General features: G+C 47.0%; 16 protein-coding genes, 1 long non-coding RNA gene, 2 other non-coding genes and 3 pseudogenes across 49 annotated transcripts in view; 10 read left to right on the top strand and 12 right to left on the bottom strand.

Moving 5' to 3' along the window:
- RAB5B (RAB5B, member RAS oncogene family) overlaps positions 1–12,233 on the bottom strand; it is a 19,346-nt gene extending 7,113 nt beyond the window's left edge. Inside the window, exons 1-2 of one of the 2 annotated variants that reach the window (XM_036454615.2) lie at positions 12,106–12,218; positions 1,103–1,252 (exon numbers count right to left, since the gene is read on the bottom strand). The gene's annotated coding sequence lies outside the window, so the exon portion shown is untranslated. Of the gene's footprint in view, positions 1–1,102; positions 1,253–12,105 lie in introns of both variants that reach the window. The other variant, XM_036454614.2, reaches the window with a different exon arrangement.
- LOC118729497 lies at positions 5,630–6,218 on the top strand (annotated as a pseudogene).
- A 1,172-nt stretch (positions 12,234–13,405) lies between the features above and the next one.
- Positions 13,406–19,276, bottom strand: CDK2 (cyclin dependent kinase 2). Of its 4 annotated transcripts, XM_036454606.2 has the most exons (8): positions 18,924–19,273; positions 18,107–18,184; positions 17,879–17,999; positions 17,190–17,360; positions 16,140–16,241; positions 15,374–15,505; positions 14,870–15,073; positions 13,406–14,589 (listed from the first exon to the last, which is right to left on the bottom strand). In XM_036454606.2, exons 1-8 carry the CDS (start codon positions 19,037–19,039, stop codon positions 14,485–14,487), a joined length of 1,029 nt encoding a protein of 342 aa, XP_036310499.1. In that variant the 5' UTR covers positions 19,040–19,273; the 3' UTR covers positions 13,406–14,484. The 4 variants fall into 4 exon arrangements, with proteins under 4 accessions (XP_036310499.1, XP_036310502.1, XP_036310501.1 ...); XM_036454609.2 differs by lacking the exon at positions 17,190–17,360 and having other exon boundaries at positions 18,924–19,276; XM_036454608.2 differs by lacking the exon at positions 15,374–15,505 and having other exon boundaries at positions 18,924–19,272.
- A 900-nt stretch (positions 19,277–20,176) lies between these two features.
- PMEL (premelanosome protein) lies at positions 20,177–28,121 on the top strand. 2 transcript variants are annotated; one of them, XM_036454579.1, is made up of 12 exons: positions 20,177–20,311; positions 22,741–22,851; positions 22,995–23,141; positions 23,839–23,973; positions 24,590–24,751; positions 24,999–25,438; positions 25,478–25,679; positions 26,383–26,499; positions 26,703–26,787; positions 26,907–27,112; positions 27,212–27,299; positions 27,878–28,121. In XM_036454579.1, the coding sequence occupies exons 1-12, from the start codon at positions 20,242–20,244 to the stop codon at positions 28,017–28,019; spliced, it is 1,905 nt and encodes a 634-aa protein (XP_036310472.1). In that variant the 5' UTR covers positions 20,177–20,241; the 3' UTR covers positions 28,020–28,121. The 2 variants fall into 2 exon arrangements, with proteins under 2 accessions (XP_036310472.1, XP_036310471.1); XM_036454578.1 differs by having other exon boundaries at positions 24,999–25,679.
- A 79-nt stretch (positions 28,122–28,200) lies between these two features.
- Positions 28,201–43,749, bottom strand: DGKA (diacylglycerol kinase alpha). Of its 5 annotated transcripts, XM_036454572.2 has the most exons (23): positions 43,600–43,749; positions 43,112–43,185; positions 42,572–42,704; positions 42,252–42,326; positions 41,734–41,783; positions 41,304–41,378; positions 41,024–41,143; positions 40,796–40,910; positions 40,174–40,262; positions 39,925–40,044; positions 39,622–39,720; positions 39,338–39,421; positions 39,023–39,096; positions 38,785–38,859; positions 38,284–38,369; positions 38,104–38,193; positions 30,631–30,791; positions 30,335–30,399; positions 30,017–30,107; positions 29,278–29,476; positions 29,065–29,185; positions 28,814–28,874; positions 28,201–28,557 (listed from the first exon to the last, which is right to left on the bottom strand). In XM_036454572.2, exons 1-23 carry the CDS (start codon positions 43,661–43,663, stop codon positions 28,474–28,476), a joined length of 2,205 nt encoding a protein of 734 aa, XP_036310465.1. In that variant the 5' UTR covers positions 43,664–43,749; the 3' UTR covers positions 28,201–28,473. The 5 variants fall into 5 exon arrangements, with proteins under 5 accessions (XP_036310465.1, XP_036310467.1, XP_045444020.1 ...); XM_036454574.2 differs by lacking the exon at positions 43,600–43,749 and having other exon boundaries at positions 43,098–43,185; XM_045588064.1 differs by lacking the exons at positions 42,252–42,326; positions 42,572–42,704; positions 43,600–43,749 and having other exon boundaries at positions 43,112–43,130.
- Positions 33,498–33,598, bottom strand: LOC118730991 (annotated as a pseudogene).
- Positions 43,750–52,660: 8,911 nt separating the features above from the next.
- On the top strand, positions 52,661–82,264 carry PYM1 (PYM homolog 1, exon junction complex associated factor). Of its 3 annotated transcripts, XM_036454613.2 has the most exons (4): positions 53,276–53,322; positions 68,675–68,736; positions 80,907–81,000; positions 81,374–82,264. In XM_036454613.2, exons 2-4 carry the CDS (start codon positions 68,697–68,699, stop codon positions 81,855–81,857), a joined length of 618 nt encoding a protein of 205 aa, XP_036310506.1. In that variant the 5' UTR covers positions 53,276–53,322; positions 68,675–68,696; the 3' UTR covers positions 81,858–82,264. The 3 variants fall into 3 exon arrangements, with proteins under 3 accessions (XP_036310504.1, XP_036310506.1, XP_036310505.1); XM_036454611.2 differs by lacking the exon at positions 68,675–68,736 and having other exon boundaries at positions 52,661–53,322; XM_036454612.2 differs by lacking the exons at positions 53,276–53,322; positions 68,675–68,736 and adding an exon at positions 68,208–68,244.
- LOC118731070 lies at positions 66,568–66,734 on the bottom strand. The gene has a single exon (XR_004991769.1). It is a non-coding gene; the product is annotated as a small Cajal body-specific RNA 16 (non-coding RNA).
- An 11,252-nt stretch (positions 82,265–93,516) lies between the features above and the next one.
- On the bottom strand, positions 93,517–93,623 carry LOC118730946. Its single transcript, XR_004991673.1, has one exon. It is a non-coding gene; the product is annotated as a U6 spliceosomal RNA (small nuclear RNA).
- Positions 93,624–97,152: 3,529 nt separating this feature from the next.
- On the top strand, positions 97,153–103,126 carry MMP19 (matrix metallopeptidase 19). 2 transcript variants are annotated; one of them, XM_036458344.2, is made up of 9 exons: positions 97,153–97,377; positions 97,684–97,769; positions 98,915–99,045; positions 99,265–99,480; positions 99,869–100,114; positions 100,520–100,642; positions 101,527–101,691; positions 101,842–101,969; positions 102,163–103,126. In XM_036458344.2, the coding sequence occupies exons 1-9, from the start codon at positions 97,288–97,290 to the stop codon at positions 102,571–102,573; spliced, it is 1,596 nt and encodes a 531-aa protein (XP_036314237.1). In that variant the 5' UTR covers positions 97,153–97,287; the 3' UTR covers positions 102,574–103,126. The 2 variants fall into 2 exon arrangements, with proteins under 2 accessions (XP_036314237.1, XP_045444017.1); XM_045588061.1 differs by lacking the exon at positions 97,684–97,769 and having other exon boundaries at positions 97,256–97,377.
- A 998-nt stretch (positions 103,127–104,124) lies between these two features.
- On the bottom strand, positions 104,125–109,878 carry LOC118730395 (transmembrane protein 198). Of its 6 annotated transcripts, none has more exons than XM_036458347.2 (5): positions 109,719–109,878; positions 106,732–106,992; positions 105,396–105,977; positions 104,801–104,961; positions 104,125–104,680 (listed from the first exon to the last, which is right to left on the bottom strand). In XM_036458347.2, exons 2-5 carry the CDS (start codon positions 106,904–106,906, stop codon positions 104,543–104,545), a joined length of 1,056 nt encoding a protein of 351 aa, XP_036314240.1. In that variant the 5' UTR covers positions 106,907–106,992; positions 109,719–109,878; the 3' UTR covers positions 104,125–104,542. The 6 variants fall into 6 exon arrangements, with proteins under 6 accessions (XP_036314240.1, XP_036314239.1, XP_036314242.1 ...); XM_036458346.2 differs by lacking the exon at positions 109,719–109,878 and adding an exon at positions 108,163–108,500; XM_036458349.2 differs by lacking the exon at positions 109,719–109,878 and adding an exon at positions 108,163–108,500 and having other exon boundaries at positions 104,801–104,958.
- On the top strand, positions 109,570–122,674 carry DNAJC14 (DnaJ heat shock protein family (Hsp40) member C14). The gene is given in 8 exon segments (XM_036458342.2): positions 109,570–109,709; positions 110,130–110,597; positions 110,600–111,597; positions 118,735–118,841; positions 120,332–120,451; positions 120,955–121,115; positions 121,194–121,296; positions 121,709–122,674. Coding segments are annotated over 7 exon segments (2,109 nt in total). The 5' UTR covers positions 109,570–109,709; positions 110,130–110,185; the 3' UTR covers positions 121,917–122,674.
- Positions 122,675–122,897: 223 nt separating this feature from the next.
- ORMDL2 (ORMDL sphingolipid biosynthesis regulator 2) lies at positions 122,898–125,471 on the bottom strand. 4 transcript variants are annotated; one of them, XM_036458357.1, is made up of 4 exons: positions 125,460–125,471; positions 124,195–125,058; positions 123,891–124,042; positions 122,898–123,362 (listed from the first exon to the last, which is right to left on the bottom strand). In XM_036458357.1, exons 2-4 carry the CDS (start codon positions 124,366–124,368, stop codon positions 123,227–123,229), a joined length of 462 nt encoding a protein of 153 aa, XP_036314250.1. In that variant the 5' UTR covers positions 124,369–125,058; positions 125,460–125,471; the 3' UTR covers positions 122,898–123,226. The 4 variants fall into 4 exon arrangements, with proteins under 4 accessions (XP_036314250.1, XP_036314251.1, XP_036314252.1 ...); XM_036458358.2 differs by lacking the exon at positions 125,460–125,471 and adding an exon at positions 125,261–125,398 and having other exon boundaries at positions 124,195–124,369; XM_036458359.2 differs by lacking the exon at positions 125,460–125,471 and adding an exon at positions 125,261–125,327 and having other exon boundaries at positions 124,195–124,485.
- A 66-nt stretch (positions 125,472–125,537) lies between these two features.
- On the top strand, positions 125,538–183,530 carry LOC118730400 (SAP domain containing ribonucleoprotein). Of its 3 annotated transcripts, XM_036458354.2 has the most exons (11): positions 125,538–125,698; positions 136,510–136,609; positions 139,003–139,049; positions 139,261–139,328; positions 149,317–149,368; positions 150,194–150,267; positions 150,686–150,714; positions 154,064–154,089; positions 156,196–156,264; positions 180,078–180,167; positions 183,247–183,530. In XM_036458354.2, the coding sequence occupies exons 1-11, from the start codon at positions 125,663–125,665 to the stop codon at positions 183,286–183,288; spliced, it is 633 nt and encodes a 210-aa protein (XP_036314247.1). In that variant the 5' UTR covers positions 125,538–125,662; the 3' UTR covers positions 183,289–183,530. The 3 variants fall into 3 exon arrangements, with proteins under 3 accessions (XP_036314247.1, XP_036314248.1, XP_045444016.1); XM_036458355.2 differs by lacking the exon at positions 156,196–156,264; XM_045588060.1 differs by lacking the exons at positions 180,078–180,167; positions 183,247–183,530 and adding an exon at positions 157,139–157,306.
- LOC118730404 lies at positions 151,895–152,251 on the top strand. The gene is made up of 2 exons (XR_004991454.2): positions 151,895–152,040; positions 152,174–152,251. It is a non-coding gene; the product is annotated as an uncharacterized LOC118730404 (long non-coding RNA).
- LOC118730403 lies at positions 154,609–156,189 on the top strand (annotated as a pseudogene).
- A 4,443-nt stretch (positions 183,531–187,973) lies between the features above and the next one.
- GDF11 (growth differentiation factor 11) lies at positions 187,974–197,267 on the bottom strand. 2 transcript variants are annotated; one of them, XM_045588059.1, is made up of 3 exons: positions 196,768–197,267; positions 191,707–192,157; positions 187,974–191,245 (listed from the first exon to the last, which is right to left on the bottom strand). In XM_045588059.1, the coding sequence occupies exons 1-3, from the start codon at positions 197,204–197,206 to the stop codon at positions 190,822–190,824; spliced, it is 1,314 nt and encodes a 437-aa protein (XP_045444015.1). In that variant the 5' UTR covers positions 197,207–197,267; the 3' UTR covers positions 187,974–190,821. The 2 variants fall into 2 exon arrangements, with proteins under 2 accessions (XP_045444015.1, XP_036314238.1); XM_036458345.2 differs by having other exon boundaries at positions 191,760–192,157; positions 196,768–197,259.
- A 10,923-nt stretch (positions 197,268–208,190) lies between these two features.
- CD63 (CD63 molecule) lies at positions 208,191–211,059 on the top strand. The gene is made up of 8 exons (XM_036458353.2): positions 208,191–208,276; positions 208,724–208,799; positions 209,574–209,759; positions 209,920–209,994; positions 210,081–210,176; positions 210,280–210,420; positions 210,659–210,742; positions 210,910–211,059. Exons 2-8 carry the CDS (start codon positions 208,734–208,736, stop codon positions 210,973–210,975), a joined length of 714 nt encoding a protein of 237 aa, XP_036314246.1. The 5' UTR covers positions 208,191–208,276; positions 208,724–208,733; the 3' UTR covers positions 210,976–211,059.
- Positions 211,060–211,968: 909 nt separating this feature from the next.
- On the bottom strand, positions 211,969–217,694 carry RDH5 (retinol dehydrogenase 5). 4 transcript variants are annotated; one of them, XM_045588057.1, is made up of 6 exons: positions 217,129–217,694; positions 216,924–217,002; positions 215,656–215,979; positions 215,282–215,540; positions 212,561–212,724; positions 211,969–212,309 (listed from the first exon to the last, which is right to left on the bottom strand). In XM_045588057.1, exons 3-6 carry the CDS (start codon positions 215,963–215,965, stop codon positions 212,089–212,091), a joined length of 954 nt encoding a protein of 317 aa, XP_045444013.1. In that variant the 5' UTR covers positions 215,966–215,979; positions 216,924–217,002; positions 217,129–217,694; the 3' UTR covers positions 211,969–212,088. The 4 variants fall into 4 exon arrangements, with proteins under 4 accessions (XP_045444013.1, XP_045444014.1, XP_045444012.1 ...); XM_045588058.1 differs by having other exon boundaries at positions 216,924–217,277; positions 217,387–217,694; XM_045588056.1 differs by lacking the exon at positions 216,924–217,002.
- A 94-nt stretch (positions 217,695–217,788) lies between these two features.
- BLOC1S1 (biogenesis of lysosomal organelles complex 1 subunit 1) lies at positions 217,789–221,313 on the bottom strand. The gene is made up of 4 exons (XM_036458361.2): positions 221,149–221,313; positions 220,392–220,464; positions 218,260–218,392; positions 217,789–217,995 (listed from the first exon to the last, which is right to left on the bottom strand). Exons 1-4 carry the CDS (start codon positions 221,207–221,209, stop codon positions 217,885–217,887), a joined length of 378 nt encoding a protein of 125 aa, XP_036314254.1. The 5' UTR covers positions 221,210–221,313; the 3' UTR covers positions 217,789–217,884.
- Positions 221,314–230,414: 9,101 nt separating this feature from the next.
- On the top strand, positions 230,415–251,775 carry ITGA7 (integrin subunit alpha 7). 5 transcript variants are annotated; one of them, XM_045588054.1, is made up of 26 exons: positions 230,415–230,780; positions 235,482–235,609; positions 235,710–235,789; positions 237,098–237,353; positions 238,206–238,325; positions 239,173–239,380; positions 239,498–239,691; positions 240,608–240,696; positions 240,812–240,939; positions 241,077–241,169; positions 241,362–241,423; positions 241,569–241,738; positions 242,183–242,332; positions 243,698–243,813; positions 244,343–244,535; positions 244,607–244,687; positions 244,793–244,872; positions 244,994–245,068; positions 245,201–245,303; positions 245,797–245,973; positions 246,500–246,640; positions 247,884–247,997; positions 248,670–248,768; positions 248,854–248,979; positions 249,811–249,923; positions 251,090–251,263. In XM_045588054.1, exons 1-26 carry the CDS (start codon positions 230,575–230,577, stop codon positions 251,151–251,153), a joined length of 3,366 nt encoding a protein of 1,121 aa, XP_045444010.1. In that variant the 5' UTR covers positions 230,415–230,574; the 3' UTR covers positions 251,154–251,263. The 5 variants fall into 5 exon arrangements, with proteins under 5 accessions (XP_045444010.1, XP_045444009.1, XP_036313384.1 ...); XM_045588053.1 differs by lacking the exon at positions 238,206–238,325 and adding an exon at positions 237,812–237,943; XM_036457491.2 differs by lacking the exon at positions 249,811–249,923 and having other exon boundaries at positions 230,417–230,780; positions 251,090–251,775.
- A 19,547-nt stretch (positions 251,776–271,322) lies between these two features.
- LOC118728224 (olfactory receptor 10P1) lies at positions 271,323–272,290 on the bottom strand. The gene has a single exon (XM_036454506.1). It carries the CDS (start codon positions 272,262–272,264, stop codon positions 271,326–271,328), a length of 939 nt encoding a protein of 312 aa, XP_036310399.1. The 5' UTR covers positions 272,265–272,290; the 3' UTR covers positions 271,323–271,325.
- Positions 272,291–277,088: the final 4,798 nt, after the last annotated feature.

Here is a 277,088-nt window from a genome sequence, read left to right as displayed (position 1 = left end):
GACAGAGCACCGGTCTGCAGCCTGAAAGGTCCCAGGTTTGATTCCAGTCAAGGGCATGTACCTTGGTTGCAGGCACGTCCTCAGTAGGAGGTGTGCAAGAGGCAGCAGATCAATGTTTCTCTCTCACTGATGTTTCTAACTCTCTATCCCTCTCCCTTCCTCTCTGTAAAAAAATCAATAAAATATATATTTTTTAAAAAGAGTGAATGATAAAATAATTGCATTGGAAGTAGAGTTTACCCTACTACATAATTCCCAAGTGCCAACGGAGCCAAAATGGAGACTCAAAACTGTGTGGAAGAAGTCTTTACTCCTTCCATTAATTTCTCACCATGTCTTCAAAGAACAGCAAATTGATCAACTTTTAGTTGCCTAAAGAACACCTAGATCCACCTACAAGTACCCTAGATCCTTATTATCTCCCTGGTTTCCTGGGGCTGTCCTTTTTTAAAAAAAATGTTTTTATTGATTATTTTTTGTTTTCTTTTTTAAATTGATTTTAGAGAGAGAGGAAGGGAAAAGAACGAAACATCGATTGGCTACCTTCTGTACACCCCTACTGGGGATTGAGCCTGCAACCCTGGCATGTACCTGACAGGGAATTGAACTAGTGACTTTTTGGTGCACAGGACAATGCTCAACCAACCGAACCACACCAGCTAGGGCTTGGGGCTGTCCTTTTTCTTCCTCCTGCTCTGCTTTTTTCTAGCTTCAAAAGAAGGAATTCATTCTTGCGGTGTGGGAATGTCAACACTCCTAATAGTGGAGGGCTATCTTCTGGTTCTGTATCCTTCATATATGACCAGTCTTCTTGATATTTCTGAAAATCTAACCAAGGTCCAAAAGGAAACTTACCCTTTCTCATTTATGGTCAAAGGTGAGTAGAGAAACACAATCAACAGACCACATTTGGCATCAACTCTTTCATTTTGCTTCTGCCACCTCTTCATGTCTGAAAATTTCTTAAGTCTAAGAGTCAGTAGGCTTGACCTGCTCTCAACTTGCAGCTGTCTTCCTAGTGCTTAGGGATTAGATTACCTCCATACCAACAGGGCCTAACAGCTGTAGTCCTCAAAATTAGAGACAGAGAAAGAAGGTATACCTTCTAAACACATGCAGGAATCTCCAGAGGATGGTGTAAGAGTAAGTCTTCAAGCAATAAATATTTGATGAAAGAATAAGCTTGAGGTGTATAGGAGGTAGCCAATCGAGCCTTCTCTACCTTCCTTCCAAGAGGCTAGGAGAGCTGGTGCTGGAGGAGGCAGAGAGAGAAGCTGGGCCTTCAGGAGCCTAATCATGCAAACCTGAATACTTCATCAATCTGACTCTGAGGGGGAAAGAAACTGAGGCATTCAAAGAAGTTAGTATGATCAGAGCATGCAAAAATTCTCTCTGAAATCTAAGCATTGCTTGGATTGTACTTTGCTTGTTCAAGTTAATTTTTCCCTTTTCCAGTTCAAATTAACTTTTCCCTTTTCCCTCCTTTAGTGACTCCACAATCATCATAGTCAACAGCATATGTGGGGAAACATTTTGTCACTATAACAAGTTGTTTTGAAGTCAAATCAGGGTTAAAAATCTCTGCAATCCCAGGAAAGACATAAAAATCATAGAGGAGGCAGTGCAGAAGAACAAAGGCTGCGGAGTCCAATTCACTGGGTTTATTTTACAGTTCTGCTTACTAGCTGTGAAACTTTGGGCCAGTTACTAAATCTTATCAATGTATTCCTTTTCTCATCTGTAGAATGGATAACAGCCTTATGAGGACCTACTTCCTAAGATTGTAAGGATTCAATGAGATAACACATATAAAGAATTTATAGCCCTATCCGGTTTGGCTCAGTGGATAGAGCATTGGCCTGCAGACTGAAGGGTCCCAGGTTCGATTCCGGTCAAGGGCATGTACCTTGGTTGCGAACACACACACACACACACACACACACACACACGAAAAACTCTAAAATCTATTGTGAAGTAAAAATTATGCTGTAGACTAAAACATGTGGTTGTATCCTATTTCTGTAAAAAAGACAATTCTGCATAGAAAAAAGTATGGAAAGATATACACCATTTGTTAACAGTGGTTACCTCTGAGGAGAGTGGGAAAAGGAAAATGGTATGTGGAGGATTCAGATTTTTTTCATTCTATAATAAATAATTCTTTTTTAATAGGAAATATATTTTTAAAAAACTTTCTAAACAACTGTTTGGGTGTGTGTTTTTTTTTAATGCTTAAAAAATTTATGGTGACCGACAGTAGTAAACATTCTAAATATAATTACTTGGGGGGAAAAATTAAAATTGGTCAATGAGCCGAGACCGGTTTGGCTCAATGGATAGAGCGTCGGCTTGGGGACTGAAGGGTCCCGGGTTCGATTCCGGTCAAGGGCATGTACCTTGGTTGCGGGCATATCCCCAGTAGGGGGTGTGCAAGAGGCAGCTGATCGATGACTCTCTCTCATCGATGTTTCTAACTCTCTATCTCTCTCCCTTCCTCTCTGTACAAAATCAATATATTTAAAAAAAAAAAATTGGTCCATGAAACCCAAAATTCTGTAGTGCAAGAACCAGTATTAATTAGCTTCTTAACCAATGTTACAGTTCTCTAGCTGTTTTTACCCTCAAATCTTTAGTTTCTCAAACTGAGGCTATAAGCCAATAGTGCCCTTGAAATCACTTGGTGGATGATAAGTATATTAAAAATTAAGCATAACTGCAAATAGTAAGCGTAAGAATCATGTTGTGCCCTGACCTATGTTTCTCAGTGGCTAGAGTGTTGGCCCACACTTTAAAGGGTCTTGGGTTCCATTCCCAGTCAATTGGGAATTACCTGGGTTGCAGATCTGATCCCTGCCCTGGTCAGGGTGTGTGCTGACAGCAACCAATTGATGTTTTCCTCTCTCCCCCTTCCCTCCTTTCTATTCTAAAAAAAAAAAAAATCAATGGAAAAAAAATATCCTCAGGTGAGGATTAATAGCAAAAAATAACAAAAAAGAATCATGTTGTGAAAATGTCTCTTGTGGCCCCAGCTGGCTTGGCTCAGTGGATAGAGGGTTGGCCTGCAGACTGAAGGGTCCCGGGTTCGATTCCGGACAAGGGCACATGCCGGGGGCTTCGGGCTCAATCCCCAGTGGGGGGCGTACAGGAGGCAGCCGATGAGTGATTCTCTCTCATCATTGATGTTTCTATCTCTCCCTGTCTCTGAAATAAATTTTTAAAAATTATATATACATATACATATATATACATATATATATATATATATATACACATATATATATATATATATATATATATATATATATATATATATTTTTTTTTAATAGCCAAATCCTGTTTGGCTCAGTGGATAGAGCATCGGACTGTGGACTGGAAGGTCCTCGGTTCGATTCCGGTCAAGGGCATGTACCTTGGTTGCGGGTGCATCCCCAGTAGAGGGTGTGCAGGAGGCAGCTGATTGATGTTTCTAACTCACTATCTCTCTCCTATCCTCTCTGTTAAAAATTAAATTAATAAAATATCTTAAAAAGAAGGAAAAAAAAAAAATAGCCAAAACCGGTTTAGCTCAGTAGATAGAGCATCGATCTGCGGACGGAGAGGTCCCGGGTTCAATTCTGGTCAAGGGCATGTACTTTGGTTGTGGGCACATCCCTGGTAGGGGGGTGTGCAGGAAGCAGCTGGTTGATGTTTCTCTCTCATCAACGTTTCTAGCTCTCTATCCCTCTCCCTTTCTCTCTGTGGAAAATCAATTAAAAAAAATATTTAAAAAGAAGAAGAAAATGTCTCTAGTGTATGTACACACACTGAATTTTGATGTAAAAAAAATTTTTTTTAAGTGAATTGTGATAAAAAATTTTTTTTAAAACACTGTCTTAGAGAGGCCTGACACTGAAAGATGGGTTAGTGGGGGGTGGAAGGAAGTTTAGTCTCTGGCCAGCCTAGATGGAATTAAGATGAGGACTGAGTACAGAGATTAGAGGATTCTCCAACCCTACTAAAGACCTGAAAACTAAAAGCCAAACTAGACAGACTCAGTCCCATGTAGTAGTAAGGGCTTTGTTATTGTGCAAGCCTGAATTTCATCCCTGTCTCAGTTAACACTGTGATCTTAGGCTACCCACTCCCTTTTGCCTTTCTGAGCCTCAGCTTCCTTAACTATAGGGATAAACAGAGGGGAGGGGAGAGTAGCAAAGAGCAGAATTTGAATCCAAAGATCTGGGTACATTTAAGAAATTTGATTCTCTTAGGGTTATTCAACATCTGTGAGGATGGTTTTTTTAAAATATATATATATATATTCTTAATATTTTATTTGTTTACAGAGAGGAAGGGAGAAGGATAGAGAGTTAGAAACATCAGTGAGAGAGCAACATCAATCAACTGCCTCCTGCACACCCCCTACTGGGGATGTGCCCGCAACCAAGGTACATGCCCTTGATGGGAATAGGACCTGGGACCTTTCAGTCCGAAGGCCGATGCTCTATCCACTGAGCCAAACTGGTCAGGGCTAAAATGTATTTTTATTGATTTCAGAGAGGAAGGGAGAGAAAAACATCAATGATGAGAGAAATCATTGGTCGGCTGCCTCCTGCATGCCCCCTACTGGGGATCAAGCCTGCAATCCGGGCATGTGCCCTGACCGGAAATCCAACTATGACCTCCTGATTTATAGGTTGACACTCAATCACTGAGCCATGCTGGCTGGACAGGATGAATTATTTTTAAAAACCTATTTATGTGGTTCACATACATTGTTTTATAGGAAAAGAAGCTAGGTCTTCATATAACTCTACACTTTAGATTTGAAAACAGATGACACAATAGAAAAATAACTACATTAAAAAAAGAAATAAGTGCAGATGATAAACTGATCAAGTTTCCTTTAGGTGACATTAGACTCTACTCTTTTTTTTTTATAATCACCTGATAATATGTTTTTATTGATTTTTAGAGAAAGAGAAAGGGAGAAACATCGATCGATTACCTCCCATACATGCCCTGACTGGGGATCAAACCTGAAATCTTTTGGTGTATAAGATGACATGCCAATTAACTTAGCCACTCAGACAGGGCACATATTATACAGTACTCTTAAGAAACAACAGAAAAAGTTACTAGAATCTTCAACTTATTCTTTTACCTTTTAAAAAAATATTTTTTAATGGATTTCAGAGAGGAAGGTAGAGGGAGAGATAGAAACATCAATGAGAGATAATCATTGGTCGGCTGCCTCCTGCATGCCCCCTACTGGGGCTCAAGCCCCCAATTCAGGCATGTGCCCTGATTGGGAGCTGAAGCAGGTGAGCTTAGTTCCCGGATGGATGCTCAGCCTTGAGCCACTCCCAGCTAGTTTACCTTTTTATCTATTTTAAAGCATATGATCTAAGGAGCAGAACACAGCCTAATATTACTATTCTACAAAATGAAAACATGGGAATTAGAGGAGACTGATTCTCATGCGCAGACACATCACTGTAGGCTTGGGAAACAGTAGGGAGTTGGGCGTGAAGATAGGAAACAGTCATAGACACACTCAAGTTGCAAAGGCCTGATCAATAATAACCCCCACAGACAGTAAGTCAAACCAGAGCTCAGACACAATCAGCAAACTTTCTTGCTACTAAGCAGCCTTGGCTTATCAGAGATGGGTAACCAGTGGGTTATAAAAGACTACCTCCCGCCTTTCCGATCTGCCATCTGCGGTGGAGTCGCCGCCAAAATGCAAATTTTCGTGAAACCCTCATGGGGAAGACCATCACTCTGGAGGTTGAACCCTCAGATACAATAGAAAATGTAAAGGCCAAGATCCAGGATAAGGAAGGAATTCCTCCTGACTAGCAAAGACTGATCTTTGCTGCAAACAACTGGAAGATGGGCGTACTTTGTCTGACTACAACATTCAAAAGGCATCCACGCTTCATCTCATGTTGAGACTTCGTGGTGGTGTCAAGAAAAGGAGGAAGTCTTACACCACTCCCAAGAAGAACAAGCATAAGAGAAAGAAGGCTAAGCTGGCTATCCTGAAATATTACCAAGTGGATGAGAATGGCAAAATCAGTCGCCTTCATTGCAAGTGCCCTTCAGATGAAATATGGTGCTGGAGTTTTTATGGCCAGCCACTTTGACAGACATTATTGTGGCAAATGTTGTCTGACCTATTGCTTCAACAAACAAGAAGACAAATAATTGTATTTGGGTTAATAAAAGACACGAACTAACAACAATAGCAAAAAAAGACTACCTCCCACCCTAATGTGTCACCCTCAACATGTCCTCCTTTCCTGTTCACAGGAATTGATGGGCTGTCCATCTCTGTGCCTTGATCTTTAATCCCAACATGTTTATAAGGGTATCATGGCTTTTTTATGCAATAGCTAGACTCAAAAAATCAGGAGTACAAAAATGAAATAAGCCGAAACCGGTTTGGCTCAGTGGATAGAGCGTCGGCCTATGGACTGAAAGGTCCCAGGTTCGATTCCGGTAAAGGGCATGTACCTTGGTTGCAGGCACATCCCCAGTAGGGAGTGTGCAAGACGCAGCTGATCGATGATTCTCTCTCATCGATGTTTCTAACTCTCTATCCCTCTCTCTTCCTCTCTGTAAAAAAATCAATAAAATATATATTTTTTAAATGAAATAATATCTGTAAGATTCAATATTCTGGTAGTGATTTTTTTCTAAGAGTTGATCCATTCAAAGGTAAACAATAAACCACAGCCAACCAGTCAAGTAGTGTGATTATTACCTCCAGACTTAAGTCAAAAATAAAGAGGGAGGAAGATTTTCCTTTCAACCCGTTCAGTTCAGAAGAGAAGAGACCAGATTTAACTTCCTTAGAAGTGCAGCTCCACAGAATGACTTATCAAATGACCATTAACTAGGGAGGATTGAGGCTTGACCCTGGCAACAGCCCACTGGGAGAGGGGAAAGAAGGAGGATAAAGGGGCAAGTTCTTTAGGTGGGCAGCTCTCCCACCAGCACAGGCAGGTATGAGAAGGAAGCGTTTCTCAGCCTGCGGATCCCAGCTAGAACACAACTCTGTTCCTTCGGTAGCTCTGAGTCTCTATGCCTATTACATATGCAGCTCCTAGAAGTCTATCGCCTATCAACAGAGGCTGGGTTCCAAGTGTACAGCCACGAGAGCCTTGCCCATTCCCAAATGTCAGCGTGTAGTCAGTTTGCCAGGTAAGAAGCAATCTAGAGGTCATCTAGCCCAGGCTCTGTATTTTATAGGTGAGGAAACCAAGGCACATAAAACTAATCACCTTGCCTGGTGTTACCATACAGACGCTATCAGCTGTCACACAGCTGTTCAGTAGCAAATCTTACAAGTACTCCTAGTTACTCTTGCTACTATTATTCCACTATACCTCCTAAGGGAGCAATAGAGCCTGAACTCTGAAGAGGGCACTAGGACAGGAACAAGAGCTGAGACTGGGTAGAATTTCTGCCTCTATTCAGTTAAGATAAGTACTTCCTTTGGGACTAAACATTAGGAAGACCTAGGCTTTCCCTGGATACTGGGATCCAGTCCCACATCCTTCTGACAAAAGGGCTCACTCATTATTATGCCTTTCTAGAAGGTCTTGACCAACGCCTGCCAGGACAGCTGAAAGCAGCAATTTAATGGAAGGTGACAGGCAAAGCAGTGGTAACTTTTGCAGAATTCAGTGGGCCTTGGGATTAATGGGAGAGATTTATTGAGTATGGATAGATTTATTGAGATAGGGCAGAAGCCAGTAAAACCTTCAACTTGCAAACTTGATTTAGATTCCAAATTACAAAAATCCTGAACTGAGAGCTCCACTATTTGGCTCAGCTCTTTCATTGTGTTGATCCAGGGTTAACCAGTGAATCACTGGCTTGAATGAGAGTCCTTCCACCTCCCCCACTCTTTCCCTTATATTTCCTTAAGAGGCAAAAAGCATACTTATCTCTTATCAGCATGGTACCTCAAACTTCCTACTATTGACCTAGGAAAGATTAGAATGCCCTTTCACACTTTGCCTGCCTAGCAAACTTCTAATGTATCTTTTAAAGTCCAGCTCAAATGTCACCTTCTCTATGAAATTGCATAATTACCCTCTCACCCCAGCAGTATTCATCACTGCTTCCTCTGGGGTCACATAGTATTAAGACTGTATTACTATCACAGCACTTATTATATCAAATTAGTTTAAACTATGTACTTCTCAAAAAGTGGGACTACTTTTTATGTTATCTTGAATCTCCAGAGCAGAGCACAATACTGGTTCCCTAGTAGATGTTCATTAAATGCTCCTTCTATTAAGGCCAAAGCAATCCTGCTTCCTTCCTTAACTCCTCCCCTTCCATGCCACCTGGAGAGCTTCTTATTTCCATTTGGAAATGTTATTAGTCAGCCTCAGAGAACCAATTCTCTTCCTGTCTTGCTTTGTGATCTCCCTTGGATGGAGGGCCCCCTAGAGACTCAACCCACAAGGTACTGTTGCAACTCATATGGGCTAACTGCTTTTCCTGTCACCCGTTACTATGCCTCAAATGGCCTAATCACACCGAATATGTGGCCCTTCCACCCTAACACTGAAGCAACTATGGCTAAATAAAAAAATTCCCTGAATTTTCAGTTGATATTAATGCTCAAAAAACTTTGGGTCATTATCTCTATTAATTCTTGAACTTGAGAAATACAAATGAAAAAACAAAACAAAACACCACCTCATATTTGTGGATAGAGCATTGGCCTGGGGACTGAAGGGTCCTGGCTTTAATCCTCGTCAAGGGCACATACCTCGGCTGCAGGCTTCATCCCTAGGAAGGGCATGTGGGAAGCAACCAACTGATGTGTCTCTCTCACATCAATGTTTCTGCTAGTATGACTCTTCCTCTCCCTTCCACTCTCTTTAAAGAAATCAATGGAAAAATATCGAGTGAGGATTAACAAAAACCACACACATACAAACACTCAAATACTCTTACCACCAGAGCTTAAGGACACTGAAAAGGTACCCCCAGTCCCTAAACAGAAACTACAACCTGATCCAGAAATTTGCTCACATGGGTGGCTCCTTACTCAGTTACTATCCAGTCAATGACTAAATCTTTCCTAAAACATTCTTGGGAAGTGGGAGTATATTGTGTAGGGTTTTAAGGTATCTTTCCTCCTAAAAAGCTGTTGCATTTCCCTAAGTCACTGTCTTACACTTTGTTTACTTTCCAATCTGAAAGGCCTTAGGAATAGGAGCTACACACTGATTTCTCCTACCCTCTGCTTCCTCAGAAGTCAATCCTTATCTACAAACATAAACAAGTAAAGAGCAATCCTGGGCAAAGTAAGAGAAGATATATGGTATGACTTCAAGGGCAATAGGAAAGCCCTCTTCTCCAAGTAAATTTTTGTAACCCAAGATTTGTGTTTGAAATTCTACATTGATAATTCCACTCCTTAGCTCCTTCTTATGAAACAAAAACTCTTGGGAAGATTAATACTTTAAGTGACTATTTGTTACTTATACCTTAATATGAAGCAATTTCTTAAAGGTAGGCTTTGATTAAGGGGAAGGCAGAAAAGACCAAAAAATATATATAGAAAGAAAGGGACAGGATATCGCCAGGATGTAGAACATGGCAAAGTCTAGAGAAGATTAAAACACACACATACAAACTCCTACAATTTTCTCTAGGACTGGCTCAGCAGGAGAGAAAATAAAAACTCCTAGGGGACACAATCAAGGCTTCTGTACAAAGGCTGGGCCTATCAGAGGCCTTCTAAAGCCAGTAAGGATAAATTCAACAAGGAGGTAGTATGAAATGTCCCAGTAGTGCTAAAGGACAACCCATTTCTTACCTAGAGAAACTTGGGAGCTTCTCATAGAAAGATACAAGGGAGAACCATCATCTTCTTTTAGGATAACGAAGGGACAGTCATATAACATACACAGGCAGAGACCATGAACAAGAAGATAGAGGTCTCAAATTTCTCATGTTAGCAGAGATGCCACTAGTTCTCCCAAACAAAATGACTCACCTTAATGTGGTTTTTTTTTCCCCCTGCTCATAAAAAAGTTTTGGCCATCTAGCTGGGCATTTTCTAAGATATCCACTGCACAACTGGGGTGTGTGTGAAGAAGGTGCGGGATAACCCAGAGTACAGCTCTTTGCTTGTCTGAATTTGATAGAAGCAAGACAAGAAGAACTGTGAAAGGAGCACAATAAATAACAGTATCATCGCGGAAGGGAAACTGATAAGAAAGAGATCAGAGTTTGGAAGGAACATAAACAAAACTGCCTTTGGTGGCCCATTCCCCAAAGCAGAGCAAGGTTAGCCTCATCTGCTGCCTCTTTATCTCTGACCTTTCTGGATGAAATATAAGTGAGGTTATGTGTGGGAAGATTTATACTTTTTTCACTTATGTACAGCTTGAATATTTAACAATATGTACATATTACTTTTCACATTAAGAAGAAACGTCGTTGTAAAATACATTGGTAAAAAAGGAGGAAGTATAAGGGAAAACCCAACAAGATCCAATCTATGGGAGCTTAAGGTCAGAAGACCATTAAAAATATATGAGAGGTGGGAACCCCTGAGCCTTAGTAAAACATCTTCCTTTTCTCTACTCGCCCCTTTCCCCAAGTGCCTTACTATTTGCTATTTCTTTTCTTTTTTAAAATGTTTTTAATGATTTCAGAGAGGAAGGAGGGAGAGATAGAAACATCAATGATGAGAATCACTGATCGGCTGCCTCCTGCACGCCCCCTACTGGGCATCCCATGGGCAACCGGGGCCTGTGCTCTTGACTGGAACTGAGCCTGGGCCCCTTCAATCCGCGGGTTAACGCTCTACCCACCGCGCCAAACCAGCTAGGGCTGTTTGCTATGTCTAACCTGGGCTCCTGAAGAAGTAAACAAAGAACAGGGGTGATGCCAATCTTGGGGAATAGAATTTCTCTTCCCCAAATCCCTTCCTCAAGTGGTATCACTTCATATTTCCAGGGTTGGTTCCACCTCATCATTACCTACCTGGGAAACAAACACGTCTAAGTCCTACAAAGTTTCACTAACTGTGGCTGGAAGATCTCCTGGTGGCTGGGGAGACCCTCAGAGCCTTTCTAGGGCAGATGGGATTGCTCGTTTCCCACTTCCCAGTTAGAGCGATGGAATGCACCACAGACCACATTATTGAGAGGGAAAACAAACAAACATCTCCCAAGTCCAACTTCTTAGCTCTTGCACAAGGACTGCACCCCAAACCATCTGAGGCTGGAAGGAAGAAACAGAGAGTGCACTCTCCAGCTGAAGCCAAGGGAACGTGTAGGGTCTGAGTTTGGAACAGCCAACAGTCACAGGAAAAGAAGAAAAAAAAAGTCACGTTTGTTTTCATTGGCTACCCTGGGAGTACCCAAAACTTCAAGCGATCACATCTCAGCACTCCATGGGGACAAAAGAGTGGGTCCTCCCAAGCCCCAGAGCCCCCAGCCCACCGTGGAGCAATCCCAGGAGCTCCACGGTGACACCAGGCCCTGCCTCCATTTCCCCAACCACCTTCGCCTTCTAGACTAGGAAAGCTTGCTTCGCTCGCCTCGCTGAACCCAAATCCTCCTCTCAGCTCAACTCTGGGGCGCCCTCGTTATTTTTATAATAGTCACTTTCCCCGGAAAAGAATGCTTCTTACCCAGCTAAGAACGCTTCTGGGGCCCTGCCCAGTAGACATCTCCAGAGCGCCAGCCCCGGCTGCGCTCGGGGCCGGGCGTTGAGGCTGACCCCTCCTCACCTCCCCGCCGATGGGCTTACCTCACCGGCTGCCCGGCCTTTCCTCCAGCTCCTCCCTCTCCGCGCTGCTCAACGAGGCCTGCCCTGCCCTCACACAGACCCGGGCCTCGCGTGCCCACTCCCGGCCCCGCCGCCGGCAGCGCCCAGCCTCGCCAACTTGGGGCTCCCGGCCCGCCTAGCCCCCTCCCCAGCGCCCCCCTAAGGCCTGCCGGGGCCCGGCCCCCTTCTCCCCTCTCCAGTGGGCCGCTCGGACCCCATCGCGGAGGCCCAGACCCGCCTCCGCGCTCAGGACGGGCTGCGCTCCTCTCCCGGGCGCCTCCGCCCCTACCCTGCAGGGCTCCATCAGCCCGGTACCTGGGGCTCCGTCTCCCCCGTCGGGCCCAAGCCTGTGTCGAACAGACAAACAGCCGCAGCTCAACCAAACCCTCGGCCCCTCCTCCTCCTCCTCGCCCTGGGGCGGGGGGCCCCGGCCAATGGCGCGATTACGCCTACCATCGAGGGTGGGCTCTGCGCGCGCCGCTCCGCCAATCCCCCGGAGAAAGGCGGGCCTGCATCGGCGCTGTCACCAACGAGGACGGGCCTGGGCCCGGACAGGCGTGTCCCCGGGCCAATAGGAAGAGGGAAACCTTCAATATGGACAAGGTGAGGAGCCATTGACGAGGGAGCTCCCCGAGACAGGAGGCGGTACACTGTTGACAGGCGTATACATCAACCAATAAACTCTTGACACCCTCATGACCCCGCCTTTTGGCTCATAAACATCTAATCAGGTGAGCGACGGAGGCGGGCCTAAGGGAAACTTTAGCCAGTCCTGCGGAAGTTCGGAACTTGAATGGCAGGCAAGGCGGGGTGGAAGGAAGCCGCTGACCTTCGCCCCTCCCCCCGGGTTTGGCAGGGACTGACTGGCTCCCCTCCCTCTAGGGCCGGTTTGCGGGCGTGAAGGGAAATACCTCTCCTGGGAGCCCGAGCCTGGGAATTTAAGTAGCCTTTAAGTTAGGGCTTCCTCCTTTTAGGGGGGCTCAGAGTACAGGAAATTTTAGGGGGGGCGGTCTGAGATGGTTTTTGATGAGGTGAGACAATGGTAGCCTCACGAACCGGTAGCTTGGGGAGACTTTAGCCCCTTCATAATTTTCATCCAGACAACTGACAGTATTATGAATCGTATTACAAAGGTGAATAAAGTGAATTTAGAAAACTTTGGTGTTTGTGATATGCAGCAAAAAGGAGAAATGACGAGCTTACTGGGAAATGCGGTGTCGAGGTGAATTCCACGGAGCCCACTTCCAGTCATATCACTACTCTCAAGCTCTTCCTAACACCGCAATTCCAGAACTCAGTACATGAGTCTGTGGTTCGAGGCGTGCTGGGGGAGAGGGGTAGGGGTGGGGAGGGAAGCCGAAGGGGAAGATGCAGGTGTGTGGGGGAAATATGAAGGCTTCGGTTTCTCCAGCTGTAAAATAGGGCAATAATTCCCACTTTGACTACCCTCAGCCCTATCCCAATTTCATCACAGAAGTGAAGATGGGGTGGGGTGAGTAGTCCTGCACAGAGAGATTAGGAAAAGTGGGGGTCTGAACCAATTATCATATATACACATTCACATTCTCTCACACCATTCTTTCAATAAATACACCAAAGTAAAGGCGGGAAGATGAACTATAACACTAGAAACTTTTTTTTTAATGAATTACAAATAATGTTAATAGCAAGAACACACAAGAACAAGAGGTCAGAGAAAAGAAAAACAATACTCTTTTTTTTTTAAAACATTTGCATTACAAAACCCCAAGGTGCACGTGGCAACAAATTCACCCAGTCCCTCTAAAAAACTACTATAACCTGAAATATAAATATAATTATTCATCCTTCTTTTAAAGAAATATTTTATCTCCGTGCTCCCACTCAGTCACAGCCCTAAAAAAAGTGTCAGTATTCTCAAAATGAGGTCTAATCTTTACTTCCACTCCTATGGGGGTGGCCTTCAGGGGAAGCTGTGCCCTGCCACCTGAAGAACTAAGAATTTTAAAAGAGAAAAACTCCAATAGCTTTCACTTGCCTCATAAGGCCGCTGTGAAGCATAATCCCTGTCCCGGAGCCTCCCAGACAGCCCCTGCCTATAGGAGGGACAGGAGGGACGGACAGGGCACTGGGGGCAATCATTTCTACTGTAGCCCCGACAGGATGGCAGAGGCTGGGAGTCCTGGGACTCTCAGACTGTTAGGTGAGACCAAACACCAAAACTACAGTATAAACTGGTTGGATCTATTGTTTAACTTAATTTTTCAAAACAGGCCCCTCTCTCTGTTTTTGTTTTGCTTGTTTTCAAAATTCCAATTTGCCCCTGTCATCAATGGCTTAGCAAACACAGGCCGTTTGGGGCCTCTGTCATCTCAAACACAGGAAACAATAACTGTGGGGCTTTCAGAGGCTAGAATGGCAAATCCCATGTGGGGGGAGAGGAAAGAGTCAGTCTTTGTTTTTTTTTAAACACCGGCTCTCCTTAGCAATGACTAAGGAGGGTTGGTAGAGACTGACTTAAGTGCATCTAATACTGAAGTTTCCTTTCCTTTTCCCCCTCCAACCCCTGTGTCCCTAGAGTTGGCTGGCTAAGAAAGGAAGGTGAGTGAGTGTTAAGGCAGCCAGACAAGGTAGAGGGCACCCACAGCCCAAGGCCAAGCCAGATCAGGCCCACCACTGGAGGGGAGGGTGAGACTGGGGGCTTGCAGAAAGACATCAGAGTCGAAGATGGGGTACTGGCTTGGTCACATCCTGGAAGAAAGGGTGTGTCAGAGCTGCCTTTGCTGAAATCCGTTTGTTGGGGTCATAGTGCAGCATTTGCTGGAGGGAAAGATGTACATTGACTTCAGTGAGAGTGGGCTTAACAGACAGCAAGTATCCCAACAATTCAGGAAACAAGAATCATTTTACCCAAGGCAGAGTTCCCATTTCCCTCCTCCCTATATCTGCCCATTCAGTTGATATGCCAACAGGGAGACCCAAAGCAGGAGCTGGGGAAACACGGACACTGGATCCAGGGTCTGACCCTCCCTCCCTCCCTCCAGGGAAAACCCTGCCTTGCGGTAGTCAGTGAGAAAAGGGAGCCCACCCCGGCTCTCACCGACAATAAGCTCCGTCCATCTTCATCCAGGGGAGGCACGACTTTACTAAAATCCTGCCGGGCCCACTTGGGGAAACTTGGCTTATAATCAGGCATAGAAGTAACTCCTGGCCAAACCACCTCATCCGGGGTGCCCAGAGTCCGAAAGATCCGGAAGAGTTGGTCAATCTCAGAATCTCCAGGGAACAGGGCCCGGCGAGTCACCTGAACGTGGGGAAAGAGGAAAAGCCAAGGCCCACACTGACGTCAGTCACACTGCCCCTTGTGTGCCGGAGGTTCCCGCAGGCAGTGGAAGGTCAGAGGGCCCCATGACTCCCTCCCTGGGGCCTTTCATGGGGCCGGTCACACAGAGCCTGAGACAATAAAGTCCCTTCATCTGTCTCCTCGCCCCTCCTCCCTTCCCCCAACCATGGTTTTGCAGATCCCCAAGGCTGGGTGGGTCCGGGAGGGGGTGAATGTCTGGGGTGCCACTGACGTGTAGCAAAGGGATCCCAAGCCACTCACGGGGTGTGGGGTAGACACCCCTCCTTGTGACGCAGCCACTTCTAGATGGGAGCACAGCGTGCAGAGACTGTGTCTTCCATTTCTTCTGTGTTCCCCGCAGCACTTAGCATGGTGCTGGGCACACACTAGGTGCTTAACAAATATTTTTTGATGAATTGAGAGAGGAATATGGGCAATCGTAAAGTAATGCACTGGGGGATAAATGCACATTACAACCCAGATGAAGGACCATAAAACAAATTGCTGATTTGATTTTTAAAACTCAGCTCATTCCATGACTGTATTAAATGGGACGACAGTTCACATGTGAAGGCTGGGCCTCAGGGATCCTTTGGTCTAAAAAGCCAGAGGTTGGGTGGGGACATGAACTAAGTTTGCAGTTTAAGTAAAAAATGTGGCTCCACTGAACACAGGTGGCTTCACCGCATTCCTCACACCGGACAGTAAGGTCTCCAGGCCAAATGAAGGAAGCACTCAACGGAGCTCCTTCTACCAAATATATGCAGACCAAAGCTAAAGCAGCTACAGAAATTACTTCGCTCAACTTGGGGATCAGAGGTGTACGAGGATGCTAAAGCTATGTGAGGATATCCTAGCATTGTGGTTGACATCAGGGACAAAGGTCCTTTCCCCGCCACCCTGGCAGTGCTACTCCAGAGAAAGAGCCCTGTGATAGCAGAAGGGCCACGGATCTGAGCCAAGAAACAGTTCTGTTGTTGAATGCGGGGAGGAGAGGGCAGGGTGGAACTCGGGCATGTATCTGTACCATCTCAGCGAAGATGCAGCCAAGGCTCCAGATGTCCACAGCTGTGGAGTAGTATTTGCAGCCCAGAAGGATTTCCGGTGCTCGGTACCACAGGGTCACCACCTGAGGACAAACGCAGGAAGGGGAGGGTTGGTATATGAGGCATGGAGATGCCATCTCAGTTCCCCGGCGCTACTCTGCTAACTCCCGGCCTCTTAACAAGCAGCTTCTTTCCCTCCACCCTTTCCTTGCCTCTGGTTTTCCCTCAGCAACATGACTACATACATCGTAGCCCAGAACGGGCCTCGCCATGACTCTGGGAACGTATTTTCTGAACCCCCAATTTGTGACCCTCATGGAAAACTTGAGAGAAGTGGTCATCATTTTAACGGTGTGCCATCCAGCTCACCTGGCTTGGTATCTATCAAAGCCCAGTTCGCTCTGCAGTATGCACCCTGCGAGTACTCTAAGACCTCCTGAATCGTCAAAAATACTCTCCCTCTAGTGCCGGGGTAGGGAATGTCCAGCTGTGGGCCTTATAAGGCCCAAGAAATCATTTGGTCTGGCCCTGCCAAGGCATTAGGGGTGAGTTAATTAAATGTTTGATTAGCAGACTGGTTTGTTGCTGTTGTTAATAGTCACCTGAGGATATTTTTCCATTGGTTTTTAGAAAGAGTAGAAGGGGAGAGACAGAAAGAAACATCCATGTGAGAGAAAGACACATCAATTGGTTGCCTCCTGCACACACCCCAACCAGGACCCGGGATGGAGCCTGCAACCAAGGTACGTGCCCTTGACTGGAATTGAAGCCAGTTCCCTCAGTCTGAGGGCCGCTGCTCTATCCACTGAGCCAAACCGGCTAAGGCTAGCAGACTAATTTTTTAAGTTGATAATTTTGCATAGCCTTCAATTGAGGTTATAAATATCCAAATGGCCCTTGCCAGAAAAATGGTCCCCTACCCCTGCTCTAGTGAGAGAGAAACTGCTGTCTAAATATTTTTAGTTACTTTCTGAATGTCCTTGTTAACACCTCCCAGGAAGTTCAGAGAAGAAATGCGGAGAGGGACTGACCTCATGGGTGTAAGTACGAACAGGGACTCCAAAGGCTCTGGCTAGTCCAAAGTCTGCTAGTTTGATGGACCCCTCGGCGTTGATAAGCAGATTCTGAGGTTTGAGGTCTCGGTGCAGGACCCGGTGAGAATGGCAGAAAGCGAGGCCCTGGAGCAGCTGGAACAGATAGCTCTGACAATGGAGAGAGAGAGAATTATGTTTCTTTACGACCTCCAAAGCTCTACTAACGCCTTTACTATATTAGATTATAAGTGTGTGTTGAATAAACACCTATTGATAGATTGAAAGTAGTTCGGGGAGTAAACAACCCAGCTGTAATACAGAAACTAGAGACTCACTGGCTATTTCTCCCACCAAACAGGTAAAAGGACTTTTTTTGGAGGAATGTACCAAGTGTCCTCAAGTCCCATTTATCTGTTTCATCTGACCTTCTACCGGAGCTGTTATGTTGACTCACTAGAGTTTCAACTTTGATTCTCCTGCCCAGCCCCAGGGTTAATAAGCATAATGAACAGTGAAAGAGCCACAAAAGAAAGAGGTGTGTATGTGTGTGTGTGTGTGTGTGTGTGTGTGTGTATAGGAAGATGAGGGCTGGGAAACCAATATCACAATTCTTCATTCGGTCTGATTTTCTGGCCTTCAGTCCTCACAGGACATGACCCTGTTGGGGAGGAGCTGATGAGGATTACCTTGACGAGGGGAAGAGGAATGCCAGTAAGAGCAGAGGCATCCATGAATTTCTTGAGATCTTGGTGCAGAAACTCAAACACCAGGTAGAGTTTGTTTTCTGTGTGGATGACATCCAGCAGTCTAGGAAAGGGAGGTCCAGGAATGGAGGTGAGAAAGCGAGACTGCCCGATGACACAGACGGAAGACATCCTCCTTCCTATCAAAGCACCTCCCATTTGCATACTTACTTGACAATATTTGGGTGGTTAAGCTCCTTAAGCAGAGAGATCTCCCGAATGGCAGTACTGGGTACACCCTCTGTCTCACTTGGAGAGATTGGGAAACAGAGATGGGAATGTGGTTACAAATATCCCTTTTCTCCCAGCCCAGGCATTCTTTTCCCCTAAGGAGACGCCACCCCAGCATCCCCTAGTAAACTGAGAGAAGAGAAAGTGTGCTGTAGTTCATTCATTCATCCGGGACAGAGAGTGGCTTTTGGACACATGGAGGCCATTATTTCTTTCTCCCCCCCCCCCACACACACACACAGGTAGGTGAGGAAAGCCTTCCTGGTAAAGAAGGAGAGAAGGTAACAGGGAAAAAAGGGAGTGGCAGCACCCAGCCTCCCTAGAGGGGCCAGTGAGGTTCAACGGCCATTCTTTTGAAACAGGGAGAGAATTCTAAGAGGGGGGTGGGGCTGGGGCAGCGAGGGGGGCTCTTTTTGTTCAGAAAAGTGCTCTTCACCGGTTCCCCCAAAACCCACCTCCACGGAGGGTCCTGGACCCCCACCTCAGAGGCCTCCTTTCCCTTCCTGTGCCTCCCGGACTGCCCATTTGGGGGAGTTCCCCGAGGCTCCGGGGAGCAAGTTTCCCACGGATTCGACACGACCCCGTAATCTCGGGAGGGAAACCCTCCACCGTCCTCCAACTCCCTTCTCCCCTTCGAAAGAAGTCCCTCCCAGCTACCTTCCGGTCCCTGGACGGCTACCCGCCCGCGGGGTGGGGGCGGGGGCGGGGGCCCTCCCGGAGCTCCCGGGGTGCGAGTCCCAGGACGGAGGCCACTCACGTGTCCAGGCGGATTTTTTTGAGCGCCACCACCTCCCCCGTCAGCTTGTTTTTGGCTTTGTACACCACTCCGTACGTGCCCTCCCCGATCTTCTCCACTTTTTGGAAGTTCTCCATGGAGCGCTCAGCGAGGCAGGGTCAGCCGGGCCCCGGGGCGGGGGCCTGGGAACCCTGGAGACAGCGGGCCCCGGCTCTCCGGGGCGGAGGAGGGGGAAGCGGGGCCCGGCTCCGCGGCTCCAGGTCCGGATGGAACGCAGGGCTATCGCTCGCTCTTGTCAATTTGTCCAACTTGAAACAATGTTGCCGCCTCCCTCCGGGTCCCCACCGCCGCCCCAGGCCCCGCCTCTCCTTCCCGCGTTTCCATGGCTCCGCCCCCGGCCCTTCCTATTGGCCGACGTCAGCGCGGAGGGGCGAATCCCGCGCCCTCGCCGCTGAGGAGCCGCCCGGCGCAAGTTTGGTTCCGAAGAGGCTTTAGGGCCGGTTCCTGCCTCGGCGGGGAGGCCGCGCACCTCCTCCCAAGTATTGTACTAACCTGACTTGGGCTCCAGTTGCCTCCACGTGTCCTGGGTTTGCAGGAATTCCCTGATCTCTTGGGGGAAAATACACATCGATCTAAGATTAAATGCCACCTGGCCGAAACCGGTTTGGCTCAGTGGATAGAGCGTCGGGCCTGCGGACTGAAAGGTCTCAGGTTCGACTCCCGTCAAGGGCATGTACCTTGGTTGCGGGCACATCCCCGGTAAGGGGTGTGCAGGAGGCAGCTGATGGATGATTCTCTCTCATCGATGTTTTTAACTCTCTATCCCTCTCTTCCTCTCTGTGAAAAATCAATAAAATATATTTTTTTTTAAAAAAGATTAAATGCCACCTGTCCCTGGGGCCTCCTTTGAAAAGCAGGAAGCTGGGGCGTGCTCTCTTGAATAATAAATTTAATTAAGTAAATAAAGAAAAGCAGGAAGCTGGGGATTCTCTCTCTCTCTCTTTCTCTCTCTCTGTTTTTGGATGTAGGATCTCTGTTTCAGTCTTTTTGAGGATCCTGGTTTGACTCAAACAACAAATTGATTTAATCTCCCATGGTGAATTGTGCATGTGGAGTACCTGTTGCGTAGCTGCCCTTCGGCCAATTCTTTCTCAGTCCAGATGAGAATGAACTTGTGTCTAGGGAACAGGATCCCTCGTCAGTTCTTCGGTTCTCCAGCAGCCCCTCCCAGACCTCCCCTGGAGGGAGGGGAGGAAGGACTATGCAAATGAGTACCCCTTTCTTATATAGGGGCTTGTCCCAGCCCCTCAGTGCCTTTGGTTGCTGGAAGAAAGACAGGATGGTTCCTTTAAAATGCCTTCTCCGTGTGGCTGTGCTGGGTGCTCTTCTGGCTGTGGGGGCCACAGAAGGTTAGTGTGGGGCGTGTGGATATGAATAAGTGCATTTGGGTTGCACACCTGCTCTGTCTGCTTTCCTCCCTCCTAATGGGAGATACTCGCAACACTTCAGGCTTCTCATTCATTTGATTTAGTAAGGATGTGTGTACTTGAAGTCTGAATCTGGGACTGAGTCTGAGAGTAATTCCATCCGCTTGGAAGGGCAAGAAGAAAATGGTGGGTCTTCATGGCCATAATTCATGGCAGGGGCTCCAGGGGGGTGGGGAGAAATGAGTGGGAGGCTCTTTTAGGTGATGTCTCAGGCACTTGGGAAAAGGTACTTAAAGTGAGAAGTAGGAAGGAGAATGTGGTATTGGATAAAAAGGGTAAGGAGGCACCATCAAACCTCTGTAGGGTGGGGATGGGTGAACACAGGCCAGGCTTTTGTCCTGTGCATGGAAAAGGCAGGCAGAGGGGTCTCAGCTGAGCATCACATGAAAGGGCTCTGGAGGATTGGAGCCGCGTGACAGGAGCAAGAGGTGGGGGCGAGGAGTGGTGAGAGGATCTGGAATGTCCCTAGGGGCTCTGAGGAGGGAGGGCTGGGAGTGGGAAAAGAATGGGGCATCTTATGATTCTCTTGCTCTAGTAGTAAGATACTCAGTGAAGATTCCAGATCCTCCCCCAGCCGAATCAACTAGATTTCCAGTACAAAGTACAAATGGAGTGAGGCTAGTTTCTGCTACGCTGAAATACATGCATCATATCTGTTTCCTCTTTTTTTTTCTTTTAATGTCTTTTTATTGATTTTTGAGAGAAAGAGAGAGAAAGGGAGTAGGATAGAGAGATAGAAACATTGATGTCAATTGGCTGCCTCCTGCACGCTTCCTTCTGAGGACTAAGCCCGAAACCCAGGCATGTGCCCTGACTGGGAATCAAACCAGTGACCTCTTGGTTCATGGGTTGATGCTCAACCACTGAGCCACATCAACTGGACTCTCAATTTCTTCTTTCTCACAGACTTCAAGAAAATTCTTCTTGATTTGACTTTCCTCATTCATGATGCTGTTTTAAGTCTTTTTTTCTTACTATGTTCCTTAATGTAAGTCTGGAAACATTCTACTCATTCTTGTCCATCTGAGGCTCTTAAAAGACTGTGCTTACTTTTTTGATGCTGATTTTTTTTATGTCATAAGCCATTTTTAGATATTAATGAAATTTTTATGGTTTGATAATTTTGTCTAGTGTGAAGTGATGCTTATTCAATAAAATATTCATTTTAAAAAACAGATGCATACTGAGTTTGTAGGGTTAAAATAACAAGATGCTTGGGTTTAGCTTTTAAAGACTTTAACTAAAAACAAACAAATAGGAGACTTGACTTGGGGTGCTGAACACACAATATAATATACAGATAATGGATTATAGGATTGTATACCTGAAACCTATATAATTTTATTAACCAACGTCACCCCAATAAATTCAATAAAAAATAAAGCAACATAAACAAACAATAATAACAACATAAAGAAAAAACAAATGTGGCAAATGCGATAGTTGTTGGATCTGGATGAGGCATATAGAGATCCATCATCTCTTTTTCTCAGTCAGTTGCACTAAATTTGTCTGCTGTTCCCAACCCCAACCTCTGCCTACTTCTGATCCATCTTCCTCACGGTTTGTCAGTTATCCTTCTAAAACACAGTCTGGCCAAAACTGGTTTAGCTCAGTGGATAGAGCATCGGCCTGCGGACTGAAAGGTCCCAGGTTCGATTCTGGTCAAGGGCATGTACCTTGGTTGTGGACACATCCCTGGTGGGGGGTGTGCAGGAGGCAGCTGGTCAATGTTTCTCTCTCATTGATGTTTCTAGCTCTCTATCCCTCTCCCTTCCTCTCTGTAAAATAAATAAATAAATAAATAAATAAATAAATAAATAAATAAAGTGGGATTACCAATAATTAAAAAAATAATAAACAAATAATAAAACACTGACTGATCATATTAAAAAAATTCTGAATGGTGAATTTTATGTGTGTGGGTTATAGCTCAATAAAATAATCTTCTGAGGTGGCCTTGCCTATAGAGTTAAAGGCCAGACTCCTTCACCGGACACTCAAAGCCCCCAAGGCAGCTTTTTGGTCTCGTCTTTCCCAGTGTGCATTAACCAGACTGCTAGTAGTTCCCGGTCATGCCATGTGCTTCCATGCCTCCATGCCTTGATTTATAGCAATTTACATATATGTCTATTTCCTATACTTTACCTTGAATCCCTTCAGAGCTATGTCTTATTCATTCCTTAAGTTCTTTGTACCTAGCATAGTCCTTTGTACCTGGTACCTAGAGAACATTCGTAAATTAAAATGCACTTTGAATGTGAGAGTGAGTGGAGTGACATGGGACACTATTATTTCCTGAGAAGGGACTGAGTGAGGGTCCTGGGGCCCTCACGGCACTTTCCTTTTAGGATCCATGGGCCAAGACTTGCTTGGTGTCTCGAGGCCGCTCAGAACGAAAGGCTGGAACAAGCAGCTGTATCCTGAGTGGACAGAAAACCAGGGGCCTGACTGCTGGAGAGGTGGGAACTTGGCAAATTCCGGGGAGGGCACGGTGGAAATGGGGTGGGGAGAGAACTGGGTTGAATGTAGTTTGAGAAGAAGGGGAAGGGTATATGAGGAGGGGAGGCCAAGAAATCCCAGCTAATGCAACTGCCTTTTCCAGGAGGCCCGGTGGCCTTGAAGGTCCGTAGTGATGGGCCTACGCTGGTTGGGGCAAATGTCTCCTTCTCTATTTCCCTGCACTTCCCTGAAAGCCAAAAGGTGCTGCCAGATGGGCAGGTCATTTGGTCCAACGACACCATCGTCAATGGTGAGTACCTCTATCCCAGGCCCTCCTTCCTCTGTCCCAATTCTCCAGTACCCCTAATGAGCTCAGGGAATGTCCCCTTCCACCTCTGGTTTAAAAACACAAAAACCAAATTATATATGCAATGCATATTCATTGTAGAAAAAGTAGAAAACACAAATAAAGTGTGTGGGGGGGGGAGTCAGATTATAGTCACCCAAATGGGGGACAGAAGACCCAGTGGACTTAGAAGTTGGATGGATTTACATTTAAACTTGTTACTAGTATGTGATCCTGGGCAAATACTTGTTTTGTGCTCCCGTTCCCTTATCTGTAGAATGGGGATGATACCTACAGTGAAGGGTTGTTGTAAGGACTAAAATGTGATAGTACATAAAGAATTTAGCACAAGGCCTGCCCTAGCCTATAGGAAAGTCTCAATAAATGTTAGCGGGTGCTGTTATTTCTACTTTTATCCCATTCGCTAGAGCAAATCCCTCTAAATATATTGATATAGCGCCTTCCAGTCTCTTTCCTATGTAAGTGCATACATATGAACTTTTAATTGTAGTTTCCATTCTTTCCACTACCACCCTAAATGGGTTATACCAAGGGGAATATACTTTGCGGCTAGGGCGTATTCCCAGAGCCCCCCTGAGAGCTGTATTAGCGGTTCTGTATAATGCCAGGATTCAAAGATGACTCTGTATCTACCTTTCAGGGAGCCAGGTGTGGGGAGGACAGCCAGTGTACCCCCAGGAACTTGATGACACCTGCATCTTCCCTGATGGGGAGGCCTGCCCATCAGGCCCCTGGTCTCAGAGGAGAAGATTTGTTTATGTCTGGAAGACCTGGGGTGAGGGACTCCCTGCTCTGGCCTGTCATCCACACTTGGATTCACCTCTTCCCACCTGATTCTCTTTCCTTTTGGTCCCACCCTTTAAGCTCTGCAAGTTTCCCTAATCAACCTCCTCTTCCATAGCACTTCGCCCCCTCCAACTCTATTATAGTTCTTTCTGGGGATCCTCCCTCTGTTAGAGTCCCATTCCATGGAACCACTCATCAGGACTCCTTCACTGGCCCCCATATTGTCACCTTCCAAATACTATCTAAAATTACCGTCCTGCCGAAACCGGTTTGGCTCAGTGGATAGAGCGTCTGCCTGTGGACTCAAGGGTCCCAGGTTCGATTCTGGTCAAGGGCATGTACCTTGGTTGTGGGCAACATCCCCAGTGGGGGTGTGTGCAAGAGGCAGCTGATGGATGTTTCTCTCTAATCGACGTTTCTAACTCTCTATCCCTCTCTCTTCTTCTCTGTAAAAAATCAGTAAAATATATATATATATTTAAAAATAAGTAAATAAAATTACCGTCCTAAATTCATCTGACCTTCCTTCTCTGGTGCTGTCTCTAATCAATCTTCTTCAACCAGTAACCCTCAGCCTTCTCTGCTTTTCTTTCCAAAACCCTCAGGCCAGTACTGGCAAGTTCTAGGCGGCCCGGTGTCTGGGCTGAGCATCGGGACAGACTCCTCAGTGCTGGGCACAAACACCATGGAAGTAACTGTCTACCACCGCCGGGGGTCTGGGAGCTACATGCCCCTCGGTTACTCCAGCTTAGCCTTCACCGTTACTGGTAAGGATTCGGAGGGGGCAAGGCCAATCCTACAGCGAGAGAAGAAGGTGGAGAGGATTGGCTGGTCTGGAAGGGGAGTAGGGAAATGTGTATAATCTTCAAGGGGCAGAACCAGGAAAACCTGGACAAGGGAATATGGGGCTTAGAGCCAGTGAAGACACAGTCAGCTTGGGGTTGGAGGGTGCGGCTGGGAAAAGAGAAGCTGTGGCCCAGATGTGCGTCTTACCTTTTCTGGTTCCGATCCCAGACCAGGTGCCCTTCTCTGTGAGTGTGTCCCAACTGCAAGCCTTGGATGGAGGGAACAGGAACTTCCTGAGAAACCAACCTCTGGTCTTTGCGCTCCAGCTCCATGACCCCAGTGGCTACTTGTCTGGGGCTGACATTTCTTACACCTGGGACTTTGGAGACAGCACTGGGACCTTGATCTCTCGGGCACTTGTGGTCACTCACACTTACCTAGAGTCGGGCCCAGTCACTGCCCGGGTGGTGCTTCAGGCTGCTATTCCTCTCGGCTCCTGTGGCTCCTCCCCAGTTCCAGGAACCACAAATGGGCTTGTGCCAACTGAAGGGGCCCCTGGCACCACAGCTGGGTTAGTGCCTACTACGGAAGTTGTAGGTACGACACCTGGTCAGGTGCAAACTGGAGAGCCCTCTGAAACCACAGATGTGCAGGTGCCAACCACAGAAGTTTTAGATACTACACCAGTGCAAGTGCCAACTGCAGAGGGCCTAGGCACCACACTTGCAGAGATGCCAACTGCAGAGGCTATAGGTACGACCCCTGAAGTGTCAACTGGAGAGCCCTCTGAAACCACAGTTGTACAGGTACCAACCACAGAGTTGGTGGAGACCACAGCGGGAGAGGTACCCACGCCTGAGCCTGAGGATCCAGATGCCAGCCCGTTCGTGCCTACAGAAGGTGTCACGGGTAAGAGGGCCAGTGTGAGTGAGGTTTAGTGAGGTGGGGCATTTGTAACTAAAGAGCTGAAAGATTTCCCCACGACCCAGCTGTCACTCCTTTGCCTGGCAATGGGAGTCCCCTCAGAGGCCTCGCTGGTTTTAAAGCCCTCAATCTCTCTTAATGCCATGGAATAGATGTGGAGTTCAGAAGTCAGGGCCTTCTCCTAGGACCTGGGGAGAGAGCTTGTTGCTTCTCTGCCCCTGAGAGCTGTTATAAATAACCACATTCCCTGGACAGGCCAGGGAATGACAGACTGTGGTTATTTATATAATCTTTATATCTCATTTTCTGTGCAAGCGTAAATGCATACATTTTTTCCCCTCCAGATTCTGACACCATTTCCCACCCCTGGATTCTCTTCCCAAAGCAGACCAGTCTGAAATGATAGCGCTGAAAATGGGAGATGCAAAAGTGACACTTAGATGAGTTAAACATATATCTAGCCTAGGGCCTAGCACAGTGAGGGCTATCATAAATACTTGTGATTTTTTTAAAACTCTCACTCTATCCCATCTGTGAGACTGTGGGGCTGTAATTTCTCCTTCAGGGCCCCAGTTTCCTTATCTATACAATGAGATTTCCCAGGCCTTGTCAGATTCCAAGCCTGGATCCTGCTAGGCTGGTTTCCAGGTGAGTCATTTGTCTGTTGACTTCTCTCCTCTCCTGCCAGGCTCCCAGAGCCCGCTGCTGGATGACACAGCCTCCCTAATCCTGGTGAAGAGACAAGCCCCCTTGGATTGTGTTCTGTACCGATACGGTTCCTTTTCGCTCACCATGGACATTGTCCGTGAGTCCTGCCTACTGCGGGGGCTGGTGGAGGGAGGTGTGGGCTGCCTCAGGTTGCCAGTGGAAGCATACTGTGGAAGGAGTTTTCATTTGAAGGCAAGGGGAAAGGATTAGGGAGGCAGGCAGCCTAGGGACTTCCTGTCTGTGGGCCTTTAGGGAATCCTGGTGGGGGAATCCCAGGCTTAAAATCTTGCAACTTTGCAGAGGGCATCGAGAGTGCTGAGATCTTGCAGGCTGTGCCATCCAGTGAAGGGGATGCATTTGAGCTGACTGTGTCCTGTCAAGGCGGGTGAGTGTCCCACTGGGTGGCCCTGAGAACTCCTGGTTGACCCGTTAACCTACTCTGGTATCAAGAGTTCCTTCCCAGACACCCCGCTCCGCCCCGACATAAGATGTCACCTCTCCCAGGCTGCCCGAGGAAGCCTGTGTGGACATCTCATCGCCAGGGTGCCAGCCCCCTACCCAGCGGCTGTGTCAGGCTGTGCCACCTAGCCCAGCCTGCCAGCTGGTTCTGTACCAGGCACTAACAGGCGGCTCAGGGACCTACTGCCTCAATGTGTCTTTGGCTGATGCCAACAGCCTGGCAATGGTCAGCACCCAGCTTGTCATGCCTGGTAGGTACTTGGACAAGAGCAGGGATAAAGAAGGGCAGTGGGCAGAGGCTATCTGTCAGGGAGCAGACACTGAAGCAGAGTCTGGGATTCTACTCACAGGTCAAGAAGCAGACCTTGGGCAGGCTCCCCTGTTCGTGGGTATCTTGCTGGTGTTGATGGCTATGGTGCTTGCAATTCTGGTATACAGGTGAGAGCCCCACCATCCAGCTCACACTCCCTTCTTCCTTATTTCCACCACTCACTCTTCCTCCCGAGCAAGTGTGGTGTCCAGGAAAGAGCTCGAACTTGGAAGTTAAACAAGAATGGGCTGCATTCTCGCTCGTGGGATTTTGGGAAAGTAGCTTAACCTTTTCGAACTTCTGAAAAGTAGGAAAACTAACACTTATCCTGTGGGCTGTTGTCAGGATTAGATACAATGTGGATAAAGCATCTGGTTCTGGAGCAAGAATACAATAAATGATTATATTGATGACTACTGTTATTGGCAATATCAAAGGCGGAGGAGGTTGGGTGAACTGAGTTCTCCACCTGCAAAAAGGCCAGATCTCTGGGCCTGGAGTCCTCAACTAGGGAAGCTTGTAGGGAGAGGGGAATGGACAGAGGCCACCACAGAAACAGGAGAGGATGAACCCTGTTGGCGAGGAGAAGGTTGGGGAGCAAAGATCAAGGCCAAGGAAACCTGAAATATGGGCGTGTCCTTTGGAGAGGCACAGACAGGCTGCCCTTGGCCATCGCTAACGCCTTTCCTCCTTCTCCCAACCTCAGGCGCAGACTTATGAAGCAGGGCTCTGCTGTCTCCCTTCCCCAGCTGCCGCAGGGCAGCACCCCCTGGCTGCGCCTGCCCCGGGTCTTCCACTCTTCCTCCATTGGTGAGAGCAGGCCCCTCCTCGGCGGGCAGCAGGTCTGAGAACTTGCCTGGGCTGCCATGATTTACCCAGGGTGGACAGCAATGCCTATCTTTTCTCTACTCAAAGGCCGCCATTACCTGAAATAAATACTCAGAACCCGATGCTGGTTTTTTTTGCTTCTCGGGAGAACCTGTGTCATTTATAGAGTGAGGGAATAAAGGAAGGAGGTATACCACTCACTTAACAGATACCCCAGGGAGGGGGGAAAAGTCATTTTATTCAGATGAGGCACTTGCAATGTATGAGTTTGTGGCGTGTGTGTGTGTGTGTGTGTGTGTGTGTACACACATATGTGTGGGAAATAGTGGAGGTGGTGCAGGGTAATAAATACTGTAAGGGTGAAGGAACACTGCCCTGAGCTGGCAGGAGGGTGTGGCAGCAGTATACACAGCCTACGGAGTAGAGTCCAGAGAGGTGGGTTCAAGGCTGGCTTGGAGGCTGAGGTGTCCCCCCTCAACACAAGAAGCCAAAGAAATTGGAGGAGCGGGGGGGTGGGCCCATGAGCATGGGCATCTGGTTCTTGTGGGTGATCTTGATCTGAAAGGGAAGAGGGCATGTTCAGATGCAGAACCTGGTCTTCTTGGGGAAAGACCTGTGGGTTCAGGGTGGGTGGCTGGGGTCCAAGATAAGCCATTCATAGTAGGAAGGCCAGGGGCTGAGAAGACAGGGTATGAGAGGAATGCTGCACAGGGGAACTCCAGGCATCAGGAGGAAGTAAAGAAGCTATGGAATGGAGATTTAGGATCCATGGGGCCTGAGGGTTCAATTTTTGGCAGGCTTAGGCAATACTCACTGTACAGGGCGACTGCATCCATGGTTCTCCATCAATTTGCATGGGAAGGGTTTTCGTGGTGCTGTGGGAGGCCAAGGTAGATTGGTGGAGATTTCCTTGCCAACCAAATACCAAGTCTCTATTTCTTAGATTGGCTTTCAGACCCTTTAGCACTGAGATCTCCTAGGACAGCCCCTCCCCACCATTCCCATGTCCCAGGTGCTCCCAGCCCAACTCTTTCCCTCAGAGCCTCTGGCCCGAGTTTGCCTTACTGAAAGGTGATCTCGGAGCACTTGGCCAGCCGACGTCCAGCATTTTTGAGCTTGGTATAGATCTGGCCCATTTCAATTGCACCCTCCAGCCCTACCACTTCCAGCCGCTTGTCAGTTGGGTCTGGGGGCGGAAAGTAGTGAGATAAGCTTTGCAGAAGCAGGGTGCCTTCCCCTTAGTCCCGCTCACTCCACTTCCAAAGCTGCTCCTCTCACCTGGTACACTGGTTTTCAGGATGTCAGGGTCGGTGATGATTTTAGCTGCAGAACCTAAGGCCTGGTTGATCCCATGGGTGTCCCCATGGGGCCTCTTGGTATCACCCCAGAGGTTGGATCCACCATGCGTGCTAGGAATGTTCAGGACTGCAATGCCTTCTAGAGATAGGGAACTCAGATCCAGTGGTTTCCCACAGATCTGAGAATAGGAGAAAACAGATCCTTACTTCATGACATAATCAAGGGCTGTGACCTCTTCTTCCACCAAATGACCAACAGGGAAAGCCAAAATTTTGAGTTTCGAAAGGGTTGGAGAGAAATAGGGACTGGTAAATCTTGAGAACTTGGAAATTCAAAATTGGAGAGCTGGGAGGTCAAAGCACAGGTTCAAGAATATGGGAAATTTTTTGTCGAAACCGGTTTGGCTCAGTGGTAGAGCGTCGGTCTGCGGACTGAAAGGTTCCGGGTTCTATTCCGGTCAAGGGCATGTACCTTGGTTGTGGGCACATCCCCAGTAGGGGGTGTGCAAGAGGCAGCTGGTCGATGTTTCTCTCTCATTGACGTTTCTAGCTCTCTGGTCTCTCTCCCTTCCTCTATGTAAAGATCAATAAAATATATATATATATATTTTAAATTTATAAAAAAAAAATATATGGGAAATTTTTGAGGCACCTGTGTAGGGAGAAACTAAGGTATAAAAAGCTGAAAAGGATGTAGGGTTAGGTTTCATCATACCCACCTCGACTGTCAAACACTCCTCCAGCTTTTTGCATGTTGAAAAGATGGATTCAGATGTGGCAAATTCAAAATACCATAGCTTGTTCTTCATTCTGTATCAGCCCCAACACAAGACCCAGTAGGGAAGGGACAAATTATGCAGTTGGCCGTGACAGGGAAAGGCATCAACCTCCTGACTCCATACCCATGCAGAACGGGGTGCCTTTGGGGTGAGGGCTGTCCTAAAGATGTCACTGCCCATATAAGTGCTCTGGTCACACTTGGCCACAACTGGTCCCTGCTTCTGTGTATGTCTACCCCCACCCCCACTTTCTCTCACCTGCTGTTGAACTTCTCAGGATATTTCTCTCGCATCATGTGGAATCGGTGAGCAATAGAGGCGTCCTGGGGAGTTCAGGGCACGTAAGATCAGAGGCCTGCCTCCTCTTAGCACAGAACTTTCTTTAACTTCCCCATTTGGGAGCAGTATGCCTTATGTTCTTTTCTCGCAACTCACACCACTGGCCCCACCCCAAATTTTCCTGTGTACAGCTTCTACCTTCCCAGTCTGCCCTCCTCCAGCCTGTGCCTGCTTAACCCCTACTTCCTCTCTTCCCCCCTGCCCACTCCACTGACCACACCAATGGAGAAGTAGTTATTGATGATATGAAAGGGGACTGGGTCACACTTTTCTTCAGTTTGTAGGGGTATCACCTCCACAGACCATCGATCCATATGTACCACTTTACTGGTCTCTAAATCCTTGAGGATCTTCCCCAAATTCTGTCCCTCATAGCCTGGGGGGGGGGGAGGAGAAGACAGGTTAGCACTCAGTCCCAAGTCCCAGAGGGACCTCCTCTAAGCTCCTAGCTCCACAAATTCCCAGGGATCTTCTGCCCTGATCCTGCAGACCCTCTCAGCCCTTGCCAGTGGAAGGGAAGGGTGCTTGGACATGGATGGGCCTTGCTGACCCTTTTCTCCACACTGTCATGAAGGATGAGTGTTTCCAATGTGTGTACTCATCTAACAATAACTCCAAAGTTCATCTGGAAGACTAGAGAAGATAGCCAGAAAAATGTTAAAATGAGCGATGAATGGGGGAAATTCATATTCTCTCTCTCTCTCTCTCTCTCTCTCTCTCTCTCTCTCTCTCTCTCTCTCGACACTCTGTCTAAACAGTGTGATAACAGTAAATAGAATAAAAAGTAAAGGACAGAATGCCCAGAAATAGAATGAAGTGTATATGAGAATTTAGTATATGATGACATTTCAAGTAATTAGGGAAAAGATAAGCCTATTTCATAAATGTGCTGGGTGTAAAAGTTACTCCTTATACCAAAATAAATTCAAGATGGATCAAAGAATTTAAATGTAAAAAAAGGAAGCAGAATTTGTACTAGAAGAAAGCACAATGCTTTGCCAAAACCGGTTTGGCTCAGTGGATAGAGTGTCAGCCTGCGGACTGGAAGGTCCCGGTTTCGATTCCGGTCAAGAGCATGTACCTTGGTTGGGGGCACATCCCCAGGGGCGGGCGGGGGGGCGGGGGGGCAGGAGGCAGCTGGTCGATGTTTCTCTCTCCCTTCCTCTCTGTAAAAAATCAATAAAAAAATATTTTTTTTAAAAAGAAAAGAAAAAAAAAAAAGAAAGCACAATGCTTTAACTATTTTGAGTGGAAAAGTCCTTTCTAAAACATAATACAAAGCTAGGAGCCAAGAAAGGGAAAGACTGATTAACACAAATATATTAAATTTACAAACTTCTGTATGGTTAAATAAATAACACACTTAAAAAAAAAAAAAAAAGACACAAACCCCTACCGGTTGTCTGCCCACAGACTGAAGGGTCCTGGATTCAGTTCCCTTCAAGGACATGTACCTCAGTTGCAAGCTCAATCCCCTACCCCGTTCAGGGCATGTGTAGGAGGCAACCAATTGATGTGTCTCTCTCACATCAATGTTACTCTGTGTTTGTCCCCCACCCTCTGACTCTGTCTAAAACATATCAATGGAAAATATCCTCAGTGAGGATTAACAGCAATAACAACGAAGACAAAATACAAACTGAGAAACATTTTCTGCAACACAGACAACAGATTAACTTCCCCAACATTCATAAAAAGCTTACAAATTCTATATTTATAAAGTCAATAGAAAAATTGGCAAACAAGCCAATCACAGAAGAAATACAGCCCTCGCTGGTTTGGCTCAGTGGATAGAGCGTCAGCCTGTGGACTGAAGAGTATGGGGGTTGAGTCCTGACAAGAGCATGTGCCTGGGTTTCGGGCTCAATCCCCAGTAGAGGGGTGTGCAGGAGGCAACCAGTCAATGATTATCTCTCATTTGATGTTTCCATCTCTCTCCCTCTCCCTTCCTCTCTGAAATCAGTAAAAATATATTTAAGCCTGGCCATTGGAGATCACAGTTCGATTCCTGGTAAGGACACATGCCTGGGTTGCGGGTTGATCCCCAGTGTGGGGTGTGCAGAAAGCAGCCGATCAATGATTTTCTCTCATCATTGATGTTTCGACTGCTTGCTCTCCCTTCCTTTCTGAAATCAATAAAAATATTTTAAAATAATAATAAAATAAATTAAAAAAAAGAAATACAAGTGGACAATATGCATATTAAAGATACTCTGATTAACAAAGTATAAAGAGATTGAGACAACCAAGTGTTAAAAAGATTGTGAATAAGCTGGCACTCTCATTTGCTGTTAGTTGGAGCATATATTGTTTTTGTTTTTGTTTTTATTGATTTCAGAGAGGAAAGAAGAGGGAGAGACAGAAACATGAATGATGAGAGAGAACCACAGATCAGCTGCCTTCTGCACGGCCCCCATTGGGGACCAACCCTGAAACCAGGCTTGTGCCCTGGATCAGAATCAAACCTGGGACCCTTCAGTCCGCAGGCCAATGCTCTATCCACCAAGCCAAACCGGTTAGGACTGGAGCATATATTGTTATTTCATTTCTGGAAGGCAATTTGACAATTTTATCAAAATGTTATCAAATTTTATCAAAACATATCATTTGATGTAGCAATTCCACTTTTAGGAATTTCACCTACAGAAACTAATATATAAGTGCACAGCAATGGATATACATGTAAGTTTGCTGAGGTACTTCTAAAAGAGCAAAAAATTGGGAAAAATCTAAATGCCCATCACTAAGGGAAGGTTATATAGATGGTGGCAAATCCATGCTATGAATTAATGTGCAGCTACTGAACGCAAAATGAAATCGATAGGTACTAACATGGAAGATCTCCAAGACACATTATGCAATGAAAAAAGAACCAGAAAAATCTAGATAGCATCATCCCATTTATGTTTGTTTAAAAGTTCCATGTGTGTGCATGTGAAAACAAAAAATGAGTACAAATAGGAAACAGTGGGAGGAATGTGGAATTTGGTGAGGAATAAGGAAGAGACCTATATGTGAAGACTTACACATTTCACTTTTCAAAAATTTTTATAGTGAAAATGTACTGATGCATTATTTTCTTTTTAATATGGAACACTTCACAAATTTGTGTGTCATCCTTGCACTGAGGCCATGGTAATTTTCTCTGTATCATTCCATTTTAGTATATACTAGAGGCCCAGTGCATGAATTTGTGCACTGGCGGGGTCCCTCAGCCTGATCTGCACCCTCTCACAATCTGGGACCCTTTGGGGGATGTCAGACTGCCAATTTTGGCCTGATCCCTGCAGGTCCAATCCGGACAGGAGGGAGCCTGATCCTGTGCATTGAGCATCTGTCCCTGGTGGTCAGTGCACTTCATAGCGACCAGTAGACCAGTTGTTTGGTTGCTTAGGCTTTTATATATATAGATACTGCTCAAGCAAGCACTATTATTTTTTAAGAAAATAACTAATCAACTGTCAAATCTTTATGCTCTTGGAGCCAGCAATTTCACTTCTTGAAATCCCTCCTAGAGAAATTCTCACATCTGTGTGCAGTGTTCACTGCAGATGGTTTGTAGTAAAAGATTAAATGCTACCCAAATGTCTATCAATAGGGGACTGGTTAAATAAATTATGACAGGCACTTTCCTTCCCAGGAGCACATCCATGCTTTTCTTCCCCAAAAGGTGTGCCTCTCCTAAACTCTAACAGTCCCCACGAGACTTGCAATCAGGGGAGCCATGGGCAGCAGCTGCTCCTCCCAGGCTAACGCTCTGAACCTGCCCCCTTTCTCTGACTTTCCAGTGAGCGAACGCAGCCCCACCTTGGCTCACTTCTTTTTTTCCTATAACAGTTCTAGAGAGCTAAAGCAGCCTCGCCTAGTCTCTCTCCTGTTGCTTTTTCTATCCTAACCTCTTCCTGGTTTCACTATCCTAACTTTAATAAGCAAACTCTCAAAAAAAAAATAATAACATTCACAAAGCATAGTGCTATTCAGTAATAAAAAGAGTGAGGCAGCCCTAGCAGGTTTGGCTCAGTGGATAGTGTGTTCTGAGGAGTGAAGGGTCCTGGGTTTGATTCCAGTCAAGGGCACATGCCCGGGTTATCTCTCATCATTTGATGTTTCTATCTGTCTCTCCCTCTCCCTTCCTCTCTGAAATCAATAAAAATATATTTTTAAAAAAAGAAATATAATGACAACCAAGATGAATTGTTTAGTTAAAAAAGAAGAAGAAGAAAAGCATCTGTAAAACGACCTTGTTGTTTAAATAGATTATTATGTCTCTACGAAGAAAACCGTGTAGGAATAGACTCCAAAACTTTAGGGAGTAGATTACAGGGAACTTTCACTTTCTTGGCATGTAGATCCGAAATGTTTGAAGTATATTTTACCACAAGCAAGTATTTTTGTAATCAGGAAGAAAAAGATTACAAAATTGGGTCTTCACTTCCTCACATTCCATTGATGGTTCAACCCTCTGTAATTTGCCTTTCACCATACAACCCTGCTGAAAACTCTTTTGGCAAAGATTGCCAATGATTCCTGCCAAAACCAATAGTATAACATATCTTCAGTTCTTATTTTAACTCATGGAACTACTCACTTGGCTTCTAAAATAGCACCCTCTAAGTTACAGAGGACCCTCTCCAACGCTCCCTCTTAGTCTCTACGGTAGGCAGCAGAATGGCCCCTCAAAGAGGTCCACATCCTAATCTCCAGAATCTGTGAATATGTTGCCTTACATGGCAAGCGGCTTTGCAAATGTGATTAAATTAAGGACTTTTAAAATGGGGAGATTATCCTGAATTATCTAGGTGGGCCCAAGGTCATCATAGGGGTCCTTATCAGTAAAAAGAGGACCCCTAGAGCCTCTAAACAAAACACAGCCCTGCCAACACCTTGACTTTAGTGCAAGTGGGACTTATTTTGAACTTCTGATCCACAGGATGTTCAGATGATAAATTTGTGTTGTTTTAAAACAAATGTTTGTGATAATTTGTTATAGCAGAAACAGATCACTAATATAGACTCCATTAATAATTCATATTCCTGTGCTCAAACCTTAAATAGGGTGATTACCAGGATCTTCCTGTCCTCATCCACCTTCTCTCTTAACTCTTTTCCTGGTAATTCTTCTATTCTCCGCATGTCAATTACTTCCCAGGAGCAGATGACTCTCGAATACGTATCTTCAGCCCTGACTTTTCTTCTAAATTCTTAACATTGATTTCTAACTTCCCACCACACACTTCTATCTGGGTGCTCCACTGTCACCTCAATGCAGCATGTCTAAAAATGAATCTTCCTTCCCAAAACTGGTCCTCCTCCTGTATCCCATATCTTAATGAATGCCATCTCATCTGCTCAGTCCACAGACCTAGGAAATGTCTTAGACTGGTCTTCACCTCTTCCTCCACAACCCATTAGTTACCAAACATGTGGCTGCTACCTCATGGCCATGATTGGGGTGCGTGCTAGAGGCAACCAATCAATGCGTGTCTCTCACATCAATGTTTCTCTCTCTCTGAGTCTCTTCCCCTTCCTTCCACTCTCTCTAAAAAAATCAATGGGGCCCTGGCCGGTTTGGCTCAGTGAATAGAGTATTGGCCTGGAGGGTCCCAGGTTCGATTCCAGTCAAGGGCACATGCCCAGGTAGCACGCTCAATTCCCAATGTGGGGCATGCAGGAGGCAGCTGGTCAATGATTCTCTCTCATCATTGATGTTTCTATCTCTCTCTCCCTCTCCCTTCCTCTCTGAAATCAATAAAAATATTTTAAAAAGAAAAACAATGGGAAAATATTCTCAGTGAGGATTAATGCAAAATAAAACAAACAAATAAAATCTGGCCAAAAATTTACATTGTAATATGTGTTCAAAGATATTTCTAATTTCTAGAATAATATTTTATATAGAGAGGGATAATATTTTATTTTACTTTTAAATATATTTTTTCTTGATTTCAGAAAAGAAGGAGAGGGAGAGAGATAGAAACATTGATGAGAGAGAATCATTGACTGGCTGCCTTCTTCACGTGCCACACAAGATTGAGTGCACAACCAGGCATGTGCCCTGACTGGGAATTGAACATGACCTCCTGGTTCATAGGTTGACATTCAACCACTGAGCCATACTGGCTGGACAAGAGTATAATATTTATATATATATATATATATATATATATATATATATATATATATATATATATATACATATCTTTCATGAGTTTAAGAGCTCCCTACAGTTCAGGGATTGCACATTCATATGCCTTAGTTGTTAGAAAGGTCAAGTGGATGAGTGAATAGTAGGAAGCCCAGGGATTGTGGGCAATTGAAGATTACATAATCCACTTCTTAGAAATAGCAAGGTCAAAAAAATTAAAACACTGCAAGGTAGACAGTACAAATAACTTCTGTGGACTATCAGCTTGCAATCTTCAGCAAGATGAAGTTAAAAACTCCTCAGCACAGCATTCATGACCCTCCATAATCTGGACTCTAGTAAACTCAGGCCTTCTTCTCCCCATTCCCCATTTCACACCTTATGTCCCAGTCACAATGAATGACACACTTTCCCCTAATGCACCGCCACATTGTTTAGTGGCTCCAATGATTTTACATAATTTCTTCCACTTAAAACATTTTATTTTCCTTAGCAGACCCCTATTCTATAATCTCCTGTGACATCTCAGAGCTGACTTTGAATCCAAATCTCAACTCCAAGATACCTCAAACTCAACCTGCCCCACACTGACCTCTTTAACTACTAATACCTTCAACTCTTTCTCCCTCTCTCTCTCTCTCTTTTAAAAAAAATGTATTTTATTGATTTTTTACAGAGAGAAAGGGAGAGAGACAGAGAGCTGGAAACATTTATGAGAGAGCAACACCTCCTGCTGTGCCTGCAACCAAGGTATATGCCCTTGACTGGAATAGAACCTGGGACCCTTCAGTTCACAGGCTGACGTTCTATCCACTGAGCCAAACCTGTCAGGGCAACTCTCTTTTAAAGGAGCTAAAGTCTAGAAATGGGAGTGCAGTTAGGAGACTGTTGCAATACACTTGGGAATAAATTATAATGAATGAATACATGACCTGATTAACTGGTTGAATGAATGGATGAGTCATGGCAAATCTCCCTACTAGTTCCATCACTTGGCATCTGGCTTACATGTTTTTAAAAAAAAAATATGGTTTCATTGATTAGAGAGAGAGAGAGAGAGAGAGAGAGAGAGAGAGAGAGAGAGAGAGAGAGAAACATCAATCCACTGCCTTCTGCATGCCTCCTACTGGGTATCGAGCTGCAATTCAGGCATGTGCCCTGACTAGGAATCAAACCAGCAACCTTTCTCTGTGCGCTGGATGATGCCCAACCAACTGAGCCACACTGACCAGAGCTGGCTTAGCTCTATACAACCTTTCTTATCCCCACATTGCCTCCCTCTACCCCCATTTTCCCTGATGCTCTGGGCCCTAAGAATTAGTTGGGAGAAACTGAAAGAGATTTTTAGATTTCTAAGTTCAGACTGTGATCCTTGTTCCTTCCAAAGCTCTAGTCTTTTGGGACAATCCACTTTGGTACCCACCCATCTATACCTCTTCTTCCCAATCCTCTTTGTACACCAGACACCTAGATGCTTTCTAGGTATCTTTCCCTTCCAACCCAACTCCATCCATTACCCAAGAAAAAATTTCTAGTCATTTACCTCCTCCCCATCTTAGACAACGAGCTAGATCATTTCCAGTGCCCAGGGGTAACACAGCAACAGGAGGCACAACAGGCAAGTTGGCTTTGTCTGGGGAGGCAGGTGAGGAGATGCATGGAGGGAGTTAGCTCTGGAAGGCCACTGCCCGAGTGCCCTGCCCGGAGTGCTCCCTGCACTGACCAATGGTCTCAAGGATCCAGCCTACTGTGCCATCTCCACCACACACCAAAATCCGGCAATCGGGAACTTCTCTGAAGAATCTAAGCCTGAGACAAAAGATGAAAGAGAAGATGAGGGACGATAACTGGAATGAAGCTACCCAACTCTTGGACGGGCAGATTACTTCTATTTTGGACTTTCTTTATAATCCCCTTCTCCTATGTCAAAAGACGTATCTTTATTAAGGGCAGAGAAAAGGTACAATGGGGATAGTTTATAGCCACTCCTTAGTAGTCAGGGAGAAATTGGTATCTCCAACCTTTGAGAGCAGAACAATGATGAGGCAGAGCACTCAGAGGAGAGGATACTCAGTGACCCTAGTGAAAAACAACATTCTGAATTCTGGTTTCTAGGGGTCCCCTGGCCCTCCCCTCCCAACATGCAATCTTTCCTGCTCTCTCAACATACACAGATAGGCAGACACACACAAATGTTGGGATATAGCTCCCAACTGACACTCACCCTGGCTCAGGACCATCTTTTAGGAGGTTGAACACCTGTCGAGGGTTTAGCAGATACTGGAATTTCCAAAGCACCCTGTTTGAGGGGAAAAAGGAAAGCTTATGGCAGGCAGGGGATGGAGTTTCTGAACTCCACCTTCTTGCTGTCCTCCTCAAGGAAAGTCCTCCCTATATACACAGATTCCAAATCCTGTTGGTCTGCTCCCTCCATCTCAGAAGACTCAGTATTGGTTTCTCACCTCTCTCCCTGCTTCCCACCACTCTTAGGGTTGACAAAGACCAGAAGTGGGTGGGTGTTTGCAACAGGGTCAATCTGCATGGGGGAAGAAAACAAGGATAAGGAATGCAGGGTTTTGTTAGAGTTCACATGGACCCTGGAGACAGGGGCAGAAAGCTGTCGTTCCCCCAAGATATATTTTCCCCTCCTCTACCAGGGTGGGGCTTCTGGAGAGTGGGCACAATTCCCCAGGTTTCCACTTCATTCCCCACAGGAGGGCTCCAGGGAAGGAAAACCATCCCCCACCACACGAAGCCCAACCCTCTCAGCCTTGTACCCGCAGAGCCTCAAATGTGCTCAAGGATAATTCATCCGTGATCTTCTGGCTTGTTTTGCTACCTTTATGCTCCTGTCCAGAGGCCTAGGGAGGGAAGCAAAGGGAAGGAAAACTGGATTATGTGTGAATCCCTAAACAGATGAGAGTTTGACTTGAGTCCTAAAAGTATAGGCTCTCTGGTCTAAATGGCATTGTGTGTGTGTGTGTGTGTGTGTGTGTGTGTGGGTATTTTTAAACCGGAGAAGCACTCTTGTCCCCTCCCAGCCGCTTCCCACAGGTCTCACCAAGACGCTGGGATAGATGGAAGACGGGGGCAAGATGTGATCTCGGAGCAGCCCACAGTCACACTCATGGCCCACAGCCTGTAGGCAGTCATCATGGATCTGAAAGACAAGGTGGGCATGGAGAGATCGTGGAAAGAACTTCAACACTTCTCAACTTGGGGATCTGATACTGAAAAGAAAGCCCTAGGGGCTGTAAAGGATATGCTGTCTGGGAGGCATAGAAGACTAAAGTCTAACAGAGAAGAGAGGGCAGTTAAGCCCGGTGCTCCAAGGCACAGCCTGTAGAAAAAGCCTCTGACTAACCTCTAGGTGGCACCATACACAATGCAGCCCAACGAGACCGTGGTAGATCCGGATTTTTTTCTGACAGCGGTCGCATCTTCCAGATACACAGCCTCCTCGCACCCACACATGTGATTGGACCTTGGGGAGAAAGGCAATCCCAGTCTGAGAGGGTCTGAGCAAGGACTGGGGAAGGGCTGAGGGTAGCAATGGGTCAAGGGCTGGGGCCAGGCTGTGGATGGTGATGGGGTAGGCATGGGGGTCACTCACACCAATGTCCTTCCGAGACTTGGCATAGGTGCTGACTTCACAAGGCAGGGCCTTCATGGCACACTGGTCGTGAACGGTGTACTTACAGACTGGGCAAGGGGAAAGAAGGTCAGAGACTTAGCTAAAGCCCCTCTCTCTAGTTCCTCCTTACCTGGGGGTGAGGTAGGATCACTCACTGAAATAGACATAAAATCCCTTGCTGTGAGGGTGTGGTAGATAATTAAAGTTTGGGGTGGGGGCTCACTTCCAAGACCTATGCCTTTTGCTCACTCTTCCCCTAAGAGAACAATTGTTACTGCAGGACTACCCCCTACTCCCTCCATGTGCCAATAACTGAGTTGGATGATCCAAAGGAGGCCCAGAGAGAACAATAATAATAACTAATTATTTTTGCAGACTTAATGGTAGGTACATGCACTGGATGAAGCACTTTTCTTGCAACAACTTATTTAGTGCTCACAATGATTTCAGTTGAGAAAGATTAAGGCTTAACTAGGTCACGTAACTAGTCAGTGGCAGAGGTCAGAATTCAAACCCAGGTGACACTAAGTTCAGAGTGCCATGCTCCCACAGAGAGCTGGGCTGCCCCTCAGCTCCCACACTCCCAGGCCCCATCACTCACGGTTACAGCACAGGCCCTGTTTGCCAAGGCCAATGCTTGACTCGCACAGGTTGCAGTAGACTGGTCGGGGGAACCTTTTAGGTCTCCACATGTGCTGCCCATTGTCCTTCAGGGTCTAGGAGGGCACAGTGAATGCTAAGGAGTATCTAAGCCCTTAGAAAACCAACCTCTGACAAGCACAACCCAAGGCAGCTGTCATAACCATCCTCAAAAGTCCCTCCTACTCACCATCTCCAGACCCAGCAGCACTAGCAGTGGCACGGTAGTGGCCCCAGCCCGGAGCCACTCAGCTAGGGAGACAGAGCCACTGCCATCGTAGTCAATCTCTTTCATCATTTCCTGAAGGATCTGAGCAGAGAATGGGGAGACTCTTGGTGTGAGTGGTCCCTCAGACTTGACATCTCTCCATGGCCCCCTAGGACACCCAGACCAGCCATCCTAGTCGAGGGTAAAGTAGACTCACGAGGGAGAAAATACAAGAAGGGACATGAAGGAAGAGCTGCCTTACCGGCTTCAGCTCAGACACATCCCAATCCAGGTACTCAGCCACTCGCATCATCTGTGTGATGATTTTGTCCACTTCCTGTGGGCCAAGAGAGCAAGAGCCACAGCCATATCCCACCTCACTACCACCATTCAAACCACGTTCTCTAGAAATCAGTTCTTGGATTCCACCCCAGACCCATCTCTCATTCTCAGGATTCCCTATGCTAAGTCTAGGCGTGTTCATATGTTTGCAAGGCAGTCCCCAATTCATGCCTCCAACCTCCTCTTTTAGGCGTCAAGAGCTTTGGACCTACTCCCAAATTTAGTTCTACAGGATTCAACTTCTCCCTCTAGCTTCCTCTGCTTCTTAAGATCCTGGAAGAGTTGGGACAGGAGGGCATAGACAAATGGACACATACTCCCTTGCCCAGCATACAGGTCCCCCAACTCACTGAGCTGTCCAGGATCCCATTTCTGTCCATGTCGTACAGCTTGAAGGTGACTGTGGGGTATTTTAGGGGGGCCAGGGTCAGTTTGTGAGGGATGCCCAAAGAATTCACAATAAAATACAGGAGAAACAAAGAGACAGACAGAGAGAAAACTTTTAGATGAAGAGCCCAGAGCTTGGGATTGGGACTGAAAAGGGAGACAAAAAAGGAGGGGAAATAGGTCTGGATTCCACCCTCAATGAACCTGATAGGGGAGATACTACACACCATCTATATCCCAAGAACACCCCAGGCCACCTACATGAAAATGTACAGAGCATAGGAACTCGGGTGACTATGGTGGGTTGCATTAGGTATAAGGAGTCTGGGGGAACAGAGAAAATGGGCCCACTCTCTGGCCCCACCTTTGTAGGGCCCTGTCGGTCTTTAGGAATCCTGAAAAAATTAGGGAAGGAAGGAGGGGGAACACCCTCTCTCCCTTCACCTTTCTTCCCCTCCCCCAGTCCAGAATGGCAACTCACATTCTAGCTTGTCTTCTGGTCGGCCACCCTCCAGAAGGGAAAAGTAGCAGGAGACATCGCTGAGACAGACCATATCTGGTTACAAAAAGTACAGCAAATCTGAGGTTGGGGCTCCATCCACTCTGGTTCTTCTCTTTCCCTTTGTTTGTCCCAACTCTTCCCATTAACTTTCCTTCTTCCAGCTCCCAGACACCAGCAAGGCCAACCTCTACCTCTGACCCCTAACCCTACCCCCAACATGTGACTCGATTCAACTCTCACCCCAAAACCCATGACTTTCCTTTAGAAAGCTGGGCCCGTTCCCACCTATGTGACCATACCTTTTTTTACAGTCTCTTCTACGGAGTGACTAGTCTGGAAGGACTGAAACAGTGCCAAGCTTAGGTGACTGGGAACATCATCCACTTCCAGATAGATTTTCAGGAATTGTCGAAATCCCTCATACCCAATGGCCTATGATGAGAGCAACCATTATCCTGGGGAGTCTGCAGGATGGGAGTTAAAAATTGAAGAACTGGGAGTAGTGGGGACAGAGACAGTAAGTGCAGAATTGAGAAGAATCCAAGGCAGGAGTATAATTTCTTAGGTTGAGTCCTGAATTAATAGAACCTCTTGCTTTGTCCTAAAGCAATATCTGAAAATCAATGAATATTGGGAGGAAGAGAGCATGGGTGGGCGCAGAATAATCCTTGGAAATTGGGGATCCCAATGGTGTAGCAAACAAACAAACAAACAAAAAAAACCCCAACAACAACAAAAACACACACACCAAAAAAAAACCACACCAAAAAAACAAAACAACAACAAAAACAAAGATAGGAGGAGTTGGTCCAGGAAAAGATTTACCAGCTGCCACTCACATCTTTTTGGACATATCCAGCCATTTCACCATCCTCAAAGAGCTTTAGGACATCACTGACCTTCTTGGTGGAGTCTAAGGTGTGAAGAAGAGGAAGAAGGGCATTAGTCTAACTCTCCCTGCCCTTGGCCAGTGTCCCTCCCAGACATCCACCAGGAAAAAAGATTCAAGTGAGACAAAGAAAGAAGAAAGTCTGACATACACAGAAATACAGAAGAGAAAAACATTTCAGGTCCTCCAAAGCGGTACCCCTGTTTTTTTCATCTCTGAGGCTTGGAGCAGGCAGCCAAGGTTCAGAGACGGTAGATGGAGAGCTGAGACCCCGGACACCTCCCCATCTCCCTCTCCTCCCTTTCCTAGTCAGAGGCATATCTTAGGAGCTGACTGGTTCAAAATCCCTGGGGAAACTGAGGGTGAGGGGGAAATTGAAGGAAGAGGAGTTCTCTGGGGAAAGGGCTCCAGAGCTAAAGGATGGAAAGAAAGACTCACATTCCATGTATTTTTGCAGCTGGGCAAAATCATTGGGGCTTATCAGACCGCTCTCTTTGGCCATCTTTCTTCTTTTCGCAAGGATGGCCACAAAGATAGTTTGGTAGTAGTGCCTATGGCGCCTGGATGTCGACTGCAAAGAGTAGCTCTGGAGGATGACAAGAGTATAGGGCTGGAAGAGCCAGCATAGGCTCTCTGGTGTCTCCTCAGTTAATTCTCCGCTCCCACTATTATTTTTCTTCTTTCCTATCTCTGAGTCTCTCCCTAAGTCTCTTCCTTTTGTGTTCCTCTCCATGTGTCCCCCTACCCCCCTCCACCCCCCATCTCCAGTCTGTCCTTTGTCTGTTTTGGACTCATCTCTTTCTCTCCTCCATTTCTGGATCCTACTCCAGCTCTCTTATTCCCCTCGCCCCACAGTCTGTCTTAATTCATCTCTGACCACTCTCACTTTCCCGCCCCCACACCCGCTTCGTGAGTGTGTCTCTCGCCAGCTTCTCCCTTTTCTTCCGCCTCCCCCAATCTCTGCAGTCTCTCCCAAGCCTGTGCTCTCCATCGCAGACCCCACAGTCCCGGCCCTCCCCCTCCGGGTGGTTCTCACTCTACTGATGGCTCGCCTTCCTGGCCAGGACCCCATTTTGCTGCGCCTCCAGCCTCGGTCCCCAGCTCTGCCACCCACTCCCCGAGCCACCCACGCCCCTCAACGACCTCTAGCGCTCCTGAAGCGCGCGACACAGAACCAACTCTGGCGGGGTCCCCAACCCCGGCCCCGCCTCGCCAGCGTCCAGCGGAGCTCCGCTGAGGAAGGGGGGAAGCCGGGCACGTGAGATTGGGAGGAGTTAGGGGAGAGAGACAGCATCTATCTGCCTGGCTTCCCAGTTGCAGCAGGGTTGAACTGAATGCGGGACTCTCAGATTCTGGAGTCTTCCCACTACCCACCTAGGTTGGCTAACAGGTTGAGGGAGCCCCAATTCCTAGCTATGGGACTCAGAGACCAAAGAGGAGCCATCATGTGGATCATACTGACCACTGGCCCAGAGACCAAGTAGCAGAGGGCAACTTGCCTTGAGGATTCAAAAACAGAAATAACAATATCTCACATTAGCATAGCACCGCATAGTACAGCACCGTTTTGGAGTCAAACAGAACTATATCTGGGTTCTATTTTTAGCTCTGACACTACTGTCCGATTTGGGTAAATTACATCTGTAGAATGGGGAGAATAATACCTATCACAGTTGTGAGGATTGTCAAATAATGTATAAAAAGTACCAACTATCATGCCTGGCATACAGAAAGCCTTTGAGAAACAGTAGTTATTGTATTAACGATTAAAAGGAAATTCTATGAGATAAAAAATGATGGGTGTAGCCATTCTACAGATGAAGACACTAGAGCTCCGAAAGGAGGTTGGGACTTTCCAAGGCAGGAATCAAAGAGCTTATACCAGAGAATTGTGATGTTTTATATATATATATAAAATTTATATAACTTTTAAAAATTTATTTCGGAGAGGGAGTGAGAGTCATTGACCAGCTGCCTTCTGCATGCCCCCTACAGAGGATTGAGCCTGAAGTCCCCAAATATGCCCTAACTGTAAATTGAACCTTGACTTCCTGGTTCATGTGTGGATGCTCAACCACTGAGCAACACTTTCCTTTTCACACACTGCCTTTTAGTCTCACTGCCCTCCTTTCTGTTCTGCAAACATACCAAGTTCTTCCCTGCTCAGGGCCATGAGACTTACTGTTCTGTCTGCCTGGAACACCCTTCCATTCTCGTGGGCAGAGCTGACTTTTTGCCAAAGCTGAAATGTCAGCTCCTCCAAGAGTCCTTCCCTGATCATTCTAAAGCAGTCCCCTCCTGTGCATAGCTCCTTCCTTTGTTTCTATTATAGAACTTACCACAACTGGAAATTATCTTGTTATTTTTTTTCTTTAAACCATTTCTTATTTTTCAATTACAGTTGACATCTATTGTATTAGTTTCACCCCAGTGATTAGACATTATATAACTTACTAAGTGATCATCCTAATAAGTCTCATACCCATCATACCCATCTGTTTTCTTTCCTGTTTGTCTTCTCCTACTAAAATGTAAGTTCTAAAATGTAACTTACTATTTTTAAAATTCTATTTCTTTAATCTTTTGTTTCTTGCTTTTTAAATATATTTTTATTGACTTCAGAGAGGAAGGGAGAAGGAGAGGGAGAGACAGAAACCTCAATGATGAGAGACCCTTTTGGGGAATCGAACACAGGACTCTTCAGTCTGCAGGCCAATGCTGAAAATAGTGCCCAGCATGTTGTAGGTGCTCCATATTGGTTGTACAAATAGCTGTGTCAAGTTAGGAAGTCATATTTTGAGAATAATAATACAAATAATACAAATATGGTTAAATGGGACACCAGAGTGTCCATCTTGACAGTCAGGGGAATCCATGAGACAATTTGGAGCACATATAGTAGATGCTAAATAAATATTTGTTAAATGAACGAATAATGTTAAAAAGCACTTATTGTACTCCAACCAAGGCTCTGACCTTCTGCCTCCTCTCTGCCCACTTATTTAGGGCTTTTGGGTTCAGGCTCAAGGAGGCAGTTAGGACCTTTGAGAATTTCTTTTCTGAAGGTGCAAGAACCTACTCTGTAATCTCTGCCCTTGGGACATCTTTGCCGCCCACCTCTATGGGTACACCATTCCGCTTCCTTCCGGGGCCTCTCTGGGAGCACTTAGGAAGGGGTTCTGTGACGCTAATATTCCAGAGAAAGGACTCCACCCCGCTGGCCCTTTTCAATGACTATAATTCAACTTCTACTGCCAACAGATCTAATGAATACATAATAGCCTCATGGCTAATGGGGCCTGTATGGCTTAATTAGCCACTCTGATTACCCCTGGGAATTCTTAGATGGCTCCAAGGTTCTAGGAAGTCTGAGAGAGAAAGTGACAGGAGAGAGCAAACAAGGGACAATAGGACAATGCTATTCTCTCTTGTCTCTCTCTTCAAAATGACCCTTCATAGCCCCCAGGTGTTAACTATAGTATCTGGTAGAGCACATGTGTCAAACACAAGGCCCGCGGGCCAAATCCATCCTGCCAGGCCTTGCAATGTGGCCTGCACCGTGCTGTCATCACTGCACTCCTCTGCGTTTCCATCACAATGACAGTTTATGACTGTTCAGTAAACCATTCGGCCAGAGATTTAGGCTGGATTTTAGATTTTGGCCCCTTCTCTGATTGAGTTCGACACCCCTATGGTAGAGGTTAAGAGCCTGGGCTTTTGGATTAGATAGGCATGGATTAGAATCCTAGCTCTTGGGTGAGTTATTTCATCTCCCTGAACCTGTTTCCTCATCAATAAAATGGGTACTTAGAGAAATTAGTCACAATGTGGGAATTAAATAAGATAATACATGCGACATACTTAGTAAACTTTGCGACACAGAAGCACTCTATAAATGTTAGATATTATTATTTTTGTTACTTTATTATAATACAAGGATGGTACCTAGAGAAACACACATCTGGAGTTTAGGAAAAATGATATCTTTGACCCAGGAAGGCATTAAATTCTAGGGACTCCCAATAGCAGGGAGGCCCAATTGTATACCTTCCCCTGCGTCAGGCACAGACATGCAGTATCAGGATTCTGCATTTTGCCTATGGGAGGGTGAGGCGGTGGCTGCAGACTACAATGTCAGGGTCCAAGGATCCTCCTGGGCGGGGACCTTGGACCTAAGATGCCTGGGATCTTTCCCTTCATCCTTCTGACTTTCCCCCTGAAAGTTGAGTTGCCCCAGTTGCTGAAAGGCAACAAACCTGCAGGATCCTAGGACCTTAACGACCTATAACAAGTCCGGGTTTGTCCTCCGCTCCATCCCAATCTTGAGTCTATAACCTGGGCTAGTCCAGGCGTCTGCTAGGGTTGGGAGGGTGGGGTCAGCTGCCAGCCGCCAGCTACTTGTGACTCACCCTTCCCTTCCCTCCTCTGGTTTCCCTGCCTGCCTCTTCCAACTTGGGGTGAGAGAGTTAGTTGACTTGGAGGCAGAGAATCATAGGACGTCCTCAGAGCTTGGAGGAAAGCGAGGCCCAGCGAGAGCGCTACCTTCTCAGGGTTACACGCAGACTCTGCCCGGCCTGTCCTTGGTCCATGTCATTAAATCTTAGTGCCTCTGGCTTCCTGGATCTTATTTTAAATATCCCCTACTACAATGGCTGGTCACCGAAAGATAAATGTGATGTCCAAAGCCAGCGCTAACATTTACAGTTTCCCTTTCCCCTCCGACACTCATTGCTCACATTCCACGTCCCATACGTTTACCATTACTCAAGAGCCAGCTATGCCCCCACACCATGAAGACTGACCCAGCAAGGAGCCCCAAGGGCAGGCGCTGGTCCTTGAGGGCCCAGGACGGAGCACCTGGACTTCCTAACCCCTTACGCACACCAGAGCCTGCACCCTCCTCTTTCCCAGGCGAGAGGGAGGCTCTGCTCTCCCCTGCCCAGCGCTGTCGCTAGTCAGTGGCCCCTGAGAGGGAAACATTTGGCTTGGCTTGAAGCCTCAAAATTCGTTAAACCTCCAGGAACCTCACAGATGGCAGTGTTGCTTGATTAGATGGTGGGTGAGGGTGGGGGAGGAGGGGTGTCATTGTGGAGTACAGGAGGAAGTTCTGATGTTGGCATAGCTGGGGGACGTGGGCTCAAGCGTTCTGAGGCTGAGGAGATGCCCAATAATAGTTGCGATTCTCCTTCAGGAAAGCTCCTTCCCTCCACTTAAGGTGAAAAACGGGATTCGGACGCAGGTGGCTTCAGAACCCCGGGGACAGGTGTGGAAAAGGCACGGGGGGCGGTGAGTTGGGGACCAGGAGGCCAGAACAACAAGCCTGCCCCACCGTGCGGGCAGCGCTGTCGAGGGTCCAAGATGGACTTGCCTCGCCCTCGGGTCTCTGGGAGCAAAGCTTCCCCTCCATCCCTCCGAGACGGCGAGGGATGGAGGGGACGATCGGGGCAGACCGCTGCCTCCCGGGCTCTGGCCGAGCCCTCCCGCTGCCCCCGCGCCCCGGCGCGAACCCTGCGGGCTACCCGCTCCAGCTGTCAGGCTTCCTCCTCCGCCGCCGCCCAGCAGCCCTACCCCAGCCCGGGGCCGTCCCCGCACGCCCCCGCCCTCCGGCGCCGAGGGGCGGGCGGGCGCGGGGGCTCCGGGGTCTGTACCTGCCTGCGGGGGCGCGCGGTCCGAGCTGCAGCGGCGCGGGCGCGGGCGCGGGCGCGGGAGCCGGAGCCGGAGCCGGAGCCGGAGCCGGGATGGAGGGGACGGGCCAGGCAGACACGGCCGCCGCGGGGCCGCCCCTCTCCTGACGACACAGCTGCCCGCCCCTCACCCCCGCCGGCCCGCCCGCGCCCGCGCCCGGGGCCCCCGGCTCCGGGATGCCAGGCTGGAGAGGCCCGCGTTGCAGCCCGCCAGACCTCATTTCCCCTCTCCCGGGACCTCCAGCGCCCTGCCCGCGCCTGCCCTCCACATCCTGCCCGCGCGGCTCCTCTGCTTCCCGCCGGGCCGCTCCGTGTCTGCTTCCCCTTCATTCCAGGCTCTCACAGCCTCTCCCGCATTCCTCCCGGGGACCAGCTCGGGGGCGGGGCGCCGGCGGCACAGCCTGACAGCTGCCCCCCAGTCCACGGCTCTCCCTCTCTAAGGGCTGCTATCCGAACCCCCCTTCCCAACTCCGGTTCATCCACTATTGACAACACTCATACCCAAGAGATCTCACAGCAGCTCCACACCCTGAGACCCAAATATCCCCGCCCCCTACACACACACACACACACACACACACACACACACACACACACACACTACCACCATCACCACCACCAACAACATGGGCTCCCCACTCCTTGACTCGAGAAAACCTGCCCCCTTTACCTCCAGGTTCCTCACCCCAGGAAAGCCCAGGCGTCTCACACTTGTTTTCCCAAGTCTAAGGACACTTCCTTCTCTCAAAACTGATGGCTCCCTTGATCCTTGGGTGGAGGGTTAGGTGCAAAGAGCACTCTGGTCTGTTCCACCCTTTCTTTATGCCCCAACCCTCCCACTGTACCTGCTGGTCTTGGCAGGCGGTATAGGTGGCCTTGGCCAACAGGAGGGGTGAGAGAGACCTTTTCAGCTTCTTCTTTCTGGAGTCTGCTCTGGAGTGAAGGTTCTGGGGGCAGCACCGTAGCAAGGGAGAGAGACAGAGGCCTGGGGACTTACTGGTAGGAACTGGGGACCCTGGCATCCTGCTTCCTGGCCCCGCCCCCTCTCTCCCCTTCACACACACACACACACACACACACACACACACACACCCCTCCTCTTACCCTTCATTGAAATAGGGCACAATAACAAAGGCTTGAGTTCCTGGAATCTCCTTCCCTTTTACACCTGGTGGTAGAAGAACGGGAGGGGAGAGCCCTGGCTGGGAGGGTGCACGTATGTTCTGTAAATGCTGTGTGTGTGTGCACACATAAACACACACATAATATATACATGCTTCTACATACTTCGGTGGGGGTTAAGGAGGAGGAATGAGTACATGAGGACCTCTAGTGGAAACAGAGGGGTGCAAGCAGTTCTTGATTGTTTTAAGACAAGACAAGCTTGTTGGAAGAGACTCCTCCATTTTTATGTGAAATATAGCTGCTGAGTAATGGGTTTGGAGTATTGTTGCATCTGAATTGGAGATCAGAGGTAGGGGCTAGAGAGGGTCTGTCTCTCTTCTCCTGTGTTCCCTCCGATCTTAAAAAGACACGGCCCTGCCACTCATCTTTCATCTCTCCTTCTTATAGGGCCGGTTTAGTCATTAGGAATCATAAGTGCTATGATTCAAAGGCCTATTTTGCACCAGAGCCTGTACTTAGTTCTGCAAGACAGCCAAATACATAGCCTAGTTTAGGGGTACACCATAGAGTGGCTTGGTGTGTGCGAGTGTGTGTATGTGTAAAGTGCCTCCCCACTCTAACCCACCCTAAGCAAGCAGACAGTATCAGTTAAGAACAAGTCCCCTAGAACCTCTTCCAATCAGTTTTCTGCCCATGAACCTCCCATCTAGAAATCCTGGAATGCCCTTAGCTGGTTTGGCTAGTGGATAGAACACTGGCCTGCGGACTGAAGGGTCCTGGGTTTGATTCCCTAGTCAAGGGTCAAGGGCACGTGCTTGAGTTTCAGGCTTGATCCCAGTAGGGGGCATGCAGGAGGCAGCTGATGAATCGATCAATGATTCTCAGCATTGATGTTCTATCTCTCCCTCTCTCTGAAATCAATAAAAACATATTTTTTAAAAAGTAGAAATACTGGAATGATACTACTCGTTAAAGCACTCAGCTTTCCTTGCAAATAACACTTCCAGCCAAAACTGGTTTGGCTCAGAGGACTGCGGATTGAAAGGTCCCAGGTTTGATACCAGTTAAGGGCATGTACCTTGGTTGCGGGCACATCCCCGGTGGGGGTGTGTGCAGGAGGCAGCTGGTTGATGTTTCTCTCCCATCGATGTTTCTAAATCTCTATCCCTCTCCCTTCCTCTCTGTAAAAAAACCAATAAAATATATTTAAACACACACACACACACACACACTTCCAGTGATACACCCTATGCATGATCTGAGTTTCTCATTCCATCATCATCATCAGTGATGTCCCTACACGAAGCTAAAGAGTCCCCTTTTATGACATTACTTGAGACTTGAAGTGAAGCAGGAGGTGCTTTCTCTAGTGAGGAATGAGATGGAATCCGCCTAGGCTTCTCTGTGTCTTCTGTAGGAAGTGTGTCATACCCCCAAGTCAGTTACTGGCTGGGGTACCATGAAGAAAGGCCAAGTAGCATCTAAGGAGGAAGCGTCTAATGACTGTAGTTCCAGGTGCTCATTTCTTTAATCAACCACATCATAAAAATTAGAAAGAAAGAAACCGCAATGAACAAAGGGAAAGGAAAAAACAGCCTTATTCTCCTCAGCCTTCTTTCCCCCCTTCCTCCTCAGGGTGGGGGGCCACATCCGGGGCTCAGGCAGGTCTGCTAGGCAGACACCTAGTTTCACTTCCTGTCAACCTCAGAGCTGAGGCAGGATGTCTGGGGGCATGATGAGGGGGAGCCAAGGGCTGGGCAGTCAACAGGGGCCCCTTCAGGATTCCCTCCTGCAGAACTTCCGCAGAGCAGCTCGCCGGGCGGGAGCTTGCACGCCTGAGGCAGTGCAGTCCAGGCCGGGCGCCCTCCGGCTCTTAGGGGCCTCCTCGCACAGGCTCCTCCCATGAGGAACGAGACTCAGGACCGGACGCCAGGTCTGGCGGGAAAGAGCAGGCTTAGAAACAGCGGTGTGACAACACTTGCAGTGACGGTGTATTGAATGCAAATAAGTTTTCACAGTCTTTTGGAGACCTTCTGAGTTGGGCTTCTGCTGAGAGTCAGAGAGCTGGAGGACAGGAAGGCAAGCTGTTACCCCAAAAACGTTTGAAGCTTCATTTCAAAGCCTTAAGTTGTTCCTAGTTAGCCATTGCTCTCATTTTTTGTTTGTTTGCTTGTTTGTAACGGGGCAGGCAACTTGGTGTTGGAGGTGGTCACTGCCATTCGCCTTCTCCCTCCCGGTTTCAGCGCTCCTGTAGGGGATGAACAGGGGCCGGTGCAGAGGGTTTGGGGAAAGGTAACACAGGGCAGATGAGGAAAAAACCAGCATGGGGTTGGGGGAGGGCAGAAGGGACACCTGAGCAGAGGAACCTCCCAGGCTGGAGGGGAAACGAGTTTAGCAGGATTTCGCCCTGAAGGAACAAGAGCTGCAGAAAAGAGCGGGGGAGGGAGAGCACGGGGCTCCCATAGAGAATAGGGAGGTCGGGCAGGGCGGGGCTGCGGAAGGTGTGACCGCAGGGGCCGGAGCACCGGCGAGGGGGCCGCTCTCGATCCCGTCGCCCGGGGACTGGGAAGAGGTTAATGAGAACGCGAACTGGCCCCGCCCCGCCGCCTCCACCCCGCCCTCTGACCCCGGGCCCTGCCCCAGCCGGCTGCCGGGGTCGAAGGTCAGAGTGAACTCGGTCACTTCGCCTCCTGGATCCGCGGGGCCGCCCGAGGTCGCCGAGACAGGTGACCGGCCGCCGCGCCCTCCGCCTCGCCTCGCCTCGGGGTCTCTGCCCGGCGGGTGGCGCGGGGCGGCTGAGAGCAATCGGCGCGCGGTTTCGGCTGCCCATCTCCCAAGAGGATGGGGGTCTTCCATTCGCCCCCAACACCACTAGTGCGCCCGCCCAGTGCATTCCCGGAGTTTGCCCGCCCAAGCCGTTCTGGGACTTGGGCGCAGATCAGGCCTGAATATTGTTTCCCTCACTGATCAGCCCCCCTTTCCGGTGCAGATGGACCTTGCCCCCTCTTCCCTCGCAGGTCCTGTACGGACTGAGTGCCTGTGAGGAGAGGCCTGTGCCTCAGCATTCTTTCGGCGCACAGAGGACTGCTTCCCACGCAGCAGGCGCTCGATAATGGTATCAGTGACGGTGAAAGAGCCCATTGTTTTTATTTTACTAACGTGTTCAGCTTCTACTCCCTCCTCCATCTTCGCCCGTGAAATTGTGTACTCTCCCTTTAAGACTAAAATGGTGGCATGCTACGATCGGGACTCCACTTCCGGTGGGGAGGGGGGCGGGACCCCAGCCCGCTCACGCCGGAAGTGGTTTGCGCTCTCAAGATGGCGACTCCCTATGTAACTGACGAGACCGGCGGTGAGTGCGGGAGGCGCGGAGCCGTTTCTCTCCGGGCTCTCGGGGCAGGGGATCGGACTTGGAAAAGGGTCTGTGCCCCGCCCATCCCGGGGCCCCTCCTTTGCCCCGCCCTTCGGACCGCCTTCCCCATTCATTCCTACGGGGTGCCACCTGCGCCCCCTTCTGGTCTCGAGTTTAGGGGTCTCTGCTTCCGGTCACCCAAACCTTGGGGTCCTTCAATGCTGGCCCCTACTCCAGGGCCCTCCCGGGCCTTTAAGGTTCTCTCTAGCAGCTAAAGCTCCAGTATCTCTCTTTTGGGTTCTCCAGCCCTAGGGGTTCCAAGACCCTTAGTTCCCTCCAATTCCTGCCTTCCCTTTCTTCCCTTCCCCCATCTTTTAGCTATACCTGCTTTCTGCCCGACCCCAACCACATTGAAATTCTTTTTCCGGAAGCTGTATCTGTAGATCTTCTCATTGCTACATAGTGCTTTTCCCACTTTCTCCCTCATCTTTATTGTTGGTCCAGAAGTGTGAAGGGAGGAGGATCCTAATATAACTTTCAGCATGAGTTTTCTCCTCGATGGCCCCACCTTTCTCTACCTTCTCTGTTGATAGTGATAGGAGTTGAGGGAGCTAAGGTGGAAGAAGGCAAACCAGGAATGTGACTAGAGAATTTTCAGTCTTGCTTATTGAAATGCTGAAGTGTCTGCTGCATATGTGAACTTTATGTGTTAAAAACTGAAAATCAAGACTTTTATTGTGGTTTTGTCCCATCCTAATTGCCTCATCTTTAGAAAAATATGCATAGGAATATCTAGTCATTGACAATCAAATAAGATAGTATATATGAGAGCAATTTATAACATGCTGTGCAAGGCAAGGTGCTACTGTTTTCTTTTTTGGTGCAGCCTTCACTGTGTATATATAGTCTTCTGTAGAAGAGATGCTATGCCTGTGCTGTGGTACATATGGTCTGTTTTAAAATGTGCTATATATGCTTCTTGCTTTGCTACTTTTCATGTTCTTTATATCCCACCCCACTTCTATGATATCCAATGACAACCCTGGTCTCTGCTTCCTCTCCCTAACCTCACATTTTAAAGTGGTAGAGGTACAACCTTTCTGCTCTCTACTCAGTAGGCTCTTCTTCAACTAGCTTAAAAAAAAAAAAAAAAATATATATATATATATATATATATATATATACACACACACACACACACACACACACACACACACACACTATTGATTTTTTACAGAGGAAGAGAGAGGGATAAAGAGTTAGAAACATCAATGAGAGAGAATCAGCGATCAGCTGCCTCTTGCACACCCCTCCTGGGGATGTGCCCACAACTAAGGTACATGCCCTTGACCAGAATCGAACCTGGGACCTTTCAGTCCGCAGACTCTATCCACAGAGCCAAACCGGTTTCAGCATCAACTAGCTTCTTTTAATGTGTGGTTTGAAAATATTACTTAATTTCCAATTTCCAGTACACTTCTTTATTCTTAACTGTTTTTTTGTTATTGTTGTTACTGTTTTTTGACTTTAGAGAAAGAAGGAGAGAGAAAAAGATAGAGGAAGAAACATTGATGTAAGAGAGAAACATCAATCGGCTGCCTTCCTCCCTTTTTCACCCACCCTGACAACCTGGGCATGTGCCCTGACCCGGAATCAAACTAGTGACCTCTTGGTGAGTGGGAGGATGCTCAACCAACTGAGCCACACCTGACAAGGCTTACCTGTTTTCTTAAACTGATTTAATGAAAACCCAGATATTGCATCTTACCCTGCCTCCCACCAGGTATTTTCTTCGGATCTTTATGACCATGTGGAAGAGGAGAAGGAATTATTGCTTTTTTGCTTTCTCTTACTACTTCCAGATCATTGATCTACCACTATCACGCTAATACTCATGGAAGGTATTGCCATTCAATTACAGCTTTTTCTCTAAAACTTCATGGCCATCATTCTTTTTTTCTCCACTGTTTCTTGCTTTCATTCTCAGTATCTTCAGCACCTTTGGATACTTTGATCTTATAGATCTTCAGCATGAGACAATTAACTTTCCTTTGTATTTTCGAACCAGCTACACATCAGAGTCACTACAACTTGGACCTTACCTGATACTGCTTCCCCTTCATGTGCTCCCATCTCTTATTTTTGCCTCCTTACTAGTTATTTTTTTATCCTGTCACACCCACAGAAGCAGTGTTTTGCCCTCCTTAGGTTCTCTTTTTCTTGACCTTTTCCATTTCATTGAGTCTTATCACTAGCTTCATGACTATCATTGATGCTACCCTTGCTAGACCTCTGTGACCAGCCACTTTGGTACTATCTTCATTGCTTTCTTCATTTGTTTTGATCTTCTATACTAAGCAAACATGTAACATTATTTTGAGTCATACTCACCAACTGTTTTCTTGGCTTCTGCTTCCAGGTCACAGCATATAGCTAGAGAAAAAACACAGAAGCTAGCAGATCCAGTATAATATAACTTAATGTTAACTTCTGCCAAGATCACAGTTTCTCTCCAATTCTTCTTTCTTGGTTTGCTTACAGTCTGCCATGGCCATTTCCCCAACCTTTTCTGGCTCTCTCTGACCTTTCCATTTATTTATTTATTTGTTTGTTTGTTTATTTATGTATTTATTTATTTGTTTATTTATTTAAATTGTTTAAATACTTTTTTATTGATTTCAGAGAGAGAGAGAGAGGGAGAAGGAGAGGGAGAGAAACATAAAGGATGAGAGAGAATCGTTGATCACTGCCTCCTGCATGCCCCCCACTGGGGATCAAGCCTGCAACCCAAGCATGTGCCCTTGACTAGGATCAAACCCAGACCCTTCAGTCCCCAGGCCAACGCTCTATGCACTGAGCCAAACTGGCGAGGGCTATAACCTTTCTTTTTATTTTTAAAATGTGCATTTTTTATTGATTTTTGTTTTTGCAGAGAGGAAGAGAGAGGGATAGAGAGTTAGAAATATAGATGAGAGAGAAACATCAATCAACTGCCTCCTGCACATCCCACATGGGAAATGTGCCCACAACCAAGGTACATGCCCTCGACCGAAATCGAATCTGGGACCTTTCAGACTGTAGGTCGATGCTCCATCCACTGAGCCAAACCGGCCAGGGCGTAACCTTTCCTTTTAATTCCCTCTCTTGTGGCAGATGACCTCGCTTTCTATTTCATTGAAAAATCAAGGTCTATCATTTCTGTTTCTTTCTGTCCACAGTTTGATTTCTTGAATGTCAGTTCTATGCATACTATTTCCATTTCCTCACTGCTTATTCCTTAATTCCTTACAGTTTTTATTTTTAGCACCTACCTTTCTCCTGAGTTGCCAATTTCCTTTTATAATTGTTTGGTAAATAGCTTTCATTCAAGGGTATACTGTCATACTTCAAATACAATCTGACCAAAATCAATATCAATTCTTTTTCCTTATTTCTGTTAAAGGCACCATTGTATTAGCCAACCAGAGATCAATTTCTGTTTTTGCATTCTCTCCCTCTTTCTATCTCTCTCCTTAAAATTTTATTTTCTTCTTAAAATTTTAAATGGACTTTATTTTTTAGAATATTTTTTAGAGAAAACAATTTTCTAAAATTTTTACTTATTGAACATTGACTTGCTGTTCCACTTATACATGCACTCACTGGCTGCCTCTTGCATGTGCCCTGACCAGGAATCAAACCTGAAACCCTGGTGCCTTGGGCCAGTGCTCCAACCAACTGAGCTACCTAACCAGGGCCTAGACTTACAGAAAATTTGAGAAGATGATATAGACAATTTCTCTATATACCTTACATTCAGTTTCCCCTATTGTTAACATCTTACATTAATATGGTACCATTATTGCAATTAATGAACCAATATTGATACATTTAATTAGTTATTATTAATTAAAGCCCATATATTATTCAGATTTTTTTTTTTTTTTTTTTTTTTTTTAGATTTTCTTACTTTTTACCTAATTTCTTTTTTCTGTTCCAGGATCCCATCCAGGATACTATATAACATTTAGTTCTCATGTCAGCTTATGCTCCTATTGACTGTAACAGTTTCTCAAACTTACCTTGTTTTTGATGATTTTGACATTTTTAGGAGAACTGGTCAGGTATTTTGTACAATAAGATACCCCTGTATTGCAATTTGTCTGATGTTTTTCTCATGATTAGATTGAAGTTATGTGTTTGGGGGGGTGGACCATTGAGGTAAAGTGACATTTTCATCATATCAAGTCAAGGGTAAATAGTATCACAATGATTTTTATACTGTTGATATTGCCTGTGACCACCTGGCTAAGGTTCTGTTGTAAGGTTTCTCCACTGTGAAAGTGACTCTTCTTCCTTGTCTTTTCATACTGTATTCATTAGAAGAAAGTCACTGTTCATACTTTTTTCCCACTTAAAAAAAAATTTCAATGACAGTTAACATTCAATATTATAGTAGTTTCAGGTGTAGAGCACAGTGGTTAGACATTTTTATAACTTATACCATGATCCCCCAATAATTCTTGTACCTACTTGACACCATATATAGTTATTACAATGTTATTGACTATATTTCCTAAGCTGTACTCTACATCCTATAACTGTCAATTTGTTCTTCCTAACTCCTTCACCTTTTTTACCCAGCCCCCTCAACTTCCCTTTCATTTGGCAAGTATTAGTTTGTTCTTTGTGTCTATGAATTTGTTTCTGTTTTGTTGTTCATTTTGTATTTTATATGATTCCACATATAAATGAAATCACAGTATTTGTCTTTCTCTGGTTTATTTCACTTAAAATAATACCCTCTAGGTCCATTCATGTTGTCATAAATGGTAAAATTTTATTTTTTATGGCCAAGTAATATTCCATTGTATATGTGTACCACATCTACTTTATTCATTCCTTTTGTCTGTTTGTTTTTTGTTAATTCTCATCCAAGGATATTTTTTTCTATTCATTTTTAGAGAGAATGGAAGGTGGGGGGAGAGAAAGAGAGAGAGAGATCGATGTGAGAGAGACACATTGATTGGTTGCCTCCAACATACCTCCCAGCCACCAGGAATCGAACCTGCATCCCAGTTACCTCCCTTTGATGGGAATCAGACCCATGACCTTTTGGTGCGTAGGCCAATGCTCTGACCACTTAAGAGCAATGGCTAGGGCTGCCCATTCCTCTTTTGATTGGAGCATTGAATCTATGTAAGTAATTACTTCTCTTTTTTTTTTATATAAGTAATTATTGGTAAGTATGTAGTTATTGCCATTTTATTAACTGTCTTCTGACTTTCTGTAGTTCTTCTTTGTTCCTTTCTTATTCTCTTGGTCTCTTGTATGTTGATGACTTCTGTAGTGTTATGTGTGGATTCCTTTCTTTTTATTTCTTTTATATCTTGAAGATTTTTGGCTTGTGGTTACCATGTGCTTAATATATACTAAGTTATGTTTATAGCACTCTGTTTCAAGTTGGTCACTTAAATTAGAACATATTTCTGAAATCACTACCACTTTTACCCCCTCCATGTTTATATTTTTATTATTTTTTACTCTGTGTGTGTGTATCCCTTAATTTATTGTTGTAATTACACATGATCTTACTACTTTCGCCTTTTAACCTTTGTACTAACTTTAGTGTTAGTTGATCCACTGCTTTTATTGTTTGCCTTTGTCAGCAAGAACATACATATTTTTTCTTTACGATATTCTGTTTTCTTTTTTAAACATATTTTTTATTGATTTCAGAGAGGAAAGGAGAGGGAGCAAGAGTTAGACACATCAGTGATGAGAGGGAATCACTGATCAGCTGGGCATGTGCCCTTGATCAGAATTTAACCTGGGGCTCTTTAATTCGCAGGCTGATGCTCTATCTACTGAGCAAAACCGACTAGGGCTCTTTTTTTTTCTTTTAATTTATTGGGGTGACATCTAAATAATAAAAGCGTAATATGCAAATGGCTGAACAGCAGAACAACCGTCTGGATGACCACACTATGACACTGGTACTGGTGCCAGGCTAGCCAAGGCAGGTGCGATGCGATTGGTGGTGGGGGAGGGTCGGGGGTGGCTGCTATCGCCCCACGATCACCCCGCAGAGGGAGGCCCAGGCCACTAGCCAGTGGGTGATCAGTCAGGGGGCTCTGTGGAACCAGGAGTATGTAGCAGCCAGCATCACCAGACCAAGGAGGTGCCTGGCTGAGGGGCAGGGCTGCAAAGCCAGCAGCCGTGGGGAGGAAGGCCTACCCTTGCACGAATTTTGTGCATTTGGCCTCTAGTTGGTTAATAAAAATAATATATTTTTATTATATACTTAGGTATACAATTCTACAGCACTCTTTTTTAAAAAATATATTTTTATTGATTTCAGAGAGGAAGGGAGAGAGAGCGAGAGAGAAATATCAATGGCCCTAACTGGTTTGGCTCAGTGGGTAGAGCATCAGCCTGTGGACTGAAAGGTCCCAAGTTTGATTTCAGTCAAGGACATGTACCTTGGTTGCGGGCACATCCCCAGTAGAAGGTGTGCAGGAGGCAACTGATAGATGTTTCTCTCTCATCAATGTTTCTGACTATCCCTCTCCCTTCCTCTCTGTAAAAAATCAATAAAATATATTTTTTAAAAACCAAACAAACATCAATGATGAGCCCTGGCCAGTTTGGCCCAGTGGATAGAGCATTGGTCTGTGGACTAAAGGGTCCCAGCTTTGATTCCGGCCAAAGGCACATGCCTGGGTTGTGGGCTCGATCCCTGCCCCAGTAGGGGGTATGCAGGAGGCAGCCAATCAATGATTCTCTCTCATCATTGATCTCTCTCTCTCTCTCTCTCTCTCTCTCTCTCTCTCTCTCTCTCTCTCTCTCTCTCTCTCTCTCTTCCTCCATGAAATTAATGAAAATATATATTTTTTTAAAAAGAAAAGAAAAAATATGATTTCTTAAATGTTAAAATAAAAAATTAAAAAAATAAAGAAATATCAACAATGAGAGAGAATCATTGATCAGCTGCTTCCCACATGCCTCCACTGGGGGTCGAGCCCACAACCCAGGGGTATGCTTTTGGCCAGAAGCCAGAGAAAAATATAGATGTGAGATCAACACATCTTACCCAGGACTCTTCAGTCCACAGGCTGACACTATCCACTGAGCCAAACCCGCTAGGGCCTACAATACTTTTTATGATATTTTCTTATTCATGTTTTTTTTTTCCCTTCTCCTTTCTCCTTCCTCCCCCCATCCTCTCCCTTTTTCTTTCTTCTTGAGCCTTTAATTGTTTTTGTAGTACTGGTTTGGTGGTGATGAACTCCTTCATCTTTTTCTTGTCTGGGATCAACTCCTACACTTAAAAAGTGGAGAGTTATGCTCCCTTCCTTAAGGAAGGATTATTTACATACATTATTTGGAATTCTTCTAAACAGGAGATTTCTCTCTCCTCCCCCATGTATTTATTCAATCATATGCTTGTCATTATGGACTTCAGGTCATAATACAATATGTTTATATGTTTTATTTATTTTATTTCTCAAATGTTCCTGCTTTGAACATTGGGCGCTCTTTTAGTTGGCCTGTGCCCCTTTGGTATACCCCACCAATGTAGGTTTTTGGTTTGTTTGTTGTTTTTTTAGTCCTTCCTTACTTTCTGCTTTAGGATGCTTTAAGATCATCTTGCATATTTCTACTCTAGTACTAGAAGCAGTCATTTCTCCAAGGAGTCCTTGTTCCTTTTATTGGGGAACGATAATAAAAAACCAAAATCGGAGCACTAGGTGTTTTTCCTGCATTATTGATCTTCTATTCCCACTGCCTTACCCTTATCCCATTTTCTTTTCTTTTTGTGTGTTAATCCTCATCCAAGGATATTTTCCCATTGATTTTAAGAGAGAGTGGAAGGGAGAGAGAGAAACATCGGTATGAGAGATATATTGATTGGTTGCCTCCCACATGAGCCCTTATCAAGGCTGGGATGGAGCTGGCAACTGAGTACGTGCCCTTGACCAGAATCAAACCCAGGACCTTTTAGTCCTCAGGCCTAAGCTCTATCACTGAGCCAAATTGGCTAGGACCTTTATCCCATTTTTAATACTTGTTAGGTATATGGCCTTGGGAAACTAAGCCTTAATTTTCTTATCAGTGAAATAGGAATAACTCCATAACATAGAACTAATGTGAAATTTAAAATTTAAATGAAATAATGTTGCCCCGCTGGCATGGCTCAGGGGTTGAATGTTGACCTATAAACCAGAAGGTCACAGTTTGATTCCCGGTCAGGGCATATGCCTGGTTGTGGGCTAATTTCCCAGTGTTGGGTATGTAAGAATTAGCTGATCAATGATTCTCTCTCATCATTGATGCTTTTATCTCTACCTCTCCCTTCTTCTCTGAAATCAATAAAAAATATTTTTTTAAATCAAATGAAAATAGAAAGTGTTCAACAAATGCTCTGTAATTATGTGTAAGGGTACAGGCGTCCTCAAACTTGTTAAAGTGGGGGCCAGATCACGGTCCCTCAGAGAGCTGGAGGGCCGGACTATATGAACTACTAATTCCTACTATAACACCTCGGCTGCGCTCACTGCCCAAAAAACCTGGCGGGCCGGGTCAGACTCCTCTGCGGGCCGCATGTGGCCCGCAGGCCGTAGTTTGAAGACCCCTGGATTAGAGGGAATTATACATGCAAAGTATCAAACATAGTATTTAGCTCATTCTAAGTACCTGATAAAATTCTAATTTCCTTATCCTGTATATAATGCTATGACCTCCTAAGCAGTAATCTTTTTTCCCCTCAGTTGATTTTTAGAGAAAGAGAAAGGGAGAGGGAGAGACATAATGTCAGAGCACAAAATCGATTGGCTGCTTCCTGCCCACAACCTAGGCATGTGCCCTGACTGGGAATTGAACCGGTAACCCTCAGGTATACAGGATGATGCCCAACTAACTGAGCCACACAAGCCCTTGACCGGAATCCTTCAGTCCACAGGCCAAATGTCCACTGAGCCAAACTGGCTAGGGCTTTTTAAACATTTGCATTTTAATTAGATGTGTCTTGGTGTGGGCCTCTTTGGATTCATTTTGTTTGGGACTCTCTGCGCTTCTTGGACTTGTATGTCTATTTCCTTTACCAAGTTTGGGAAGTTTTCTGTCATTTTTTCAAATAGGTTTTCAGTTTCTTTCTCTCTTCTATTCTGGCACCTCCATGATATGAAATGTTGGTAAATGTGAAGTTGTCCCAGAAGTTCTTTACACTATCCTCACTTTTTTTTTTTTTAATTTTATTTTCAATTACAATTGACATACATTATTAGTATCAAGTGTACACCCTTGGTATAACATTATATAACTTACTAAATGATCATCTTGATAAATCTTGAATCCATCTACAATAATACCATGCAGTCATTAAAATATTGACTGTATTCCCTATGCCTATTCTGTAATAACTGATTTGTACTTTAAAAAAATATATATATTTTATTGATTTCCCACAGAGAGGAAAGGAGAAGGATAGAGAGCTAGAAACATCGATGAGAGAGAATCATCGATCAGCTGCCTCTTGCACACCGCACACTGGGGATGTGCCCACAACCAAGGTACATGCCCCTGACCAGAATCGAACCCGGGACCCAGTCCGCAGGCCGACGCTAAATCCATTGAGCCAAACCGGTTTCAGCTGATTTGTACTTCTTAATCCCTTTACCTTTTTCATTCATTCTCCCAACCCACCAACCATCTGGCAACTATCAAAATGATCTATGTTATCTATGAGTCTGTTTCTGTTGTTTTGATTTTTAGATTCAATTGTTTACATATAATATGTATATATATTGCTATTTTATTTTTCATATTATTTATTTCTTTTCTTTTTTTTTCTTTTTCTTTTTTCTTTAAATATATTTTATTGATTTTGTACAGAGAGGAAGGGAGAGAGATAGTCAGAAACATCGATGAGAGTCATCGATCAGCTGCCTCTTGCACACCCCCTACTGGGGATATGCCCGCAGCCAAGGTACATGCCCTTGACGAATCGAACCCGGGACCTTTCAGTCCCCAAGCCGACGCTCTATCCATTGAGCCAAACCGGTCCTGGCTATTTTCTTTTCTTAAAGAAGGCCCATGAGCATTTCATATAACACTGGTTTGATGGTGATTAACTCCTTTAGCTTTTTCTTGTCTAGGAAGCTTTATCTGTCCTTCGTTCCTAAATGATAGCTTTGCTAGATAGAGTAATCTTGGTTGTAGGTTCTTGCTTTTCATCACTTCGAATATTTCTTGCCAAGCCCTTTTGGCCTGCAAAGTTTCTGTAGAGAAATTAGCTGACAGTCTTATGGGAACTCTTTGTAGGTAACTTTTTCTCTTGCTGCTTTTAAGATTCTCTTTTTGTCTTTAAACTTTTGTTATATATTGTTATATATATATATTTAAAATCCTCATCTGATTATATTTTTCCATTGATTTTTAGAGAGTGGGAGAGAGAGGGAAAGACAGAGAAAAATATCGATGTGAGATCAACACACCGATTGGTTGCTTCCTGCACGAGCCCTGACCAGGGTGCAGGCTGGATAGGAGCCTGCAACTGAGGTACGTGCCCTTGACCGGAATCCTTCAGTCCACAGGCCAAATGTCCACTGAGCCAAACTGGCTAGGGCTTTTTAAACATTTGCATTTTAATTAGATGTGTCTTGGTGTGGGCCTCTTTGGATTCATTTTGTTTGGGACTCTCTGCGCTTCTTGGACTTGTATGTCTATTTCCTTTACCAAGTTTGGGAAGTTTTCTGTCATTTTTTCAAATAGGTTTTCAGTTTCTTTCTCTCTTCTATTCTGGCACCTCCATGATATGAAATGTTGGTAAATGTGAAGTTGTCCCAGAAGTTCTTTACACTATCCTCATTTTTTTAAAATTCTTTTTTCTCTTTGCTGTTCTGATTGGGTGTTTTTTGCTTCATTATTTTCCTAATTGTGGATTTTCTTTGCTTCTACTACTCTACAGTTGATTCCCTGTAAGTTATTGCTCAGTTAGTATATTCCTCATTTCTGACTGGTCCTTTTTTATGCTGTTGAGGTTCTCACTAAGTTCATAGAGCATCCTTATAACCAATGTTTTGAACTCTGAATCTGGTAGATTGCCTCCGTTTTGTTTAGTTCTTTTTCTGGAGTTTTGTGTTCTTTCATTTGGGACATGTTTCTTTGTCTCTGCATTTTGGCAGCTTCCCTGTGTTTGTTTTATGTATTAGGTAGGGCTGCTATCTCTCCCAGACTTGGTAGAATGGCCTAATGCAGTAGGTGTTCTGCAGGGCCCAGTGGCACAGCCTCCCTGATCGCCCAAGCTGGCTACTCAGGATGTGCCTGCCATGTGGGCTGTGTACATCCTCCTCTTCTAATTGAGCCTTGATTGCTATTGGCATGTCAATGGGAGATATTTACCCTCAGGCTGATCAGCTACAAGGACTGGCTGTGACCACTGACCACCAACTTCCAACCACTATGGAGGATCAGCTTTGCAGGGTCCCACCCCATAGAGCACGCCTTACTTCAGCAGGGCTCTGGTGCTTGATTGAGTGTGTTGCTTGTGGAGATGGTTGGGAGTAGTGTTTTGACATTTTCTGAAGCTGACCATCCAGTACTCTGGCTCTGGGGCCTCCCAGGACATGTAGGCCAAGGTCAGCCACTGCCTATGTTCTGCCTGGGACCACCTGGCATGAGTACAAAGCAATCTGCAGATTGCTGCTACTTGTGCTGTGCTTAGAGGTGCTCAGGCAATGTCAAGAACTGAGGCTGGGTGCTGCTAGTGCCAGGCCTGGGGCCACCTAACAAGAGGTACAGGGTTCACTGAGGCCAGATGCTGCTTATTTGAGAGATTTTGGGAAAATCTGAAGCATGAGCCAAGATAGACTATTCAAATGGAAAGGCACTGGAAACAGCTTGGGTGGGCCCAAAAGTTGGGTGGGGCTAGGCCTCAAGGAACCATCTAGGTGGGACAAACTGTGAGCCAAGGTGATGGATTCTCAGATTTGGTGCCCTCCTGCTGGCTCTATTGGGGGAGGGCTCATCAAAGAAATAATGGCCTCTGGCAGCACTTCTATCTGGGAGAAAGCTGCCTCCCAGATCTTGGTCTGATGCTGGACAATTCAGTTCCTCCCCATAAGTTTCTGGTGCCTATCAAGCTGCTATCCCAGCTCTGGAGCTTAGAGAGAGTGAGTCTGAGTTAGTCTGTGCCCAAGCCCTTTGAGAGGAACTGCCTGGGACTCTAATAACCTCCATCTCCCTGAGCCTCAATCCTTACTGGTTTTTACAGCCAGAAGTTATGGTGACTTTTGTTCCTGGCACTGGAATCCTGGTCTGGGAGGCCTGGTGTGAGGCTGGGACCCCTCACTCCACCGGGGGACCTCTGCAACTGAGATATCCTTCTGATTATCTGTCATTGTTGGTGAGAGACTAGCCTTTTCCCTGTCTCTGTCCCACTTACCAGTATCCCTGTGGCTTCTTTTTTAATTCCCTAATTGTCAGACTTCCATTCAGCTCGATTTCAGGCATTTCTAAATGATGGTTCTGTAGTTTAGTTGTAATTTTTATGTGGTTGTGGGAGGAGGTGAGTACTATCTTTACCTATGCCACCATCTTGACCAGAATTCAGTAGTAGTCTTATCTCTACCTGCCTGCTCCAGTTATACTCCCTGAAACACTGTTATTGGATTATTACTCGCTAAGTACAAGTTAAATTATATAATTTTTGTTCAATTTAATTCATTCACCCAGAGTCCACTGTTAAAGTTGTCATATATTCTTCTGATCTTTATTTTTTCTGTGCATTTAAAAAACAATTTTGAATCAGATTATATATACATTTTTATATCTTGCCTTTTATTTTATTTTAAATTTATTTTTTTAAATATATTTTTATTGGTTTCAGAGAGGCAGGGACAGGGAGAGAGAGATAGAAACATCAGTGATGAGATAGAATCATTAATTGGTTGTCTCCGCACTGGGGATCCAGCCCGCAGTCTTGGCATATGCCCTGACTGGGAATCGAATGGTGACCTCCTAGGTCATAGGTTGATGCTCAACCACTGAGCCAAACTGGCTGGGCTATATCTTGCCTTTTTATTTAACCTTATGACAAAAATATTTTTTTAATATTAGAAACTCTTTGTAAACGTCTTTTATAGTACTGGCAGAATATTTTACTGTTTGGAAACATACCCTTTTTTATCTTTCTTTTGTTATTGGACTTTGAGATTTTCCAGAATTTTTGGACTTTTAAAATTTCCAGATTTTTTTTTTTTTTGGTCTTGTTTGCAGTATCATACATGATCATCAAACTGCTACTAGAATGTTCAAACCCGTTGCTGCAAATTCAAAACCCAAAAAAAACTTCTCCTGGGAATTTACTTTAGTCAGGGTAGGGCTGCCTGGTTCGAGACTGCACTCACAACAGGAGCCTTTCCCCAGACCATTCAGAATTCTAAGAACTCTATGAATATTTTTGTGCACAAAATTTTGCCTACATTTAGGGTTATTTTCTTAGGATAGATTTCCCAGAAATATAATTACTGGTTGGAGGGTACTAGCATTTATTTATTGTCTATTAATTATAAAATTGATTCTCATTGATTATAGCAAACTTGGAAAATATTTTCAAAGGTTGTATAAAATATGCCACTCACATATTTGGTACTTCCAGAATCCAGAAATGACTACAGTTACATTTTCTTTTAGTTTTTCTTTCTATGTACACATATAGCTTATCTACATTTAATATAACTGAGATCTTAGCAAATGGCTGTATTTCCCAAAATATGATCCTCAGAACACTTACTAGTTCTGTGAAATGTGCTACAAAATAAATAACTGAAATAATAAGATTCCAGAGGTCAAATACATTTGGGAATCACTACAAACCATATTCCCATCTTGAATATTCACATGAATAAGAACATAATTCAGGTCTCTCTCTCCCTCTCCCTCTCCCTCTCCCTCTCCCTCTCCCTCTCTCCCTCTCCCTCTCTCCTTCTCTCCCTCTCTCTCTTTCTCTCCTGCTCCCTCTCTCACACTGAACCCTGAAGGGCACCTTTCTTCCTCTTCTTCTCCCAAGTGAGTTTTCTTTGCCTTTCTTTCTCCTAAGCTCCAAGGGGGCCCTTCTTTTGCCTCTGTAACTTATTTCTTCCACAGCTCATTTTATCTATCCCCTTGACTTTCTAAATAATCTTTTGCTTGTATTTGAGTGGGGAGAGAACATTAACTCACAAGTTTTGCTGATAAAAAGAAAAACAAGTATTTTTTCTATGTTTAACTCAGAATTCCCCAAACTTGTTTAACAATTTTTTTAGGTAACCCTTGTTAATGTCTTATGGAAGTAGTGTTTAATATAACAAAAGTTTTGGGAATGCTGAAAAATGGTAGGATTATCTTGCTATGCTAGCCAAATTGCTTTCTAACGTTTTTTTTGTTTGTTTGTTTTTTTGTTTTGTTTTGTTTTGTTTTTATCACTGATGATATATGAATATGCTGGTTTTACCACTTCTTTGACTGCATTTGTATTCTCATCTTTAAAAATCCTATTTCTTTGAAATACTTTGGAACCCACAGCATAGGTTTGAATTTTGATTTCGTAACTTTGGGCAAGTTATTAAATTTCTCATAACCTGCCAAAACCAGTTTGGCTCAGTGGATAGAGCGTCGGCCTGTGGACCAAAAGGTCCTAGGTTCAATTCCGGTCAAGGGCATGTGCCTTGGTTGCAGGCACATCCCCAGTGCAGGGTGTGCAAGAGGCAGCTGATCGATGATTCTCTCTCATCAATGTTTCTATCTATCCCTCTCCCTTCCTCTCTGTAAAAAAAATAAAAAAATATATATTTTAAAAAATTTCTCATAATCTGTGAAACTGGAATAATCATTCATAAAGTCATGAAAATGAAATAATGCATACAAGCACTGTCCTTGGCATGAAGCAAGCACTCAATAAAGGTTGGTTGACTACAAAACTACCTTTTATTGAGTTTATTTAGAATTGACTATAAAATTTTCATATGGATAATTCAGTCTTAAACTCACTACTGAATTAAACCACTTTTCAATATAGTATCACATGCTGCATTTCTGCCTATACCCTCCAATGAGACGGGGCTATCTAGTATAAGACAGATATAATAGTAGTGTGCAGATGTGTAAACTTTGACATCAGAACTGAGTTCAGATTGCAGGTACCCGCTGCCTTTGTGATCTTGGACATATCATTTAACAACTTTGTTTCCTCTGCTTAGAGGGTAATACCTGGCCATTGTCTAGATTTAATAAGGTAATGTGGTTGAAGTTCTTGTACCTACTTATTGAAGTAGCTATTTATCCTATATAATCCTATATAATAAAAGCTTAATATGCTGTGTTCGACTGATAGGTCCACTACTCGACCAGCCACTATGATGTGCACTGACCACCAGGGGGCAGACCCTCCGACCGGTAGGTTAGCTTGCTGCTGGGGTCTGGCTGATCTGGAATGGGTGAGAGGGCTGGACACATACTGGAGCCCTCACATGGTCCCTCCAGCTGGCAGACCAACCTCCTGCAGTCCCTCCCTGGCTGGCTGGCCCCCATTGACCATGATTGGGACTGGCAAGATGGCCCCAGTTAGCCCAGGTCACCGGCCAAGGGACCCCACCCGTGCACAAATTCATGCATCGGGCCTCTAGTTAATTAATAAATGTTCTTTCCTAATTCTTCTTAACATACTGTGACTTTTTCATTGCTGTGATTTTGCTTGTTATTCCTCTTAGAATGCCCTTTCCCTTTTCTCTGCCAGCAGAAATAATGAGCCACTGATTTGTTATTATTATTACTACTCCCTGGTTTTTAGGGTCAAGGTTGTCATGATTTATCCCTGGCCATGTAGCTCAGTTGGTTAAAGCATGTCTCCTTATGCCAAGGTTGTGGGTACCATCTCCAGTCAGGGCACATGCAAGAATAACCAGTGAATGCATCAATAAGTAGAACAACAAATTTATCTCTTTTTTTCTCTCTCTAAAATCAATTTTTCATGATTTTGTGTCACCTTCCACCATGAAACGGTGTAATAATTTATTCTCTTGAAATCTCTTATCAGCCTGTATCAGTGTCTCTTAGGGTACTTAAGACATTTATATTTTTGTCTTATTACTTGTTTGCCTAACTCACCTACTCTCCTTACTTAAACTATACATTTTGTGAAAGTGGGACCGTTTTTACTTAATCCCTGTAGCACTTTGTATAGTGCTTTTCTTCTAGGAGGCTTTTAATAATTTACTGGAGGCCTGATGCATGAAATTTGTGCAAGGGCCTTGGCCCCACCCTCACCCACTGCCACCGTGGCCAGGGGCCCCTGCCCGCTGTGGCTTTGTCTGGAAGGAAGGGCATCCAGAAGGATGTCTGGTCTAATTAGCATATTATGCTTTTATTTTTATAGATTGCATTTAATTAATTTGTAGTCTGACTTCTGACCACTGCTTTTCTGAGACAATATTCTTGGAAATAACTAAAGATTTCCAAATTGGCAAAATCTTTTCCTTAATCTCTCTTCAGTATTTAATACTGTTAATACCTGCCCTTACTTAAAACTCTTTTGGCCAAAACCGGTTTGGCTCAATGAATAGAGCGTTGGCTTGGGAACTGAAAGGTCCCGGGTTCGATTCCGGTCAAGGGCATGTACCTTGCTTGCAGGCATATCCCCAGTAGGGGGTGCGCAGGAGGCAGCAGATCGATGACTCTCTCTCATCAATGTTTCTAACTCTCTCTCTCTTCCTCTCTGTACAAAATCAATAAAATGTATTTTTTTAAAAACAAAAAACACTTTTGGTCTCCATGGCATAGCACTGTGCTGGTTTTTCTTTCCTAGAATCATTTTCTCTTGTTGTCGACACCTTTTCTTCCTTGAGAAATATGAGCATGACCATTTTTTCCAGGTCATTCATCCAAATTGGATCTTAGTATATTTTTTCTGTATTAGAAACCTGGGTCTTATCATTTTTTTGGGGGGGGGGAGGGAGGGTCTTATCATTTTGACCCTGAGATCATCCTCAACGTCAGATCTGTGACCCAAATCTCCTTTCTTTTTTTTAAATATATATTTTATTGATTTTTTACAGAGAGGAAGGAAGAGGGATAGAGAGTTAGAAACGTCGATGAGAGAGAATCATCAACCAGCTGCCTCTTGCACACCCCCTACTGGGGATGTGTCCGGAACCACGGTACATGCCCTTGACCAGAATCGAACCTGGGACCTTTCAGTCTGCAGGCCGATGCTCTATCCATTGAGCCAAACCGGTTTCGGCGCAAATCTCCTTTCTTACTTGAAGCAGGTCCTAAGGATTCACTACACCTTGAATAGTCACTTTCACCTAACTGCTTAGAGTTCTCCCACATCTTTCTGTGTTTTTTCTCCACTATCCTCCTGCCATCACTGAAAACTTTTGGGCCCTTTCAGTTTAAGGAAACAATCTGAGGATTACAAAACAGCAAATGTCAGGAAATAACAAAGCTTACAAAATTGTTATAGTAGCAGTCTCTAATCTGTAATTTCTGGAAAATCCTGAAAAAAACTTTGTTTTTTATTTCCAGGGGTAAAAACCTCTTCCTTCTTTTTTTTTCTTTTTCTTTTTTTAAAATATATTTTATTGATTTTTTTACAGAGAAGAAGGGAGAGAGATAGAGAGCTAGAAACGTCGATGAGAGAGAAAAATCGACCAGCTGCCTCTTGCACACCCCCCACCGGGGATGTGCCTGCAACCAACGTACATGCCCCTGACCGGAATCGAACCTGGGACCTTTCAGTCGCAGACCAGTGCTCTACCCCTGAGCCAAACTGGTTTCGGCTCTCTTCCTTCTTTTTGACTTTACCTTTGGATACCATTAAGATAGAGAATGAAGCCAATATAACATAAAATAAATGCTCCTTTGTGATAATAGGCTGTTTGTATCTCTGGGGCATTCCAGTTAGGGTGGCCATTCAAAAAGTTTCTGCCCTATCTATCTATATATTATTGTTGACAGTATTATAGATGTCCCCCAATTTTCCCTCCCTTTGCTCCCTTCCTTCCAGTCCCTGCCCCACCCCAGGCCTTCACCACACTATTGTCTATGTTCATTGGCTATGCATATTCTATATAATAAAAGCCTAATATGCTAAGTGTCTGACTGTTCATTCGACCAGTCGCTATGATGCGCACTGACCACCAGGGGGAGATGCTCCAACCGGTAGGTTAGCCTGCTGCTGGGGTCTGGCCCATTGGGACTGGGCGAGATGAGCAGGACATGTCCTAGAGCCCTTTTGAGGTCCCTCCCCACCAGCCAACCTCCCACAATCCCTCCCCCACTAGCCCGATCCATCCTGATTGAAACTGGGCAAGATGGTCTGGACTCACCTTGGAGGCACTCTCCTGAGGTCCTTCCGTGGCCTCTGAAATATTTCTTCTAATTTATTTCCTTTCAATGTGCACAAATCTGTGCACCAGGCCTCTAGTATTATATATATATAAGTTCTTTGGTTAATCTCTTCCCCACTCCCCTCTGAGATATGCCAATCTGTTCCATGCATCCATATCTCTGGATCTATTTTGTTTGTCAGTTTATTATGTTCATTAGAGTCCACATATAAGTCAGATCATCCCTATCTCTATCTTTACTAGCCTTAAGGCTTCCACTATCATCTCTGGGCACTTAAATATGTTATTCCATGTAAAACACTGCCTATCTAGAATTGAATGTTATTTCACAAGGTTTTTTTCTCCTCCGGACTTTCTATCACTGGTTTTTATTCTCCAAATTTTCTACATTCAAAAGTGATATTGTCACTAGTTTGTTTGTGTTTTTATTACCTTTTTACATCACTAGAATTAATGTACAAGGAGGCTAGACCCTTGCCTATTTTATTCATTGCTGTATCCCCAGGTCTTATTGTATCCTTAGATAAGTGCTCAATAAACATTTAAAATCTTTGTGTGAATAAATGTTATTACCATATGCCCTACCTACCCACAAATACGTTGTGAAAAATAAGGATACATATGAAGCTGAAACCGGTTTGGCTCAATGGATAGAGCGTCGGCTTGGGGACTAAAAGGTCCCGGGTTCGATTCCGGTCAAGGGCATGTACCTTGGTTGCGGGCACATCTCCAATAGGGGGTGTGCAAGAGGCAGCTGATTGATGACTCTCTCTCATCGACGTTTCTAACTCTCTATCTCTCTCTTTTCCTCTCTGTACAAAATCAATAAAATATATTAAAGAAAAAAAGAATACATGTGAAAATCACCAGATTAATTTCACTATATCACTGTTTCAATTATTCCCTCTCTCTAATTCAAATCTTGGCAGTCTCCAGATCCTGTTAACTTATTCTTCATGATGATTATTTTTCATTTTCTTTTCAATTCCCAAACAGAACATCTAAATCAAGAATTCTTGCATTGTGACTATTGCTTTCATTTTTTCCCCCCTACCTTTAGTTTATGTTACATATTTTCAGGTTAATCTTAAAGCATTGCTTTGAGAAGATCATCTGTACTCCCTTATTGGCCTTCAGTGCCCTACAATTTGAAGCTCAAGTCCAAAGTCATGAGGAGATTGGATACCTTTTATCTTCTGACTGAATTACTTCTGGTCTCTTTTCCCATTACATATACTTTTACCCAAAATATACTGTATTCTTGCTGTTCCCTAATTTGATACATGTTTATTCATTAATTTGAATTAATTACAATATTCTGTGGGGCAAATACTTTGCTTTAAAGATCAAAGACAGCCAAAACCGGTTTGGCTCAGTGGATAGAGCGTCGGTCTGCAGACTGGAAGGTCTCAGGTTCGATTCCCGTCAAGGGCATGTACATTGGTTGTAGGCACATCCCCGGTGGGGGGTGTGCAAGAGGCAGCTGGTCGATGTATTTCTCTCATCGACATTTCTAACTCTCTATCCCTTTCCCTTCCTCTCTGTAAAAAATCAATAAAATATATATTTTAAAGATCAAAGACAATGTTTCTGCTCTCAAGCAAACAATTATGTTAAGCATTAGATCATGATAAAGGCCAAAACAGGCGCTGTAGGTACATGAAAGGCTGCTTCTAACCTGGCTGGGGTGGGTACATTGAATAGTTTATATTTGAATTTGTCCTTTAAAGACCAATAGGAATTAACTAACGTGATTCAAGGAAAATATGTCTTACGCAAAAGGAAGCAAAAGCAAAAAGCATGAGAATAGAGACACCTTTGGGTGAGATTTGTGACTATTTCAGTGTCTGGAGCAGAAATTGTGAATAATTGGGTGTTGAGAAGCTGGAAACTGGATCAAGAAGGCCTTTGCATGTGGTTCCATTTTCCATGTACATACTCTGACGAATCCAGGAAGAATTTTATTATAAGTAGGAGCGTGACTTGTCCAATTTGTTCCTTTGCTTATGTTGTCCCTTATGCCTGAAATACTTCCTTTTCTCCTATCCTCATAGTCCCACCCCATGCTTCCACCTGTCTGAATCTTACTCATTTTCCAAAGTACACAACAGATGCTGTATCCTTAGAATAACCTTAAACTCACATGGTCAAAAGTAATTTCACTCTCCTTTGTGTACCCACTCTCCAAGACATTTATTATAGAAACCTAAAATAAGATATTTTTAAAACCCACAATATAACAACAATAATGGAAATTTTTTATTTTTTAAAATATGTTTTTATTGATTTCAGAGAATGAGAGAGAGATAGAAACATCAATGATAAGTGAGAATCATTGATTGGCTGCTTCCTGCACACCCCACACTGGGGATTGAGCCCACAATCTGGACATGTGCCCTTGACCAGAAATGAACCTTCTCTAGCCACTGAGCCAAACTAGCTAGGGCTGTTTCATCTATTTTATTGATTTTTTTACAGAGAGGAAGGGAGAGGAAGGGATAGAAAGTTAGAAACATTGATCAGCTGCCTCCTGTTGCTGGGGATGTGCTGGCAACCAAGATATATGCCCTTGACTGGAATCAAACCTGCGATCCTTCAGTCCACAGGCCAATGCTCTATCCACTGAGCCAAACTGGTCAGGACTTTTTCATCAATTTTAGAGAGGAAAGGAGAAAGAGAAAGACAACATCAATATGAGAAAGAAACATTGATTGGTTGCCACCTATACACATCCTGACTGAAACGTAGGTATGTACTCTGACTGGGAATTGAACCTGCAACTTTTTGGTGTACAGGACGACACTCCAATCAACTGATCAACCTGGCCAGGGCGATAGGAATTTTTAAAAAGAAAAGTATTTATAATGTAATCACCTCAACATAAATTTTCACGTTACATACTTTTTCCTAAACGTACAAATATGCCTCTTGCTAAAATAAAGAAATAAACTTACAAATATGTATGATATAATTAAAATCATGGTGTATATATAATTATGTTTTGTATCACATTACATGATTTAAATTTTTGTAATCATTTAAAAATTGTATTGATTTTTAGAGAGAGAGAGAGAGGAAGGGAAAGGGGGAGAGAGAGAAAAGCATCGATGTAAGAGAGAAACATCAATTGGTTGCTTTCTTTACTTCCCCTATCGGGGATCAAACCCACAACCCAGGCCTGTGCCAAGCCTGGGAATCGAACTGACAACCTTTTGGTGCACAAGATGATGCCCAGCCAACTGAGCTACACTGGGCAGGGCTTAATTATTCTTTTAAAAAATATTTTTATTGATTTCAGAGAGGAAGAGAGAGAAAAATCAATGATGAGAGGGAATCATTGATTGGCTGCCTTCTGCAGGTTGTACAGAGCCCGCAATCCAGGCATGTGCCCTTGACCGGAATTGAACCTGGGACCCTTTAGTCAACAGGCCGATGCTCTATCCACTGAGTCAAACCAGCTAGGGCAGGGCTTAATCATTTTTAATGGGTGTATTATAAATCATTTCTGTATAATTGGATGTGAAGTTTGTTTTAATTTTTAGCTATTTATAGATAATACCATTTTAAAAAAATATTTTTAATTGATTTCAGAGAGGAAGGGAGATAGATAGAAACATCAATGGTGAGAGAGTATCATTGATTGGATGACTTCCACATGATCAAGCTCACAACCTGAGCATATGCCCTTGGCCAGAATCGAACCTGGGACCCTTTAGTGATAGGCCGATGCTCTATCCACTGAGCCAAACCAGCTAGGGCGATAATACCATTTGTATATGATTTATTTTTTTTCTCTGTTGGAACTATTTTCTTACACTAAATTATTAAGATTAGGAAACAAACTTTTTTTAATATATATTTTATTGATGTTTTTACAGAGGAAGGGAGTAGGGGAGAGAGTTAGAAACATCGATGAGAGAGAAACATCAATCAGCTGCCTCCTGCACACTCCCCACCTGGGATGTGCCTCCAACCAAGGTACATGACCTTGACTGGAATCGAACCTGGGACCCTTCAGTCCTCAGGCTGACACTCTATCCACTGAGCCAAATGGGTCAGAGCTAAAACTGTTTTGCATTATCTTTGACTTTAACCCCTAACCTTTCCTTTTTCTCCAATCAGTGAATTACCAAGTGTTGTTGATTCTTTGATAATGTACTTGACATTAGTCTCTTCCTTTCCATTCTCACAGGTTCAGCCAATTCTGTCTCTTATGCCAGGATAATTTTGATCTTTTTTCCCTCCTAGCTTATTTACCCAGTCTCCAATGTTTACCTTTCCAATTCTCCTTCTCATCATGCCAGATTAATTGCCCTGAAGCACTGCTTTGAGTAAAATATTCATTTTTTGACAGAACCTTATTTAATGCATGTCATGCACCAGGCATTAAATCCCTTAACTGGCATTTCCAGATATGAATATCCTCCCCTGATGTACTTTTGCACCAGCCCTCTGATCCAGCCAGACAGGTCTATTCACCATCTGAACATTCCGTCTACATTACCACGTCTGAAATTTTGTTTTAGCATAAGCTTCTGTTTAGAATCCATCCTGCTTCCTTTTTCTCAGTTTTTGATTATTTCTTCAAAGCCCTACTCAAGTTTCAGCCCTCCCTCCTTGTAGCCTCTCAGTTTTTACTCTTGTCTCTGCACTTGATCTTAGCCAAAGGCCAAGAAGCCGTTTTTCTAGTTTCTAAGCTGTCACAGCTAACCAAACAGTATCTTCAATATCTCTGAATTCCTTGACCTTGGTTTTTAAAAAAATATACTTTATTAATTTTTTACAGAGAGGAAGAGAGAGGAATAGAGAGTTAGAAACATCGATGATAGAGAATTATCAATCAGCTGCCTCTTGCACACCCCCTACTAGGGATGTGCCCACAGCCAAGGTACATGCCCTTGACTGGAATCGAACCTGGGACCTTTCAGTCCACAGGCCAACGCTCTATCCACTGAGCCAAACCGGTTTCGGCCCTTGACCTTGTTTTTAAGGCTTTCTAAGATCTGGCCTTTTTTTTTTTTTTTTTTCCTTAATTGATTTCAGAGAGAGGAAAGGAGAGGGAGAGGGAGAAACATCAATGATGGGAGAGAATCAATCATTGATCCGCTGCCTCCTACACGCCCCCTACTGGGGAGATCTGGCCCCATTTTTTATTTCCAACCTGGCTTCCTATTATTCCTAAAATGAACTATCTGATTCCTCTGGACTCCTCTACTTTTTGTTCCTTAAATACTCCATGCCACCCTGGCTGGGTGCTCCGTTGGGTAGAGCATTATCCTGATACAGCAAAGTTGCTGGTTCAATCCCTGTTCAGAGCACATACAAAAATGGGTGGATGGGTGGAGCAATAGGTTGATGTTTCTCTCCCTTCCTCTCTCTCTAAAATCAACAAATAAAAAAATTAAAAAATATTCCATGCTAATTCCCACACCCATGCCTTTCTTTGTTCATGTTTGTTCTTTCTCCCATCCCTTTTAGCTGTCAAATCTTACCGAGTTTCTTTTTGTTTTTTAAATATATTTTTCAATATATATAGAAACATCAATAATAGAGGGAATCATTGGTTGGTTGCCTCCTGTATGCACCACATGGGACAGAGCCTGCACCCCAGGCATGTGTGCTAACCAGAAATCGAGCCTTTACCGCCTGCTTCATAGGTCAACACCTAACCACTGAGCCACTGTCTGGGGACAGGTTTTCTTTATCACTTGTTTTGTTTTAATTTATTAATGATATTTGCTTTTTGAACAAAAAAAACAACTCCTGTTACAATGCATAATCCATGTGGGAGACCCATATACTTAAAAATGAGTAATACAAGGTATATATATATATATTATATATATATATATATATATATATATATATATATATATATATATTATATATATATGCAGGTGGGCAAAAGTAAGTTTACAGTTTATATGAAAAAAACACATTCAGGTTATCATTATTACAATAGCTTTATTGTGTTTTGAGTAGTAACCACTGTAAACCTACTTTTGTCAAACCTTGTCACACACACACACATATATATATACATATATATATATATATATATATATATATATATATATAATTTTTTGTTAATGGTGTCTACCACCTCTACTTCCAGGTTATCCTTCTTAAGGTAACTCAAATGTCCCGGACACTTGGAGGTTCCCTAAGACCTTTACAGGAAATCTACAAGCGTAACTATTTTCAGAATATACTAAGATGTTATTTGCCTACTTGCTAGATTGACTTTTTCACTGATAAGCAAAAGCAGAGGTGGATAAAACTGCTAGCCCCTTAGCACTAATCAAGGTAGTGGCACCAACTATACTCATCATTGTATTTTTCACTGCCACATGCCTGCAGTAAATAATGCCAGTTTTTCACTTAATATCCCTGGTTATTAATTTGATTAAACCCTGGCCCTTAAAATAAACATTTTTATAATTTTTCCTAGTTTTATTGAGATATAATTGACATAAAACATGTAAGTTAAAGGTATACAGTGTGATGATTTGATATTTGCATATATTGTGAAATGTTTACCACAGTAAGATTAGTTAACACATTTTTCATCTCACAGTTACCATTTTGTTGTTATGGTGAGAACATTGAAGCTCTACTTTGATAGCAAATTGCAAATATACACTACAATATTGGTAATTATAGTCACTGTGCTATACCTTAAATCCCTGGAACTTAACACATAACTGAAAGTTACTAGTATATATCTTTTTAATGTCCTCTCTGGACAAAATGGGAAGTAAACATGAAACATTTTGCTGCATACTATAGTTATCTCAAGGAAAAGTACTGGTGCAACTACCATTTATAAGCTAAATAAGCTTCCTTTCCAAAGAACATAATTTTTACTTGAAAAAAACCACTGACGAACTGGTAATCCAGACCTGGATATCTGTAGGCACTTTGCTGAAAATGAAGGAAGTGAGCCTGTCATTTTAAGAACAACTGACAGTGTTTGTTTCAGTGATAAGATTCAAGCCTTCAAGTGAACATTAGAATTTTGAAAAACTTGTATCTGCCACTGTGAGCTTGAAAGCTTTCTAATAAAATTTCTTTCTGGTGATATTAACAAATGTTGTATGGCTAAATGCATAATATTACAAAATAAGAGTGCGAGGGGCAATCATGAAATAAAAAAATGTTTGAGGATCACTATCCATTTTCCTGCAACTTTCTCTTTCACTTAGTATATGTTAAACACCATTCAAGGTCAGTGCATTTATATCTGGAATTCTTTTCCAGCCCTAGCTGGTTTGGCTCAGTGCATAGAGCGTTGGCCTGTGAACTGAAGGTCCCAGGTTCGATTCTGGTCAAGGGCACATGCCTGGGTTATGGGCTCCATCCTCAGTTGGGGGCTTGCAGGAGGCAGCTGATCAATATTCTCTCATCATAGATGTTTCTGTCACTCTCCCTCTTCCTCCCTCTCTGAAATCAATAAAAATATATTTTTAAAAAATTCTTTTCCAGTCCTGGCCAGTGGGGCTCAGCTGGACTGTTGTTCCTTACACTAAGAGGTCGTGTGTTCAATTCCCATTTAAGGCATATTCCCAGGTTTCGGGTTCAATCTCTTCAACCAAGCTATGTTTTTCTCTCTCCCTCTCTTTTCTTCTCTCTCTAAAATCAACAAAAACATCTACCGGTGAGGATTAAGAAAAAACAACAGCCGAAACCGGTTTGGCTCAGTGGATAGAGCGTCAGTCTGCGGACTGAAGGGTCCTGGGTTCAATTCCAGTCAAGGGCATGTACGTTGGTTGTGGGCACATTCCCAGTGGGGGTTGTGCAGGAGGCAGCTGGTGATGTTTTTCTCTCATCTATGTTTCTGACTTTCTATCCCTCTCCCTTCCTCTCTGCAAAAAATCAATAAAATATATTAAAAGACAAAAAAGAAAAAACAACAACAATAAGCTTCCATAATAGCATGATGTGCCATCATGGCGATGATCCACATCTATTTAATCATCCATATATTAATGGCCATTCACGTTGCTTTCATCTTTTTGTTAAATAATGCAGCAACAAACATTCTTTATTTTTTAGTCATCACCCAAGGATATATGTTTCTTTTAATTGATTTATATAGAGAGAAAGGGAAAGAGAGAAACATTGATGTGAGAGAGAAACATGCATGGATTGCCTCCCATACACACTGTGATTGCACCCCGACCAGAATGGAACCTGCAACCTAGGTATGTACCCTGACCAGGAATCGAACCTACAACTTTTTGGTGCATTCTATGACATTTCAACCAACTGAGCCACACCAGCAAGGATGCAACAAACATTCTTTACATATATCCTTGTGCATTGATGCTCATATCTATAGTATGGATTCCTAAACTGGACCTGGTTTTTATAATCCTTTTTATTTTATTTTTTTAAATATATTTTATTGATTTTTTTTTACAGAGAGGAAGGGAGAGGGATAGAAAGTCAGAAACATCGATGAGAGAGAAATGTCAATCAGTCGCCTCTTGTACATCCCCTACCGGGGATGTGCCCGCAACCAAGGTACATGCCCTTGACCAGAATCGAACCCTGGACCCTTGAGTCTGCAGGCCGACACTCTATCCACTGAGCCAAACTGGTTTTGACTACAATCCATTTTAATAAAACTTCCCTTCTTACATCTTCTCTGGTCATTTCTCTTTGTTTTTACCCCTTTTTAGTCTTTTAATCATTTACTGTCTTTTGATGTGTACATGCTATTGTCTTGTTTTTAAAGACTTCCTCTGTGTCTGTCTTGCCTTGCAACTAGATTATGAAACTAGAAACTCCCTGAGGGCAGGGATGGTGTGTTTTACAGTGTGTAGACTAGGGGTGTCGAACTCAATCAGAGAAGGGGCCAAAATCTAAAATCCAGCCTAAATCGCGGGCCGAATGGTTTACTGAACAGTCATAAACTGTCATTGTGATGGAAACGCAGCGGAGTGCAGTGATGACAGCGCGGTGCGGGCCACATTGCAAGGCCTGGCGGGACGGATTTGGCCCGCGGGCCTTGTGTTTGACACATGTGGTGTAGACACTCAGTAAGTAATGACGAGAGCAGGATTAAAGGTTGACATGAGAAAGGGATATCTTAATGGTGCCACTTTGTGTCCACATTGATGCTGAGGAAAGCTGTGTGCATTCATGCGTTCTTTCATCTTGGGAATTGTTTGAAAGTTAGAGTAACTCTCCAACTTGATTCTCTCATTTCAGGCAAGTACATTGCCTCAACACAGCGACCTGACGGGACCTGGCGCAAGCAGCGGAGGGTGAAAGAAGGCTATGTGCCCCAGGAGGAGGTCCCAGTGTGCGTGGCCGGCGTGAGGAGGGGGGATGGGCCCACAGAAAGAAAGAACATGGGTTCAGCGAATGATTTCCTGGTGCCCGAATCTCAAGAATGGGAGGGGACATCTGAGAAAGGAGAAGCAGGGGTTGGTATACAGGGATGAGTGAGGGTGACAAGTGATGAGTCATGTCCCTATGGCCTCTGTTCCAGAACCTCCAGATAGCATTTAGAGACCTGGGGACCCTCCTACAACCTGCAAAGAAGAGGAAAGTTGGGGAGGGGCAAGGGGGGAGAGAGCAAGCAGAGGTGGAAAGGGTAAAGTGATTTGGAAGGTTAAGAAAAGGGCTCTGAAGTCAGCGGTTCTCTAACAGTTGATGTCTTCCGTTCCCTGCAGGTATGAGAACAAGTATGTGAAGTTTTTCAAGAGCAAACCAGAACTGCCCCCGGGGTTGAGCCTCGAGGCCATTGCTCCTGCCAACCCATCCAGGTCTGAAGGTGGGGAACCAGGCCTCTCTAAGACAGCCAAACGCAACCTGAAGCGGAAGGAGAAGAGGCGGCAGCAGCAAGAGAAAGGGGAGGCAGAGGCCTTGAGCCGGACTCTGGAAAAGGTGTCCCTGGGAGAGACAGCTCAGCTCCCCAGTGCTCCCCAGGGCTCCCGGGCAGCCCCGACAGCGGCCTCGGACCAGCCTGACCCAGCTGCTGTCACCGAGCGGGCCAAGAAGATAAAGAACCTTAAGAAGAAGCTTCGGCAGGTGGAAGAGTTGCAGCAACGGATCGAGGCTGGGGAAGTCAGCCAGCCCAGCAAAGAGCAGCTGGAGAAGCTCGCGAGGAGGAGGGTGCTGGAGGAGGAGCTGGAGGACTTGGAGCTCGGCCTGTGAGGCCTTGGGGATCGGGAATGGACTACAGAACAAACCATGGGGCTTTCTGGGGTCCTGGGGAGCATGGGCAGCAGCAGTCATACTGCTCACTTCCATCTCTCATGGCCCAGCTCTGCCATCCAGAGCCTAGCCTCGCCCTCATTCCTTCCTCTTCTTCCAAACTCCTATTTTTTAGACATTTCCCCTTCCCATTCCCAGTGTTCAAAAATCTCAATGACTCCCCCAGGTTCCTTTGCTGCTGATTTGGGTGTTTTATTCAAAAGAAAAGTGGGTGGGTGGGGGTCTCGGGAACTGAGGTTGAGGGTAGGGGGAGTGTGCCCAAGTCTTGGAGTCTTGGTTCCTGTTCACAGTGTTCATGGGTTATTTCCCCTCCATCCCTGACCTTTTTTTTTTTTTTTTTTTTTTTTTTTTTTAAGAAGAGAATAAACAAGTAGACAAATTGTCTAGCTTTGCCTCTTTCTTTTCAGCTTCTGGTAGGTATTTTATTCCCTTCAGTTTGGCACAGGAAGACAAATTTGGGGGATAATCATTTTTATTTATTTATTTTTATTATTATTTTTTTAAATATATTTTATTGATTTTTGTACAGAGAGAAAGGGAGAGAGATAGAGAGTCAGAAATATCGATGAGAGAGTCATCGATCAGCTGCCTCTTGCACACCACCTACTGGGGATATGCCCACAACCAAGGTACATGCCCTCGACCGGAATCGAACCCGGGACTCTTCAGTCTCCAAGCCGACGCTCTATCCACTGAGCCAAACCGGTTTTGGTGGGATAATCATTTTTAATTTTTTATTAATTCCTACCCAAGGATATCTTTCAATTGATTTTTTTTTTTTTAGAGAGAGTGGAAAGGAGGGGGAGAGACAGAAACATTCACATAAGAGAGAGACATTGATTAGTTACCTTCTGCACAGGCCAGGGATTAAGTCTGCAACCAAGGTATGTGCCCCTGACCGGAATCAAACCCAAGATCCTTCAGTCCACTGGCCAGTGCTCTATCCATTGGCCAAGGCTCTATCCACTGAGCCAAATCGGCTAGGGCCGCAGTAATAATGTTTCATTTTTATTTTAAGAGAGGTAGGGAGAGAGAAAAAATCATTGATTGGCTGCCTCCTGAACACACTGGGGATCAAGCCCGCCACGTGGGCATGCGCCCTGACTGGAACTGTTCCCTCCTGGTTCATAGGTCAATGCTCAACCACTGAGCCACGCCAACCTGGCTGGAGTAATACTTTTTTATAAATGTATGACCAAATGATCAACACTGATTTCTGTATGTTTGGTTTGATTTCAGTGAACAGAAATTAGTGTTATAATAAAATGAAACTTAGAACTAATTTCATTTGACATGTCAATTTGCATGTGCCATCACTGTGTTGCATAGCAGTGGGGCCTTTGTAACACCATTACTTCTTTCTCGGTTATCAGAGTTCTCTCCAGCGAGTCTTCCGATCATGATTCAGGAAGTTTTTCTGTATATTAGTTGTAATTCCTGTTTGATCCTGGGAGCATAACTGTGTATCATTCACTTACTCTGCCACCATTTTTACTCTCACCTTACTGTTTCTAAGATAATCAACCTGCTACACAGCTTCAATTGGGGCAGCTCATCTGAAATTTTATCTTATCAGATGCCACCCTCGGACATAATGGGCAAATTAATGATACAAGTAAAGAAATTTACAGCCAAAAAAGAGTTTCCGCTTAATGTTTTCATGAGCTCTGATTTCCAAACCACCTGTCAATCTTTCTTTCTAGTCAGCTGCTGGTGTAGAAACCAACAGAAGGGAAGTCAGTAATGACCTGTCTCAGGAGTTCACAGTTCTTAGCCTGACTCTGAAGGTCCCAGTCAGTCTGGCCTTGTTTCTTGCCATTACTCAACGCTGGTCAAACTGCTCCAACTTTACTGAACTATTTTCACTTCATCAAATGAGCCACATTCTCTCTGAACCTCAGTCATTTACCCTTACTGGTTCCTTTTGCCTACATTCTCTTCCTTTTCCACTCTTCCTAGTCAACTCTTTCTTACCCTTTGGATCTTTAATGCTGTCCTCTCTGGGAAGACTTCCATTACCCTCCAGTACTGATTTAGGCGCCTCTCTTAACTTGCCTCCTTATCACGTGCACTTAACCTTTGGTGTGTAGTGGTGTGTATTACAGTGGTGCCTCACACAACGAACTTAATTCGTTCCAGGAGCAAGTTTGTTATGCGGAAAGTTCGTTATGTGAAACGCGTTTTCCCATAACAATACATGTTGAAAAAAATAATTCGTTCTGTAGCATAAAATATGCTGACATAAAAAAAGATAAATTTTTTGTTATTATTTTTATTTAGATACATCTAAAAACAATTAAAAAAAAAACACACACATTTTTTTAATTTTAAGACAGACTAAGTAGAGTCTACCGAATCTTGCACATCTTCATCCATTTTCTGCTTTTTGGCTGATGGTTTCATGAAAAACCTGTCCAAAGTCGTTTGTTTTTCTCTTTTCTCCAACATCTGCCGGAAATAACGGACAAGAGTATCGGAGTAAAGATCGTTGATCCTGTTTGCTTCAGCTGAATCCGAATAGTGGGCATTGGTAAACTCCTGAACTGCTTTCCATTTGACCAGGATGTTCTTGATGTCAGCAGTTGGGATTGGTTGATTGTTTGATTGTTGCTCCTCGTTATCAGATGACGCTTCCCTTTGAGCATTGTCCTGTTGCTGGAGCTCTTCAGTTGTCAGCTCTTCTTCGTGTTCCTCAATAAGCTCCTCTACATCCTCTTCCTCTACCTCTAATTCCAACCTTTGGGCCACTGTGATGATGTCCTTCACCACTTCTGTGTCATCAACTACTGCTTCTTCCTGGGTCCACGAAGGCACAAGCATCTTCCAAGCAGAAATGAGGGTCCTTTGTGACACTTCTTCCCAGGCCTTCTGTATAAGTCGTATTGCCATAAGGACATCAAATTTCTCCTTCCAAAACTTTCAGACAGTCATATTGTCTCCACCAAACTCGCATTCTTCAAACACCTTATTAAAGAGGGCTCTAGTGTAGAGTTTTTTAAAGTTCGCAATAACTTGCTGATCCATTGGCTGAAGAATGGATGTGGTGTTTGGTGGCAAATACTGCACCTTGATAAAAGGATAATTTTCCTGCAATATTTCCTCTAGGTCTTTTGGGTGAGAAGGGGCATTGTCAAGTATCAGAAGGGCTTTGAGCGGCAGTTCTTTTTCCAGCAAGAATTTCTTCACGGCAGGAGCAAAGGTTTCCAGAATCCATTAGTTGAAGATACGTAACTTGGGTCACCCAGGCTTTTTTTTTTTTTTTTTTTTTTTTTTTTTAATATATATATATATTTTATTGATTTTGTACAGAGAAGGAGGGAGAGAGATAGAGAGCTAGAAACATCAATGAGAGAGTCATCGATCAGCTGCCTCTTGCACAACCCCTACTGGGGATATGCCCGCAACCAAGGTACATGCCCTTGACCGGAATCGAACCCGGGACCCTTCAGTCCCCAAGCCGACGCTCTATCCATTGAGCCAAACCGGTCTCGGCCACCCAGGCTTTTTGATTGGACTTCCAATGGACGGGCAGTTTGGACTTAATAACGTTATTTTTCTTGAAAATTCTTGGATTTTCAGAGTGATATACCAATAGAGGTTTGATCTTGAGGTCTCCGCTGGCATTAGACGAAAACATAAGGGTAAGTCTGTCCTTCATGGCTTTGTGTCCTGGCAATTTCTTCTCCTCTTTTGTAATGAAGGTTCTGCTCGGCATTCTTTTCCAGAAAAGACCCGTTTCATTGGCATTGAACACTTGTTGTGGGCAGTATCCTTCATCCTTAATACATTTTTGAAAGTTAATAGAGAACTTTTCTGCTTCTTTCTTGTCAGCACTGCCAGCCTCACCATGCATAGTAACACTGTGGATTCCACACCTTTTCTTAAATCTAAAAAACCACCCCCTGCTGGCTTTGAATTCTTCTTCATTATCTTGATTGCTGCTACTTCCAAGGACGTTTTTCTTTAGATCGTCATAAATTCTCTTGGCTTTGTGACAGATAATATCTTGGGTTGTTACGTCACCTTTCACCTGCCTGTCCTTAATCCAAATCGCTAATAGCCTCTCCATTTCCTCGTGGATTGAAGACCTATGTTTTTCATGAAATAGTTTTGATACTCCTTTGGCTACTTTGGCTGATTTGATTGCATCCTTATTTGTCAAAATGGTGAAAATGGTGGTCTTGCTGAGGCCAAACTCTTTGACGAGGTCACACTGTTTTACCCCACATTCACTCCTTCTAATTATTTCCTGTTTCATTTCAACAGAAATCACCTTCCTGCTTTTTTTAGAAGCCATGATATAAAAAAAATATTGAGTTTAACTTAAAAGGACGACTGCCATGATACGTGCGTGATTTAATTCGTAATGAAGAACGATTGCCGCGATACGTGCTTAAGTTAAGCGCAGTGACTAACGACTGCCTGCAGTGCCTGTGCGGAAGGATGCAATACATCGGCAGCGATCGTGGAAGCTCGGGCGAAGCGGTCGTGGAAGCTCGGGCGACTTCGTTGTGTGAAACGAAGTTCGTTGTATGAATCATGAAATGAAGTTCGTTGTGTGCAGCGTTCGCTGTGCGAGGCGTTCTTTATGCGAGGCACCACTGTACATTATATTGCCATTCTTGTTTATTTGTTAGCTCCTCCTCCTCCTCAATCAGGGGTGCCTCAAGCCCTGGGATTGTGTTTAACATCACTGCATCCCAGATATTTGACTAAGGGAATGAGGGTACAAGCCACATGGAGAAACAGAAGAGGAGGGATAATCTGTGCTTTGCCAAAAAGTTGAGGACTTGAGTGAGACCAAAAGCCTGAGCTCTCTGTGTAGGACCTCTCCACAATTATAAGGACTTCATCAATACGGTTTAACGGGCTTAGATGGAGTTTGATGCTTTGTAAGTTCAGACGTTTTTGAGAAATCTATACTTTCTTTTAAAATCATTATTTGTTTTGCAAAACAAATAATGATTTGCAAAAGGATTCACTTCATATACCTTTAAATTCCCTGGGTCTTGAGTGGTTTGATTCATGTTTATTTTGTTATTTGTTGGGCTCTATCAGTCATTTTGCTAGTTGGAAGGGATGCAATTATGAATACATTGTAGAACCTTCATTTAAAAAAGTTAAGTCATGCAAGTCACAAGTTAAGTGCTTGACAGATTTAATTAAGTTCTATGGTAGAGGTATCAGCAATGTGTTGAGGGAGAGCTAAGAAGAAACAATTTATATTGATTTAAGGTGTGGAGAGGCTTAATGGTGGAATTGGATTTTGAAGAAGATCTTGACTTGTATCTCAAGAAAGGCAGGGATGCTGAAACCAGTTTGGCTCAGTGGATAGAGCATCGGCCTGCGGACTGAAAGGTCCCAGGTTCTATTCCTGTCAAGGGCATGTGCCTTGGTTGCTGGCACATCCCCAGTAGGGGGTGTGCAAGAGGCAGCTGATCGATGTTTCTCTCTTATTGATGTTTCTAACTCTCTATCCCTCTCTCTTCCTCACTGTAAAAAAAATCAATAGAATATATTTTTTTAAAAAGAAAGAAAGAAAGGCAGGGATGCCCTAACTGGTTTGGCTCAGTGCATAAAGCGTCGACCTGCAGACTAAAGGGTCCCAGGTTCAATTTCATTCAAAGGCACATGCCCGGGTTGTGGGCTCGATTCCCAGTAGGGGATGTGCAGGAGGCAGCTGATCAATGATTCTCTCTCATTGATGTTTCTATGTCTCTCTTCTTCTCTGAAATCAATAATATATATTCTGCCGAGACCGGTTTGGCTCAATGCATAGAGTGTCGGCTTGGGGACTGAAGGGTCCCGGGTTCGATTCCGGTCAAAGGCATGTATTGAATACCTTTGTTGCGGGCATATCCCCAGTGGGGGGTGTGCAAGAGGCAGCTGATCGATGACTTTCTCTCATCGATGTTTCTAACTCTCCATCTCTCTCCCTTCCTCTCTGTACAAAATCAATAAAATATATTAAAAAATAATGATAATATATATTCTTTTTTTTCTTTATTTTTTTAAAAGAGCCCTGACCGGTTTGGCTCAGTGGATAGAGCGTCAGCTTGCAGACTGAAGGATCCCAGGTTCAATTCCGGTTAAGGGCATGTACTGATGCTTAATAAGGGTAAATATGTCTCGTGATACTTTTGTTTCAGAAGAAATATTCCTTACCTTGGTTTGTAGGAAAATACATTTGAAAGCCACCAATAACATCAATGCTGAAGGGCTAAAGCATCACACACTCTCCTCCGGTCTGTGTGTGTGAGGTGGGTGGGCTAGAAAGACATTAGTTTAATTATTTCCCCAATAGACCCTTATTTGCTCTGATAAAGTAAATTCCTCCCTGCCTTTCTGTTTACTCCTGAAGCTATATTATGATTTATTTGGAATTTCTTTCCTCATTGCAGATGATTCCCTTCTAATGTATAAATAGCAAAGATTCTAAAGATCTAGAAGTGAGTTATTTTAGGACTGGCCATTTACCCTCATGGGCTCAGAACCCATGTGTTAGTTTCTTATTGTCCACTAGGTGGTACTACGAGGGGCCAATATTTGCAAATGATCTTGTCCCTCAACTCCAACTTGTTTTGAGATAACCCAGGAGAGGGCACCTAGATCTCCCTCCCTCTGCAACTATAACCTAGTCTTACAAACTGAGGAAGTTAGAGAATCTGGGATTCAGATAGTACAATTTTTAGTCAATATTGCTGTCTCTCGAAACAAAAGGAATGCATTTTGTTCTCTCTTGGAGGTCAAAGAAGATGTTAAACATAGAATCGATGGAAGTTATACTCCAAAATGAGTAATTGGCTGAGTGCAGGTAATGTAATTGGTTGATAGGAGGAGAGAGAGGAAATATTAAAGGATCTCTTGGGAAAGCAACAAGTCATGGAATTTTATTAAGTTCAGCAAACACTTTTTGTTGCTGCTGTTAATCCACAGCGGAGGATATTTTACCTTAGATTTTTAGGGAGAGTGGGGAGAGAGAGGGAAAGACAGAGGGAAACATCGATATGAGAGAGACATCAATTAGTTGCCTCCTGCACATGCCCTGACCTGGGCCAGGGATTGAACCTCTGACCTTTCGAGTTCAAGCCAACACGCTAACCACTGAGCAATCTGGTTAGGGCAAGAACATATATATTCTTTAAAGATTGAAAAATATGAACAGAACTTCAGAAAACTGTAGGTCAATATCAGAAATCTAATATACATATATGTAATTAGAGGCACAGAAGGAAAGGAAAGAAAGAATGGGGCAGAAAAGACTGAAAAAATAATGACTGAAAAACTTCGCATGTTTGGTGAAAGACATAATTTTCAGTTAAAAGAAGTTCAGCCCTGACCAGTTTGGCTCAGTGGATAGAGCATCCAGGTTCGATTCCAGTCAAGGGCACACTCCCTCTAGTAGGGAGTGTGCAGGAGGCAGCTGATCAATGTTTCTCATCTATGTTTCTAACTCTCTCTCCCTCTCCTTTCCTCTCTGTAAAAAATAAATAAAATATATTGTTTTTTAAAAAAAAGTTCAGCAAACCACATTTAAGCACATCACAGTCAAACTGTTGAAAACCAAAAATTAGAACCAATCTTGAAAACAGTCAGAAAAAAAGGACACATTACATACAGAGGAGCAATGATTTGAATTACCATGGACTTCTCCCCAGAAACTATAGAGACCAGAAGACAGTTTAAAGTACTCAAATAAGAAAAAACTATCAACCTAGAATTATATATTGAGTTTTAGGTGCCATAAACATGGCTGCTGGAAGCCACCCATTTGATCCTGTGGAAGGGGAACAGAGGAGTAATCACTATGAATGGACATGTACCTGAAAGAAGTGACCATCACAGTTATATACTCACATCTACCCTCTGAGTATACATTTTCATAATCTACCAGAGGAACTTTGTCAGAGAAGCTTAAGAAGCACTGGCAGATTCAGTTAGTGAAGCGATGAATGATGGATGAATACAACTGTTGCCAATGCTGTACTGATTCACTGTCTGCTAGCCAAAATAGAACTCTTGATTTGCCCTCAACACATGACCTTAACCCAAGCTGGGTTTGGTTTTCCATGCTCCTTCAGCTCCCCATTCTGATTGCCTTTTTCACTTGCTTTTTTTAATTTCCTTTTTGCCACTGGGTATCACCATTAACACCCTTGCTGATCCATTCTTTCTGATGTTATTGACCACCAATGGTCAATGGTCAGCCTTGTGTTGTGGCCAGTGATCAAATGGATTGTTTTTCAACTGTTTCAGCTCTTGGTCTTCAAAGATCTCTTAACTCTTTCTCCCAGTGTGCTCTGATCCCATCAATATCTGGCTCTTCCCTTTTGAAAGCAGGAGGACAGTTATCTCATTTTTATTTTTATTTTTTTACAACAGAATATCACTTCTGCAATAAAGTGTGCATGTTTGCGTGTGCTCCTGCTCGCTCGCTCGCTCTCTCTCTCTCTCTCTCTCTCTCTCTCTCATGGGTCTTACAAAAATTAGCAATAAGCTAACACATATATCCTTAAGATTAGCTTCTGGATAAAAAAAAAAAAAAATCTGAGAGTATGGTCTTAGGATCAATGATCTTCTACCTTAGCTATCTTTTCCTCTTTCCCATTTCAGAAATGTTTTTCATAGCTGAGGGTGGTGCTCATTATGCCAAAACTGCATGCAGCTCAAGCTCAAACTGGAATTGTGCCCCTCTGGCACTTTATTTAAAAAAAAAAAAAAATATATATATATATATATATATAATTTATTTTTTACAGAGAGGAAGGGAGAGGGATAGTGAACTATGATAGAAACATCGATGAGAGAGAAACATTGATCAGCTGCCTCCTGCACATCTCCCACTGGGGATGTGCCCACTACCAAGGCACATGCCCCCGACCAGAACCGAACCCGCGATCTCTCAGTCCACAGGTCGACGCTCTATCCACTGAGCCAAACCAGTCAGGGCCAGTTTGTGTGTGTGTGTGTGTGTGTGTGTGTGTGTGTGTGTGTTTTGTTTTGTCTTTAAGAAAAGGCTGTCATTCCCAGAAGGAGCAAAAATGCCTGCAACCACCATTTCCCTATCATCCCAGATTTCTTTATTCCCTTCCTTGTTTCCAAGACTAGAATTTATTCCTTCATGCATCCCTTTCACACTCTGCTGGGTTATGGGTCCACCAGCAGAAGCTACAGCAATCTCCAGGGGAGTCTTGTGGGATAACACCCTTTTCTGTGAATTGGAGAAGGGAAGCAGATCTTGGCCCTCTTCACACTTTGGCAAGAACCAATGAACTTAAGAACTGGGTCTGAGCCGAAACCGATGTGGCTCAGTGGATAGAGTGTAGGTCTGCGGACTGAAGGGTCCCAGGTTCGGTTCCAGTCAAGGGCATGCACATTGGTTGTGGGCACATCCCCGGTGGAGGGTGTGCAGGAGGCGGCTGATCGATGTTTCTCTCTCATCAATGTTTCTAGCTCTCTATCCCTCTCCCTTCCTCTCTGTGAAAAATCAATAAATAAATTTTAAAAAAGAAAATAAAAGAATTGGGTCTGATGTTCTTTCTTTTTTTTCTTCTTCTTTTTTAAAATATATTTTATTGATTTTTTCACAGAGAGGAAAAGAGAGGGAGAGAGAGTTAGAAACATCTATGAGAGAGAGAATCATCAATCAGCTGCTTCTTGCCCACCCCCTACTGGGACGTGCCCGCAACCAAGGTACATGCCCTTGATCGGAATCGAACCCGGGACCTTTCAGTCCGCAGGCCGACGCTCTACCACTGAGCCAAACTGGTTTCGGCTGATGTCCTTTCAATTGAACCAGTTCAAGGCAGGGCCCCCAGAAAGTGTCCTTATGGGGGTCCTCAACCAGGTTTGGTGTATCCTGAGGACAGAATGTGCTGACCCAAGCCTGAGCCATCCCCAAACTCCTCCACTTCCCTGGTCACTAACCAGTTCCAGCTGTGCACAATCCCAGCCATGACTTCTCATCTGGCTTCTAGGAACTCATGACTAATTGAAGAAGTGCATGTGTGTGGGCGGGGTTCTTCTTAAAAAAAAACCACGGAGGTTTCCAGAGTAAGTGACTTGGAGAGAACTCAACCCCATTCAGCCAGGGAAAGCTCCCTTTATCCCGACTCCCTGAGGAGAAATCCACGGCTCTTGATCAGGAGCACACTGGCCTTCACTTAGTTACAACTTAGCTTTTTCTCACATCCTGTTTCCCAGAGCTGCCCTTTAAAAACCAGGATGCAGCCCTTCAGGCGGGGCCGTTCCAGGGAGGGCCTCTGTCAGAGGGGGTGGGTGACAGTGTAGAGGCTGGCTTCCTTGGGCTTAGAGATCTCTACAAACCTTTGCCCTCCACCCATAGCCTCATAGCCACTGATCATTAGCACATACTCTCAGATTCTAACCTAATCCCTCCTGTGACAGTTCAACATACGTAACTAAAAATATTTCTATACACATTCAAGGGAAAACAGATTGCAGGAAGAGAGCAAGCCAGCCAAAGAACCCAGGAGTTCTTCCTCTCATGGAATCAAGTTCTCTTTTTGTGGCAGACAGACTACATCTTCTGACCCTTCACACACATCTCCCCCCCCCTCCCCCCGTCAGAGATGACAAATTCAGAGGGAAAAAGAGCTGGGTCACCCTGGTTCAGGGGGTAGTAGAGGGCAGTCATGACGCCATTATGGGAACAGACTTAGTCATGCAGTCCTTGTACGTAGGCCCTGTCTGCAGCCCCTGGCTCTAGGGGCTTTTGTTTGGGTGCCCCCCTAAGGAGGAAGCGGGGGGGGGGGGGGGGAGGAGCTGTAAAGATCATAGCTTGAGCCAGAAGCTCTGCTGCTTCTTGCTGTGTGACCTAAAACCACAGATTAGAGACTATTTTTTTCTTTTCTACAAAAAGGTGATAATACCAGCCCTCAGAATTGTTGCTGAGATTTGAATAAATAAATTATCTGGCAGCTTTCACTCTTTTCCTCAATTCTCTCCTGGATTCTTAGTGTCTAGAATGTAGTTCTATCCCTCAGGGTCTTCGGAGGCATGAGTGCCCACTCTGTCACCTTTCATGATAACCACCATCTCCCTCACTGACACTCTCAGTTCTAAACATCCCGATGATTTTTTCCTTATATGAGGTGCCTGGGGGAGTAATCTGCTATCACGTTCATCTTAACTGTACTCCTTTTCCTTGTATCCTCCTTGTCTGTATTCTCCTCAGCTCCTGTCCCTCCCCCATTGTCCTCACTACTTTCTATCGCTTTCTCTTCCGCTGCAGCCAGTTCCCAGGGGCTGAGCCGGGACAGGCAGAGCTGGAGCCAAATTCAGGGTCACAGTTCCAAGTAACTGCATCAAAGTTATCAGTAGTTCTCTTCTGTGTAGAATTTACTGGTGGTTTTCATTTTCTTCCTTGTTTATTTTGATATTTTCCAAATTTACTACAGTGAGCAATGAATAACTTTTATTCAGAAACACACACACACACACACAAAAAAAAAAAAAACTTTAATCAGAAAAATATTATCATTTTCTTTATTTTTAATTGATTTTTTTTATAGAGAGGAAGAGAGAGGGACAGAAAGTTAGAAACATCGATGAGAGAGAAACATCGATCAGCTGCCTCAAAAATACGGAACGCTTCACAAATCTGCATGTCATCCTTGTGTAAGGGCCATGCTAACCTTCTCTGTATTGTTCCAATTTTAGTATAGGTGCTACCAAAGCAAGCACTATTATCACTTTCAATTGGTTCATGTCTTGTTCACAAAAGCAGAGGGACTGAAGGGTGTGGAAGAGAGGAACAGATGGGCAGGGTGAAGAGAGAGCCCTGCAGGGGGCTGAGCATGAGCTGGTTCCCGAATTCCATCATTTCCTGGGGGCATCAACCTTAATGGTGGGCTCATCAACCTTTCCATAGTCATGGCCTCTGTGACTCAGCGGTCAGAGGCTCTCTGACCTCCCTGGCTGGTCACTGGCCATGTGGGACTTAGTCACTGTTACCCAGTTGAGTGCTCTGTGGATGAAGGTGACCAGCATCACTGAGGGCAACAATAGGAGTCAGGAGTCCCCTGCCTCCATCCTGGAGTGGTAAGTGTACCGCTGTAGTCTATCCGCCTTTCAGGCTAAGGTGTGGGGAAGGGCTCAAACTTGGAGTCCTAAACAAAAGGAATCTAAAGAGGACCACACCAAGACACATCATAATTAAAATTCCAAGAGCAAAAGACAAAGAGAGAATATTAAAAGCAGCAAGAGAGAAACAGGTAGTTACCTATAAAAGAGCACCCATACGATTGTCAGCTGATTTCTCAACAGAAACCATGCAGGCCAGACGGCAATGGCAAGAAATATTCAAGGTGATGAATAGCAAGAACCTACAGGCAAAAATACTCTACCCAGCAAAGCTATCACTCAGAATCAAAGGCCAGATAAAGAGCTTCACTAATAAAAAAAAAAAGCTAAAGGAGTTCATCACTGCCAAACCAGAATTATATGAATTGCTGAAGGCGGTTCTTTCGAAAGAGAAAGAAAATAAAGATAAAAACTATGAACAACAAATACATAGCTATCAACAAGTGAATCTAAAAACCAAGGGAATTAAAAAACCTGATGAACAATATTAACTATTGAATATAATAGAATCAGAGGTATGGAAGGGGAGTGGACTGATGATTCTCAGGGAAAAGAGGAGAGGAGGGGGGTGCGGGAAGAGACTGAACATAAACTGGGCACCTATGGATGAGGACAATGGAGGGTGGGGAAAGGGCAGAGGGTGGGGTGGAGGGGGGGGAAATGAGGAACTTTTGTAATAATATGAACAATAAAGGTTTATTTTAAAAAAAAATGAAGTCCTACTGAGAACGTGAGTTTAGTAACCATTCCCCCCATTCCTATCGCCACTTCCCTGTGCATTGGCACGCTATGCAAATGTTGTGTAAAGCATAAATGACTGTGGAGCCTTCCCTGGCTCCTAATCATTTAAGGAACAAAGGTCTAGCCCTGGCTGGTTTGGCTCAGTTGGTTGGCGCATCATCCCATGCACTGGAAGATTACGGGTTTGAACCCCGTCAGGGCAAAAGCTTAGGTTGCAGGTTCGATCCCAGATTGGGGTACAGGCGGGAGGCAACTAATCAATGTATCTCTGTCACATTGATGTTTCTCTCTTTCTCTCTCTTTCTCCCTCTCTCAAGTCAATTAAAAACAAAACAGCTGAAACCGGTTTGGCTCAGTGGATAGAGTGTCAGCCTGCGGACTCGAAGGTCCCGGGTTCGATTCCGGTCAAGGGCATGTACCTTGGTTGCAGGCACATCCCTAGTAGGGGGTGTGCAAGAGGAAGCTGATCGATGATTCTCTCTCATTGATGTTTCTAACTCTCTATCCCTCTCTCTTCCTCTCTGTAAAAAATCAATAAAATACATTTTTTTTTAAAAACCCACACAAAAACAAGATAGCTCTAAGAGTCAGTGTACATGTGTTATGGAGTCAGCAGTAGGGTTCAATTACAGGCCAGATCAATTAGGAGCTCCATGTCCTTGGTCATGTTTCTTTTTTTGGCTCTCCATTTTCTCGACTAAAAAATGGCCAAAACCTTGACCAGTTTGGCTCAGTGGATAAAGTGTCGGCCTGGAGACTGAGAGGTCCCAGGTTTGATTCCAGTCAAGGGCATGTACCTTGGTTGTGGGCACATCCCCGGCACAGCCCCATGACCACTGGGGATGTGCCCGCAACCAAGGTACATGCCCTTGACTGGCATCGAACCTGGGACCCTTGAGTCAAACCGGTTAGGGTCAGCTCTACACTTTACTCAAGGACTGCACTGTCCCTGCCCTTCAGTACCCTCACACCCCATCCAGCTCATAGGCAGCCTCCAAAATTTGCCTTCTCAAGGCTGGGGGAGGAGAAATTGACTGGGGAACTTATATGCATAGCCCGAGAACACAGGCAATAGTGAGGCGAAGGCTTGGGAGGGACCGGTGCAGGGAGGAGGGGCTCAATGGGAAACAAACAAGAAAAGAGCAAGGAGGACATCTGGAATACTTTCAACAATAATGATAAATAAATAAAATAAAAATAAAAAAAGTCTGCCTTCTCAGCGAACCTTTCCACAGCCCCATAACCCTGAGGATGGGCACCTGGTTCCCTCATTGCAGGTACTTGGATTGCCCTGACCCTATCTGTAAGCTCCCTGTGCAGTCTCCTGCCCTTTACTTCTTTGTGCCCTTGTGAACCCTACCTCCATCCCAGGCTCATTAAACACTTGAAATCATGACTTTTTATGAAAGCAGACACAGTCATCTTCAAGAGCATTTCCATTTCAAACTTGGGCCCTAGCCGGTTTGGCTCGGTGGATAGAGGGTTGGCTTGCGGTCTGAAGGGTCACAGGTTCAATTCTGGTCAAGGGCACAAACCCAGGTTGCGGGCTCGATCCCCAGTGCTGGCCTGCAGGAAGCAGCTGATCAGCGATTCTCTCTCATCACTGATGTTTCTACCTCTCTCTCCTTCTCACTTCTTGTCTGAAATCAATAAAAATATATTTTAAAAACAAATAAACATCAATTTCCAACTTGGTCTTGGGGGCAAAATAAATATAAGGCCTCATCTTTCATTCCTTCACCTGAAATCCAAGAACCTAAACTTCTTTCTACCTCTTAGCCTCACCATCCCCGCGCCCTCCCGTCCCCATTTCAGAGCAGACAGGGAGACATGGAGGTTGAAGATGAGGAGTTTGCCGCCCCAGGTTGCTGGGGCGTAGGAATATGCAGCTCCAGGGGATGACTATGGTCCCTACCCCTAGTCTCTGAAGAGATTCTACTTCTCATCCTTCTAAAATGCTCCCCTCCAACCCTAACCGGTTTGGCTCAGTGGATAGAGCGTCGGCCTTCGGACTGAAAGGTCCCAGGTTCGATTCCGGTCAAGGACATGTACCTCGGTTGCGGGCACATCCCCAGTAGGGGGTGTGCAGGAGGCAGCTGGTCGATGTTTTTCTCTCATTGATGTTTCTATCTCTCTATCCCTCTCCCTTCCTCTCTGTAAAAAAAAAAAAAAAAAAAATCAATAAAATATATATAAAAAATAAAATAAAATGCTCCCCTCCACCCCCTGACAGTATGAAAAGTCTTACTACCTGCAGCAGAACACTCTGGGGCCTGGCTGGGGGATCTTCTTGACTCTGCCCTCTGGCAGGGCAGGGGTTAATGGTGAATTACAACATATCTCTGGGCTGAGTCACCTCCCACTGCCACTCCCCCCAGTTTCTCTATAAAAAGGACCAGAGACTAAAAAGTGAGAAGGACTGGAGGCAAGAGTCCCCCTGCCCCCCATCTTTGCTCCCACAGGCTCCCAGAAGTTCCAGGGCAGGGGCCACAGTCAGCCTCTGGAGCTCCTGTGTGGTGGGACCATGAACTGGCGGCCGCTGTGGCTGGGCTTCCTACTTCCCATGACAGTCACAGGCCGGGCCCTGGGGCCTGCAGAGAAGAAGGCAGCAGTGGTGAGTCCCCTGGGCACGAAGGACCTCAGCCAGGGGAGGAATTGGGGAACTGTTCCATAGCCCATCCAAGCCTCCCTCCTGACCGTCAACCCGCCTGCCTTCCCCTTCCTTCCTCCACTCTGGGATCTGTCCCTGCCCACCTTCCACTCCTTCCTCTTGTTCCCCCGGAGCCCCTTTCCTAAGGGGTCTCCCCTCTAACCCCCATGCCTGTCCCCTCCTCTCCACGTGGTTCTGTTAGGTCACTGAGAGGCTTTCCCCGGAGACGAACCCCCTTTTTTGTCCTGCTAACCCCTGCCTCTGTCATAGGATTACCTTTTGCAATATGGGTACCTCCAGAAGCCTCTAGAAGGACCTGATAACCTCAGGCTAGAAGATATCACGGAGGCTCTGAGGTGAGAGATCAGAAAGCACATGCCTACAGGGTTGAGATGGCGAGGTCTTTCCCTCTTCTTGTCCCTTCCTCTCCCTAAACCCATCTCTGCCTGACCCAAATCACTGTTGGTATCTAGGGAATGGGTGGTTAGGACGGTCAGGGTGATGGGCATGGGGTGAGATGGGGATTCAAAGACGAGAAGCAGTCATTGAGTCTTCTGAGGCTCTAAAACTCCTTTGAATGCTCCACGTGGTATTCAAATACTAATATTGAGTCTCAACCCACATTAAGCATAATTTATATGCAAAAGTATGAATTGAGTTGAATTGGGGTTGAGTTGTTGACATGCTGTTGTCTTTTTGTGGACATTTAACTCATCATTTATTTCTATTTTGAAGTTTTCTTTTGATATTTTGGATCCAACGGATCCTTCTTCTTCTTCTTCTTCTTCTTCTTCTTCTTCTTTTTAAAAAAATATATATTTTATTGATTTTTCACAGAGAGGAAGAGAGAGGGATAGAGAGTCAGAAACATTGATGAGAGAGAATCATCAATCAGTTGCCTCTTGCACACCCCCTACTGGGGATGTGCCCGCAACCAAGGTACATGCCCTTGACCGGAATCAAACCTGGGACCCTTCAGTCTCCAGGCCGACACTCTATCCACTGAGCCAAACCGGTTTCGGCGGATCATTCTTCTTTTTGCTCTCACATCTGTTCACAATCCCTTGAAAAGCCACTGTTCTTGCAGTGCCTGATGGATGAAATTGCCCCAGAGCAGGCTGGGCTGGGAGTGGTATCCAGCCAGGAGGGGAGAAGTCTGAGAGAGGGCAGGTCCTCAGGTGGGAGCAGAGGCGGGTGAGTCTCCAGAGCAAGGGATCAGGACATGTCCCCGGAGCAAGTGAGATGGCAGTGGAGGCGGGGTGAGGGGGAGAGGTTACACGGAGAACCTTACCCAAATGAGAGCCTGGAGATGGGGAGGTAAGGTTGGAAGGAACAGAAGAGAAAGTCCAATTTATGAGAACTGGATGCCGGAGTAAACCCATTATCTTCAGAGATTCTCAGCTATCACTTTGGGCAGCAGGGAGCCAACGAGCTTTCCTCAGATGCCCAGTCATCCCAGATTCCCCTACCTTGCTGGACCCATCCTTCTTGCTCTTTTCAGAGCTTTTCAGGAAGCATCTGAGCTTCGGGTCTCAGGTCAACTGGATGAAGCCACAAGGGCCCGCATGAGCCAGCCCCGGTGTGGCCTGGAGGACCCCTTCAACCAGAAGACCCTTAAATACCTGCTGCTGGGTGAGGCCTGAGCCTGGGGGAGGGGGGACGGGCAGACGTGGCATGGGCAGCCTGGATAGCTCAGTGTCGGATGGGTGGTAACCTGGTCGTTACCTGATTGATCGTCACGTGGCTGGAGGGTTGTTACATAGTCTGCTGAGTGAGCGCACGACGTCAGCAGAGCTCTCTGGTTGGCGGAAGGATCTGTGTTTCTAATCTATTTCCTGGCCCAATAACCAGGCCGCTGGAGAAAGCAGCACCTGACCTTCCGCATCTTGAACCTGCCTTCCACCCTCCCGCCCCGCACGGCCCGCGCAGCCCTGCGTCAGGCCTTCCAGTACTGGAGCAACGTAGCCCCCTTGACCTTCAGGGAGGTGCAGGCTGGCTGGGCGGACATCCGCCTCTCCTTTCATGGCCGCCGAAGCCCGTACTGCTCTAACACCTTTGATGGGCCTGGTAGGTACCCGCTCGTGGCTCTCTCCAGACAGACCTCTGAGATCATCTCTGTCTCCTTGAGCCACGGACTCTGGAACCTTAATGTTTAGGCAGATCCCTATGCCCATCCACCCCAAGGGAAGCAGCTGGCCCCCTACCTCCCTTGGACCCTGCTCAAGGCACAACCCGGAGAGGACTGGAGCAGAGAGGGGAGAGGGGTTGGGAGGGAACGCAGTAGAGTGATGGGCATCCCTGTGAGAACGGGGCGATGACGGGGGAATCCGAAAGAAGAGAGTGAGGTATCCCAGAGGCAGTGACCAAAGATGGGGGAGTTTTATGGGGATGGAGGAATTGAAGTTTATTACAGGAGCTCTGACCTCTTTCCTACCCACCTTTTGCCTCTGTCCAGGGAGGGTCCTGGCTCATGCCGACATCCCAGAGCTGGGCAGCGTGCACTTCGATGAGGATGAGCGCTGGACCGAGGGGACCTACCAGGGGGTGAACCTTCGCATCATCGCAGCCCACGAACTGGGCCACGCCCTGGGGCTCGGGCACTCCCGATACACCCAGGCCCTCATGGCCCCCGTCTACGCTGGCTACCGGCCCCACTTCAAGCTGCACCCAGATGACGTGGCGGGGATCCAGGCTCTCTATGGTAGGCCTTCCCGGAGTGATCATGAGGGTCAGCCAGATAAGCAACTTCAGGTTTGAAGAGGCAGTTCTAACCTCCACTGAGGGAAACGGCTTAGCTTATTTCTCTTCCTCCTGCCCAGCTGTTCAGACTTCTATTTTCAGACACTTCCACATCTAACCTTGCTTTGCAGCCTCTCTCCCCTCAGACCCATTCTTGGGGATGAAGAATGAATATTTCAACAAACCTTCTTCCTCCTAAACCAAAACATGTTCCTGCTAATATCAATATGATCTTGCCTCCCACCAAGGGAAACTCTCTAGGACCCCCTTTCCCCATCACTATGGGGCCTCTGAGCCAAACGAAGGAGGAGTGAGGAGGTCGGGAGTTACTAGTTCCCTCTCTGAGCAGCATCGCATTACCTTGCAGGCAAGAAGAACCCTGAGACAGAGGATGAGGAAGAAGTGACAGAACTTCTTGTGCCCCAAGTGCCCACAGAACCCAGTCCTATGCCAGATCCCTGCAGTGGTGAACTGGATGCCATAATGATGGGTGAGACCCTTTCCCTGCCAGCCTATAGGCAAGCAGTGATGGCAGCCTGCTGACCTTGAGACCTGGACAAATGGGAATGATGTGGGATCACAGCACGAGCAGGCAGGAGTTAGTGGTCATAGAAAGAGGCATGTGGCATGGGGAGGGAGGGCTCAGAGCCAAATTAAAGATAGGCCAGGAAGGCATTTACCTCAGTTGCTGTAAGGGCCACTAAGACGCACCTGGAAATACAGCAAGATGGAGAAAACTACACTGAGTGACCAGATTATTATGATCTCTGAACGCATAATAATCTAGCCACTCAGTGTATATCCTATATAATTTGCTAATATGCAAATTTTCCCCTTGACCAGGAGTTCAACCAGCAGGCAGGCCGGCCAAACGCCCATGTCCCCTCCCCCTGGCCAAGCTGGCCAGACCCCACCCATGCACAAATTCATCCACCGGGCCTCTAAAACACACACACACACACACACACACACACACTGAGTGGCCAGGTTATTATTAGATCAGAGATCATAATAACAGCCTGGCCACTCAGTGTATATTAACTGGAATGTCTATTAGAGGAGGCATTATCCCTGCACGGAAGAATAACTCGGAAGCCCCCGGGGATGGAAAGGGAGTCCCCCCAAGGGGAAGCAGTTATGTGCAGGGCTTCAGTTTCACTAAGTGGACCAGACCTCAGTTGCTCGGAACAACAAAGGAGAGGCTGAAGTCTGGGTCCTCCTTCTCTACCTCCTTCATCTCACTGAAACTGAAGCTGGATGAATTTTTGAGGAATCAGGCTGAGGGAGAAGGGGAATGATCAGCCTGCCTGAGATGACCGTAAGTAGTTATTTGACCCCTGTCTTTTCAATTTGTTGACACATCTTTGCCCTCAGGGCCCCGTGGGAAGACCTATGCCTTCAAGGGGAGCTACGTGTGGACGGTGACAGATTCGGGGCTGGGTCCCTTATTCCAAGCCTCTGCTCTTTGGGAGGGACTCCCAGGAAACCTGGACGCTGCTGTCTACTCTCCTCGAACACAATGGATTTACTTCTTTAAGGGTAAAGGGACTAATGAATGCATCTGATCTGAGAGGGCCTGCCATCAAAGAAGCCATAAAGGGGAGGGAGAGATGAGAAGTTTCTGAGGGGGCAAAGGAGGAACCAAGACTCAACTGAAGCCAGAGGGGACTGGTTCTTCTGTGTCCTCAGGAGACAAGGTGTGGCGCTACGTTAATTTCAAGTTATCTCCTGGCTTCCCCAAGAGGCTGAATAGGGTGGAACCCAACCTGGATGCAGCTCTCTATTGGCCTGTCAACCAGAAGGTGTTCCTCTTTAAGGTACACGCTTCGAAATCGAGGGCAAATCCCTTCCTAGGATGGGTGGGCTACTTCACACGGAGAAGCTAAGACTTGTTTCTAAAGGGGGTTTTGCAGCCGCTGTGGACCGAGGGTAGGTATCTGGGGGTAGGTATCTGGGGTCCCTAAGCTGTCTCCTCACGCTCCTCTTTTTCCTTACCCACCCCACACCTAGGGCTCCGGGTACTGGCAGTGGGATGAGCTGGCCCGAACCGACTTCAGCCACTACCCCAAACCAATCAAGAGGTTGTTCACCGGAGCGCCAGACCGGCTCTCAGCCGCTATGAGTTGGCAGGATGGCCACGTCTACTTCTTCAAGGGCAAACAGTACTGGCGCCTCAACAAGCAGCTTCGAGTAGAGAAGGGCTATCCCAGAGATATCGCCCGCAACTGGATGCACTGTCGTCCCCAAGTCCCAGCCACGACCGCAGCAGGTGGAGGCACCCCTCCCTCCACCTCAGGCCCCGGCCACTCAGTCACAGGAACAACCTGGGCTCCCACTTCCCTGTCCACAGACACCACCTGGAACTCTGACCACTCACCCCGAGACACAAGCCCTGGTGACGTCACCCCCCCAGAGGCCTGAGGCCTCCACCAGCTGTCTCCGCACTGGACTGCAGGTGCTGCGGCGGGGACGTGGACCACAGACCTCAGACCTAACTGTCCCAGCTCTCGCCTCCATCCCCCTGTGCTCCGGGTCAGCCCCCAACTCTACCCATCTCTTCTCATCCTAGACAGCACTTCCAACTGCATTTCCTACTCTCTGGAAAACAGCGGTAGAGAGAAGGTGTCAATCAGGTCCGACAGGAGGCAACAGCTGGGAAGCTGAATACTTGGGTCTTGTTCTTCCTAGATGAAGTGCAAAAAAACTCCACATAAGAACAACAACAACAACAACAACAACAAAATAATAGCAGCATGGCCACTAAAATGAGCAAGGGTTTTGGAATCCTTGAGAATAACGTGGGCTTGTTTATGACTTGAGCAAGTTTATTAACCTTGTTGAGCTTCAGAGTTCCCGTCTGCAAAATAAGGTTACTACCAACCCTGCAGGGTTGTTGCATTTAGTGACATACTATATGTGAAGTGCCTGACAGGGTCAGGCACAATTGTGCTTAATAAAGGCTAACTCCATGTTCCTGAGAGAGGGCTGAACAGCTCTCTCTGGCTGTGTGTGTGTATGTTTGTATGTTTGTGTGTATATGTGTGTGTGTGTGTGTGTGTGTGTGTGTGTGTGTAGCTCCTACAGGGGTCCGGTCTGCTAAGGGCGTCCTTATCGGGGTTTTAGTGGACAGAGAACTCAGTATGGCTAACTTTGTTTTGGGATGCAAAGGAACAAAAGAGCAGCAACAATAGAGGCCAGACTCCCGGATTCAGTGTTTTAATTAATGCCACTTTATTCACACGGTCACATGTTCTTCCTCCCTCTCACCATCTCCTGGCTGCCCAGGGGAGGGACATATCATATCTTCCTCCATGCTATCTTCCTCCAGGCCGCCCGGGGAACCAGGGCACTGACTTGGAAGGGGAGAGTCACAGTGGGGAGAGGGAGAATGGATTAGCGGCGGGGGCAGAGTTCTGGTTAAGGAAGAAATTAGCATCACCCACACAGAAAGGCGGAGAAGGCACTTGTCTCCCATACAGGCCCGAAGACCAGGCTCCTTTGGGCAAAAGGCAACACTCTGGCATGTAGGCCACGGCTCCATTTGGGGGAGGCGGGGGCTGAGCCAGGCACGGCCCCATGTTCTTCCCCACATCGAGCAGAGAGAGGGAAGAACGGCGGAGGACAATACCCCCATCTGAGGTAGGAGGAGGGGGCTGAGCCTATGGGGCCGGGGGGGGGGGGGGAGGCTATTCCTAATGAGGGGCCTGGGTCTTGGGGGATCCTCTGTGCCCCTCTCCCCACCAAAAAGCTACCTAGTGCCCAGCCAGTGTGGCTGTGTGGTTAAGCATCAGCCTATGAACCAAGAGGTTGCTGGTTTGACTTCAGGTCAGGGCACATGTCCCAACTGTGGGCTTGATCCCCAGTAGGGGTTGTGCAGAAGGCAGCCGATCGATGCTTCTTTCTCATCGATGTTTCTATCTCACTATCCCTTCTCCATTCCTCTCTCTCTCTAAAAATCAATAAAAACACATAAAAAAAATAGCTATCAAGTGCTTTAGGAGGCTTCCTGATTTCCTACAGTTCCTACAGAAACAAAACCCCTTACTTTACCATTTTGTGGCACACGGAGGCAGGCATATAAAAGGCTCTCTGGGGAAGGTCGTCCCCCACCCTTGATGTGGAGGGAATTAGGGAGTCAGTTACTTTAGGGAGCAGGGCACCTCTATTATTGACAGACGTAGCTACTCATACGTCCATTCCTCTCCCCTCCCCAAGATTCCTCTGTCTCTGAAGCCTCTCCCTACGGGTCTGGTCTAGGTTGGAGCACAGATCCCATCCCCAGGTCTAAGAGGCGGGGAAGTTTGTGTGTGAGTCCTGTGGGCTCGGTCCTGCCCACCTCGTGCTCCCAGGCCCTTGCTAGGGGCACAGGGGTATCAGTGGAGGTTTAGGGTCAGGTCTGGGTGGAACCAGAAGGTGTGGTGAGGGGTATAGTGGAACCATAGCCAGAATCCAGGTCCAGGATGGTGTGGGGGGCTGTGGCCTGGCTGCCTGGTCCCAGTTGGCGATCTCGAAGGCTCTGGAGATAACTCTGGAGGAGCACAGGGCAGAGAGGACAGGAGGAGGGGCCTGGGTCAGTCCCTGTCCCACCCTGACTATCCCCATGTACCCTCTCCCCCACCTCCCAGCACGCCCCCTCCCCACCACTCACTGGCGCCAAACTGTCGGCAGGGCTCCGGGCGCTGGGGGGGAGCTGCCTCTGGAAGCTGCCCTCACAGAGCCCCACCCCGGGGGCCGTCCGGTGCCACTTGGCCTCTTGCTGACGGATGCGAAGGAGCTGGAGGTGCCTTCGCTGGTGGCTCAACACCACTGCTTGGGAGGGGGCAACGCAGACTGAGGGAGGCCTCTTTAGGCCCCAGAACCCGCCCCCAAACACACTGCCACTCCAGAGAAACCCATGTGATCTTGTTCTGGCTCTATCAAACCTGTCTCCCCCCAGTTCTTCTAGAAGAAAGCCTTCTTTGGAGTCCCTACTCTCTCCTCCTGGACTTCCCTGAGATCTTCCTTATTTCCCATAAGCAGCCTCCAATAAATAGCTTCCCCATTCCCCCGACAATTTTTCTTCTCATTCTTACCCAGACTTTTGGCTCCTCCAATTCTAATGTCCTTTCTCTAACGTCCTGCCCTGCTCTCCCTAGACACCGCCTCTCTCCTCTCAAGTGTATTTCCCTTCCCCTCCTCAAGTCTGGCCCTGGGGACAGGAGAAGGCACAGGCTGGCTGCTCCTGTACCATGGCACTAACTCACCGTTGGCGTGGCCTCCATGTTCCTCGTCCACGAGCTTCCACTGGGCCAGGGCCCCAAGAGCCCCCAGGGCTGGCCAAGTCCCCAGCAAGGCCCAGCTATACCAGCAGAGAGGAGGCAAGGCTGGGAGTGCCTGCAAGCGTTGGCCTAGCCGACTGCCCAGGGCCAGCCCTTCCAGGAAATAGTCAGCACAGGCCACCAGCACCGCGGCGCCCAGCAGGGCTGTGCCCAGAATGGTGAACGGACGTGGCCACCGAAGCGTGAGCAGGGCTCCCAGCAGTGCCAGCCCCACCAGCCCCCCGGCCGGCACCCAGGCTGAAGGTGGCTGGTAGATGGGTTCCGTGCCCAGCAGGGCCCCGGCACCCAGCGTTAGGCCTAGCAGGAGGCCAGTCAGGAAGAGCCCGACACTGCGCACCAGCATGGTGACCAGGCCGCAGAGGAGTCCGATGCCCAGCGCGATGCCCGCGCTCACCTCCAGGCTCAGCTGGGTCTCCAGCACCCGCTCCTTGTGGCACAGCAGAAAGATCACCAGAGCCCCTGCCAGCAGGCCGGAGAGGAACATCACCGCCTTGGAGCAGCGGTAACCTGGGAAGGGAGCAGGGCACTGAGAGGTAGGGAGGGGTGGGAGGAGTCCATAGGGCTGACTCTGATGGTGAACAGAAGAGCAGAAGACGGGAGCAGCATGCCGAAACCAGTTTGGCTCAGTGGATAGAGCATGGGCCTGGGGATAGAGCATGTACCTTGGTTGCACCCCAGTGGGGGGGGGGTGCAAGAGGCAGCTGATCGATGATTCTCTCTCATTGATGTTTCTAACACTCTATCCCTTTCTCTCTTCCTCTCTATAAAAAAGTCAATAAAATATATTTAAAAAAAAAGAAGACGGGAGCAGCACACCCAGCGATCTCAAGGCAAGAGGCAGAAAGGAGTAATACCAGGGAGGGCAGAGACCTTTCAGGATCTGTGAGGGGACGGGAGGGAAAGGAGGAGGTATAGAAAAAAGGTCCAGTCCTTCTGGGGATGGTAGATGGGAAGCGATCGGCATAAGCTGGTTCAGGTCCTTAGGGAAAGGTGAAGGAGCCTGAAGCATGGATGATAATTTGGGGATGGAGTTTTGAGGTAGAAGGCGTGGGGAAGGCAAGCGAGAGTGCCGGGGGTCACAGCTGGAGGGCATGGGGGGCATAACTAGAAGAGCCGGCAGGAGCAGAATGGGCCATGCTGAGGGTAGGCACTCCCTGGTGGAGTAGGAGAGGTAGCCCAGGAGCAAAGGAGAAAGGTAACAGCATCCTTGAGGGTGACCGTCTTGGGCAGCTGCCCCCCAGAACCCTGGCTCTGCCCTCACCGAAGCAGCAGTAGATGACTCCAAAGCAGCAGCAGAGAGCACACACCAGGGCAGGTGCCAGTTCAGGGTTGTCCTGGGGTTCCAAGACACATCTTGGGTCTGGAGGCTCTGGGAGTTGTTGATTAAAGGGCCTGGGGTCAGAGGTCATGGCCAGGGGCAGCAAAGCTTCCTCCATGGCAGGAAGAGAAGGTGGTCCCAGAGGGGGAGGTCAATGTCAGCTCCTCTCATCCATCCATGGACGTCCTGAGGGGTGCGGGAAACCTGCAAGGGAGTAGGGGGCAGCAACTCAGGTGTCCATGAATTTTGAGGACTTTGTACCGCTATTTCATTGGAAGAAAGCCCAACTTCAGAAGGGAGCATGGCCCTACCGGGGTAACTAAAAAAATTTACAGGATTGGGTCGAGGGGAGCCAGCTGTGCAGCAAGGACACTAACTAAAACGTAAAAGAAGCCGAAACCGGTTTGGCTCAGTGGATAGAGCGTCAGCCTGCGGACTGAAAGGTCCCAGGTTGGATTCCGGTCAAGGGCATGTACCTTGGTTGCGGGCACATCCCCAGTGGGGGTTGTGCAGGAGGCAGCTGATGGATGTTTCTCTCTCTCTCTCCCTTCCTCTCTGTAAAAAAATCAATAAAAAATATATTTAAAAAAACAAACATAAATGAAAATCTTATAAGGAGATGGACCTTTTTTTGCCCCCTAACTTTCCAGGGTGGGATGCGAGGAGCAGGAAGTCCTAAGATCTGCGGAAGGAGGAGTCCAGGGGCACTAATGGGACTGCAGCAACTTATTCCAGCTGGAAAAAGAAAGCTCGCCCCATCTGCAGCTGGGACTCAACTTGACCACGCTGGACTCGGAAAGGCGGGGTTAATAAAAGGGGGAGGAGGAGGGGAAAGAGGAGGGAAGGGTGGGGTCTTTGGACGGCAGTTCCAACCCCAGGGGAGAGGGAGGAGGGGCAGGAACCAAAAGAGTTTGGGGCAAGGAATCCACATTTGCCATGGTTTCAAGTCTCTGCTTCTTGAAAGATGGAGCTGTTGGGGGAGAGGCCTCCAGCCAGTCCAGCCTCGGGACCCCACGGAATAAGCAGGCACCTTGCCCACAGACAGGTTCCGGTGGCCTCTTGCTCCTCCCCTCAGGACACTGGGGCTTTCCCCATCCCTCCCTTTCCCCGGGGGACTCAGGGCTGACAGTGCGATGGGCACTCGGTTCCTGAGAGGAGCACACCAAGGCGGGGCTGGCGTTGGGGGCACCGTGGGAGAGGGGTAGGGTGGCTGCAGCCACATTCCTTCAGCTGTCTTCTTCTGGACGCGAAGGTCCTAACAGGCTGGAAGGGTTGGTTTGGGGAATCCCTGGGGTTCCTCTCCTCAATTCTCTTGGAAGCCTAGGGACCCTAAACAAGCAAGGAGAGGTTTGGGAGGGGGTGTTAACTACTCACCACCCTGCCAGGGCTGAGGAGAGGAAGGGGGTAGAAGTGCTCCCCTGGACCCCCAGCTGCATCCCTGCCCGGAGGTCCTAGGTGTCCCGGCGGTTGTCGGGCGTCGGCACCCCCAAGGCCATTCAGTTCGTGGCCCCCTAAAAACTCTTGCAAGTCGCAGCCCAAGCCCCGTGAACTAAAAGCAACCAGCTGTGGGGGGGTGGGGGGGGTGACATCACGGGGCGGGCCCCTCCAACTCTTCCCCCTGTGTGTGGGGGAACACACTTGACCTCCTGCTTGAGGCTGGGACCAGAGACCCCCCGCCCCCCCCCCCCACCACCCACAGCAGGGGAGGGCCCTGGGTGCGCCAGAGGTTTGCGGAGAAGTCTCTGAATGCTTAGGCGATGACTCGACAACTGGGAGCTTTCGGAGCCCCTTGTGGGGTCTCAGCGCCCCCCTAGCTTTGCCTTGGTTTCTCCCACTTCCCAGAGAATGGGAGTATTGTCTTCTGGAGGAGCGGGTGGTCGGGGCTGGGGGTTTGGGGCCGAGCCTCTCGCCGCCCTGGGCCGCCGGCGAGGGGTCCGTGGGTGGACGAGCTGGCGGAGTAAGGCCAGGCCTGCCAGGAGGGCTGGCGAGAGGGCGTGTGCCGAGGAGGGACCCCCAGGCCGCGCCGAGCCGGGCCGCGTGGGGGAGGGGTCGCCGGTCTCCGTCCACCGAGCGGCTCGGTATGCAAATGAGATGTAAAGCAGCCTGCGGCGGAGGGCGCGGCGTTCGGCTCTCCGCTCCGGTCCCGCTGCGCTCGTGGTGCTCTCCGGCCGGGCCCCGCTCCGTCAGGAAGCCTGGAGCCGCGTCCAGAGGGGCGGATCCGGGCCGTGGTCGCTGCAGACACACGGGGCGGTTCGCCAGCTGGGTCAGAAGCCGGGGAGGCCGTGGGTTGCTGGGAAAGAAGGGGCAGTGCTAGGGGGGACCAGGGCGGGGGCTGGCCCGGGGTGTCGCCTCTTGGAGAGGACATGATACAAAAGAGCCTCTGTCCTCAGCCAGCGAGGAAGGGGTCAGGGCGGTGGCCCCTCTAGGCTCCCTAGTTTTGTCCGCAAAGGGAAGCAAAACTATGGCTCAGAGGCTGTCCTCTATCTCCCAGTCTCGGGAAAGCCCAAAAAATCCAGCCAGAGGAACCCTAAGAATCTGTCCCCAAAGCGCAGGCACTGTTGCAGCAGCACCCACTTGCTTCGCTTCCACGGGTGCAACTTGCAGGGATTCTACTTCAGCACGCGGAGGGCTGCGGCCGCGGGCCCTTTAAGGGGCGGAGCCCGCGTTTCCCCGAGGACCGCCTCCTCTGATTGGACACGCCGCTCGCTAGACTGGCTCGCGCTTCAGCCAACCACTTTTCCTGTTCCTTCCTGTCTTCTGTGGTGACCCCGGAAGTGAAAGTAGGCGTAGGTCGGCGTTAGCGACGAGGACCGAAGGCGGAAGCAGAGCTTGAGCGGGAGGCGGAGCCCGGGGAGCCGCTCTTAGTTGCCTTGGATCTGGGCCCAGCGGCTCGAGGGGGGAGGAGTTACCGCCGCTCTTCGGTACGTTACCTTCTCCCCGTCTGCCCGGACTCAGGGTTCCCTGGTTGTCTGTCTCTTAGGGGCAACCCCAAGCTCCGCCTCCAGGTTTTCTTTAAGGGCCGCAGGGTCCCCACCCTTCTCAGGCAGCCTGCAGCCCTCCTTTCGATCGTCTTTCCGTTTTTCCCCAGAGTGATCCCCGGACTTCAACCTTTGCGGTACCTCCCTCTTTTCCGGAACCAGAGCTGTATCTTTCAGGGGAGAGAAGAAAAACTTAAGTGGAGTTGGAGGAGGGGGCAGGGAGTATTGCTAGAGGTAATAAATGCCCCCAAAGGACTTGGGAATGTAAGGGAGGTGGATGCATTCTATATGCTATATATATATAGCCTCAATTTAACCCCTTTCTCGGACCTATCCTTGACTCAACTTGATACTTTGTTACAGGCATCCGAACTTACCATGATGGCTGTGACCTAAAATCTTCTGGAAGCCAGGGGGTCATGGCCCAGAAGCACCCCGGAGAAAGACAGTTGTGTGGAGCCCACCACAGTGGTGGTGCCTCCCTCGGGACTTTAGGACCTTCTCTGGACCCTGAAATACTTTCATTCTCAGGACTCAGGGACTCAGCGAGGCCTGCTCCTAATGGTACCCGCTGCCTCACAAAGCATTCTAGTCCTAAGTACACACAGCCTCCAAACCCAGCCCACTGGTGGGATCCAAGCCATGGCCCCCCAAGGGGTCCAGGACCCCCTAGAAATGGAGAGGACCCTGATCAGAGTGAGGCATCTTCAGAAGAAGAGTCAGGAGTGGAGCAGGAACTCTCAAGAGAGAATGAGGCTGGGCACCAGGAGGACGAAAACCCTTCTTTTATTTCCATTCCATCTGCTTGCAACAGCCAGGGAACCCCTGGGGTCATGAAGAGCCTTACTCTGGGGGTGGAGGAGACAACTCTTCTAGCAACTTTTGCCACCATTGTATGTCTCCAGCTTTAGGAGAACACGAAGAGTTGGAAGAGGAATATGAGGAGGAGGAACCCAAGTTCCCCAGTGATTCTTCACGTGTGCCCAGTGGAAAGAAACCTCCACCCCGGAGACAGCGGCACCGGGTTTCAGCCAAGGACGATACTTGGGAGGGTGGACGCAGGGATCCCAGGTCCCCTGGGCGACATCGGCTGGGCAGGAAGCGGAGTCAAGCGGATAAGCGCAGAGGCTTGGGATTATGGGGAGCAGAAGAACTGTGCCAGCTTGGACAAGCAGGTTTCTGGTGGCTGATCGAACTGTTGGTATTGGTGGGAGAGTATGTGGAAACTTGTGGCCATCTAATCTATGCATGCAGGCAGCTGAAAGGCAGTGATTTGGACCTTTTTCGAGTCTGGGCAGGAGTCTGGGCAGGGCGACTGGGGGCCTGGGCCCAGGTAATATTCCAATTTCTGAACCAGGGGTTTTGCTACGGGGCAGGGCTGATCACCCGTTTTCTTAGGCTACTGGGTGCTTTGCTGCTTCAGGCTCTGGCCCTCTTGTTGGGCTGTCTGCAGTTGGGCTGGCAGTTTCTTGTGAGACTGGGTGACCGGTTGGGCTGGAGAGCTAAAGCCACCTGGCTCTTCTCTTGGCTGGATTCTCCCACCTTACAGCGTTGTCTGATTGTACTGCGAGATAGCAGGCTGTGGCAGCAAATGGTAAGGATGGTTCAGTGGGGTTGGCTGGAGTTGCCTTGGGTCAAACAGAGGACTAACAGACAAGAGAATGCACCTGGAGCTAGCGGTCGCTATTACCATCCTGAAGAGGAAGTGACTCGACTCTTGACCATGGCTGGGATTCCTGAAGATGAGCTAAATCCTTTCCACGTGTTGGGGGTTGAAGCCACAGCATCAGATGTTGAAATGAAGAAGGCCTATAGGCAGTTGGCAGTAACAGTGAGTATCCTTCCCCTGTTTCCTATCCCTCTTGTGCCTATATTTTATTTTCTAATTTTAGGGAGAGTAGAATAAAGGGAGCGCAGAGAAGAAAATCAACTTTAAGCTAAAGGGTAACTTTAATTCTTAGAAAAGAGTCATAAAGACTTTTTTATTTTTGAATATGTTTTTATTGATTTCAGTTAGAGGGAGAGAGCAATATAAACCCCAATGATGAGAGAGAGTCATCAATCAGAGCAATATAAACCTCAATGATGAGAGTCATCAATCAGAGCAATATAAATCTCAATGATGAGAGAGAGTCATCAGTCGGCTGCCTCCTGCATGCCCCCAACTGAGGGTCAAGCTCACAACCCCGCATGTGCCCTGACTGGAATCAAACTATGATCTCCTGGTTCTAGGTCGATGGTCAACCCCTGAGCCACACCAGCTGGGTGATTCTCTTTTTCGTAATGAAAATAAATGGAACGGTATATATGGCAGTGTTGGACTCACTCACTTTGAAATGTTGAGATGAAGTCCCTCTGCTAGGGTGGAGAAGAGACCTAGTCAGAAAGCTTGTCAGTTCCTCTCCCTGAACAAATGAGGGGTGTTTCTGAATATAGAGAAATTCAGCCATCTGTCCCAGAAACGCAAGTGTGGACCTAGTGTGGGACAGTTCAGGGAGTGCTTGTGAGTGATTATTCCATGACCAGTGAAAGAAAAGCTATTTCAAGTCCAGCAGCCCAGCCCGGCTCAGTGGCTGAGCATCGACCTGTGAACCAGGAGGTCACGGTTAGATTCCAGGTCAGGTCACATGCCCGGGTTTTGGCTCAGTCCCCATTGTGGGCCATGTAGGAGGCAGCCGATCCATGCTTCTCTCTCATCCATATTTCTCTCTCTCCCACTACTTCCCTCCCTGAAATCAATAAAAATATTTAAAAAAATAAAAGACCAGCAACCCAGAGTGAGAAAGGGAAGGAAAATGGGATATAAATCAGAAATATGTGCAAATGTATGTCATATATGAAAATATGGTTGCTTTTATTAATAAAAAGGAAGTTAATACCCTTTTTCCCCGAAAATTAAGACAGTGTCTTATATTAATTTTTTCTCCCAAAGTTGCGCCAGGTCTTATTTTCAGGGGATGTCTTATCTTTCCACGCGCTAGGTCTTATTTTCAGGGAAACACGGTAGGTGGGAGTTGTGACACACCACATGCTTAAGGGAAATGATTTAATACAAGCATGCAAATTGTTATTAGAAGTTAATATTAGATTGCTATTTTTAAATGATTGTTTCTATTTCTGTATAAGTGAAACTATATTATGAATGTAAATAATGTGTGTAAGTTGCACAGGTAGCCTGTTTGACTGAATGTATGGAACTAGACTGGTACAATATCACAGTGTGCAGATTACCTCAACAGTTGCATGACACCAAAGGAATGGACAACCATGGTTTCCACTAACCATTCAAGGCACAATAAAGCACCAGACCTGCTACTTACAAGAGACTAAATTAGTTTGGTGGGAAATGTATGCCCTTAGTTGATAGCCTGGGATATTCTTAGAGTGGGGAACAAGTGCATACACTTAAATAGTTACTAATAGTAGAGCTCTTTTTCTCACCTTCATGTCTTTTTAGCAGATATCCTCTTTTGTGGAATATCATTCTTCCAAAAAAATATCATTTTCAACTTACTTCTTTGGAGTAGATGATGTTAAGTTACCCAGTCCTCAACACCCTGCCTCACACCCCAGAGTTCCCTTCTTGGTCAGAGTGTCAGTGAGGTTCTTTTATACAATCTCTCACTGCCCTTATTAGGCCCTAGAGTGACCATGATTGCAAGGCTATTCTGTTATCCTGGGAATATGGGAGAGTTAACAGCATTTTGCTTATTGGCATCAGTCAAGAGACTAGCTTTATGTCTGAATTTTGGAGGAACGAGGATGGGAATAATAAGCAGTAGGAAGAGAAGTTATTTGTCTTGGAGAAAGGCTGAAAAGGGGATAAAAACCCTGTATCATAATATGGTATTTCGTTTCTAGGACAGAAAGGCAAACTATTGTAGGAAGTTTTGAGTAGATATGAGAATTTTCTAGCTAGAAAAGTGAGAATGTTACATCTGTGGAACTCTTATTTTATAACTGACGATAAAGTTTAAATGTGAGAGATTAGTATATATGTGCCAGGTCAGGTGACCAACCATCCCAGTTTGCCCGAGATTGAGGGTTTCCTGAGACATGAACTTCAGTGCTAAAACTGGGACAGTCCCAGGTGCACTGGGATGGAGGATCACCCTAGTACAGATTCTGGACTTCACAAGTATTCTCATTTAATATTCCCAACAATCCTTGATAGATAAAATATTCTAGGTTATGTAGCTAACAGTGATAGTGAAGCATCTATCTTATATAAAAACTGCTCTTTGAAATTTTAACCCTACTATTTGGCTTCTGTAAATGTTTGCTTGCTTAAGTAATAAGGAAATAAGACTACTCCCACTTCAGAGAGGCCATTAAACCTTCTCTGGATGAAGTTATCAGTGCTGGCACCAGGCCAAGCCTTTGGTTGAGATTTCAAGGTCCCAGCACATAGGGGTTCTTTAAGAATTTGCAAAGGGGGCTGGAAACACCCCATATTTGGGAGACAAACGAGGTAAAAGCATATAAATAAGGAAAGTTCCTCCACGTTGGGGTCCAGAATTTGAGAGACATTTTCCTCTGGGCCCACGCGTAATAAATGTAATGCCATCTCTCTAAGTGTTGCTTGGTTCTTTTCCCGTTTTCTGTAACAACAGAGCTGTGACTTGAACAGAGATCTCTCTGCAGAGCCAGAGCAATTAATTATTAAGCTATATTGAGAGGAGAAAATGGTGGCCAAATAGACAGATGGGTCCTGTGCTTGTCCTGGAGCAGATAGAAGAAACTAAATTGGAGAGCTGGAATTGGTGAATTAGACACAGCTGATGAGACAGTTTGCAGCTGAGTGGTGCCGAGGATGCCTGGAAAACTGTAGGATCAGGAAATCTGGGCTGGAGAGACACATGCGACCACCAGGATGAGGGTCAGGAGGAAGCTGCACTGCACCAAGGCCATGTCTCTTGGGGACAGGCGTAATATCCGACTGTGGAAAGGAAGTCCGTAGTGTGCTAGCAGTTGGGCAATCTAGATCAGCGTTTTTCAACTGCTGTTCCTGGTGTGCCGTAGGTGCAGACAAGACAAGAATTTTATAATTTTTCACTATTTTGTTTACTTAATATTTCATAATAAAGTAATTATAAAATACTTTCTTTGTGTTTATTTGATTCCTATTTAAGAGAATTACTTTATATATAGTCAATATAGGCACAGAGTTAAATTTTTTAACATTTTCTAATGGTGGTGTGCCTCGTGATTTTTTTCAAGAAACAAGTGTGCCTTTGCCCAGAAAAGGTTGAAAAACACTGATCTATTGATAGATCTCAGGCCACGGCTGAGAGAGGCTGCGCCCAGAAAGGTGGCCTGAAGAACTGCGTAAGCAGCGTGGTGCCAGGGATGAGGGAAGGGAAAGTTTTATCTACTGTGGGTAGAGAAACTCAGTCTCTTGGATTTTTTGCCTTTGTCTTCGCTTTTATTTGTTAAAACCAGTTCATAGGACCTTTCAATTACAAACACTCACCTGAGACTGTGCTGCAGATAGAGGTGATTTGTGGGGTCTGGGGAGAAGCTGTGGAGGAAAGCAGAGCAGGAAGAGGTGACCAGGAATCCGGCACTGAGACATTTGTGACCCTCCAAACCATTTTTCTCCTGAAGAGCCAGCCCCTGCCAGCAGCCTCAAGAGAGCTAATACTGCCATACCTGGCCCATATCCTGAGTTTTACAAAGGAAACAAGGACTCTGAATAGCTCCAAAGAGCCCTGAGAAACTGGGTTGAAGAGGGGCCTATCAGTTCCAGAAAGCAATACAGCACCACCCCACGTAAAGCCCTGTCAGAAACAGGAACAAGACAGGGATGCCCACTGTCTTCACTCCTGTTCAACATAGTATTGGAGGTGCTAGTCATAGCCATCAGACAAGAAGAAGAAATAAAAGGGATCCAAATTGGAAAAGAAGTAAAACTGTCATTATTCACAGATGACATAATATTATACATAGAAAACCCCAAAGACTCCATCAAAAAATTACTAGACTTAATCAATGAATTTGGCAATGTAGTAGGATACAAAATTAATACCCATAAATCTATGGGGTTTTTTAATACACCAATATAAAAGAGAAACAAACAAAAAATCCCATTTACCATTGCAACAAAAAAAATTAATATACCTAGGAATAAACTTACCTGTACTAAGGAGTTAAAAGACCTGTACTCAAAACTACAGGACACTGAAAAAAGAGATAGATGAAGATATAAACAAATGGAAGAATATACCGTGTTCATGGATTGGTAGAAGCAACATCATTAAAATGTCCATACTACCCAAAGCAATCTATAGATTCAATACAATCCCAATTAAAATATCAATGGCATATTTCACAGACCTAGAACCAAAAATTCACCTGGAATAAAAAAAGATCCTGAATAGCTGCAACAATCCTGAGAAGGAAGAACAAAGTTGAAGGGATCGCAATACCAGGTATCAAACTATATCACAAAGCCATTCTTCTCATAGCTACCTGGTACTGGCACATATAGATCAGTGGAACAGAACAGAGAACCCAGAAAACAACCAAGCCATTACGCTCAATATTTGACAAAGGAGGCAAGAGCATACAGTGGAGTCAAATCAGTCTCTTTAATAAATGGTGTTGGGAAATTGGACAGATACATGCAAAAAAAGTTAAACTATGGATAAAGGACTTCAAATGGATAAAGGACTTAAAGGTAAGACATGAAACCATGAGAATCTTAGAAAAAATCCATAGGCAGCAAAATATCAGACATATGTTGTAGCAATGTCTGCCTATATAGTTCCTAGGACAATGGAAATAGAAGATAAATGCAAATACATCAAAATAAAAAGCTTCTGCACAGCATAAAGAAACCATTAACAAAGCAAGTGAGCCCACTATATGGAAGAACAATATTTGCCAATATCTGATTAAGTTTTAATCTCCAAAAATTACAGGAACTCATACAGTTTAACAAAAGGAAGATAATCCAAGAAAAGAATGGGTAAAGATCCTAAATTAAGCATGTCAAACTTTCAGCCCACAACAAGTATTTTTGCAGCCCAGCCAATATAACAGTATATAAGAAATGTTTTAATAAAAATTTCATAACTTAATTTTTATAATATCGTTATACATAATTATTAACATAACTTAATTTTTATAATATCCTGTTATACATAATTATTAACAAACTACAATGTTCACTAATGACTATTATAATCATGTTGCATTCATTTCCCTTATACACAAGCACACCATTTCTCTCCACTAATACTAGCAGCAAATATTTTAGCAGCCGATTGCCATAACTTGTTTGGTGTGCTGTGTGCAACAAGAAATATTTTGCTTTCGGAGAACAAGAAAAATAGGTTTATTTGTGTTATGCTTATTAATTTGTGCAGTTATTCAGTGTCTGATAAATGTTCAAGAAAATATTTATTATAAAAATATTAATTCTATTTTATATTAATGATTACTCATTTATTTCAGCCCTTTGTATTCAGCATGTTTCTATGAAAATTGAAGCTTTTATTTTTTTTTCGGCCCACATAAACTTAAACCTTATTTATTTGGCCTGTGTTAGCCTTTGAGTTTGACATGCTTGTCCTAAATAGACATTTTTCGAAAGTGGACATACAGAAGGCCAAGAGACATATGAAAACATGCTCAAAGTCACTAATCATCTGAGAGATGCAAGTCAAAACGATAATGAGGTACCATCTCACACCTGTCATAATGGCTATCAACAACAAATCAATGAATACCAAGTGCTGGCGAGGATGTGGAGGAAAAAGGAACCCTTGTACACTGCTGGTGGGAATGCAGACTGGTGCAGCCACTGTGGAAAACAGTATGGATTTTCCTCAAAAAATTAAAAAGGAACTTCCTTTTGACCCAGTAATTCCACTCCTAGGATTATATCCCAAGAAACCAGAAACACCAGTCAGCCCTAGCCGGTTTGGCTTGGTGGATAGAGCCTGCAGACCCAGGGGTCCCGGGTTCAATTCTGGTCGGGGGCACATGCCTAGGTCCAACCTGCAGGAGGCAGCCAATCAATGATTCCCTCTCATCATTGATGTTTCTATCTCTTCCCCTCCCTTCCTCTCTGAAATCAATAAAAATATTTTTTAAATGACCAGAAAGGAAATATGCACCCCTATGTTCTTAGCAATTTACAATAGCTAAGATTGGAAACGGCCTAAGAGCCCATCAGCAGATTGAGTGGACTAAAAAACTGGTACATCCACACAATGGAATTACCACACTGCTGTAAAAAAGAAAGAACTCATCGTTTGTAACAGCATTGATGGACCTAGAGAGCACTATGCTATGCGAAATAAAGTAGTCGGAGAAAGATAAATACCGCATGATCTCATTCATTTGTGGAATATAATGAACAACATAAACTGATGAACAAAAATAGAGGCAGAGTCAGAAGCATTGAACAGACTGTCAAACCTCAGAGGGAAGGTCAGGGAAGAGGGACAAGACATCAACCAAAGGACTTGTATGAATGCATATAAGCATAACCAATGGACACAGACAGTAGTTGGGTGAGAGTATGTACTGGGGGTGGGGGGGTGGGAGCAGCTGGGGAGAGGTCAATGGGGGGAAAAGGAGACATATACATTAAACAATAATGTAATTTTTTTAAAAACTATATTGACTCTCCAAAAGGGAGTGAAAAAGAACCATTTGACATGAGTTGTGTGTGTTTTTTAAAAAAAATTGATTTTTTTTTTTTTTTAGAGGAAGGGAGAAAGAGAGGAGGAAACATCAGTGTGATAGCTAACATTGATCAGCTGCCTCCTGCATTCTACCTACTGGGGATTGAGCCCGTGATCCTGGCATGTGCCCTTGACTGAGAATTGAATCAGCAACCTTTTGGTGCTTGGGATGATGCCCAATCACACTGGCCAGGGCTACCACTTAACATAAGGTTTGACCCAAGATGGGGAGAGGTTTGGAATGGATCTGTGATGAAATCTTTGTCTGGCAGGTTCATCCTGACAAAAACCATCATCCCCGGGCTGAGGAGGCCTTCAAGGTTCTGCGGGCAGCTTGGGACATCGTCAGCAACCCTGAGAGGCGGAAGGAGTATGAGATGTAAGTTGGAGATAGGAAATTGTCAGGTGGTGTAAATGAACAATCTTCAATAGCAGAGGTCCCTGGAGTTGTGGGTGAATGCCCTCAAAGGTGGAGAAAATTGCTTGTCTTTCTATTGGGTCGGCAACTAAGTAAGTGCGGATTTTTTAAAAATCAAAGAATTTTTTTATGGAACTAAATAACTTTATTCTGTAATGTATTGCCCATTTTGATCAATGACCTTTTGCCATCTTTCAGGCAGCATCATAATCCCACGTTCAAAAAACTTCTGGTTTTTATTAGCAAAAAACTGAATCAGGTACGATTTGACATCATCATCATTATTGAAATTTTTACCATTCAAGGAGTTTTGTAAAGATCGAAACAAAAAGTAATCAGATGGTGCAAGGTCAGGACTATATGGTGGATGTGGCAAAACATCCCAACCAAGCTCCATTAATTTTTGCCGAGTGACCAAAGATGTGTGTGGCCTTGCATTGTCATGATGGAATACAACACCTTTTCGATTTGTCAATTCGGGCCGCTTTTCTTCAACTGCATTGTTTAATTTCGTTAGTTGTTCAATGTAGACATCAGAATTGATCGTTCGGTTGGGTGGTAAGAGTTCAAAGTAGACAATTCCTTTGTAATCCCACCAAACTGATAACAAAACCTTCTTTTGATGAATATCAGCTTTTGATGTTGTTTGAGTTGGTTCACCTGGCCTGCTCCACAATCTTTTCCGCTTGATATTGTTGTAAACAACCCATTTTTCATTGCCAGTTATCAGTCGTTTTAAAAATGGATCATTTTCATTACGTTTCTTTAGCAAATCGCAGCTGCTAATGCGTTGTGTTAACTGTGATTCTTTCAGTTCGTGCGGAACCCATGTATCGAGTTTTTGAACATAGCCAAGTTGTCTTAAGTGATTTTCAATGCATGTATGTGATACATGAAGCTTCTCTGCAATCTCACGTGTTGTACTGTGACAGTCCGAATTGATTATTGCTTTGATTAGGGCATCATCAACTTCAACTGGACGACCAGAGCGTTTTTCATCTTTGAGTGAAAAATCACCAGAACGAAATTTGGCAAACCAATTTTGACACTGCCGTTCTTTTAAGGCTTCGTCACCATAAACAGCACATAACTTTTTATGAGCTTGCGATGCGTTTTTCCCTTTGCGGAAATAAAAAAGCAAAATATGACAAAAATGTTCCTTTTGATTTTCCATTTTTCAACGAACGCCAAACGAAAACTACAAAACAGATCAAAAAACTTTTTTTACTGATTAACAGCTGAATAGCCAACTATCAAATAACAAAATGTGTTTTACATTTGTACTACATCTGCAAACCTAAAAATTCAACTGAAGCCATATATGTGTGAAACCCGCAATTACTTAGCTGCCGACCCAATAGTAAGCCAAAGTCCTTTCAGAGGCCAATAGATCTGTCTCCTTTTACCTCTTGCTCAATACCCTCTGATTTACAAAGCCTTTCTTCTCTTAGGAAACGAATGGCGGAGAATGAGCTGAGCCGGTCAGTGAATGAGTTTCTGTCCAAGCTGCAGGATGACCTCAAAGAGGCAATGAATACGATGATGTGCAGTCGATGCCAGGGAAAGCACAGGTATGAAATAGGAATGTAACAGCCACAGCTTAGGGGTTCGGTAGCCAAAGACCTTTGTATTATTGGTAGTTGTGGGATAGAAATGGTAAAAGCACCCTTGGGTTTCCACTCTGTCATATTGTAGAGATTGGGGATTCTAATTAGTAAGAAGAAAAAGAAAAAAGCCCGGTTGGTATGGCTCAATGGTTGAGCATTGACCTATGAACCAGGAGGTCACAGTTTGATTCCTGGTCAGGGCACTCCTGGGTTGTGGGCTTAATCCCATGTGGGCCATGCAGGAGGGAGCCAATTAACGATTCTTTCTCATCATTGATGTTTCTCTCTCCCTTTCCCTTCCTCTCTGAAATCAATAAAAGTTTATTTTAAAAAAGACATTTTTGACCTTTAAGTTAGAAGATTGAGAGAAGGGTGTGCATAGGCATATGTAATAACACATAATGAGACTACAGAAATGTCACAGGCTTGACAAATTATTAAGGAATTGTCCTTCTGTTGGGTTGCAGGAGGTTTGAAATGGACCGGGAACCTAAGAGTGCCAGATATTGTGCTGAATGTAACAGGCTGCATCCTGCTGAAGAAGGAGACTTTTGGGCAGAGTCAAGTATGTGGGGCCTCAAGATCACCTACTTTGCACTAATGGATGGAAAGGTTTATGACATCACAGGTATACTTCTGTTCTGTAGAAATACGGGCTCATATATACTTACATGATGTATGAGCTAATCCTTTCTCATGTGTGCAGAGTGGGCTGGATGTCAGCGAGTAGGAATCTCCCCAGATACTCATAAAGTCCCCTATCACATCTCATTTGGTTCTCGGATGCCAGGCGCCAGTGGGCGACAGAGGTAAGTGATATTTCTTTCAATAATCTATCCATTATTCTAGTTCTGAATATGGTTCTTAGGACACCTAGATGTCTTACCCTTTAAGAAGCTACCAACTTGCCAAAACCGGTTTGGCTCAGTGGATAGAGCTTCGGCCTGCGGACTAAAAAGTACCTGGTTCGATTCCAGTCAAGGGCATGTACCTTGGTTGTGGGCACATCCCCATTAGGGGGTGTGCAAGAGGCAGCTGATCGATGTTTCTCTCTCATCGATGTTTCTAACTCTCTATCCCTCTCTCTAAAAAAAATCAATAAAATATATTTATTAAAAAAAAGAAAAAAAGAAACCAACTGACTCAATATATCTTTAACATAGTTACCTGTGTTAGACTTTTAATCTCTCTTGCCTCATTGTTGTTCTGTTTTCCTTTCAGAGCCACTCCAGATGCCCCTCCTGCTGACCTTCAGGATTTCTTGAACCGGATCTTTCAAGTCCCCCCGGGACAGATGTCCAATGGGAACTTCTTTGCAGCTCACCCTGGCCCTGGGGCCACCACAGCTTCCAAGCCCAACAGCACAGTACCCAAGGGAGAAGCCAAACCGAAGAGGCGGAAGAAAGTGAGGAGGCCCTTCCAACGTTGACACTTGTTTTCTTCTTTCCTCAAATCAATGTCAGGGAGTCCAAACACCTGTGTATAGCACAGGATGGAGTTTGATTTCTTTATTTAAAAATGTTTTTAAAAAGGCAACTTTTAAGCTCAAATTGTTCATTCAGTAGGAAGCGCCAGAACCACTCTCCCTCCTCCACCAGTACCAAGGAACTGAATCTTGTCTTCTGACAATACCAAAGAAATAGGGGGTGGCTAGAGCAAAGGACCTAGGGCATGGACCCGGACTGGACAATATCTTCCAGTGGAGTGTGGGAACTGGGTATTTCCCTAGGGTCTGTATGCCTTTTTCTTGTCTTTTCCTTCTACAGCAACAGATGACTTTCCTCCTCTTTTTAAAACTATGAGTCTATCTTATTTCTTGACCCATTTCAGGGCTCCCTCCTGAATATACTAGTTAGCCCAATACTAGTTAAAAGAGAGAACAAGAAAGCATGTAACCCTAATTATAGGAGATGAGAGTTCAGAGTGGGAACTCTGAATTTTTCCTGTGACTGTCACCTTGTGGGTAACTGCCGAACTTCATGCTTGTTGCTGCAGGGATGGCCAAATAATTAAAAAAAAAAAATCAGACTCATGCCCTCTGCCCTTGAGTGAGGGGATAAAATAAAGGGGCTCCTGGTAGCCCCCTTATGATCCAAGGGTTTGTATTTTTTTAAGTTTGTTGATATTTGTATGTACATAACTATTTAAAGCCAGGGGATTATCTTTCTATAAATGTGTAACTGGCAACCTGTTTCTTCCCTTTCTTCTTTGCCTTTATAGATAGTGTCCTTTTCCTCATTTGAGAATCCTCTCTCCAAGTGTTAGCTGGAGTGAAGGACACCTCCTGAACCGAAGGAGAGGGGATAAAAATACCTTAGAGAAGCTTTGTGTATTAAACCACTGTTCTTTCTTCCCCAGCCTTATGAGGACATCTCCCTCCCTTCCCTGCTGACCAAAGAGTAGCCATATCTGAAAAAAATATGACCTTTATTATGAGGGAAATACACAGCAAAACAGAGCTGGAAGGTAGTGGGGTTGGAAGACATGGAAAAATCATACAAGCTGCCCAAACATGGCCTCCTGTGGAGGAGTGATTTGTCCCTTACCTCATGTGCCTTTCCTGATTCAAAGAAGCCTGCTCCTAGCAGGGCTACTCCCAGGGAGCCCCATTTTCCAATCTGTTCTCGTCCTGGGAGTTTTGGAACAGTTGTATAGTTCTCAGGCTTCCAAGAAAAGACAGTATGGAGAAGGGAAAGATGTTACAGCCTTTTGTTCCGATGTGGTCCCCAGTCCCATCCCTCAGTATTTATTGATGCCAAAGAGACGAACCCCATGGAATTGGGGCAATTTAGGCAGCAGTACGCTGAGCAACGAGGCTGTGTTGATGATGAAGTGAGCAGCGTCATACTTGGTGTAGAAGCTGGCTAGGAGGTAGCTGGAAGAAAAGAAATAGGTTGAGTGACTTTCTCTTCTATTTTAATGACCAGTTTTATTGCATATAGTCCTAGGATATTTGAAAATATCTGAGGGGTCAGGGAGATAATGAGCTCCTTCAACTGGAGATTTTTAAGATAGTTTGTGTGTTTAATAATCGTTAATGACAAGTGGCAAATGACAGCTGAAGCAGTTTCAGCCTGAATCACTGTTAAATCCTCTGTGCTTCCACTCCCCAAAGCCAGTTTTCACAGATTTACCTCAGTTCTGCCTTGATTGATTCACATCTTTTGGAAATGTAAAATCAGTTGGTTTTACTTGGTTTTCCCATCTCTGTTCTCCTACCACCAAGGAGGCAGCAAGGAATGCTTGATTATTGCTTTCTATTTTTTACTGCACTCCCTAGATTTAGACCTAGTATGCCATAATATCTTCAAAGGGTCTAAGTGATTAGTCTGCTTTTTTAAGTTCCCCTGTGGGCCCCTGGGCCTGGCTCTTGGAGCATTCCCATATCTCCCACTGGACTCACAGTATAATAGGAGAAATGCTGAGGAATTTTCGGGAAGAGGTGAATTGGAGCCCGTAGTCCATCTGTTCCCAGTGTGTCAGTAGCCGAGCCTTTCCTTGGTCAGGGGTCTCAAAGGGTGTCCCTTTCACTGTATGTAGGAAGACATACATGGCCTGGGAAGAGAAAAGGCAGCAGTCTGAAGGGGCAGAATATGGTCCTTTAGCCCAAGGATGAAGATCCCAAAGGAAGGCATATCTCCAAATAATTGGGGATTTTACTTTGGGAAAGACCTGGGGTGGGTATAAGGGTGTGGGTTAGCGCTCACCAAGTTATGGATGACGTTGGTCAGGGTCCAGACAACAGGAATACTGAAGAAGGGGATGCTGAGTAGCACCACATGCAGCAGTCCTACCAAGATGATGTAGGCCAGCCAGATGCCCCGGCTATTCATCACTCGGGTGTTGGGGTTTACTTCGCTGTGTGCTACTCCCACATTCATCCTACCACAGTGGCGGGTCAGGCAGGAGTCCACCTCTAGTTCCTCTCAACCCAACCCCCCTTTGATTTTTTTTTTTGCCCTCCCACATCGTCTCCTGAATATCTCAAATCCCCTGAACTGTATTGGGAATGAGAGAACATCCCCATCGTGCACCAAAAAAAACTGAAGGCTTGGGAGGTAAAATACTTAAAAGGCAAGAAGAGTCCTCTCTACATCTTAGAGACACATGGTAATCCTTGATTCTTATACTTCAGCTTGAAGGAGTAAGTGTAGGAGTGGGCACCTACTTCAAGGAGCAAGGGAAACAGCAGTATTTCACTTTATTTTCCTCAAGTTGTTAATAAGGAAGCCTGAAGAAGTTACATACACCCATAATTCCAGAAGCAGGTAATGGTAAACAGGATTCACTAAGGAGGCATGAGGGGGTAAAGCTACTTCCAAGCCTCACCTTCACTCTGGGGCTTGCCCGTCCTCTCATCCCAGCAGCCAACATCCTAATTCCTTCTCTCAAGCGTGGGGCTTTGGGAGAATTTACCCAGGATTTTGGGTTGAGCTGGGAAGGAACCTAAGTTGAGAGCCTCCTGTTGGACCCCTAACCCCAAATCCAAAGGCTGCTCAGATCGTCTGCACTTGGCTCCTTAAAACCGTGCTGGTCTAAAGTTGATGTCTAGTTAGGAAGCACCTCTCTGCCTAAAATTCCCTAAACCTTAATATTGAACCTGCCCGAAGCTTTTCCCAGCGTCCTTTTCTCGTACGTCGGCTCCCCTCTGGTTCTCTCTCGGTATTTAACTCACCGCGGCTCCAACCCCCGCCCCCGCTTCCGCCCCCCCATCACTGTCTGCCTGCCACCATTTTCGCAGAGCACCCCTTCCAGTCTCCCGTAAAACCCTACCTGCAAGCTTCAGAAGCCGATGGGCGAGGGGCGCAGCTCTCCCTTCTATACCTGTGGTCTCCAGGAAGCAGCCGCCCACGCTCATCTGCTGTCTCTCTATTGGTGGAACCGGGTTAGCGCTGCCACCGTCCATTGGCTGGGGGCCTGCCACGAAGACGCCCAATTGGCCGCCGTTTCCGTCCTTTGGAAGGAGCAGAACCCGCCCCTCTCGCTGCCCCACCTATTGAGAGGTGGGGAAAGCTGGCAGGAGGAGGGCAGCTATTGACGAATGGGAAGAGTTGATGGTAAGAGGTGATAGTAAGAGCGGCAGTGATTGGTTGACCCTGGCTGTCCGCTCCTGGGCGGGAGCTGCTGGGAGCGGAGGCCGCGAGTGGGGGCCCAGCGGAGTGGAGGGGTAGCAAGATGGCGGCAGAGACGGTGGAGCTGCATAAACTGAAGGTACTGTGAAGGAGGGCAAGGGCTGACTGAGGCTTTTTCTGGGGACTGGGTTCTGGGAGTGGCTTGTGCCCTTTCCTGTGTTCTTTTTGTAGGCTTTTCCACTTTTTTACCGGCTCCCTCCGTAGTTCTTCCTCACTACGCCTGTCCTAATTTCCCGTGCTCCTCACGGTTTTAACGTATCTGTATTGTTATTTCGGCTCTCTTCATTGTTGTGTCGTCCGTCATTTCCCCACCGGGTTGTGTAAGTGCCTTCCACCCGTTCTCTCCTCGTTTCTCGTCAGAGCTGCGTTACGTCAGTGGTCCCACCTCTCTGCCCCATGCCGCACCCTGCACCCCTTTTCGTCCCCTGGGTTGATGCTTTCCTCTCCGTTGTCCCAAGCTGATTCCCGTTAGCATATGTTGGCATCTTTGTATATTTCTACCTCGTTAGGTCTCAAATGTGATCCGGAAAACCCACTGTTTTTTTTGTTGTTGTTGTTTTTTTTTAAAGATGGGGTTACGCCCCCGGAGGGGGGGGCGGCTTTGGAACCTGAGGAGGGGCTTCAGAATTTGGTCTCCCCGTAGAAACCTGGGGTTTGGGAGATCTCTAGAGTTAGTAAAGGCACAGGTAGCTCGGATTTTAAAGTTTTTCGAGTTCTCTCACGCGGTTCTCCCCTGGCCAGCCAACCCCCCTCCCCGCTCCCTACTTACCGCCAGGCAGACAACTCGCTCGGAGCTGTGATGTTTTGGAAAAACATTTTCGCGGTTAGGGTTCTCTCTGTCCCATTTCAGGTCGGGGATGGACCCTGCATCTCTTGGTGTCACCACTTGGTGACACTCTCAATCACCTGTTCTAAGATGTGCCTTGGGATCTTGGTAGCCTTCTCACGTTTATTTTCATGGAAGAAAAGAGTAATTTCTTTTAGGGTAAATTGTGAGAATATCTTGACTAGTTGACCGTTTGTGGTTTCACAAGTAGTTTTCCCATTAAATGTTTTGGTCACATCATCCTGGGAATCTTGGACAATCCAAACTGGCTTAGCTGAAGCTGAAAACTAACCCTTTAAAACTTGCTTAGCTTAAAAACAAACAAAAATAAGGAGAGAAGGATAGGGAGAGATCCTTTTAGTCACTTTTTAGTTGACATTGATTATCTTTTTGTGTGAAAGCTGAAAGATTTCTTACTTTTGGATCCTAAACTGTACTAGTGGGTCTTTTACCACAAGTAAGACAAATTGAGCAACCACTTCCATTATATGTACACTTCTGTAAATTACGTTACCATACTATTATGTATGTATAACACAGAGAAAAGGAATGTTTCAATAAATGAGATAAAAGGAAATATTAATAGAAGATAAAAAATTTCCCGTTTTGAAACCCCTGGAGTAAGGCACCAGCCTTGTGACTCACCTTTATGGATTTGGTTTTGTATATGGAATTCCTCCTTCCATAGAAGCTGTATTTGTTTGGACCTTATTAACTTTTATTTTGATTGGATAATGTCCTCTGACCTGATTTCTGGTGTTATAGTCTAAGAGATCATGAGGCATCCCTGACAACCTAAAAAGTAAAAAGGATTCACTCTTTTAATCACATTTGCTTGTCTTTGCTTTTTCTCTAGAGCACTTCTTAACCTTTTGGAGGTCACAGATATCTTTGAAACTCTGATGAAAGGTATGGACCCTCTCCCCAGAAAAAGGCATGTACACATACTTTGCATGCGATTTGAGGGGCTTCATAAAATTACCATGTAGCCCTGAGGAGTCCATGGACCTCTGGTTAAGAACCCATGCCTTTAATTCTGACTTCTAGGACAGTTAATGTTTGGTTCCACTGTTGATCTTGATGGAGTAATCCTGACTTGGGTTGATTTAGGGTTATATCTTTTTTTTTTTTTTTTTTTAAGTCTTTCCATTTTTATAAAGAAATTTGGGGCTTTTAGAGGGGGCCCTCAGAGGAAAGGAACAAGCTTTAATACAGGAAGGAAGAAAATTTGAATTGGTAGGTAAGTCCACATCACCTGCAGAATTCTAAAGATTTTGTAGAAATGCCATTATTCTAACACAATTATAGGGACTGAATTGTGGGTGAAAATGCTTTAAACTGTAATAGTACCAAATTCCCAATCAATAGTGAGAAAAGAGACTACTGCAGAGGAGATAATGAGAAGGGTCTGCAAGTGCAGGAGTGTTGAAAAAGTCATGTAATTTTGAAGCATAAAGTGCATATATGTTGGTGGCTTAAGATTGTAAAGGGAACTAGATGAATTGTGTTACTGCAATGGTAGATTGAAGTGGTAGTGAAAAGGACCTTTCAAGTTGTTCATGGCATTTGGTTTTTGTCATGTAGGCAGAAAGTGGGGAGTCTTTGGAAATTTTTAAAGAAGGAGCTGATGTGATCCATGTGTGTTCTTATGGCAGTGTGGAGGATGAGATCTGAGAAATTTCACCCCTACTAAAACCTTTTACCTTTATACCTGCCAATTTATCCAGCTTAGTTTCTCACTCTCCAACCACAGGGGCTTTATTTTATTTCATTCCTTAGAATGAACGTGCTCATATAGTGCTAACTCTTAACAATAGCATTTACTATGTGGCAAGTACTGGTCAAAGTTGTTTACATACATTAACTGATTTAATTTTCACAATAGCCCTGGAAAGGAAATGCCTGTTATCCCCATTTAAAAAAAAAAAAAATGTTGTTATTGATTTGAGAGCGAGAGAAAGAGTGAGGAAAAGAGAGAGAGAAACATCCACGGGCTGCCTCCTGCAGCCTCCTCACTGGGGATCGATCTTAAAACTCTGACATGTGCCCTGACCAGGAATTGAACCAGCAACCTCTCTGAGAGGGTGTGTGGGACAATGCTTAATCAACTGAGCCACACCTGCCAGGGCTATCCCCATTTTAAAATCAGGAAAACATGGAAGCTCAGAGAAATTAACTGAATAACTTGTCCTAGGTTCCACAGCTAATGATTGGCGGGATCAAATCTAGGCAGTCTATCCAAAATTTATGTTCTTAATCGCTGCTCACTACTGCCTCTCCTTACCTCAGAACCCAGAATCTTTACACATGCTTTTCGCTGTAGTGCTGCTGCCACACCCTGTTCCCCTCATCTTCATCTAATTAACTACTAGTTTCCCTTCAGTAGTCAAACATCATTTACCCAAGGTACCCTTAGGTGTAGGATAGGTTCTCTCCCCACACATTGACAGACTACTTTTTAAATGCCTTCATAGGACTCTATATTTTTCTAAAAATTAATCAGTTAAGTATTATGTATGTGATCATTGATTGCCTTGTTTCCTTACTAGGTTGTAAGCTTCATGTGGACAAAAACCATCCGTTTTGCTTATGATTATTTCCCTGTACCTAAACTAATGGTTTACATGCAGGGGGTACTCAGTAACTATTTGTTAAGTGAATAAATTTAATAAGACCAAAATAAGGTAATGGCTAATTGGAGGGGAATAAATTTAAAAGAAATTTGGGATATAAAATTGTAAGTATAGATCAGTTAGATGTGAGAGGAATGAAAGATGACTCCAAGATTTGAGTAGTGATACCTCAGTCTAGTTTGATAAGAGAAGAAGCCTGTTTTGTGCAATAGAGAAGATAAGTTCAGTTTTGGGCTTAAGTATCTTTGAGACATGCACTTGGAGATGTTTGGTAATCATAACAAAACAAAATAAAGAAGTAAAAATAACATGCTCTGGCTGATGCTTCTACCCTGTTTCCCCGAAAATAAGACAGTGTCTTATATTAATTTTTTCTCCCAAAGTTGCGCTAGGTCTTATTTTCAGGGGATGACTTACCTTTCCATGCGCTAGGTCTTATTTTCGGAGGATGTCTTATTTTTGGGGTCAGCCTTCACACCAAGGGGTCAAAGTTTCAATTCCGGGTCAAGGGCATGTATCTGGGTTTTGGGTTTTCTCCCCACTCCCACTCAGGTTCGTGTGTGATAGGCAACCAGTCAATGTGTCTCTCTCACATTGATGTTCTCTTTCCCCTTTCTTCCTTCCACGCTGAAAAGCAATGGAAAAAATATCTTTGTGTGAGGATTAACAACAAAAAAAACAAAAACAAAAAGGTGGGGGGAGAGAGATGCCTGGTAATCAGTTGGAAATGTAGTCTCCTGCTCAAGAGTTGAAAGCTGATAAAGGTTTGTGACTTTCAAAAAAAATATTTATGGGGTGCCTACCATATGCAAGCTAACAGGTGCTGTTGATATATTATAGTAATGAACAAAATAGACAAAATTCTTCCTGTTGTGGAGCTTATGTTTTGCTGGGGAAGGCACAATAAAATAAAATGTATATTATCAAATAGTGGTAAAGTATAGTGAAAAATAGGAAAGAAGGACAGGAAGTACAGTGGGAAGAAGGGTATTGTAATTTATAATTGGGTGACAGGGGTGGGCCTCATTTGGAATAGGATGTTTAAGCAGAGACTTGAAGGAGTGAGCCTTATGCATAGTGTAAGAGGACTTTATAGGTGATTGTTAGGATCTGGCTTATACTCTTAGAGTTAGGAAACCAATAGAAGATTTTTGAGTAGAGGAATAACTTGTTCTCACTTAAATTTTCAAAAAATCACTGACTACCTTGTTAAGAATAAACTAGAATAAGGTGCAGGGACCTAGAGTTTTTACAATAATTTGTATTTTAAAAGGCCAGAAGGGATTATACCCTAAATATATTTTGAAGGTAGAGCTTTGCCAGTGATTTGATTCTGGGAAGTGAGAAAACCTTTGATACAAGTGGAATGAAAAGCCCAAGAAGGAATCTTAGTGAATATTGGTATTTACAGGTTGAATGGAAGAAGAACTAGCAAGGAGGCTGGTGAGAGGTAGAAGGAAAATGGAGAGTGATAGATGTGAGCAATGTCAGCATCTTGGTAGTTAAGATTGGGCTAAAATCAGAGATCTGAACTGGCATATTGGCTCCACTGTTTTATAGCTACATGAAATCTCTTTAAGCCTCATTTTCTTTATAAAATGGGATCATAATACCAACTACTTATGTTTGTTGTAAGGATTAAATGATAATATAATATTCAAAGTTTAGCTTTGTCTGACATATATTAGTACTTAAAAATAAATACGAATTCCTATTGTCTGAAATGTTATAAATGATATGAAATGCCTCTACCTTCAAAGAGTTTACAAACCATATAAAGAGATAACAGATGAAAAATATTTGAATCAAAATTCTAGATTAATACAGAAGAAATCACAGGGCACTAAACGATTAATGTTAAACGTATTATGTGTGCTATTGATTGGTCTTTTCTCTGGAGGTTGATAGAATGGAAAATGCCTTATTGATACTGAAAAATATATAAATAAATGTTTGAATAGGTCATTATGTACAACTTCACAATTCTAAAGGTACAAAAAGGTTTATGATAAAGTGTTTCCTTCCTACCCTTGTCCTCAACAAGCTTCTTCTTGGTATTAATTTATCTGTTTCTTGTCAGGCATTTTGTGTATATATATCACATTGAATGGGGTGTGTGTGTATGCACATTATTTTTTTTACATTAACATTAAGTTAGTATCCTGTTTAAAGTGTTTTATAACTTGGTTTTAAAAAGTAGTCTTATTGAGATACAATTCACATACCATACAATTCACTCAATATACCTTTTTAAAATGTTTTAAAGTCAATTGCATATAAAAATGGGTAAGATTTGATATTATGAGTTATGTCCTAGTGTGTGAGCAGAACCCATTATATAATAACTAAAATAATACAATATGTAAAAATGATATGTAACATTTGACCGAAGAGGGGACATGGAGGTGCTGAGAAGACTGCTGCATGAGCCAGAGACCTTGGAGTTAGGAACTGGGAGCTATTTGGGGGTGTTGTTGGGGGATGAGATTCAGTGATTAAGGCAGTAGTAAGATCAATGGTCAGCAGATACTATCCATGTATACAACTGTACCAATCTGTCAGCTCCAAGTCTAGTTCAGCATCTTATGCAAAAACCTCTCTAACTATACATTTCCCTCTCATCTGGAAATTTTTGTAAACATTTGCCTCGGCACAATTTTGGGAAGGAAGAAAAAGGGGGAAACAATTTTACTAGAAAGTTGAACTTTGAATTGCCTGAATATTTACCAAAATTGGGGGTGGGGAGGAATTGAGGCTTCTGGGGAAGATTAAGAGTTACAGGAAATAAAGAAGTTGTATTGCATTGTAGACAACCAAGCAACATTGTCTAAACACACACACACACACACACACATATTTAAAGGTGATCTCTTAGTGTTGGAGTTAAAAGACTTAACTTTCCTCTTTTCATAATTTTCAAGCTGTTCTACTGTGAACATAATCTGTATATCTATATATCTGTATATCTATATATTTATATATCTATATAAAATATATATGTGCCATATATATATATATAAATAAATAAAAGCCTAAGTGACCAAATGACTGAATGCCTGGTCGCTATGACATGCCCCAACCACCAAGGGGCAGACACTCAATGCAGGAGCTGCCCCTGGTGGTCAGTGTGCTCCCACAGCCAACCTCCCATGGCCTCTCCTTGACCAGCCCCCCAACCCCAACCTCCCGCAGCTCCTCCTCACCCCTGCCAGCAAGCCAACCTCCCGCAGCCCCTCCATCCATCCCCTGACACTCCCCTACCCCCACCAGCCAACCTCCTATGGCCCTTCCTCCCACTGGCTGGTCCCCTTAATAGGCCTTGATCCCTGGCCAGGCTGAGGGACCCCACTTGTGCACGAATTCATGCACTGGGTCTCTTAATATTTATACAACAAAACAAAAAACTTTAAAAAGTGTAACCAAAATCAGAAGACTTGTTCTTCAGGAAGCTGAAAGAAAATCAAAGTACCAAGGCAGGACAGATCAAGATTCTTAAGAAATGGACCTTAGAGATCACTTAGAGTTTAGATTCTAGATTAATTCTATTCAAGTATGGTCCATAGGCCAGTGCTTGTCCATGAAATGTTTGTTACTGGTTAGTGACAAATTGAATAAGCTTTTAGAAACTTTTATAGCAATTTGACATCACTATTACTACATTGAAGCATATGATTGTTTTTATAGTAATTGGTTTAAATTGTTTTTATAGTATCAGTCTATGACCTGGTTGGAATATTATAAAAAATTGGCATATCTGCCGAAACCGATTTGGCTCAGGGGATAGAGCGTCAGCCTGTGGACTGAAAGGTCCCAGGTTCGATTCCAGTCAAGGGCATGTACCTTGGTTGCGGGCACATCCCCAGTAGGGGGTGTGCAAGAGGCAGCTGATCTATGATTCTCTCTCATCGATGTTTCTAACTCTCTATCCCTCTCTCTTCCTCTCTGTAAAAAATTAAAATAAAAATAAAAATTGGCATACCTATCAATCTACCTATTTAAAAATATCTGTGAAATTCAGAAATCTAAGAAACAATGATTTAGTCTAATTCTGTCTAAACCTCCGCCTAGTAGTGCTTACAGGATGCCAAACCCTATTCCGAATGCTTTAGAAATACTCACTGGTTTAATCTTCAAAAAACCTTTTGGTATAGATACTGTTGCATTTTCCTCATTTCATGAGAAACTGAGGTACAGAGAGGTTAAGTTATGCGCCTAAATTTACATAGCTGTTAGTGGTAAAGCTAGAGTTTGAATCCAGGTTGTCTGGCTTCAGAGGCCATTAAGACTATGCAGCCATTACACAGTTTATTACCTAACATTTCTCAATAGAGTGCTGTTGGCTTGTTGAGTAGGACACGTCTCCACAGTCAGGGTGGGGCAAAAGTAGTTTTATATAGTTCATATGGAGAATAACACATTGCCTGGCCAGCATGGCACAGTGGTAGAGCGTCTGACCTATGAAGCAGGAGGTCATTGTTCGATTTCCAGTCAGGGCACATGGCCTGGGTTGCAGGCTTTATCCCCAGTGTGGGGCATGCAGTGGGTAGCCAATCAATGATTCTCTGTCATCTTTGATGTTTCCATTACTCTGTCCCTCTCTTCCTCTCTGAAATCAATTAACATTTAAAAAAAAAAAGTAATATATTAATAAATAATAATATAAGAATCTGGACAATGTGGATGAAATAGACAAATTCCTAGAAAAATACAATCTCCCAAAACTGAATCAGGAAGAATCAGAAAACCTGAATAGGCCAATAACAACTGATGAAATAGAAGCACTAATAAAGAAAAAACTCCCAGCAAACAAAAGCCCAGGTCCAGATGGCTTCACAGGGGAGTTTTTCCAAACATTCAAAGAAGAACTAACACTATACTCCTCAAACTATTTCAGAAAATTCAAGAGGAAGGAACACTTCCAAACTCTTTTTATGAGGCCAGCATTATCCTAATTCCAAAACCATATAAAGACACTACAAAGAAAGAGAATTAAGGCCAATATCCCTGATGAACATATATGCTAAAATCTTCAACAAAATATTAGCAAATTGCATCCAGCAATATATTAAAAAGTTTATACATCATGATTAAGTGGGATTTATTCTAGGGATGCAAGACTGGTACAATATTCACAAATCAATAAACATGATAGATCACATAAACATATTGAAAGACAAAAATCACATGATCATATCAATAGACACAGAGAAAGCATTTGACAAAATCCAACACCCATCAATATATATAAAAGGCTAATATGCAAAGTGTCCCTTCAGGAGTTTGCATGGATTTTGTGCACCAGGCCTCTAGTTTTTTATAAAACCTCTCAGCAAAATGGGAATAGAGGGAGCATATCAAACATGATAAAGGCCATATATGACATACCTACAGCCAACACCATACTCAATGAGCAAAAACTAAAACCATTTCTGCTAAGAACATGAACAAGATAGGGATGCCCACTTTCACCACTCCTATTCAACTAGTACTGGAAGTGCTAGCCAAAGTGATCAGACAAGAAAAAAAAAAAAGGGATCCAAATTGCAAAAGAAGTAAAACTGCCCTATGGTATTAGAAGATGACATGATATTGTACGTATAGAAAGCCCCAAAGACTCCATCAAAAAACTACTAGACTTAATAAATGAATCCAGCAGTGTAGTATGATAGGAAATTAACACCCAAAAATCGATGACTTTTTTTATACACCAATAATGAACTCACAGAAAGAAACTAAAAAAAAAAATCAATTTACCATTGCAACAAAAAAATTAAGATACTAAGGAGGTAAAAGACTTACACTCGGAAAACTACAGGATGTTGAAAAAAGAACTAGAGGAAGACAAACAAATGGAAGAAAATACTATGTTCATGGATTGGTGGAATCAACAACATTAAAATGTCCATACTACCCAAAGCAATCTATAGATTCAACACAGTCCCCATTAAGATACCAACAGAATATTTTGCAGACCTAGAAAGAACACCAAAAATTCATCTGGAATAAAAAAAAAAAAAAAAAAAAAAGACCCCCAAATAGCCACAGCAATCCTGAGAAAGAAGAACAAAGTAGGTGGGATCTCAATACCAGATTTCAAGCTGTATTACAAAGCCACTTGTCAAAACAGCCTGGTACTGGCACAAGAACAGACATATAGACCAATGGAATAGAATAGAGAACCCAGATATTGACCCAAACCACTATGCTCAATTAGTATTTGACAAAGGAGGCATGAACGTACAATGGAGTCAAGACAGTCTCTTCAATAAATGATTGGGACTATTGGACAGATACATGGAGAAAAATTAAACTAGATCACCAACTTACACCATACACAAAAATAAACTCAAAATGGATCAAGGACTTAAACATAACACAGGAAACCATAAAAATACTAGGGGAATCCACAGGCAGAGAAATCTCAGATATATGCCGAAGCAATTTCTAAAACCAATACCACTCTAGGGAAATGGAAGCTAAAGAGAAAATAAAGGGACTACATAAAAATAAAAAACTTCACAGCAAAAGAAACAACAAAACAACAAGGAAGCGTATGGTATGGGAGAACATATTTGCAAATGCCTCCTTTGTCAAATATTAATTGAGCGTAATGGCTTGAATCAATCAATCTTTTAATTGATTCATTGTTGATATTAGCTGGCTAACACATTAACCTAATTCTGCAAGTGGTCAGACTGGAACACCTGTTTATGGTAGATTTCAGTAAAGAGTCTGGGATAACAGAAGAATCTCCTTTTGTAGATAACTAGATTTTATACTTAAAGATTAAGTATTTTCATTAACTAGCTGGTACAGTCATTTTTTGGGGAAACTATACCCTTTTCTCAGAAATGCTAAAGATTTGTAATAATAAATAGTTGCATGAATATATAATAATTTTATTAAAGTAGGGTATTTATTTTTACTATATGTTAGAAAAGTCCTCTTGTGGATCTAGAGGCTTGGTGGTATTAAGAACAATTGTTTGGGATTGAACTTTCTTTTCTTTTTCTTTTTTTGTGAGAATTGCAGTTGATCCTTAACAATATGGGTTTAAACTGTTCAGGTCCACTTATATTTTGAGTTTTTTGTTTTATTTCAATAAATATATATAGTATGGTAAATGTAGTTTCTTTATGATTTCTTAACATTTTCTTTTCTCTAGCTTACTGTATGGTAAGATTATAGTATATAATAATATACCAAAAATTTGCTAATCAGCTGTTTCTATGTTATTGGTAAGGCTTCCAATCAACAGTAGACTATTAGTAGTTATGCTTTTGAGGAATTCATGTTATATTTAGATACTTTATTGCATGGGTGTCAGGGCCTTTAATATAATAACTCCGTGTTGTTCAAGGATCAACTGTAATTTTTTGGGGGGGCCAGGTTCATTCTGTAAACTAAGGAAAAGTTTTATTTTTTTCTCAGCTTGCTGAACTAAAGCAGGAATGTCTTGCTCGTGGTTTGGAGACCAAGGGAATAAAACAAGATCTCATCAACAGGCTCCAGGCCTATCTTGAAGAGCATGGTGAGTACTTTGTGGAGGCAAAAAGTGGTGTGATTGAGGATATTAGTTTTTAGGCTCTGCCATATGGAAGATTTCTTCTCTTCCTTTAGGTTGCTGGTAATATAAGCTGTTAATTAACTATTGATATATCAAGAAAACTCTTCGTTATCTAGAACAGTGGTTATAATGCAAAAACACCCACTTCCTCCCATTTTAAAAATACATTGTAATTTTATTTCAGCAAATTATTTAAAAGGAAGTATCGTAAAACAATACCATTAACCTGAGGATTAGAATATTTGAATTCTCAGTGGATAGAGCGTCGGCCTGCGGACTGAAAGGTCCCGGGTTCGATTCCGGTCAAGGGCATGTACATTGGTTGTGGGCACATCCCCAGTGGGGAGTGTGCAGGAGGCAGCTGATTGATGTTTCTCTCTCATCGATGTTTCTAACTCTCTCTCTCTCTTCCTCTCTGGGGGGGAAAAAAATCAATAAAATATATTTTTTTTAAAAAAGAATATTTGAATTCTAATTCCTTTTCTACCAGAAATTTACTAGGTAACTTTGGATAGTCACTGCTTATTTCAGAGAAGAAGGGAGAGGGAGAGAAAGATGGAAACATCAACAGTCAGAGAGAATCTTTGATTTGCTGCCCTCTTGCATGCCCCACACATGATCGAACCATAACCTCCTGGTCGATGCCCACCCCCTAAGCTATGCTGGCCAGGCAGTACTGTGTTGTTTTAAAGATGTATTTGTTTGGCTTATGACTGTGTTTTCATCTAGTCTATTAATTCCAATTCCTATATAGTGGTGTATGATGTATAGAACCCACCACATTTTAAAATATATATATATATTTTACTGATTTTTCACAGAGAGGAAGAGAGAGGGATAGAGAATTAGAAACATCAATGAGAGAGAAACATCGATCAGCTGCCTCTTGCACACCTCCTACTGGGGATGTGCCCGCAGCCAAAGTACATGCCCTTGAACGGACTCGAATCCGGGACCTTTCAGTCCGCAGGCTATCCACTGAGCCAAACCAGTTTCTGCCGAACCCACCACATTTTAATTCACCCAGTGATAGGCACCTCTATTGCCTCCTGAACTACTTCTTTCATGTTCCTTCACATTCCTATGTAAGAGTCTTTCTGGGTTATATACCTAGGAATGGGTTGCTAATTAATATCTATTTATGATGTATACTTAATATGACCTAAGCACTGCCAAATTACTTTAGAGAATTGCTCTATAAATCTATAGGGTACATGATGGTTCTTGTATCATTTTCACAGACCTAAACTTGGCACTGTCTTATCAAGTAGCCTAATTTTTGCTAATCTCTTAGTTGTTTTGGTTTACATTTCTCTAATTATTAAAGAGTTTACACATTTCTGTGTTCATGGTTCTTTAAATTTCTCGTTTGTTTATTATTCTTTTAGGGTTTGTACCATTCACCAGTTAGTTTGCAAGCCATTTGTTTTATATTCTAGTAACTATTCCCTTGTTGGTTGTAGACTAATATCTTTGTTATTTGTTTCCTTTTCTATGTTTTTCCTTAGTTATGTGTTTTTCCTTAGTTTTGAAAAAATCTGAAATTTTTTCATATTACATTTTTTTTTTTTTTTTAATGATTTAAGGGAAGGAGTGAGGGAGTGGGGGGGAGAAACATTGATGTGAGAGAGATACATTGGTTGGTTGCCTCCCATGTTCCCTGACAGGGAATCAAACAAGTTACTTTTCTGTACACAGGGTTATGCTTCAGCCAACTGAGCCACACTAGTCAGGGCTTTCTCATACTATTTTTGCTTTTGTTGTGTGTGTGTGTGTGTGTGTGTGTGTGTGTGTGTGTGTGTTTGTGTGTGTTTAATATGTATATGCATTTGTGTTGACTTCAGAGAAGAAGAGAGAGAGAAACATCGATGAGAGAGAATCATCTATTGGTTGCCTTCTACATGCCTCCACTGGGGATCAAACCTGTCACTCAGCATGTGCCCTGATCTGGAATCAAAGTGAGACCACCTGGTTCCTAGTCAATGCTCAACCACTGAGCAACACCATCAGGCTTGCTGTGCTATTGCTGCTGCTGCTTCTATTTCTTCTTTTTTAATTTTAGAAATGATTCCCTACCACTAAATCTTAAAGGCATCCTCCCATATTATTTAATATTAATATTTAAATTTTACCTCATCACATTTAGTTCTTCAGTTCAGCTGGACTTCAACTTTGTATTAATGTTAGATGGAGAAAACAGTTTTATCTTCTTTATGGAGCAATTTTATCAGCATTCATTCTGCCCTCATTATTGAATTGTATTTTGGGAAAGCAAAATGATTATAATTTTAGCCTGAGTGAAGTGATCAATACGGTTTTGTAGCATGGCTTGACCTGAATATTTTAATATTCTTTAGCTGAAGAGGAGGCAAATGAAGAAGACGTACTAGGAGATGAAACAGAGGTGAGTTGGAGAGAATAAGGTTAGTCACTGACCTGACAATGTGTTGCATTGTTTAACATCAGTCATTAGAGAGCTTAAATACTAACTTGCTAAGGGAGTGTAGTGGGCAAATGAAGATTCTGAAAGACTGGTTCATTTTAGCGTTTTCATATTCTTCTGATAGGTTTTTACTCTTGATTTATATTAAATATCCTGTTTCGTTTGGTTTTAGGAAGAAGAACCAAAGACCATAGAACTGCCTGTTAAAGAGGAAGAACCCCCTGAAAAAACTGTTGATGTGTAACTATCTCTTTTTGTAATTTGAGTACAGAGCAGACAATCTGGATTTGGGGGTGGGATATTAGTGTTTCATTTTGTTTTAACTTTTATGTGTTTTTGTTGGCTTTTTCATTTCTCAGTAGATCATACATTTTCATTAGAGTCTATTTCTTTTTTTTCCTTTTTTTAATATATTTTATTGATTTTTCACAGAGAGGAAGAGAGAGGGATAGTTAGAAACATCAATGAGAGAGAGTCATCGATCAGCTGCCTCTTGCACACCCCCTACTGGGGATGTGCCCGCAACCAAGGTACATGCCCTTGACCGGAATCGAACCCGAGACCCTTCAGTCCCCAAGCCGACGCTCTATCCACTGAGCCAAACCGGTTTCGGCTCATTAGAGACTATTTCATTTAAGTATATGGTCATAGTAGTTTGTCTCTGCTTTATATAATAGGTAATTAGGACCAGGAAACTTTAAGCTCGAAGTTTAGGTCTTCTAGCCTTTGTTGTATCACCATAATAGATAGTTCTTTTTCTGTATAGCGAATTATACAAATTCTCTGCATATAAGGACTTTTGTAAAGAAGAAGAGTGCTGAGCAGAGATTTTGCCTCTCAAGTACACTATTCTCTCTACCAGTTTGATTTATAGTAGAGGAAGGGAGGACAAAATACTAGAGTGGAAAGTAGATCTTGATTTGTTTAAACTATCCCACTATGTTATCATAAACATTTTTTATTTGGGGTTCTTTCTACAAATGTCTGGCCATTTAAAAAAATATATATTTTATTGATTTTTTTACAGAGAGGAAGGGAGAGGGATAGAAAGCTAGAAACATCGATGATGAGAGAAGCATTGACCCAGCTGCCTCCTGCACAACCCCCACTGGGGATGTGCCCGTAACCAATGTAAATGTCTTCAACTGGAATCAAACCGGGACCTTTCAGTCCGCAGACTGACGCTCTATCCACTGAGCCAAACCGGTTTCGGTGATGTCTGGCTTTCTTATTCTCTAGCACATTAAGAACAGTTGAGTCCTTTTTTCTTTTTTTTTCTTTTTTTTAATATATTTTATTGATTTTTTACAGAGAGGAAGGGAGAGAGATAGAGAGCTAGAAACGTCAATGAGAGAGAAACATCGACCAGCTGCCTCTTGCACACCCCCCAACAGGGATGTGCCCGCAACCAATGTACATGCCCTTGACCGGAATCGAACCTGGGACCTTTCAGTCTGCAGACCGACGCTCTACCACTGAGCCAAACCGGTTTCGGCCAGTTGAGTCCTTTTTAACATTTTTGTTCCTCATAACTGTGTTGGTAATGCATTTAACTATAAAATGCAATGAATAGACTAATTAAAAGTCAAACAGTACATACACTCAAGCACCCCTTGTTATCACCCCCATCTGATTTCCTAGAGGTTTTCAATATATTCTTTTGTATTTAATTGAAATATATCTCTGAAATCATGTAATATATTACATGGTATATGTATATACAGATATATATGGTTACACACAGTGTATATTGTTGGTTTCTTGATTTTTTTTTCACACCTGGAGATTTTTTTTTTTTTTGGAACAGTTATCTCCAGTGATGTTTCTCTCTCTCTCTCTCTCTTTTTTTTCCCCTAATATATTTTATTGATTTTTTACAGAGAGGAAGGGAGAGATATAGAGAGCTAGAAACGTCGATGAGAGAGAAACATCGACCAGCTGCCTCTTGCACACCCCCTACCGGGGATGTGCCCGCAACCAATGTACATGCCCTTGATCGGAATCCAACCTGGGACCTTTCAGTCCGCAGACCACTGAGCCAAACCGGTTTCGGCTCTCTCTCTTTTTTTTAATCTTTATTGTTGAAAGTATTACATATGTCCTTTTTTCCCCCCTCATTGACCCCTTATAGCTCACCCCACCCATAGGTTATGCATATATGCATATAAGGTCTTTGGTCGATTACCTCCCACCCACACACCCTTCTGCACCTTCCCTCTGAGATTCTGCACTCTGTTCCGTGCTTCCATGTTTCTGGATCCACGCTGTTCATCAGTTTATTTTGTTCATTAGATTCCACATATGAGTGACATCATGTGATACTTGTCTTTCTCTGACTGACATTTCACTTAGCAAGTGTATGTACTGTTTGACCCTTCAGGGCCCTCCAGGCTGTCTCAAAGGGTAAGAGATTTTTTTACTGCTGCATAGTATTCCATGGTATTAATGTACCATAGCTTTTTTATCCACTCATCTACTGATGGGCACTTGGGTGTTTCCAGATCTTAGCTATTATAAATTGTGCTGCTATGACCATAGGGGTACATACATTTTTTCTGATTGGTGTTTCAGGTTTCTTAAGATATATTCCTAGAAGTGGGATCACTGGATCAAATGGGAGTTGCATATTTAATTTTTTGAGCAAACTCCATACTGTTTTCCATAATGGCTGCACCAGTCTGCATTCCCACCAGCATTGTACTAGGGCTCTTTTTTTTCCTCCACATCCTTACTACCGTAGCACTTGTCATTTGTTGATGGTAGCCATTCTGACAGGTGTAAGGTGATACCTCATTGTCATTTTAATTTGCATCTTTCTGATGATTAGTGACTGAGCATTTTTTATATGTCTCTTGGCCTTCTGTAGCTCCTCTTTCAAAAAGTGTCTATTTACGTCCTTTGTCCATTTTTTAATTGGATTGTTTGTCTTCCTTTTGTTAAATTGTATGAGTTCCTTATATATTTTGGATATTAACTCTTTATCAGATGTATCATTGCCAAATATGTTCTCCCATACAGTGGTCTCCCTTCTCATTTTGTTGATGTTTTCTTTTGCTGTGCAGACGTTTTTCATTTTTACATAGTCCCATTTGTTTATTTTCTCCTTAGTTTCCTTTGCCCTAGAACAGTGGTCGGCAAACTCATTAATTAACAGAGCCAAATATCAACAGTACAATGATTGAAATTTCTTTTGAGAGCCAAAGTTTTTAAACTTAAACTTCTTCTAATGCCACTTTTTCAAAATAGACTCACCAAGGCCATGGTATTTTGTGGAAGAGCCACACTCAAGGGGCCAAAGAGTCACATATGCCTCGCAAGGCACAGTTTGCTGACCACTGCCCTACAAGATAAATCCGTAAACATATTGCTACAAGAGATGTCTGAGATTTTGCTGCCTATGGTTTCTTCTATGATTTTTTTATGGTTTCCTGACTTAAATTTAGGTCTTTTATCCATTTAAGTTTATTCTTGTATATGGTGTAAGTTGGTGGTCTAGTTTCATATTTTTGCAGGTATCTGTCCAATTTTCCCAACACCTTTTATTGAAGAGACTCTCTTGACTTCATTGTATGCTCTTGTCTCCTTTGTCAAATATTAATTGAGTGTAATGGCTTGAGTCAATTTCTTGGGTCTCCATTCTGTTCCATTGATCGATATGCCTGTTCTTACGCCAGAACCAGGCTGTTTTGATCACGGTGGCTTTGTAATATAATTTGATATTTGGTATTGTGATTCCTCCAACTTTATTCTTCTTTCTCAAGATTGCTGTAGCAGTTCGGGTTCTTTTTTGGTTCCATATAAATTTTTGGAGTTACTGTTCTAGATCTGTGAAATATGCCGTTGATATTTTAATAGGGATTGCATTGAATCTGTTGATTGCTTTGGGTAGTGCAGACATTTTAATGATGTTGATTCATGAACAAGGAATATTCTTCCATTTGTTTATATCTTCTTCTATCTCATTTTTCAATGTCCTCTAGTATTCTGAGTTCATGTCTTTTACCTCCTTGGTTAAGTTTATTCCTAAGTATCTTAATTAAAAAAAATTTTTTTTATTTCTTTTTGTGTGTGTATGTGCAATGGTAAGTGGGATTGTTTTTTAATTTCTTTTTCTGAGAATTCCTTATTGGTATATAAAAAAAGCCATCTATTTTTGGGTGTTGATTTTGTAAATGTCATTTTTTTTGGTGGAGCCATTAGGTTTTCTATGTACAATATCATGTCATCTGTGAATAATTAAAGTTTTACTTACTCCTTTCCAATTTGGATGCCTTTGATTTCTTCTTGGTTGATCGCTGTGGCTAAGACTTCCAGTACTATGTTGATTAAGAGTGTTGAAAGCAGATATCCCTATCTTCTTACTGTTCTGTTTTTGTGTGTGTGTGTGTTTTTTTAATTGATTTTTTACAGAGAGGAAGGGAGAGAGGTAGAGAGCTAGAAACACCGATGAGAGAGAAACATCGACCAGCTGCCTCTTGCACACCCCCTACTGGGGACGTGCCCGCAACCAATGTACATGCCCCTGACCGGAATCGAACCAGGGACCTTTCAATCTGCAGACCGATGCTCTACCACTGAGCCAAGCCGGCTTCGGCTTCTTACTGTTCTTAGGGAAAATGGTTTTTAGTTTTTGCCATTTGAGTAAGATGTTCTATATAGGTTTGTTATATATGTCCTTGAGATATGCTCCCTCTATACTTACTTTGCTGAGAGTTTTTATCAAAAATGGGTATTGGGCCCTAGCCAGTCTGGTTCAGTGGATAGAGTGTTAGCCTGCAGACTGAAGGGTCCTAGGTTCGATTCCGGTCAAGGGCACATGCCAGGGTTGTGGGCTCAATCCCTGGTAGGGGCCATGCAGGAATCAGCCAATGAATGATTCTCTCATTCTTGATATTTCTGTCTGTCTCACCTTCTCCCTTCCTCTCTGAAATCAATAAAAAAAAATTTTTTTAATTGGTGTTAAATTTTGTCGAATACTTTTTCTTTGACTCTTGTTATGATCATGTGATTTTTGTCTTTCAATTTATGTTATGTATCATGTTTATTGATTTGTGAATATTGTACCAGCCTTGCATCCCCAGAATAAATCCCACCTGGCCATGGTGTATGATCTTTTTAATATATTGCTGGATTCAATTTGCTAATATTTTATTGAGGATTTTAGCATCTTTGTTGATTAGGGATATTGGCTGTAATTCTCTTTCTTTGTAGTGTCTTTATATGATTTTGTAATTAGAATAATGCTGGCTTCATAGAGCTTGGAAATGTTTCTTCCTCTTGAATTTTTTTTAAAATATATTTTATTGATTTTATACAGAGAGGAAGGGAGAGAGATAGAGAGCTAGAAACAGAGCTAGAAACATCAATGAGAGAGAGTCATCGATCAGCTGCCTCTTGCACACCCCCTACTGGGGATATGCTCGCAACTAAGGTACATGCCCTTGACCGGAAATCGAACCCGGGACCCTTCAGTCCCCAAGCCGACGCTCTATCCATTGAGCCAAACCAGTCCCGGCTTGAATTTTTTTGGAATAGCCGGAGGAGGGGAGATGTTACTTTGAAAGTTCGGTAAAACTTCTCTGTGAAGCCATCGGGACCTGGGCTTTTGTTTGCTGGAGTTTTTTTTATTTTTTATTAGTGCTTCTATTTCATCAGTTGTTATTGGCCTAGTCAAGTTTTCTGATTCTTCCTGATTCAGTTTTGGGAGATTGTATTTTTCTAGGAATTTTTCTATTTCATCCACATTGTCCAGCTTTTTGGCATAAAGTTATTCATTGTACTTTTCTTACAATCCTTTGTATTTTTGTGGTGTCGGTGGTTATTTCTCCACTTTTGTTTCTGGTATTATTTATTTGGGTTCTCTTTTGTTTCTTGATGGATCTTGCTAATGGCTCATCAATCGTGTTTATCCTTTCAAAGAACCAGTTCTTAGTTTCATTAATTTTTTCCCCACATTTTTTTTATTAATGTATTATATGTGTGCATATCTTATCATTGTCCCCCACCCCACCCCACTCCCATACATGCCCTCACCCCCCAGTGTTTTGCGTCCATTGGTTATGCTTATATGCATGCATACAAGTCCTTCAGTTGATCTCTTATCTTCTCCACCTCTCCCTAACCTTCCCACTGTAATTTGACAGTCGTTTGATGCTTTACTGACTCTGTATTTATCTTTTTGTTCTTCAGTTTATAATGTTCTTTATTATCCATAAATGAGTGAGATCATGTTGTATTTTTCTTTTATTGACTGGCGTATTTCACTTAGCATAATGTTCTCCAATTCCATCCAGGTTGCTGCAAATGGTAAGAATTCCTTCTTTCTTTATGGCAGCATAGTATTCCATTATGTAGATGTACCATAGTTTTCTGATCCAGTCATCTGCAGACGGGCACCTAGGCTGTTTCCAAATCTTAGCTATTGTAAATAGTGCTGCTATGAACATAGGGGTACATACATCCTTTCTGATTGGTATTTCTAGTTTCTTAGGATATATTCCCAGGAGTGGGATTACTAGGTCAAATGGGAGTTCCATTTTCAGTTTTTTTGAGGAAACTCCATAGTGTTCTCCACAGTGGCTGCACCAGTCTGAATTCCCATCAGCAGTGCATGAGTATTCCTTTTTCTTTGCATCCTCACCAGCACTTGTCATTTGTTGATTTGTTGATGATAGCCATTCGCACTGGTGTGAGATGGTACCACATTTATTTTGATAATTGATATTTTTGTGAGGTTTTGTGTGTGTGTGTGTGTGTGTGTGTGTGTTTGTTTAGTTTCTTTGTCGTTTATTTCTGCTGTAATCTTTATTATTTCCTTCCTTCTACTTACTCTGGGCCTTTCTTATTGTTTTCTTTCTAGTTCTTTTTTTTTTTTTTTTTAATATATTTGATTGATTTTTTACAGAGAGGAGGGAGAGAAATAGAGAGCTAGAAACGTCGATGATGCACACCCCCTACTGGGGATGTGCCCGCAACCAATGTACATGCCCTTGACCGGAATCGAACCCGGGACCCTTCAGTCCACAGACCGACGCTCTACCACTGAGCCAAACTGGTTTCGGCTTCTTTCTAGTTCTTTAAGTTGCAGAGTTAAATAGTTTATTATTATTGTTTCTCTCCCTCCCTTCCTCTCTCTCTATCTCTTTCTCTTTCTCTCTCTCTCTCTGTCTCTTGAGATAGGCCTGAAGTGCTATGAGCTTTCCTTTCAGACCTGCTTTTGGTCTCTACATCGGGAAATCTTTATATAATAGTGTTCTTACATAGATGTTAATTATATATTAAGTAAGGTTCTAAGTGTTATACCTATATACATTTAATCTTCACATCAGTCCTGAAATATGAATAATTATCCTAGTAAGTGGTAGCTCTCTTTTTTAAGTTTGTTGTTATGGGAAATTGCAAATAATATGTAAAAGTTACAAAATAGTATAATAGACTTAACCCATTTATTCAGATTTAGTAGTTATCACTTTAGAGCTTTATTCTTTCTAGCAACTAATAGTATTCCATTCCAGGGATAAACAGTAATTTCACTAGTCTCCTGTTGATGGACATTGAGATTATTCATAATAGCAAAAAATGCAGTGCTACATGTCCTTATGCAACTGTTTTTATATTTATGCAAGTATGTTCATAGAGAATATCCCTGGAGTTGCTATATTACAGGGAATGTGTATGTAATGTTTTATTAGATTTTTTTCAAATATTACTGCTTTTGAAAACCTTTTAGTTATCTTCCATCATAGAGACTTGAGTTTAGATACAATGTTTTAAGAAAATGTTTTATGGGATAGCTTTCAAATTGAGATGTTTTGGGGACTTCTGGGCAAGAAGGAATATCAGATAAATACAGTGATAATTGGCTTGTGTGGTTAAAAATAATGAAATTTGGATCTGGTTGGTGTGGCTTGGTTGGACATCATCCCCTCCACCAGAAGTCGGCAAACTCATTAGTCAACAGAGCCAAATATCAACAGAACAACAATTGAAATTTTTTTTGAGAACTGAAAACCGACTTCTGCACATAGGCCACAAAGTCTCAGTCTCACTGTACGTGACATGGTATTTTGTGGAAGAGCCACACTCAAGGGGCCAAAGAGCTGCATGTGGCTTGTGAGCTGCATTTTGCCTATCACTGCCCTGCACCAAAAAGTTGCATGTTTGACTCCCTGTCAGGGCATATGCACAAGTTGTGGGCTCTGTCCCCAGTAAGGGGATAGGGAACGTACAGATGGCAGCTGATAGTGCTTTGCTCGCTCTCTCCCTCTTTCTTTCTCTAAAAAAAAAATAATAATAATAATAAATAAGTATTTTGAAAAATGAAGTTTGAAAATTTGTAAAAGTTCATTATTCTTAGGATATTGTAAAATGTGTAATTTGATTAAGGGGTTTTAATTTCTAAACAGGGAAATTGATTGCGTGGGATAGTAGTGATTTTGCTTTTTGGAGGGAAGTAATGGTTAGACTGAAATATGTACAATAATGCCTGGCTGGCGTGGCTCAGTGGTTGAGCATCCACCTATGAACCAGGCAGTCACGATTCCCTTTCCTGTCAGGGCACATGCCCTGGTTTTGGGCTTGGCCCCCTACTTGGGGTCATGTAGGAGGCAGCCAGTCAATAATTCTCTCATCATTGATGTTTCTATCTCTCTCCTCCTTTCCTCCTTGAAATCAATAAAATATAAATATAAATATATATTTTTTTTATTTATTTTTTTTTAAGTATGTACAGTTCAGAAAGGGTCTGAGTCCTTATAGTTTAGACAGTGTTTTGTATGTGATTGTGTGTCAAAATTTTCTCAGTTAAGAGACAAAATTTCCCTTGAGTCCCAGAATGTGCTGTGTTTTTATTGCTTGTGCTTAATTGTGCCTGAGAGAGTTAGAATGGAACAGAAGGAGGCTTCCTCTCTGTGGTTCCACTTCTGCTAGGAGGTGAACTGCACTGATTGTGTTTTAAGACAGGAATGTGAAGAAAGTCATTAGGGGTTGGTGGAGAGGACTGCTTTCTTAATGGCATTGGACTTGAAGAAAAACATTAAACTTCAGTGTCCCTTTTTGCCTGAACAAGACAGTAATGGGGAAGGAAGAGTGACCAGGAAATGGGAAGAATTCAAAAATTTCTTTAAAAGTCAGAATATTTAGGGCTAATTTATATCCCTGGGACATTCAATAGGAGATCCCCTACTTCATCTCTGGTTTCAGTGTCTCCAAAAATATTCCTCTTTCTAGTTTGATTTTTTTTTTCTTCTCTCTCTTCATAGTCACACCAGTTAAATATTGTAGGACTTAGTTATGGTCAGCAGGGGGCACCTATTGCTTATCTGTCAGTTCAGGGACTTTCAACAAAAGGATGTAGGAGAGAGTAAGTTCCTGTTCCAGAATTGCTTCCTCTGAAATGCCATTAAACCATTACTACCTTTCAGGGCATCAAATGGGAAAAGTGTCTGGGATATTGGAACAAAAGCCGCCCATGTCTCTAAATGAGGGACCTTAATGAGACTGGTTATGACCCACAGTTTTATGGGAGTCGTTTGGTGGAAGGTTAATTCCCTTCCATTTATCCTGGGTACTTCCGAACTTTGTCTCCCGCCCCTGTGGTCCTCCTCTTTTGTTTTCTCTTAGCCTTTTGACTAGTAACTTACTGTGTTTTCCTAATTCAAACTCCCCTTAGCCTTTTTTCTTCCCACTCCTTTTGGCATTTTTATTTGTCCCATTTTGACTATTTCAGCTGAAGCTATAGTCCCCATGGGAGAAATAAGGGATTTGTAAAAGAAAGAACCCAGATCTTGTAGAGCACACGTTAATTGTTTCAGTGATGAAAATTGAGAGCTGATATTTAAATGAGGGTTAGAGGACTAGTTAGTAGACCAGAAGTAAATTTAAAATGCTTTTATTTACTATAAGTAAATATATAAAATGGTTTCCCGTATCCTTTTGAGTATTTCATTTCAGCCCAATATATTTAACCAGACTTCTTTCCTGATAACTTCCTTATACTTCAGCAAAGTAGCTTGGTCTGTTATTTGAACTCTTGTCAGTAGATGACAGTTCAAAGAATTGGAAGTTCTAAAGTGTTTTATGTTTTATTTGCGGGAGAGGGGGCTTAAGAAGAGGTAGTAGAAAGATATGGGACAGAAGAGATGATTCAGGAAAATTCTTAGACTGTTCTAAAGTTTTGGTTTAGAATGTCCGTTTTCTCATTTTAAATAAATCTTTGCTCTTTTTCCAGGGCAGCAGAAAAGAAAGTGGTAAAAATTACATCTGAAATATCACAGACTGAGGTAGGTATTTTCCCCTGGGAGAAGAGCAGGCCTCTATACATATACCTTTCTTTTTCTTACCTTTTATCTGTATTATCACTTTAAAGTTTTTACTCATAGGCAGTAAAACAGTATTTACAGATTTGGTATTGATATATTTTTTCACCAACTACATTTGAGAAAATATTTGGTTTGGCATAGTCACCATTGAAACCATAGTCTTTTGTATGTAACACCGTACCTGTGGTCTTAGTGGTATTTCTCTTTAGGATGTTTACAAGCTAGGATTAGAGCTTGGGAGAATTGTACCTTGGGAGAGATGAAAAAACAAGGGAAGATGTCATCCTTAAGTTATAACTCACTAGCTGGTGACATTGAAATTTCTGTGGGATTTTGTCTTAAGATCTCTGAAACTAGGTTCCAGTCGAGATCTGTTTCTTTTTTACACCTTTAAAGTAAAGGTGGCATAAGATATATTTCTAACTGAACACATATCACTACTATTCGAGCCAGTTGTTCCTTTGATCCCTTTTCAAAGGTCAACTAGACACAGCTTTTTGTCTCCTTGGCTTCATGCAGATTGTGGGTTTTATTTTATTTCTTTAGTTTTTGAGGGCATGGATGTAATAATAGTCTTTTTGTGTTTGCTTTCTGGAAACGGCTATTGAGTTAAGCCCTCAAATGGATATGACCTGATATTCTCTAAGATGGTCAGTATTCTTAGTTTAGATCTTAAAAAATTACTTCTCATATTCTAAAGAAACCCTCTGAACAACTTTTCTCTTAAGAGAAGAAAACCAGAAATTAAATTTTTCTTTTCCCCTTCTTTTATCCATTATCACTTAGAGAATGCAGAAGAGAGCTGAAAGATTCAATGTACCTGTGAGTTTGGAGAGTAAGAAAGCTGCCCGGGCAGCTAGGTGAGTATCCCCAGCCTTTTGGACCTGAGATAGTGGTAGTATGAAGGTGAGGGGCTGTGATTTTAAATATACTTGTTGACTTTAAGGAGGATATGGGCCTTGCTGAACAAACTTTTTTGGCTCTATCGAGAACTCTGCTGATTTGGATATAGTAGCTATGGATGGGTTTTATTATCGAGCAGGGGTTTTGTAATAGGTAAAAGTTAGGAACTGACTACTATTGATAAGGCTTCCTTTTAGCTTATTATTTGGACTCTTCGTGAGAAAGAGTAAACGGAACTTCTTTCATGGAGTTGTTAGAATTGGCTAATGATTGCAAGGCTTGAGATCACAAGCAAGAAGTGCCATATGTACACTTGACACGGAGACTAGGAGTGTGAACAGCTCCCTAAAATTTAGCTTGTTTTTCTTTCTACAGATTTGGAATTTCTTCAGTTCCCTCAAAAGGTAAGCACACAGAAACTCTTCTGAGAAAGTTATCTCTATATTCTTACTTTTCTGGCACACAGATTTGATTTCTCCAAATTAAGGTAAACTTGTTAATTTTTAGAAGCCTTTAAGAGGTTGCAACATTTACCTCTTTGCTTTAGGTAAAACTATATGTAAACCTTCCTGGGCAATTTAGAGAATGTACTGAAGAGAATAGGAAGAAGTACCAACATTTGTTTTTCCTTTTTTGGACATTTTCAGAGAACTTTCTAGTACCTCACTTACTTATTCTGTTACCTCAAATCAGTATATAATTATGTACCTGTCCATTGTTATTCTGCCTAGTGTAGTGGTCTCTTTTACCTCAATTATCTTACTTCTAGGAATTAATCTTGGATATACTTAAAGATTTAGCCACAAAGATTATCATGCATTTTTGTAGTAATCAGTAACTGGAAGCAGTGTGACATACAGTAGGGAGTTGGTTAAATAAATTTGTACCATGGTATAGAGGAAGGCCATGCAGATGTTAAAAATGATATTGAAGAATATTTGTCAGTAAGATATTAAGTGAAAAAAGCAAGTTATAAAATTTGCAGTAGATTGTCATTTCCTAGTACATGTATGGCTAAGAAAAAATAAGGAAATGTACTAAATTGTTTTTTGTTTTTGTTTTGTTTTTTTAATATATATATTTTATTGATTTTTTTACAGAGAGGGAGAGAGAGGGATAGAGAGTTAGAAACATCGATGAGAGAGAATCATCAGTCACACACTGGGGATGTGCCCACAATCAAGGTACATGCCCTTGACTGGAATCGAACCCAGGACCTTTCAGTCCGCAGGCCGACGCTCTATCCATTGAGCCAAACCGGTCTCGGCAGAAATGTACTAAATTGTTAATGCTCATTGTCTCTAGTAGAATTTTGAGTAACTACATCTTGTCTGTTTTTAAAATTTCCACAATGAATATACATTTTATAATTAGGATATAAAGGTTATTGGCTTTTTAAAAATATTTGTATATTTTATTGATTTCAGAGAGGAAAGGAGAGGGAAAGAGAGATAGAAACATCATTGATGAGAGAGAATCATCTGTCGGCTGCCACCTGCACCCCCACACTAGAGGTCAAGCCCACAATCCCGGGCATGTACCCTTGACTAGAATTGAACTCGGGACCCTTCAGTCTGCAGGCCAATGCTCTATCCATTGAGCCAAACCAGCTAGGGCAGGTTATTGTTCTTTTTAAAAGGACATAATCCCTGTAAAATTTAAATGTACTCTCCTAATTCAGTCCAATATTCTTAGTGACTTGTTTATAGTTTTAAGTGTGTTAAGAAAATGTCCTCCACTTGTATACATGCTTATAAGTACAACCAATGGACACAAAACTGGGGAGGGAGGGTATGTATTGGGGGGGGGGGTGGTAATGGTATATGTACAAAGATAATAATTTAATTTAAAAAAATTAAAAAGAAAATGTCCTCCAAAGATCTTATATTGCTGTGCTTTTTAAAAGACCAGAAAAATTCTGGCCACTATCAGTATGTGTTTTAGAAATAAGTTATTTTCTAGTTTTTAGTTATGTCAAGAGAGAGATAATAGGACTGATGATAGTACAACAAAATTATTTAAGACATTAGATGGTGAAATTTGAAGAAAGAAAAAAGTTAAGATGAATACAGTCTGAGAACTAAACCTGATCAGTAAAAATAATGTATAGATAACATTTACAGTGTTACCATAACTCTGACATCCTAGAATTACAGAGTAACTCTAAAGAAGAGAACAGCCTGGCTGGTGTTGCTCAGTAGTTAAGTGTTGACCCATGAACCAAGAGGTCACCAGTTCGAGGTCACTTGTTTGATTCCCAGTCAGGGCACATGCCTGGATTGTGGGCTTGCGGGAGGTTGCCAATCGATGTTTCTCTCTCATCAATGTTTCTGTCTCCCCTCTCCCTTTCTCTGTCTCTAAGAAAATCAATTAAAATGTTGAACAGAACATTTGAAAGGAGTTATAGTGTTATGAGTGAGAACATAAAAACACCTAATTCCTAGCACATGGGTTATGGTAAAAGTTGAATCCATACATAAATGTTTACATTGGAGAATTATAGAACCAAGGACAAAATTGAGATTGCTTAAGTTTTAAGTCAGTGATTATTGACTAGATCAGGTTTGATCCTATAGACCAGTTTACTACTTGCTTAGTTATAATTTCCAGACAGAACATTGTCTTAAAGAGGCTATAATTTTGCCCAGCTGGTGTGGCTCACTGGTGAAGTGTCAACCTATGAACCAGGAAGTCCCAGGAGGTCATGGTTCCATTCCTGATCAGGGCACATGCCCAGGTTGTGGGCTCCATCCCCAGTGTGGAGTGCAGGAAGCAGCCAATCAGTGATTCTCTCTCATCTTTGATGTTTTCTACCTCTCCCTCTCCCTTCCTCTCTGAAATCAATAAGAAAGTATATTTTTTAAAAAGAGGACATAATTTTAACTCATGATAATAGCTCTGCTCTTTTTTCCAGATATGAATTTCTTTCTCATTTTTAATAGCTTTATTGAGATATAATTCATATACCATACAATTCATTCATTTAAAATATATACCATATTTTTCGGACCATAAGACGCTCCGGACCATAAGACGCACCAGTTTTTAGAGAAGGGAAATGAAGAAAAAAAGATTCTGAAACAAATAGTGTCCTAAAATATTTTATGTGCATTAAAACCCAACATCACAGTCATAAACACATGTAATCAACCCTGTAAAGTAAACAGCAGCATTTAGAACCATTTTAGAGCCGGGCAAGCACACAGAGACCACACAGAGCCGGGCAAGTAAAAAAAACTTTTTTTTTAAAGTATATGTGTAGGCTATATTTGGACCATAAGACGCAGGGACTTTTCCCCCCCACTTCTGGGGGGGGGAAAGTGCATCTTATGGTCCGAAAAATACGGTAATTCATTGGTTCCTTTATATTCTCAGGGGTTGTGCAGCTATCATCACAGTCTAATTTTAGGACATATCTATCGCCCAAAACCAAAACCCTGTACTCATTATCAGTTGTTTCCCATCCTGTCCCCCCAAGCAGCCACTGATTTTTTTTCTTTTTAAAAAATACATTTTATTGATTTTTTACAGAGAGGAAAGGAGAGGGATAGAAAGTTAGAAACATCGATGAGAGAGAAACACTAAATAAGATTCTAGATGTAATGCATATATGATCTTTAGATGCAATCTGCCTTTTACTTCTAATAAAGGAGATTTGTCATATATATTATTTCTATGTTGTCTGACTTGATTTGAAGAATGTGAGCTTCCTTTATGGCTTTTAAAATATTAAATTAAACTTTCTTTTTTTAGGCCTGTCATCTGACACCAAGCCTGTGGTAAGAAATCTTATTTTATACCTTGAGAGCTAAAACTTAACTCTATACAGTTAGTATAAGTTAAAGAGACTTCTCCTCCTCCCCTGGTCAAAGGAAACTGAAATCATATGAGCTCGGAACTGTTTTCAGTAATGTTTTATGTCCTCAATAAAGAGAATTGTTAGAGGTACCAAGAGGTCAGGAAAATTGCCATGTCTTCAAAAATACTATAGACATCCCCCTTCCTACCACTCCTCTTGGAAAAAATGAATAGATTTTGTTAGAGAACAGCCCATGTAACTCTTTGTCTTATGGTACTGCAGTTTTAGGCCTTGTCCAGTGGCTTTGATAATGTCTAATTTTAATTACCACAAGAAAATCTGTGAAAGCAACTTAATGAGTTCTATTTATAGATACCGGTATTTTTCAACACTCCTAGTAAATGTAAAATCAGAATAAAGACTAGTAGAATAAGACACTTCTGGGCCATTGTGACTAGTAGGCATGATTAGAAAATGGAAATAAGTGATGTGGTGAAATATGTTCAGTTTGTCCTTAGCTCAGTTGGTTGGAGTGTTGTCCTCTACACAGAAAGGTCCAAGTTTGATTCCTGGTCAGGGCACATACCCACCCAGGTTGCCAGTTCATTCCCTGGTTGGCACGTACGGGAGGCAACCAGTTGATGTTTCTCTCTCACATTGATGTCTCTTTCTCTCAGTTCAGTCTCCCTTTTTTCTCTCTCTAAAATCAATAAAACATATCCTCGGGAGAGGATTTAAAATATAATAAAAATAAATAAAATTTTAAAAGTGTTTACTATAAAAAAAAAAGTTCAGCTTTATGGAATTCTGCTTTTGTGGTTACAGTTCATTATTTTTAGTAGTAGTATTAATGAAAATTTCTAAAATACTTTTACTTCTGTGACCACATGCATACATGAGTATTGCTCAGGGTTCAGAAGAGGCTTGGCTGCAGTGTCCTTTTCTGTGGCAAAAAGAAGGTTGGGTTGGAACCCACTGAGACTAATGAAATCGCCAATGCCAACTCCCATCAGCAGATCTGGAAGTTGATCAAAGATGGACTGATCATCTGGAAGCCTGTGCTTGTCCATTCCCCAAGCTTGATCCTTGAAAAACACCTTGGCCTGCAAGAAGGGCAGGCATATGGGTGAGGTAAACCAAAGGGTACTGCCAGTGCTTGAATGGCTGAGAAGGTAGCCTGGATGAGGAGGATGAGAATTCTCCAGCTGCTTAGAAGATACTGTGAATCTAAGAAGATTGGCCACCACGTGTATCTTAGCCTGTGCTTGAAAGAGGTAACGTGTTCAGAAATAAGCGGATTCTTATGGAACACATTCATGAGCTGAAGGAAGGCAGACAAGACTCACAACAAACTTCTAGCTGACCAGGCTGAGGCCCATGGGTCTAAGACCAAGGAAGCACGCAAGCTCCATGAAGAATGGCTCCAGGCCAAGAGGGAGGAAATCATTAAGACTGTCCGAGGGGAAAGAGATCAAGAAATAAATCTCCACCTCTCTTACCTGTACATAGTGACCTCAGCAATTACATGCATTAATCGTTCAAAATATCCATCTACCTAAAAAGAAAGAAAATGTCCTAAATATTCCTGTGATAATCTTGATATATCAAGGCTTCCAAGAAAATTGAGTAGGGTACTGGTGGTAGATTTTTCTTCTGAAGAAAGTACATGTGCAGTGATGATACCTTTCTGCTAAGAACTATTTGCAGAGACTATAGGAATTAATGATTTTGGACTTTGAATGGAGGACTTGTTAGGAGGTGATGATTTAGGCATTTGTTTCCTTTTTCAAGCAGTGTTTGTCATACTTTGATCTTAAACCCTCCTGAGATTCTTGCCACCTTTGATGAATGAAGGAAGTAGGACTGATTCTGTCACTGCATTCCAAAAGAAGCCTTTTAATAATTAGTGGCATGGACGGGTGCTGCTTTGTGTCCTAATTTGGCACATAGGTTACTTTGATGTAGGCTTATTTAACTTTTATCATTGGACCATAGTTTCTGCCTTCTGTATTTTCTGTTTTTATTTTTTAAAACATAGGTTGGTTTTTTGTTGGTGTTTGTTTCCCCCCCCCCCTTGTTTTTGTAGGTTAATTTGGACAAGCTAAAGGAAAGAGCCCAAAGATTTGGTTTGAATGTCTCTTCAATCTCCAGAAAGGTAAAGTACTGTTTTTGCAATGTTAGAGCTGTTTAGGGACTACCAGGCTAAGAATGTAACACTTTGTTTCACACAGTCCTTTGACTCTTATCTCCTCTCACTGACTATGGATTGTATTATAGAAATTGTTTCACAAAGCTCATTGGTTTCCCCCCACGCACACACAGATTGTTTTCATAGCTCTACTTAGGCTGTTTGAGCATGCTCTGTATTTCTCTTGGTTGTCGAAAGAAAACATTTTAAAATAATTATTCTTGCCCTGACTGATTTGGCTCAATGGACAGAACATTGACCTGCCGACTCAGGGGTCCCAGGTTCAATTCCAGGCAGGGGCAGGGGCATGTACCTTGATTGCGGACACATCCTCTGCGGGGGAGGGAGGGGTGCGGGAGGCAGTTGATCGATGTTTCAAGCTCTCTATCCCTCTTCCTTCCTCTCTGTAAGAAAATCAATAAGATATATTTTTAAAAATAAAAAAATTATTCTTTCCCATTTGAGTATGGACATATTGAGCTCTTTGGAAATCCATAGGAAAAAATTGACTTGACCAGTTATATTTTTGTTCAGGAAAAAAATCTGAAACTAAGATGTAAACACTTGTGCTTGCGGTGGGGTGGGGGGAGGACTCATAATCTTGCTTACAGGTGTTTCTTCTTTCCTTCCTTCAAGCTACATTTTTTGTGTTTACCAGAAATACAACAGCTCTGTGTGCTCAGCTTGATGCTGAGACCATAGGTGTTCAATAGGAGTATTTGCTGGTTTGTTTGAAATTTTTACAATTTAGGAGTTGAGAGGAAGTCAGTATGTGATTCTTAAACCACGTGCAGCTTAATTGGGAAGAATTATAAACCCGAAGTCATTTGTGTTTTGCTAGACGGCCAAGGGGAAGGATGCTTTGGATGTGTGGCCCTGGATCTCATCTATCTCCTTTTATGTATGAGGCCTAAGTATCTGAGAATCTCGGCAATAACTTTACTCTTCTAGGGAATTGTGTGTGTTTGTATGTTCCATCAAAATGAAATAAATTGAACATTGTACCTCCTACTACTCAGCTCACATGGACACATTCCTGAGAGGAATTTGTCCCTCACATATACTGTTTGCCTGAGTTGGTGTGTGGGTGTGGGTGTAGGTGTGTGTATGTTTTATTTCAGAGAAGAAGGGAGAGGGAGAGAGAGAGAGAAACATCAATCATGAGAGGGAATTATTTTTTTTAAAATATATTTTATTGATTTTGTACAGAGAGGGAGAGAGATAGAGAGTTAGAAACATCAATGAGAGAGAGTCATCAATCAGCTGCCTCTTGTACACCCCCTACTGGGGATATGCCCGCAACCAAGGTACATGCTCTTGACCGGAATCGAACCCGGGACCTTTCAGTCCCAAGCCGATGCTCTATCCATTGAGCCAAGCCGGTTTTTGCATGGGAGGGAATTATTGATTGGCTCTGCCTCCTGCATGCCCCCTACTAGGGATCAAGCCTGCAACCCAGGCCTGTGCCCTGACTGGGAATTGAACTGTGACTTCCTGGTTCATAGGTCAACACTCAACCACTGAGCCACACCTGAGTTATTTTGCTAGCATTTCATTACAGGGACATCAGCTTTTCTTTTCCTTTCCTTATAATCTTTCTCTATATTTGACCTGATTTTGCCAGTTCAATTTGACCTGATTTTGCTAGTCCATGAGTAGAACATGAAGGAGATATCTTAGTTGACTTTGTGACTTTGAGCAAAATATTAAACTTATTTGATTCTCATCTATAAAAATGGGAGTAATGCCCTGGCTGGTATCTCAATGGTTAGAGCACCAGCCCATTCACTGAAGGGTTGCAGGTTCAATTTCCGGTCAAGGGCATGTACTTGGGTTGCAGGTTCAGCCCCCTGCCTGGTTGGGGCACATGCAGGAGGCAACCAGGCAGCCAATTGATGTGTCTCTCCCACATCTTTGTTCCCCCCCCCCCTTTTCCCCTTCCTCTTCCCCCTTCTCCCCCCCCACCTCCCCTGTCTTTTCCCTCCCTTCCCCCCTTGCCCCCCCATCTCTTTCCCTTCCTTCCTCCCTCCCTCCCTCTCTCTCTCTCACAGTCAATGGAAAAAAATAGCCTAAAAAAAAAAAAATCCTCGCGTTAGGATTAATTAAAACAAAAAAAATTTTTTTAATGGGAGTAATACCTAATACTATTTGTGAAGAATAAATTGTATATTTGAAATTACCTAATGTAGTGACACTTTGACAATCTCAATAAATATTAGTTTTCTTCCCTCTTTGTTTTGTTGTTGGTTTATTTTCTTCTTCCTAGTTCAGTTTTGTTGGCCAGCTGGCTTAATTGAATCAGTTCTATGGTTTTTGATCACTGGTAAGATTTCATTTTTCATTTTAAATCTCTGAAGGGCTATAATCAGATAGTAGTAATTGGCAGAACTCTTGACTATATGAACTATGTTCTCTAATCACATTCATTGTCACACATATGTTCTAGAGTAGTGTTTCTCTCAAGGTCTATGGCAAAGACTAGCTTTTTTTTTTTTTTTTTTTTTTCTTGACCAGGAATCAAACCCTCAGCCCTTCTGTGTGTAGGGTGTTCCAACCACTGAGCTACCGGCCAGGGCAAAGACTAGCTTTTTTAAATTTCCAGTTTATTGCAGAGTGGTACTTTTATAAAATACAATAAAATTAAAATGTCACAGTAATGTTAAATTACTCTGGAAGTTTCTAAACACTCTCAGTTTCTGGATTTAACTGCAGAGTTGTAACAAACAGTTTGGGGACCAGCACCAGGAGGCAGACCACGTTTTGAATAGCACTGTTCTATTGATAGAGTATATGATTTCTTCCAGGGGCCACTTTGCTTGGAGGTTGTTACTTTTTGAGATGTTTTCTTTGAGTATAAGTTCCATATACATTGATCATAAATCCTGATTTTCATAATCATCATTTTAACAGTTTGCTCTAATTTTCTCCATAAAACACTAAAGTGTCCTAGAAATGTTGATATTTTGTTGTCTAGACTACTATTGTCCAATAGAACTTTCTGTAATGATAGAAATATTCTATAGAATATTGTCCTACTTAATAACCTGTTACCTAATATAGTAGTGATTAGCAACATGTGGTTATTGACCACTAGAAATGTAACTAGTGTAACTGAGGAACTGAATTTTTAATTAAATAGCCACGTGGGTATTAAACTACTCAAGTCTAGTTTATATCTCCCACACAGCTTTTATACTTGGAAGTAGCATAGAACTCCTTTACCAGACCACATAAATTGAATCTTTGTTTTTGTAGTCCAAAATTTTTCAGTACTTGTAGAATATAAATAGTTTTATTTTTAATTATTTTTTCATTTTTATTTATTTCAGAGAGGAAGGGAAGGGGAGAGAGAGATAGAAACATCAGTGATAAGAGAGAATCATTTATTAGCTGCCTCCTGCACATGGCCCACACTGGGCATGGAGCCCACAACCTGGGCATGTGCCCTGCCCAGGAATCGAACCCTGACCTCCTAGTTCATAGGTGGACGCTTAACCACTGAGACATTCTGACCAGGCTAGATATAAACAGTTTTAAACTGAATCTATAGATTGGAGGAAAAGGAGTAAGATAAAAGAAAGTGTTATTTTTTTAAAACTTGTTTCCTACGGTAGAACTTAATGTCCTATATCCGAAGTCTGAGATTGCAAACTGGATATATTCTCAGTGAGAATTAACTGTTTCAGTCTTATGCATAACTGTTCTTTATCACCAGAGTTTATTTTCTACCTAGTATTTGGTTGGTTGGCCAAGGTAGTGATATGATTAAGTTTATTTTTATGGAACAGCCAGATTAGCATTCTGTCTACCTTATTTTAGGGTCCTTGATTCTAGTATAACATCCTCCTACATAATTTAGACACTTGTTTTAAGTTTTACAGTTCTTCAGGCACAGATCTCATTCACATAGAGATCATGCAATACTGGTAAGTTCGTAGATGGTGTGGAGATGCCTCTTCATCATACGTAATATTCTAAAAAGTACAATGAGAAACCCACCTCCTGTCATCTTCATTGCACAGGATTTGTGTTTACTTGATCCAGATTAAGGCCCCAATTGCTTGCTGATTTCTCTTCAGTAGATGTATGATAAAAAGGGAAAGTGTGCCGAAACCGGTTTGGCTCACTGGATAGAGCATCGGCCTGCGGACTGAAGGGTCCCAGGTTAGATTCCGGTCAAGGGCATATACCTTGGTTGCGGGCACATCCCAGTAGGGGGTGTGCAGGAAGCAGCTGATCGATGTTTCTCTCATAGATGTTTCTCTCTATCCCTCTCCCTTCCTCTCTGTAAAATAAATAAATAAATAAATAAATAAATAAAATATTTTTTTAAAGGGAAAGTGTGTGAGAGGAAGTGAATCTTGGATTAATAGTATTTATGACTGATTTCTTTTTTAACTGTCATAATTTGATCATCTCTTCATATTTTAGATTTATAGCTTGACCGTATTATAAATTTGAGGGCACTGAATCTCAGCTATTCTTCCTAGGCTGACTTTTGTATAACTGTTTAGATATTCCATTAGTATATTATACTATACACAAAACCTCTTTTGCCTGCCCAAGAAAGGCCTGTCCATTCATGTTTTTAGCTTAAGTCTCAGTGAATAGAATCCTGTTGGTTTAGGATAATGGGAAGTGACAGGGCAAAGAATGGCACTGGCATTTATAGACATTTTTTACACAAGAGGTTGTAAATTGTCCCTCCAACTCTTTGGGCTATTTGAGGATAGAATGGCATGCCTTTTCTCATATAAGTCTCATGGTGACTATGGGCTTAGAAACCTCCCACCCCTCAAACAAAACAGAACCCAGATAAATAACCTCTGCCTGGTTGGTTTTGATTGATCACCAGCTAGGTTTTTAGTCTTGTGCTCTCCTGGTTGTTTTTGTTGTTTTCTGTCACTTTGTCATGCCTCCCGAGAGAAATAGTGTTAGGGTTAGTCCTATTGGTGAAGGACAGGACTTGCCTGGCACATAAGAAACTCATCTCTAAAACGAATGGGAGATGGATAAAAGGAATAGCTAGGAAGTCAGATCACTTGATAATACCGTGTTTCCCCAAAAATAAGACATCCTCCAAAAATAAGACCTAGTGCATGGAAAGATAAGACATCCCCTGAAAATAAGACCTAGCGCAACTTTGGGAGAAAAAATTAATATACGACACTGTCTTATTTTCGGGGAAACGGTACTAGGTATACCAGTTAATAATGGCGGATTTTGTAATCAAAGAAAACGTGATAATTTCAAGAGAAACATCGAAAGTGCTTTATTCAAAGTAATGTCCATCGCTTAGCTATACATTTCCCCCATCTTTCAGGTTATTTATAGATACCATCCCAATAGAACTTTTCTTGTTTTGCTCAGGAAGTGTGTATGCCATCGATCGGAACAAGTGGTAATCCGAAGGAACAAGATCTAGTGAATACAGTGGGTGGGTTAATACTTCCCAGGCAAGATCTTTTAAGGTGTCTTTAACTGGTTTTGATGTGTGTGATGGTGCATCATCATGAAGCAGAATTACAATGCTGTGTCTTCTGGCACATTCTGGTTGTTTCATGATCAAAGCATGGTTCAAATTGATTATTTGTTGTCAGTAGCGGGCAGTATTAATGGTTTCACCTTGTTTTAGAAGCTCATAATACACCACACCTTCCTGATCCCACCGAACACAGAGCATTGTCTTCTTTCTGAAGCAATTAGGCTTGCAGTCAATGTCAGTGGTTGACCTGGATCAACCCGTGATTTTGTGCGTTTGGAGTCTCAAAATAAATTTACTTTTCATTGCCAGTTACAATTTGATGCAAAAAAGACTATTTCATGCCATTGAAGCAACGTATTACTGATGACTTTTCGGTTTTCCATTTGTCTTTTGTTCAGTTGATGAGACATCCATTTTCCTTCCTTTAAAATCTTTCCCATTGCTTGTAAACGATTGGAAATTGTTTGCTGAGCAACATTTAATCTTTCTACAAGTTGTTTTTTGAGTTTGACATGCATTTTCATCCAATACTTATAATCGTTGGGTCTTCAAACTTTTTCGGTTGACCTGGACGTCCTTTGTCTTTCATCACTTTTAAAGCGTTTAAATCAGCGTTCACAACTATCTTGAGATGGAGCTTATAAACTTCACTGTAAACTTCCCGAAGTATTCAGCAGCATTTTTCTTCAAAATAAAGTAATGAATTAAAACTTCCAGCAGATGCTCTTTTTTTTTGGCAGGAAATTCGACGTGTTTTTTTGTTTTTGTTTTTTTCTAAATATATTTTATTGATTTTTTACAGAGAGGAAGGGAGAGTGATAGAGAGCTAGAAACATTGATGAGAGCCAAAACCGGTTTGGCTCAGTGGATAGAGCGTCAGCCTGCAGATTGAAGGGTCCCGGGTTCGATTCCGGTCAAGGGCACGTACCTTGGTTGCGGGCACATCCCCAGTGGGGATGCAAGGGGCAGCTGATTGATGATTCTCTCTCATTGATGTTTGTAACTCTATCCCTCTCTCTTCCTCTCTGTGAAAAATCAATAAAATAAATATATTTTTTAAAAAGAAACATCAATGAGAGAGAAACATTGACCAGCTGCCTCCTGCACACCCCCTACCGGGGATGTGCCCGCAACCAATGTACATGCCCTTGACTGGAATCAAACCTGGAAACTTTCCGTTTGCAGGCAGCCGCTCTATCCACTGAGCTAAACCGGTTTTGGCGAAATTCGATGTTTTTAAGTGTAAAAATATCTATGATGTTAATACCTTCAGAAAATTTGACATGAAGTTTTGAAGCTTGTTGTTAAAACAACAAAATAACATGCATATCAAATCATATATATATCAACATACTCAAGGCCCGGTGCACAAATTTGTGCATGGGTGGGGTCCCTTGGCTTGGCCAGCAATTGGGCTGATAAAGCCTGGCTGGCCCAGGAGGGCTCCAGGGTATATACACTGTCCGGCCCTCTCACCCAGTCCTGATTGGCTAGACCCCAGCAGCAAGCTAACCTACTGGTCATTGCATCTTCCCCTGGTGGTCAGTGCATATCATAGCAACTGGTTGAACAGTTGACCTAATGGTCAATCTATCGGAGGGCACTTAACATATTATGCTTTTATTATATAGGATGAGTAACTCCATCTATTGAAAAAAAACCACATTTTTTAACCGGTACACCTAATATAGGTGGAGACAAAAGTAGGTTTAATTGTGAGTATTCGAAACACAGAGTTTATTCTTGTATTATTATTTATTAATCATTTTCCATGCAAATAACTATAAACCTACTTTCCCCCCACATTGTATATTAGTGATTGTACATCAGTTTTGGTAAAAACTTAAGTCTGGGCCTAGAGTTACATTGTTAACTGGAGTAGCTGATTTGAGTTGATTGTTTTGTTTTGTTATTAGCACACTTGGGAAAGTAAAACTTGATACTTTAGGTCTAGGAGGTTATAGGAAATCCAGCTGGGTTAAGTATATTTTAAAAAAATAAATAAATAAAAAAGCCCAGCCCTGGCTGTTTTTGCTCAGTGGACAGTGGATAGAGCATTGACCTATGGACTGAAGAGTCCCAGATTCGATTCTGGTCAAAGGCATATTCCCTGGTTGCATGCTCAGGGGGTGTGCAGTAGGTAGCTGGTCAGTGATTCTTCTCATTGATGTTTCTATCTCTCCCTCTCCCTTTCTGAAATCAATAAAAATATATTAAAATAAGTAAAAAGCCCAGGCACTAAGTAGAAAAGCATGTGTTGCTACATCTTTTTTAAAAATTATTTTATTATTGATTTTAGAGAGAAAGGGATATAGAAACATCCATTAGAGAGATGAGAGAGAAACATCGATCAGCTGCCTCCTGCACACTCCCCAAATGGATTGGGCAGAAACCTGGACATGTGCCCTGACCGGGAATTGAACCCATGACCTCTCTGCATGGGAAGAAGCTCAATCCACTGAGCCATACTAGTTGGGCTGCTTACTCATTAATAGTAGTAGAAAATAAAAACATCTTGTATCCCTGATAATCTTAATACATTTTCCTTTTCTACTAGAATATTTTTTTAAAATATATATATATATATTTATTGATTTTTTTACAGAGAGGAAGAGAGGGATAGAGAGTTAGAAACATCGATGAGAGAGAATCATCGATCAGCTGCCTCTTGCACACCCCCTACTGGCGATATGCCCACAACCAAGGTACATGCCCTTGACTGGAATCAAACCTGGGTCCCTTCAGTCCCCAAGCCGACGCTCTATCCACTGAGCCAAACCGGTTTCGGCTCTACTAGAATATCAACAGGTTTTTTCCTACTTCTAGCTTTTCAGATAGGTAACTATGCTAATGTTTTATCTTAAGGCTTATAAACCCTTGAAGGATGCTTTCCTCAGATTTGTGATTTCTGCTAGTTTCTTCCCTGATAATGTTGTCTTAAGTTACAGTGTCAGAATATAAAGGTTGAAAACAAACTATCCCTCCACTGACCGCTTCTATTGATGAGGCTGGGAGCTAGAAAACTCTTGGGTGGCTATAGTGATTAGTTTTATGAGCCTTTCATATAATTACATATTTTTATTCATCCATTTGTTGGGAATAAACCACTTCAGAGTGAGAGAGATATTAGACCTACTTTGTGTTTTGTTAATCCACACCTGAGGCTATTTTTTCCATTGACTTTTTTTTTTAGAATGGAAGGGAGGAGGTCTCTCTTCTCTCTCTCATCTGAGACCCTTCAGTCTATGGGCCGATGCTCTAACCACTGCCTTATTTTTGATGAGCTTGTCACTAAAATGTGTTGAGATATCAAAGAGGAAGCTGGGACAATGAGTCAGTTCCAAGTACAGGAGGGCACTTATGTCTTCTACTAGTATGCGAATTCTGTTGTGGTTAACCAGTGGCAGTCTGGTCTCCATTCACTCTCTTTTAGAAGGCTTATTTGATTATATCTAGATTCCTCTCCACCATCTAAAATAAATGAAGAAATGTTATTTGTTCCTCCCCTTCAGCAGTGGGCTGTGGCAGAGATCAGCCATTGGGGTGTGGAGGGAAGGAAGTTCGTGTCGAGGATTTAGAATTTCACCACCAGCCTTCTCAGAGTGCCTATAATTGGGATTTGTTAGAGTTTAGGTATGGGTGTACAAATATTTTCCAAAGGAAAACTGTTGGGCTATGCATAGGACATTGCCAACCTGTAACTCACTAAGAACCTGAGGAACTATAAGCTATGGGGAGGTGTTTGATAGAATATTATTTTAAAAATATATTTTATTGATTTTTTACAGAGAGGAAGGGAGAGAGATAGAGAGCTAGAAACGTCGATGAGAGAGAATCATCGATCAGCTGCCTCTTGCACACCCCCTACCGGGGATGTGCCCACAACCAACATACATGCCCCTGACCAGAATCCAACCCGGGACCCTTCAGTCCGCAGACCGACGCTCTACCACTGAGCCAAACCGGTTTCGGCTGATAGAATATTTTTTAAAGGGGTAAATGGTTGAAGATTTAGATTCTCAGGGTAAGTTGGGAAAGTAGCCTGCAGAGTAGGCTTGGGTTCTTCTATTCATCCAAATATACTAAAGCAGCTGAACCCAGGTCAAGTACAACACTTAATTCTCTATTCCCCTTTCTCATAGGACCCCATAACACCAAGAAAGCTCGCCCAGCCATGTGGCTTGATGGTTGAGTGTTAATCTAAGAACCAAGAGGTCACAGTTTGGTTTGGTTAGGGCACTAATCCAAGTTATGGGCTTGATCCCCAATGGAGGGTGTGCAGGAGGCAATCAGTCATTATCTCTCATCACTGATGATTTTATCACTCTCTCCTTTCCTCTCTGGAATCAGTGAGGAAAAATTAGATAGATATAGACACACACACACACACACACACACACACACACTCTAGAGGCCTAATGCATGAACTCATGCACCAGTGGGTTCCCCCTACCTGGTCTGCAGGATCGGGCCAAAACCGGCTCTCTGACATCCCCCAAGGGATTCTGGATTGTGAGAGGGCACAGGCCAGGCCTACAGGCCTAGGGACCCCACCGGTGCATGATTGGGGCCTGGGAGGGATGCCGGAAGTTGGCCAGCAGGGGAGACACTGCAAGAGGGCTCCAGGTCATGTCTGGCTCGTCTCCCTCAGTTCTGATTGAACAGACAAAGTGTCTGCCCCCTGGTGGTCTTTACACATCATAGAGAGTGGTTGAGTGGCTTTAGCATGTCATTGGCATATTACGCTTTGATTGGTTGAACAGAAGACCAATGACTAGATGACTGGACACTTATCATATTGGGCTTTTATTATATATGATCAAAACATATATATATGTTTCAGTTGTTTGGAGTGTTGTCCTGTACACCAAAAAAGGTGTGGGGTTCAGGACACATAACTTAGCTTGTGGGTTTGATCCCTGGTCGGGATATGTATATACGAGAGGCAACTAACCGCTGTTTCTCACATCAATGTTTCTCTTATTCTAAAATCATAAAAACATCCTCAGATAAGAATGGGGGGGGGGGGAGAATGTAGATAGAGTGTAGATGGAAAAAACTGTGTGATCCTCTTAGTGATTGTATTTCATTGATCAAGGGCTTTTGAAGGAATCCCTCCCTCCCGGAGACAAAAATGTAGATAGAGTGTAGATGGAAAAAACTGTGATCCAGCCAAGACCAGTTTGGCTCAATGGATAGAGCATTGGCTTGGGGACTGAAAGGTCCCGGGTTCGATTCTGGTCAAGGGCATGTGCCTTGGTTGTGGGCATATCCCCAGTGGGGGGTGTGCAAGAAGCAGCTGATCGATGACTCTCTCTCATCGATGTTTCTAGCTCTCTATCTCCCTTCTTCTCTGTACAAAATCAATAAAATATATTAAAAAAAAAACAAAAAAAAAAAACTGTGATCCTCTTAGTTATTGTATTTCATTGATCAAGGGCTTTTGAAGGAATCCCTCCCTCCCTTTTATCCTTTTTTTCTTGATGATATTTTTCCATTGATTTTTAGAGAGTTGGAAGGGAGGGGGAGACAAACACTGATAAGAGAGCAAACGCATCTATTGGTTGTCTCCTCCACACACCCTACAGGGCGGGAATCAAGCCTACAACCAAGGTATGTGTCCTTGATCAAAATTGAACCACTGTGCAGTCAGAAGGTCGTTGCTCTATCCACTGAGCCAAGCCAGCTAGGGACCCCTTCATCCTAGATCACATGTGTCAAACACAAGGCCCGCGGGCCAAATCCGTCCCGCCAGGCCTTGCAATGTGGCCCGCACCGCGATGTCATCACTGCACTCCCCTGCGTTTCCATCACAATGACAGTTTATGACTGTTCAGTAAACCATTCGGCCCGCGATTTAGGCTGGATTTTAGATTTTGGCCCCTTCTCTGATTGAGTTTGACACCCCTATCCTAGATTATCATTTTTCCCAAAATGATTTCTTCGTTTGAAAAATTGTGTTCTTGTTCTGGCTGGTGTTGCTCAGTAGTTAGAGCATTGACCTATGCACCAGAGGGTCACAAGTTCAGTTTCCAGTCAAGGCATGTACTTGGGTTACAGGTTCCATTTGACTTCTGCCGTCAGTTGGGGTGCAGGAGGTAACCAATCATGTTTCTCTTTCGCCTCTCCCCTCCCACACCCCCTCCTTTCAATTTTCTCTAAAAATCAGTGGAAAAAATATCCTCCTTGGGTGAGGTTTTTTGTTTTTATTTGTATTCTTTTAACATATTAATTGTAAGAAAAGATAAGAATGGTGTATATATATGATAGATAGAGCAATTGAGAGTGGCTATCAGAAAGGATGAATTTTAGGAAAAACCAGGACCCAACCTCACATAGTCTTCAGTATTTCTTGGAGCATTTTAGGCCCAACCAAATTTAACCAGTCCTTTAAATCCCCTTCTAGTTCATAATAACTTGAAAATAAATATTTGGCATTTTTCATGCTGCTGTTTCTCCAGCCAACCATTGGAATACACCTTTAGGGGTGAGGCTATTTAAAGAGGAAACAATGGGGGAAACTTTCTGACCTCAGTATACCCTCATCTGGTTCTTCCTTTGTCCCTGCTGAGGAACAGAACTTGTCTTTTGTCTGTAGCACAAATACATCTTCACCTCCCTCCCTTTTCCTCCCCCCCCTCCCACCCTCTCTTCTCACTCCCTTCTGTTATGGGTCCAATCAATGATGTCATTATGTGTGCCATTCAACCGCTGTTAAACCACTTGGCTGTAGGAATTTTGAAGAGCAAAGAAGCAGAACGGAATTTTTCTCTCCCTGCCCAGGGCTCTTGAAAATGTATTCTAATTTTAACCAGGGAAGTAGGAGTCAGGTTTTTCTTTGCTTAACAACTTTTACTCTGCCACTGGGCCTTAACTTTCAAGCACACACTGGTTATGAAGAAAAATTGGACATGAAATATTAGGAATAGAAACTGAAAACTTTAAGAGGAAAAGCTTCAAAAATTGGGGGAAGCAAGTTGTAACTTTTCAGCTTAACAATAACCCACAACCTTCGGACCAACTAACAAGTTGTAATTTTTGATGCTGTGTTAACATTTATGGCTGGTGGTTTGCCCTGGTTACTATAAATTTGGTATTTTTTTAAATATGTTTTTTATGAAAGGAGGGAGGGAGGGAAGGGAAGGAAAGGGGAGGGGAGGGGAGGGGAGGGGAAAGGGGAGGGAAGGGAAGGGAAGGGGGAAGTAAGAAGGGGGAGAGAAGGGGAGGGGAACGGGAAGGGAAGGAAAGGGGAAGGGGGGAAGGAAAGGGGAAAGGAAAAAATGTGAGAGAGAAACATCAATCCACTGCCTCCCCTGCAAACCCCTACCAGGGTCCAATGCCACAACCCGGGCGTCTACTCTGACCGGGCATCACCCGGAGCCTTGGACAGCGCTCAGTAACAGCTACACCAGCCAGGGCTACAGATTGGATTTCTGAGAAGTTTGTTATAGAGGGCTTATTCTTCCCTAAGGTACATAGTTGAGACCACTAGGACTTTGTATCTTTTCAATCGATTTTTCCCTCTCTGATTTCATTCATTTAGTTTGAACCCAAAGAATTAATAGATAAGGAAGTTAGATTTTTTTAAAAACCAACTCTTTTCTATCTCCCCTGCTCAATACCCACCTCCACTAATACCTTTGCATTCCTTCTTCTAACATGTCAGAGCTGATAACTTTGATAAAAAACAAGGTGTATGCCCCTCTGGTTCCCCTGTAGTCTGCCTCAAGAGTAAACAGCCTGGGGAAGGAGGGGAGTGCTGGGCTTTGTTGAGTCTGTTTTACTTTTAAATATCCTTTTGTTGTTTTTGGCCAGCCAAGTTCTTGGGGTGGGATTATTCTTTTCGTAATGGTTTGTTGTTGTTTTTCTTAATACTCTTTAGTATATAAGATGAATAATTTTAAAAATTCACCTGTCAATCACATTATATTACGATTGGTTGTCGAGTGTTTGTCTAATTTGGGGGTGATCAGAGCTGGCCTGGCTTTTCTGAGCAGAACAATATATGTCTGATCACTCATAGATATTATTGGCTACAGTGAAATGTGAATTGTCTGAATCCACATCTATCCATCCTTCAAAATCTGCATGGGCTATTTTTTTTTTTTTTTAATCTTTGTGTGTATGTGTTGTTATTTTTGCTGGGAGGGGAGAATATTGGTGTTCAAAGGGCTCCTCATGATGTGAGAGCTGTACCAGTACAGGAATGCTTAAGATTTATTTCAGCCGAAGCCGGTTTGGCTCAGTGGAAGAGCGTCAGCCTGGGGACTGAAAGGTCCCAGGTTCGATTCCGGTCAAGGGCATGTACATTGGTTGCGGGCACATCCGCAGTGGGGGGGGTGCAGGAGGCAGCTGGTCGATGTTTCTCTCTTATTGACGTTTCTAACTCTCTATCCCTCTCAATTCCTCTCTGTGTAAAATCAATGAAATATATTTTTAAAAAAAGATTTATTTCAATACTTGAGAGGTTAACACTTCATTAATACTGTTCTTTGGGCTGACATTGATTGGGATAGGTGATACTTTATTTTTATGGGGTCAGTTCAAATCAGGTTTAATAATTACATGATAATTCATTTTTCTTAATGTACTCATCAAAATAGCAAGGTTGCTCTTCATGTTTGATAGCCATAGTTGGTCAGAAAAATACCAGTATTTTGGAGATGGAGATGGGGATGAGACAGTATCAGATTGGGAGATTTTATAGGGGGATAGATATTGGGTTGTGGGTGATATTTGCAAAATAGCAAAGAGCCTCTTTTAAATAAAACCTGAGATCTTATTAAGATCTAGAAAATGTTAACTTTTTTTTCTCCTTTCCTATATCTTTGCTGATTTTTTCTCACATTTTCAAAAATTAATATTTTAGCCCTAGCCAGTTTGGCTCAGTGAATAGAGGGTCGACCTGCGGACTGAAGGATCCCAGGTCGATTCTGGTCAGAGGCACATGCCCAGGTTGTGGGCTTGATCCAGTACGGGGCATGCAGGAGGGAGCCAATTGGTGATTCTCTCTCATCATTGATGTTTCTATCTCTCTCTTCCTCTCTGAAATCAATAAAAATCTATTTAAAACAAAAGAACCTTTTAAAAAATTAATATTTTAGTCAAATCTACCTTCTCACCCCCAGAGCAGATTCTTAGGACAGAAATAGAAATGTACTTTCAGATTGTTCCACATTTGGAGTTCATATCAAATATTGAATCTTTTAAGTCCCTGGCAGTGAATATGTATTATTGAGGAGATTGTTTGAAATGCTTAGTGTCTGGGTTTTAGGAAGTATTTATTGAGGGAGGGGTTTATTAAGTTATAGAGTAGAGGGATGAAGTTATATAGAATTTCACTATTATGCACATGCTTAGATGTGAAATAGCTGAGGAGGAAAGAAAACTGGAAATGAACAGAACTATATATAAGATGAGAGGCCTTATATAATGGCCCTCTTTAGCACTCTAAATGACAAGCGAAACACATGGTCCTTAATATTTATCTGTTCTCCACTTTATTGACATTCTCTCTTTTAATTCTGTATCAGTTCTGTAGGGGAAATATCTTTGTGTGCATCAACATAATTGCCTATCTTTTTTTCTCCCACATACCTGAGCTGTTCCCTGAACTTGTTTTGGCATGTTCTTCCTTTATTGAATTCCTCTGGTTTAAAAGTGTCTTTCTGTTCCTCTATTTGGATTCTAAGAAAGCAGCAAGACAGGTGTGTGTTAGAGTCACCAAAGGAGGAATGCATGAATTCAAAAGGGGTGAAGAATTATGAATTTATTAGGTCATCTGGAAAACCAAATGGGCTGAGCTTCGGCAACCCTGACGGTGCCTTCCCTAGAGGCAGTTGTGATTCCTTTCTAACTTTCCTTTTTCTCTCACATCTCTGCCACAGAGACATCCTATTTGTAGGAATCTTAAACATTTCAGGAAGGCCCCTGCTGCTTTTGAGGGGAAATTGGATTGTGGTAACAGCCTTCTTTGGACTTGGTGAGGAATTTTTCTTTTAATGTCAGTCTACACTCAAAGCTATTTGCAATTGTTACCAACTATAGCTGCACATAAGAATCCCAAGGGGCCCTTTTTAAAATTCAGCTCCTTAAGCTCTTCCTTTTGAGATTCATATTTATTAGCTTGGGTGAAGCCAGAAATCTGCATTTTAAAATATTAGAGGTGAGCCGGAACCGGTTTGGCTCAGTGGTAGAGCGTCGGTCTGCGGACTGAAAGGTCCCAGGTTCGATTCCGGTCAAGGGCATGTGCATTGGTTGCGGGCACATCCCCAGTAGGGGGTATGCAGGAGGCAGCTGGCCGATGTTTCTCTCTCATTGACATTTCTAGCTCTCTATCCCTCTCTCCTCCTCTCTGTAAAAAATCAATAAAATATAAAAAAAATATATATATATATATTAGAGGTGAAAAAAAATCTGTTTTCCTAGTGCTCATTCTGTGTGAATGCTTAGGTAACTGTCATCCTTCATTCTCTGTATATTTTGGCCAAGACAACATTTACCTCCCCTCAAACGTTTTTAGCTTTCTTGATATTTCTTCCAAATTGTGCATCGCTTATCCTTAAAAGCAACAGCTTTTTTGGCTTTCAAGGGAAGAGAGGTGTGGAGACTTTTAATAGAAACGTGGTTTCCAGGGGTCTCAAGTGTGAAGCCTTCATTTCCTCCACCTGCCTTGCTTTGTCCTACAATCAATTACTGTGAGACCCAGATGACCTCCTCTGGGGTTGAAGAGGCGTGGGGGCTGAGGAAAAGCTTGATTTGGACAAGAGAAAGAAAAAGTGATAGGAGTTAGTGACTCAGAAGAATGTTTGGTTCTAAGCTGTTTGGGAACTTCAAATCCATTGAAGACAGGAGATAACAGTTCCTGATGGTCTCTTATTCTGGTGTAGTTTTAAAGTTTCTGACGCCTAGAAAATTGATTCTGATCTCACAGTGGAAAGATAGTTGAGAGCAGGTAAGGTGGTTGTTTGGGGAAGTATATTAAGTGTATGTGTGGGGCAGTGTTGGAATGTCTCTTTACTGCTTATGCTAGGACACTGCACCCTTTCCTAGACCTGTCCTTCCTTTATAGTCCTCTTTTGGGCTCTGTGTACTGGTTTTTAGGACCACCCGATGTTCTGAGGTCTGGCTGGCATAAGGCTCAAGGGTTAACATGTACAGATGAATTTCAGAAACAGGGTCAGGGAGGTGACAGCTGTGTGTTTAAGCATTGAAGTGTTTCTGAGAGAAAAACCATCAGTTGCTGTCATTCACCCTGAGAGTATGAAATTGGAAGCTCGCTTACCCTGGAGTGTTTCATAACCTTTACCTCTGGGAAGTCAAGACCATATTATTATTAATGTACCATCTCCTGAAAGCCCTCAGGCTCTGCTTTTCATCTTGCCATCAGTCACGTGGCAGCGAGAGTCAAGATGTGACCATAAGGTTCCCTCTTTTCCTTTTTGCCTCATTCTTCCCTTACATTCCTTTGGAAAGTCAGGTTGAACTATTAACATAGTATGGTAATTCATGTACAAAAGGGGACAGTTATTTATTATTTTTGAAAAATGTGACTATCTTAGTTCACTATTAGCCTCTCCAGGGGAAAAGATTTTGAGAAAATAATCTTCTGGAATAAATAAATGGCAGAGTTTAGGCCCTGATGGGAATGTATTATATGTAAAAATTGAACATTGTTGGATGTGAACAATAGCTCAGTCATTTAAACAGCTATGGGAGAATGGCCAGCTCCAACTCATAGCAGTACCTAAGCTTCCCTGAAATGCCCCTTCCTACTTGTAAAGATAACTCTGACTGAATTCTTTAAATATATGTGTGTGTGTGTGTGTGTGTGTGTGTGTGTGTGTACATGTGTATATGTATATGTATATATTTCAGAGAGGAAGGGAAAGAGAGAGAGAAATAGAAACATCAATGAGAGAGAATCATTGATTGGCTGCCTCCTGCACGCCCCAACTGGGGATCGAGCCCGCAACCTGGGCATGTGCCTGTGAGCCTGGGACCCTTCAGTCTGCAGGTTGATGCTCTATCCACTGAGCCAAACCGGGCCTGACTGAATTCTTTAGATTTAAATTCTGCTTCCTACACATGATGTAAGTGAGTGAGCTTGTTGCACTGACCAGGAAAAATGCCTGGCTTGGTTAATGCTTTCGGTCTCCTCTAAGAATAAGTGAGTATGTCTCTTAATTGAATTCAGAAATACCCTTGCTATGTGTTTTGGGAATTACTGATTTCAAATTCCCTAAATAAGCCTGGGTTACATTTGGGTCACTGTTTTGTTTCTCCTAGTTTCTCTTTATGATCCAGAGTGGCACTAGTAATAAGATTGAAGAAGGTGAATGCTTTCAACACACAGTCCATGGGGTAATATTGCTAATTAAATCAAAGTGGACTCCTTTTGGCAGAGCAAATAACCCTAGAACACTAGGCTTTGAATAGTAGTATTTATCGTATTCAGGTTAAAATTAGTAAGTTTTGAAAAATGTTCTCTTGAATTTGAATCTTGAAGACATGAGTTTAGTTTGGAAGATAACAAAGGTAGGATTCCATTTTGGGTAGAGAGCAGCTTATCCTTGGTACTCTGTCATAAAAAGAGGCAGTCATTTTAGAAAGTGCATCTACGCTGTTCAGGCTGCCAGTTACTATAATTGGCCTTCTATTTGGGTCTTAATTCCTGGCTACAGTGTATATACCATGGAAACCATTGACAAGAGTCCTTAATTTAAAATTTTCTAGTTATTTCCTAGTACCTCTTTTTCCTCCTGGGACAGTAAGGTATTTTAAAATTAGATGTCATCATATTTAGAGAAAAATAAGTTCTTATTTATTTATTTATTTATTATTCCTTATCCAAGGATATGTTTTTATTTTTTTATTTTAGGGGGGGGGGGGGGGAAGAGATAGAGAAACCAATCAGTTGCCTCCCGTATGCACCCTGACTGGGGGTATATACCCTGACTGGGAATCTGGTGCATAGGACAATGCTCCAACCAACTGAGCCACAGCGGCCAGGGTCCAGGGAGAGAAGAATAAGTTCTTAAGGATACAGCAACCACCCTGAAACTAACTGTACTTCATTCATATTGTCTGCTAAGCCTCTACCTTGGGACCTGGGTGTTGGATCTCCATTTCTGGATCTCATGTTTTTCTTTCACTACAATAATCTGGCCACTCCTTCCTTTTTAAAAAAATTGATTTTAGGAAAAGGGGGGGAGAAGGAGAGAGAGAGAAACATCAGTGTGAAAGAGCTACATCGACGGTTGCCTCCTGTATGCGCCCAACCAGGGATCAAATCCATAGGCATGTGTCCTAACTGGGATTGAACCTGCAACCTTTCAGTGTAGGGATGACACTCCAATCAACTAAGCCACATTGGCCAGGGCTGACCACTCCTTTTGAATATTAAAAAAGAAATATTTTTGACATCACTTCCCAGAGAGAGAGATCACATAATTGGCTTCAAACTTATAGTCAATAGAAAGAAAACACAGTTGTACAGTTTAGTTATTCACAGGGTTCAGAAGGTGAAAACTAACAAATTATTCAGCAAAAGCATATTTATTTTGGGTCTGAGGACCAGAAAGAAATTTTCCCATGGGTCCTCATAATGCAGTGCTATAATAAACAGTGGCCCACATCTTTACAATAACCCAGTTGTGAATTCATAAGCCACATGAGTTTAAGGATCTTTGTTTTATTCATCTCTATTTCTAATGCTATTTCTAATGCCAATACAGCACCTGACCAAAAGTAGTTACTCGGTGGATATTTGAAAGACTGGAAGATGAATGGATTAATTTTACAATGTTAATGTTATTGAAATTGCTGATAGAAATTGATGTCAGGTAATTTAGTGACAGTGACTCCTCAGAGGCCATTAGAGCAGCGTCACCAGCCGGTGTTCTGGAACCACTGGTGGTCGGCGAGGTCCGGGAGGTTAGCGGCCGCTGCTTTAGAGCACCTAGGATTGGGTCCACAAAGTTAGATATTGGTTCCTTGCTCAGTTCCCTCCGATATTTCCTTATGTAGATATCTATTTTTTGTAGTCATTAATTATTAGGGATGATGAAATCAGTGAAGCAGACAGCATAGGTTTTTTGGGGTTTTTTTTGTTTTGTTTCCAGAGAGAAAAGATAGTTAATAGCACTTGGTAGAGAAAACTCTGGTTTTGTTTGGTTACTGTTCTGTCACATTTATATATATATAACACACACACACACACACACATACATACATACACACACACACACACACACACACACACACATTTTTTAATTGATTTTTTACAGAGAGGAAAGGAGAGAGGTAAAGAGTCAAAAACATCAATGAGAGAGAAACAGATCAGCTGCCTCCTCCACACCCCACACCTCCTACTGGGGATGTGCCTGCAACCAAGGTACATGCCCTTGTCCGGAATCGAACTTGGGACCTTTCAGTCCGCAGGCCAAAGCTCTATTCACTGAGCCAAACCAGTTCGGCCTGCACACGTTTTTTTTTTGTTTTTTTTTTAATATATTTTTACTGATTTCAGAGAGAGAGAAAAAAACCTCAATGATGAGAGAGAATCGTTGATTGGCTGCCTCTTGCACATCCCACACTAGGGATTGAGCCCATAAACTGGGCATGTGCCCTGACTGGGAATTGAACCTTGGCCTCCTGGTTCATAGGTCAACACTCAACCACTGAGCCATACACACCAGGCTGTTCTCATTTGCCTTGCAGCTAAAATAAATTTCCTTATTGCCTTGGTAATGAGTCTGATTCTTATGAACTTTTGGTGACTTCACTTCTAATGAGGAAGAGGAATGTATGGCATTGTTAGCTTCAAATTGTTAGTAGTCTCACACTTTGTTTCAAGGACTAGGAGGAATGTTGCAATAAACTAATATCTAATATTTATTAACCTATATGTTAGTTCCTAGATGCTGAGCACATTCACACATGTAACTTGTATTTGTGTCTTGAATTTCTCAGTCTTTTCCCTCAGCAAGTATTCTTTTCTGTATATTGCCTGAGGATTTTGCAAATATAAAAGGGAAACAAGGACAAAAGTGATTTTTGGAAAGTTGAAGATGTCTTCTGAAGGGTTCATTTTTTTTTTTTTAATATATTTTATTGATTTTTTTACAGTGAGGAAGAGAGAGGGATAGAGAGTTAGAAACATCGATGAGAGAGAATCATCGATCAGCTGCCTCTTGAACATCCCCTACTGGGGATGTGCCAGCAACAGCAACCAAGGTACATGCTCTTGACCGGAATCGAACCCGGGACCTTTCAGTCTTCAGGCTGACGCTCTATCCACTGAGCCAAACCGGTTTCGGCTGAAGGGTTCAGTTTGGAACTGTCTTATTTCATGATGTCAAATACCATGATAGTGATATTGGCTATTCATGGGGATATTGGCTTTATTAAATATTAATCATGCTTTCTGTCCAGTTCTGCCAGTGTGGGCCAAAGGTAGGATTCCAAATACGTGTGTGTGAGTGTGTGTGTGTGTGTATTAAAGGCCCAGCACATGAAATAGTGCATGGGTAGGGTCCCTAGGCCTAGCCTGCGATCAGAGCCATCATCCTCCGGCTCGCCAGTCCCCAGCCCCAGATCCCAGTACCCAGTCCTGACCTGCCACTGCCCACCCTGGTTCCCCGTTGGCCATGCAGCAATCGGAGCCTTCAGGCCAGGGGGAAGTATCAAGAGGTTGGCTGTTTCCCCTACTCGCCAGTCCCCAGTGCCACCCTGTTGCCACCCCTTGTTCCCCGTGGTTTCCTATTTGCCAACAAGCGATTGATCTGAGCCTGTGGGAGGTGGGGGGGACCAAGAGATGGTCAATGCACCTCATAGCTACTGATGGATCCGTCATTCTGATTGTTATGCCGTTATAGTCACTGGCCTTTTATTATATAGGAGGGGCTCTCCTTTTACACAATTCCCTTTTTCATTTTTGTCAATGAGCTTTTAAAAAGAAAAGACAATTTTGGGGAAATGGGATTATTAGGGCATCAGTCATTTTGCTTGCTATTTAAATCTTGAGTGACAGGATGGAGGAAATGAACTATCTTGATCCATATATTGATCAATCTGAACATTCAATGCCTATGTTTAGTTAGTGAGGTTTCTTTTCAGATTCTGGATGCAAATTGTTTGTTTTTAGGAGGTTTCATTTAATAGGAAGTAAGGGCATTTCAAGTTCCAGCACTGTTCTGTCACATGAGCATGCATGGGAAGAATAAAGAGTGAGTGGTTGAGGGTTTGCAGGAGAGGGCTGGGGGTATGAGGGTGGTGAAGAACGGAGGGTTTGTCAGTGCATATGACACTGAGCTAGAGCAGTCAGTGCTGCCTGCAGATTCATAACCCCATTTGTGCACTTGAGCATGACCTGGGGGGCATTGGCCTGATGAATACAGAGAGAGATGCGTTTTGATCAATGTAATTTCCCTCAGATGGGTCTCATCATCCCATGAATCAAAGTCTGTCAGCAAGGAGCTAAAGATGGAGTGAAGTTTATTGTACGATTGTCTTCATGCGACACCGTCACGCTAGAAGGGTCAAGTAAGAGAGACCATTAGAACTGGGTTGATTTACTGGGCCTGTTATGCACTTTCCCTGCGGGGCAAGAAGGAAAGAGGCTTTAGGAGGGGAGCTGAGGGCCTCTGGGTGGTGAGGAAAGAGCAGGCATGCACAAAATAAACGCGCACTGCTTTCTGCGGGTGAGGGTTAGGCAGGCTCTTTGTAGGGAGTGGCAAGTGGGGAGAATCTGTATGGTGTGGTTTTTTTTTCACTTAGAGCCCCTGGTAGATTTAGAGCAGATGTTCTAAAAAACATTGTTTGGCTGTCTCCTGCATTCACCCCAACCGGAGATTGAACCCGCAACCTGGATATGTGCCCTGACTAGGAATTGAACCCATGACCCTTTGGTGCACAGGATAGTGCTCAACCAACTGAGCCACACTAGCCAGGTCCAAATTTTGTAGTTGTTAGTAAACCATTCCAGCAAGGGCATACTCTAAGTTAGTTCATATTTTTATTCTGACTCTTTGTGAAATGAGATTTATATTTCTCTAGTTCTCATTTGAGGATTTTAAAAAAATTATAAAGTCAGCTGATTCAGCTAAAATGAGACCAGCTGCACAGCTGTCTTAGCTGGTTTCCGAACACAATTATGTCTAACTGACTTCCTCTACCATGTTTCTTAGGGAGATCCACAGTGAATACGTGCAGGACTTCTCTTGTGTTTCCTTGGAGTGTGCCAAAAAGTACACCACTATAGTCTATTACAATGAAGCCATACTTGCTATCATCTGAAAGTAGTGCTGTAAGAGCCTCTGTATAGAATTTGTCATACAAATACAATAATATATTAATTGGTTTGAAAGGTTCATAGTCAGTGTTGATTTTCTTTTCCTTTACTTCTGTTATAATTGTACCACAGTAAACCACTAGGCCATTTGGAGGTACTTTGTTTTAAAGTTTGAATCTTTGTTATACAGATGTAATGGCTCCCAGGACTGAAAGATGGTTTTTTAATTGAGGGAGGGAGGGAGGAAGAGTAGGGGGAGAGAGAGAGACAGACAGACAGGCATCAGATATCTCCCATATGCACCAAGACTAAGGATCCAACACAAAACTTGGGTAAGTGCTCTGACCTAGAATCAAAATCCCCTACCTTTTGGTGCACAGGGACACTCAGCCCAATTGAGCCACACTGGCCAGAACCAACAGACTGCTAACATTTTTGCCATTCCTGAAATCTGGTCTTTAGTAGTCAAGATCAATGATATCATGCTTGTGCCATTGCCATGAGCGGTTCCGTAGTTGTTTTGTTTTTATTTTGTTTTTTTAGTGAGTTTTAATTGATTTTTAGAGCGAGGAAAGGAAAGGGAGAGATAGAATAACTTCAGTGTGACAGAGAAACATCGATCAATTGCTTCCTGCATGCATCCCAACTGGGGATCATACCCACAAACTGGGTATATGTGCTGACCAGGAATGGAACTGGACACTTACCCAACTGAGCCACAATATCCAGGGCTGCCTTGAAGTTCATAGTTTGTTTCGTGATCTTCCAATCTCCCTGTTTCTGTCAGCTGGGGTCATCCACCCATCTTTAAGGCCTTAAATTTTTAATCATTTTAGAGACAAAATGCTGTATACTAGCTTATTCATTTTCTTATCTATTTTTTTCTGTTTGTGTGATCCTTAGTTCTTATCATAAGGTTGGCTGGCAAGTTACAGTTTTATTCCCATTTACCATGTGAATGGAAGCTAGCTTGTTTCAACCTTTTTCTTTGTCCCTGAACAGTCTGAAGATGACGAGAAGCTGAAAAAGAGGAAGGAGCGATTTGGAATTGTCACAAGTTCAGCTGGAACAGGAACCACAGAGGATACAGAGGTAAAATATACATAAATGCTTCGTAGAGCCCTTGAAGGGAAATGAGGATGAACAAGCTGAGTGGAGAAACACTATTATTTCCCTGGCCTACTTCTAAAGTGCTCGGATGAGAAGATCTTTTGTCCTTTGCTTGATAGCTATTATAATAGATGGCACTTTCCTCCCGGCACCCCGGCAGTTTATTTTACTCATTAGATTCTACAAAGAAGTGAGATCATGTGATATTGTCTTACTCTGCTTTATTTTACTTACCATAATAATCTCCAGGTTATGGTACTTTTCTTAACCTCCGTTTCATCATCTGGGATGTAGAGATAGTACCTACCTTGAAGTGGTATTTTAAGCATGAAATGTTTCTATGTAAAAATAGATGATTCTATGTAGAATGCTTGACATAACACCTGTCATATTGAGAGTATTCAGTAAGCAATGTCTCTGATAGTCAGCCAAGATATTTCTTTGATCATTTAATGACTCCCATATCCAACCCAGACACAAGTATAGTTGTGCCTAACTCCCATCTGGAATAGGACAATAGACTCAAATGAGATTTATTTTTCTTATCACTTTGTTTACAAATAGTTTCTCAAAATGAAAGAGTGGCTTTTTTATTTAAGACTTATATTCAAGCCCTAATGGGTTTGGTTCAGTGGATAAAACTTCGGCCTGTGGACTCAAGGGTCCCAGGTTCAATTCCGTTCAAAGGCATGTACCTTGGTTGCAGGCACATCCCCAGTAGGGGGTGTGCAAGAGGCAGCTGATTGATGTTTCTCTCTCATCAATGTTTCTAACTCCCTATCCCTGTCCCCTCCTCTCTATAAAAAAATAAAAAATATTTTTTTTAAAAATGTGTTCAAAACAAAAAGAAAAAGACAAGTTCATCCACATTCCAGCTTCCCCTAGAATAACAACTCCCATTCACTGACCCTTAAACTTTGGAAGACTGCTCAATGAACAGACAATACTGATTTGCTGATTGAAAGGTTCATAGTCAGTTTTTTTTGTTTCTTCTTTTTTTTTTTTTTAACATATTTTATTGATTTTTTACAGAGAGGAAGAGAGAAGGATAGAGAGCCAGAAACATCGATGAGAGAAAATCATCGATCAGCTGCCTCTTGCACACACCCCACTGGGGACGTGCCCACAACCAAGGCACATGCTCCCGACCGGAATCGAATCCAGGACCCTTCAGTCCGCAGGCCAATGCTCTATCCACTGAGCCAAACCGGTTTTGGCATTGTCAGTTTTCTTAATATTTTTATTAAGATATTATTTTGCTTGTTACAGATACATGAGAATATCTGTAATGGAGACCAAGTATCACCTGAGGTGTATATAAGGAACAGTTGAAATAATATGTTTTGAAATATAGAAATTATTTGGGTGGAAAGGAGTTTAGAAGGTTCTTTCTCCCGTTTAATCCAAATTTACTTCTTTCCATCTATCTCTCGAGATATCCTCGTTTTTTTGTGTGTGTTTTTTTTTAATGAATAATAAAAATAAACTGCCTAGCTGGGGTTGTTCAATTCTTGGTTGGGAACATGCCCAGATTGCTAGCTCAATCCAGTAGGGGATGTGCATGAGGCAGCCAATCAATGATTCTCTCTCATCCATGTGTGTCTGTCTGTCCGTCTGTCTCTCTCAAAAAATCAATTAAAAAACATTTCAAATAATAATAAACCCTGAAAATTTTGGAATCTGATCAGTTTACATCTTCACTAGGAAAAAACTAGAGGGATTTGTGTTTTTTATGCTAATTCAGAATAAATCATTACCTATTATAAGTATCTGCTTGCTTATTGATTTGCCAGAGTGAACTAGAAATAAGCCATAAACTTAGGCTTGTTTTAAATCTAGTTTAAAAATATATTTTAAAAATATATTTTATTGATTTTTTACAGAGAGGAAGAGAGAGGGATAGAGAGCTAGAAACATTGATGAGAGAGAATCATCGATCAGCTGCCTCTTGCACACCCCCTACTGGGGATGTGCCCGCAACCAAGGTACATGCCCTTGACCAGAATTGAACCTGGGACCTTTCAGTCCGCAGTCCGACGCTCTATCCATTGAGCCAAACCAGTTTCGGCTAAATCTAGTTTAAATTACTCCCTTTTTCCCAAGGAAACTGTGTTATGCTCACTAAGCTGGTACATTTGGCCTCTCCAAGATAAGGCGGATGAGGATTTTGTTGGGTGGCAAGGAATATTGGCGTTTATTGGAAGAATCAGTGTTCATAAGGAAGAAGTAACTTCTGAGGCTTATGGAGTTTACATGAACCAGATGGCTTTTTTTACTATTATTCCAAAGAATTGTGTCAATAATCCAGGTGGAGTGGTCTGGGCCTGTATTCACTTAGCTTTTCTTTTTAATCTAAATTAAACCTCCTGTGTGAATGGAATGAAAAAGAAGGGGGCAGTGGTTGAATGAGGTTGGATTTGGTGCCGTTTTGAGTCACTCTTAGAACAAAAGGTGTTCTTTCCTCCGCCCCTCCCCATTTTGTGCCCTCTCCCATACGTCCTCCCTTAAGAGGTCCGTGTTGGGGACTCACCTTCTCTCCCCATTCATTACATTGGTATTGAAGATTTTATGCTCTTTGTATTGGGAGGCCTGGGAATAGCTGCTGTGCGGGCCTGACTGTCCAAAAGGGCATTCCCCTCACCTCCACCAAATAGCATTGGTCAACCCTTTGTCCTCTGAAATCTCCCATCTCCCCACTGACTAGACTTTCCCCAGCCTGTTAAAGAGTCCACTATTTCGAGCCTAACTTGCTACAAGGCTGAATGGTCCTCTCTCCTTAAGGCATCTTTCCATTTTCTACTATTTTTCTCCTCTTTTCTTCCTGGCCCATCTCCTTATAATCTTCTCCCCGCTCACCCTGCTTTTCCACTGAACCTCCCCAGCTCTAACTGGATAACAAGAGAAATTCAGAAATGAAATCTTTGGCTGCCAAGCTCAACCTGGGCCTTCCTTCCTCCTTCAACCATGTGACAATCCATGTGAATTTGAAGTAAAGCAGCCAGGAACCCAGGCCACTGTTGTCTTGCAATCTAATTTTTTCCTTATTGCTTTTTCCTTATAGGCAAAGAAGAGGAAAAGAGCAGAGCGCTTTGGGATTGCCTGATGAGAAACTCTTAATGCTTTCTGTTCTTCAGTGGTTTCCATCTCTGACTCTTCTTGGTCACATATATACCTAAATACACAGTCTTGTGCCTAGGTGCTGCCTCACAATGAGAGAGCATGTACCCCAGGTACATCCATGAACTAAGCAGCAGTTTGACTTACTGCTGTTCCAACTTTAAGGTTGTTGTTTTGTTTTGTTTTTTAATTATTATTTTGCTTGTTAATAAAAGTCATTAGAAAAGAGAACAGTGTGTTTTATTAGGTACTGCTTTGAGTTCTTAGAGTCAGATTCAATCAGCTATGGGGATCTTCAGGGACAGATATAGGGAATTAGCCATAATGCTTTTACCCATTAGAAAAGAGGTTAAAGAAAAGGTTTGAGTCCATCAATATATTTTTTATTGATTTCAGAGAGAAAGGAAGAGGAGAAAGATATAGGAACATCAATGATGAGAGAGAATCATTAATTGGCTGCCTCCTGCACGTCCCTACTAGGGCCCAAGCCTGCAACCAGGGCATATGTCCTGACTGGGAATTGAACCATGACAATTAACCACTGAGGTCAACAATTAACCACTGAGCCATACCACTGGGTTGACTCCATCTCTTTAAGCTTATTTATATTCCCTCATGTTCACAGGCATCCTTTTACCTCTTTATCATTCATGAAGAGGCCAAGTTTTACTTTGCTTCTTCAGATTCATGTGACCCATTGGGATGAGATAGGGAGAATACCATGGGTTTTAGAATGTTCATGGGATGTAAAATACAAGGGCTAATGATTGATAGCCTCATAGAATGGAGTTCAGGAAGGGTCTTATTTTCAAAAGTGATCTGGTGTGATACTGTCTGGTTTCAACCAAAGCCAATATATGGAATCCTGTTGGTAGGCAGTTCAGGGAAGGAAATGAGCTGGGTACCCCTCAGAGCTAGAAGAAAGTGTAGGGAATTGAAAGCATGACAGGATGTCAGAGGTGTTAAGCATTATTGCCTGGATCATTGGGCACATAAGCCGTGCACAGGAGGCTTCTACTTTCTAATCAAACCTTGTGCTAGTTTGTCTTCTGTTGCAGAAGTATATTATTGCAGCTTTGGCAGTAACATTTCTTAAGTATTATTAAAATCCATTTTACTTGCTGGGCCTCCTACTTAGAAAGGTTTGGCTTTCCCTAAGCAGGCTGCTTGTTTGCATTTGGTTTCACATAGATTGAGATCTATTTAAACTTTTTTGATTTGTTGGTATAAGGTTTCTCCTCTTAATCTTTATTTCTGGACCTACATAAGGTTGGTTTTTGTTTGGTAATAAAACTTAAGAGCTTGACACCTTACCTGAAGACTTTGGTACCATAATCAGATGCTGTGTTGCTATGGTATAATTTCTTGTTCCCATTTCTACTGAAACCCTCTGCCTTATTTTGTGATGAATAGGTAATAATTTGATCTTCTCTTCCCACAAAGTGTTTTTGGTTGCTGGGGAGGGTAGAGACCTAAGTTTAAGACACTTTAGGAAAATTGCTTTGGAGAGCAGATCCAAAGATTAACCATTTGTTGTACATTTTGCCCCATTCTGAGACTTTGGGAAAGTGAATAAAAGGGAATTCTGTAAATGTTTCCTTCCTTCTGGCCTCTTCTGTCTGCCTCTTTTTTCTTTTCTCTAATCCCTGATTTGAGACTAATTTTTCCTCCCTCTACTCTGAAAATGGAAGCAGAGAGAATTAGTTCTGTTTTGCAGCTTGAGAGAAGTTATAGATTTAGTTAGGGTTTTCTACCCAAGGATGGTAAAAACTAGTAATAGGTAAAGGGGTAGAGCATATGGTGATAATGGAGTGGACAATGGATCCTTCAGTGTTTATCTCCTTATCTCTACTGTATATCTCCTTATCTCTTTACCTCCTGGTTCATAGGTCAGTGCTCAACCACTGAGCCACACCAGCCTGGCTCAGTCCATCCCTTTTAGCCTTAATTTACATTCTCTCATATTCACATGTGTCCTTTTTCCTCTATCCTCCATGGAGAGGCCACTTTACCTCCTTATCCTCTCTAAGCTTCCATAAAAGCACTAAATCTTCTCTTTTTGAAGTCTAATCATTCTTTCCCTGATTCAACTCACTATCCCAAAATCTTTGATATTGTGGATTTTTTACTAACTTTTTCATCTCATCCTTGTTCAGAAGTCTGTCATCTCCAAGCCTGATCACCAAATCCTCCTCTTCTTTCATAGTCATTCCACACATACTTTTTGAGCATGAATAGATCAAGATGCCTGTCTTTTCCACTAATTTAGTATTTAAATCGCCCCTTTTAAGACATTAATGGGCACCCAGGCTTCCAATCCTTTCTCTGGGATCCAAGTAACTTTCCTTCTGTGTTTCCCCGAAAATAAGACATCCTCCGAAAATAAGACCTAGTGCGTGGAAAGTTAAAACATCCCCTGAAAATAAGACCTATCGCAACTTTGAAAGGAGAAAAAATTAATATAAGACACTGTCTTATTTTCGGGGAAACGGGGTATCCCCCAGTCTCACTATATAGCTGATCCAAGATCCAGGTGTGGTTAGTTGACTGAGGCTTTTTTTTTTCCCCCTCCCTGTCCTGAAGCTGTGACATTCTCTGCATACCTGGAAGCTCTTAATGAGGGAGTCTATAAAAGATGTGGAGGGAACTAGCTTCCTCAGCTGTAAATCTACACCTTTTTATGGTTCTCCAAGGATCATTCTCTTTTCTCCACCATCACTCTATAAACTGTCCTCCCCCCACACCAACTCCTGGGAACTTCTGAAGATTCAAGGTTAGAGCTTCTGTGGGGCATAAGGGGTATAGAAAGATGTGAATAAGAGCAGGATTTCTTGATGTTGAGCCCTGTTTCCATTTCTAACCTGAGAAACAGATGAAAGGAAAGAAGGAACTTAACTGTTTTCCCTGTTGTATGAGGGCCTCTTAATGGCAATGCCATTCACCTGATTATTGAAATCCATCAGAAACTAACCTCCACATCTCTTGCTACATTTCCACACTTGTTTTTAAACTCCAAAGAAATTACCAAATAATGGTGGAATTCACACCTTACCAGACTCTTTGAGCCCAGGTTGCTCCCAGCTTTATTTCTTATCCTTTCTCAACTACTTAGGTGTAATTGCTTGTTCTACCACCCTACCTCTACTGGCTCTGAGACCCTGGACAAATTAATTGTTCTGTGGCTCCAGACCCTGTACCAACAGCAACCCTGTGAGAATTGATATGTACTCGGCACAATCTGTTTACCATAGTTTTCATAGTATTTTTTTTCAATAAATAATAAATCTTAATTTTAACTAGGTTATTTATAGTTAGAAGATTTCCTTTCCCCTATATAGGTCCCAGCTAAAGGATAAGGATTGAGTGGATTAGGTTGAGTGTGTATACGTTACATATGCAGGTACGTTATTAGGAGGTTCAGAGAGTGGAAAGAGGTAGGAGTCCATATTGCTCGCTTACCCCCAGCTCATTGGTAAGAAAGCTGACATTGTTGCCTGGGGCAGACTTCCCTATTTCAGCCTCACTAGAGAGCAGAAGCTGTACATAGATGCCACTGCCTGCGGTGTTTAGCTTGGGGCCCCTGACATGCCCAAATGGACAGAGTATAGGCTAGCTACTCATGCATTGGTTTGGAGGATGTTGGGGATAAAAGTCATCTTGCAGTTTCTTCTGAATGTCCTCAAAGTAGGAAACAGCAGTAGGGGAAGAAAAAGTGTTAGGTCAGGTAAAATGCTAGGGGTAGGTGGGGGTACAGCAGTTCCTTGGGAGTACACAGTGTGTAGCACTTTTCTCTCTCAACCTGTCTTCCTCTCAACCTCGGTCTTGTAGTTTGGTCTGAGGTGAGGTCATTCTGTAGATAAAACTAACAAGATGGGAAAGCATGGTGGCATATTGAACCTTCCGTGGCCCTGTCCCCCCATTTTGGATCAGATTGATGTTGCAGTAGCTTTTCTTCCCTTTTTTTTTTTTTAATGTAAGGGAAGATTCCTTTGCTACACCCAACTCTTATGCCTTGGAAGTGTGCTCTAGGTTCACGGTAGATGTTTTTGAGATGCTTAACCACTTTTGGTACACTGTCTGGGTGAATAGCCATGTTAGCTTGGTTTGTGGATTTTGGTAAGACTTTGTTGAGGAAGCCTAGGATTTAGAAACTACAGAATAGGATAAATGTTAGCAGGATGGTCTCAAGAGTATGTTTAGATCTTCCATTCTCAGGAAGCTGGGAGATGGTTTTGTAATGCTCAGGAATGTTTTGATAAAGCTCTCTAGAGTAGGGGTGTCGAACTCAATCAGAGAAGGGGCCAAAATCTAAAATCCAGCCTAAATCGCGGGCCGAATGGTTTACTGAACAGTCATAAACTGTCATTGTGATGGAAACGCAGCGGAGTGCAGTGATGACAGCGCGGTGCGGGCCACATTGCAAGGCCTGGCGGGACGGATTTGGCCCGTGGGCCTTGTGTTTGACACATGTGCTCTAGAGAGTTGTTCTAGGTCCCCTCCCTTGGGCTGCTTGTCCCAGCCATCACCCCAGATGACCATGGTCGTTTTCCCTTCCCCCATGATCACCATCTTCTTAGTTCTTGAGCACAAGGTTAGGTCCTCTCAGATCCTCTTCTGTTCCTGGTCTGAGGTATAAATGTTGGCGCTTGGTTAGGGAGAAGAGCTCATCACTGAATTCTAAATTCTTTGACTGCTTTTATTTTTCTTTTTTCAGGTTCAAGTGCTGGATTGTGTCATGTGACATCCCAAAACTCAGAGCACCCTATGGCCATCTTTGCCCTCTGTCACATAACTTGAAAACTGCCTGATGGCCTTTTTTGCAATGGTTCCCTCCAGGAATCCTTGATCTCAGTGAAAAAGTCCTTTCCCGACCTTCCAGTGCCCTTGGGCCCCATACTCCTCAGACACCCTTAACAAACAAAGGCAATCACACACACAGTGTAACAAATACACAAAGTAAATAATAATTACACTAATTATGATCTGAGGGCACTGGTGAGGTCCACACACATCATAAGGTGGGAGGGGGGTGCTAGTTCCCACTAGGCCACTGGGCTATGCTCCCCGGCCTTTTTGGCAGTGGGAAGGACCAAGGAAAGGAGACTTCAACTCACAGATTTATGTTCATAAGAGAAAGGCCCTCCCCCCATGGTCTTTATGTGGTGGTGGTAAAGGGACATATTCTAAGTGTCCCCAAATCTGATGCCCCAACTCTATAGAATTTGAAGAGGGAAATCATTTGATGCCTATTGCCAAACCCCAGCCAGTGCCAAGAAGGCATCTTCTGTTCTTCACTTCTCTGTTCCTCTCCTTCCACCGAGAAAAAGTTCTCCAAGATAGGGCCACAAGGAAGGATAAAGAATAGTCAGGGAGGAGAGCCTGGGGGTTAACATAGCTGCTGTATGCAAGGAGGCGAGTTGAAACGCTTAACAGCCCTGCCCATTCCTATACTGAAACACCGTATCTCACTTTCACCACACGAATGGGAACAAGATACTAAAGCTCTCCAACACTGCCTTCCCCAAGTGGTCACAAACCTCTGCCCCTTCCACTGGCTGGACCAGGGGGGAGAGTCATGCTCTTGGGAAAAACAAGCCTTCCTGGTCAGCCCTCCAGCTTGGATTAACCTTGTTCAGTACTGTTTGTATCAAGAACCATCACTACTGGCTCTACTTAAGGATAACAATTTTACTGAAGGTTCTTTCCCCCTCCTCTCCTGACCCTCTAGGCTCTTGCCTGGAGCCAAGAAGTCTGATGGTGAGGTATGGATAGGTGTGGATCAGGAGATTCTTGGCTCCTTGGCTTCAGGCACTGTCCAGCTGGGAGGCAGAGGGGAACTGTACTCAAGCCTGCGACTCCTCTAAGCCTCACATCTCTTCACCACTGCTCTGGTGCCCTGGTTATCCCACAGCGAGAGGTATTTTATGTCCATAAAGTGCCCGTGGTAAGTGCTCAGAATTCATCTCTTGGCTGTGGCGGGTGCTGCTATTTTTCATTCCATCGAGGGGAAGAAACTGAGGCACAGTGAGTCCAGAGAAGGGTGGGTCAGGATTGTGGGAGGAATGAATAGGCCCAGCTAGTGACTTGGAGTGGTAACCAATCCCTGCCTGCGTCCCAGCCTTCTAAACCAGCCGGGGAGTCTCCGTCCCCGTCCTCTGCTCTAATTGGCCTTGTCAGATGCTTTTACCACTGTATTGTCCCTATCCCTGCTGCCAGGTACTGCTAGATTCCAAGAATAAAACATAAAAATAATTATAGACACTCTGCTCCCTTATTCTTCCCACTTCCAACCTGAGCTTTGGGGTTGAGGGTCTAAAATGCCCCCCCACCCCAATCCCTTCCACCTTGGCCTGCTGGCTCTATTCCTTAGCCCAGAGCAGTAATTTGGATTCAGATGCCTTGTAATCATCAGCCTCCTCACTACTCCTTTCTTAACCCTTCCTAATCCTTCCCAGAACTCTCTCTACTCTCTTCATTGACCTGAAGATAGAGGCTGGGAGCAAGGGCATTCCACAGGCTCTTTGGTCTCTCTCTTGGCTGGAGGGAGTTGGGGCCTAAACAGACCACACCCTCTGGGTAAATAACAGTACTATGAGGGTGAACCTGAGGGTTGGTTTAGTGGCTCTCATAGATTCTGGATGCTGACGGCTGGCTCCCCCAGCTCCTAAACCCTAACCGCTTACTGTTTCCGTGACCGCTGGAATTCAGTTCCACCCCTTTGGCTCAGGAAGGTCAATTAAGTAGGGTGATTATGGATTGGAAGCTTCACCATATGTCAGCCCTCTTGTCCTTTACTCCCATTCCCAACCCTGGAGGCTTTACACAAGTGCTTAAGTAGGTGGGTATTGAGGGAGGACAGGGTTTAGGGAATAAGGGACAAATGGGGCACAGTGAACAGGGGCCCTTCTATTTCAGTAAAGCCAAATACCAAAAAATGAAAAGTCACAATAAATAAATAAATAAAATTCCAAAATCCTCACTTTTGCTCCTGCTCTCACTTCCTTTCCCCTGGCCACTGCTAGAGAGAGAAAGAGAAGAACTAAGAATGGATTTTTTGATTTCCTTTCCTATTGAAAATGGTAGTCGGGGAGTCTCCCCAGAACATACCAAGCCCCTCACCTTGCCCGTGGATGAAAGGAGGCTTGGTATGGTGCCTTCTCTTATTACTCCCTTTCCGTCTCTTCCTCAGTATCTCTGCCTAGTCTCTCTCCCCTGCCTCTCCATCCCTTCGCCTTCTCACTGCTGCTCTTAGTGCTCCTGTCTCTATCCCTCTGCTCTACCTCTGTCTCTATGCCTCTCTGTCTTCTTGTGAAACCTTCTCACCTGCAAACCTCAAACACTCCTCACCTGACCTGTCCCCTCCTCTTCTCCTTTTCCCCCAAACCCCTCACCCTTCAATCCCCACCTGCCTCCCTCTATTGTATTGCACACTGCTTGGGCAGGGAACAAGATGTGATGCTCATGAGAAGAGGTGGAGGGAGATCTAGGGCCTGTGGGGGAAGGGGGTCAGGGCTGGGATCTAGGGGTAGGGTCTGTGGAGGAGGGATCCTCTGTCCCCCACCTTAGGAGCAGCCACAGCGATCCACCACCATGCCAGGGATCTTGCCGTAGATAATCTGCTGCTTGTCATTGAAGTAGAGCATGTTGATTGGGGACATCTTGGTGGGAGTACAGCAGGGCCCAGCAGAACCTCTCGGATTAGCCTGTTGCACCAGGTGGGTGTGCGGATACTTTTGCATGAACATGTACTCGCACTGGCCCGAGCAGTAGTTGGCCTTGTAGCGTTTCGGTGCGATGATCCAGTCCCAGCCGAAAGCCTCGAAGTCCACGGTGAGGGGGTATCGGCAGCAGCGGGACTCGCTCGAGTGCTCATCGCAGTCCAGGCCCAGGTTCCGCCGGGACCGCTTTGTGTTCTCCAGGACGCGAAGCTCCATGAAAGGGTGCTGCGATGGGAGAGGAGACAGATGTGACAGAGTCCTGCAGGGCCCGCACTCTTCTTTCTCACCTGCCTCTCACAGGGGCACGAGAACAGAGACCACTTCTCAGCTTTCCCGCTGCTCCCGTCCCCAACCAATGTCGTCTGCCCACTTTTCTTGCCAGCTAGCCATCTCTCCTTCAACTCACCTTTCCTAATTCCTCCCTTGGCAACCTAACTCTCCTCAGCTCCTTGGCCAGAGGCCTCATCAAGAGTCCATTTTGTGTTCCCACGGGTCTCCCATTAACTCACACCTTCACCCCAAATCCAGTTTTCAGCTGTTGGCCTGGCTTTCATATCTGAAAAGTGATAGTTGCCACTCCCCTTCCCTCCCAAACTCCTCCTCTAATCAGCTTCTTGGCCCCCAGATAAATAATGCTAGTCCCCAACCCTCCTCACATTCCTGGTCTACCTTTCCCAACATCCCACCTCCTCAGGTTCAGGTTACACATATCCGCCACCATCTCAGGCTCCCTGCTCACCAGCCCCTCGGCTCCTGGCCCCAGAGAGGTGACAGCCAGGTCTGTGCCACTGGGATCGAAGGCGTTGATCTCGATGCCCCAGTTGCTCTGTGGCTGGCGAAACCAGCTGTGTAGCACTTGCTTGAAGTCGATGCTCTGCCAGTGGCCGGAGCGGGAGTGCAGCTCAATCTTGAGTGATCGGATACGGATGTGACGGCGGCCTCCCCCCCCTCCCCCAGGAGTCCCTTCCCCGGTTAGGGGTTTCAGCCGCAAGATCTGCAGGTAGACTGTGGCTGGGCGGGGCACAGGCCGGAGGTACACCCACAGCTGGGCCTTTAGTACCTTCGTGAACATCACCTTGGGGCTGAAGTGGAAATGACAGCAGAGAGGGCTGCCATCTGTCTGCACCGCAGGGTCCGCTGATAAGAGAGAAGGGGGCACAAGGTTAGCCCTGGGTGGCACTGGCCACTTGGGCTCCTCAGTCCAAGTTAGACTCCTCCTGACTGCTCTATCTATCAGGTCTTATTGATCTGAACCCATTCTCTAATCCAGTTGCCCTAATGCATAGTTCTCCTCTACCAGATAACCTGCAAAGATGGTTATTAGAGATTCTTCCACCTGCAGCCTTCTCTCTCCAACTTTCCCCAACATATAGGGCTCTAACTTCTGACCCTTTGATGCTCTTCAAAGAAGCCAAACCTCTGTCCTCACACCTGCTGTCCTCAGCTCACCTTGTCTGGTTTTGCTCTGTTTTGTCCGGTGGCCAGGCGGGAACCTGGCATAGCACATCCCCCCAACACACACACACACACACACACACACACACACACACACACACACACACTATAAAACAAAACAGATGGCCTCACAGAATGGATAACTCATGGTCCAGATAGAGAGCATGGGCTAAATTTATTTCATGAAGTAAATCAGATCTAGGCTTCCTGGCATCATTCACACTAGAACTAACATGCCTGGAGTCAAACTACTCAAGCACTCCTGTGCATCTGACTCTTCCATTAACCTGAAACCAGCTTTCTCGTCACCATTACTACCTCCGCTTTTGAAAGGGGAATACTACCTCTATGTTGTTTCTTCCTACTTGCCCTAAGCATCAGAAATAATATTCAACACACCAGATTAACTGTAATCAGTCTTTTCTCCCCTGAGCTTCCTGTCAGTGCCAACAACTCTTCGCAAAGGTTAACATCCAGACTTTACATTTTGGCCCATTTCCCCTTGTTCTGGACCGTAAATTGATTCTTCTTGGACCTAAAAGATGATTCTTAATATCTGCCTCTGCTTCCATTGCAGCTCCTTTCAGTTCCCTTTATAATCCCTTAAGTCAGTTGGAAATGCCTTAAATCATGTTTTCAAAGGACAGAGAGGAAGAACCAGGAAGGAGGTTCCAGAGCCATGTAAGAATGATTAGGAAGTCACGTCCATATGTAACATGTCCAGGTCTCTGAGTTCTGCATAATCATGGAGGACTTAGCATTTGCGGTCAGGGTCCCACCAGCATTTCCCCTCCCCCGACCCCACCTCAGAAGGAGGAGGGTCCAAGTGAGATGGAGAGGAAAGTGCTTAATGATCTTCATATATTCAGGACGCAAGACACCACGTTCCTCTGCAGCTTCCTTCCCCGGGTTCTCTGAGATCCCAGGGCACTGGTTGTGCTCCCAGTTACTCTCCCGCTGGAGCTGTGGGGTGCAATGGGGTGCCGTGGGGTAAGGTTCCAAAGTGGGAATTCAGAGATCAGGGGAGCTGGGGCAGGAGAGCTGCTGGGGAGATGGAGTGACAACCCCAATAGCACACTGGGCCTGATTTGAGCATAAGGACTCTTATTTTCCTGGGTGTCTTCCCCATTAGGCACCAATCTCCCTGAATGTGAACACTGTTGATCCCGTGTGTTCAGCTCATTGTGGCTTTGGTGCCTCCATAGTTCCAGGCAGTGATCACTAAATGCATGCTGAATGAACTCCCTAAACTCCCAATCTTAAATTATCCCGGCCAGTGCCTGAGAGTCCTTCCTGACATCTAAACACCGTCCTCTGACTACAGTTGAAATGGGTTTAATCACTGCCTGACTCCTCATTAGCCAGCATCTGACCTTACCACCAAACTTCTCAGTGATACAGATAATCTTGCTCCATAGGAGTCCTGAGCATTAAAGAACGTGAAAAAACAGTAGCTTCTCAATAAATGTGGGTTTATTGTTAGTTTTCTAAGCTGACCCAGGGCTTTAGAGATAGGGGACTGGGCCCCAGAGCACCCCCACCCCCACCCCAGGGAATCACCATACACTTCTCACCAGTGGCTGTGGGACAGTCGGGTACTACAGGGGGACAGGACTAAAGGTATGGAGAAAGGAAAGGGAAGGGGAGAAGATGGGAGACTGGAGATGGTGAGGGAGGTAATGGCAGAGACTGTTAGAAGAGATAGGCAGAGAGACAGAGGGGAGAAGGTAGAGGAAGAAGAAATCAGCTTGGGGTGTGGAGACTACTGGGAGAAATGGGGGGACTTAAAGGAGTGCATGAGGGTTAAGAAGCAAGAGGGTGGTGGCCAGACCTAGTGGGATGAAGAGAAAGGACAGGAGGATACACGGGGAGGAACAAAGGAGAACCAGGTAGAGCCACGGAGGGAAACAAGGGGCTGAGAGAGTCCCCAACACAGGCATAGGCCCAGCTCCCAAGGGGAGGGGAAGGAGCCACATCTGTGTTGGATTGATCGGGTTGGTGGCAGGCAGCAGGTCAGGTTTAGTAGGCGGTGCTGGTCTGGAGAGAGGTCATTGCACTATTTTCAGCAAAAGCCCAACCCCCTCGCTGCTCACCACCTCGCCCTCCCCCCCCCCCCCCCCCTCACATACACACTCTTCTAACCCCGGCTGCAAGGCCTAGGGGCAGGAGGTTGGGCTGAGGACCGGGGCCTCTCGGTGTAGGGAGGAGAGAGAAACTGAGGGGCTGGGCTTGGCTCCCAGAAGGGCAAGGGGGCTGGGTTCCCAGGATGAAGGCTGGGGTGGGAGAGACTAAGAGGGTGGAGGGAACTAGGGCAGGCACTGCAGCCTAGGAGAGGTGGGGGCTGGGGTCCAGGGTTGAGGACTGGGGGAGGGGAGGAGGGGGAAGGGAGCGGAGGCCATCTCTGCTGACAAACACCTCCCCCGATTAGCAGAGCACAAGTCTCTTATTAAAGCGGGTCCCTGGGGATTAGACTATAAAAGTCTCTTTTTCCTTTTCCCCTCTCTCCCTCCCCTCCCTCCCCTCCACTCCCCCTCCCTCTCTTAAGAGCTCAGCTTGGCTCTTAAAGGGGACGTACAACACCTGGCCAGAGACCCAGTCCCTAGCTATCCAGGTCCTGGGGTGGCATGAGGGTGTCCCTCTCTCTTCACCGGGACCCAGCCTAACCTGCACTTCCCAACCCAGGCTTGCAGAGTCCTGGACGGTCCATCTCCCGATGGCATCCCCCTTTCCAGGGCTAACTCTGGACTCAGCCGCACTGGTGAAGGGATGCTGGGGACAGAAAAGAGCAAGGGAAGCCCATCTGCAAATCCTCGGTCCTACCCCACCTAGACCAGAGGATCTTTTCCCGTTCACCTTGCAGCAGACTCTTCCAGAATTCCTCCGTGACTCTGGGTCACAACCCCCCACCCCCACTGCTGCCCTCCGTCAGTCTCACACGAGCCCTAGCTTCTGTAAAGCCAAAGCCTCAAGAACAGAAGGAAGACTGCAGGGAAACCCCAGATCAGATCCCGAGCCTTCACCTGCACCCCACCCCCAAATTAACTTCCTAGTTCTCTGAGTTTTCTCTCTGCGACCCTGACCCAGCGCTGTGGGCTCCTCTGCAGGAAAGCTGGTGGCCGTACTCGGCACTCTGCCTCCCCATGCACACCTGGGTTCCCGGGCCTCTCCCATGGGAGCGGGCCGCTAGGACTCCCCTCAGCCCCAGCTTTTTATGGCCCATCTGCCAATAAAACATCTCCCCCTCTTCTGTTCAGAGCCATAAAACCAAACAGTGTGTGTGTGTGTGTGTGTGTGTGTGTGTGTGTGGGGGGGTACTTTGCCAAACCTCTAAGAGAGGGCCTGGTTCCCTGGAGGTGGGGGGCAGGGGGATTTAGTGGGGGGGGGACCTCACTGGGGGAGGAGAAGGGGGGTCGTCTGACCCTAGGGAGAGCAGGGAGTTTGGGGATGCTGGAGGGAGTGTTGGCCTGGATTTTCCAGGCCATAAAATTTCAAAGCAGCACAAGTCTATTAACATGTTCATCTTTCCTCTCTGGCCAGGGGCTTGGATGCCTGGGTTCATCCCGCTCCCCATGGCTTTCTTTCTTTTTCTCCTCAGGTCTTCCTCTCCCTCCTCAAGTCAGGGTGCGGGTAGGGGCGGGCGAATAAGAGGTGGAACACTGAGGTCTGAGCAGCCAAGCTGGTGCCGGGGACCGCAGCGCCGTGGAGCTGAGTCCTCTGAGCACAGTCAGTCACGAGGAGGCACAACTTTCCGTCCCTCCGGGAGACCAGGTGTCAGGGGCTCCGGGCGGAGGGAGTGCCGGCTGGGCTACGTCCCGGGGGAGAGACGGGGCTTTGGGCGCTCCCTCCTGGGAGGGGAGGGGGGCCCTCGGCTCCCCGGGGCCGGGGGCGCGCTGCGGGGCTCAGGGTGGGACCGGGCGGCTCGTGGGAGCCGGGGGTGGGACCGGTGCGGCGTGGGTGCGGGCGGCCGGGGAGGCAGCGGTCCCTGCAGCCTCCCGCCTCCGCGCTCCGGCCCCTCCGCGCGGCTCTTCGGGACTCGGCAGCTGTCCCTTCTCCTGCGCTGCGGGCGGCCGCTGCTCCCCGGGGTCTGGCTCGCACCCCCGGGAGAGAAGGCGCTGCCTCGCCATCCCCGGGACTCGCCGTCCCTCCCCCTCCAGGGACGGGGCGTGCACACCGCCCCGCAGCTCCCTCCGCCGCTAGGAAACTTGCACGGAGCAGCCTCCGCCCCCGGCCCGTCAAGTTTCCGCGGAAAAGGCTGCGGGGCCGGAGCGCCGGCGCGCCCGCCGTGCACTTACTCTCCTGGGCCATGCTGATGACAGTCTCCGTGGTGGCGTGGTACTCGTCCTCCTCCAGGAAGTCCTCGGGCTGCAGCGCGTCCCCCTGGAAGTCGTGCAGGTCCAGGATCTGCTGCAGCGGCGGCGCCTTGGGCAGCAGCTGCTTCACCACCTCGCGGCTGATGTTGGGCGCCTCCTTGAGCCGCAGTTTGCTCAGGATCTGCGACTTGATGCTCTCCAGGCGCAGCTCGCGGCTGTGCTGCCGCCACACGCACACCGGGCAGCCGTCGGGCTCGGGCGCCGCGGACGCGCGCTCCCCCCCGGCCCCGGCCCCGGCCCCGGCCGCCGCCGCCGCCGCTGCCGCCGCCGCCGCCGCGGGCCCCTCGGCCGCCTCCCCCCGGGGCCGCAGCTCCAGGGCGAGGAGCAGGAAGCCCAGCAGCAGCGGGGCCGCGAGCACCATGCTGGAGGGGAGGGGAGGGAGCGCTGGGGGGCGGGGACGCCGGAGTCCCGCGGGGAGGGGGCGGAGGGAGCAGGGAGGGAGGAGGAGGGGGTCCCGGCGGCGCGGGGTTGGGGGCTGCCCGGCCGGCCGAGGGGGGGACCCGGGGGGGCTGGGGGCGGCGGGCTCGCGGGCGGGGCGGGCGGGCGGCCGGGGCGGGAGGCTGGGGGGGCCCGAGCCCGGGCCAGGCCCTTTATAGCCCCGGCCCCCGTGTCGTCAGCGGCCGCGATTGGCTGCGGAGCCAACAAAAGAGGCCGCGCTGTCATCCGAGGCGAGAGAGGGAGCCGGAGAGAGCCGTGGAAGAGGGAGAGAGGGCGGGGAGCGCCCGGGAGAGACGGGGACCGAGGTCTTGGGGTGGGGGAGAGGAGAGGGGAGACAGAGAGAGGAAGCGGGGAGAAGCCGACCAGAGGGACGGGAATGGGAAGAGCAGAGACAAAGGGGCGGAGGGAGTCAGAGGGCAGACCCGGGAGCAGAGACTTCGCTGCGGAGACGGAGAAGCAGCCGGACTGGCCCGGGGAGTTGGCGCGGGGAGAGTCCGAGGCACAGACGCGGGGAGAGGTGTGGCCAGCGGGGCAGAGAGGGAGGTCTGCAGAGCCCTCCTCAGGGGGTCAGGGGTGCAGACATGGGAGCAGAGGAACCGATGGGACAGGGCCAGCACCTGGGAAAGAGGCGGTGGAGGGAGAGGGGCTGAGACTTGGCCATACCCAGGAAGCCCCTGAGGAGGGCCAGCCGGAGGACCAGGGAAGGCAGAGATGAGAAGACAGACTCCGGGGGAAGGAGAGACAGCACCGTGACAAGTCAGCCTGAGTGGGAGCGTGGGGAGGAGAGGGGGAGTCTCAGCCCAAAGGTGTTTAAAGAAGCCATGAAGGGGAGCATCGGGGGATCAGAAGGAGAACATGGAGGGATTAGATTAGACATGGGGGTTAGCCACTAGGAGCTGAAGGAACAGGGACAATCTGGGAGGGTGGAGAGGTGGTTGGGAAGCCCTGAGACCAGAGGAAGACTTAGCTGGGGAGAGGCCATGAGCTTGAAATTGAGGCTTGAAAGCGATAAGGTAATTAGCAGGTTGGAAGAGGCAGGAAGGGAGGGCCCCTGGGGAGGAATGGGAGGAAGCAGTGGCGAAGAACACTGTGCTTGCAGAGGAATCTGCATCTCGGGGTTCCTAGCTAAACTTTAGGGTCTGCAGGGACTTAGAAATCTGAGCAGGGGCCAGTCGTCTTAGGGGCAAGAATAAGAGAAAGATCTGCTCTTGGATGCGGATGCCCAAGTTGGGAGAGACAGCAAGCTGTAAAGAGGGAAACCCAGATATGGAGCCAGTCCCATATCAGTGTGACCTTGGGTACGGCCGAGGGCAGAGTGGAAGATTGCCAAGAACTAGAAGACTTCCAAAGGGCTTAGCTTCTGCCTCAATGCCTCTTCCCAGGCCTCATTTCTCCCGGCTTATTTCTTGATTCTAAAGTCCTGGAGGTCAATAGACAACCAATAGATTGAAAATGTAGCCCAAACCAGTTTGGCTCAATGGATAGAGTGTTGGTCTGTGGACTGAAAGGTCCCAGGTTCAATTCCAGTCAAGGGCATGTACCTTGGTTGCGGGCACATCTCTGGTAGGGGGTGTGCAAAAGGCAGCTGGTCGATGTTTCTCTCTCATCAATGTTTCTAGCTCTCTGTCCCTCTCCCTTCCTCTCTGTAAAAAAAAAAAAAAAAATCAACAAAATATATATTTTTTTTAAAAGAAAATGTTTGGGAGACTGGATCTTGCTGGCTTCCTGGTACACACATTTACTAAACCAGTGGAAGAACATTATTGGGTTTCTCAGGCAGAACAGAGACATTGGGCTCCTCTCTGGATTAGAGCCCAACACGGTGTCTTAAAGTCGTCTTGATGAAACAGTAGGTCTGAGGAGAGTTGGACTGGGGAGGTGGAGTGGGGTGAAGGGATAAATTGGTGGTCTAGGTATGAAGATGCCAAGATAAATAAGATGGTCCCTTTCCTTAGGGAACTTATAGACTAGACAGGACACTGGATGAACAGTCCTGGCCAAATCTCCATCTGGAAGTCGCAAGGTGGCTTAAAGGTTAGATGGGATAACTAGAGAACTTCTCTCCCTCCCCCTAAAATGCATCCCCTTCCTGATGTTTTTCATTTATCGTGAATGACATCCAATCATCCAGTCCATAAGCCTGATGTAGCCTTCATTTTCTTTCTCGCTCTATTTTTAAAAATATATTTTATTGGTTTTTTACAGAGAGCTAGGGAGAGGGAAAGTTAGAAACACCGATGAGAGAGAAACATCAATCAGCTGCCTCCCACACCCCCCCCACTGGGGATGTGCCCGCAACCAAGACACATGCCCCTGACTGGAATCGAACCTGGGACCCTTCAGTCCGCAGGCCGACGCTTTATCCATTTATCCACTGAGCCAAACCGGTTCTGGCTCTAGCTCTATTTTTAAAATTTTTTTAGTCATTAATTTGAGAGGGGTGGGGAGAGTGGGAAAGGAGAGAGAGACATGGGGAGAGATGGCGACTAGGTTGTTCCACTTATTTATGTGCTCATTGGTTGCCTCCTGTATGCACCCTGATGGGATCGAACCTGAATCCTGGTACATTGGGACAACAGACGCTCTAACCTGCTTAGCTACCCAGCCTCTCTCTCTTGACCACCTGAGTCTTTGTACACAGTCGTTTCCTCTTCCTAGAACAATGCCCCTTCGACCTCACCTGTCCACACGCGCACACACAATCTCTTGGCCATATTCACTTTTTGCTCAGTTCTCAGTACAGATGAGATTTTAGACACGTCTTCCAGAAGTCCGTTCCTGACTCCCAAGTTTAGAGCAGATGCTCCTCCTAGCTCATCTGTGCCGTTTTGTGTGCCTGTGGGGTTAATCACAAAGCTTGTGGAGTTAGGCTGCTGGGTTCAAGCTCACGTTCTCCCCGTTTTCTGACTGCGTGACTTTGGCTCTGTGCTTCAGATTCCTCCCCTAGGAGATGAGGAAAACAATACTGTATCTATTCCATAAGATTACGCAGATGAACTGCCCGACACACACTTCCAAATGAATTCATTAGTCATTACTGTTAGCCCAGCTTACCACTTTACTTTTCCCCCCAGCAAAGTAGTCTATTCTTAACTGCTTTGAATAAAGAATGAATGAACCTGCTGACTGGATCTGGTCAGAGCTGGGCTGGAAAGAGAAAACTGTATTTATGGTCACGAGGAGTCACGGGTACCTGCCAAATACCAGAGAGCAGGAATCAGGCACAAATTCTGAGACAGAAAGATTTCCACCTCCTGTTCCTCCCCGAGGTCCAAGACGGCACTTAATCCAATGAATAGGGAAGAGTGCCACCTGGTGTTAGATTCTGGAATTGCTACTTCTTGGAATGGGACTAAAAGCCTTTTTTTTTTTTTTTCCTTTTTGTTTTGAATTCCTTACATATTTTCACTTTTAGAGTTCCAGTCCAAAAGTTCTATATCCTAATGCATTAAGTCTTGGACCTCTCTCCCTAGACCCAGTCCCGAGAGGGGAGCCCTGCTGCCTTGGCGGAAAAGGAGTTGGGAGAGATCTGAACCGTCAGCTCTTCCTCATCCCAATACCGGCTACCAGGGTTGGGCCCCGCCCACTGCCCCGATCTCCCTGGCAACTGTCTTCCAGCCAGGGTGCCGCTCTTCCTGCGTTACCCAAGCAACCTTCAGGCCCGCCTCCTTCAAGGTCCTGACTGGTTCATAGAAAATGTGGGTCGGGACCTCAGGGAGGCATTGAGGTTGGCAGAGTGCGAGCTGCCGGGAGAGAAGCGGGAGGGTTTCAGGGGGAGGCAATGAGCTGTCAGGAGCCGCTGAAGGAAAGAGGGGCTTGTGTAGCCCCGGTAGAGGGTCCATTACATCCCCCGGAAGGGCTACTGCAGGTCCTGGGCGCTAGTCACCAGGGCTCAGACCAGAGACACCTGGGCCACTCTCAGAGCTGAGCCCAGAATGGGAACTCCTGCTTACTTATCCCTTACCACGCGGGACACACACACACACACACACACACTGTGCAGCAGAGCTGGGCTCAGTGGGGAGTAGCTCAGAATCCCTAGTCTTCTCCTAAAGACCCTATTTTTAGCATCAGTGGACTCGTGTCCAAGGCATGGCAAGTCTTTCCAAGGAGGGGATGGGCTGGGTCGCTGAGGAGCAGCTGAGGGAAGAGGGGCTTCCCAACGGGGCTTGCTTCCCCGCTGGCCCCAGCATAGACCTCTGGGGGTGTGGTGTGGGGAGGGAGGCCGCTCTGGGCTGGGGTGGTCTGTTGGTGGAATGCCCACAAACCCGGACCCCCCTCCCCCCACCCCAGAGGTCCTCACTGTAATTACCATCCTCTCCGCCACATTCCGAACCCTGTAATTATCCTGCCGGGATCCACCCTGCTACCAGGCCCTCCGAGAAAAGTTGGGAGCTGGGAGGAGGGAGCCAAAGAGTTAGTGTTTGGGGAGGAGGTGGGATACGAGTGGGGGCTCCCTGAATCATTTGGGGTCACATCTTCCTTTGCCTTTGGCCTTCTGGAAGACACCCCCACACACACTCCCCCTCTGAGGGTAGGCCCGGCGCTCCATTCTCTCCCAGCTTTACTCTCCCCATCCCAGGCCTAACCTCCTCTGCCTGCCTTTCTCACTACTGCCCCCTCTCCGGGCCCTGCTGGGGGCTGCTGGGGGGCATCAGCCAGAGCTGGCCCCAGCTGTGGGGGCAGGAGGCACACTATTCCAGCTGCTGGCCAAGGAAAGGAGAGGTGTGAGTGCAATGCCTGCTTCAGAACCTGGCAGATGCGCTGACCCCAGAGGTGACAGAGCAGCGTGACCTGGGCTGCCAGGTGAGGGGAACTGTGGGGAAGCAGAGGGAGCTGGAGGTAGGGATGTTTAGAGGGAATTCCGTCTCCAGAAGAGAGCACAGGGCAGTGAGGTCAAGGCTGCTGCCAGGTGAGGGGTGTGTGTGTGTGTGTGTGTGTGTGTGAGACCCCATCCACTCAAACCCGCCTCATCTCATCCCTAGTTTCTTGAGCTACAAAACCACATTCATGGGGAGGAGTCCAACCAGTTGAGAAGAAGCCTGAGTGGATGCCCCAAGGCCTGCGATGCCCTGCTGCATCCCCACCCCCACCCCCTGCTAAGTGGCCCCCAGCATCCAGGACTTCTCCTGTGTGTGTGTGTGTGTGTGTGTGTGTGTGTGTGTGTGTTTTTTAAATATATTTTATTGATTTTTTACAGAGACGTAGAAACATCAATAAAAGAGAAACATCAATCAGCTGCCTCCTGCATCCCCCCTACTGGGGCTGTGCCCGTGAGTGACCAAGGTCCATGCCCCTGACTGGAATCGAACCTGGGACATTTCAGTCTGCAGGCTGAAGCTCTGTCCAGTGAGCCAAACTGGTTAAGGCTTCTTTGTGTGTGTTTTTAAAATATATATATATTTTTTATTGATTTCAGAGAGGAAGGGAGAGGGAGAAAGAAACATTAATGATGAGAAAGAACCATCGATTGGCTGCCTCCTGCACGCCCCACACTGGGATGAGTCTATAACCAGGCATGTGCCCTGACCAGGAACTGAACCATAACACGATTCATAGGTCAACGCTCAGCCACTGAGCCGTGCCAGCCAGCCAGGACCCTCTCTGTCACAGTTCTCCACGCTGCATTTTTAAACCGGTGCTGCAGATGGTAGTCACCATAAAGGCTGGCCCATGCCTACTCACCGCTGTATAGTCCCAGTGCCTGGCATGGTTAGGCTCTTAGTAAACAGATGAATGAATGAATGAATGAATGGGTGAATGGATGAATTCCTCTTCCATTCCCTGGTTGGGCAGAGCTGTTCCTCTCAGCCCCACGGAACAGAAGCCTGCGGTAACCACCTGCTCCAGCATCGCCTCTTTCTTATTTCTCCACGTTCATTAGGTATTTGGATCTGTGACTGTCAGCGGAGGCCACCGTTCTCCTGAGCCGGCCCTGGGCCAGAACCACACAGCAGCCGACTCCTGGTCCCGGCCGCGCACCGCGGGCATCCAGATGGACCCTGGTGGCTGGAAGGCGGCCGGGACAGTGCCAGGCGGGAGGGGAGAGCAAGGGGCCAGAAGTCACGGACCGGGGCCCAAGGAGTGTGGAAGGAAAGGGGGGAGGAGGGAGGCGGGCGCCCAGGACAGAGCCCGGCCGGGGGCGGGGCCTGAGGGCTGGACCTGGAGCGTGAACGGGGCTCGGGGCTGAGGCCAAGCGGGTGGGAGGGGCCGAGGGGCCGGGTTGTCCCTCTGAACCCTTGGCAACCTTCAGGGTGGGGGTGTGTGGAGTCTAGATATTTCCCCAAACGAAATCACTTTAATTCCCATGCGTCTAAAAACAGGGTAGGCTAGCCCTAGTCTGGCTCAGTGGGTAGAGTAGGCCTGTGGGCTGTAGGGTCCCGGGTTCCATTCCGGTCAAGGGCGAGTTCCTCCTTCCTCCGCTGGGCTCAGGCTCCTCCCAGCCAGGGCCCTGGTCGCTGCATGTGCAGGAGGCAACTAATCAGTGGGTTTCTCTCACATCCATTTCGGTCTTTCCCTCTCTCTTCCACCCACTCTGAAGGAGTAAAAATAAACAAAAACAGAGTGTGATAAAGCTTTTATTCTTTTATTATTACTTCCCTTCCTCCCACCATCCCTCCCTCGCCTTCCCTCTGAGATTCTGCACTCCGTTCCACGTCTCAGGATCCACTCCGTTCATCAGTTTATTTTGCTCATTAGATTCCACATATGAGCGAGATCATGTGATACTTGTCTTTCTCTGACTGACTTTTTCATGTAGCATGATACTGATGTTTTTATTCTTTTTAAAAAACTATATTTTAGCCGAGACCGGTTTGGCTCAGTGGGTAGAGCGTTGGCCTGCGGACTGAAAGGTCCCGGGTTCGATTCCGGGCAAGGGCATGTACCTTGGTTGCGGGGACATCCCCAGTAGGGGGTGTGCAAGAGGCAGCTGATCGATGATTCTCTCTCATCGATGTTTCTAACTCTCTATCCCTCTCTCTTCCTCTCTGTAAAAAATAAAATATATATAAAAAAATAAAAAAACTATATTTTATTGATTTTGTACAGAGAGGAAGGGAGAGAGATAGAGAGTTAGAAACATCGATGAGAGAGAGTCATCGATCAGCTGCCTCTTGCACACCTCCTACTGGGGATATGCCCGCAACCAAGGTACATGCCCTTGACCGGAATCGAACCCGGGACCCTTCAGTCAGCAGACTGCCAAAGCAGTCTCGGTTGAAGCTTTTATTCTTAAGGTGACAAAACTGATCCCATCCATTTCTTCTGAGATCCTCACAACCACCTGGGAAGTGAGGAAGGAATAGCTTTCCTTCTGCCTGAGGGAGCTCAGGGCGGGGAGAGCTCAGGGTGGGGGAGAGGAAGTCCCCTGTCTCCCGCCTGGGCCTCTGACCTCAGGGCGCTACTTGCTGGTGGTGTGCGTGGTGCACTGGCACTGTCGTTTGTGCCAGGACCCGGGTCTGTCCTTCAGGTGGCCTCGGAGTGAGTGGCTTAATCTCTCCAAACCTAACTCCCTGACGATGTCAGGTGATGCTGGCATGAGGAAGCTCTCCTGGGTGCCTGGTGCCGTCTGTGGCCTAGTCGTGCCCAAAGGGCTGGGGGAGTCAGATCTGACCGCCGCGGTGACCCAGCAGCCAGTGCTGTCCTGCGCCAGGGTGGGCTATTTCCTCCCTGGCCGCTCGCAGCCCTGGTGCTCGTCAGGTCTCCCTGGCTTTCTGGGGAGGCTGCTGGAGGGTGGGGCGGGGTGGGCGGTCAGTGGACCTTTCACCAGCAGGACCTGCAGAGCCGTAGCTTTTTCTAATTGTTAAAAGAATTACATATGTCTCTTCTTTCCCAGACTGAGCCCCTCCCTGGCCACTCCCACCGCCCCAGGGTCTGTGCCCATTGGTTATGCTAATAAGCATGCATACAAGTCCTTTGGTTGCTCTCTAACCCCCTACCAGCCTCAGAGCCATAGCTTTGGATCTAATTTTGCAGTTTGGGGACTGCCATCAAGCACCGATGCTTCCTCATATCCAAACTGGGGACTCCAGATTAAATCTCAGGCCCCCAATTCAGACCCAACGTCTTGACATGAAATTACAGCCACTGCTGTAACCGGTTTGGCTCAGTGGATAGAGCATCGACTGAAGGGTCCCAGGTTCGATTCCGGTCGAGGGCATGTACATGGGTTGTTGGCACATTCCCAATGGGGGGTGTGCAGGAGGCAGGCGATCAATGTTCCTAACTCTCTCTATCCTCCCTTCCTCTGAAAAAAATCAATTAAAAATATATATATAAAAAGAAATTGCAGCCAGTACCTCTCCTCCCCTCCTCAGCGAGATGGCCTTCATGTAGCCTTCCTTTCCTTTCTCTCTTCCATCCCAGTCTCCCCACATGTCCCTCGTGTTTCTGTTCCCATCTCACATCCCCAGCCTCTCCCATGTTCTCCACTCCCCTCTCTCCTCACCCCGCTCCCAGCTTTCCTCAGCCCTTCTCTCTCTTTCTTCCCCTCCTTGCCCCTGCCCCTCCCCCCCTCCAGGTGGTCTCTGCAGGGGGCAGTTTTGAATTCAGGGGCCTAGCCTCCCAGGGCACCAGTGAAAGGTATTTCAGGAACAGCCAGTCTCCTTCTGAGCAGAGCGCCTCCCCGTGGGCCTGGGCGGGGGGCCTCGGGGCGCTGCCGAGTGGAGCGTTGTCTGGGCTCCTTGTATGGGTGTGGGCGCTGGCACAGTTCTGCAATGCCCGTGTGCTCTCAGAGGGCACCACTTCCCTTGGGACACCTGTGGCTACCATGCCCTGCTGCTGGCACTGGGTGGAGGGTGGTAGAGCAGGAGGGCGGCCTGGCGCTGCTGTTGTGGAGACAAGGGTACCCCTGAGTCACCTGGGACTTTTCCTACTTCCTCTCCCCCTCCCACAGATGAGCAGTCACTCAGCCCTTTAATTTGCCTCTGAAATGCCCCCCTGGGACTTTCCTCCTCTCTCCGGTCCCAGCCTCACCAGCTCCTGAGCGGACTGCGGCAGTGAGGTCCCAGCATCTTCCAGAACACCTGCCACCCGCCCCTCATTTCCATGTAATCCCACGGCCATACAGCTCCCCGCCCACAGCTCCCCGCAGGCGCCTTTAGAACGTGCCCAACGCGGCCTTCTCCGGTCTCAGCGGTCTTGTCACCGGACTGTCTTCTCTGTGCTTCACCTGGTGCTTTGTAAGCATTCCAAAGCCAGTTACTGATAGACACCCCTCCAGGAGCATTTCAGTGTGCACCGAAAAGAACAGAGCCCCCGGCTGGCGTGGCCGGTAGGATGGGTGTCATCCTGTGCACCGAAGGGTTACCAGCTTGATTCCCCGTCATGGGGTCAGGGCCCCGGCCCAGGTTGCTGGCTTGATCCCCATTAGAGATTGCAGGAGGCAGCCAATGGGTGTTCTGCTCTCACATCAGTATTTTATTTATTTTTTTCTCCCTCTAAAAAAACAAAAAATTAAAAAAAGAGTAATTTCCCATATAATCATACTATCATCACAGCTAAAACATTTATACTCAGTTCATATTCAAATTTCTCCAGTTGTTACCAAAATACCTTTCAGTTTGTTTGCCGGAAGATTGCACTTGGTTGTTATCTGTCCAAAGACTTTTTTTTAAAATACATATTTTATTGGCTTTTTACAGAGAGGAAGAGTGATCGTTAGAAACATCGATGAGAATCACCCATCAGCTGCCTCCTGCACACCCCCGACTGGGGATGTGCCCGCAACTAATGTACATGCCCTTGACCGGAATCGAACCCGGGACCCTTCAGTCCGCAGGCCGACGCTCTGTCCACTGAGCCAAACCAGCTTCGGCTGTGCAAAAGTTCTTAATCGCGACTTCAGACCACCTTTCCCGTCCATCGCTCACCACACTCTTCCCCCGGCCATCAGCCACCAGCCCCGCTGGCCATGGCGCAGGCTCCGCTTTCCTCGTCCTGCGCTCCGGCTCCGAGCGCCCCGGAGGGCGCTGCCCGCCCCTGAAGCCCGTCTTTCCCTCCCCGGGGCTGCGGCCCCGCCGCCTTCCCCAGCTCCGATCGCCGGCGGCCCCCTCCCGGCCGGGCCCGCGCTCCCAGCCCTGGGCAGCCCCTCCTCAGCACACCCACCCCAGCCCGCCGCCCCGGGGAGGGTCCGGGCCGCTGCGCCCCGACCCTCCCTCCCGCGGCTCCCGGTCCGTCCTCCCCGGCGCGCGCCCCGGGACGCAGGGAGCGGCCGGAGCCGGGCCCGGGGCAGAGGCGGGCGCAGGCGGGGCGCCCCGGGCCCGAGCTGGCCGGCTCCGGCCTCGGCCGGTTCCCGCAGCCCCTTCCTTCCGGGCCCCGGGCGGCCGCGGGGGCGGGGCGCCTGCCCGCCGTCCGTCCGTCTGCCCGGGGCCGCGGCGGTGCCGGCCGGCGGGCGGGGCTCCGGGGTCCGCGCCCCCCGCTGCCCGGGGCGGCGGGCACACATGCCGGCCGGTCCTCCCCGGGGGCAGCGGCCCGGGGGCTGCGGTGGCCGAGGAAGGCGTCCTCCGCCCGGCCGCCCCCAGCAGCCCGGAGCGGAGAGGGCACCGGCGGGGGACCCCTCCGGAAGGCGGGGACTCCCGGGAGGCGGCGGGGAGCCTGGAGTGTTCATTCGGGGCCCCGGACCCCGCACACCGCCCTTGGGAGAAGCGGGCGGGAGCCGTCGGAAGGGAGCGGCTCCGGCGGGGGACCCCCAGCCCCGGCCCCCGCCCAGCCCGGCCCGGGGCAGGGGCGCAGGGGAGCCCCGGGCACCCGCTCCGGCCCCGGCGCCTCCACGGCCCGGGTGGGCGCCGACTCGGGGGTCCACGTGGCCGGGCCCGCCCGGGGCTCGGCTCCCCGCGGTGACTCAGGCCGCCCGGTCGCCGTCACATGAGGAGCGGGGGGCGGGCGGGAGGGAGCCGGGGGCGGGGGCGCGGGGCGGGGCGGGGCGGGGCGGGCGCACTGAGCCCTGCGCGGCGGCCGGAGCGGCGGGAGGGAGCGGCAGCCTCAGCACCAGGTGAGCGCGGGGCCGGGGCCGGGGCGCTGGCAGCCCCCCGCCCGCCCCCCGGGCCCGCCGCCCCCCGGGCCGGCCGCGCCCCGGCCCCGGCCCCGGCCCCGCAACTTTGCAACTTGTGGGAGCTCCTGGCGGCGGCCCGGGGCGGGCGCACTGCTCCGCGGGCGCCGGGCGCGGGCGGCCGGGCCGGAGGGGCCGGCGGGGGTCTGAGGCCCGGCTGGCGGCGCCCCTGCCCGCGCCCTCGGTCCGCCCGGCGCGGGCGGCGGCGGCCCGGGCCGCGGAGCGGAGGGGAGGGGGCTGGAGACGTGGATGTGCCGCGGGTTTCCGGGGGGCGGGGCCGGGAAGGGCCGGGAAGGGCCGGGAAGGGGCCGAGCGGGGAAGGGAGGCTCGGAGGGCCGGCTGAGCCGGAAGCCGAGCCCCCCGCCGGTCCTCACCCGCCTGCCCCGCCAGGCCCGGCACCATGGCGGTGGAAGGAGCCATGAAGTGTGTGAAGGTCCTGCACTACGTCCTGCTGCTGGCCTTTTTCGTGAGTGCGGGGGGCGGGGGCGCTGGCGGGGGGGGGGGGGGGGCGGGGAACCGGGAACGGAGGCAGCTGGCGGCCAGATGTGCAAGGAGAGCCGGGGCAGCGGCCACCCCTCCGCCGCCTTGGGGACCCCGCGGCCGGTGTGGATGTGGAGGGGCCCCTCACCCCGCCTGGCCTTCCTGTCTGGTGACCAACCTTGTGATAGGGTTAGTGGGGCAACCGGCCAACGGCTGATGCTATCACTGCCGTGGGCACTGTTTGTCCAGGGAGGGGCCCCCTGCCTCCTCTTAAAATTTTTATTTATTGACTTTAGAGAGAGAGTGAGGGAGGGAGAGAAACATCTATTTGTTGTTCCACTTGTTTATGCATTCACTGGCTGATTCCTGAACGTGCTCTGATGGGATCAAACCCGCAGTCGCGGTGTCCTGGGAGGACGCTCAGCCCAGCGGGCTCCCTGGCTTGGGGTGCCCTCCCCCCCCCAGCTGATGGGCCCGGGCTGGGCGTGGGGAGTGACAGGGCGGCTCTCGGAGCCCCAGAGGCCCCCGGGGGCTAACTCTACCCGGAAAGTGTGCCTGGGGCTTCAGGGTTAAAGCTTTCTGGGAACTTCTCTTTTTGCAGTCGACCAAAGGCGGGTGACGATGGGTCATCCTCGCCCTCCCCACAGCCGATTGGAGGGTGAGAACCTGCCTCTCCGGGACGGGGTGCATCTGACTCGGGGTGCAGCCCTGCCCTCCGGAGGGGCCTGGGTCTGGCCTGACCGCCCTGCTCTCCCGGCAGGCCTGTGCGGTGGGGCTGATGGCCGTGGGCGTAAGCCTCCTGCTGGTCTTCAACGAGACGGTGGACAAGGGGACCGCCAGCGGCGTGCTGCCTGTGGTCATCATCGCCGTGGGCGCCTTCCTCTTCCTGGTGGCCATTGTGGGCTGCTGCGGGGCCTGCCAGGAGAGCTACTGCCTGATGGTCACGGTGCGTGGGCGGGGGGGCCAGTGGGGGGTGTGGGGCTTCTGGGGGTCACGTCTGTGGGGGGCCCCGGAGGTGGGCCGGGGAGGAAAGCCTCGGAGCGCTCCGAGGCTGGCTGGGCCGCCAGGCCCGACTCCAAACCCGACGCCGGTCCTTGTGCCTGCAGTTTGTCATCTTCCTGTCTCTCATCTTGCTGGTGGAGGTGGCCACCGCCATCGCTGGCTATGTGCTCCGAGACAAGGTAAGCAGGGAAGAAGGGGAGAGCCTTCCCTCGGAGGCTCTGGGACTCAGGAACCCGGAATGCTGACCTCGACTTCCTACTCCCAGGTGAGATCAGAGTTTAGTAAGGACTTCCGGCAGCACGTGAAGAATTATCCCAGACAGAACCATACAGATGTTTACCTGGACAAGATGCAGACACAAGTGAGTGGGGTCCTGGGACGAGGGCAGTGGAGGAAGAAGGCGCCATCTCCATACTGAAGGTGGAGGCTCACTAACAGCCTCCCCCGTGTCTCTCCTCCCCCAGTTCAGCTGCTGCGGGGCGGATAACTACACAGATTGGCAGAAGCTCCCTCTGGAGCCCAAGAACTGGGTCCCTGACTCCTGCTGCGTCAATGTCACTGAGGGCTGTGGGCTTAATTTCAAGGTGAAGGACATCCACACTGAGGTAGGGAGGAGGCCGAGGTGCGATGGCGGGCACCTGGGAAACGTTTCAAGAGATGAGAGGAAGCAGGGATGGAGGTGGAGGGGTTGGGGTTCTGAGAGGCTGGGGGTCAGGGAAGGGGAGGGGCTGGGAAGGCAGGGGTGGGGGGAAGGTACAGACGGTGGCGGAGAGACAGGTGGACACACTCCCGTGTGGGGCGAGTCTTTGACGGTGTCTTCGCCCTGTTGTCTGCTGCCCTCAGGGCTGTGTGGAGAGGATTGGGGCCTGGCTGAAGGGCCACGTGCTGGTGATGGCCGCAGCGGCCCTGGGCATTGCCTTTGTGGAGGTGAGGGGCACCTTTGGGTCTCCTTCCGGGGCATCTGGAGAGGAGGGGCAGTGGGCGGGAGGCACCCCTCGGGGAGGGGAGCCCCGGTGTGTTTGGGGCTCTTGGGTGGTTGAGGGCACCTTGCCTTTCTGTCTCCTCTACCCCCCGCCCCCCGTCTTTCCTTCTAGGTCCTGGGAATTGTCTTTGCCTGCTGCCTGGTGAAGAGCATCCAAAGTGGCTATGAAGTGATGTAGGGGCCCTGGTCTCTTCAGCCCCTCATCCAGGAGAGTGGGATAATATGCTCCACAGTTTTCAATTAAACTGATTATTTTTTCAGATCAAAACGACTGTTGGTCTTGAGTGCTACTTTATCCCTTTTCTCTCCTCATCCACGCTCCTGTGCCCTGGGCCTTTGTTCCACGTGCACCTCCAGGAAAGAAGGGCCTGTTTTGGGGGGTGCCTGGGAAAGGTTGCTTGGGATGGCCATGGCAGCGGGACTGGGAAGGGGCTGTGGCCCACTGCCCTCCGTTTCCCAGTTGTGTGCTGCTGGGCTCAGTGCTGCAGGGAAACTCACAAAGCCCTACCTGGGAGAGGCCCGCCATGCCACCTGCTGCGGACTTCTCCTGGGCCTTCTGTCCAACTCGGCCCAGCAACTCCCTCCCCGGCAGGGGCCTGCCTCCTTTCAGGGTGGTGATGAGTTGCTCTGACATCTGTGTGGCCAGTGGCCTCCTCCTTGACTTAGATAATAGGAACGTGAGTGCTGCCTTTTTTCCAGCCTAGACGCGACTCCTCCATACTTCTTTCCCTTGCCCCCCAAGAAAAATAAGGGCCATTCCCAAACGCTGAATTGCATTATTACTCCATGTAGAAAAGAAACATCCAATAGTGCCCTCTAGTGGCCATTTATGTGCAGCTTTAAAGACCAACTAGCGATGCATCCCTCTTGCGCCCTCCAGTGGGTGTTAGCTATTTTTCAGGCACTGGACAGAGAACACTTACATGGAGCACCTTCATTTCTGCCTATTTTTTTTTAATTAATATATTTTATTGATTTTTTACAGAGAGGAAGAGAGAGGGATAGAGAGTTAGAAACATTGATGAGAGAGAATCACTGATCAGCTGCCTCTTGCACACCCCCCACTGGGGATGTGCCTGCAACCAAGATACATGCCCTTGACCGGAATCGAACCTGGGACCTTTCAGTCCGCAGGCCGACACTCTATCCACTGAGCCAAACCGGTTTCAGCTGCCCATTAACTTTTAAAAGAACATTTATTGAGTGCCTGTTTTGTGCCAGGCACCAGGAAGTACCAGGGTGAGGACAGAGTTCTTGTATTTGAAGAACCATCTGTTGCTGGAAGGCTGGACTAGACTGCCTGGGCGGGCTTGGGAAGGACCCAGGTGAGCACAGCGTCCACCAGGCTGGCGGGCAGGTAGGAGGCTGGCAGCCAGAGCAGCTTGGCGTCCCAGCCTGGGCTGTAGCGGGTCCTGGGGTGACGAGCGGTCAGGGCATGCTCCAGGCACCTGCTCACCTTGGCCAGGTCCGGGTCACAGATCAGGCTCATGACGCGCTGCTGCACTTCCAGGTCTGCAGCCCGGGGGTGGTTGGAATCAGTGTCCCTGTCCCACTGCAGCCCATCTCGGGCCCTCTTCCGGGTCCTGGAGCTTGTTGCCCAGCAGAGGTGGGAGGGGTCCTTAATCCTGTCCCCAGTTAGGGGGAACGGGCAGGCTCCACGTGGCCTGGTGTCCTAAAGCACCACTCCCGGACTGCCCTCCCCCCTCCCCCCGGCAGGCTGGTGCAGGGCTGACCTTCCCTCCCCCCGTGGGCCCACTGCTCACACTCGGCCAGGAAGGCATCCCCGTAGCGGGCCTGAGTGGCTGGCGGCAGCCGTGCCCAGCAGGCCCGCAGGGCGCGCTCCGAACTCTCCGCATCTGTCATGGGGGTTCGGAAGAAGCCAGGCTCCACGACGGAGACCCGGACTCCAAAAGGGGCCACGTCCCGCCTGGAGAGGAGGAGAGGGGCTTTTGGGTTCTTGCCCTAACAGGGAGGGGTGTTCAGGGACACGGGTGGGGGCTATGATGGGAAAGTTATTAAACCAGGGACAAGGGTCCTGACTGGACACGCTGCTGCCTTGGGATGAGGGGCAAATGGGGACAGAGGGAGGGGGTGTTTTTCCTTTGTATTCTCTTCCACAGCCTAGAGCAGAGGTTGGGTCTAGATAGCAAATATTTCCTTAATGCAGGACTAAAAATATTACGTAGGCACCTATGTAATCCTTTAAAAATGTAAGAACCATTATTGGCTTATAGGCAGCTGGCCAGATCTGGCCTGAGAGCCACGGCTTGCCAATGGCAGCCCTAGAACCCCATTCCCTAACCCCCAGAACACAGGGTGGCGTCCTGAGTTCTGGAGAGGAAGGTGTAGATCAGTATTTGCTGGGAGGAAAGTGGGGATACATCCAACCACCCCAGGCGGATGCAGAAGTCCAGGTATAAAGTATGTGCTTCATGTGTCGAATGGGAAATTAAATGACAGATGGGCCGAAACCGGTTTGGCTCAGTGGATGGAGCGTCAGCCTGTGGACTCAAGGGTCCCAGGTTCGATTACGGTTGGGGGCATGTACCTTGGTTGTGGGCACATCCCCAGTGGGGGGTGTGCAGGGGGCAGCTGATCGATGTCTCTCTCTCTCATCGATGTTTCTGGCTCTCTGTCTCTCTCCCTTCCTCTCTGTGAAAAAAAAAAAAAAAGACGGACAGATAGGGACAAAAATAGAACCTGGCCAGTGTGGCTCAGTGGTTGAGTCATGAATCAAAAGGTCTCCAGTCTGACTCTCAGGCAGGGCACATGCGTGGGTTGTGGGCTCCATCCACAGTGCGGGGGAGGGAGGGGAGGAAGGGCATGTGGGAGGCAGCCAATGGATGTCTTTCTCTGATTGATGTTTCTGTCTTTCTGTCCCTCTCCCTCTCTGTAAAATAAATAAAAACACATTAAAAAGGTCAATATTGAAATGACTTGCTGAGTGATGGTGACAAAAGCAGGCTTCCTTCTGAAGTGGCTATAGCTAGGGAACTTGTACTTCTGCTCATAATTCGGGCCCTAACCTGGGCAGCTGGTGGGAGCATTGTCCTGTGCACTAAAAGTTTGCTTGTTTGATTCCTACTGAGCACATGCCTGGGTTGTGGGCTCAGTATGGGTAGGGGGCTTGTAGGAGGCAGTTAATTAATAGATGTTTCACTCTCACATCAATGTTTCTCTTTCCTCTCTCTCTAAAAATAATTCAGGCCCTGCTCCCATGTCATCATTGTCAAGTCTACACTGTGCTCTCATGGGACTTCGAAAATACCATCTAAAGATGAGGGGCAGGCCAAAACCGGTTTAGCTCAGTGGATAGAGCATCGGCTTGCAGACTGAAAGGTCCTGGGTTCGATTCCGGTCAAGGGCATGTATCTTGGTTGCGGGCACATCCCCGGTAGGGGGTGTGAAAGAGGCAGCTGATTGATGATTCTCTCTCATTGGTGTTTCTCTCTATCCCTCTCTCTTCCTCTCTGTAAAAAATCAATAAAATATGTTAAAAAAATAAAGATGAGGGGCAGGAGAACAGAATGACCAGGCTCAGTGGTCTTGGGTAAGTTATGTTACTCTATGGATATTAATACATACTCTGATAGGGCTGCTGGGAGAATGAATGAGAAAATATGTAAAGGAACTAGCTCATTGTAATAGTCATCTCTCTATATAAAAGCCTAATATGCTAAGAGTGTCCGACTGATTGGTCGGACCAATTGACCAGTAGCTATGACGTGCACTGACCATCAGAGGGTAGATACTCCAACTGGTAGGTTAGCTTGCTTTTGGGGTCCGGCTGATTAGGACTGGGTGAGACAGGCTGGATATGCCCTGGAGCCCTCGCTCGGTCCTTCCCTGGCCGGCTGGCCCCCAACAGGACTGGGCAAGACAGGCCCCGATCGGCCCCAATCGATCGCGGGCCAGGCCAAGGGACGCCAGGACTCCACCTTTGCACAAATCCGTGCACTGGGCCTCAGTTATTAATGATACTAATACTGACAGCAGGCTTTCTGAGGTATTTTCTTTTTTGTTAATCCTTACCTGAAGATATTTTTCCATTGATTTGTAGAGAGTGGAAGGGAGAGACAGACAGAGGGAACATCAATGTGAGAGAGAGACCTCAATTGTTGCCTCCTGCATGAGCCCTGACCAGGGCCGGGGAACCTGCAACCAAGGCATGTGACCTTGCCTGGAACTGAACCTGGGGCCCTTCAGTCTGTGGGTCAACGCTCCACTGAGCCAACCAGCTGGGGCTTGGGCATTTTCTACATGGGGCTTTACACGTACCCCATTTCACTCTCAACACCCCCGGCACTGGTCTTCTCATCCTGGTCTAGCAGAGGAGGAATAAACTGGGATAAAGAAAACCAACCTACTAAGGTCACAAAACGCACATGAGAGGCTGGGCTATGACGTCAGCCCTAGGCCAGCTCCTCCGAAGTGTTCCATTACATGTTTTGGTGATCTTTGCAGGGCGGACCCTGCCCCCTCACCTCAGACTGTCTGAAAAGGCCTCCAGGCCAAACTTGGAGACACAGTAGCCCCCACCGTTGGCTGCCAGGCGCCCCAGGACGCTGGTGATGTTGACCACCCGGCCCCGGGCCCGCTGCAGTACAGGCAGCAGGGCCAGGGTGACGCCGATGGGACCCAGTGTGTTCACAGTCAGCACCCGCCGGAAGTCCTCCCTGGTCAGCCATGGCGTGGGCCCAATGATGCCGGCCACCCCCGCGTTATTCACCAGGCCAAAGAGACCTGTGGGGGAGGCGGGGGGTCACTGAGGGCAGGGCAGGCCTGAGCACTGCCCCTTCCGGGCCCCCTGGTTCCCACTGTCCGTGGGAGTGAACCCAGGGGCTCCCGCCAGGCTCACCTGTGTCCCCAACACACGCTTCCACCCACGCGGCTGCCCGCTGCACACTCGGGGGGTCGGTGACGTCCAGCAGGGTGGTGCGGAGGCGGGAGGAGGCGGCCCGCTGCAGGTCCTCCGCCCCCGACGGCGTCAGGCAGCTGGCCAGGACTCGGAAGCCCCTCTGGTCCAGCCTGAGCGCCAGGAGCCGCCCGAAGCCAGAGTCGCAGCCCGTGATGAAGACGAAGGCATCGCTGGGCGGCAGGCGCCGCCGGTCTCTGAGCAGCCACAGCGCCGCCCAGAGGAAGGCGCCCAGCAGCACAGGCAGCCACATGGCCGCCCCGGGATCTGCAGGGGCAGGAGCGGTTTTACTCTGCCCTCGGGCCCTTGCCCCTAATGTAAGGTGACCAGACGTCCCCATTTTTAACAATTTGTCCTGCGGCGTTTTAAAAAAGTCCCGATTTGCCAAAACCGGTTTGGCTCAGTGGTAGAGCGTCAGTCTGCGGACTGAAAGGTCCCGGGGTTCGATTCCGGTCAAGGGCATGTACATTGGTTGCGGGCACATCCCCGGTGGGAGGTGTGCAGGAGGCAGCTGGTCGATGTTTCTCTCTCATCGATGTTTCTGTCTCTCTCTCTCCCTTCCTCTCTGTAAAAAATCAATAAAATATATTTTTTAAAAAGTCCCGATTTTTGTATTTTTTATTTATTTATTTTTAAATATATTTTATTGATTTTGTACAGAGAGGAAGGGAGATAGTTAGAAACATCGATGAGAGAGAGTCATCGATCAGCTGCCTCTTGCACACCCCCCACTGTGGATATGCCCGCAACCAAGGTACATGCCCTTGACCGGAATCGAACCCGGGACCCTTCAGTCCCCAAGCCAACGCTCTATCCATTGAGCCAAACCGGTCTTGGCAAAAGTCCCGATTTTTGGAAAAAAATCTGGACTTTTTTTTAAAACGCCGCGGGACAAATTGTTAAAAAGCGGGACTGTCCCGCCAAAAGCGGGACGTCTGGTCACCTTACCCCAATAGCCTCCCTAGCTGGAAGTTTCTGGCCTCAGCATCTGTTTGGCAGAGAGATGGCAAATTATGCCTCCTCTGGGCATAGCCAGGATCTGGGCAGCCCCTTTACTCGTGGGAAACAATCCGAGCGCAGCCCGCTGTGCGGAGCAGAAGCTCTCCTTGCTGTCACCTTGTATCTCCTGCTGAGCCAGGGACCCTGAACTCTCTAAATGACGCTGGGCCTTGTCTTAGGAAACACACAGGGGCGAAGAGCCCCAAACTTACTGTGTGATGCTGAGCATCTCACTGCGTCTCTGGACCTGTTTTCTCACCTGCCGAGTGGGACTAGCACCCGCCATGCCCCCTGGGGAGTTGTGGAGGATCAAAAGGGAGAAGTGTGAGGAGGCACGTTGGAGCTTGGAGCGGGAGTTATCAGCACGTGCCATACCTCACAAGTCCTCCCAGCCGCCCAGCGCCCGCCCCTGCTTACCTCCTCCGGGGGAGCGGGCAGGTGCCACACCAGCTTCCTCCTTTGCTCCCAGTCCCCGGCTCCCCCAGGAGCTCCAGCTGAGGCCAAAGTCCGCGGGGTGGACGCGGTGCCAGAGGTATTAGTGTATGTGGGGGCGGGGAGGGGGAACTCTGAGAGGCGGAGTCAGGGGAGCGGAACCGGTCAGCAGGGGCTTGGCACGGGCCAGGCGTGCCCAGACCCTCTCCCTGGCTACCTTTTCCAGCCGGGGTTCCTGATCACCTCGGTGGTAGGCTCCCAGCAGGCAGGATCTATCAAGTAGGACAGCTGCCCCTGCCTGTTGGTGACCTGGGACCTGTCATTTCTCCTCCAAAGTGCTCCCATGCCCAAGAGTTAATCTCCCACGAGGTCCAGACTCATGATGTGGCTTAGTACCAGGCTGGGAGAGCCGTGAGCACGCGGAGGCAGAGTCCCAGAGGCGGGCCGGGCCTGCTCCCTGCCTACTGCTCCCCTGCGGAAACGGAAGCCCTGGTTAGGAAGCTTGCTGGGCAGGGCCCCTACTGGGACCTCTGGGTGACTTCCAGTCACCCAATGGGCGCCTGTCCCTTAGGGAAACGTCTGCGACCCTCCCCCTCCCACCCCTCTGCTGAGCTAGCAGCTCCTTGGAATGTATCACAGAGAAACTGAGGCTTGTGTTTTATTTGTGTCCTGTCAGCCTCCCTCCTGCCCCATGGGGAGATGGAGGGGGCAGGAGCGAGGTAGAGGGGGAGGGGAGTGGGGTTAGGACGGGGCCGACTGCAGCTGTCCTTTGTAGACGTATTCCAGGGCGGTGGCAATGGTGCGCATGTCCATCTCAATGCTCCGGGCCCAGTTCTCCACATCCCCGATCTCCTGGGAGGGGAGAGGGCGGGAGTCCCCAATCAGGGTGAGCCGTGTGTGGCTCCAGTGGGTGGATGGGGGCGCTTCCCACCCCCTACAAAGGGCTTTGCTTGGACCCCCCAACTCCCTTCACCTTCCTCTGGCCTCTGACCCCGGGGTCACAGATGGGGTTTCTGGGGCCCTCTGCTTCCTCTTTAGCCCCAGGCCTGAGGTGACCCCGGAGGCAGCCAGTGGAGGCCCAGGATGGGGAGGGGGATGTGGTCGGGAGTGGCCCACCTTGAGTGCCTGGTTGAAGTTTTCCACCATCCCGATCCACTGGCCTGTCTGCTTGGCGAACTGGGCAGCCTGGACCTGAAGGGTCTTCACCTCATGGTCCAGCTTCCGCTGGTTCATGTAGGCCTGGGCCACACTACAGGGTGGAGGAGGGGGTGAGAGGGGTCTCCAGGACCAATACCCCGCTGCACGCGTGGGAGGCCAGCCTGGGTCAGGCTGGGGACAACCTCGTGACTGTGACCATGACTGTGACCAGGCTGGGATGTGACGCAACAAGACTAGCACATGCAAACGAACCCACTCCCAGGGTTCTCGGCAGACCCCAGCCGGGAGCGGTGTAGGAACGCCCCCCTCCCACCCCCCAGAGCCCCTGAAGCGGGTGGGGAAGCAGGGCTAGCCTGGTGGGCGGATATGGGTGAGTAAGGAGCTGAGAAGAAAAAGGGGGAGATGGGAGAAGCTGGGAAGATCCAGTAGGAGGGACACATCTGGCAGCAACCGGAAGCCCAGGGATCTGTGCAAGGTGGGAAGGAAGCTTTGGCCACTCCCTGAATCTGGGGTCGGACGGGAGAGCAACCCCCTCCCCAGGAACTCAGGGTCAAGAGGAGATCGCCCAGGGACTGCTTCTTGGCTCAGACTCTCTCCCAACCCTCCTCCCTTCGCCGCACACGCACACTTTCTCCCTTCCTTCCTTCTGCTCTATTTTCTTTTCTCCTCAATCAAGGCGCTGGCTGCAGTTACCATTACTGCCAAGCGGTTGGTGTCCTCAGTTCTCTGCCTGCCTCCGTTCCCCCTAACCCTCTGCATTGACTGTGTGATAACTGTTCTCTCCTATTGGCTGGTGAATCTTCCACTGCCTACCCCTAAGCTCCAGGAGAGCTGAAACTCCACATCCGGTGCCCCCGCCCCCCGGAATGTGTGGGGGCTGGAGAGGGCAAGGGGCCGGGGGCGCGGAGGGAGGGAAGGACACCTGACAGGGGCTGAGACAGACGGGGCCTTTGTGCTCCTTTCCGAACGAGAGGAGCCGTGGGCAGCAACACAAAACCCTTTCTAATCTGGCTTTGGCTTAGCTGCCCTCTAAACTGAAAGTGGGGGGGCCCTAGCAAAGTTAGAGGAGAGGAGGGAGCCGGCCCACGTCCCAGCAGAGCCAGGAGGCGCCAGTGCTGGGTGTGAGGGTAGCCCTGTCCCTGGGCACAGCTGGCCGCACGCAGGAGGGGGCAGTGAGGAGCGGAAACAGTAAGAGTAGGGGGCTCCCAAGGTTTCCGGATTCCTCCGGGAGTTCCTAAAATCTGTTTTTCCAGCTGATCTCCTGCTCTCCCTTATTCAAACCGAGTGAAGGGTGAGGCCTGGAGGGGAGGGCGGTCAGAGGCCCTGACCACAGCCTTTCTTCCCCCAATCTTGCCCAGAAATGAGTAATGAAGATGGCAGCCCTTGCCCGGCTCACTCGGTGACTCAGGCTCTGGATTCACAACTGTGTGCCCTGGGGTGGAAGGCAGCATAACGGCCTCCTTTCTTCCAACAAGCGGCCTATCAAATCGCCATCTCCGTGCTCTCCTGGGTCACTCACGGTCAAGGGAGATTCTTAGCTCCTTCCCAAGTTTCTGGCTGTTAACGACATTCTCCTTTAGGACTGCAGCACAGGGTGGTCCCTGGAGCCCGTTGGCACAGGGACAAACTTTCAAAAAAAATCCCCCTACCCCCATGCCCAGAAGGAAGGGCAGAGGCAGCCTGGCTGAGCGCCTGGCAGAGGTCCTGCTCTCACCCTCACCAGCTGTGCCATCTCTTTCCTGCCAGCTGCTCCCAGGCCAGCCAGAGGGTGGGAGGTGGAGAAGGTGGTAAGCCACAGCGACAGCTGGACTGAGGGGCGCAAGGAGGTGGGCAGATGGCATCAGATGGTGAGCACCGGGAAGTTACTGGGAGGAGGGAGAGATCTGGCTGCTTCTCAGACCACTGCAGCTGCTCTCCCCTGACCACGCTATGGCTCAGAGCTGACTCAGGCCTCCCTCCACACACGGACACTGGGCGGGCGGGGCAGGGGACGAGCAGGACATCTCCGCCCTCCCAGGGCAGGCTGCGGGGAGGGCTTGCCCGCCTACACTTGGGGTGGGCGGCAGGTGTGGGCGGGAAGAGGGTCATACCCCACATTGAGGTGATCCACCAGAGCTTCCGTCAGGCAGGTCGCTGCAGTGATAGCCTCTCGCCTCCTCTTCTCTGGGGGAGGGAGGGGAAGGGGGTTGGAGTGTTTCTGCGGGGTGCTGCTGGGTGGCTTCCCCTGCTCATCACTGTTCTGCTAGTTGTGGGAACAACTCATCTCAGAGCGCCCGAGCTGAAAGGACTTTGCCAAACAGACACACCTCTCATGTCCGAGGTGAGGCCGCCGGTACCCGGAGGGGGGAAGCGTCTGGCTCAGGGCCGTCACGTCCAGGGCTCAGACTCCCTGGCACGCTTTCCCCGCCTTCCTGGCCTTGGTGACCCCGGATTTCCAAGCCCGCGCTCAGGAAAGCAGCGCCCCGCACTTGTTTCGGCGGCTTCCGGCCTCCAAGAACCCCCTCTCCGGCGGGTCCCCAACACCCTCCTCCCCGCTGGAGCCCCGCCCACTCCCGGAGGAGCGGCCGCCTGGACCAATCGGCACGGCGCTCCGGGGCAGGGGCGGGGCCGCGAAACCGGGCGGCCCGGCCGAGGGGCGTTTCCGAGGGGACGCGGGTGACGGTGAAGGGACCCGAGCCCGTGGGCACCGGAACGGACTTTCCCAAAGAAGCACCCCTCCCCTCCTCCTCCGACTCCCGCGCCCACTAGCCCGCGCCCGTCCCTGGATCTGGGCGTTACTCGAGGTCCAGGCTCCGGGCCGAGGCTAGGCCGCGGGGGGTTGGGCGCGCAGGCGGGCCCCGGGCTCACCCTGCAGCTCCTTGCGTTCGTTCTGCTTGGCCTGGTGCTCCTTCAGCAGGCGGGACAGCATGGCCGCGGCGGGCCGGGGGCAGGGGGGCCGGGCAGCCGCCCCCTCAGACTCCCGGAGATGGACGCGCTCTTCCGCGCCGAGGGCCCGCGCCACGTGACCGCCCTATCACGTGACGCCGGGACCGCCCCCTCTGCAGCCAGGTTGGCAGGTAGTGAGAGCTTGGCTGGGTGGAAAGGGAATAGTCAAGAGTTGGGGCAGGTGAGCTCTTGTCTTTATTGGTAGTTCACTTTTTGGTGAATGTTGGGAGGCGTTTTCTTTATCACTCATATTGCAGAGCCAATTTTTAAAAATAAATATATTTTTTAATTGATTTCAGAGAGGATGGGAGAGGGAGAGAGAGATAGAAGCATCAATGATGAGAGAGAATCATTGATTGGCTTCCTCCTGCACGTCCCCCACTGGGGATGGGATCACAACCCCGGGCATGTGCCCTGACCAGGAATACAACCCTGACATCCTGGTTCATGGGTCGATGCTCAACCACTGAGCAAACCAGACAGGTGCAGAGCCATTTTTTTTTTTTAATCCTCAACCTGAGGATATTTTCCCATTGGTTTTTATTTTTTTTTATATTTTTATTGATTTTGTACAGAGAGGAAGGGAGAGAGATAGAGAGTCAGAAACATCGATGAGAGTCATCGATCAGTTGCCTCTTGCACACCCCCTACTGGGGATATGTCCGCAACCAAGGTACATGCCCTTGACCGGAATCGAACCCGGGTCCCTTCAGTCCCCAAGCCGACGCTCTATCCATTGAGCTAAACTGGTCCCGGCAACTTCCCATTGGTTTTTAGAGAGTGGAAGAGCGAGGGAGAGACAGAGAGAAATGTCAATGTGAGAGAAACACATCGATTGGCTGCCTCCTGCACATGCCTGACTAGGGCCTGGGTGGGGGAGGAGCCTGTGAGCCAGATACATGCCCCTTACAGGAATCGGACCCAGGACCCTTCAGTCCACAGGCCCATGCTCTATCCACTGAGCCAAACCGGCCAGGGACAGAGCCAGTTTTTAACATTTATTTGGATTTCAGGCTCCTGGTGTGTGTGTGTGTGTGTGTGTGTGTATGTGTGTGTGTGTGTGTAGGCGGGGGTTGAGAGGGAAGAGGTGGATGTTGCTAGGCTGTCCATTATGGTTTGGTTGTTGGCAGAGCAGAGGCACCCTAGGCTCATTGAAATTCTTTTCCTTTCTTGCGTTTTCCTCCTGGCAGCTCTGGCCAGTTCTCAGCTGCTCTCAGTTCCTTCCCTCTAGGAGGGGCCACTTTCCTTTCTTTTCCAGCCCCCTCTCTCCTCACCACTGCTGAGGTCCCTCAGCGCTGGGTGATCATTGCAGAGAAGCAGCATTTTAGGCACTTCAAGTGGCCTCCTCGGGAGCTTGGCTAATTGTGGCTAAGTGCAGTATGCGCAATGCCATCACTGTCCTTCTGTGGTCAGGGAGTGGGAACCCATTTCAGTTTTACCAGAAGAATAAATGCTGCTGTCACAGTAAACGGTAAATGACTTAATACCTCTCTGAAGTAAGACAAATGCTTCCGGGATTACTCCAAGAAAAATTATAAGCATCATCAACATGTCCTTGCCATTGCCACAGTCTCTCTTGGTCACCATGACCTGACATGCTGGGTGACTTTGGGCAAATTGCTTACTCACTCTGGATTTTTTTTTTTCTTAGTGAAATAAGGGCTAAACGTTAGAATCACATGGGGAAGTTTTAAAAAATTCCCTGACCCTAGACTAACTAGATCTCTGAGGAGTGTGGAGCCCAGACAAAAAGTTGGTCAGGTGATTTTAAAACGCATCAAAGGTTGAGAATCACTAAACTAAACCATATCTGAAGCTATTTCAAACTTTGGCATTTTCTCATTTTGTGATTCAGTCACATACTGTAGTTGAAAACTGGCTTTATCAAATCTACTTGCAGGAGGTGGAGAAATGGGCGCTGACTGAATTAGGATAAAACATCCTTTTTGAAATTTCTGAGGATGAGTTGAGGATTACTTTGATTCATTCAGCTATTTGCAGAGTAGCATCTTAATTCCTGGAAGATGTGTGGACATCAAAATATTAATGAGTGAATTGGTTAAGTGGTAGCATAAAGCAGAACATTAAGTGCCAAAATAAAAATTCTGAATAAAAATGCTGACACTATGTATGCAGGGGTCTATGCTTATATGTGTACTACTAGAGGCCTGGTGCATGAAATTTGTGCACAGGTAGGGTTCCTAGGCCTGGCTGGCCATCAGGGCTGATCCGTGTGGCAACTGGCAGGGCAATAAGGGGCTTTCCCAACTGGCACCCACTTTGGCCAGCCTAGCTCCACCTGCTTGCTGGCCCAACCCCAGCCACCACCACAGGTTGCCTCCCTCTGTGGGGTGACCGGCTGGTGATTGGGGGGGGGGCACTGGCACCTGCCTTGGCTGGCCTGGGGCCTGTGAGCTGGGGGCAGCCCCTGTGTTGAGCAATTGCCCCTTGGTGGTCAATGTGCATCATAGCGACTGGTCGTTCTACCAGTTGTTCTGCTGTTTGGTTGATTTGCATAGTAGGCTTTTATTATATAGGATAACTATTTCCCCCCCAATATTTCCTGAGTACTTACCATGGGCCAAGCACTTTACATGTATTAATTAATTTAATCCCTAGAGCTTTCCTGTAAAGTATAATAGTTTGCAGATGAAGAATCCCAGATACAGAGCTCATAGGAAGTAGAGATAGGCTAAAAATCCAGGCTCTCTGGTTGCAAAGCCTGAGTGGAACCACTGCTCTGTGCTGCAGACACTAGGGGAGAGACCTCGGGAAGGGAGGCCCTGTCTATTGTCACCAGGCCCTTCCAGCTCAGACCTCAGGTGAGGGGAATCCTGGCAGGGGAGGAGTGTTTGGGAAGAGGCTCCGCTCCAGAGAATGGCTGATCCATAAAAGCGGGAAGAGTGAGAGCATCACAGGGCAGCCTCTCCCAGCCCTCCCCCACCTCCACCCTGGCTCCTGCTCTGACTGCAGTGAGCCAGCAGAATAGAGGCAGACCGGAACTGCCTGGTGTCTTTCTCCCAGAGCTGTGGAGCCTGGGGAGGAAGGGCAGGGGTGGGAAGAGGTACCAGAGAATGATGGCTTGGGGGGGCGTGAAACAGAGGGCAGGGGTGAATGAGGGTGATTGGTGTTGGGGATTTCAGTGGTCATTCTGTGAATGTTAAGGATAGGCTGGCACAGGGAGAGTGCCAGGCCCATCCTGGGTTACCCTCACCCTGCTTGGCACGGCCGTCTGACATTTTCACAATCAGCATAGAGATTGCCAGTATAAGCCCTGCCCTCTTTTCCTGCATGCTGGCAGTTCCTTTGCCCTAGAGCTGGACAGAGGACACGGGTTTGTATCTGGGGACTGCAGCGGATCTCTTCAGGGCCATCCTCCAGCTGCTCTTTTGCTGGGTCCTTCTTGCTTACTGTCCAACCATAGTTTCCGCTGTCGGTGAAGCTCAGCCCAGTTGCCTTTGGGAGAGATGGAGAAAAGGTGCACTGTGTCCGGAGAACGGGAGTCTCTCTCTGCCCACCTCTCCTTACAACTCCCACCCTGGTTATTCTCCCTCAGGATGAATGGATGTAACTCTGTGCTCTTTCTCTCCACTCCTCTCCCTGCTCTTTGAGGTTTCTTTCAGAGCTAGCTTTAATTAGCAAGCTCCCAGCTGACTGACTGGGCTAAACTTTAGGGCCGGAAGCTGCTGGGTTGTTAGGAGTTGGGGGAGGACCGAGGGAGGGCATGGTGCGAGTGGAAAAGCTTCTCAAACTGGGGAAATCTGGCTGGGCTTCAAGAGGGGGCTGTTGGTGGTGTGGCTGAGTTCCAAAGGTTGGCCTGAAGCCAGGGTTCAAAGACAAGAGGCCCTCAAGGCGGTTTAAATGGCTCTCTGCGGGAAGTGACCTCCTCCTCCTCCTCAAGATCCTCAAAGACCAGAGTGGCCATTTCTCCATGGACTCCCCCCATCACATTTCTTTCATTCATTCATTCTTTCTTTCTTTTAAAAAATATATATATTTTATTGATGTTTTACAGAGAGGAAGAGAGAGGGATAGAGAGTCAGAAACATCGATGAGAGAGAAACATCCACCAGCTGCCTCCTGCACACCCCCTACTGGGGATGTGCCCGCAACCAAGGTACATGCCCTTGACCGGAATCGAACCCTGGACCTTTCAGTCTGCAGGCCAATGCTCTATCCCACATGTGTCAAACACAAGGCCCGCGGGCCAAATCCGTCCCGTCAGGCCTTGCTATGTGGCCCGCACCGCGCTGTCATCACTGCACTCCGCTGCGTTTCCATCACAATGACAGTTTATGACTGTTCAGTAAACCATTCGGCCTGCGATTTAGGCTGGATTTTAGATTTTGGCCCCTTCTCTGATTGAGTTCGACACCCCTACTCTATCCACTGAGCCAAACTGGTTTTGGCTCATCACACTTCTTTTTATTTTTTTATTTTTATATTTTATTGATTTTTTACAGAGAGGAAGGGAGAGAGATAGAGAGCTAGAAACGTCGATGAGAGAGAAACATCGACCAGCTGCCTCCTGCACACCCCCACCGGGGCTGTGCCCGCAACCAATGTACATGCCCTTGACCGGAATCGAACCTGGGACCCTTCAGTCCGCAGACCGACGCTCTACCACTGAGCCAAACCGGCTTCGGCATCTTTTTTTAAAAAAAATATATTTTGTTGAGTTTTTACAGAGAGGAAGGGAGAGGAAGAGAAAGTTAGAAATATCGATGAGAGAGAAACGTCCATCAGCTGCCTCCTGTACATCCCCCCACTGGGGATGTGCCCGGAACCAAGGCACATGCCCTTGACCGGAATCGAACCTGGGACTCTTGAGTCCGCAGGTTTTGATTCTCTATCCACTGAGCCAAACTAGTCAGGGCACCATCACATTTCTATTCTTTCTCTCTCAGCCACTCCCAAAGTTAAAGCTGTGGCTAGGGCCAGAACTCAGAGGCAGGCGGAGGATTCCCGCACTGGAGAGGTGGGTGGGGTGAGAAAGCCATCACACTGTGTGGCGGGGAGGAAAAGCCGGACCCTGGGACATATACGCGAGCTCTGCTGCCGCTGAGGTGGGGGGAGTGTGTTCTGGAAGCATTTGCTTGAGAGCTGGGAAGTGGGATCCCAGATGGAGGGGAAGGAAGCTGTGAGAGGGGGAAGGGGCTGGAGAGAGCCCAGGCACCACTCAGACAAGTCTGTGCTGAGCTTGGGCACTTATCAATTTTCAAAATTATTTTGAAATAGTTGTCCACTCAGAGGAAGTTGCAAAAATAGTACATGAAGTCCTGAGTACCCTTCCTTCCCCCAGCTCCCCCCAGTGGTGATCTCTTAGATAGCTGTAGCATGAGATCTAAACCAGGAGGCTGACATAGCTCCGATACTATCAACTAGTCTACAGGCCTTCTCCAATGTTCACCAGTGTTTTACATGCACTTATTTGTGTGTTTGCATGCATTTAGACTATTTCATCCCATGTATAGGCTCAAATAACCACGACCAAAATCAAGATACAGAACTCTGCCCTAGCTGGTTTGGCTCAGTGGATAGAGCGTTGGCCTGAGGACCAAAGGGTTCAGTTCCGGTCAAAGGCACGTATCTTGGTTGCAGGCTCTTCCCCAGCCTGTCGCTGCTCTGATGTGTCTCTCTCATATGGATGTTTCTCCGACACGATTGTCTCTCTCTTTCTGTCTTTCCCTCCCTCTCCCACTTTCTGTAAAAATCAACGGGAAAATATCCTTAGGCGAGGATTAACAACAACAACAACAAAAGATACAGAACTTGCCCTGCCTGCTTGGCTCAGTGGTTGAGTGTCATGGTTTGATGGGTTGTGGGCTGGATCCCCAATGTTGGCCGTGCAGGAGGCAGCCGATTGATGATTCTCATCATTGATGTTTCTGTCTTTCCCTCTCCCTTCCTCTCTGAAGTCAATAAAAATATATTTTTAAAAAAGATACAGAACTCTTCACCACCATAAAGGAACTTCCTGTGCTATTCTTTTATATACCCCCTCCCCCATCCCTGTCCCTGGAAAATCAGTAATATGGTCTTCATCTCTATAGTTTTATTATTTTGAGAATGTTATATGAGTGGAATCATATAGTATCAGCACTGGTTTTAATTGAATGAATTCCTATAATCTTGACTCAAATACAGGAAATTCTCTGGCAGGTTGCTTATGCTAATGCTCAGCTTCCTCCATCCTCAGGCCCCCTCAAGCATCTTCATTTCCCACTTCACCTACAGTATTCCTACGACATTGCTTTCCACTCCAGCCATCCGGCCTCACTTCTCCTTTAGAGAAATCTACGTGTCTGAACTTACGAGGCTGCAGGAGAGCTCTCGCCTATTCCCGCCAACCCTTGCCCCACTATTTATAGGCCGGCTAATTTGGGCGGCCTTTCTCTCCTTTCTCCTGTAGCAGTGAGGTGACTTCTCAAATATTTGGGCAGAGGAGGTCAGAAGCAGATTTTTGGCATCTGGTTTCAGCCTTGGATTTAGCAGGAGCCAGAGAAGTGGAGCCGGAGGGAGGCAGAAGCTGTGGGTGCAAAAAGGAGGCAGCTGGGGCTCCAGCGGCATGCTGACGCTGGCTGTGGGTCTGGGCCGAGTCGAGACCCAGGTCCTGTCCTGATGTTATAATACTATCCTGCATTCTCATGTCAGCTCTTCCCTACTGTCTATGGCTCTGACACTCAAAGGGGGTGGAGAGAGCCTGTCCGGGGGACAGTACCAGCAGGGCCTGACAGCACTTGTTCAGAGGCTGCCTGGCCCCCGGCAGGAAGTGACCACGTGTGTCATTCTGTAAAAACGGAGGCCCAAAGAGGTGTAGTCATTCACCCAGGCCTAGAACTGTGTCAGGGCCAGCAGAGGAAGAGCCCATCTGTTTGTTCACCTGATTAAAAGTGTAATCTTGGACAAAGAAGTAAGAGAGACAAAGTGAGCATGTGAAGGGAACTAGGTAGGTCACATATTGGGGCTTTTAAGAAAGGGAAGGAGCCCTAACTGGTTTGGCTCAGTGGATAGAGCCTGCGGACTGAAAGGTCCTGGGTTCGATTCTGGTCAAGGGCATGTACCTTGGTTGTGGGCACATCCCCAGAGGGGTGTGTGCAGGAGGCAGCTGATCAATGATTTATCTCTTATCGATGTTTCTAACTCTCTATCCCTCTCTCTTCCTCTCTGTAAAAAAATCAATAAAATATTAAAAAAAAGAAAGGGAAGGAGACAGAATCTCAAGGATATGGCAGTGTTTGAGGGACAGAGAAAACATTAGAGACATTGACAAATAGTCTGTGAAAGATTCCAAGAAGGGGGGACAGAAATAGAGTTTGGGATGAGGCAAAACAAGAGAGAGAGAGAGAGAGAGAGAGAGAGAGAGAGAGAGAGAGATGGACAGATGAATATGCACAAGACCAACACCCAACAAGAAAGACAACTAGGAGGAGGAGGGAAGGTGGGAGCGAGTGGGGTTCTAGTTGAGCCAAATTATTCCCTATCTCTCCTTCTGCCCCATTTCTGGGTTGGAGTTATAAATAGCAGAGTTGGGCTGAGACCGGTTTGGCTCAATGTATAGAGCGTCGGCTTGGGGACTGAAGGGTCCCGGGTTCGATTCCAGTCAAGGGCATGTACCTTAGTTGCGGGCATATCCCCAGTAGGGGGTGTGCAAGAGGCAGCTGATCAATGACTCTCTCTCATCGATGTTTCTAACTCTCTATCTCTCTCCCTTCCTCTCTGTACAAAATCAATAAAATATATTTTAAAAAATAAATAAATAGCAGAGTTGGAAAATGCTTCTGTCTCAGCATTGGGAGGGTGGGGGAGGGGAGGAAGAGGGACAGGCCTGCTGGTAGGTCCCTGGGAAGTCCCACCCAGCTCCTGCCTGGGCCAGGCGGGCCCTCGGATCCTCTCCCTCTGGGGTGGGAGATGCACGGTCCTAGGATGGGCCTGGGAACTGGACACATCCTTCCCATCCCTCTGCCTCTTGGGTCCCATCTCTCATCTTTGCCTTCTTTGGCACCAGCGTATGTTCCTCTTCCTTTATCATCGTCAGTCTTTCTTGTTTTCTCCATCTCTCTCTCTTTTTTTTTTAACAGAGCCTTATCTTTTTTTTTTTTTTTTAAATATATTAATTGATTTCAGAGAGGAAAGAAGGGGGAGAGAAAGATAGAAACATCCATGATGAGAGAGAATCATCGTGGATTCACTGCCTCTTGTAAGTCCCTCACTGGGCATGTGCCCTTGGCTGGAATCAAACCTGGGACCTTTCAGTTCGCAGGCCAACGCTCTATCCACTGAGCCAAACTGGCTAGGGCTTCCATCTATTTAAAAAAAATATTTTTATTGATTTCAAAGAGGAAGGGAGAGAGAGAGAGAGAAACATCAACGATGAGAATCATTGATTGGGTGCCTCCTGAACATCCTCCTCCTCCCTCCCTCCACCACCCCATCACACTCCACACGGGGATCAGCCCACAAATCCGGCATGTGCCCTGATCAGGAATCTATCAGAGGTCCACGCTCAGCCACTGAGCCACACCAGCCGGGCCCATCCCTTATTGAGCAAACTCTTGCCCTTCTTCCTCAACCTCTTTTTTCTCGTTCCTTTCTACCCGCCTCCTTTGCTCCCTCCCAGGCCTGCTGGTCTCTCTCTTTCCCTGAATGTTGTCCCTGCCGGGCCCTGGGGCGGGATGGGAGAGGCGGGGAGCGGGGTGCTTGGAGCAGCATGAGGAGCCTCATGGAACCAAGGCGAGAAGGGACCGGCGGGACGCTCCCCTTCATCTCCTCTCTCTCTGCTAGCCTCTGTCTTCCCAGACTTCTCACCCCTGACCCTCTTTTCTCTTTTCCCATCCCCTTCTCTCTGCACTCCTCTCTCGCTCCCGCTCGCCATTCCCAGGCGCCGCCTCTACCCCTGGCGGGCTGGGCAGGAGAGAGGGCAGGAGAGGGCGAGGGCGCTGGGGCGGGGCTGGGGCGGGCAGAGAGGCCAGGGCTCGCCCCCGAAGGACAGGGCCCCCCCCCCCCCCCCCAAAGACCAGAGCCCCCCCCCAGGCCAGGCCCCACCCTAATGCCAGGTCCCACCCCGGGCGGCGGGCGCCCGGGCATCCCTCGCGGCGCGGCCTCCACCTGCGGGCGCGGGGGCGGGCGGAGGGCGGGGCGGGGCGGCGCCGGGGGAGGCGGGGGCCAGCGGACTCGGGCCGCGGCGGCCGCAGTTGTGGGGCGGCGTGGGGCGTTGTGGGGCGGCGGAGCGGGGAGAGCATTGGGAAGACCCGGGGACTCGGGACCGAGGCCGCCTGGGCCGCCTGGGTCCGGGGCGCGAGCGAGTTTCCCTGCGCTCGCGGGGAGCGCGCCTTGAGGGGCTCCCCCATGGCGGGGACCCCGGGCCGCGGTCCTCGGGGCGCCCCCGGGGTTGGTTACCTCCTGGGCGCCCTGCTCGCCGGATTGCTCTCCTCCGGGGCCGTCGCCTTCAACCTGGATGTGATGGGCGCGCTGCGCAAGGAGGGCGAGCCGGGCAGCCTGTTCGGCTTCTCGGTGGCGCTGCACCGGCAGCTGCAGCCGCGGCCCCAGAGCTGGTGAGTCCCCGCCCCAGACCCGCTCCTGGTCCATCGCCCCGTCCTCGAACCCCGCCAAGCCCGGGCTGTCCACCGACTCCCTGCCCCCGGGCCTGGAGCCGCCCTCGGCCGTCCCGGCTCTGCGGGGTGACCCTCAGCCCGGGGCGCGGGCTCTGCTCTGGGGATGCGCTGGAGAGCCAGGCTCTGGTCCTGGCAGGGACCACCTCCGCCTGCCCCCCACCCCTCTGCATCCTCGCCGCAGGCCTGAGGTGTGGCTCCCCTCCTTCAGAGGCCGAATCCCCCCCTGAGGGAGGGGACTGAGCATTCTGTCTCCGAGCACAGGAACAGGGGGAGAGGACAGAGAGGTAAAGGTGCCCTGGGAGGGGGAGGGGGGAGGGTAGATAGACTCCAGAAGTGACTTCCTGGCCAGGCCATTGCCATAGGCTGGAATGAGGGCGGCAGGACCCTGGGAGGCCAGGGGAGACCTGCCACTCCTGTGGCAAGACCACAGGAAAGCTGGGAGAGGACCGCAGGGGCAGAACAGAGAAGTTGGAGCAGCAGCGGGGAGAGAGAGAGAGAGAGAGAGAGAGAGAGAGAGAGAGAGAGAGAGAGAGAGAGAGAGAGAGAGAGAGAGAGAGGTATCCAGGAAGGATGCTGGCCAGGCTGTTGTCCTTCCTCCTCAGGAAATTTCCAGCTCCAGGAATCCCAGCAGCAGGGGAAGGCAGGAGGAGTGAGGGGCAGAGGACGGTGATTCTGGTTATGTTCTAGTCAGTTCGGGACCCACGGAAGAAGGACACGTGTGTGAGGCCTGAGACCGTCAGGCTCCCTGTACGGATGATTTTAAAAAGAGAGATGGGCAGGGGAGGAGAGCTTCCCGCCCCCTCCTGCCAGGGGCTTCCCGTCCAGGCCAGCCTAAGCCACACTAGATGTCCATTACTGGATCGATGCCCTCCACAGGGACTGTCTGCCCCAGCCACTGGCCTGGGGGCAGAGGGTAGGGGAAGAGCTCATTTCGCTTTTCCTGTGCTGGGAGGAGGGGCTGGGTCTGATCTTTCTTCTTCCATTATCCCTGTCATCAGGGAGCAGGGTCTCCCCCCCCCCCCCCCCCCCCGCCCCCAGCGTGCTTCCTCCCCCCCAAGTTTGCAACTGATTTCACCTCTTCTTCGGCCTTCTGTCTGCTTCCTCCCTCATCTGCCTTCCTCCCTCCTTCTCCCATCTGCCAGAGTTCCAGAACTGGAGGCCTTTTTAGGACATGCTGAACTCTCCGAGCTATTTCCAGACAAATTCTAGGTTATTTTTAATAGCTTGGTCTCTTGTCATTCCCCCCTCATCTCTAAAGGTGGCCCCTGACTCTGTCTCCCGGAGTCTGGCTGAGGGCATTCCCGTAGGGGCCTGACTGCCTACCCGGGATTTTGCCCCAGCAGGGGGCGCTCTGCTGCCTGGTGGCGCATGAGAGACCAAGTATAATACCTTGCTCATCCCTAGCTTTTGAGTTCCAGTTGTCCTTTCCCAGCACTCAAAAAGCTTAGAACAGCGCAGAGCTGTTCTAATAAAATAATTCCGTCCTGGCCGGTTTGGCTCAGTGGATAGAGCGTCGGCCTACGGACTGAAGGGTCCCAGGTTCGATTCCGGTCAAGGGCATGTACCTTGGTTGCGGGCACATCCCCAGTGGGAAGTGTACAGGAGGCAACTGGTCGATGTTTCTCTCTCATCGATGTTTCTGACTCTATCCCTCTCCCTTCCTCTCTGTAAAAAAATCAATAAAATATATTAAACCCCCCCCCCCCCAACACACAATCCCTGTATCCACAGAGTTAGAGAAGAGCTTTAGCACCTTACAGCAAGCCCAGATCCAAAGGCTTGGCCAGCCTTCAGGCCCAGCACCCTCCGCAGAGGCCACCCAGAGGGAGAGCCGGAGAGGGCGGGCTCGGTGAGAGCCTGCAGCGTGGGGAGAACCAGGAGGTGCAGTGGCCATGGGCTGCTCGCTGACCTCCGCTAAGCGCAGGTCTCCCGCTGCCCCCGCGGCCAGCATGCCTTCGCTTTGCTCTCTGGAGTGGCTGCAGCTGTGGCTACTGTTCTGCCCAGAGGCCTGGGGTGTCTGGGATCGTGGGAGGAAGCCAGGAAGGAGTGTGCGGCTGGGGCAGAGGTGGAGGGGCCAGAGGCTGTGTGGGAACTCTGTCCCAGGGAGGAGGGGCTGGTCCGTTCGCCAAGGGTGGGGCTGGGTGGATTCATGTGCTCAGCTCCTCTTCTCCCAGTAGACCCCCCGCCCCCCCCCCCCCCCGCCCCCGCCTCCTTTCTTTTTGGCCTGCAGAGGAGGTGCGAACCCTGAACACCGGCGGTTAGCTTCTCTGGTGCTTAGCTGTGCGCTGACCACCTGCGGCACCGCTTCTCTCAGAGATGGCTCCCGCGGGGTGGGAGATGTGTCAGGATCCCTGCAGACTTGTCTGAAGGTTGGCCATGCCACTCAGCTGCTGCTGCTTCTTCTTTAAAAAAAAAAAAAAAAAAAAAATATATATATATATATATATATTTTTTTTTTTTTTCTTAAAATATATTTTATTGATATTTTACAGAGAGGAGGAAGGGAGAGAGCTAGAGAGCTAGAAACGTCGATGAGAGAGGAATATCGACCACCTGCTTCCTGCACACCCCCTACTGGGGATGTGCCCACAATCAATGTACAAGCCCTTGACTGGAATCGAACCTGGGCCTTTCAGTCCGCAGACCAACGCTCTACCACTGAGCCAAACCGGTTTCGGCTTTTTTATTTTTATTTTTTTATTTTTTAAATATATTTTATTGAGTTTTTACAGAGAGGAAGAGAGAGAGGGATAGAGAGTTAGAAACATCGATGAGAGAGAAGCATCAGTCAGCTGCCTCTTGCACATCCCCTACTGGGGATGTGCCCACAACCAACGTACATGCCCTTGACAGGAATCGAACCTGGCTGGGACCTTTCAGTCTGCAGGCCGACACTCCATCCACTGAGCCAAACCTGTTTCAGCAGCTGCTTCTTCTTCTTCTTCTTCTTCTTCTTCTTCTTCTTCTTCTTCTTTTCTGCTCAGGGGTCTCCCCTCCCTCTCCTCTTCCCTCTCTGGCGGGGTCCCTGCTCGGGAGCGGGCCAGTCGCTGAGCTGGTGGGAAAGGCGTGGCATTGGAGCTGGGCCGCGTGCACCTGAGTTCCAGCGCACCGTTAACTTCTCGGAGCCAGGGTCCTCCGCGGAAGAGCAGAAAAGGAGCCTCGCGGGCTTGTGGTGGCGACTAAATGAGATGGTGCATGTGACGTGCCTCGCCCCGCACCTAGGTGGAGAGCGGTGAACGCCAGTTCCTCATGTCCCTGGCATTCAGCCTCAGCCTGGCCCAGAGTAGGTGCCGAATAAATATGGTTCCCTTGTCTCACCAGGGCCTGGCGCAGGGCTTGGCGGGTAGACTTTCAACAAGTAGTTGTTAACAAATGCCAAATGCATGCCATGCTCTCTTCCCTACTGCTGCTCCCCTCCACCCTTCTGCCTCTCGACACTGGCTCTGACACGGGCTGACAGCTGGGCAGAGCCGAGGGGGAGTTGTGGGAAGGGCGATGGCTCGGTGCCCTCCCCTCCCCCTGCACCATCAGAAATGGCACAGTGCCCCACGACGCCTGCCTGCGGCGCTGCCCCACACAGCTCCGGGCCTCCCCCGGGAAGCAGCGTGGGAGAGAGGCCTCGAGGCTGGCCCTGCTGCCTCTTTCCAGTCTCTCCTTCTTCGAAAAGAGGATCCCGGTCCAGCTGGGTGACAGTCACCTTTCCCCCGCCCCCCATTTGCTCCTGGCCCCGGGACTCAGCCCCGAGGGACCCGGGCAGCCTCCATTCCCAGCGCAGCCCTCTCCCAGGGAAGAAGCCTTGGCTGTGATTGTGGAAAATTGTCCTGCCAAGAAAGTTGTAGCTGGGAAAGTGTCTGAGGGGGAGGTAGGAGGCTGGGAGGGCGCGGGAGGGCGCGGGGTGGGTGGGAGCAATGGGAGAGGCGTAGCTGTGGGGGCGGCAGGAAGGATGGGAGTGTGTGGGGGGGGACGGAGGGAAGACTGGAGACCAAATGAGAGATTAGCCCCTGCCATGCTGCCTGCCTGCCGGCCGGAGTGGCTGATGGCATCCTGGGCTGGCAGGGTGCTGGGTGGGGTCTCTGGCGGGTCCCTGGTGGGAGGGTGGGGGAAGCAGGCCCATGTCCAGCCTCTTGCTTGGCCTCCGAAGCTGGTCCCCGGGCCACCTCGTGGTGCCAGTCTGGGCCTCTGTTACGCTTGCTCCCGGCATTCTCGGCATTTCTGGGAAGGTTTCCACAGGGCGGGAGGAGGGCAGGGCTCGGGAAGGGGGCCAGGGAGTGGGTGGAAAGGCCTGGCCAGGAACAGGTGCTGGAAACAGGCGGTTCTTTCAAACTAGCAGTGCTGGCCAGGCTGTTGGGTTGCTGTGTGTGTGTGAGTGTGAGTGTGTGAGTGAGTGTGTGAGTATATGTGTGTGTATGTGTGTGTATCTACTGTGCATGTGATTCTTCATCCGGATAGTATGTGTATAGGTAACATGATGATTACATGGCCAAGTATGTTAACCTGCCCTGGTCAGGACTTGGGAAATTGCCTTTTGGCCTTTGTTCTTAGCCCTTCCATCCTCTGCTTGGCACCGAGGGTTTGGGCCAGGGCACCTCCATGGAGGGGGAGCCTTCTGGCTGCTAACTCCTGCCCTGCCCCGTGGCACAGGCTGCTGGTGGGCGCTCCCCAGGCCCTGGCTCTGCCCGGGCAGCAGGCGAACCGCACTGGAGGCCTCTTCGCCTGCCCCGTGAGCCTGGAGGAGACGGACTGCTACCGGGTGGATATTGACCGGGGAGGTACGTGCGCTGTGGGAGCGGAGGGGGGGTGCATGTGGAGAGGGGAGGAGAGGACTTGGCCTCCGCCCCCCTCCCCTAATTCCCAGCTTCCTGCCTCCAGCTGATGTGCAGAAGGAGAGCAAGGAGAACCAGTGGTTGGGAGTTAGTGTTCGGAGCCAGGGTCCTGGGGGCAAGATTGTTGTGAGTACCACTTCCGTAACCTATGCCAGGGTGGGGTGTGTGCGCGTGTGCGTGCAAATGCATAGATGTGCTTACAGAACACAGGTTGGGCATTTGTATGATGGTCTGATTTCCAGGACCTCAAGGAGACACAAAAAAACATAAGGCCCCCGTCCTTATGAATTTAAACCACCTAAACATGTTATCTACTCATCCACTTGTCAAACGCTTACTGAGAACTTGCTAAGCACCAGGCATTGTGCTGGCTACCGAGAGAGGATGTGCAAAGACAGGGAACAGCTCGGTCCATGCCTCAAGCAGCTGCTGCATCTGTGGAGATTCTCACCCTCTCCTTCTCTGTCTTTCTCTGTCTCATTACTAACATGCACAAATACACAATTATTATTTTGTTCAAAGACTTTAAAAAATATATTTTGTTTATTTTTTACAGAAAGGAAGGGGGAGAAATAGAGAGTTAGAAACATTGATGAGAGAGAGTCATCGAACAGCTGCCTCCTGCACGTCCCCCACTGGGAATGTGCTCGCAACCAAGGTACATGCCCTTGACTGGAATTGAACCCGGGACCCTTCAGTCCACAGGCTGACGCTCTATCCACTGAGCCAAACCGGCTTCGGCTTGTTCAAAGACGTTTAAAAATTGTTTTTTAGAGAGAGTGGAAGGGAGAGGGAGAGAAAAAAAAATCAATGTGAGAGCAAAAACATCGATTAGCTGCCTCCTGCACACCCCCTATTGGGGATTGAGCCTGCAGCCCGGGCATGTGCCCTGACCGAATCCCACTGGCAGCCTGTTGGCACATGGGATGCTCCAGGGCCACAGTGATTAATATGAGTCAGTATGGGGCAGAGTGTGGTTAATGTTAAGTGGAAGGACAGTCCCCAGATGATCCGAGCCTGAAGAAGTGGCGAGAAAGGCCTCCTGCAGATGGGGTTGCTGAGCCAGGCTCTCAAGAATGACTGACACTCGGAGAGTGGAGCGGGGAGGGGGGCACGGTGATGTCCTGAGGGGCCAGGGCCAGGATCCGGCGTGGCGTGTTGGGTGCAATCATGAAGCCACGAGGCCTGTGTTCTGGCTTAGTCGTGCCCGTGGGTGCCCAGGGCACGGGAGTGGGTGCCGATGGGAGAGCGGTTCTGACAACACTGGGCTGGTGGTGTCCCAGCGGTGCCCGCACGGGGTCTGTGAGCGTGTGTGTGAGTGCGTGGTACGTGCCCACGAGGCAGCGCCTGCCAAGTGTCTGCGTGTGGGCAGCGTGGCTGGAGCAGGTCCCGGGCCCACCCAGGGGAACGGCCCCTCCCCCCCTCCTCCCGCAGACCTGTGCACACCGATACGAGGCCAGGCAGCGGGTGGACCAAGCCCTGGAGACGAGGGACGTGATCGGGCGCTGCTTTGTGCTGAGCCAGGACCTGGCCGTCCGGGACGAGCTGGACGGCGGCGAGTGGAAGTTCTGTGAGGGGCGCCCCCAGGGCCACGATCAGTTTGGGTTCTGCCAGCAGGGAGCGGCCGCCGCCTTCTCCCCCGACAGCCACTACCTCCTCTTTGGGGCCCCAGGAACCTATAACTGGAAGGGTGAGTCGCCCCTCCGGGAGGGGAGGAGGGAACCGACCCGTCCCCGTAGCGCAGAGAGGGGGTTGCGGGCAGCACGGGGCCACCACGCACGCCCACACGCCCGCCGCCACGGAGCCCCGGGCACCGCGCGCCTCCCGCCCCTGTCATGCCAGCACACACGTGAATGGAGGTGTCTCCTCTCCTTTGCATGGCCGAGGGCTCCTCCGCACGCTGGCATGAGCCCCCCACGCACGCTGGCCCTCCTTACCGCCACACCAGCCCGCACCTCGCCACGCACCCTGCCGCTGCTGAGCGGGCACTCGGTGAGTGGGCGCAGGTCTGGGGGACCCAGGAGCTCGGGGTTGGGGTGGGGGCGGGAGGCGGTGCCGGAGAGGAGAGGAGGGGCTCGCTGTGAGGCTGGCTAACCAGCGCCCGGCCTGAGGGGGCACTGACGGGCGCTGACGGGTCTGTCCTTGCAGGCACGGCCAGGGTGGAGCTCTGTGCGCAGGGCTCGGCGGACCTGGCCCACCTGGACGACGGGCCCTACGAGGCGGGGGGCGAGAAGGAGCAGGACCCCCGCCTCATCCCGGTCCCCGCCAACAGCTACTTGGGTAGGGACCCCTCCCAGCCCGGGGCCTCTCTAACCCTCTGCTCCTCTCTCTTGTCCCCCCTCTCCACGCTCCCACCCTCTCGTCTCCGTCTCCGTCTCCGTCTCTGTCCTCACCCCGTCGGCCTCTTTGTCTCTCGCGTGCGCTCTCTCCGCCGTTCCCTCTTCTCCTTCCCGCCTTGTGTCCGTCCGGCTGTGTTTCTCCGTGGCCCGTCTCCTGGACGTCCCTTCCCCGGTGTCTCTCCCCGCCCCCGGCCCCCCCGCAGGGTTGCTCTTTGTGACCAACATTGATAGCTCAGACCCCGACCAGCTGGTGTATAAAACTTTGGACCCCGCTGACCGGCTCCCAGGACCGGCCGGAGACTTGGCCCTGAATAGCTACTTAGGTTTGTAAGCGCCCACCCACGTCCTCCGGGGCCCTGGGGGCCTGGCCGGCTCCCCCTCCGCTCCTGCTCCACCTCCCGCTCCCCAACACACGCCCAGGGGAATACATTTCAGACACAAGCTGGGCCCGGTGACCAGGCCCCAAAGGGGCCGTAGAGCAAGAGCCCACCAGGCAGGGGTGGGGTGAGAAGCACTACGAGGCGGGTGGGAACCGTGTGGAAAGGAAGGAGGCTAGGCCTCCAGGGGGACCTTTGCTCAGGGGTGGATGGGGGACAAAAGCCTGCACAGGGGGTTGTGGGTGTGAGTTGAGTGTGAGTGTGAGTGTGTGCGTGCAGGAAGGTCTAGCCGTGCAGGTAAGTCCCTCTCGTTGTCTCATCTGCACACACCCCCCCCCCCCCCAGAGGAGGAGGAAGGAGGCCTGGGAGATATTTGGGTGGATCTTCCCCTCTTCCCTCGTCTCCCCCCTCCCTGTGAAGACTCTCTCCCGGCCGGGAGGGGGGACTGGAGGCGCAGAAGGTGTACTGGCCGGGATGGGCCCCTGGGTGTGCGGAGGGCAGACACGTTCTTTGGGAACCGGAGGGGGGGGCCTGCCCCAGCTCCTGCCTAGGGTCCGGCTTCTGGGCCATTGCCTTTCCCCCTCCTCCCCAGTCCCTGAGGCTGGTCTCATTGCACTTCCTGAGCCAAACTCCAGTCTCTGGGCGGTGGTGGGGGCCGGGAGGCCTCCGGAGGGCGGAGGAGGCGGGCTCTGGCGGTGATACGCGCCTCCGTCCTGGGCTGCAGACCCGTGAGGAGAGGGTGCGGGGCTGGGAGCCCTGGCTCTGAGCTCACCGGGAGGCCATGCCGGCCCAGGTTTCTCCATTGATTCGGGGAAGAGTCTGGTGCGAGCGGAGGAGCTGAGCTTCGTGGCAGGGGCCCCGCGGGCCAACCACAAGGGGGCCGTGCTCATTCTGCGCAAAGACAGCGCCAGCCGCCTGGTGCCCGAGGTGATGCTGTCCGGGGAGCGCCTGACCTCCGGCTTCGGCTACTCGCTGGCCGTGGCTGACCTCAACAACGACGGGTGAGCGGCGGCCGGGGCGGGGCCGGGAGCTGGTCCAGACGGTCCGGGGGCCTCTGGGGCTCCTGCCGACCTCCCTGGCGGGCAGGACCCCACACTGACTGCGCTCTCTCCCCGCAGCTGGGCCGACCTGATCGTGGGTGCCCCCTACTTCTTTGAGCGCCAGGAGGAGCTGGGGGGTGCGGTGTATGTGTACCTGAACCAGGGGGGCCGCTGGGCTGACGTCTCCCCGCTCCGGCTCTGCGGCTCCCCCGACTCCATGTTTGGGATCAGCCTGGCTGTCCTCGGGGACCTCAACCTAGACGGCTTCCCAGGTGTGCAGGGAACTGGAAGAGCTCAGGGGAGGGAGGGGCAGGGGCAGGGGCAGGGGCAGGGGCAGGGAGGTGCTTCAGAGGCCAAGGGGAGGGCTTCTCTCTATTTTGTTGTTGTTGTTGGCACTATTACAGATGTTGCCCATTCTCCCCCCAGCAAGGGGAGGACTTTTTAAAAAAATATATTTTATTGATTTTTTTACTAGAGAGGAAGGGAGAGGAATAGGGAGTTAGAAACATCAATGAGAGAGAATCATCGACCAGCTGCCTCTTGCACCCGCCCCACTGGGGAGGTGCCCCCAACCAAGGTACATGCCCTTGTCCGGAATCGAACCTGGGAGGGACCCTTCAGTCCACAGACCGACGCTCGACCACTGAGCCAAAGCGGTTTCGGCAGGGGAGGACTTTTGAGGGCTCAGGGAGGAGAGAAGCCACCTGGGCTCACGCCTGAACTTTGCCGTTTACGGGCTTTATGACCTCGGGCAAGTTACCTAACGTTTCTGCGTTAGTAACGTTTGCAGAGAGTAGCTGAGAGGTTTAAAAAGGGAGTGTGAGGTCCGGCCGGCCGGTGTGGCTCAGTGGTTGAGCCTTGATCTATAAGCCAGGAGGTCACAGCTCCATTCCAGGCCAGGGTACGTGCCTGGGTTGAGGGCTAGATCCCCAGGGTGGGGTGTGCAGGAGGCAGCCGATCCATGATCCTCTCTCATCATTGATGTGTCTGTCTCTCTCCCCCTCTCTGAAATCAATAGAAATATATTTTAAAAATGAGCTGTGAGGTGTGTAAGGGGCCTGGCCCCCCGTGGCTTCCCGATGAAATGGAACACATAGGATATGGAGCTGAGTGACGGAGGGACCGGGGGGGGGGGGCCCGGACCCCGCCACCCCTGCCCCCGCAGTCTGACTGCCTTTCTGCTTGCAGATATCGCAGTGGGCGCTCCCTTCGATGGGGACGGGAAGGTCTTCATCTACCACGGGAGCAGCCTGGGGGTCGTCACCAAACCCTCCCAGGTGAGGCCGCGTGGGGTGCGGGAGAGGGTGTGGGTGCCATGAGGAGCATGGCCACGGAGGGCAGGAGAGGAGGGGGCGGGGAGGCGGGGCGGCGGCTGACCCTCAGGACCCGCAGGTGCTGGAGGGCGAGGCCGTGAGCCTGAAGAGCTTCGGCTACTCCCTGTCGGGCGGCCTGGACGTGGACGGAAACCATTACCCCGACCTGCTGGTGGGCTCCCTGGCCGACACTGCCGTGCTCTTCAGGTGGGCGCCTGTCTTCCTCCTCCCTGAGGCCACAGGCCCCTCCCCCCCCCCCCCAATCTGTGCCGAAGAGGAGCCCCCTCCCACCTCCCAGCCTCATGTTCTCATGTTCTTTGTGCCCTCACCTCCCCTTTCCCCAGGGCCAGACCAGTCCTCCACGTCTCCCATGAGGTGTCCATTGATCCACCAGCCATCGACCTAGAACAACCCAACTGTCTTGACGGCCTGGTCTGGTGAGGCGGGATGGAGGGAGGGAGGCGGGGTGGGGAGCGCCAGGGCCCCCGGGCCCCTCTCCCTCCTCCATCTCTCTGCCTAGCTTGGCCCTGGGGGCTGAGGCTGGGTCAGGAGTGGGCAGGGTGGGGGTGGGGCCTTGGCCCATCAGCCTTGCCTGACTCAAGAGCTAGCCTTTTGCGCCTCCCCCACAGCGTGAACATGAGAATCTGTTTCAGCTACATTGCAAACCCCAGCAGCTACAGCCCTGTGGTGGGTGAGTGAGGTCCCCTTCCCACCTCCCACCCCTTGGGGTGTCAGGCTGGGTCACTCCACGGCGGAGAGATGGGCCCCCGGGAACAGGGCCGGGTGGAAGCAGCTCCCTAGCTCACTGTCTCCTCTCCTCTCCCCACTTGCCGAAGCCCTCAACTATGTGCTAGACGGGGACACAGACCGCAGGCTCCGGGGCCAGGTCCCCCGGGTGACCTTCCTGAGCCGCGGCCCCGATGACCCCAAGCACCAGGCCTCGGGCACCGTGCGGCTGCAACACCAGCAAGACCGAGTCTGCGGAGACACCATGTTTCAGCTACAGGTGGACACTGACCCCTGGGCCGCTGAGGGTCACGGCCATGGCATGAGCCCTTTCCCTGGATTCCTCTCAGCTCCTTCCCTAACACGCACACCTCACCCTGAGAGCTGGGCTTTCGGGAAGCCTCCCTTACGGGCTGCCCTCTTCCTCCTCCCCCTCCTCCTCGCCTGCCTCCTTCGTATGTCTCCTGCCAAGTTCGGGACTCCCGGGAGATGGAGATGGCAGGGTCCATGGTCCCACCTGGTCCTCAAAGCCTACGTCCTGGGTCTCTTCCCTGTTCCACCCTAGTCACTCTCCCTTCCTGCTCCGGTCGCCACTTTTCTCCTTCATCTCTCTCCCTAACCGTCTTTCCAAGAGTCAGAATTTGGCCTAGGTCTGGGTGGGGCCTTGGTCAAGGCTACGGCCTGGGGATTGTCCCTGTATTCATTTCATCTTTCCCCTTCCCAGGAGAAGGTCAAAGACAGGCTTCGGGCCATCGTGGTGACCCTGTCCTATAGTCTTCAGACCCCTCGGCAAAGGCGGCAGGCTCCTGGCCAGGGGCTGCCCCCAGTGGACCCCATCCTCAATGCCCACCAGCCCAGCACCCATCGCGCGGAGGTGAGCGTGGGTTCTGGGTTAGCCCGGGAGGAGCTGCCGGGAGGAGCGCCGGGAGGAGCTGCCGGGAGGAGCAGTGGCCATTGCCCCTCACCAGTGACACCCGATCCTCGCTTGCCCAGTTCCTTCACACGCCCCCCAGCAGCTCCTCATGTCTCCAGGGGCTGTGACAACGGGACCCCAGAGTGGAAATGGCCCAAAGGGCCACTAGTTCCTAGTCAGAGGGGACAGCGCTCTGATTCTATGGGTCCCTCAGGGGCCCAGGCTGACGTGGGTCTGCCATTTTTAAAATATATTTTATTGATTTTTTTTACCGAGAGGAAGAGAGAGGGATAGAGAGTTAGAAACATCGATGAGATGCCGAGACCGGTTTGGCTCAATGGATAGAGCGTCGGCTTGGGGACTGAAGGGTCCCGGGTTCGATTCCGGTCAAGGGCATGTACCTTGGTTGTGGGCACATCCCCAGTAGGAGGTGTGCAAGAGGCAGCTGATCAATGACTCTCTCTCATCGATGTTTCTAACTCTCTATCTCTCTCCCTTCCTCTCTGTACAAAATCAATAAAATATATTAAAAAAAAGAAAAAAAAGAAACATCGATGAGAGACATCGATCAGCTGCCTCCAGCACACCCCCTACTGGGGATGTGCCCACAACCAAGGTACATGCCCTTGACCGGAATCGAACCCGGGACCCTTCAGTCTGCAGGCCGACGCTCTGTCCACTGAGCCAAACCGGTTTCGGCGGGTCTGCCATTTAAATGTGGCTCCCAAGGCCCCTCGGCGGAGCACAGAGCTCCTCGCCTGGCTCTGATGGGCAGTCTGGGCGTGGCCTCCTCCCTTTCTCTTCGCCTCCCGAATTCGGACGCAGCTACATGCAAGGGAGACTGGGCAAACACGGTCTTGCTGTGGACCAGCCTGCTAGTCTCTACAGCGGCGCCACAGCACTCCCATCGCCGTACTGATGGGGACCCAGCTCAGTGTGGCTAGCTGACCCGCCCAGTCCACACAGCTGGGAAGCACAGATCTGGAGGTGGAAGCCTGTGATCCTCGACCCCACCATGTGGCTTGGTGACACATTCGCACCCTTTCTTGTCCCCTAGGAGTGACCCTCTCCTCAGGTCCCCTCCCAGCCCTGGCCAAGGTGCTCAGTTGGCTGGAGCATCATCTTGTACACAAAAAGGTGGTCAGGGCACATACCCAGGTTGCGGGTTAGATGCCTGGTTGGGGCACCTGCAGGAGGCAACCTCTCTCTCTCTCTCCTCTCTCTCTCTCTCTCTCTCTCCTCTCTCTTTCTATCTCTCTCTCTTTCATCTTCCTCTCTTTAAAATAAACAAAACAAAAAACAAAACAAAACAAAATCTCTCCCCAGATCCACTTCCTGAAGCAAGGCTGTGGTGATGATAAGATCTGTCAGAGCAACCTGCAGCTGGTGCACGCCCGCTTCTGTGCCCGGGTCAGCGACACGGAGTTCCAGCCTCTGCCCATGTGAGGGGGGAAGGGGGGCAGGTGGGGTGGGCAGGCAAGAGCTCAAGGAACGGAAGAAAGCCCCTTTGGGAGGGGCTGAGCCCGCAGAGAGAGGGAGGCTGAAGGCTGGGGGAGACCTGCTGACGAGTCAGAAGACAGCAGACGAGGGTCCGTGAGGGGGCACGGGGCTGCCGTGCAAGGAATACCAGCCCTTCACAACACACGTGATAGTGTGCAGTTTACACACATCCCACCGTTGCGTCTTCACAGCCCTGTGAGGGAGGAATCATTACTAGTCCCACTTCATAGACGGAGAACAGAGGCCTAGAGAGGTTAAGAGGTTACTTGCCCAAGAGGAGTCAGCGGAGGAGCTGGGATCAGAACGAAGGTCCCTGCATCTCTGGAACATGGGGAGGACCTGAGGCTTGGGCAGGTGGGAGCAGAGGCGCAGGGAGTGGAGGCAGTGGCATTGATTAGGGGAGGGAGGCAGGAGTGGGTGAGGCAGGGGGAGATTTTCTGACCTCAGAGTGAGAGAGATCTGACCCTCTAGGGATGAGGATGGGACAACAGCCCTGTTTGCACTGAGCGGGCAGCCATTCATCGGCCTGGAGCTGAAGGTCACCAACTTTCCCTCGGACCCAGCACAGCCCCAGGCTGACGGGGACGATGCCCACGAAGCCCAGCTGCTGGTCAGCCTCCCTGCCTCTCTGCACTACTCCGGAGTGCGGGCCCTGGATCCTGCGGTGAGGACCCGGGCGGGGCTGGCCTGGGGGCCTGCATGAACCCAAAATGACTCCTCCTCTCCCCGCTCCAGGAGAAGCCCCTGTGCCTGTCCAACGAGAACGCCTCTCATGTGGAGTGTGAGCTGGGGAACCCCATGAAGAGAGGTGCCCAGGTTGGCACATCTGCCCTTATCCCTATCTGAGTGACCTCTAACCCCTGACCCCGCCTCAGGCTCCGGGCTTCCCTTGACTCTAATCCCACTCCACCGTTGGCCTAGATCTCCTTCTACCTCATCCTCAGCACCTCAGGCATCACCATCGAGACCACGGAGCTGGAGGTGGAGCTGCTCTTGGCCACGTAAGCCTGCCGGGCCTGCGGGGGGGTAAGGTCGGGGGACAGTGGAGTCGATGTCTGCCTAGAAGGGGCTCACCCCTTGCGGTGGTGCCTGTGCCCACCCCTGCCTTTGCCCACACGCCAGGATCAGCGAGCAGGAGCTGCACCCGGTCTCTGTGCGGGCCAACGTCTTCATTGAGCTGCCGCTGTCCATTACGGGGTAAGCCCTGCCCCCCGGACCTGCGCTGGAGGGGCAGGCGTTGGCGCTCCCAAGCCCAGGCCTGGGCTCTGCCTCCTGACCCTCCGTCTGGCCTCAGGCCGCCTCAGTCCCCGTGTGACCCCTCTTCTCCAGGGCGGCCATTCCCCAGCAGCTCTTCTTCTCCGGCGTGGTGCGGGGGGAGAGCGCCATGCGGTCTGAGCGGGATGTGGGCAGCAAGGTCAAGTATGAGGTCACGGTGAGTGTCCTGGTGGGTGGGTCCCTCAGGGTCTCCCTCCCTTCTTGGCACAGAGAAGTGTCTGAGGCAGGTCCCAGGGTCGGGTCTTCTCCTGCATGGCGAGTTCGAGGCCTGCCCGGCTCTGGACCTCAGCGGTGGGCAGGCGTTTCCTGGCCATCTCTGACGGGGGAGGCCGGGAGAGCCCTGGGAAGCTTCTCTGCCTGGGGCCGCAGCGGGAGCGGGGCGGGGGCACAGGAGAACGTGGGGGGAGAGCTGATGTCTCTCCTCAGGAGGCTGCTCTGGCTTGGCTGGGGCTTCCCACACCTCCCAGGGACATCTCCAGGTTTTCCTGGGTTAGGGGTTGGCAGAGTGGTGCCCAGTGGGGTCCCGGGTCCTGAATCTTCGTTGAAACTGTGCTTCCCGAGGCCCTCCCCTCGACCCTATCCCCTCCCTCTCCGTGACTGAGGGCCGCCTGGAAACCAAGCTCCCTCCCTTCCCCTTCTCTGTGCCACAGGTCTCCAACGAGGGCCAGTCACTCAACACCCTTGGCTCCGCCTTTCTCAACATCATGTGGCCCCACGAGATTGCCAACGGGAAGTGGCTGCTGTACCCCATGCGGGTGGAGCTGGAGGGCGGGCAGGGCCCTGGGCAGAAGGGACTCTGTTCCCCCAGGCCCAACATCCTCCACCTGGTGAGCAGGGTGGGCGGGGCTGAGGCTGGGTGGGCGGGGCTGTGAGGCAGGGTGGGTGTGGCTGTGAGGCAGGGGCGGGGCTGAGGCCGGGTGGGCAGGGCTGTGAGGCAGGTGGGCGGGTCTGAGGCAGGATGGGCGGGGCTGTGATGCAGGGTGTGTGTGGCTGTGTGGGCGGGGCTGTGAGGCCGGGTGGGCGGGGCTGAAACAGGGTGTGTGTGGCTGTGTGACTGTGTGGGCGGGGCTGTGAGGCCGGGTGGGCGGGGCTGAGGCAGGGTGGGCAGGGCTGTGAGGCAGGGCGGGCGGAGTTGAGGCAGGGTGGGAGGGGCTGTGATGCAGGGTGGGTGTGGCTGTGTGACTGTGTGGGCGGGGCTGTGAGGCAGGGGAGCAGGGTAAGACTTGGGAAGCGTGTCAGGGGGCTGGGCATGTGTGGGTGGGTGGGGGCCAGGAGGAAGGCAGCGGGAGGAGATGCCATCTCAGGATTGCCGTATTTGGAGGGACACTCACGGGCCCCTTTCCCCACATCCAGGACGTGGACAGCAGGGACAGGAGGCGTCGGGAGCTGGAGCAGCCAGAGCAGCCGGAGCAGCAGGTGCCTCCTGAGCAGCAGGAGCCTAGCACATCCTGGTGGCCAGTGTCCTCTGCTGAGAAGAAGAAAAACATCACCCTGGTGAGGGCAGGCGAACGTGTGCGGGCAGAATGGGGGTGTGTGGGTGTGACAGAGGGTGCTGGGGCATGAGCTCCCTTCAGTGAGGTGGGTGCCGCGGAGGCTGGGCTGCTGGGAGGTGTGATGGACAGTCCCACAAATCTGCCAAGTGCTGACTCCAGAGCGGGCAGTTGGCTGTGCATTCGGTGCTCCTCACATTTATACCAAAGAGAACACATTATTATTATTTTTTAATTTTTTAAAAAATATTTTATTGATTTTTTTTACAGAGAGGAAGGTAGAGGGATAGAGTTAGAAACATCGATGAGAGAGGGAATCATTGATCAGCTGCCTCTTGCACACCCCCTACTGGGGATGTGCCCGCAACCAAGGTACGTGCCCTTGACCAGAATCGAACCTGGGACTTTTCAGTCTGCAGGCTGATGCTCTATCCACTGAGCCAAACCGATTAGGGCAAGGCCTTGTTTTTGACTGAGGGTTCTTGATTTACTTAAAAGTAGCAAAGAAAAAGATGATTGACAGCATTCAAACATTCTCAAGCCATTCTTCTGTCTCTGAAGTGTGTTGAGTGTACGTTTTTAGGCAAGTAGACCATTAGGTGAAGGTAGACCTTTAGGTGAAGGAAGGCCAAATGGTATCGGTCAGGCCTGGAAGGAGCGGGGCCTGAGTCCCCCAGCCTCTCCTGTCAGTGCGTCTGGGCTCAGTAGGAGTACGGCTTTGCCCAGTATGGACTGAGTTCCAATATGAGCTTCACCACCTACCAGCTTTGCTAGCTCTGGGACCTAAGGTAGGTCACCTGGCCGCTTTGAGCCTCCGAGTCCTAATTGGGAAAATGGGGATGATGACAATATGCGTCTTGCAGGGTAGCTGTAAAGCTTAAAGGAGGTAAGGACCTGGCAGGTAGTAGGTGCTCAATTAATGGGACCAACATCAATTCACATCAACATCAACCGGGAAAGCTAATCTGCCTGCTGCTGTGGAGGAAGAGCCCTCCGCCCTGCTCCCATCATTTCAAAGCCAAACAGCCCAGATTAGGGGTAGGGTTAGTCTGGAAAGACTTCCTGGAGGAGGGGAGTTTGAGGCCTGGTCATGAAAATAGAGATATGGGTGAAGAGTAAGGAGAAAAGGATGCGGGGGCTCATGGAGGGATGGAGGCAGGCTCCGGGCAGACTGTGTGGCTGCCTTTGTGAGATGCTGGGCCCCGGGCAGGCTCAGCAGCTCACAGCCCTGTCCGTCTTGTCCCCAGGACTGCGCCCGGGGCACCGCCCGCTGCGTGCTGTTCAGCTGCCCCCTCTACAGCTTCGACCGCGCGGCCGTGCTGCACGTGTGGGGCCGCCTCTGGAACAGCACCTTCCTGGAGGTGAGGTGTGGCTGGGCTCCGACTGGGTGTCCTCTTCCCCGCAGCCCCTCCAGGACTCTCCTCCCTTCTGTCTCGTCCCTTTCCAAACGCACCACACTCTTCTTAAAAAATTTAAAAACATTTTTATTGACTTCAGAGAGGAAGGAAGAGGGAGAGAGAAACATCGATGAGAGAGAATTGTTGATTGGCTGCCTCCTCACGCCTCTCACTGGGGATGGAGCCCGCAACCCGGGCATATGTCCTGACCAGGAATGGAACTGTGACCTCCTGGTTCATAGGTCAACACGCAATCACTGAGCCACACTATATGGGTACCACACTCTCTTTTTTTTTTAAAATCTTTTATTGATTTCAGAGAGGAAGGGAAAGGGAGAGAGAGAGAGAAACATCAATGATGAGAGAGAATCATTGACCAGCTGTCTCCTGCACTCCCCCGACTGGGGATTAAGCCTGCAACCCGGGCATGTGCCCTGACTGGGAATTGACCTGTGACTTCCTGGTTCATAGGTTGATGCTCAACCACTGGGCCACACCAGCTGGGCTGCAGCGCACTCGTAAACCCAGTCAGGCAGAAAGACCCTCTGTGCTGGGCACCATTCTGCAATTTCAGGAGCTGGGGGTGGCGGTGAGGGGCGAGGCCTTGAGGAGGAGGTCTGCTCCCTGGCCCCTTAGGAGTACTCAGCTGTGAAGTCCCTGGAGGTGATCGTCCGAGCCAACATCACCGTGAAGTCTTCCATCAAGAACCTGGTGCTCAGAGACGCCTCCACAGTGGTGAGCGGCAGGGCTGTGGCTGGGGGCCGGGGAGCTCTTCTCTCCTGCCGCCTCAGCTCTTGCTCCATGAACCCTCGCTCCCCAGATCCCCGTGATGGTGTACCTGGACCCCGTGGCCGTGGTGGCAGAGGGCGTCCCCTGGTGGGTCATCCTCCTGGCTGTGCTGGCTGGGCTGCTGGTGCTGGCGCTGCTGGTGCTGCTCCTGTGGAAGGTGCGGCTGGGGGTGGGTGGGGTGGCGGGGGTGAGGGGAGGTTGGTGAGGGGGAGGGTGGCGGTGGTGGGGGCGGGGCTGGGCTTCCTGGGCATGGAGGTGGCCTTTCACGCGTGGCTCTCAGCCACCCCTTCTCATTTACTCAGCAAACCTGCAGGGAGCACCTGCTCTGCATGTGCCAGGAACTCTGGCAGGTTCTGGTGGCTTCAGAAACAAGTCAGATGCAGATGTTGGCCCCAGGGATTTGACGGTCTAGGGAGGGAGGGGAGCCTTGTCGTCAGAATGGGCAGGACGTTGAGAAAGTGCAGTGGGCGTTCTGAGGAGGGATGGCTCGCGGGCAGGAGGCCCAGGAGCCAGGCCTTAGAAGAAGGGGGGGTGGTAGGGTCTGGATGTGGGAGGTGAGGTGGGGGCGTCATGGAGGCAGGGAAGTGTGGCCTGGCCCCATTAGAGCACAGCGGGGTCAGGCTGGGAAGGACAGTGGCCTGAGGGCCCAGCCCGGGGCCTCTCCCAGGAAACTGCCTCTGGGACTGAACTTGGAGCCTCCACATACCAGGTTCCCGCGGACATCCCTGCAGACACCGAGTGTAGACAGAATCCACTTTGTGCCTGGGATCCACATAAAGGCACACTGAGTACAGGCCATACCCGTCCCTCATGCCACATGGAGACCAGACCATCGCCTGGCGGGAACCTGGCCGGGCCTGGGGGAGATGGCCGCCTTCATGAAACGGGGCTCCCTGTTCCCGCCCAAGGGGGACGGAGCAGAGACAGCCCATCCTCCCTCGGTCTCCCTGTCCCCCTCATTGGCTCCCCTCCTCCCTTGACATCCCAGTGTGGCTTCTTCCGTCGGAGCAGCCAGAACTTATCTTTCCCCACTAACTATCACCGGGCTCGCCTGGCCGTGCAGCCCTCGGCTGTGGAAGTTGGGGGTCCAGGGACCGTGGGGTAATTTTTGTTTGTGTGCATGTGTGTGTGTGTGAGTGTGTGTGTAAAAATGTGTGTGTATACAAGTATGTGTGCATGTGTGTACAAATGTGTGTGCATGTGTGTTTGTGTGCGTATACAAGTATGTGTGCACGTGTGTACACATGTGTGTAAAAATGTGTGTACGTGCATGTGTGTTTGTGTGTATACAAGTACGTGTGCATGTGTGCACAAATGTGTGTGTATGTGTGTGAGTGCATGCGTGTTTGTGTGTGTATACAAGTACATGTGCATGTGTGCACAAATGTGTGTGTATGTGTGTGAGTGCATGTGTGTTTGTGTGTGTATACACGTATATGTGTGCATGTGTGTACAAGTGTGTGTGTGTGTGTGTGTGTGTGTGTGTGTGTGTGTAGCATGCCAGCATTCAGGAACAGTCAGGGTGAAGAAATGAGATTGCATGAGGGCGGGGAGAGCTCTAATTTAAGGATGGAAGGTAACTTACGGATGAGCTTGTGAGAGTGAGTACACACAGCCGGGGGCATGCACAGGGGCGGGCGGGGTCTTGCAGTGTGAGCATGTGGAGTGCGGGCGGTGCCTGCCTTTTCTTGGGCATGAGTGCAGAGACAAACATGCAAGGAGGCACCGCACAGCCTGAGCATGTGCAGTCTGAGTGTGAGTGCAGCATGTTCAGGGTTTAGGGAGGGGTGGGGTCACCAAGCTCATGGGGAGAAGGCCCTGTCCTGAGGGGATGCTGCCAGTGAGCACACAGGTTGTACATGTCTGTGGCCTGAGAGGAGTCATTCCGGCGTAGGCAGGGCTTTAGGAAGCCATGCTTTTCCTCAGATGTTGTTTGTGTTCTGGGCAATGGGTCTCCTAAGAAGCGTGTGCTGGGGGAAGCCTTTGGGGTTCCACCTCCACGCCCTCCCTCAGGCACCACGGGAGATGTCCTTGGTCTTGCTCCTTGGCCCCTCCTGGTCTTCCTCTCGCCGTAAATGAGAACCTGGGGACGCGGCACTGACGGCGGCACTGGGTCAGGGGGGCGAGGCTGCTGCCCCATCTCCTTCCTGCTGCACTTGGTCCTTTCTGTGCCAGGGGCGGTGGAGCCGGGAGCTGGGCTGTGCTGGGCATCTGCCCCAGGGACCTCAGTCCGCCGCCTCCTCACGTCTGGCCCGGTGTTCTCACAGATGGGATTCTTCAAGCGGGCGCAGTACCCCGAGGCCACCACCGTGCCCCAGTACCACGCGGTGAAGATCCCGCGCGAAGACCGGCAGCAGTTCAAGGAGGAAAAGACCGGCACCATCCTGAGGAGCAACTGGGGCAGCCCCCGGCGGGAGAGCCCCGATGCTCACCCCATCCTGGCTGCGGACGGGCACCCTGAGCTGGGCTCCGACGGGCACCCTGTGCCAGGCACTGCATAGCCGCCTGGGCCCCGCATGGCCCACGTGTCCCCTCCACCCCTTCCCCAGAGAGGGCGCCTCGGGAGGGAGAGTGCAGAGTGGCTGCTGGTGTCCCAGCAGGATTTTCAGGATCTGTTTCCTTAGAGGCCCAGACCTCTCCTCCCGAACTTCCCCTTAGAACACTGTGAGATGAGGGGGAATCAGGAACAGGGTCGCGGGGTAGGTGAGGGCGGCGATGTCCTGATGCGAGGTGGGGCTCATCTCTCCCTCTCCCATTCACCCAGTGTAACAGGACCCCAAGGACCCGTCTCCCCAAAAGTGCCTTAGCCCAGAAGGTTGGGGAGGAGGTGGCGTTGCTGACTCAGGGGCTCTTCCCTCCCTCGTTTCCCCTCTCCTCTGACCTTAGATTGCTGCACCAATCTAGTGGGTTTTGTTTATTTATTAAAAAAAAAAACAAAAACATTTGGAACAAACCTCTGGCCTCTTTGCTGAGTTCTGCTCACTGACCCTCAAGGTTTTCAGGAGAGGCCTGCCTCTCTCTGACCCCCACAGCTCAGGACAAAGGTGGCAATGGGCAGGGACCTGGCAGCAATGCATGCATCTTGAATTCTGTGACCAGATCCTGGAGAGGCATGGATGTGGTCTCAGAAGGAAGGAAGGGGGCATAGGACCTTGCGAACAACATTATTTGTAACCAGAAGCCTGGTGCTCGAATTTGTGCACCAGTGGGGTCCCTCCGTCTGGCTTGTGAGATTGGGTCAAAACAGGCTCTCTGACATCCTCCGAGGGGTTCTGAATTGCAAGAGGGCACAGGCCAGGCTGAGGGACCCCACTGGTGCATGATTGGGGTTGGGGTGTGACTCAGGAGGTTGGCCTGCTGGGGAGGGACAGTGGGAGGGCTCCATGTCCGGCTGCATGTCCAGCCCATCTCGCTCAGTCCTGATTGGCTGGACCCCAGCAGCAAACTAACCTACCAGTTGGAGCATCTGCCCCCTGGTTGTCAGTGCATGTCATAGCGAGTGGTTGAGCAGCCTTAGCATATCATTAGCATATTACACTTTGATTGGTTGAATGGACGACCAGACCCTTAGCATATTAGGCTTTTATTATGTAGGATAGACAAAATCTGGAAACAACCTATATGCCTATCATTTGGTTTGTTTGATGGCTGAATAGATAATCTGTGGTACATTCATACAATGGATTATCACTCAGCAATAAAAGGAACTATTTAAAAACTTATTGCTGAAAATATTATAGATGTCCCCCTTTTTCATCCCCATTGATGCCCTACACCCCATATCCATCTCCTCTCCAGGCCTACCTCATATTGTCTGTGGCCATGGGTTATGCATACCTACATATAAATTCTTTGGTTAATCTCTTCGCACCTCCCCCTTACCTCTGAGATTTATCACTCTGTTCCATGCTTCCATGTATCTGGACCTATTAGTATTTTGTTCACCAGCTTACTTTGTTCATTAGATTCTACACACGAGTGAGATCATGTGATACTTTTCTTTCTTATTTTGCTTAGTATAATACTCTCCACATTTCTCCATGCTGTCTGCAAGGATAAGAGATCCCTCTTTTCTCTTCTCTTCTTTTCTCTTTTCTTTTCTTTTCTTTTCTTTTCAGCTGCATAGTATTCCATTGTGTAAATGCACCACTGCTTTTCTATCCACTCATCTATTGATGGGCACTTGGGGGCTGTTCTCTGATCTTAGCTATTGTAAATACTGCTACTATGAACATAGGGCTGCATGTATTCCTTCTGATTGGTGTTTCTGGCTTCTTAGATTATATTCCTCACGGGATCACTGGGTCAAATGGCAGTTTCATTTTCAGTTTTTTGAGGAATCTCCACTGTCTCCCACAGTGGCTGCACCGTCTGCATTCCCACCAGCAGTGCACGAGGGTTCCCTTTTCTCCGCATCCTCTCCAGCACGTGTTGCTTGTTGATTTGTTGGTGGTAGCCATTCTGACAGGTGTCAAATTTGCATCACTCTGCATCATTAGTGATTTTGAGCATTTTTTTCATGTGTCTCTTGGCCATCTGTATGTCTTCTTTGGAGAATTGTCTATTTAGGTCCTTTGCCCAATTAAAAAAAAAATCCCAACTTGAGGATATTTTCCCATTGATTTTTAGAGAGAGTGGAAGGAAGGGAGGAAGGGGAGGGAGGAGAGAGAGAAACAGCGATATGAGAGAGACACATCGATTGGTTGCCTCTCACACATGCCCTGACCCTGGCTGGGGATGAAGCCTGCAACCGATGTACGTGCTCCTGACTGGAAATGGAACCCATGACCCTTCAGCCCATGGGCCGATACTCTAACCGCTGAGCAAACCGGCCAGGACTGTAGGATTCCATTTATATAAATTTCTACAAAATGCAAATGACAGGAAGCAGACCAGTGGTTACCTGAGGATGTTGATGGAAGAGGGGAAAATGGGTCACAAAGAGGCACAAGGAACTTTCACAGCTGATAGACATGTTCATTATCTTGATTCGGGTGAATACATAGGTCAAAACTCATCTAGTCGTACCCCATAAATATGCACTCATTCTTATACCTCAATAAAACTAAGCATGTAGGGAATTAGGTTACAACCCACTTAATAAAATAGAAAATCTGTGAGTCAATAATAATCTGAATGAATAAATGAATAAAAGGGAAGAGACATAAAACCAAATATTACTGGTGGAGTGTAAATTGATATAGCCACTCTGGAACTCTTTGACACTGTCTGCTATACCCAACAAAACAAGGCATGGAATAATGTGTACAATGTACCGTATTTTTCGGACCATAAGACGCACTTTTTTCCCCCCAGAAGTGGGGGGAAAAAGTCTCTGCATCTTATGATCCAAATATAGTCTACACATATACTTAAAAAAAAAAGTTTTTTTTACTTGCCCGGCTCTGTGTGGTCTCTGTGTGCTTGCCCGGCTCTAAAATGGTTCTAAATGCTGGTGTTTACTTTACAGGGTTGATTACATGTGTTTATGACTGTGATGTTGGGTTTTAATGCACATAAAATATTTTAGGACACTATTTGTTTCAGAATCTTTTTTTCTTCATTTCCCTTCTCTAAAAACTGGTGCGTCTTATGGTCCGGAGCATCTTATGGTCCGAAAAATACGGTACTTCCATTTCTGTCAAGAAAGGGGAATATGTATGCTTATAAATGAATATGCATCTAACTGTGTGGGGTGTGTGTTATCTGTTCATTCACTAGCTGCTCATTCACAGACACTTCCCATCTCCGGGGGGTTCACAAAAGATGGGTGATGTGGAATTTAGTGCCTCCAGAGAGGGCATCTGAGTGGTTGGGAGACTGGGGTGAAAGAAAACTTCCCCTGTAGTTCCTTTTGTGAAAGTTTACCTTCCTAAAAACAAAACAAAACAAAACAAAACAAAACAAAACAAAACGCTTTAATGACTCTTAAAATGAAAAGACTCCTTTGCTAAGGAATGACTGCTCTCTTGTCCTCATTTCTCACTTTTCCAGCTCACCCTGTTCTTCACTAAACTAAACGAAACGTCTCACCCTTTCCAGATGGGAGCAGACAGCAGCTGTCCCAAGGGTCCCAGCTCTGTACACGTGCTTTTTCCTTTCCAGAAACACCCTTCCCTACCCTGGCTCTGAAGCTCCTCTTTTGTCTCCCATTTGGTGTGGCTACTCCTCTCTCTTCACTACTCCTTCATAAAGTCACTCTGTGCTCACAGCGTGTTCTGGAAGGCAGCTATGCTCACCACTATACCACCAACGCCTTTCACAGCGTGTTCTGAACAGTCTTCAGTCTCTGGCATTTCCTTGTGGATTTGCAAATCTTTGTTCACGTGTCTGTGACCTCCTGAGGACAGGAGCTTCCTACTGTGGACACCTCTCCTCCAGGGGCTGCTCCTGGCGCTGGCAGCTCTGTGCAGGAGAGGACACAGTGGGAGCTGTTCCAAGAACATAGCCTTGAGAGAATAAGGTGTTGCTGAGACCATCTGGACTGTGTATGTGACTGAACCCAGTTAGGGCCTCTATCTACATTTTTAAGACTTGGTGGACTGCCCGGCCCTTTTGGCTCAGTGGTTGAGTGTTGATCTGCAGGTCATTCATATGCGCATCCACATTAAGAAACCACTCATTGGTCAAAAATGGGAATGGAGCTTGTGAACTCAGACTTTTTGATCCCTCTTGCTCCGCCAGGAGGCAGTACTCTGTGGAGCTTGTCTGGCTGGACATTCCACAGCTTGACTTCAGAAGGTGGTGGCGGGCAAGGACTCAATCTAGCAGCTGTACCCTGAAGGGCAGGTCTAGACACTCAGTACCTCACAAGCAGGGTCAGACATGAGCTGTCTGGGGCCTGGGGCTGGGCTTGGTTAAGTAGGTCCAAGCGGAGTCCAGCCAGGATCAGACCAGGTGTGGCAGGAGGTGGACCGAGACGGAATTGGTGGGCGTGACTGTCTGAGGCCTGGGTCAGTGAGCCTGGGCCAGAAGGAGGTTCAGAGGAGACAGTTCCTGTGGTTGGGGCAGGGACCGGGGCTGGGCCCTCAGCTTCAGGAATGGGGCGAGGCTCAGGGTTGGAGTAAGGGTCAGAAAGTTTAGTGTAAACATCATTCTCGGTTGTCCAAAGCAACACTTTTACATGTTGAAGGGGTGGCTGTGCTAAATGCTCTGCTTTGCACGGCAGTGGGCAGGCTTTTATCTTAGGTCTGCTCTGGGCAGAAGGACAGCTCACAGGGAGCTCGGGGTGGAGTGGCAGAAGAGCATGTGCCCTGCAGTGTGCTCTTGCCACCTAGATTTGCTGGTGTGACTTCTGCATGCACCCTCTTGTGTGCAAATATGATGTGTTGGTATTTGATAGTGAAAATAATGGACGCCATCAGATATGAGTGAAAATGTGAACTGTGATATGTGCTAAGGAGTACTGAGGCCCGCCCTTCTGTCAGGGGAGGGGATTGTGGATCAGAATTCAGAGTCTGCACCTGGCCTGGGAGGGGCTGAGTGACCTGTGCAGCCAATGCAGACTTTGGGACAAGTCAAAGGTTCCTTAGCAGTCATGTTAAGGTCATCATTTTGCAAGCAAGTACTGTCAGAATATTTTTTTTTAAAATTTGTTTTTATTGATTTCAGAAAGAAAGGGAGAGGGAGAGAGAGAGATAGAAACATCAATGATGAGAGAGATTCATCGATTGGCTGCAACCCAGGCATGAGCCCTGACTAGGAATCAAACCATGACCTCCTGGTTCATAGGTTTATGCTCAACCACTTAGCCACACTGGCTGGGCTGCTGTCAAAATCTTAACCTTAGGGAAAACATGTTTTCTTACTATGTAACCAGGTTTTATTGACTTGGGAGAAAATTAATCTTTGCTATGACCAGGCGTGTTTACTTTTTAGGTAACTTGTGAGGAAATGGCTCCAGCACACCATGTCTACTCCACTAAGAAAATCAGAGACAGCTCCTCCCCATTTGGATCTGCTAACACCTGGACAGAGGAAAACTTCTACTTGCCTTTAGATAAAATCTGAAGCTTGAACATGGATTGAGAGACAAGGGTCCACAAAAAAACCTTTTCTTCTTTTTCTTTAAAAAAATATATATTTTATTGATTTTTTTACAGAGAGGAAGAGAGAGGAATAGAGAGCCAGAAACATGGATGAGAAACATCGATCAGCTGCCTCTTGCACCCCCCCCACTGGGAACATGCCCCTGACCGGAATCGAACCTGGGACCTTTCAGTCCACAGGCTGACGCTCTATCCACTGAGCCAAACCGGTTTTGTCAAAACTTTTTCTTCTGATTAGCCAGGTCAATAGGTCTGTGTGATACAGGGAATCGGTCATTTAGATAAAACAGCACTTCTGCTTTTTTTCTGGACTGCTCTGTAATAGTTTCTTGGCCAGCTAGGAAAGAATTGGTGTATGTGTCCATGGTAGCACTGGGAGGGGTTTTTTCTTTTCCCTGGGGAAGTGTGGAAAGGCCGAAGGATGCTGGCAGGGCCTGAGATATGGCCATGGTTTAGGGAGTATGAACTTCTCTCAGCCTTTTTGGGTTTGCTAGGAGGAGCCACCACTCTGATCTACCGAGCTGCAGGTGACTCTCCTGTCAAGAGAAAACTTGAAATTGATTTATCTGAATTTCTATTTCTTCTTCCCATCGGGAGCCAAGAATTCCCCAGTAGGACAGAAAGGAAAAGTCTCATTTATTCATTTACGAGAGACCCAGTGCACAAAATTAGTGCACTGGAGGGGGTCCTCCTCAGTCCAGCCTGCGCCCTCTTGCAGTCCGAGAGCCCTTGGGGGATGTCGGGCCATACAGGGAGCAGGCCTAGGCCGGCAGTAGGACATCCTGAGCACTGGTGCGGAGGTGGGAGAGGCTCCCACCACCACCGCTGTGCTTGCCATTTGTGAGCGTGGCTTCTGCTGAGTGGCATATTGACCACCAGGGGGCAGCTCCTGCATTGAGTGTCTGCACCCTGGTGGTCAGTGCATATCACAGTGACTGGTCCTTCTGCGATTCAGTCATTTTGCATATTAGCCTTTTATTACATAGGATTTTTATTATTTTAATTTTTTAATATATTTTTAATTGATTTCAGAGTGTAAGGGAGAGGGAGAGAGATAGATAGAAACATTTCCATATATAAAAGGCTAAGTGACCAACAGTATATCCATCTAACTGTCTGACCCATCAATTGGTGCATATGACTCACACATGTGTGATACATGTAAAGCTCTTGCTGGCGCCAATCGCATGAGTGTGTTTTGATCTGTCATTTGGGAATGCCATGTCATAAATTAAAATTGAAAGGAGGTACAATCATCATGCTGCCAAGAAATCTTAATAGTAAACAGGGTCTTTGTAATGGTACTGAATTTATTATAAAAAAAGATCGCAACCTAACATAATCGAAGCTGAAGTATTAACAGGATCTGCGGGAGAGGTTGTTCTAATTTTGAGAATTGATTTGTCCCCATCTGACACTGGCTTCCCATTTAAGTTAATTCCAAGACAGTTTTCTGTGATGCCAGCATTTACTATGACTATTAATAAATCGCAAGGACAAACTCTAGACAGAGTAGGAATACTCCTACCTGAACCGGTTTTCGGGCATGGTCAGCTATGTGCTGCCTTCTCTCGAGTTCGAAGAGCGTGTGACGTTAAGTTAAAGTTGTAAATTCTTCATCACAAGGGAAATTAGTCAAGCACGCTGGAAGTATTTTAATGCTTCATGTGGTATACAGGGAGATATTAGAATAAGTTTAATCAATTTATCAGTTATTGTTTTTATCAATGTGGTTTTTATGTCATATTTTTGTTGTTATATGTTGTTATTGTTTATTAATCAACTTATATATTATTCTCATATACATTTTACTAATTTTCTTTCATCTCTGACACTTGTGTTATAGAGAAAAAATGAATAGCGATATTAAAATATTTCTTCTGCCGAAACTGGTTTGGCTCAGTGGATAGAGCATCGGCCTGCGGATTGAAAGGTCCCAGGTTCAATTCCGGTCAAGGGCATGTACCTTGGTTGCGGGCACATCCCCAGTAGGGGTTGTGCAGGAGGTGGCTGGTCGATGATTCTCTCTCATCGATGTTTCGAACTCTATCCCTCTCTCTTCCTCTCTGTAAAAAAATAAATAAAATATAAAAAAATTTCTTCTAATTAATTTTCTTTCAATGTGCATGAATCCATGCACTGGCTACTAGTCAATGAAAAGAGAGAATCACTGATCAGCTGTCTCCTGGGGATTGAGCCCACAACCCGCATGTGCCCTTGATGGAATTGAACCTGGAACCCTTCAGTCTGTAGGCAGAAACTCTACCCACTGAGCCACACCAGCGAGGGCTCATTTATCACATGGGAAACCAGGAGAGATATTTGGTCTGGGCCTTGTATTCATGAATGGCTTCAAGTATAGCCTTTCTATTATTGCAAAGAAAGGTCACATTGTCTTTGTATTTATTTGTTGTATTCAAAGTTTTGGTTGGTTAAAAATAAACATCTAAATATAGCAATATTTTAGCAACTAGGTCGGGAGCGGCAGTGACCAGACCCGGAACAGCTGGTTGTGGAACAAACCAGAGCAACAGAGGCCAGTCCCGGAGCAGCCAAGCCCGGAACAGCTCGCTCCTCGCCTGCCCCTGCCCCACGGCTGCCTCTCAGACATGGCTGGAAACTTTTGCGGGAACTTGAGGGTCTGCTGAATCAAGTGATGAAGGCTTAGATCTGGATGTGTTGAGTTAGTATAGCGCTGGGGTGTTGATCTGTGAGTGCCTTGGGTGGGGCCTGGATGAGGCTGGTTGACCTATTTGGAAATGTCTTTTGTGTGAAGTGTATCATTGGGCATGTGGAGGTATTATTGGTATGAGAAAATGCTAAGTAACTGATTTACTATCTGAAAAGGGATTTACTATCGGGGAAAGGGAGGGAGGAAGAGACTGAACATAAACTGTGCACCTATGGATGAGGACAATGGGGGATGGGGAGGGGGCGGAGGGTGGGGTGGGAACCTGGTGGAGGGGGAAAGAAATGAGGAACCTTTGTAATAATATGAACAATAAAGATTTATTTAAAAAATATAGCAATATTTTAATAACTCTGTCCTGGCATTTCTTAAGAAACACACACATATTTTTATTAATTTCAGAGAGGAAGGGAGAGGGAGAGAGAAATAGAAACATCAATGGTGAGAGAGAATAATTGATTGGTTGCCTCCTGCACGCCCCTCACTGGGGATGGAGCTTACAGCCTGGGGATGTGCTCTGACTGGGAATTGAGCCATGACCTCCTGGTTCATACATAGGTCAACACTCAACAACTGAGAAACATCAACTGGGCCTCGCTCTGATTTTTAAAATCCTCACCTGAGGACATTTTCCCCTTGTTTTTACAGAGAGCGGAAGGGAGGTGGAGGAGGAAATGGAGGAGAGAGAGAGAGAGAGAGAGAGAGAGAGAGAGAGAGAGAGAGAGAGAGAGAGAGGGAGAGAGTGCGCAAGACACACACACACACACACACACACACACACACACACACACACATTTCATTGGTTGCTTCCTGTGGGGATTGAGCCTGCAACAGAGTTAGGAGCTGGGAATTGGACCCATGACCCTTTAGTCCTTGGGCTGAACATTCTAACTGGTGAGCAAAAATAGCCAAGGTCTAGCTCCGTTTTGATGTTTCCTATCTCTTTGTTGAAATTTTTACTAAATTCATCTTCTCTTCCCCTAAGTTCATTGAGCCTCCTCATAAATAGTGTTTTGAACTCTGCATCTTTTATATAGATTGCATGTTTCCATTTTGTTTAGTTCTTTTCCTGAAGTTTTTATCTGTTTTTTTTTGTTTTTTTTCAATTTTTTTTTTATTTGGGACATGATTTTTGCCTCCTCATTTTAGCTGTTTGTTTCTATGTATTAGGCAGGGCTGCTTGTCTCCTGGGCTTGATAGAGTGGCTTTATTCAGTAGGTGTCCTGTAGGGTCTAGTTGCACAGCCTTCCTGATCACCCAAGCTGGGCATTCCAGATGCATCCCCCGCGTGGGCTGTGCACACCATTCTGTGGTAGTTGAGTCTTGATTTCTGTTGGCATGCCCATGGGAGGCCAGTTTCAGGGGGTAGGAGAGGCCAGTCCCCTGCCCCAGTCCTCTCTCTCAGGAACTCTTAGTACCAATGAGATCGTCACTCACACATTTTTTTTTTCCTTTACGAAGAGAAAGCTTGACTCAGGAGAATCAGAGATGTCTGGGGTTCAGGTTACATGAATTTCCAGTCTCTCCCACAAGGTGCAATGGCTTCCCTTCTGCTGAGAGCAGTTCTTAGAAGTCATCTTAGGAAACTTCCTCTGAAGGCGACGGTAAGGACTTGGACCATAGTCATTTCTCCAGGAGTTGCCTTTGGAGAAACTTCTGCCTGGTCTTAGCTCCAAGAATGGCTGTATTGCTCCGAATAATCTGTCTCTGTTTTATTTCAGGGACACTGCCAGCTCTGGAATGGATCTGACTTCTGGGTTGGCTTCTAAACAGTTTTGACTCAAACTTGTGGCCCACCCTTGGGAAGGACATAGATTTTATATTTTACATTTTCGAGTGACATCCCTGGCTCCATTTTATCCCTCTACTTTTCTTTTTCTTTCTTAAAAATTTTTTAATCTTCTTCTCTTTATTTCCTTTGCTCCTACTTTAAAAATTTTCCATCTTGTGTTGGTTGATCTGTCTTGGTAAGCTATTTATGCGGGGCAACAAGAAATAATACACTGAGGGGACAAATATAGACAGTGAGTCTCTCCTTAGCACTAGGATGGAGGTGGGAAGTGGAAGGAGGCAGAGTGGTGGGTGGAGTTACAGAGGTGAAGTGAGAACTGTGGGTGTGGACCAACGAACTCCCCATATGGGGTACTGGTTCTTCCAGAAACCTGACTTGTAGGTGAGGGGACCAGGTGTGAGGAAGTAGGGGGGTTCTCAGAGCAGACCAGCTGTTCCTGGGTTGCTGTTAGGACACTGTGGCCTTATGTTGTTGGAAGGAGCTGGGCTTCCAGAGGACAAGTCCCAGATGGGGGGACAGAGCTTATAGGAGAGGGGCCCCAAGACGGGCAGGACTGGGTGGCATGTTAGAGTGTCCTGGACTCAAAGCTGGGGATTTAACTTCTAGGTTTCAAGTCCCAGTTCTACCGTTGTTGGCCAAGTGACTTTGCAGTCATGCGGCTCCTTAGTTTTCCTGTCACTTAGTAAGACCCGCTAGGCTTATCTCTAGGGTCTTCTATGTGAGGACCAAAGGAGATAACGAGAGGAAATTGACCAGGTGCTCTATATGGCGAGGCTGCAAACTTTTTATTTTATTTTTTTAATGTCAAGGGGCCAACATAATTGTGGAGTCACTGTGGCCGTGACTACCATTACGCTGTAGCGACAGTCCCGTTTGGAGGGGAACTCTGTGGCAGAGGCCCTGGGGACCGTGAGGCTGTGGAGCAGGCCCTAGTGAAACAGGGAGGCTTGGCTGACCCCGGGGAACTAATTAAAACTCACACAGCATCCATAGGGAGAAAGCATTTGTTAATGATTAAGTTGCATCCGATATATGGACGTGACGGCTTAGACTTTTAGAGTAAAAAGGATCTCAGGGAGTGGGGAGTCCCCTGGCCCCGGCTCTCTCTCCGAGGAGCTCTCAGTACCTGTGAGAGCTTCACTCACATATTCCCCACTCCCTCTGCAAAGAGAAAGCTTGCCAGGAGAACCAGGAAGGTCTGGGATTCAGGGTACCACTTTTTTCATGATCGCTAGGGGGGAGGCCACCACAATTCTAGTTTCTTGGATCTAATCACATCTTCCGCTGCAGCTTGAGGCCAGCGCCATCTTCTAGAGTTTGTGGGGTTGATTGACAGCCGCAGATCCCTTTTCTCTCATTTCCACATTATTCTTCAGTTCATTTCCCCGCTCCTTGACTCCCCTCATGTCCCTCATCAACACCCCCACCCCAGATACTGCAGCCAAGAAATTTCTGTCTCCACCTGAATAAGAATGTTCTGAGAAAGGTCATAGGACCTGACCAGAGAAAGCAGCTTCTTGCACTCGAGGCTGGGAGAGGAGGGCCTTCCAAGCCTTTTCTCCGCTTACAGGAGCAGCTTGCAGGATATTTTGCTTTCGCCCGGCTGGCGTGGCTCAGTGGTGAGTGTCGACCTATGAATGAGGAGATGGCTATTTCATTCCGGTCAGGGCACATGCCTGGCTTGTGGGCTCAATCCCCAGTGTAGGGCATGCAGGAGGTGGCCGATCCATGATTCTCTCTCATCATTGATGTTTCTACTTTCCTCTCCCTCTCTGAAATCAATAAAAATATACTTAAAAAAAGTAAAAAAAAAATTTGTTTTCAATCCCATACTTTCTTTGATTTTGGTATTCTCTGAGTACCTTTTTTTTTTTTTTTTTTTTAAAAAATTTATTGTCTTCTCAGTCCAGGGGGAAAGTATACACAGTAAACTCAACTTTTCTAACTCCCCTGATTCATGTGAAATAATGCTGATTTTTATTATAAACCAGATATTGTGCTGAAGTGCTTTTCTTAGTTCTTGCAGTAATCTTATGAGGTAGGAATTATTTTTGTTTATATGTGAGAAAACCCAGTCTCTGAGAAGTTACTAATGTGCCCGGGTCACACAGCTTGCGGGTGGTGAAGCCAGGAGTCCCAGTGGACGGTGATCCCTGGCAGGCAGTTGCTGTAGAAAGGGCGTGGGCGGGGGTGGGAGGGGTGTCAGAGGCTCAGAGCAATGGACTGCACACTGACCAGTGGGACCTCGGGCACACATATCACCTCTCTCGGCTTTGGCCTTCTCATCTGGAAAGAGGCAATAACAAAGCCTGGCTCACCAGATGGATTATGGGATTTTAGCAACGTGATTGCTCAACCTAGTGGTAGGTTCAGTAGATGCTCAGGCAGGGCCCACTGTGACATGTGTGATAGGCAGCCCTCAGCTGGTCCCACACAGTCCCCACCTCCTGGCGTTCAAGCCCTCCTGTGGTCCCCTAAATGGAGACCTCAGTTCCTGGCTGTATGGGCCTGTCCTTCGGCAGCTCACAACATGACAGGCCCCTCTGAGCGAGAAAAGGACAGAGTGAGACAAAGCCAGCACGACAGAAGGCACAGTCTTTTGGTGAGCTGGGCCTTTTGGCCTGGAACCAATGACTCGCTTCCAGCTAACAGTGCACAGAAATTGGAGATTAGGTTACAGGAAGGCTGTGGCTTCGATCTTGTTCCTGCGCCCCTGCTCTCTCCCTTGCTGGCTCGCTCAAAGGGAAGGCAGCTGCCCAGGAGCGAGCTGCCCTGTGAGATGCCCACCTGGCGAGAAACGGATGCCCTCCGGCCGGCCCGCGCCTGGGGCCTGCCAGCAGCTCTGTGTGCGAGTATAGAGGCAGACCGTACTCCAGGGGAGCCTGAAAATGAGGGCCTCCTGCTGACGGCTTGATTCGATTTTGTGAGAGTCGCAGGCACTCGCCTAAGCCATGCCTGATTGCTGACTCAGAAACCACGAGCTCCTGAACGTTTGTGGCTGTGAGGCACCACGCTTTGAGGCAACGCCAGGTGGAAGGCTGCGGGGCGATGCGGTTTCTGTGGGAGAACGAGGGCAGACTTCTCAGAGGGGGTGTTCTGTGCTGGGGCTGGGAGAGGGGCAGGGAGTGAACTGGAGAAGGTGGAGAGAGGTTTCAGGCAGGGGCACAGCACACGGGTGTCGTCCAGGAGCGCGAACTCCGGTGTGGTGGGAGTCACCTCCTGGAGGGAAATGCCCTTCCTGAGGCGAGAGCGGGCTCTTTGCTGTCAGGGGAACAGTCTGCACACGGCCTGTGCCTCTGTCTGTCCCGTGCTGCCTCACACCTGCTCAGGCCTCTGGCGTGAGCTCACTGGTGCCCACAGCGCTCGCACCTCTTGCCTCCCTAGTCCCTGGCCACCACCTACCCCCTCTCTCGCCAGCGCTACTTCTTACCGTCTCTGCTCCTCCCTGGGTGTGCCTGCTCCCTGCCCAGGATCCAGTAGAGGCCCAGACACTGGGTTCCGCTGACGAGGCAAGGGTATGAAAGGGGCTGGGGCAGGTTCTTTTTAGGTTCCCCGCCTTCCTGTCCTGCGGGAAGCAGGAAGCTTGTGGCTTGAGTCTGACCCCCTCGTGGTCTCACGTGTCCCTCTGGGCCTTGCACACAGGAGTTCAGGATAACACGTTCCTGAGATCTCGCACCCACGGCAGCACCCCCAGTCCCATAGGGCCCAGCTGTGGTACCTTACACCGCGAGGGTCCCCTTTCTTCCTTTAAACCACATGTGTCAAACACAAGGCCCGCGGGCCAAATCCGTCCCGCCAGGCCTTGCAATGTGGCCCGCACCGCGCTGTCATCACTGCACTCCGCTGCGTTTCCATCACAATGACAGTTTATGACTGTTCAGTAAACCATTCGGCCCGCGATTTAGGCTGGATTTTAGATTTTGGCCCCTTCTCTGATTGAGTTCGACACCCCTACTTTAAACCCTTCAGTCTCTAACTCTGACCTCCAGGCTCTGCAAAGGGGCAGGTGCCAATCCCAGTGGGGGGTGACTCAGAGGTTTTCCTGGCTACTTTTCCTATGTGTAGGATGGTCTCTGTGCACGCACACACACACGTATGTAACATACGTGCACACATAAGACACACACGTGCACACAGTAGATTAATAGGTAGAACAGAGGCCCAGAGAGGACATTAGTTAAAGAGCCTGGAGACACAGTCCAGCCCTAGCTCTGGCCCTCAGTCACTACAGAAAAATCATAGCCAACCCCATCTGTGTGTCCTTTTCTGTGACGGATGGAGTTAGAGCAGGTGTCTCCAGGCGCCTTCTTTCTGTGGCCGAGGTGCAGACATACAGACCTGTGGGGTGGTGGGCAGCGGGCTGGGAGGCTGGGTCACTCTGGCTTTGGAGGCAGATGGGCCGTGTTCCAGTTCTGGTTCTCTGCTGTCCGGCGGTGTGGCCTTGGACAAGACCCTTCCTCCCTCTCGCCATGAGCTCACCTGCAGGGTAAGATGAATGGAACCTCGTTATGTCAGGAGGGAGTGAGGCCACCTCTGCACCAGGGCTGTTGAGGCGTGATGGCACGCTATCACTGGTCTCAGCTCCACCCTGAACTCACCGGGCGACGGCGGGTAAACCACAGGAGCCTTCCCGGCCTCAGTGTCCTGCTCTGGAGATGGCGTTTGGACGAGAGGATCTCCAGCACCTCCCCTCACCAGCTCCGCACACACAGCTCAGAGGGGAGCCCACCGGCTGTTTGGAGACTCACCACCTGGGAGCGATGGAGCCCACTTTGGAAAAACCTCCGCATTTCGCTGCTCCTGAGGAGAAGGTCCCTCTGGCTCCATTTCCCACTCTGTACCCCTGACTGTCTTTTTTACTTATAAAGTACTTTAATTGGAAACTGCAGAAACGCTCAACATCATAAATCTGGAAACAACCAGACTTATGAGTGTCCTCATCTGTGTTCTACTCACAGCTTTCTATGATGTTTACACTTGAAAAGTGTGTGCTCACAACCAGAAACATTCACTTTTGATCAAATTGAAAAATCAAACTATTAATAAAAATATTTCAAAGGCATAAAAAGGAATAATTGATTGAAAATAAACTACACATTTTAAAATATAAAAATCTGTTTAAATAAATTCCATCTTTTTCTTTTGCTGTTTTATATATGAGTTTCCTATATTTCTGATTAATGGAAATAGGGAAAAATCATATGGATCAGAAATATATTAAAAAAATCCACAAAACAAAAAGACTCATTCCATCTAAAGTCTATCATTGTTAATACTTTGGTGTATATATGTCTTAATTTCTATCTATCTGAATATATATTTTATATTAAGAACTTACTGTATTTTTACCTTGCTTTTACACTTAATAATATATTGTGAACATCTTTCCATGTCAATAAATTAACTTAAAAATAAACACGTTATTTCAGAATAGTTTTAGACTTACAGAAAAATTGTGAATGCAGTAACATATATTGTTCCCATGTACCCCACCTTCTGTTTTATTAGCAACATCTTATTATCTATTTATTTAAAAATATTTTTATTGATTTCAGAGAGAGAGAGGCATCAATGATGAGAGAGAATCATTGATCAGAGGCCTCCTGCATGCTTCCTACTGGGATTGAGCACACAACCTGGGCATGTGCCTTGACTGGGACTTGAACTGTGACCTCCTGGTTCATTGGTCGATGCTCAACCACTGAGCCACACCAGCTACAATGATATTTAAAAAACTGAAATCTGATGTTGTCACTCAGCTTGACTGGTAATACAGCTGATCATTTGCTTCCTAACTTCAGTGTATTTTCCTAGTTGGTAGAGAACCCAAAGGGAGAGGTGAGTGGTTAATTAGACCTCTTCAAACTCCAACAACTTCAGATGCTGCAAGTCTCCTTCCTCTCTTGTCACTTTCCCATTACCCAGTATACTCGACCGTAAAGAGCATCCTGCAGTTCTTGGAGTGAGACACACTCTTGCTGACCTCAGGCCCTTTGCGCATTCTATTATTCCCTTTCTTACTTCTTCCTCTGGATAAATTCTTGTTATGCAGACTTCAGTTAAGGTGTCTCTTCCTCTTTGGAGCCTTCTCAGGTTGGATTTGGGACTTCTCCCTTGTACTCGTGACCATCCTATCTTGCTGCTATTGTTTGTACATGTCTCATATAAAATTGTATTGCATGTTAATTGTTCTGTCTCACCCATTATGTTGATTTTATTCTTCTTTGCACTAAATTCCTGGTACACAGCTTGACATGGTGTTTTCTGAATGACTGTATTAAACCTGAGCTTCCCAAAGAGTACAGCATGACACATGGAGGGCCAAATGGATTGGAGTATCTGAAAGAGTGTGGTCCTCTTTGCCCTTGGTTTCTGCATTGTGGGTTTCTTGGAATGGACAGAGCTCCCAGGCTCATTGCATCTGGCCATAAATAGCCTTGCCTGGGGCTACGCAGTGGGAAGCCCCAAAAGAGTGGGGCTGGTGATGCACCCTGAGGTTCCTGCAGCTGGTGAGAAAAGTGAGGGCTAGACACTGTTTGGCCTTAGTGGGTTGAGGGCAGCTTAGAGGTGCTCTGTGACCTTCATGTCCCCTCTTGCAGCTAGCTTTCAAGTGTCCTGCTGCTGCTGTGGATGAGGGGCCCACGGAGCTGTGGGGGAGTGGGGTTCATGCGACAAGGAGCACAGTGCCCAGCCCAAGGTGTGGCCCTCAGGGTTTGGAGGATGGGGAGTCCTGGGGATCTCCTAAGCTCTCCATGGTGGTCCTGAATCTTTGTCTTCATATATATCCAATACTTCTGCCCATTACCTGCTAATGTGCCCCATTGTGGTATATAATCCAGCTGCAAGGTGGCTGTCTGCACAATCTGCCCAGAGAGCTCCAGCGATACTCTGTCGAGATACCTGACATGAAAACATGTGATTGAAAGTAGGCACAGTTGTCAAGTAATAAGGAAACCTTTGGAGCCACAGTCGCCAACCAGTGATACCCGGACCACTGGTGGTCTGTGAGGTCCGAAAGGCTGATGACCGCTGGATATAGTCAATAATCTATAATGATAAAAGCATAATATGCAAATCGACCGAACAGCCATCTGGATGTCCTGGACGACCTTCCGGACAAAGCTGGAGCTGCAGCTGCAGGATCGAGGCAGCCACCACAGCTGTGAAGGCCTACTCTTGCATGAATTTTGTGCATCGGTCCTCTAGCATTGTAATAACTGTGTATGGTGTCATAGGGGTACTAGACTTAGTAGAGTGATCACTTTGTAAGGTTTATAAATGTCTAATCACTATGTTGTGCACTCAAAACTAATATAATATTGTATGTTAACTGTAATCAATCAATCAATCAATCAATAAATCAATAAAAAAAGACAGACAGGGATAAGATGGCCATTTACAAATCAAGAAGCGATGACTGCACAGCCCTCAGAAGGAACCAGCCCTGCGGACACTTGGATCTCGGATTTTTAGCCTCCAGAGCTGTGAGGAAATAGATGGCTGTTGTTTAAGCCAAAAAAAGAAAAAAGAAAAAAGGAGGCCGAAATCGGTTTGGCTCAATGGATAGAGCGTTGGCTTGGGGTCTGAAGGTCCCAGTTCGATTCTGGTCAAGGGCATGTATCTTGGTTGCGGGCATATCCCTAGTAGGGGGTGTGCAAGAGGCAGCTGATCGATGACTCTCTCTCATCGATGTTTCTAACTCTATCTCTCTCCCTTCCTCTCTGTACAAAATCAATAAAATATATTAAAAAAAAGAAAAAAGAAAAAGAAAAAAGGAGAAAAAGTATTATTGGAAATGAAATCCTGTAATAAAATTATAAGAATTTTCAATGAAAGAAAAGCTAGTAAATGTAAACATATATTTACATATAATTTCAATGATTGAAAAATTTTGAATGACTGAAAAGGTTTTTCATGTTTTATCACACACTGCTGCGAGTAGTTTTCTTGGATGGTGACCATCAGTTATTTAAGAAATTTGTACTTAAAGATCTTGATCAGGAAGTGGATAGCCATTTTTCAAGCACAAATCCAATATAATAATTATATTCACAGAAGCAAGCTCAAGTTTCTAATATGTATTCAATTTTATTTGGAAGTTTTATGTGAAACCAGCATTTATTACTATATACTTTTTAATAATTACTGCATATTTTCTTTTCTTTGTAATTATAAAGATTTTTAAAAATATATTTTATTGAGTTTTTACAGAGAGGAAGAGAAAGGGATAGAGAGCTAGAAACATTGATGAGAGAGAATCATCGATCAGCTGCCTCCTGCACACCCCCTACTGGGGATGTGCCCGCAACCAAGGTACATGCCCTTGACTGGAATCGAACCCGTGACCTTTTAGTCCACAGGCCTACGCTCTATCCACTGAGCCAAACCGGTTTGGGCTTCTTTGTAATTATATATTAAAAGGGTGCAATAAAAATTTTAATATGTGTAATTTTTATTTGTAATATTACAAAATAAAGAAAACCCCAAAATGCAATATTCTAAAAAACCCCAAATTTACTATTGATACTAATTCCTATGAGTTGGCTGTGCTACCATACACAAGTCAATAAATTAAAGAAACTATTAAATATATGAGACATTTAGCACCAGAAGCCTTAAAATCTAACCGTTTGTAGTAGCCCTTCAAAAAACTACAAGTTGGCCTAGCCCGCGTGGCTCAGTGGTGGGCCACTTAGTTGTATGTCAAGTTCATAGACATCTGCTTTCATGACTGACACGGACCTCTGAAGGTCCTCTGACGGATGAATTCAGGCAGAGTCTGATTTTCCTTAACCCAGACACTATTGCTGTAGCTGGCCATCACCTTGTTCAGGGGTCTAAAATAACTTATAGGGGTGTTGAACTCAATCAGAGAAGGGGCCAAAATCTAAAATCCAGCCTAAATCGCGGGCCGAATGGTTTACTGAACAGTCATAAACTGTCATTGTGATGGAAACGCAGCGGAGTGCAGTGATGACAGCGCGGTGCGGGCCACATTGCAAGGCCTGGCGGGACGGATTTGGCCCGCGGGCCTTGTGTTTGACACATGTGACTTAGAAGATGCCAAATGTTCTTCCCCCTAGGCAGCATTCCCTTTCATTCTTCTTCTTTTTTAAAATATATTTTTATTGGTTTCAGAGAGGGAGAGAGAAGTAGAAACATCAGTGATGCGTGAGAATCACTGATTGCCTCCCACCCTCCCCAACTGGGGATCAAGACTGCAACCTGGGCATGCACCCTGACTGGGAATTGAACCATGACCTCCTGGCTCATACCCGTGTTTCCCCGAAAATAAGACATCCTCCGAAAATAAAACCTACTTACAGGTTTCCTTCTGAGTGAAATATAAGGCATCCCCCCAAAATAAGGCCCCCTTAGGCTAAACATGAGAGATTTGGTCCACTGATGCTGAAAGAAATGGAGTCACAAGAAATTCACCAGGAAATTCAGGAATTGGATTGTTATGATGATGTTCCAGAAGATGATGATATGATTGTCACTGAAGAGTAAATTCTTGATACTGTAGGATTCACAGTTTGTCTGGTATGTGCTGACAACTTCCGTACTACCGTATACAGGTAATAAATTTCCTTTATTTTCATTGAACAATAAATGTGTACCGTATTCTTCTTCATGGAAAAATAAGACATCCCCTGAAAATAAGACCTAGCGCATCTTTGGGAGCAAAAATTAATATAAGACACTGTCTTATTTTCGGAGAAATGACACTCAACCATGGAGTCATGCTGGCTGGGCCTCCTCCATTCTTTCTTATCCTGTTGCTCTGATAGTGAGTCTGGGGTGGGGTTAGGAGTTAAGGTACAGATTTACTTCTGTTTTAAATCCAACATTATCTGCCAGGAAGCCTTACTTTTCCCAGGTGCTGCATGGTTTCTATCAGTCTGTGGCTTTAGCCCAGCCCCTGAAGGCAGTCAGTGAGGGAGCAGGCACCCCCTACCCCCACCCCGAGTCCTTCATGGGGGGAAGACCTGCCTCTTCACCATGAGCCGCAGGGCCCCCGCCACCTCCCTGTTTCGGAGGGTGTAGATGATGGGGTTGAGCATGGGCGTGACCACCGTGTAGAGGAGGCTGAGGATGCGGTCGGTGGTCACCGAGGAGCCCGCCCGGGGCTGGATGTAGGTGATGCTGGTCGTCCCGAAGAAGAGGCAGACCACGAGCAGGTGGGAGGAGCAGGTGGAGAAGACCTTGCGGCGGCTCTGGGCGGAGGCCATGGCCAGGATGGCACCCAGGATGCGGGCGTAAGAGGTGACGATCAGAGAGAAGGGGACCATGATGAAGACCACGGTGGCCGTCATCACGGAGACCTCGCTCCTGCGCTTCCCGGCGCTTGCCAGCCTCAGCACCGGCAGGATGTCACAGAGGAAGTGCGGGACGACCGGGCGGCGCGGGAAAGGCAGGGAGAAGATGAGGGAGGAGTGGGTGGTGGCCGTGAGGACGCCCATGAGCCAGGAGCTGCTCACCATGGCCACGCAGGCCCGCCTGCTCATGAGCGCGGAGTAGTGCAGGGGCCGGCAGATGGCCGCGTAGCGGTCGTAGGCCATGGCCGTGAGCAGGCAGCACTCGGAGATGCCCAGGACGATGAAGATGGACATCTGGGCGGCACAGCCCCGGAAGGAGATGGCCCGGGGGTGCCGGGCGGCCAGGTCGGCCAGGGCCCTGGGCACGATGTCGGTGGTGTAGAGGAGCTCCACCACCGAGAGGTGGCGCAGGAAGAAGTACATGGGCGAGTGCAGGGAGGGGCTGGCCTGGGTGAGGAGGATGATCATGGAGTTCCCTAGCAAGGAGACCAGGTACACCAGCAGCACCGCCCAGAACAGCGGGCCCTGCAGGGCCCCGAGGTCAGAGAATCCTAAGAGGATGAATTCAGGCAGAGTCTGGTTTTCCTGAACCATCCCGTCAGGCTGGAACCTATGGCACCGCCAAGAAGGAGGAGAGTATAGGGAATCAGCATTTCTGTAACTTTTCATACAGTCCCGCCTCAAATCAACTGAGAGTTAGGGTCTCCGCTTTATGGATGAGGCCATGGGTTTCTGAGGGTTTAAACAATTTGTCCGAGGTAATTGCAAGGGGGTGGTAGGCCCGAGACTTGAATCTAGGGTTCTCGACTCCAAATTCCATGCATTTCCCATGTTCTCTAAGCTCTGTAGAGACCCCAGACATGTACTTTGGGTCTTTCTCCAGAGTGAGGATGGAGCTACAGACTTGGCTACAGACTTCCCTGCACAGTCTGGCTCCAAACCCCAGCCTGAAACAAACTATGTGACACCCCCACTGTGGACTCAGTCAGGGGCTGCCAGAGGCTGGTGTCTAATGATCACCATGGTGGGCAATGGACTTAGGAGGTCACGCAATAACGCAACTGTTGGAGATAATCCTGCCCAATTGTATCATGCTTGGGAATGCTACAGAACTCCTTTTCAAAGACTATTAGGCTATGCCCCTGCCCTGGTAGGGGAGTGGGGCAGGGACTGGCCATATTGTATTTTGCTCTCCTCTTATTGGTCCCTGTAATTATTACTCCAGCTGCTCTGTCTCGGTGGTACCCTCTGTTTTCCCAGAGTGTGCCCCCTGCAGGGAATGTTTCTATGAATCTTATTAAAATCCCACTCATCTTTCAGGCTCAGCTCAAATTCCACCATCCCATGGCACCTTCCCTTCTCCTCATGGTCAGAGACAATCACCCATGGCATTTCAGAATCAAAAGTGACTTTAAGGGTCATATATTTCATTGTGCAGTGCTCAGATCTCATCCACAACATCTTAGAAGGCTATTGTGCAGTGTCTGTTTGAACTTCTGCAGCAAAACTCACCATCTACTGAGGTAGCCCTGTCTGCCTGTAGGAAAAGTCTTCATTCTATTAGTCCTGACTACATTCTTAGTATTTTATAGAACATCTAAGCCCTCTTTCACCAGATAGCCCTTCAAGTATTTGAAGAAAGCACCTTCAAATTTGGGCTCACATGAGATAGCACTTGTGTCTTGGTTCCAGAATGCTATATAATAAAAGAGTAATATGCAAATTGACTATCACTCCAACACACAAGATGGCTGCCCCTATGTGGTCAAAGATCCTGTCCCCATGTGGACACAAGATGGCTGCCACAAGATGGCCAGCAGGGGAGGGCAGTTGGTAGGGACCAGGCCTGCAAGAGTGGACAGTTGGGGGCAATCAAGCCTGCAGGGGAGGCTAGTTAGGGGTGACCAGGTTGGCAGAGGAGGGAAGTTTGCGGGGGGGACCCTGGCCTGCAGGGGAGGGCAGTTAGGGGTGACCAGGCCTACAGGGGAGGGCAGTTAGGGGCAATCAGGCTGGCAGGGGAGCAGTTAGGCATCAATCAGGCTGGCAGAGGAGTGGTTAGGGGGTGATCAGGCTGGAAGGCAGAAGTGGTTAGGGGCAATCGGGAAGGCAGGCAGGCGAGCAATTGGGAGCTAGCAGTCTTGGATTGGGAGAGGGATGTCCAACTGCCTGTTTAAGCCTGGTAGGATTGGGCCTAAACAGGCAGTCGGACATCCCTCGAGGGGTCCCAGATTGGAGAGGGTGCAGGCTGGGTTTAGGGACACCCCCCTCACATGCATGAATTTCAAGCATTGGGCCTCTAGTTTTTTAGATAAAGGTCTCCACTGCATAGCTCCTTCAGAACAAGTTGGGGAGGTGGGGGAGAAGGGGTCTGGGGTGAGCATCTGTTTTAATAGCTGCTATTTCCCTAGTGCCTCGCTAGAGGGCTTAATAGTCATTAAAATCTTGATACCCTAGCCAGGTTTGCTCAGTGGCTAGCAGGGGTCTTCAAACTACGGCCCACGGGCCACATGCGGCCCGCAGAGGAGTCTGATCCGGCCCGCCAGGTTTTTTGGGCAGTGAGCGCAGCCGAGGTGTTACAGTAGGAATTAGTAGTTCATATAGTCTGGCCCTCCAGCTCTCTGAGGGACCGTGATCTGGCCCCCACTTTAAAAAGTTTGAGGACCCCTGGGCTAGAGTATCAGCCTGCGGACTGAAGGGTTGCAGGTTTGATTCCTGGTCAAGGACATGCACCTCAGCTGTAGGTTTAATCCCTAGGGCACTTGCAAAAGGACTGATGTTTCTCTCTCTCCCCCCACCTCCTCCCTCCCTTTCACTCTCTCTAAAAATCAATGGAAAAAACATTCTCGGGTGAGGATTTAAAAGACAAACAAACAAAAAACCTTGGGTCTTCACAATCACACTATGATATAGAAGTCTGTCTTTTCTCCATTTTACAGATGAGAAAATGGAAGTCCAGACAAAATATTAGCAACTAACTCAAAATCACAAACCTATTGATAGTAACAGAATTTGGGCTCAAATCATTGGTCTCCCTAACTCCCGAGCCTATGCTCTTAATCACTAAGTTTTCAACTGTCTTGTAGGCTAGTTTATTCACCAGAACAACTGGCATGGCACCTTGCACATGCCAAGTGTTCAGCTAAATACTTATGAGATGAAGGAGTAAATCCCACTGACAAAGATGGAACCTGATTTGTCTAAAATAGGCAACTAGTTTGACAGGACACTGGGCCTGAGTCTTTTAGAAGTCTTGGTTCCCAAGGTTTGAAGAGCTTTTATCATCCACATTCATCCCACATTTGAGATTAGCTCAGCAACCTTCATCTTAAGGCAGGATAGTTTCAACCTGTCTGCCCATTGCTCAGAGACCTAATCTTCCTCCCATAAACACTAGCCCTCTCACTATATATATATAAAATAAATAAATAATAATAATAAAAAAAATATAAATATATATATATATATATATATATATATATATATATATAAATTTATTTTATTTTATTTTATTTTTTTGCCTTAAGTCAATCACTCTATAGCTAACACTTAGAGATTGCTTTGTGTTGGGCATTTGCAGTATGTAACATCTCAACTGATTATATAATAATTTTAGGAACAGTTGTTATTTAGTCATTGCGGATAGGGAACAAGAGCTTTGAGAGCTTAAATTACTTACCTAAGGTCACACGATTAGTGAGTGGCGAACACAGAATTGTCACTTGGAGCCTGAGATTTCTCCACACTTACTGTACCTCCAGCGAGGCCAACAGCTTCACCCTACACTCTGGAAGATGAACTCCATCTATTCAGTTTGGACAAGAATATTGAGTCCACTGGTCTTCTTCACTCTTGTCACACCACTTAGCCTATGGGAGAAATATTGCTATTTCAGATTTAAAAATGTTATGTTTGCAATTAAAATTTTTAAGAAGTAATGCTTTCAACAATAAAGATACATTAAAAAAGAAAAGTTAATCAATTTAGATAATTGAGCAACTTATCAAACTGCCTGTTTGAACTTTTTCATTTATGAATTGCCTATTCATATTCTTCCCTCTGTCCCCCTCAAAAGAAATAATGAGAGTAAAGTCATCTGTGGTTTTACTACCATCTTGCTTGTACATTGCCCTCAAGTCTTTGTTCTATTGCAAACCCATTTTATTATTATTTTTTTAAACATATTTTTGGTTTATCTCTTCTCATCTCCTCAACCCCATATTGAGGTATGTCAGTCTGTTCCATGCCTCAATCATACTTTGGGTTGAAAACACATTTTACATGTTTGTAATCATAGTATTTTGTCTTTTTTTCTTTCCTTTTTAATACTTGCTCAAAGCATTCAGTCACGAGATTACATAGTAGTCTGAGTGATTTTTAAAAAAGTCCATTGAATTTGTTCACTAAATCTTTGTTGTTGTTAACATTCCAAACATGTATAACCAATGAACACGACCTAGGTTTTTACTGGTATTCACTTCAGAAGCTTGAATCCGCAGATATAAGCAGTGTATAAGGAGAAAGCTATAAGTAAACACAGATTATATATACAAATTTCTGTTCACAAAGGCCACACTGCAGGTATAAGGCTTAGAAATGTGCATCTGAGATAGTGAACTGTTTTTAAAATGCAAAAATGTAAAATTACACCTTGAAAATATTGAAGGGATGGTCTACACACTCCAAAAACAAAAGGTTGCTTATACCGGAGGAAATAATGAGAGTAAAGTCATTTATGATACTGCTTATGTATGACAGTTTCAAGATTCAAGTCACAAGCAATAAGGTCTCAAAAATTAATACTGGTTAAAGAGAATGGGAATATTTTTACATTTCACTGAAAATAAATTGACCAATAGGATATGAAATCTAAGCAGGAACTTACAGGAAAAAAAAATTACAAAACCTGAAGCCAGTTACTTAATATTTCTTATTACCTAAACATCAGCATAAAATTAAAAGAAAACTGCATCTGTACTTTAATTGCTAGTTAATGAAGTTCTCAAAAAACAAAATGCAATAAAAAAAAAAGCTTCAAACTTCAGATGAAAACTCTGCAAGGCTCAGATTAAAATGTGGAATGTTTCAGATTAAATTAATAAAAATAAAATTGGTTTGTTCTTTGTTCGATGGAATAAAAACTAAAACTCTACAATTATTGGACAGCTCCCCCTTACCCCTCCCCATGGCTACTTTTAAAGCAGAATAGCCCCCCTTCAATAAATCTTAGTGAGACGGGCAGGTGGGTAAATAGATCGGCTAGTGGGCGTGAGGATGGATAACCTGTGGGTAACTGGCTAGATGGACAGGGGATGAGCAAAGGGGTGGCTGGCTGGCTGGCGGCATGACTGGTTAGCTCAGAGAGCCCTGGTGCAGGAAGTGCAGGAGGAACTGGAATAGAAAGCAGTTCATGAAAGTAGG

This window comes from Pipistrellus kuhlii, unplaced genomic scaffold (assembly GCF_014108245.1).
Source record: "Pipistrellus kuhlii isolate mPipKuh1 unplaced genomic scaffold, mPipKuh1.p scaffold_m20_p_3, whole genome shotgun sequence".
NCBI lineage: Eukaryota > Metazoa > Chordata > Mammalia > Chiroptera > Vespertilionidae > Pipistrellus > Pipistrellus kuhlii.
Note: the sequence above shows the minus strand (reverse complement) of the source record. Positions and strands in the feature narration are given on the sequence as shown.

Coding starts and splice junctions, on each gene's coding strand:
- MMP19 (XM_036458344.2), top strand. CDS start 97,288: ATGAACTGGCGGCCGCTGTGGCTGGGCTTCCTACTTCCCATGACAGTC. Junction 97,378..97,683: donor CAGAGAAGAAGGCAGCAGTG/GTGAGTCCCCTG, acceptor CCTCTGTCATAG/GATTACCTTTTGCAATATGG. Junction 99,046..99,264: donor CCTTAAATACCTGCTGCTGG/GTGAGGCCTGAG, acceptor CCCAATAACCAG/GCCGCTGGAGAAAGCAGCAC.
- LOC118728224 (XM_036454506.1), bottom strand. CDS start 272,264: ATGGTTCAGGAAAACCAGACTCTGCCTGAATTCATCCTCTTAGGATTC.
- RDH5 (XM_036458352.2), bottom strand. CDS start 216,052: ATGGGGACGTCTGGTCACCTTACATTAGGGGCAAGGGCCCGAGGGCAG. Junction 212,725..215,281: donor GCCTTTTCAGACAGTCTGAG/GTGAGGGGGCAG, acceptor CCTCCTCTCCAG/GCGGGACGTGGCCCCTTTTG. Junction 212,310..212,560: donor GGATGCCTTCCTGGCCGAGT/GTGAGCAGTGGG, acceptor CCCGGGCTGCAG/ACCTGGAAGTGCAGCAGCGC.
- CD63 (XM_036458353.2), top strand. CDS start 208,734: ATGGCGGTGGAAGGAGCCATGAAGTGTGTGAAGGTCCTGCACTACGTC. Junction 208,800..209,573: donor TCCTGCTGCTGGCCTTTTTC/GTGAGTGCGGGG, acceptor CTCTCCCGGCAG/GCCTGTGCGGTGGGGCTGAT. Junction 209,995..210,080: donor GCTATGTGCTCCGAGACAAG/GTAAGCAGGGAA, acceptor TCCTACTCCCAG/GTGAGATCAGAGTTTAGTAA.
- GDF11 (XM_045588059.1), bottom strand. CDS start 197,206: ATGGTGCTCGCGGCCCCGCTGCTGCTGGGCTTCCTGCTCCTCGCCCTG. Junction 192,158..196,767: donor CATCAGCATGGCCCAGGAGA/GTAAGTGCACGG, acceptor CTCTCTTATCAG/CGGACCCTGCGGTGCAGACA. Junction 191,246..191,706: donor TGTAACCTGAACCTGAGGAG/GTGGGATGTTGG, acceptor CTCCCATCGCAG/CACCCTTTCATGGAGCTTCG.
- PMEL (XM_036454578.1), top strand. CDS start 20,242: ATGGTTCCTTTAAAATGCCTTCTCCGTGTGGCTGTGCTGGGTGCTCTT. Junction 23,974..24,589: donor TTATGTCTGGAAGACCTGGG/GTGAGGGACTCC, acceptor CAAAACCCTCAG/GCCAGTACTGGCAAGTTCTA. Junction 26,500..26,702: donor GCTCACCATGGACATTGTCC/GTGAGTCCTGCC, acceptor GCAACTTTGCAG/AGGGCATCGAGAGTGCTGAG.
- LOC118730395 (XM_036458347.2), bottom strand. CDS start 106,906: ATGGAGGAAGCTTTGCTGCCCCTGGCCATGACCTCTGACCCCAGGCCC. Junction 105,978..106,731: donor AGTCATCTACTGCTGCTTCG/GTGAGGGCAGAG, acceptor CTCCCTTCCCAG/GTTACCGCTGCTCCAAGGCG. Junction 104,962..105,395: donor ACATGGAGGCCACGCCAACG/GTGAGTTAGTGC, acceptor CCCCCTCCCAAG/CAGTGGTGTTGAGCCACCAG.
- PYM1 (XM_036454611.2), top strand. CDS start 53,205: ATGCTACGATCGGGACTCCACTTCCGGTGGGGAGGGGGGCGGGACCCC. Junction 53,323..80,906: donor TGTAACTGACGAGACCGGCG/GTGAGTGCGGGA, acceptor CTCTCATTTCAG/GCAAGTACATTGCCTCAACA. Junction 81,001..81,373: donor CCCCAGGAGGAGGTCCCAGT/GTGCGTGGCCGG, acceptor CGTTCCCTGCAG/GTATGAGAACAAGTATGTGA.
- ORMDL2 (XM_036458357.1), bottom strand. CDS start 124,368: ATGAATGTGGGAGTAGCACACAGCGAAGTAAACCCCAACACCCGAGTG. Junction 124,043..124,194: donor CCAACGTCATCCATAACTTG/GTGAGCGCTAAC, acceptor TTCTCTTCCCAG/GCCATGTATGTCTTCCTACA. Junction 123,363..123,890: donor AGCATTTCTCCTATTATACT/GTGAGTCCAGTG, acceptor CTTTTCTTCCAG/CTACCTCCTAGCCAGCTTCT.
- DGKA (XM_036454572.2), bottom strand. CDS start 43,663: ATGGCCAAAGAGAGCGGTCTGATAAGCCCCAATGATTTTGCCCAGCTG. Junction 30,400..30,630: donor ACTACTTCTCCATTGGTGTG/GTCAGTGGAGTG, acceptor TGAACTCCCCAG/GACGCCTCTATTGCTCACCG. Junction 30,108..30,334: donor CCTGAGAAGTTCAACAGCAG/GTGAGAGAAAGT, acceptor GGGCTGATACAG/AATGAAGAACAAGCTATGGT.
- BLOC1S1 (XM_036458361.2), bottom strand. CDS start 221,209: ATGCTGTCCCGCCTGCTGAAGGAGCACCAGGCCAAGCAGAACGAACGC. Junction 220,465..221,148: donor CGAACGCAAGGAGCTGCAGG/GTGAGCCCGGGG, acceptor TCCCTCCCCCAG/AGAAGAGGAGGCGAGAGGCT. Junction 218,393..220,391: donor GTGGATCACCTCAATGTGGG/GTATGACCCTCT, acceptor TCCACCCTGTAG/TGTGGCCCAGGCCTACATGA.
- CDK2 (XM_036454606.2), bottom strand. CDS start 19,039: ATGGAGAACTTCCAAAAAGTGGAGAAGATCGGGGAGGGCACGTACGGA. Junction 16,242..17,189: donor TTCGTACTTACACCCATGAG/GTCAGTCCCTCT, acceptor GTTTGTCCTCAG/GTGGTGACCCTGTGGTACCG. Junction 15,074..15,373: donor GGGTGTCTACCCCACACCCC/GTGAGTGGCTTG, acceptor CCCCACGTTCAG/GTGACTCGCCGGGCCCTGTT.
- LOC118730400 (XM_036458354.2), top strand. CDS start 125,663: ATGGCGGCAGAGACGGTGGAGCTGCATAAACTGAAG. Junction 125,699..136,509: donor TGGAGCTGCATAAACTGAAG/GTACTGTGAAGG, acceptor TTTTTTTCTCAG/CTTGCTGAACTAAAGCAGGA. Junction 139,050..139,260: donor TACTAGGAGATGAAACAGAG/GTGAGTTGGAGA, acceptor GTTTGGTTTTAG/GAAGAAGAACCAAAGACCAT.
- ITGA7 (XM_036457490.2), top strand. CDS start 230,575: ATGGCGGGGACCCCGGGCCGCGGTCCTCGGGGCGCCCCCGGGGTTGGT. Junction 243,814..244,342: donor GAGTTCCAGCCTCTGCCCAT/GTGAGGGGGGAA, acceptor CTGACCCTCTAG/GGATGAGGATGGGACAACAG. Junction 248,769..248,853: donor TCAGAGACGCCTCCACAGTG/GTGAGCGGCAGG, acceptor CTCGCTCCCCAG/ATCCCCGTGATGGTGTACCT.